Below are 288,358 nucleotides of genomic sequence, written 5' to 3'. Positions count from 1 at the left end.
TCTTGGTTGTAGGTTCTTGCTATTCATCACTTGGAATATTTCTTGCCACTCCCGTCTGGTCTACATAGTTTCTGTTGAGAAATCAGCTGACAGTAGTATGGGTGCTCCCTAATAGGTAACTAACTGATTTTCTCTTGCTGGTTTTAATATTCTCTCTTTGTCTTTTGCTCTTGGCATTTTAATTATGATGTGTCTTGGTGTGGTCCTCCTTGGATCCCTTTTGTTTGGGGTTCTGTGCGCTTCCTGGACTTGTAAGTCTATTTCTTTCACCAGGTGGGGGAAGTTTTCGGTCATTATTTCTTCAAATAGGTTTTCAGTATCTTGCTCTCTCTCTTCTTCTGGCACCCCCATAATTCGGATGTTGGTTCGCTTGAAGTTGTCCCAGAGGCTCCTTACACTTTCTTCATATTTTTAGATTCTTTTTTCTTTTTGCTTTTCCGGCTGAGTGTTTTTTGCTTCTTTGTATTTCAAATATTTGACTTGATTCTTGCGATCCTCTAGTCTACTGTTAGATCTCTGCATAATATTTTTTATTTCAGTCAGTGTATGCTTAATTTCTAGTGGGTCCTTTTTCATATCCTCAAAGGTCTCATTAAATTTAGTGGGCTTTTCTAGAAGATTCTTGAGTAACCTTATAACCGTGGTTTTGAACTCTATATCCAGTAGCTTGCTTTCCTCCATTTCTTTCATTTGTGACCTGTTTCATTGTCTCCTCATTTTGGCTGCTTCCCTGTGTTGACAGAGTGGCTTTGTACACTAGGTGTCCTATTAGGCCCAGTGGCTCAGCCTCCCTAATTACCTGAGGTGGACACCCTTGGTGCACCCCTTTATGGGCAGTGTGCACAGTCTTGTTGTAGTTAAGCCTTGATTGCTGTTGGTATCACTGGGAGGAACTGACCTCCAGGCCAGTTGGCTGTGAGGATCAGCTGTGTCTACGCTGGGAGAACTTCTGTGCTAGAGACACCCTTATGGGACAAGACTTGCAAAAGCATCTGTGCTGACTCCTTCATCCTTCTGGCTGCTTCCGCATCTGATCCCTGAGATTGGCAGGGTTCCTGTGCGCCAGATGAGAAAACAGAGAATTTAAAAGTTAAGTAATAAGGGAAAAAAAATGGCAGCGGAATAGACAGATGTGTCCCAAACCTTGTCCCAGAGCAGATAGACAGAACAGCTCAGGGTCGCACAGGCATTGTCTGTTGGTGATATAAGGGACAGCTATACTCTAGGAGAAGGTGGGTGACTGCTGGACGGGGCTCCCCTGACCGGGCAGCCCCCACTGCTGCTGGGTTCCCTCCCTGAGCCATTGGCTCAGGTGCGGAGACCGCGCCATCTTGAAGGGGAGAGTGGATGTTATCTGAAGCCTGAAAATCTACAACTGCGGCACCTACGGAACAGCTGCGAACCCCAGAGCACCGGTCCCCAATTGGCACAAACACGCAGATTCAGAGGAACTCTATACTCCACAACGGAAAGGTCAGATTTCGCCTGGGATAAAGAGAGAAAGAACTACATAACCCGACAAATGGAGTAGAGAGACCATGGGGAGACAAAGAAACAGCCCACATATGAAAGAAAAGCAGGCATCACCAGAAAAGGAAGTAAACAAAATGGAGGTAAACAACCTGTCAGAGAAAGAATTCAGACAAATGGTCATAAGGTGGCTGAAAAGCATGGAAGACAAATTTGACAATATGAGTAAGAACCAAGAGGAAATGAAGAAGAAGCAAGAAGAAATTAAAAATGACATCGCTGCTGTAAAGAACTCAATAGAAAGCATCAAGAGTAGACTAGAGAGGTGAAAACCAAGATGGCGGCATAGGTAAGCACCTAAATTGCTGCCTCGCACAACAATTTCAAAACTACAACTAAAAGACAGAACAAACACCATCCAGAACCACAGGAAAGCTGGCTGAGTGAAAATTCTACAACTAGAAGGAAAGAGAAAAGATCAGAGAATTGGAGGTACGGCAAAGGGTCTTTGTGCACGCAGAGAGGAAGGGCGGCTGAGAGCCTGGCTGACTTTCTCTGGCGGAAGGGGGAAGGAAGCCCCCAACCGCACTGAACCCCAGTTCTGAATGCACTGAACCCCAGTCCTGGGCGAAACCCCGTGGACCCAGGCTCATACAGGGGGAGTCTGGAGTGTCAGGTAGAGAGAAAGGAACCCGGAGACTCAGAGACACGGGGGAGACCAGGGGGAGCCCCGGCGGGCAGGATTCTGGAGGCACGCGTGCCAGTGTGCACAAAGGCTGCGGAGGTTGCCACAGGCTTTCCCTAGTGGAAGGGAGTCAGAGGCTCCTGACTGCACTGAGCCCCAGTTCTGACTGCACTGAGCCCCAGTTCTGACTGCACTGAACCCCAGTTCCAGGCGAGCCCCTGGGGACCCACGCTCTTACGGGGGGGAATCTGGACTCTCGGGCGGAGACTCGGGAGCCGGGGAAGGCAGAGGTCTGAAGGCACGCGCATGCCAGTGCGCACAAAGGCTGCGGAGGTTGCCACAGGCTTTCCCTAGTGGAAGGGAGTCAGAAGCTCCTGACTGCACTGAGCCCCAGTTCTGACTGCACTGAATCCCAGTTCCAGGTGAGCCCCTGGGGACCCATGCTCTTGTGGGGGGAATCTGGACTCGGGAGCAGGGGAAGGTAGAGGTCTGGTGGCGCGCACGCGTGCAAGGGCAAGGCTGACTGGAAGCTAAGACTGTCTGCTCCGCCCTGAGACTCCACCCCATCCAAGCTGAGCACAGAGGCTATTGCAATTTGGCAAGTCTAATCCTATAAGGCTGTCTCCAGCAACAAACTTCTCCCAGCGTAGACACAGCTGATCCTTACAGCCAACTGGCCTGGAGGTCAATTCCTTCCAGTGATACCAACAACAATCAAGACTTAACTACAACAAGGCTGTACACACAGTCCACAAAGGGGTGCACCAAGAGTGTCCACCTCAGGTTAACTGGGGAGGCTGACCCACTGGGCCATATAGGAAACCTAGCACACAAAGCTACCTTACCAACTCAGGGAAGCAATGAAAATGCGGCGTCAAAGAAACAGATCACAAACGAAAGAAATGGAGGAAAACAAACGACTGGATATAGAATTCAAAACCACGGTTATAAGGCTTTTCAAGAATATCCTAGAAAAGGCCGATAAATATAATGAGACCCTTGAAGATATGAAAAAGGACCAACTAGAAATTAAACATACACTGACTGAAATAAAAAATATTATACAGAGACCCAACAACAGAATAGAGGAACATAATAATCAAGTCAAAGAATTGAAATACAAAGAAGCAAAAAACACTCAACCGAAAAAGCAAAAAGAAAAAAAAATCAAAAAGTTAAAGATAGTGTAAGAAGACTCTGGGACAACTTCAAGCGTACCAACATCAAAATTATGGGGGTTCCAGAAGAAGAGAGAGAGCAAGATACTGAAAACCTATTTGAAGAAATAATGACCGAAAACTTCCCCCACCTGGTGAAAGAAATAGACTTACAAGTCCAGGAAGCGCACAGATCCCCAAGCAAAAGGAATCCAAAGAGGACCACACCAAGACACATCACAATTAAAATGCCAAGAGCAAAAGACAACGAGAGAATATTAAAAGCAGCAAGAGAAAAACAGTTAATTACCTACAAGGGAGCACCCATACGATTGTCAGCTGATTTCTCAACAGAAACTATGCAGGCCAGAAGGGAGTGGCAAGAAATATTCAAAGTGATGAATAGCAAGAACCTACAACCAAGATTACTCTACCCAGCAAAGCTATCATTCAGAATTGAAGGGCAGATAAAGAGCTTCACAGATAAGAAAAAGCTAAAGGAGTTCATCACCACCAAACCAGTATTATATGAAATGCTGAAAGGTATTCTTAAAAAAGAGGAAGAACAAAAAAGTAAAGATAAAAATTATGAACAACAAATACATATCTATCAACAAGTGAACCTAAAAATCAAGTAAATTAAAAACCTGAGGAACAGAATAATCTGGTGAATATAATAGAATCAGGGGCATAGAAAGGGAGTGGACTGATATTTCTCAGGGGGAAAGGGGTATAGGGGGGTTCAGGAAGAGACTGGACAAAAATCATACACCTATGGATGAGGACAGTGGGGGGGAGGTAAGGGCAGAAGGTGGGGTGGGAACCGGGTGGAGGGGAGCTATGGGGGGAAAAAGGAGAAACAATTGTAATAATATGAATAAAGATTTATTTTTTAAAAAAATTAATAAAATAAAATATCTAGCCTTTTCTACATCAAATTAGAACCTGAAAGGTCAAGAATGTACATATTTTCAAATACACAAACTATGTACTAAAGTAATAAATATAAAATTTCTTTTAATTCCAAAAAAAAAAGAGTAGACTAGAAGAAGCAGAGGACCACATCAGTGAGCTAGAAGACAAGGTAGGAAAATATACCAAAGTAGAGCAGCTTCTAGGAAAAAAAAATAAAAGCAGGAGGAGAGCCTAAGGGAACTTTGGGACAACTCGAAAAAAAACAACATCCTCATAAATGGGGTTCCAGAAGGAGAGGAAACTGAGCAAGGAATAGAAAAACTGTTTGAAGAAATAAGGACAGAAACCTTCCCACATATAGGAAAGAAAAAACCCACACAAATCCAAGAAGCTCAGAGAATCCCAAGCAAAATGAAACCCAAAAGACGGACGCCAAGGCACATTATAATTAAATTGGCAAACACCAACGACAAAGTAAGAATCTTAAAAGCGGCAAGAGAGAAACAGAAAGTTACCTACAAAGGAACCCCCATCAGACTAGCAACTGATACCTCAACAGAAACTCATCAGGCCAGAAGGGAATGGGATTAAATATACAAAGTCATGCAAAGGAAGGGTCTGAATCCAAGAATACTGTACCCAGCAAGGCTATCAATCAAAATTGAAGGTGAAATCAGGAGCTTCACAGACAAAAAAGGACTAAGGGAGGTTATTACCACCAAATCAGCAATGCAAGAAATACTAAAGGGTCTGCTGTAAAAAAAGAAAGAAAGAAAGAAAGAAAGAAAGAAAGAAAGAAAGAAAGAAAGAAAGAAAGAAAGAAAGAGGAAAGGAAGGGAAGAAGGAACACAGGAGTAAAGAATAAAAATGGCAACAAATAAGTACCTATCAATAATAACTTTAAATGTAAATGAATTAAATGCCCCAATCAAAAGATATAGGGTAACGGATTGGATAAGAAAATACGACCTATATATCTGCTGTCTATAAAAAACCCACCTCAGAAAAAAAGACACACACAGACTGAGGGTGAAGGGATGGAAAAAGTTTTTTTAGGCAAATGGAAATGAAAAAAAAGCTGGGGTAGCAATACTTAAATCTGACAAATTAGATCTCAAAGTGAAGGACATAACAAGAGATAAGGAAGGCCACTTCATAATACTAAAGGGAGCAATCCAACAAGAAGAAATAACTCTGGTAAACATATATGCACACAACACAGGAGCACCCAAATACATAAAAAAAACTCCTGGAGGATATCAAAGGAGAGATTGACAGCAATACAATCATAGTAGGAGTCTTTAATACCCCACTATCACCATTGGACAAATCCTGTAAACAAAACATCAGCAAAGAAACATCAATCCTAAATGACTCACTAGACCAGATGGAATTAATTGACATCTTCAGAACATTTCACCCCAAAGCCACAGAATATACATTTTTCTCAGGTGCACATGGGTCATTTTCAAAGATAGGCCATATGTTGGGTCACAGGCAAAGTCTTTTCAAATTCAAGAAGATAGAAATCATATCAAGCATCTTCTCAGACCACAGTGGCATAAAACTGGAAATCAACTAAAATAAAAACAATCCAAAAAAATCACACACATGAAGACTAAACAGCATGCTATTAAACAATGACTGGGTTACCAGAGAGATCAAGGAAGAAATAAAAAACATCATGGCAAAAAATGACAATGAAAACACAACAATCCAAAATCTATGGGACACTGCGAAAGCAGTCTTGAGAGGGAAGTTCATAGCTCTACAAGCCTACTGCAAAAAACAAGAAACAATGGTAATAAATTACCTAACCCTACAACTCAAAGAGTTAGAAAGAGAGCAACAAGAAAAGCCCAGTGTAAGCAGAAGGAAGGAAATAATAAAGATCAGGGCGGAGATAAATGACATCGAGACCAAAAAACAATACAAAAGATCAACAAAACCAAGAGCTGGTTCTTTAAAAGGATAAACAAGATTGATGAACCTCTAGCCAGGCTCACCAAGAAGCAAAGAGAGAGGACCCAAATAAACAAAAAAAGAAATGAAAGAGGTGAAATAACAACAGACCCCACCGAAATACAAAGGATTGTTAAAAAATACTATGAACAACTCTATTCCAACAAACTGGACAACCTGGAGGAAATGGACATATTCCTAGAAAAATATAACCTTCCAAAACTCAATCAGGAAGAATCTAAACAGCTCCATAGACCAGTAACTATGGAAGAAATTGAAACAGTCATCAAAAAGCTTCCAGCAAACAAAAGCCCCGGGCCAGATGGCTTCACAGGGGAGTTTTACCAAACATTCAAGGAAGAACTAAAACCTATCCTCCTCAGACTATTCCAAAAAATTCAAGAGGAAGGAACACTTCCAAGCTCAATCTATGAAGCCAGCATCACCCTAATACCAAAACTAGATAAAGACAACACAATGAAAGAGAATTACAGGCCAATATCCCCCATGAATGTAGATGCCAAAATCCTCATCAAAATTCTAGCAAATCGGATCCAGCAGTACATCAGAAAGATCATACACCATGACCAAGTAGGATTTACCCCAAGAATGCAAGGATGGTACAATATCCGCAAATCAATAAACATGATACATCACATAAACAAATTGAGAGATAAAAATCACATAGTCATATCAATTGATGCAGAAAAAGCATTTGACAAAATCCAACACCCTTTGTTGATAATACTCTCAACAAGGTGGGAATAGAAGGATCATACCTCAACATAATAAAAGCTATATATGATAAACCCACAGCTAACATCATACTCAATGGGCAAAAACTAAAACCATTTCCCCTAAGAACAGGAACAAGACAGGATGCCCACTCTCACCACTCCTGTTTGACATAGTACTGGAAGTATTAGCCATTGCAATTAGACAAGAAGAAGAAATAAAAGGCATCCAAATTGGAAAAGAAGAAGTAAAGCTGTCCTTATTTGCAGATGACATGATATGGCACATAAAAAACCCGAAAGACTCCATAAAAAAACTAATAGACTTAATAAATGAATTCAGCAATGTAGCAGGATACAAAATTAACGCCAGAAATCTATGGCATTTCTATACACCAATAGTGAACTTATAGAAAGAGAGACTAAAAAAGCAATCCCATTTACCATCGCACCAAAAAAAATAAGATACCTAGGAAGAAACTTAACTAAGGAGGTAAAAGACCTATACACAGAAAACGACACGACACTGAAAAAAGAGCTAGAGGAAGACGTAAACAGATGGAAGAACATACCATGTTCATGGATTGGGAGAATCAACATCATCAAAATGTCCATACCACCCAAAGCAATCTATAGATTCAATGCACTCCCCATTAAAATACCAACGGCAGATTTCACAGACCTAGAAAGAACTCTCCAAAAATTCATCTGGAATAAAAAAAGACCCCGAATAGCCACAGCAATCCTGAGAAAGAAGAACAAAGTAGGTGGAATCTCAATACCAGATTTCAAGCTGTATTACAAAGCCACTGTTCTCAAAACTGCCTAGGACTGGCACAAGAACAGACATATAGATCAATGGAATAGAATAGAGAACCCAGAAATCGACCCAGAAATCGACCCAAATCACTATGCTCAATTAATATTTGACAAAGGAGGCATGAACATACAATGGAGTGAAGACAGTCTCTTCAATAAATGGTGTTGGGAAAATTGGACAGATACATGCAAAAAAATGAAACTAGACCACCAACTTATACCATACACAAAAATAAACTCAAAATGGATCAAGGACTTAAACATACGACGAGAAACCATAAAAATACTTGAGGAATCCACAGGCAAAAAATCTCTGACATATGCCGAAGCAATTTCTTCACTGATACTGCTCCTAGGGCAATGGAAACTAAAGAGAAAATAAACAAATGGGACCACATCAAAATAAAAAGCTTTGCACAGCAAAGGAGACAATCAATAAAACAACAAGAAAGCCCAGTGCATGGGAGAACATATTTGCCAAGGATATCAACAATAAGCGTTTAATCTCCCACATTTACATGGAACTCATGCAGCTTAACAAAAATAAGATAAACAACCCAATCAAAAAAATGGGCAACTGATCTTAATAGACACTTTTCAAAAGAAGACAGAAGGAAGGTCAAGAGACATGTGAAAACCTGCTCAAAGTCACTAATCATCAGAGAGATGCAAATCAAAACAACAATGCGGTACCATCTCACTCCTGTCAGAATGGCTATTATCAACAAACTAGAGGCCCGGTGCACGAAATTTGTGCACGGAGGGGGGATTCCCCAAACTCAGCCTGTACCCTCTCCAATTGGGGACCCCAGGGATCAGGCCTAAACCGGCAGTCAGACATCCCTCTCACAATCTGGGACCACTAGCTCCTAACTGCTCACCTGCCTGCCAGCCTGATTGCCCCTAACTGCCTCTGCCTGCCAGTCTGATCACCCCTAACTGCCCTCTCCTGCAGGACTGATGTCGCCCCCAACTGCCCTCCTCTGCTGGCCAATTTGGTTCTGATTGGTCAGTTCCTATGCCATCATCAAAAGCTTCACCTCCTAGGCAGCCTTTGGCTCCCCACAGCACCCAGATTTGGTTCTCATTGTTCTGTTCCTATGCCAGTCAGTGTCAAAAGCTCTGCCTCCTAGACAGCCATTGGCTCCCCACAGCAGCCAGATTTGGTTCTCATTGGTTGGTTTCAATGCCAGTGTCAAAACCTCCACCTCCTAGGCAGCCTTTGGCTCCCCACAGCACCCAGATTTGGTTCTCATTGGTTGGTTCCTATGCCAGTCAGTGTGAGAAGCTCCGCCTCCTAGGCAGCCATTGGTTCCCCAGAGCACCCCACCTTTGGTTCTCTTTGGTCGGTTCCTATGCCAGTCAGCATCAAAAGCTCCGCCTCCTAGACAGCCATTGGCTCCCCACAGCACCCACCTTTGTTTATCAGTGGTCAGTTCCTATGCTAGTCAGAGTCAGAAGCTCTGCCTCCTAGGCAGCCATTGGTTCCCCACAGCACCCACCTTTGGTTCTCATTGGTTGGTTCCTATGCCAGTCAGCATCTCCAGGCCTATCTCTGGGGCTGATCAAAGAGGCTGGGTTTAACAGCAGCCCAAGGGGAGGCTGGGAGAGAAAGAAAAGCTGGCTGCTGGAGAAGATCAGAAAAAAAGAGGGAGAGAAAGAGAGAGGTAAGTACACTGATCAACAGCTTCCACCGAGGCTGCAGATCAGACCCTGACTCACTTTCTGGGTCTTAGCCACCTGAGCAGCCAGTGTTGGGTTGCCAGGCTGCAGCTAGGCAACCCAGCACTGACTTCCGATGGTCTGCATTTGGTCACAGGCTCAGCCCCTTCCTAAGCCCCAGGCTTTAGGCTTGGGAAGTGCCCCCTACCCCACTCTGCCCCTCCAATCGCAGGCTCGGCCCCTCCGATGGCTGGCTGTGAGTGACCTGGGTGCCAAGGAGGTTCCTGGGACCCAGGTATGTATGCAAATTAACCTCCATCTTTGTTGGGTTAATTTGCATACTCACTCTGGCTATGGGTGTAGCGGAAGTGTGGTCAATTTACATGTTTCTCTATTATTAGATAAGATGAACAAATGACTAGTGCTGGTGAGGATGTGGAGAAAAAGGAACCCTCATGCACTGCTGGTGGGAATGCAGACTGCTGCAGCCACTATGGAAAACAGTATGGAGTTTCCTCAAAAAGTAAAAATGGAACTCCCATTTGACCCAGTGATCCCACTTCTAGGAATATATCCCAAGAAACTAGAAACACCAATCAGAAAGGATATATGCACCGCTATGTTCATAGCAGCACAATTCACCATAGCTAAGATTTGGAAACAGCCTAAGTGCCCATCAGCAGATGAGTGGATTAAAAAACTTGTGGTACAGCTACACAATGGAATACTACACTGCAGTAAAAAAGAAGGAGTTCTTACCATTTGCAACAACATGGATGGAGATGGAGAGCATTATGCTAAGTGAAATAAGCCAGGCAGAGAAAGATAATATCACATGATCTCACTCATTTGTGGAATATAATGAACAACATAAACTGATGAACAAAAATAGATCCAGAGACAGAGAAACATCAATCAGAACGTCAAACCTCAGTGAAGGTAGGGGAGGGTGGGGGTAAGGGAGAGAGATCAACCAAAGGACTTATATGCATGCATGTAAGCCTAATGAATGGACACAGAAAACAGGGGGGTGGGGGCATGAATGGGAGGTGGGGGGTAATGGGGGAATAAGGACACATATGTAATACCTTAATCAATAAAGAAATTTTTTTTAAAAAAGCCTCTGTGCTCAGCTTGGATGGGGCGGAGTCTCAGGGCAGAGCAGACAGCATTGGTTTCCCGTCAGCCCTGCCCTAATAGGCCCCTGTGTCTCAGTGTCCCGTGGTAATTGCTGCAAGCACCTCTGAGAGAAAGCCGCCCTCAAGTTTTGCCTGCTGCCAGACAGTCCAGTTTCTCTCCGAATGAGGCTGGGTCCACAGAGTCTCGCCTGGAACTGGAGTTCAGTGCAGTCGGGAGCTTTTGTCTCCCTCCCGCTTGAGAAAGCCAGCCACGTACTCAGTTGCCCGCCCTCTCCGCGTGCGCCTCGGTACCTCTGCCTTCCACAGTTCCTCTGAGTCTCAGTGTGCTTTTCTCTTTCCTGACAGTCCAGTTTCTCCCTGGATGAGTCTGGGTCCCCAGAGTCTCACCCAGAACTGGAGTTCAGCGCAGTCGGGAGCTTTTGTCTCCCTCCCACTTGAGAAAGCCAGCCACGCACTCAGTTGCCAGTCCTCACCGCACACGCGTCTCAGTACCTCTGCCTCCTGCAGCTCCTCTGAGTCTCAGTGTGCTTTTCTCTTTCCTTCTAGTTGTAGAATTTCCACTCAGCCAGCCTTCCTGTGGTTCCGGATGATGTCTGTTTTGTCTTTTAGTTGTAGTTTTGAAATTGTTGTGCGAGGCAGCAGTTTAGGTGTTTACCTATGCCGCCATCTTGGTTTCTCCAGAATATAAATATATATTTAACTAGTTGCCCGGTGCACAAAATTCATGCACGGGGGTGGGGGGGTGTCCCTCAGCCTGGCCTGCATCCTCTCCAATCTGGGACCCCTGTGGGATCAGGCCTAAACTGGCATTCGGACAACCCCCTCACAATCCGGGACTGCTGGCTCCTAGCCTCTCACCTGCCTGCCTGCTTGATCACCCCTAACCACTCTGCCTGCTGGCCTGCTTGCCCCCAACTGTGCCCCCCTGCTGGCCTGCTCACCCCCAACTGGTCCCCTCTGCCAGCCTGCTCTCCCCAACTGCCCTCCCCTCCTGGCCTGATCACCCCTAACTGCCTCTGCCTCGGCCCCACCACCATGGCTTTGTCCGGAAGGATGTCTGGAAGGTCTCATGGTCTAATTAGCATAGTACCCTTTTATTAATATAGATAGGATATGACATACTGCCATAACTATAACCTATGTACCAGTATTACTCTATGAGAATACATACTTCATGCGATAGGAAGGCATCTAATACATTACATTGTATATGTTGTAAGTAGTAGGAAATACTGTATTCATAGCAATAATATATACCCTGTGACTTCCCTTCCTGATTTGGGAATGGTTCCCCAGTTCTTTGAACATTTCCTGGCCCCTAATGTTTTGTGTTTTTTTTGTCTTTCAGTGTAACTTTATTTACTGTTTATTGCACATGATTTGAAGTCTTTAATTTCTAACCACCAAAGATTCAAAGGACTATTTTTTTCCATGAAGTTTAACATTAACATTAGTGAATTCATGTATTCATGTGTTTTTATTGTAAACATCTGAATTATTCACATTGTCATAGATCCTGAACTCATAAGCATGGACCATGCACAGGCTGGCAGCAAGCCAGGAAGCCACTCTGCAAGCAAACAGATACTCTGCATAAGGAGACAAGTCCTAGCACAACATTTAATGTCCAACCTGAGTCACCTCAGAATGTTGTATATATTGACTTCTTAATTCATATAGTATCGGGAACTCAACTGCTTGGTTGGTGACGGGGTTGACCTGGTTTCAGGAGGATTATTCCTGAAATAATTAAGGAAAGGGGGGCTCAATCTTTCTTCTTGGTTGCTTGCTCCTCCCCAGCACCTTCATCTTTCTTCTCATCCTCAGCTTCTTGGGCATCTTCTCCTTCACCTTCACCTCCTCCTTCTTCCTCCTTTGCATCCTCAAATTCTTCCTTGGCACCTTCTTCCTCTTCTGCTCCTTCCTCTTTGTCAGCCACTTTCTTCTCCTTCTCCTCCTCTTCAGATTCTCCTTCAGAGGGGGGTTCATCCTTAGCTTCCTCAGCTTTTGCAGCCTCAATGGTCTCCTCCACCTCGATCTGCTCCTCCTGGACATGGCTGGTGTATTAAGAAGGGAAGGAGTGAGCACACATCAAGTAGGAGCTAGTCTGTAACCACTGTAGGCAGATCTACCAAAGATCTGGGAACTCTGGGAGTAGCCGCTGGCTATGCTTCCCACGCTGGGTCTCCTCACCTTCCAAGAGTTTCCTGTAAGCTGCAATGTCAATTTCCAAAGCCATCTTCACATTGAGGAGATCCTGGCATTCTTTTAAATATCATGCCATTTCACTCTTTGTAGTTTTCAACTCATTTTCTAATTTGTTGATTGTGTCCTGCATAGCACTAACGTGGGAGTTCTGCTTATCCTCCAGCTCTCGCAGCTGCTTTCCCAGAGCTTCGTTCATGCCCCAGCATGCTTTGATCTCCAGAGTCTTGGCCTTGAACAGGCGGCAGCGCGCACCCCATAGGTGTTCTTGGCAGTGCTCTCGGTCAGCATGGTGAAGCAGCTCTTGTACCATTCTTCTGCATTCTGCATGTTCTTGGTAGCCAGCTTCTCATACTGGGCGCGGATGTCCTTGAGCGCAGCAGAGAGGTCGGACTTGGAGAACATGTCCATCTCCACGGAGATCTGAGCATACTGGATCTGCGACTGCAACTCAGTGATCTCCTCTTCGTGCACCTTCTTCAGAAAGGCAATTTAGTCCATCTGGCTGTCGATGTGCTTTTCGAGCTCAGCTCCAGCGAGAGCCACCTCATCTGCACCTTTGCGCGCCTACATCAGCCAGCCCTCTGCATCATCATGGTTCAGCACCTCTTCCTGGTAGCATGCCTGCAGGTTGCTCCCAGTCCCTTCCAAGCCCTGGTACCTGCTAACTGCCCACTGCCCTTTCCTTGCCAGGGATGGGGCTCGGTGGGCCGGGGCACAAGCATCCCATTTTCATTAAAATGTTCAACCCCGGCCTGCTCCACCGGTGTCCACAGGCGGCCCGGGGGCAGACAGTGATCCCAGAGACACTGGCCATCCCCCCCTGCCTGGGTCCCAGTAGCAACCTGGACCCTGTGGATGGCGTCAGGTGCTGCCCGCCCCGCCTGCCCGGGCTCCGATCGCAGCCTGGACACCGCGGGTGGCATCAGGCGCTGCCTGCCTGGCCTGCCCGTTTAACAATCGCAGCCTGGACCCCGCGAGCGGTGTCAGGCGCTGCCACCCCACCACCCCCGCCTGCCTGGTTACCAATCGCAGCCTCAACCCCGTGGATGGCGTGAGGCACTGCCCGCCTGGCCTACCCGGTTAACAATCGCGGCCTGGTCCCCGCGGGCGGCATCAGGCACTGCCCGCCTGGCCTGCCCGGTCCCCAATGGCGTCCTGGACCCCGCGGGCGGCGTCAGGCGCTGCCCGCCCGGCCTGCCCAGTTACCGATCACGGCCTCGACCCCGCAGGTGGCGTCAGGCACTGCGTACCCTCCCCCACCGCCTGCCTGGTTACCGATCACAGCCTCAACCCCCCGGCGGTGGCAGGCACAGCCTGCCCCTCCTGCATATGCAAATTTACCTGCCATATTTGTTGGCTTAATTTGCATTTCACTCCTGATTGGCTGTGGGCGTAGCGGAGGTACGGTCAATTAGCATTCTTCTCTTTTATTAGTGTAGATAATAGTAATGTTGAACTTGCAAAATGAAACAAATAAAAACCAACAACCAGAAAGTAATTAAAATATTATCATACAAGATAGGTGGGAATAGGAACTATATAATTTTATTTTTGAACCATGTGAAAGTTTTACATATTTAAAACTAAAATTAACTCCCAAAGGATGGAATTCATTCTGAAACTCAGTTTTAAATATTAATAAATTTTGTATCATGTCGGTAAAATACTACACAGAGTTTTTTAAAATAATTAATTCAAGTAAATCTTGAACCCAATATTCTGACTGTCACCCCCAATAGTAAATGTTATAAAAACAATTTCAACTTCTAAACTTTATTTAGAAGATTTGTTGATAGTTATATTGATGTTGATATTTTTATATATTATAGGATAAAGCAAATGAATAAATACATTGATATTACTTTCACAGGATTCTCACCTGCCTGGTTACCAATGGTGTTAGGCTTTATAGCAGCGGTTCTGGTTACCAATGGTCTTAGGCTCTACAGCAGCGGTTCTCAACCTGTGGGTTGTGACCCACAGGCTGAGAACCGCTAGCAGGGTTGCCTAAGACCATCAGAAAACACAGATATTTACATTATGATTCATAACAGTAGCAAAATTACAGTTATGAAGTAGCAACGAAAATAATTTTATGTTTGGGGGTCACCACAACATGAGGAACTGTATTAAAGGGTCGCGGCATTAGAAAGGTTGAGAACCACTACAGTGAATGACACCAGGAATCCTGTGAGAAGCTGACTAAATTCCAAGTCTGCAGCAGGAAAAGAGAAATTAAGCCTGCAATATGATGTTGTAACAGAAAAGAAGTGTTCTGAGGAGCTCCTCTGACTCACTGCCCAGTGAAACAAAAACAAAAAAAAACTGATCAAAGTATCTAAAAGTTGTCCTAAAGGCATACAGCAAATGAAGAAAGCTTTATTCAAAAATAAGTTACTAAATCCTTGTTAAAACTGGAAGAGTCTGAGGCATTTAAGACAGGACCAGCTCCCTTCCTTCCCTAACCCCCAATTCAGCTCAACATTCTGGGTGGGGTGCCAAGGCTGGAGGGTTCCCTCTCCATCAGCTGTCAATCAATAAATATAGTATCTCACCCACAGGAGCAGGTAATCAGCATTTTTCATTCCTTCCAACTCTGAGTCAGAGGCTAAATTCCCAGTGAATATAGCCAAAAGTTCAGTAGATCCCTTCTTCTACTCAGCACCCACTCATAGGACAGAGAGATCACACATGCAGCAAACCAAAAATATTAGGACCCCAAGTGTCCTCTTGACAGCTTATTCTATGTTCCAAAAGAAAAAATTGAGAATAGAGTTACCACGGAGTGCAAAATCTCAGAGGGAAGGCGGGGAGGGTGGGTGGGTGGGAGGTAATCAACCAAGAACCTTGTATGCATATGTGCATGGCCCATGGACACAGACAATGGTGGGTGAGGTCCTGGAGGAGAAGAAGGGGCTGGAGGGGGTCATTGGGGGGGGGGGGCGGGGAGACATGTAATAATTTCAACAATAAAGAATTATAAAAGAATAGTTACCAAATCAGAAGAAGCAAGCCAAGAAGATCACAGGAAACCACCTTCATCCAGCTCCCAAAATAATGACTCAAAAATTTTACCCTAGGGGAGAGGTAGTTCATAAGAACAGAGAGCTTTAAAATTCTCCCCAAAGGAAAAGATTTTATTTGAAACAGAGGGTGAAGAAATTCAAGCCTCGAGTGCTCTCAAAGCAATAGCTCCTCTTAATTAAGATCAATAAACCAAAGGCCAGCTAGTTCACCAGAGAGAAGCAGGGGAAAAGCAAAGAGCCCTCCTGAGATAAGAAAAAAACCTCAAAGATGGGCCTCAAAAATACCCTGCTCAAATTTAATTGGATCTGAGTGCGGAGCAATTTATGCCCCGGAGCATTGTCTGAAAGAATAGAGAATTAAGGGGGGCCCAACACCTGGCTGTTATAACAAATGAGGACAACAATTTAACAGATAGATCAGAAAAAGAGAACATCCCAGAGTGACTGTGTACACATCCAAGGCTGCAAGAGTAAAACCAAAAGCTTCCCACCATGGGGTATATAAAACTTACTAAAACAATCTAGCCAAGTAATTAAACAAATAAACATTCAAACAACAAAAACAGGACCCAGAGGCAGTGAGGAATCATCTGGAGTGGTCTAGTTTTCAACAAAAAATTAAAAGGCATGCAAAAAATAAATAAAACACAGGAAAACAGTGACCCACACCCACACTATCCCTCCCAACTACCCCATGGGAGGGGAGAAGACAAAAAAGAGAGAGAGAGAGAGAGAGAGAGAGAGAGAGAGAGAGAGAGAAGAGAGAGAGAGAGAGAGAGCCTGTGAGAAGGCCAGATATCAAATTTAACAAAGAGTGAAACTTGCCTTTATAAATATGTTCAAACTACAAAAAGCAACCATATTTCAAGATGTAAAAAGCCATAGTAAAAATGTCTCATCAAACAGAATAGGCCCTAGTTGGGATAGAGCACTGGCCCAGAGACTGAAGGGTCTTGGCTTTTGATTCTGGTCAAGGGCACATACCTCAGTTGCAGGCTGGATCCCGGCCCCGGTCAATGTGGGAGACAACCAATGGATGTGCCTCTTTCACATTGAAGTTTCTCTCTATCTCTCTCCCTCCCTTACTCTCTCTAAAAATCAATGGAAAAATATCATCAGGTGAGGATTAAAAAAAACAAAGAAAATAGAGAACAGAAATAAAGAGATATAAATTATATTTGTTTTAAAGAAAAAAAACAAATGCAAATTCTGGCATTAAAAATACAATAACTGAAATAAAAATTCACTAAAAGGGCTCAACAGTAGATTTGAATGGCAGATCAGATTAACTTGATTGCACCTCATATGAGTACAAACCATATACCTACTTACATGCCCTATATATTAAAATAAATATTGAGCCCTAACCGGTTTGGCTCAGTGGATAGAGCGTCGGCCTGGGGACTGAAGGGTCCCAGGTTCGATTCCGGTCAAGGGCATGTACCTTGGTTGCGAGCACATCCCCAGTGGGGAGTGTGCAGGAGGCAGCTGATCGATGTTTCTCTCTCATCGATGTTTCTAACTCTCTATCCCTCTCCCTTCCTCTCTGTAAAAAATCAATAAAATATATTTTTAAAAAGTGAAATAAAATAAAATAAAAATAAATATTGAACAGCACATGTAAACTCCTAGAGAGAGGTCATTTTTATCTCTTTGAGGAACCTGGTACTAACACTGTCAGACTTAAGAGTAAAAATCTAATTTCCTTATTATTTGATAATAAATACTGTAATATAAAGCTTCCTTGATGTCAATGAGGAACATAAGTAGACATGTAATATATTCCATCAAATTTTAAGTCACCATAAACCTGTTTCTCCCATATTTAAAAAATATACTTACTTGCCTCTGCCTAAACTTTTGCAACTTTTCTTATGTAGAGTATGATCAGCATTTTTCTTGGGGAAAATAGGTATGAACAGTTGTTCTCTTTTCTTCAAATGTTTGACCACTGTTTTTCAACTATTAAGCCATCTTGACATTCACTTGCTAATCACTGTTACCCATTCACCATTTTAGGGTACAATGTTTTCTTTTCTGAAACCACCCTCTATTCTTTCTCCCAACCTTTGTAATTCTCCTCTTTATTCCACCACTACCTTCAGCTTCTATTCTGTTTCTCTTTTTCTTTCTGCTCAGCCTACTCTGGTCCTTCCACCTCCCATTCTTTTGCTCCTTTGCACATCATTGAGATCAGATGAACTTGACTTCACCTAATATAAGTGTAAACCATATACCTACTTACATGCCCTATTACTTTTTTTTAATAAATCTTTATTGTTCAGATTATTACAGTTGTTCCTCTTTTTTACCCCATAACTCCCCTCCAGCTGGTTCCCACCTCAACCCCTGTCTTTACACCACCCCCATTGCCCTCATCCATAGATGTACGATTTTTTTTTCCAGGTTACATTTTACTTTTTTTTTTAATCAGGTTACATTTTATTTTTACTTTTATTTTTATTTTTTTAATAAATCATTATTGTTCAGATTATTACAGGTGTTCCTCTTTTTCCCCCATAGCTCCCCTCCACCAGATTCCAAACCCCACCCCATGCCCTTACCCCCCGCCACTGTCTTCATCCACAGGTGTAAGATTTTTCTCCAATCTCTTCCCGCACCCCTCACACCCCCTTCCCCCTGAGAATTGTCAGTCCACTCCCTTTCTATGTCCCTGATTCTATTACATTCACCAGTCCATTCTGTTCTTCAGATTTTTTATTCACTTGATTTTTAAATTCACTTGTTGGTAGGTATGTATTTGATGTCATTTTGTTGTTCATAATTTTTATCTTTACCTTTTTCTTCTTCTTCCTCTTCTTAAAGAACACCCTTCAGCATTTCATGTAATACTGGTTTGGTGGTGATGAACTCCTTTAGCTTTTTCTTGTCTGTGAAGCTCTTTATCTGATCTTCAACTCTGAATGATAGCTTTGCTGGGTAGACTAATCTTGGTTGTAGGTTCTTGCTGTTCATCACTTGGAATATTTCTTGCCACTCCCTTCTGGCCTGCATAGTTTCTGCCAAGAAATCAGCTGACAGTCATATGGGTACTCCCTTGTAGGTAACTAACCGTTTTTCTCTTGCTGCTTTCAAGATTCTCTCTTTGGTTTTTGCCCTTGGCATTTTAATTATGATGTGTCTTGGTGTGGTCCTCTTTGGATTCCTCTTGTATGGGGTTCTGTGCGCTTCCTGAACTTGTAAGTCTATTTCTTTCACCAGGTAGGGTACGTTTTCTGTCATTATTTCTTCTAATAGGTTTTCAATATTTTGCTCTCTCTCTTCTCTGGCACCCCAAAAATTCGGATGTTGGCACGCTTAAAGTTGTCCCAGAGGCTCCTTACACTATCTTCATATTTTTGGATTCTTTTTTCTTTTTGTTTTTCTGGTTGGGTGTTTTTTGTTTCCTCATATTTCAGATCTTTGGTTTGATTCTTGGGGTACGTTGATCTACAGTTGAGTTTCTGTATATTCTTTACTTTAGACAGTGTATGCTTAATTTCTGACTGGTCCTTTTCCATTTTTTTGGCATTCTCATTAAGATCCTTAAAGGTCTCACTAAGTTCCTCAGAGGTTTTTAGAAGATTCTTGAGTAACCTTATAAATGTGGTTCTGAACTCTGTGTCGTCCAGTAGTTTGCTTTCCTCCATTTCTTCATTTGTGACATGTTTCTTTGTCTCCGCATTTTGCTGCTTCCCTGTGTTGATGGAGTGGCTTTGTGTGGTAGGTGACCTATAGGGGCCAGTAGCTCAGCCTCCCCAATCACCTGAGGTGGATGCTCTTGGTACACCCCTTTGTGGGCTGAGTGCAAAGTCTTGGTGTAGTTAAGCCTTGATTGCTGTTGGTACACTGGGAGGAATTGACCTCCAGGACAACTGGCTGTGAGGACCCGCTGTGTCTATAATGGAAGAACTGCTGCACTGGAGACACGCTTATGGTGCAGGACTTGTTTCAGTGGGGCTTTGGTGCTCACTGAGTCTGCCTCTTGAATGTGTCACTTATGGATGTAAGGAGTTGCAATCTGGTGTCTCACACTGACCAATAGGTACAATGGCTTCTGGATCTCCAATGGGGTGCAGGTCAACTACTGTCTGAGGCCACCCAGCAGGCGCTACAGCGAGAACTACAGTTTTCTCCTCTTTGCTTGGGGTTTGGAGGTTTTGGACCCGTCTGACCCTGGCTGCAAGTTTGCTAGGTTAAGCTGCGATAAGGCAGGCCATTCATATGCTAAAGCCGCTGCTTGGAGCTTGGGTGGGTTTGTAGGTTGTGCAGGGTGGGGTCTCAGGGCGTCACTAGGCTAGGGCGTGGCAAATAGCGATGACTGCCAGTTAGCCGGCTCTGCGTCTCCAACCGCGTCCCCGCGTCCCCGCCCCAGCACAGTAAACAATTATTCCTGCATGAAGCTCTGCAAGCAAGCCACCCTCACTTTCCAACCCGATGGCAGACAGTCCAGCTTCTCCCTGTAGGAGTTTGGGTCCCTTGCGTCTCCCCAGAAACTGGATTTCAGAGTAATCGGGGGCTTGTCTCCCTTCGGATTGAGAAAAGCAACGCCTGCCACCAGCCCGAATTGCACGCCTCCGTACCTCAGCTTTTCAGCACTTGTGCACATCTCAATGCTCTTTTCTCTTTCCTTCTAGTTGTAGAACTTCCACTCAGCCAGCTTTCCCGTCGTTCTGGGTGATAGACATTTTGTCTTTTAGTTGTAGTTTTGAAATTGTTGTGCGAGGCAGCAGTTTAGGTGTTTACCTATGCCACCATCTTTGATCCTCTATCAGGTTACCAGGTGTACGATTTTTGTCCAGTCTCTTCCCGCACCCTCCACAGCTCCTTCCCCCCGAGAATTGTCAGTCCATTCCCTTTCTATGCCCCGATTCTATTATATTCACCAGTTTATTCTGTTCATCAGATTTTTTATTCACTCGCTTTTTAGATTCACTTGTTGATAGATATGTATTTGTTGTCACTTTGTTGTTCATAATTTTTATCTTTACCTTTTTCTTCTTCTTCCTCTTCTTAAAGAATACCTTTCAGCATTTCATATAATATTGGTTTGGTGGTAATGAACTCCTTTAGCTTTTTCTTATCTGTAAAGCTCTTTATCTGACCTTCAATTCTGAATGATAGCTTTGCTGGGTAGAGTAATCTTGGTTGTAGGTTCTTGCTGTTCATCACTTGGAATATTTCTCGCCACTCCCTTCTGGCCTATGTAGTTTCTGTTGAGAAATCAGCTGACAGTCATATGGGTACTCCCTTGTAGGTAACTAACTGTTTTTTCTCTTACTGCTTTTAATATTCTCTGTCTTTTGCTCTTGGCATTTTAATTATGATGTGTCTTGGTGTGGTCCTCTTTGGGTTCCTTTTGTTTTGGGTTCTCTGTGCTTCCTGGACTTGTAGGTCTATTTCTTTCACCAGGTGGGGGAAGTTTTCTGTCATTATTTCTTCTAATAGGTTTTCAATATTTTGCTCTCTCTCTTCTTCTGGCACCCCAAAAATTCGGATGTTGATACGCTTGAAGTTGTCCCAGAGGCTCCTTACACTATCTTCATATTTTTAGATTCTTTTTTCTTTTTGCTTTTCCAGTTGGGTGTTTTTTGCTTCTTTGTATTTCAAATCTTTGACTTGATTCTTGCGATCCTCTAGTCTGCTGTTAGATCTCTGTATAATATTTTTTATTTCAGTCAGTGTATGCTTAATTTCTAATTGGTCCTTTTTCATATCCTTGAGGGTCTTACTAAATGTCTCAGAGGTTTCTAGAAGATTCTTGATTAACCTTATAACCGTGGTTTTGAACTCTATATCCAGTAGCTTGCTTTCCTCCATTTCTTTCATTTGTGACCTGTTTCATTGTCTCCTCATTTTGGCTGCTTCCCTGTGTTGATAGAGTGGCTTTGTATGCTAGGTGTCCTATTAGGCCCAGTGGCTCAGCCTCCCTAATTACCTGAGGTGGACACTCTTGGTGCACCCCTTTGTGGGCTGTGTGCACAGTCTTGTTGTAGTTAAGCCTTGATTGTTGTTGGTATCACTGGGAGGAATTGACCTCCAGGCCAATTGGCTGAGAACCAGTTGTATCTATAATGGGAGAACTTCTGTGCTGGAGACACCCTATGGGGCAGGACTTAGTCTGCCCCCTGAGTGTGTCTCTTATGGATGTGAAAAGTTGTAATCTCACTCTGACCACTGGGTACACTGGCTCTTGGATCTCCAAGGAGGTGCAATGTCCACACCTCCACACCTCCTACCAGATTCAATGCGCTTTTCTCTTTCCTTCTAGTTGTAGAATTTCCACTCAGCCAGCCTTCCCGTGGTTCTGGATGATATTCGTTTTTGTCTTTTAGTTGTAGTTTTGATATGGTTGTGCGTGGCAACAAGTTCAGGTGTTTACCTATGCCGCCATCTTGCTTGTCTCCCCTATTACTCTTTATCTCCCCATTATAGGATAAATTATGTCCCCCCCATCCAAATTTATATATTTAAGTCCTAACTCTGTGTACCTCAGAATGTGACTATATGTAAATACAGGATCTTTAAAGAGGTAGTTAAGTTAAAATGAGGCCAGTACAATAGGCCCTAATCCAATATGATTCACAATCTTATAAAGAGATTAAGTAGGACACAGACATGCACAGAGGGAAGACCATGTGAAGACACACAGAGAAGACAACCATTTACTATTACAAGTCAAAGAGAAAAGCCTCAGAAGAAACCAACCCTGCCAACACCTTGATCTCTGACTTCCACAGTCCAGAAGTAGGAGAAGATAAATTTATGTTGTATAAACCACTATGTCTATGGTGCTTTCTTATGGCAGCCCCTAGCAAACTAATACTCTCCCCAACCTTAACACATAATAACCTTACTATGCTATCAATATATGGTTGAACTGGCTCATACTACTCTGTCAACTGTTCAATTCTATCCTCACTCTTTTGTTATAGTCCTAGAGCTCTGTACTGAGATTATGAGTCCCAAACCCAAAGGACTTAAGCATATGACCCAATATATATATATATATATTGGATGGACACCAGAAATTCTATCCCCCCATCCCCAATATTCTCCTCTGGTTCGGTTGCTTCCTTCATGTTAAAGTATGGTATTAAAGACTGAGTTTAAATGCAAATGTTAACTAATAAAAGAATAAGTCATTTGACACATTTTAGTGTGGTTAGAATTAGTCTATCACAGAGTCAGCAAAATTTGGTCTGTGGGCCAAATCCAACTGGCTGTTTTTGCAAAAAAAAAAAAAAAAGTTTTATTGGGAGCACAGCCATAACCATTCATGCACATACTGTTTGGGGATGATTTCACACAATGATGGCAGAGGTGAGTAGTTGTAAAAAGTTTGTAGACCCCCTGATCTAGACAACTATAAGTTCCCCAGGACAGAGGGTATGGAACTTGTTTTGGAATGGGTGATACCAAAGAACCAGCTAAGGATTTCCCTATGAGGAGGGCAGTAATGGACCCACTGAAATTGTTACTTTTTGTTCTAACTTTTTAAAATATATATATTTTATTGATTTTTTACAGAGAGGAAGGGAGAGAGATAGGGAGCTAGAAACATCGATCAGCTGCCCCCTGCACACTCCCCACTGGGGATGTGCCCGCAACCAAGGTACATGCCCCTGACCGGAATCGAACCTGGGACCCTTCAGTCCGCAGGCCGACGCTCTATCCACTGAGCCAAACCGGCCAGAGCTTTGTTCTAACTTTTGTGACCTTTTCATCTTAATTTAAACTATTACAGAGCAGTTCATTTCTATCTTTTGACATTATGTATCATTACCCCCTCCTTCTGTGAAATCAGAATAAAAGTTTTCCTCTCATCATACTTCGTACTTGTGAGCATTACTGCCTGTGTCCACAATGTTTCCTCTGCAGAATTTCTTATCCTTCCAGCCCCATCTTGCACGATGTCTTGCCAGAATTCTTCTGATTCTACTTTGGAACTCCATAGCACATTCCTTAAGAGTGCTGCAAAGTGCTGACCCCATGTATATGTACATGTGCTTCTCTCCACTACCTAATTGTGCTCTTGAGGAATAGGTACAAACTTTGTGTCCCCTATAAGGGCTTCATTGCTTTTCACATGGTCAATACGCTAAATGACTGATCACATTTCTGCATAGTGACTCACAAAATGCACGCTTCTAATTACCCAGATGGTGGTCTGGAAATGCAATATGTATTAAACACTAAAGTTGGGAGAGTAGAAAGGTAATTTAATAGAATAACATGTTTAATAGTTATGTCGTTAGTATATAAGCTAATCAAAAGACAATTATAAGACAACTTACTTTCATTTCAAAATAGTGTATGTTCCCTCTTTTAGAAATAGTCCAGAAAACTTGAAAAACTTTGTGAACTTTTGTTTTCTATATGTGTTGATTTGGGTTGTCCAAAGACAGACTCTGAGGAAAGGTTTTAAGTCCATGTGGTTTATTGGGGGAATAATGGGAAAACAGTAAAGGAGCTGGGAAGTGGAGCAAGTAAAAGCGTGCAGAGTTGAGAGAGCTAGCACACTGAGTGGTTGAAGCTTAATTCTGCTGTGGCAACTCTGAGAGGTAGTATAAAATGCTTCAGAATTATCTCACCCAAGGGACAAGGGATATAGGGTATCTCTGCACCAACTCCAATCAGTCAGTGATAGAGGGCTGCTCCCAGTAGTGTGCTCAATTCCAGGCACTTCCAGCCTGATGTGTGGATGGGAAGCAAAAATAAAATAAAATAAATAAAGCCCTCAGGTAATTAACTGCAGGTATTAGCTGTTGATGAGAGCTGGTGGCATGGCAAGGAGATATAGGCAGAGTGTCAACATCGTCCGCTAGTTTAACTTTGAGTATTTCATAAACATTCATTCATTCATTCATTCATTCAACCAGTAACTACTGTGCCCCCTGTTTATGTCTCAGCCACAGGGCTGGGTGCTGGGAAAGAGTGGTGAGCAAAAGCAGACATCATAGACACTTGATGCAGCCTCCATTCTAGTGGAGAAAGCACATAATAAGTACATAAACTATCAAATAGGATAATTACAGACTGGGTGGATACTTTAAAGAAAAGAAACTGTATAATCTCTCTATATAAAAGGCTAATATACTAAGTGTTTGTCTGGGTAATGACATCACTTAGCGACGCCCAGCTTCCTCTCCCTAGCAACTAGCCTCCTTGGAGTTTCTTCAGCACAAGAACATGACTTGCTTTATAGCCAGGTGGAAATATTTTACACTGTAACCAAATGTCTGTGAAGTGTTTTCCTGTGCCTCATCTCATTTGATCGTCACAGAAGTCCTGGAGTAGGTAGATAGGAGACTCAATGGAATCCTATTTTCTTTTCATTAGCCAGAAAACAGAGATTTAGAAAGCTTAGAAACTCAACCCAACTGAAAAGAAGTAAGAAATAGTGGACCTTTAAAATGATTTCAGGTTTTCTCACTATGCAGAATATAGTCAAACACTGCTACAGTTAAATACTTCACCCTTTGTTCTCCCTGAGTGATCTACAATAATAATCTGCTTCATGTTGATATTTACTGCAGTGTTGCTGACAATTACCTGAAAGAGAAGTTGGGGTGCTTCACTGGGCTGGAAAAAGTTTAGCTAAATCAGAAAGCAGGTCTAATTACGCAAGTTTATTCTATATCTATAAAAGGCTAAGTTGACTCATGCATGCATGATACATACAAAGCTCTTGCTGGCGCCAATCACACACATGTGTTTCCATCTGTCATTATCAATCGTGTATTTGGTTGGCACCTCTATTATAGAGAAAGGGCGAATAGTGATATTAAAATATTTCTTCTAATTAATTTCCTTTCAATGTGCACAAATTCATGCATTGGGCCACTAGTCCTATATAATAAAAGCCTAATATGCTAAGTGTCCAGTCATCAGGTCATCCATTCAACCAATCAAAACATAATATGCTAATGATATGCACTGACCACCAGGGGGCAGACAATTGACTGGTCGACCAGTCGACATGACATGCACTGACCACCAGGGAGCAGACAGTCAACTGGTCAACCAGTCACTATGACGTGCACTGACCACCAGGGGGCAGACGCTCCAACCAGTAGGTTAGCTTGCTGCTGGGATCCGACCAATTGGGACTAAGTGAGATGGGCCAGACACGCCCTGGAGCCCTCCTGCGGTCCCTCTCCAGCTGGCCAACCTCCTGCGTCCCTTCCCAGCCCCAATCGTGCACTGGTGGGGATCCTCGGCCTGACATGCGCCCTCTCGCAATCTGGGATCCCTTCGGGGATGTCAGAGAGCCAGTTTCGGCCCGATCCCACAGGCCAGGCCGAGGGACCCCACTTGGTGCATGAATTCATACACCAGGCCTCTAGTAGAGAATAATCAAGGCAAGAACAAACTTTGATAGTGTGATCAGTAAAGACAGATTCCAAAATAAGAGGGCAAAAACAGACTAAGTAAGGACTAATTTTCTTGTTTCAAAGAAAACTAGTGCAGATCCTTTCTCTATAGGCAAATGGGAGTTCACTGAAAACTCGGGCTCCCTGGGTGTTACCATCAGAAGTGAGTAATGATGCTCCCTCCTAGTCTTATCCATTGGGGCTGCTCTAACAAAACTACCATAGATTGGGTGACTTAACCAACATTTGTTTCTCATAGTTCTGGAGCCTGGGAAGTCCAAGATCAGGACACTGGCAAATATGGTGTTTGGTGAGAGCCTGCTTCCTGGCTCATAGACAGCCATCTTCTCTCACTGTCCCCACATGACAGAAGGGGTAAGGGAGCCCTCTGGAGACTCTTTTATAAGGGCACTAGTCCCATGCATGAGGGCTCAATCCTCATGACCTAATTACCTTCCAAAGTCCCCACCTCTAAATACCATAACACTGGATTAGGTTTCAACATACGAGTTATGGGGAGATACAAACATTCAATCTATAGCACTCTCCTCCCTCTAATATCCAGTGTGGAAAAAAAATAGTCTCAATCAAAGAGGAGAGTAGTAATATCAATGCAAATATTAAATAGCAAGATAACTGGATAAAGAGCCAGTAAAAAGACATCATAATCCGTCCAACACAACCAGTTTCCTGCAGACTTCCAACATCATATCTCTTCAAAAATCTAGGCAAGCCACAACCATCCTCACTACTCCTATGTGAATGGTATAGCCTACTTCTAAATGTCTTAACTGAGTCTAAAAGCTGATCCTAAGTGAATTAGACCTCAGTGAACCTGGCATCCTGGGACACTGAAGTTAACACCCATCATCATGTTCATTAAACTGAGTCAGCATTCTAAAGATCTGCACAACTACACAGAACTTTAAACAGGTAATTATTGTTGCCTGAAAGATATATCTTCAGTGACTCATCAGCTACTAAGTTATTAAGAACAATTTTGCCTTAAAAAAAACCTGTAGCTGACTTGCTGAAGAAGCATATTCCTCTTTGATTGGGAGGAAGTAGGGCATCGCTGCAAAAGAAGAACCTCAGTGATGTTCTCATTCTGACTGGATTAAAAACCAAACTTTATTATTAAAATTGGTCAAGATATGCTGAAAGCATCAAAATTCCTTCTTTCTCAAAAACAGATTTTGTTGTTCTGTGGTTAAAATCTAATTTCTTCCTGAATCCTCAGAGGGACCCTTTAATTTTCCCAGTAAGATGACTAGAAGGTTGGAGGAAGTTTCAAAGTATATACTCCTTTTTTTTCCTTTATTGTTGAAAGTATTACAGATGTCCTCTTTTTTTTCCCATTGACTCCTCCACCCTACCTCTGAGCCCCTCACCCAACCTCTGGCCTTCACCACATTATCACCTATGTCTATGGGTTATGCATATCCTATATAATAAAAGGCTAATATGCAAATTGACCAAATGGCAAACAACCGGACGCTATGATGCGCACTGACCACCAGGGGGCAGATGCTCAATGCAGGAGCTGCCCCCTGGTGGTCAGTGCACTCCCACAGGGGGAGCACTGCTCAGCCAGAAGCCGGGATCACGGTTGGCGAGCACAGCGGCAGTGGTGGCAGCCTCTCCCACCTCCACGGCAGCACTAAGCTGTCAGTCGGACATCCACTGTCTGTCTTGGGTATTACATATCCATGTTTGGTAACCATCCTCTAAAAAAATCTCCAATGATTCTTATCTCCTGATATTAATGCCCCTGTGTAGTTTCTTCCCATGTTGACTAGGACTGGCCTGTGTAGCCAATAGAATATTAGGGAAATGACAGTGTGACTTTCAAGGCTGGCTCATAAAAGACATTGCAGTTTCAGGCTTGTTCCCCCTTGGATCACTTGTTCTGGAGCAATCCAGCTATCACATCAGAACACTCACCAACTCTGTGCGGAGATTTACATGCTGAGGAACTGAGGCCCTCTAATCAGCACTAACTTGCCTACATAGTGAGTGAATCACCTTGAATGTAGATTCTCCAGTCCCAGTCTTGTCTTCTCTCTCTGAGATAGAATTAGGCAAGCCACTCCTAAATTCCTAACCCACAGAAACTGTGAGAAGATAAAAGTTTATTGTTTAAGCCACTAACTTTTGAGGTACCTTGTCACTCAGCAATAGAAAACTAATAAAGCATGCAAAATTTTATTCCTTCAACCAACAGTATCAATGCTTGTTTTCTATCAGTATTGAGTGATGTGTATCAATGGTGCAAAGCAGTTTATAATATACTTGGTATATGAATGACATAAAAGTCACATAAGAGTGCAAAGATCATAATTGCTTTATCCTGTCCTCAAGTCCTTGTCAGAAGGCAAAAAGCATTTAGCTTTCATCATCACCAAAAAGGGGACTTATTTCCAAACATTTCGAGTCCTATGAATATTACTAGGCCCAAAGAATAATATAATATTTACATATCTTTACTATTTTGCACAAAATTCTGCCTCCAACTGCAGTTTAAATGTCAGGTAAGTCATTCACTAGCTGCATGACCTTGGAACAATTAACATTTCTGAAACTCATGTTCCTCTTCTGCAGCTTGTAATTCAATTCAAATTATACAGAACTGTTGTGAAATCAGGGATATGATACATGACACAAATTATATGCTCTATGAGTAGAAGCAAATACCACCATCACCTCCAAAACCAGCATGAGTTCTTTCAGGGGTCCTCAAACTTTTTAAACAGGGGGCCAGTTCACTGTCCCTTGGACCGTTGGAGGGCCGGACTATAGTTTAAAAAAAAAACTATGAACAAATTCCTATGCGCACTGCGGGCCCGGGATGAGTCAGCTGCTAAGCAGGACAGGCAGCGGCACCCGGCGGGCCGGATAAACATCCTTGGCGGGCCGCATGTGGCCCGCAGGCCGTAGTTTGAGGACGCCTGAAATGCCTTTGCTTTTGAAACTGGCAAAGATCAAATATATTGATAATACTCATTGTCAGTGAAGCTTGAGAAATGTTCCTCTTTAACCCACTGTGGCTGGGAATATAATTAGCATAAAAATTTCTGAAGGATAATATGTCAAAAAATATAAGAGACAACACTTTTGACTCAGCAATTCTATATCTAAAAATGTTATCCTAAGGAAACGGTCAGAAAAGCGCCCGAAAGTGTATGTAAAATATATTCTTCACAAAATTGTCCAAAATAATGAAAATTGGGAATAACTTAAAATTCTACCAATAGAGAATTGAGTGCTTTGACCAAAATTGAATCTAACCCAAAAGGGAGCCCTGATGTAGGCTGGCCAGTAATGCAAACTTACATGACCTGACTTATAAGCTGAGTTGGACACAGAGACTTGTGGTTAACATTTGATAACCAAATATGTGCTTTTCTTCTTTCCTAACCAAAGACCTATTAAAATAATAGCCAAAAAATAAAAAGGGTATAATCTCATAACAGAAAAGAAAATAAGATGACAGCATAAATGTATGAGAGATTTCAACAAATTTCTGGTAGCTATAAGGATGATGTTGAAGCTAGACCATAATATGCATGAAAACTGTAAGTAGGAAGGGGAAAACATCTCTGGAAAGTTTCTCGGTTCAGAGACTAAGGGTACAATGAAGTGTGAAAGTAAGAAGTGAATATAAAGGTGAGTAATTTAAGATCTGTATGCAATGTAGTAGCCTCCCTACTCACGAACAACAGTCATGGAATGCACCTGGCCAGGTGGCTCAGTTGGTTGGAGCATCCTCCCATATACCAAAAGGCTGCAGGTTCAATTCCCAGTCAGGGCACATACCTAGGTTATGGGTTTGATCCCCAGTTTAGGTGCTTTTGGGAGACAACCAATTGATGTTCTCTCTCACATCGATGTTTCTCTCTTTCTCCCTCTCTCCCTCTTTCTCTTTTTCTCTTTCACTCCTATCTTCCTCTCTCTCTAAAATCAATAAACATATCCTTGGGTAAGGGTCTTTTAAAAATCATTGAATGTATACTTATAATGGATGAATTTTATGATATATATAAGTTATATCTCAATAAAGCTGGGGTTTTTTTTAAAAGAAAAAAAACACACTAGGAAAACAAAATTCTGTATGAGAATGCCATGGACCATATGTGAAGTAACTAAAATTAGGCACAGTTTTGATTCATTGGTGTAGTGTACAAAAGGAGACTCTTCAACTTGAAGGAATTATAATCAGAGCACTTTTAACAAATTTTACATATCATAAAAATGAAAACATCCTATGTAATGAAGAGGGGATATGCTAACTGACCATCAACCCTCACAAAGATGGTGGCACCCACAGCCAATAAGGAGGGAATATGCTAATTGACTGCCACACCCTCAAAGATGGCGGCACCCATAGCCACATGATGGTGGCACCTAGTCCCCTCAGCCCCGCTGTAGTCCCCCAGTCCCCTCAGCTCCCCAGCCATCCAGGGCCAGCCCGAGGTACAGGCAAGCCTCGGATGGTGGCTGCCCAGCTGCCCAGGGCCACCCGAGGCTCAGGTAACCAGGGCTGGCCGAGACTTGCGCTACCAGCAGTGGCAGCAGCAGAGGTGTGATGGGGTGTCGCCTTCCCCTGATTGCCGGGTCGCCTCCCGCCCCTGAGGGCTTCCGGACTGTGAGAAGGGGCAGGCCTGGCTGAGGGACCCTACCTCCAGTGCATGAATTTTCATGCACCAGGCCTCTATTTTTATATAATAGTTTTCAATTTTTAGAATCAACCTGTAGACACAGCATGGAAGATTTTAATCATGATTACAAAAAATATATTCAAGTCATCTCTCTTATGATGTTAAACCATAGGACAGTTCACCAGAGTTGAGACAGATTAAAGAACGGGAAGGGATGTAATGGGCTCATCTTCAAAGAGTCAGATGTTGGGAGGTTGGAGATACAGTTGAAAATTGAGAGCACCCGAGATAGTGGTTCAATTCTGATACTGGAAATTACAAAAGTAACTAACAGATACACTAAAAACAGTGATTTTACCATAAAAAAACTAGGAGAACAGGGAATGCTGGGATAATGTATACCTGCCCTCACATATCATTATGAGATCCCAGAGAGTGACCAATCCTTGGAATTGCCTCAATCCCTGCTCTTTATGAGCTAAAATATTTGGGGTTCTCCTGGATTTCTGTGGAGTCTTCTACTTCTTTACTATAACTGTCCTCTCTGTCGTTGTTTAACTTACACTAGTTTTTAAATTTTGTATTCCATTCAATCAAAGGGACACACAATAAAGTGAAGATGGACATGTTATATTAAATGATCTAATTAATTTTATTATGTCTATCTAATGACAAGCCTCAGTATTAGGAAGTCCCATCAACTGCAGCCATAAAAAAACCCTCCAATCTTAAAAGTTCATTAGTAATTGATGTGGTATTTTGACCTCCATTTGCATTGAACCTTTGTTGCTAATTCTCAATCAGTTCAAAAATGGTAGGGAAGAGGGATACTATTTATTTCATTGCCATAAAGACGATATACTAGGTTCCCACTTTTGAAAATATGTGTGTGAGGGGAAACCAAGATGGCAGCATAGGTAAACACCTAAACTGCTGCCTCGCACAACAATTTCAAAACTACAACTAAAAGACAAAACGGACATCATCCAGAACCACAGGAAGGATGGCTGATTAGAAATTCTACAACTAGAAGGAAAGAGAAAAGCACACTGAGACTCAGAGGAGCTGCAGAAGGCAGAGGTATGGAGGCGCATGCAAAGAAGGCTGGCAACTAAGTACACGGCTGGCTTTCTCAATCGGGAGGGAGACAAAAGCTCCCGACTGCTCTGAACTCCAGTTCCAGGCAAGACTCTGGGGACCCAGACTCATACAGGGAGAAACTGGACTGTCAGGAAAGAGAAAAGCACACTGAGACTCAGAGGAACTACGGAAGGCAGAGGTAGAGAGGCGCGCACGCAGAGAGGGCTGGCAACTGAGTACGCGGCTGGCTTTCTCAATCGGGAGGGAGACAAAGCTCCCGACTGCTCTGAACTCCAGTTCTGGGCGAGACTCTGGAAACCCAGACTCATTCAGGGAGAAACTGGACTGTCTGACAGCAGGCGAAACTCGAGGGCAGCTTTCTCTCAGAGGTGCTTGCAGCGATTACCACGGGACACTGAGACCCAGGGGCCTCTTAGGGCAAGACTGACGGGAAGCCATTGCTGTCTGCTCCGCCCTGAGACTCTGCCCCATCCAAGCTGAGCACAGAGGCTTTTGCAAGTCTTGTCTCATACGGGTGTCTTCAGCACAGAAGTTCTCCCAGCGTAGACACAGCTGATCCTCACAGCCAATTGGCCTGGAGGTCTATTCCTCCCAGGGATACCAACAACAATCAAGGCTTAACTACAACAAGACTGTGCACACAGCACACAAAGGGGTGCACCAAGAGTGTCCACCTCAGGTCACTGGGGAGGCTGAGCCACTGGGTCCTATAGGCCACCTAGCACACAAAGCCACTCTATCAACACAGGAAATCAGCCAAAATACAGAGACAAAGAAACAGGTCACAAATGAAAGAAATGGAGAAAAGCAAGCTACTGGATATAGAGTTTAAAACCACGGTTATAAGGTTACTCAAGAATTTTCTAGAAAAGGCCAATAAATTTAGCAAGATCCTTGAGGATATGAAAAAGGACCCACTAGAAATTAAGCATACACTGACTGAAATAAAAAATATTATACAGAGATCTAACAGCAGACTAGAGGATCGCAAGAATCAAGTCAAAGAGTTGAAATACAAAGAAGCAAAAAACACCCAACTGGAAAAGCAAAAAGAAAAAATAATCCAAAAATATGAAGATAGTGTAAGAAGACTCTGGGACAACTTCAAGTGTACCAACATCCGAATTATGGGGGTGCCAGAAGAAGAGAGAGAGCAAGATATTGAAAACCTATTTGAAGAAATAATGACCGAAAACTTCCCCCACCTGGTGAAAGAAATAGACCTACAAGTCCAGGAAGCACAGAGAACCCCAAACAAAAGGAATCCAAAGAGGACCACACCAAGACACATCATAATTAAAATGCCAAGAGCAAAAGACAAAGAGAGAATCTTAAAAGCAGCAAGAGAAAATCAGTTAGTTACCTGTTAGGGAGCACCCATACGACTGTCAGCTGATTTCTCAACAGAAACTATGCAGGCCAGAAGGGAGTGGCAAGAAATATTCCAAGTGATGAATAGCAAGAACCTACAACCAAGATTACTCTATCCAGCAAAGCTATCATTCAGAATTGAAGGTCAGATAAAGAGCTTCACAGATAAGAAAAAGCTAAAGGAGTTCATTACCACCAAACCAGTATTATATGAAATGCTGAAGGGTATTCTTTAAGAAGAGGAAGAAGAAGAAAAAGGTAAAGATAAAAATTATGAACAGCAAATACATATCTATCAACAAGTGAATCTAAAAATCAAGTGAATAAAAAATCTGATGAAAAGAATAAACTGGTGAATATAATAGAATCAGGGGCATAGAAAGGGAGTGGTCTGACCATTCTTGGGCGGGGAAAGCGGTGTTGGGGGTGCGGGAAGAGACTGAACTAAAATCATACACATGGTTGAGGACAGTGGAGGGGGGGTAAGGGCAGAGGGTGGGGTGGAAACTGGGTGGAGGGGAGCTATGGGGGGAAAAAAGAGAAACAATTGTAATAGTCTGAATAAAGATTTATTTAAAAAAATATGTGTGTGAAAGTGCACACACAAAAAGACTGGAAACAGATATGCTAACATGCAATCAGTAATTATTGCTGAGTGATAGCATAATGAGCAAGATTTATTTTCTTATTTTATTCTCATGGGTTTCTTGAATTATTTTCCAAAAATTCTGCATTAATGAGAAAAAATATATTTATTTCCATTGTGGAAATTTAAAAAGCTTGGGCCTCATATCAGGAAAAGGCATGGTGGCCAAGGGAAGGACAGAGAAGAGGAGCATTTGTTCATCAGCAGTCAACTTAGTTACAACTCTGAAACATTCTTGTGCGTATTAGGTAAGATCTCGTCTTGGGGCTAGTCAAGATCCTCTTGTATGCTCAAAATCCTTATACCCAGCAACCCCTATGCCTGGATTAGACACTCATACTTGTCTAGCCACAGTGAAAAACTTTTTGGTAACATTTTAGTAGTAAAAACTTTAGAGAGGATCGTCATGCTTCAATTCATTATTTGGAGATCAATAAAAAGAACTAGGAATAGCACATAATGTAATCCTACTTATCCTGATGATAAGTAACATTGCTTTCTCTTTTCACTGACCAACAATATGGCTTGCACCCAAACAATCACTGCTTGGGGCCTGAGTTAGAAAATATTCACTTTCTAATTTATGTTCCATCGACTTTTTATAGTGACAGGTATTGATTTTGCTTTGTGCCATCAGATCCAATGCTGCAACCCAATTCAGGGCCAGGATGGTGACTGCAGGTGATCAGCCTTTAATTGAACCAGAGAATCGGAGACAGAAAAATAATTTATTTTGCTTTTGTGGAGTCTTTCATACAGACACAGATGTTGGGGATTTCCCAGCTAGCATCAGCCAATAGAGTGAGACAGGTGAGCTGCCCTGCTTTTCCTGAGTGCCACAACCATGAAACAAACCGAACATTCCCGGAATGACTCATTTGATTAGAGGAGCCAAAAACAGCACTGAGAGCAAAAGAAGAAAAGAACAGGATCATTTTTCAACAGGGTTACTTTAGGCATGGAAAAAAAAGAAAGGATGGAGGAATGATTGTGGACTTATTATATAAAATAAGATAGACTCAAACATTATTAATATCTTGTTCCAGAGCTGATAACAAGAGTGGCTTGGCTTGGGAAATGTCCTTCTGTTATATATATTCCTTTATTATTTTCTCTGAGTATTTTCTAAAGAGACTGACTTCATTGTTAGAGCAGAACAATATATGTCAAATCCCACACAATGCGTTCCAAGAGACTGACATTATTCTGTTGGGCTGGAATGCTGTTGCATCAGATACGCTGGCTAAAGGAAGTATGTGGACCACTTGAACCCTGGTGTTCTTATAGTTATAGATGACTTCTTGTAGTATTGGGATTTTTATAATGAACTCTCATTGCCTTATTACACACATGTGAAAGCTAAAAGAAAGAATGTGATGTTTGTGCATCCCTGAAAAATAGGAGTAATAAGGGAAACTTATGTTTCTTATATTTACATCTGGAACATAAAGAAAAGAAAAATATAGAGGTCACCAATAATGTTGGGTTATGAATATATGTGTCTCTGTGTGTCTTAAACACGTTAACTGACTCCCTAAGTGATTCCAATGTGCAGCCAGAGCTGCCCAGCATGGTTCTAGGCCAATCTATCCCAAGTGCCCTGAACTGGACAGAGCAGCTGCTTGGAGACAATGCTCACTGACACGTCACACATTTAAAAACAAATACTGTGTTTCCCTAGAGAGAAAATAAGTTCTTGGAGAGCTAGACTGCTCAATCTTTCCTTTTGATAATTTACCAGCACCTGGCTAGGTAGATAATAGGTCCTCCAGAAATATCTGTGGAAGTAAGACACTAGTCTTTGCCTGAGGATAGGGTCACTCTGTGACTTAAAATGTAAACAAGATATTCTCGTCCTGGCTGGTTTGGCTCAATGGATAGAGCATCAGCCTGCAGACTGAAGGGTCCTGGGTTCGATTCTGGTCAAGGGCACATGCTTGGGGACGTGCAGGAGGCAGCCAATCAATGATTCTCTCTCATCATTGATGTTTCTATCTCTCCCCCTCTCCCTTCCTCTCTAAAATCAATAAAAATATTTTCTAAATAATAATAATAATAAAATAAACAAGATATTTCCAAATTCCCAGCCCCCACACTGGGGAAGGTCCACTGCCTTTAGTAATATTTGTATAAATGTCCAGGAGATTCACCTGGTGTCAATTTCATGCCCCTGCTGAGCACCTAAGACGGAAGGGACTCCGTTCTCCATCACACAAGAAACATAAAATCCCATATTAGCCTTTCCTGCTCTTCAAATCCTTTCCGTCATCCTGACAGCAAAACTGTCTAGCTAGTTTTGCCACCTCAGTTAACCTAACTGTCTTGTTGGCTGACGACTCCCCATCTGTTTACCTCCTCAGCCCCCACCTACTCCCAGCTCCCAGGTCTTTCCACTCATAGGACAGATCTGCTTTCCCAGCGGCTGCTAAATAACTTCAAGCCCAACTTTGCACTTACCCATTTAGGTGTTCTACTTAACAGGATGTGTATCTGAATCCTTTTAGCAACACAAACTGACTAGATTACAATTTTTAACAGTTCTCTATTGAGGGTAATGCTGCCCCCTTGCGGGAGGAGGCAGAAGGCTGGAGCTGTATAGTGGCACTGTGGTTTCCCCAATATTATGCCTTCAGATTTTAAATCCTATATCTAAAACACATAATACCCCAAACTTGATTGGGAACTTCAGTACTATTCTACCTTTAGTTAGGACCTTTACATGGATTGCTAAGGTACTACTAAACGTTGAGACCAGCCCATTACATAAAAAGGAAACTTCGGTCATGTGCTAATCCTGGCTGTTTGGTGACTTACTTTAAAACACACTGTGTGACATCTATTTTTAAATAGATTGTGTAATGACTAAATAGGCATCTGTTTAGTATTTGAAATACACTTATCAGGAATACCACCCTCCAGAGGATTTTAGTAAGAACTTCAAATATGGTTATTGGAATCAACACCAGATGGCTTGTTTATTAGCATAAGATTTGTTAGAAATTATTTTTCTTTGGTAAAATAAAAGGAAATAAGTGGATTTCAGAATATATTGTGGACTAGGAAGATTGTTAGGGCCTCATCAACCTTTTTTGAACCAGGAAAATAAAATCAACCCCAGTATCCTGATCCTTGGGCTGACCCAGAGCTCCCCTTTAATCCTGTGTCCTTCCTACTTCACTTCATGGAGGACTGCCATCTGACCCAAATAGAAAGTCAGCATCTAGTCACTGCAATGGTGTTGCATCAGCCTTACAGCGAACCTCTCATTTAAGAGTCTTACAAAAAAAAGCCAAAAGTCAGAGAAATAAGGACCTTTCTGAGTTTATAAGGATAGGTAGCATGACTATTTTGGTGTCTCCTTGCTAATAAAATGGGAAGGTTTGGCAGAATTTGGTCTAAGTCTGTTTTCAGTATAAAATACCACCTAGTAGAAATATTGTGGAGGGAATAGACATATGTGGAATTTTAACAAATGGGTCTGGATATTGCTGAATTGTTAAATTAGATAAGATCAGTTCACAATACAGAGTTGTCCTATCTCTAAACAGAAAAACTTGAGCAGCACTTTTCAGGAAAGAACTGGCCCCCAATTTAGGAATCATTGACTGTTTGTGCCAACCTCACAACCATGGGTTCAGACACTTGCTGAAAATCTCAGCCTCCTAACATTTCTAAAATTTTGGGTACTTCTTTCTCACCACTTCTCAGGGGTTGCTTTGTTTTGTTTTGTTTTGAAGAACTACTGAATTATAGCAGCATTATTATAGCAGCATCTTTACACTGCTGTGTTCAGCCTTTAGTATGCATAAGAATGGGTTCAATAGCTTTATAAAAATGCAGGTTTAATCCCAAACTTTATTCCCTGTATTTCACTGTATTTAAGATGGAACCCAGAAATCTGCATTTTTCAATCACACTTTCAGGGGACTTAAATGTAAATGACCTGGAACTATAGTTGAATAAATACCTTCTAGAATGTTCACTTGGGCTTCATTAGGGGTAGAGAAGTCTAATGAGTAAATGTTTAATGAGAATGCTTCTGAGTACCTGCACCTGGAAGGAGATTAGGTATTAATTTTCAGAGAGTGAAGTGACCATTCAATGCATGAAGCCCTTAGAAGCATTTATTAAATCTAGGATATATTATTTATTGAATACATACATACCTGCTTTCCTTCTAGTATCTCATCTATTTATTCTGGTATCATTGTTTTGCTTAGGGTATTACTTTTCTAAATCCAAACACTAAAATTCATGTATTACTTCCTTACAGGCATTTGGTTGGGAGATGTTATAAAGGTTTAAATCTAATTGTGTTGTTTCTTTTAAGAAGTGATTCTTAAGTATCAGCCTACATAGAAGTCATCTAGGAAAAAAAGGAATGCTTCCAGAAGTGATGCCTCATCTGTGAAAGCTACAAAAATAACTGGCCTAAGAGAATAGTGAGTGCAATCCATGCCTCAGAACAGACTTAACCCTATGGGGATCACACAGTACTGGGCCCTGGCACGGAGCACCGCATTCCACCCTATAGCAGGAATGTTCTCTTACATTAGAATCACCTGAGATTGTTGCTGTACCACACCCCAGAACCGAATCAAAATCCTTAGGGAATAAGTGCCAAATTAGTATTTTAATAAACAAAACAAATTTGGTAGTTTTTTTGAGACACTAACATTTGAAAAAGACCCCTGAAGGGGACTTTTACAATTAGATTCATGCTGTTCACAAAAGTCTCTCAGCTAAGTACCTGGGATAATACCAACGTGCCCCCCCCCCACCTTTTTTTAAGAGTTTTGGTACTGAGAAGTGACACTTAAGCAGAAAGAAATGAAACAAGAGTGAATAGATGTGATATTAGAGAGAAATGTAGATACACCAGAGGAGGTTCTGAGTCAGGAGGATTTAGAGATTAAACAAGTGATTACCTCAGACAAGGTACTGTGGATAAAAGTACTACATTCTAACTATTATCCTATATCAGTGGTCAGCAAACTGCAGCTCTGGCTCGCGAGCCTCAGTTTGCCACTCTGTTGATTAATGAGTTTGCTGACCACTGGGATAGAGGCTTAATCACAAGGAACAACAACAGCCTGTAATTATTGGAATCAAGAGTCTAGGTCAGTGGTCGGCAAACTCATTAGTCAACAGAGCGGCAAACCGCAGTTCGCGAGCCGCATGTGGCTCGCGAGCCGCAATTTGCCGACCACTGTCCTATATAATAAAGAGATAATATGCAAATTGACTGTCACTCCAACACACAAGATGGCCACCGCTATGTGGACACAAGATGGCCGCCACAAGATGGCCAGCAGGGGAGGGCAGTTGTGGGCGATTAGGCCTGCAGGGGAGCGTAGGGCAGTTGGGGCCAACCAGGCCTGCAGGGGAGGACAGTTGGGGGTGACCAGGCCTGCAGGGGAGGACAGTTGGGGGGGACCAGGCCTGCAGGGGAGGGCAGTTGGGGGCAACCAGGCCTGCAGAGGAGGGCAGTTGGGGGCAACCAGGCCTACAGAGGAGGGCAGTTAGAGGCAACCAGGCTGGCAGGAGAGGGCAGTTAGGGGTGACCAGGCCAGCAGGGGAGGGCAGTTAGGGGCAATCGGGCTGGCAGGGGAGCAGTTAGGCGTCAATCAGGCTGGCAGGGGAGTGATTAGGGGGTGATCAGGCTGGTAGGCAGAAGCAGTTAGGGGCAATCAGGCAGGCAGGCAGGTGAGCGGTTGGGACCCAGCAGTCCTGGCTTGTGAGAGGGATGTCTGACTGCCCTCGATGGGTCCCAGATTGGAGAGGATGCAGGCTGGGCTGGGGAACACCCTCCCAGTGCACAAATTTCGTGCACCAGGCCTCTAGTAAAAATATAATTACAGTATTAAAAAATGTCAACTGTGGTTCATTTAATGTATCACAATGTGTATTTTGGAAGCTATAAATGATGCCACAAAAATATAGACCCATGACAAGCAAAAGGAGTCAATAAGGCATCTGATGTGCAGAATCTAACCACGGGCTGCTTAACAGAAACACATTTGCTAATCACCTAGTATAACAAGCAGCAGGATAAATGACCTGTTCTGCTGAGGGCCATGAACAAGAATGCAGAAAGCCTCTTCTGAATCAGGCAAGATTTCCCATGAGGGAGGAGTTCGCAAAGCACAGTTTAGGCTGGCATGACTGGAAAAGAGTCTTCTAATGAGAACTGGGACTGCAGCAGTACGAATCTCCAGGTTGGATTCTCCAGTTGAGTTCAACCACATGTATTATAGGCAGTAGCACAATGAAAAACACCATAGATCATGGATGCTTGTGGAAGGCTTTAGTTGAAAGGAACCTTAGATCAAGCTGAACTTCCTTGTTTTTACAGATAAAAAACCTAGGCACATAATTTGAACTCTCTGAGCTTTGATGGCATACCAACTCATTTATGCCAAGGCAAGACTGTGGCCCAGATGATGAGACTTCTCATTCAGAGCCCTTTCCTCTATACAATTGCCCAAAATGTGACCACTTTGTTAAGTCATGATAGACAATAAAATGTTACATAATGTCTGCCTCAAAATCTTAAAATCAGAATATATAAATTATTCTTACTTTAAGCTTCAATTATTTATTGAATAATTCCTATGTGCGAAACTCTTGTCAGATGCTGGAATGAATCCTTTCTTCTATAAAACCTAGCAAAGATGTTTCATGAGAGCATGGCTATTACGGTGTATCTTCTATTTTATACATGTTGAACTGTTATTGCACATTAGGATGATAACAGATTCTGACACCACTACATTTACACTTTGCACCTGCTACACTAGGATTGTCACAAGAACTGAAAACGCATTTCTTGAGGATCTCCTTTAGCAGCAACACTAACGATTAAACAAATGAAATGTTTTAAAATTGGGCTGATCTATCAGCTATGACCACTGCTGTTGAATAGAATAGAGTTCAGGGAAAAAAGAGGTGACTGAAAGTTTACCTATGTGTCTTTTCAGGGAAGAAACAGGGTCCATTTTTACTCTGGGTAATTCTTCTATAAACTCTACTCAATGGGCAATAGTTTTTAAACGGTGAACTATGTAGAGCCTAAAGGTTCCAGAAAGGTGCTTCTGAATGGATGGTATGTGGAGACAGAGACCTACAAAGTGGGGTTGTGGGAACAGCAAACTCTGGATGAACTGAAACAATTCTTTTATGTATCATATATATTAGGGTCCCATATACACTATCATTTCTCCCTTCCAAAAAAAGATATTCCTACAGCTGCTAAAGAAACATTTGAAAACATCGTACTTAAGTTGCTATATACATCAAAAATTCTGTCTTAGAATGACATATATAGGGAGTCCCCCAAAAAATGTGTGTGTATATATATTTATTAATTTAATAGACACATTTATTAATTATTCAAAGTATATATATACATATATATACTTTGAATAATTAACGCGTCTATTAAAATACATTTTTTTAATTTAATAAATCTTTATTGTTGAGATTATTACAATTGTTCCTTTTTCCCCCCATAGCTCCCCTCCACCCAGTTCCCACCCCACCCTCTGCCCTTACCTCTCCCCCACTGTCCTCATCCATAGGTGTACGCTTTTTGTCCAGTCTCTTCCCGCACCCCCCATACCTACTTCCCCCCGAGAATTGTCAGTCCACTCCCTTTCTATGCCCCTGATTCTATTATATTCACCAGTTTATTCTGTTTATCAGATTTTTTATTCACTCGCTTTTTAGATTCACTTGTTGATAGACATGTATTAGTTATTCATAATTTTTATCTTTACCTTTTTCTTCTTCCTCCTCTTCTTTAAGAATACCTTTCAGCATTTCATATAATACTGGTTTGGTGGTGATGAACTCCTTTAGCTTTTTCTTATCTGTGAAGCTCTTTATCTGACCTTCAATTCTGAATGATAGCTTTGCTGGATAGAGTAATCTTGGTTGTAGGTTCTTGCTATTCATCACTTGGAATATTTCTTGCCACTCCCTTCTGGCCTGCATAGTTTCTGTTGAGAAATCAGCTGACAGTCGTATGGGTGCTCCCTAACAGGTAACTAACTGATTTTCTCTTGCTGCTTTTAAGATTCTCTCTTTGTCTTTTGCTCTTGGCATTTTAATTATGATGTGTCTTGATGTGGTCCTCTTTGGATTCCTTTTGTTTGGGGTTCTCTGCGCTTCCTGGACTTGTAAGTCTATTTCTTTCACCAGGTGGGGGAAGTTTTCGGTCATTATTTCTTCAAATAGGTTTTCAGTATCTTGCTCTCTCTCTTCTTCTGACACCCTCATAATTCTGATGTTGGTACGCTTGAGGTTGTCCCAGAGGCTTCTTACACTATCTTCAATTTTTTTGATTCTTTTTTCTGTTTGCTTTTCCAGTTGGGTGTTTTTTGCTTCTTTGTATTTCAACTCTTTGACTTGATTCTTGAGATCCTCTAGTCTGCTGTTAGGTCTCTGTATAATATTTTTTATTTCAGTCAGTGTATGTTTAATTTCTAGTTGGTCCTTTTTCATATCCTCGAGGGTCTCGTTAAATTTATCGGCCTTTTCTAGGAAATTCTTGAAAAACCTTATAACCGTGGTTTTGAACTCTAAATCCAGTCATTTGTTTTCCTCCATTTCTTTCATTTGTGATCTGTTTCTTTGTCTCCACATTTTCGCTGCTTCCCTGAGTTGGTAGAGTAGCTTTGTGTGGTAGGTGTCCTCTAGGGCACAGTGGCTCAGCCTCCCCAGTTACCTGAGGTGGACACTCTTGGTGCACCCCTTTGTGGACTGTGTGCCTCAGCCTTGTTGTAGTTAAGTCTTTATTGTTGTTGGTATCACTGGGAGGAATTGACCTCCAGGCCAATTGGCTGTGAGAATCAGCTGTGTTTACGCTGGGAACACTTCTGTGCTGGAGACACTATTATGAGACAAGACTTGCAAAATTGCAAAAGCCTCTGTGCTCAGCTTGGATGGGGCGGAGTTTCAGGGCGGAGCAGACAGCCTTGGTTTCCCGTCAGCCCTGCCCTATGAGGCCCCTGGGTCTCAGTGTCCCTCGGTAAACGAGGGGTTCCCAGAAACTTGCCCGGAACTGGAGTTCAACGCAGTCAGGAGCTTCCGTCTCCCTCCCACTTTAGAAAGCCAGCCGCGCACTCAGCCGCCCGTGCACACAGCCGCCCTTCCTCTCCGCGTGCGAGCCTCTGTACCTCAGCCTTTTGTAGCTCCTCTGAGTCTCAATGTGCTTTCCTCTTTTCTTCTAGTTGTAGAATTTCCACTCAGCCAGCTTTCCTATGGTTCTGGATGGTGTCCGTTTTATCTTTTAGTTGTAGTTTTGATATTGTTGTGCGAGGCAGCAGTTTAGGTGTTTACCTATGCCGCCATCTTGTTTTCTCTCTCAAAATACATTTCATTTTCAAAATTGAGCTATCAGCTGTTAAAGTGTGTATACATTTTTTGGGACACACTGTCTAACACTCTGCAACTACCAAAGCCTTGATTTACAACTATATTTATTTCAGAGATATTTGCCTTCCTTCTCTATATGTGAATGTATCTTAGATCACAAGAATTTCTAGAACTCTTTCACGGAGATCAAAACAAACAAAGCCCTAGCTGGTTTGGCTCAGTGGATAGAGTGTCAACCTGCAGACTGAAGGGCCCAGGTTCAATTTCCAGTCAAGGGCACATGCCCAGGTTGCGGGCTTGATCCCATTGTAGGGCATGCAGGAGGCAGCCGATCAATGATTTTCTCTGATCATTAATGTTTCTATCTCTCTCTCCCTCTGCTTTCCTCTCTAAAATCAATAAAAATATTTTTTTAAAAAACCTGTTTAATAATTGGTTTCTGTGAGTTGTATGTGTAAACATGGAAGTCCTAGATACCTGTCAGTCATCTTTTTTTTTAATATATTTTTTATTGATTTTTTACAGAGAGAAAGGGAGAGGGATAGAGAGTTAGAAACATCGATGAGAGAGAAACATCGATCAGCTGCCTCCTGCACACCTCCTACTGGGGATATGCCCAAAACCAAGGTACATGCCCTTGACCAGAATCGAACCTGGGACCCTTCAGTCCGCAGGCCAACACTCTATCCACTGAGCCAAACTAGTTAGGGCCCTGTCAGTCATCTTTTATTTCTCTTCTAAAAACACTCAATAATTTCCCAGATGCTGGTCCCTTGAAACCTATCTTAATTATACCCTCAGTAGTAAGTTTTCTACACAATGGTAATCACATGTCTGTAATACTTGTCTAGTGAAAATGTCAAAAGAAACTGTGTGATGTCTATTAGCACCACATAATTAAGGGTCCTGATATATTCTGGGAGGGTCTCTGTGGGGATTTTAACCAGGGGCTCATTGGGCATGCAGCTAGCTGAATAGATTGGCCCTTGCTAAAACTGAATACAACTCCATCACCCTTGAATGGATTAGTGGAACAATAATCAGCAATAAAACGCTACAGGGATCTGAGAAGTTAAATACATGGTAATAGTCATCCCAATAAAACTGTTCTGGCAATGACTAATGAGTCACCTCAACTTAATAGGGTCGCCATCGTGCTAGGAAAGCAACAGAAATGAAGCCAAGCTGCACAGTAGAAGCTACTTGAAGCCTTTGAAAATTGGTGCTTTCTTAGGTTATATTAGACAAGTTCATCCAACAAACATTTACTGAATGTCTGCCAAATGCCAGGCACTGAGGGAGGTGAGGCCCTCTCTCTGGCTCTGTTCATGAAATGGTGAAGGGTTTTATTTCTTTGCCTTGCTTCAGTCAGTTCCCCCACCTTACAGCCCATATTTGAGATCTTTCGAGGTTCACTGAGGTTGGCTCCAAAGTTCTCTTCTCAACTCTCCAGCTCTGCTAACTTCTTGGACTTAAAAACCTTTAAGAAAGGATCAGCTTGAGACTCTTCCATGGCTACAACCACAGTCCACAAAGGTCTCATTTAAACATTAACTTTAATAACACAGGGAGGAAATGCTTTCCACATCCAAATCAAGAAAATAGAAAAAAAGAGCAGAAGACCTTTTCAATCATTTACTTATTTCATAAAAAAAAATTCTGTGAGCATCCACTATGTAGAGTTGCTGCACTGCCTGAGAGAACTTAGTCTAAAGGGGGAGAAAGAAGTGACGTATACATATGACATTGCCTAAAAGAGGCAACAAAGTGCTTGGGAAAGGGAGTAATCGAAAGCAATGCTTAACTCAGCTGAAGGGAGGCGCAGGGATTCGCAAAAGAGGAGCAGTCCACAGAGGAGACATGACGTACTGAGAATAACTGTGCCAACACTTGCCAGCCCCTAATCCCCATTTGCATTGTGCGTACCAAGCAGATAGAAAGCCAAGGAAGCTTCCATGATATTATATCCCCCTCTCTGATTGGCTTCATACCTTCCAAATGGGAATCTTAAGTACCACAAGATCCTGTTTCCATATTTTCCAGATCCAGAGAGATTAGGGCTGGAATGAACATTTAGGCCTTTTCAGTCACCTTTATGAAAGGTAGAAAAGCCACTCTGAGAAAGCTGAGCTCTGGAGGCTGGAAGGATGAGGTTGGATTCCCTCTAAAGAATCAAAGTCAAAACATAGAGCTTCTGATATCCTAAAATCTTCCTGATCTACTGCCTCTTATTCCCTGCAGCTGCCTCTACTGGGAAGGCTTTGGTTTCTTACTTGACTGCAACATAATCATTTTTATTGAAACCCAAAGTACGTGATGGTCAATGGCCCAGGAGGCCGGAGTGGATAGATGTTGAGCTCCTACAATCTCTTCACAACTCCTACACAAATACCAACATGCTCCTCAGCATCAGACTTGCTGTGATCCCTGACCCTGAATTCCTGGGGTGGGGGGTGGGGAGTACAGAGACCCATTATTTCCAAATTGAGCTAATGGAGCTCAATAGCAATGTGCAGAATGACATGGCCACCTGATGATGGAACACTGAATAACTTCTCTCTGACCACAGGCTGAGCACAGCAAAGACATGCTTCCATGCTGGGAGAGTGAACCAAGACATAATTGCCCAATCCCCGAGTGTGTGGGTGAAATGCATTGAATCCAGTAGCCTTTAATGCTCTTCCAACTCCTGAATGCACCTGGGAACTTTTTAAAACTACTAAAGCCCAAGCTACAAAGCTGACCAGTTAAATAAGAATATTTGAGGGATGGTGCCAAAGTGTTTTTTTAAAGCTTCCCAGGTTACTTTAATTGAACCACCATAAGCAGTGGTCCAATGGGAATAGACACATGGGCATCAGAGAGGGACCTCAAGCTTTCGATGCTCTGCCCCCCTTCTCATTAGTTTCTAACAATCCAACACAAGCAACAGCATCACTGAAATAAAAACCAGGAAGAAAGACTGTTTGCAGCTGAAATCAAGAAGTCCTGCCCCCTTTTGAGAGCCCACAACACCTAACCACGGCAGTGGTAGTATAGCAGAGCAGGCTTCACTTTGGAAGTCAAGACTTAAGATTAAAAGAGAGAATGAAAGAAGATGGATTCCATCAAAAGATTCTCCCTCTTCTATTCTCTTTAATTTTCTTTCCAGAGATTCTGATTTGACTGTGTTGGGGTGGGACTTCAGAGATACATACTTTTTCAAAACTCACATGGTGATTTTAATGTTTGCTAGGTTTGAGAACCACTAGTCCAAGGTTCTCAAACATTGCTGCATATTAGAATCACCTGGAAAGCTTTTAGATTAACTAAAGAAGTTATATACATATATGCATAAACCATGGACAAGACAATAGTGTGGTGAAGGCCTGGGGAGTGGAGCAGGGTATAGGAGGTCAATGGGGGAGGGGGGGAACATATTTTCAACAATAAAGATAAAATTTTTTAAAAATCCAAATGCCCAGGCCATGCTCCACAGAAACTAAATCAGATGGCACCTCAGGGTGGGAGGGACCCTGGCACCAGCACTTTTAAGCTCCCAGGGTATTTCCAGTGTGCAAGTCCAAATTGAAACCAGTGCTTTAATGTTCCCTGCAGCGGAAAGAACAACAAAGAAGGAAAAATAACTATATTCTAGGCCAGCCGTGGGCAAACTATGGCCCGCGGGCCAGATCCGGCCCGTTCGGCTGTTCTATCCGGCCCGCGGAGCCGAAAGAGCGGAGGGTTCTCTTGTTCTCCCCTCCACTCCTTCACCAGCAACAGTGTTAACATGGCAACGTCGGGAAACATGGCCATAGCTCCTTCTTCTGAGTGGGCGGATTTATATCCGCCCATTCAGTAGAAGGAACAACCTCTCAATCTTCCAGAGGCTCCTTGTAATGCCCACGGACGCGTCTCCCAACATCACCTGGGGAATGCGTAGACACGTTATCGTGGTGATGTAGGGAGACACGCCCCTGGAGGGCACAGTATCAGAGCCTTTCTGAGGTAAGATTAAGAGCTCTACTCAAACACAATTTTTTCCTGTTCCCACATTCTGTACATCACAGTGACTTGTTAATAAAACAACAAAGCTTTTAGGGCTTGTATCCACTGCAGGTTTTTTTCCCACTGCGGATGCGCACAGCAGGGAAAAAGACACACAGAGGACATGTCACACTAGCCATGCTGTGGCTGCATTTTTTTGCTGATACGGATGCGGTATCAGTAATGCTACCATGGCCACTAACCGCATGTGTTAGTGGCAAAACAAATGCATTTTGCGCTGCGTTTGCTTCTCCCCCTTGCGCCTGTAAAAATGCGTGCTACAGGGCATTTGTGTTAACATGCACCACTGCACATTAGCATCAACGCAAACATGATGGAAACCTGTGTACCCTGCATTAACCCTAGCTGCGCTGCATTGCAGTACTGCACCACACTGCAACGGCAGCACGGCTAGTGTGAACAAACCCTAATTCAGTGGGTTGAACAAAAAGATTGTATAGAAATGTGATGAACTAAAGATTTTATTACAAAATTGCTTAATTTCAGGGTTTCAGAAGTAATTGGACAAATGAAAAACTGAAAATCAAATGTTCATATCTAATACTTGGATGAAACCCTTTCCTGGTAATGACAGCCTGAAGTCTTGTACTTATGGACATCACCAGATGCTGGGTTTTCTCCTTTGTAATGCTCTGCCAGGCTGTCACAGTAGAAGTATATATATAAATATCCTGCCATTTCCAGCTTTTAATAAGAAAAACTGTTGCAATGGGCACTTAAAAGTGGCACTTGGTTGTTTTTATAGAGTCCAGTGGATGCAATCTGACATTGATAATGGGCTCTTTCACACTATGTGCACTGCGGCTGTTTTTTGCCAGTAATGGAAGTGCTAGTGGTAACTACTGGTTACCCATGTTTTGCACTGCCCTAGCACCTCCCATACAAGTGTGTCTGGAAGACACAGCAATGTGCAGCTATGTGTGTTACCATAAACAAAGGGCCTGTGTGAAAGATACACAGGTTTCCTATGGAGGAAAGGGGTTGTTCTCTATGGTCAGGATGTGCCTCTGTCCCATGTCTGAACTTTTTCAGATGATTTTGTTATATATATATATTTTTTAGAAGACCAAACATGTTATAGTAGAGCAAATTTAATCACTTGTTTTTATACTTTACTGTCTTATTTTAGTAAAGAATTTAATAAGAGAACGGTACTGTTGGTTTTAACCCAATATTAAACATGAGTGGACCAAAGAAAAGGAAAGTGGACAGTGAATGCCAAGTGTTTAAGAGGGAGTAAAGAACAAAGTATTTTTTCACCGAAGTCCGATCAATGCCGGTATGTCTGATATGCCAGGAAACACTTGCAGTCTTCAAAGAGTACAATCTCAGCCGTCACTTTGCCACAAAGCATGGCAACTATGCTAGCAAGCAGTCACCTCAAGAACGGGAGGCTACTGCACAGAGGTTGATGGCTAAATTACAGGCTCAGCAAAATGTCTTTCACAGACAAACTGCAATTCAAGAGACAACTACCAAAGCAAGTTTTATGCTATCATTCAAATTAGCAAAAGCTAGCAAACCTCTCTCTGAAGGCGAGTTTTTGAAAGAATGTATGATAGAGACAGCAGGTCTCTTGTGTCCAGAGAGCAAAGGCAAGTTTGAAAAACTCAGCTTATCGCACAGGACAGTGACTTGTCGAGTGGAACTGATTGATGAAGACTTGGCCAGCAAGTTAAATAGTAAGGCAGAGTTCTTTAAGTTTTATTCACTAGCATTGGATGAAAGTAATGACGTAAAGGACACTGCTCAGCTCTTAATTTTTATCCGAGGGATTAGTGACAATTTTGAAATTACAGAGGAGTTTTTAGCCATGGAGCCACTGAAAGGAAAAACATGGGGAGAGGACTTGTATGACCGGGTGTCTACTGTCATCGAGAAAATGAAGCTACCATGGAGTAAACTTGCTAATGTCACGACAGATGGATCTCCAAATTTAACTGGAAAAAATGTTGGACTGCTACAAAGAATTCAGGATAAAGTGAAAGAGGACAACCCTAACCAAGATGTTATTTTTCTTCACTGTATTATTCACCAGGAATCATTGTGCAAGTCTATATTACAACTTAATCATGTTGTTAATCCAGTCGTAAAGCTTGTTAATTTCATTCGAGCAAAGAGACTTCAGCACCATCAGTTTATTAAGTTTCTGGAGGAAACTGATGCGGATCACCACGACTTACTTTATCACTCTTGTGTCCGCTGGTTGAGTTTGGGCAAAGTTTTCCAACGAGTGTGGGAGCTCAAATAAGAGATTGGTGCATTTTTTAAATTAAAGGGGAAGTCTGACGAATTTACTGAGCTGAGTGACAAGAATTGGCTGTGTGACTTTGCATTTGCTGTAGATATATTTTCACATTTGAATGAGCTAAATGTGAAGCTACAGGGAAAAGATCAGTATGTACATGACATGTACACTAATGTGAAAGCCTTTAAATTGAAGCTGAGTTTCTTTTCCAGACTAATTTCAGACAAAGTCTTCACTCATTTTGCCACACTAGCCACACAGAAGGAGACCATCCAAAACGTGAAGAAATACAGCAAATCACTGGATGACCTGCATGCAGAATTCTGTCGTCAGTTTTCTGATGTTGAAAAAATTGACCAGTCACTTCAACTGGTGGCCTGTCCTTTGTCACAAAACCCTGTAACAGCACCAGAAGAGGTGCAACTGGAACTCATCCATCTTCAGTCTGACTTTGTCCTAAAGGAGAAATTCAGCTCTCTTGAACTAAGAGACTTTTATGCTTCACTTAATGAAGCCACTTTTCCAAACATCTGGAGGATGGCACAGAAGATACTGGTGCTGTTTGGGTCAACCTATGTTTGTGAGCAGACATTTAGCGTCATGAACATCAACAAAGCCCCTCACAGATCCAGCTTAACTGACGAACACCTCAGATCTATCCTGAGAATAGCCACAACAAAACTAACTCCAGACTTTGATGCATTAGCTAAAAAAGGAGACCAACAACACTGTTCCCACTGAAGTTGATGTTTTAAAGACCAAAAACCTTTCAACCCAGTCTACATTGCCATCTACATCTACGTCCCGGGCATAATTTGGAAGTTGCACTAAAGAAAATGTTTAATTTACTGTTTACACATTTTGTTCTTTTCTATTTGTTTTAGTTTTAAATTATTTTATTATATTTAAGTTTAATTTGAAAGGCTTTTGTACCTTTCCTTTGTTAGGCAATTTTATTTTGCCTTTGCCATCTTCAATATAAGGTATGTTATTGTGCTATGATTCCTCCATTTTTTGAAGTTTCAAATTATAATAATTAGTGTTTACATTCTTCTTGTTAAAATTTTTTAAATGAATAAAACTATTGAAATAAAAAAAAAAAAGACCGTACCCTTTTATGTAATGATGTTTACTTTGAATTTATATTAGTTCACACAAACACTCCATCCATGCTTTTGTTCCGGCCCTCCGGTCCAGTTTAAGAACCCATTATGGCCCTCGAGTCAAAAAGTTTGCCCACCCCTGTTCTAGGCTCTGCTTTGCCACTAATTTGCATGTGACCTCAGACATGTCGCTTAGCTTTTGGGGGCCTCAGTCTTCCCACCTGTAAAATGATATCTGAGATTTACTCCAGCGAGCAGTCCTCTGTGCAAGTTAAAATGCAAATTCCCTCTGCTACATGTTGTCTAACCACAGTTCTGAATGCATCTACAGCTCTCTCTGCTGTTAAAAAGAGGTGGTCACAATCCTGAGCACTGTCTCCAAATCTGGAGGGTATAAGCCCTCCCAATACTTCCATACCTCTCCAATCAGGTTGAAGATACAATGCAACCATGTCCTCTGTAGAATAACTGTCACTAATAAGTTTGACCAAGAATCATGGTCAATATGTGCTCTGGGATGGTTTGGCCGTCACACCTGCAGAAAAAGCTGTACTTGATTCATAGTTTCAGTTCTTTCACATACTCCCTGTTAACCTAGACATACATCATTAGCTGTGATCAGGGTCCTCTGGACTTGAACCCTCTGTCCATATTGCTTATTTATTTCTAACACTAGTACATTGGCAACATCACTAAAATGAAGGCAGGAAGATCATTAACAACCAAAGAATCTAGCTTCCTCTTGATAACTCACAGCTACAGTGTCCTGGCACAGGTATTATGAGGTTGTCAAACAAGCAGGGTTCAAGCCCCAGCTCTCCCAGATGCTAGCTATGTGACTCTGGGTAAATGACTCTGCTAATGAGGTCTCAGTCTCATCTCTAAAGTAGATACCAGACCTGCTACTTCTCAGAGGGCAAGAATTGGAGGGAGCAACATCAGGGAGAGCATTTTGTAAAACATTATTTCTCTACCATTTTTTCTTTTGGACTCCCTCCTAACACAAGACATAAAAATTCATTTTTAAATATTTAAGTTATTTTAAGCTGTGATATAATTCCCCAACAGAAAGGTCCCATTTGGTATCCCAGACACCAAGTTGCCGTAATCTAACACATAAGAAAGAAACAGGCCACATGGAGATGCTACCAATTAACACAACACTTAGGAAAGGCAATTAATAAGGAAACAATCACCATTCTCATTTTCAATTCTGTATGAGTGTTAACTTTTTTTCACAAGGGAAAGTGAAATCATGCAACTAAGGCAGAATCTAAACACAAGACAGGAAATAAAAGACCTGGGCTGTTGAAAAAAATAAGAGTATTCTCTGAAGCAAAGGCAATAGCAGAATGATAGAACAATGTTGTCCAATAAGAAATAAAAATGCCTTTATAATATAACAACAAGAGGCAGGGTTCTTCGCTTCTCCTTTATTCCAGTTCTTCCAAGATCAAGAAGAGCCAATGCATTCAGCTGTTGAATAAATTCAGCTGCTGATCTACAAACCACCAGATTATAGGGAAGGAAATCTTCCCCATATTACAAAAGAGGCCTATTTCTACATAGGTTATTGAGAAATGATGCAGAGCATAAAAATGATGAAATAGTGACAGGAAGGAAGAGTTCTCTGGAATTATAGATGAAGAAACTGAGATTTAGAAGTTAATCCTTCACAAAGCCAGGGCTTCTCACGCCAGACTCAGCTCTCCTCTCCACACCACAAAGACGCTATGGAAGAGGTATTTGCAAGCAAATAAAAATACTTACACCATTTATCTGAAAGTCAGACAACTGTCAATTTCAATATAGTCCAAATATAGATGTAATAATAGTAATAGTTAATCATATGCTATATTATATATCCTAGATTCCCCTTCAAATAATTATCATATATTGATTCATTTAATGCCCAACCATCTGAGTAGATGCCATTATTTCTCCGTTTTACAAATGACAAAAAAGAGGCACAGAGATGGTAAGTAGCTGCCTGAAATCACAGAGCTCAGAACTATCACAGCCAAGATTAAAGCCTAGGCTATTGCCTCCAGATTCCACATGTACAACCATTATTTAATAACCACAATTTGATCATGTAAGTGAAGACTGCAGAACTTGGGTTGAGGGGGTCAAGTTTGAGTGAGGTTGAATCACATTGCCCAGAGGTTGGGGGCCACAAGTTTTTTTCCTGAGTTATTTCCAGAAAAAAAATAATGCAATATTTCCTGAACTTCTGAGTTAGTTAACTGTGATTCCTACTACTACTCATATAATAACCTGCATCAGGACCACTGGATCTGGTTGCAATGGAAACCATGCAAAGGAGAAAATATCACAAACAGAAGAGCAACATGCAATCTTGGAACTAATGAGGAGAACAAAAAAAGAAGGGCCCCCTGATTTTGTGGACAGAGTACAAAAGGCTTTGAATGGGTAACAACTTCTGGCTTTTTCTTCTCACAGTGTATATAGTTTTGGCATTCTTCTCTGTAGTCTCAGAGCCTAGCACTTAATAACACGTTTTGAATGATTAATTCATTCTAATTTTTAGTTACTGGTATAACTGTTCATTTAAGTTATGTTTTTATATTAACAACTGTCTCAGGAATAAATTTTCTATGTTCATATAACTAAGGCAAGTTTGGTCAGACAGGTTTTGGGCATCTTATATTTCTCATTGTCAAAGGAACAAAACACATCTCATAATTAAAGAGAAGCACCAACCAACATTCCCAATAGAGATAAATAACTAGCAAATGCATAAGTTTCTCTTTATGCTTTTATTATAAAGGATAAAGATTTGAGAGGTGAATATATTATATACATTAAGAATGTCAAACATTTCCTTTCCATTCTATGCTCTAAAATTAACCCCCAAATATCAATGTGCATAAGAAACAGAAGCACAATCTCCATTTTATAAGACATATATACTAGTAACCCAGAGCCACAATATATTAAGATGGAAAAATCATGGAAGAACGGTAACAACCGTTCAGCCAAGAAACAAGCCAACATATGAAAAATAAATAAATAAGTCAAGAATTAGAGACACCTGGTGTGACAGAGAGCTGAAAAGAGAGATTATTTGGAAGTCTGTATGAGAAGCAATTTGACCCAGGTCCCTACCCCACACTAACAGATGAACACCCTCCTAATCCCTGCATGAGATGGACAGTACATGCTGGGATAGAATGAACAAAAGAGACTACAGAAGTGAGGACACCAGACACAAAAGAGATGCTGAACAAAGCCAGGAACTACTATGAAAATTGATATGCTGAACAGAGAGACCTCTCCCAAACCCCCTTTGTCCAGTTTCAGAATTCTAACAATCCAGCCTTTACTCCCAAACAGTAAATTGGAGAATATTTTCCTGGTAAAATTGAATCTTTTGATGAAAAAAACATACAAGGATTTTCAACCAAAAAGCTGGATAATCATCTGACTGTCCTAGGAGGCGTATCAGTCAACAATATCAACACACAGTGGCTTTTAATCAGTTTTTAGCCATCAATATGAATGAAAAGCCATGGATCATTCGAGGCAAATGAACAATGCCTCCAACATGAAAGGTAGAGGGAAACAAAGAGATAAGGAATTTTGGAGAAAACAATTTTTTCCAAAATTTTAATTCAGAGAACAGTAAAAGGAACTTTAAGATAAAAATAGCTATATTGCCCTAACCGGTTTGGCTCAGTGGATAGAGCGTCGGCCTGCGGACTGAAGGGTCCCAGGTTCGATTCCAGTCAAGGGCATGTACCTTGGTTGCAGGCACATCCCCAGTAGGGGGTGTGCAGGAGGCAGCTCATTGATGTTTCTCTCTCATCGATGTTTCTAACTTTCTCTCCCTCTCCCTTCCTCTCTGTAAAATATCAATAAAATATATTTTTTTAAAAAATAGCTATATTATCATCAGAGGGAAAAAAGTATTGCATTCATGAAAAAAAACAAGATGCTATTTTTATAAATGATCAGAAAAAGGGAATATAATTTAGTAATTAAAATATGATAACACAAATAGAAGTTTCAATGAAATAGTGGGAAGGTAAAGTCAAGAAGTTCTTCTAGCCCTGGATGGTGTGGATCAGTGGTTAGAGTATCGGCCCTCACACAGAAGGGTCGCAGATTCGATTCCCAATCAAGGGCATGTATCTGGGTTGCAGTTTGCTCCCTGCCCTCAGTCGGGGTGTATGCAGGAGGCAGGCAGTCAATATGTCTATCTCGAACTGATCTCTCTCTCTCTCTCTCTCTCTCTCTCTCTGTCTCTCTCTCTCTCTCTCTCTCCCCCTCTCTCTCTCCCTCCCTCTCTCTCTCTCCCTCTTCCCTCCTCTATTCCTCCCTTCCACTCTTTCTGAAAAGCAATAGCCTGGCCAGTGTAGCTCAGCGGTTAAGCGTTGACCCCAAAACCAAAAGGTCATTGGTTCATTGTAAGATACTTATCCAGTCATTGTTTTTGAAGAAAAAAAAGGGAAGCCACCTTATATCTGAATGTAAAAAGAACTCATTGAGATGTTAACTGATGAGTTTAATCAAGTAAACTAAGGATGTATTTAACGAGACTATGCCCTTGAGGAGAGAAAAGAAAAAGATGTTCCAAAGGAAAGATTATTATTACTACTATTATCATTATTTACAAGGCTTTCCATGTCTCCCCTACACACGAGACATACATACAATGGCACAGGGTTATTTAAGGCTGGATGACCCACACTTTGAAAACTGCTGAAGACTATTGCGATCTCAGGCTGGACCAGTGGGTCTATACTAGAACGTAATTTGAGGTAGTTGAGGAAGACAGCTGTGTTTGCATTTGGAGCAAACTGAAAGAAAAGGGATGATCTTGGAAACAAAAAGTTGATGCTAGACTAGTTCTTGATCTAAGATTCTAAGTCATGATTGCAGGATCAGAATTATGGCAGATGGGGCCTCAACCATCATGATGATTCCTACCAAGGACAGAGTCTTGCTCAGTACCCTGAATTACCTGAACTTGGAGGTTATACTGTGTCCCAACAGAAGTAGAAATATCAGCAAAGAAACTGGACTCTTCAGCAGCCTGAACAAACATCTAATTGATGGTGTACTTAAATAATCCATCATTTATAATAATTGAATTATTTTCCATTGAATGAATGCATCATAGCTTTTTAATCAGTACCATGTTAATGACCAATTTGAACATCTTTAATTTTAAAATATAATAAATAGCACTGTAGAAAACATCCATTATGTCTTTGTACTACCACCCTCATTATCTCTTCCAGAACAGTTACAATGATTTCATAAACAGTATCATTTTGTCTGCTTTTGGCTCTTTCAAAATGATTCTCTACTAAATAATAGCCTATCTAAACCAGTTTCAATATGAAACAATGTCCAAATTACAAATAAGACATAGAACTCACTCTGCTGACATTACTTATAATTTTATTTAGAATGCAATATTCTTTGTTAATTGATTTTATAGAGAGAGAAGGAGGAAGGGAGGGAGAAACAGAGACAGAGATTTGTTGTCCCACTTATTTATGCATTCATTGGTTGCTCCTTATATGTGCCCTGACCAGAGATTCAAATCCACAACCTTGATATATCAGAACAGTGCTCCTGAGCTACCTGGCCAGGACTAGGAATGCAGTATCTTTTTACAATCTGATTAAAAAGTAGTCTCTGGAGAGAACCCCTGTGAAGCTGGCTTTTAATGATTCTCTCAATGGTTGTTACTGTAAACCCTATATGTACTACAACCCTGGCCAATCCCAGGCCCAAGGAAGTCTTACAAGTTTTGTATAAAGGCACTCCAAAGCATGGGGCTCTCTGAGGCCTGGAACCCTGGCAGGAGCCCTACTTGCCCTGGTCTAAGGTGAGTACTGGTATTCACATTCTATTACATATTTCATTCATTTCCCAGTCTTTACTTGACCACCTTTTTTAAATTTGTGTAGTGAGTCACCAGATGAATCAAGTACAGCTAGATATAAATATTTGCCCAAAATTTGAAATAAAAAATTCTGTTCCTCAAAAATTAAACATATAATTACTAGCTATTCCACTCCAAGGCATATACCCCCCAAAATTGAAAAGAGCTACTCAAACAAGTACATGTGCATGCATGTTCATAACAGCATTATTCATATTCACAATAGCCAAAAGGCGGAAACAATCCAGATGTGCATCAATGATGAATGGATAAACAAACTGTGGTATATACATACAATGGAGTATTATTCAGCCATAAGAAGGAATGAAGTACTGATTCATGCTACAATATGAATGAACCTCAAAAACATCATGTAAATGAAGGAAGGAAGACATAAAAGGACAAATTTTATGTTATGTGATTTTTTTGCCTCAATTTTAAAAATTTTGGACCCTTAAAATATTTATTCACAACATAGTTGATAATAAGTAGTTATACTCAAACATAAAATCAAGTCAACTATGATAATTTATGGTCATGTTTATGGTTATTATTTCCCAAAGAACAAAATATCACTGAGAATATACCACAAAATATATATAGTTGGGATAGTGTTCAAAGAAAGGAAATAATGTTGAGGGGGGAAAGGTGCTGAAAAGAAAAAAAATCTGGGGAAAAAAAGACTAAAAAGAAAGAAATTACATTTGTTTCTTAAGAAAATAATCTTTTTATCAAGAATTTTTTATATACCAAGGAAAAGAAACACAGTCCAGGAATTGGCCTTGGAAATTATAGAACAATCAGAAATCCACTTTATAACCAGAACCTTAAATACAAGGGTAGGCAAAAGTAGGTTTACAGTTGCACTATGACATTCTTTTGGTTTAATAAAGCTATTGTAATAATCATAACCTGCATGTCTTTCCCATATGAAAAACTATAAACCTACTTTGCCCATGCCTGTATATTATCTTAGCATGGTGGTCCTCAGTAAAAATAATAGCTATCTGTTCAACCAACAAATATATTACAACCAAAGATATAAAAGTAAGCACAACCTACAAATTTGCTGTGTTCTTTTGTAAGTTGTTCAAAAAAATTTTGCTGGAAAGATGAAGCAGCAACATGATTAATTCATGTACAAGTTAAATCTTATTACAGCCATTACCTTCTAAGTGGAGATATAATGCAAACAAGGCTGTATTTCTTTTTGGACTGCTTTTATCCATTCCAGATATTAAAATAATTATTTTAAGCTGTTATAGCCCACAGGCAAAATAAAATAGCAAAGGAACTATAAAACAAAATATATAAGTAGTCAAACTGGGCTTATCACACCCGTGCCAGATAAAGAGGCTGATCATCAGTCAAGAAATAAGCACATTAATCCTGAAGGGAGGAACATTTGCATTTCTATAATGCAGAATTACTCCTGCACTAAAAGATTGTGTTGTCAAAGAAACTTAATGTATTTCTCCCCAAAACAATTTTTTAAAGTACTTCAATCCTGGGATTTCTTTTGCACAAAAAGGAAACAAAAATCATCTACTTTCACAGTATAATAAATTTTTTAGAAGTAATTGTTCTTCAACAGAGATAAAAAGCTCAACTATTAATGTACATGATTTTCTAGATATTAAAAGCAGTGCAATTACAGTTATGATAATTGATATGGTTCTTACCTGATAATAATCAGGAGTCAAGAGTTTAAAACATAAAGCAGAACATGCTTTGCACTTTTTAAGTCAAGGAAAAGGTTGGCTTTGCTATTGCAAACCCTGGACTCTGTCTTACCCTAATGGAGGTAGAAATGGGAGAGAGTGTTGCTAAGAAATTCCATGTCCGTTCTTCTTTCATTAATACTCTTATCTCCCCCAAACTAGACTGTTCTTAGGAAAAGAATGTAATTCTTAGTTATTTGGGCAAATGAGAGTCATACATAACAAGGATAAATTATTGACAATTAATTTCAAACTCCAGTTTCAACACCATTTTATTAGTATCCTGGGCTTACTTAATAGCTTGACTCAATAGAATCCATAAGATAAACAAGTAATCTTTTAATACATTCAGAGTGATGGCACCTTATAAAAATTGTGGAGGCCCTCTCATGGTCCCATAGTGCTGCTTTGAGCCTGCTGCTAATGGATCCCCTGATTTGAAGCTCCATGTTCTGCTTTCTGACAGAGAACCTGATTGACCACAATTTAATTAGACCATTCAGGTTTTCATTTGCTTGGATATTTATGAACCAAATTCAATGGAGTCTGTGCTAAAAAAAAAATAAATAAATAATAATGAAGTTGACACTCAGAAGGAAGTGTAAGAAAAGGACTAAGAATCTTGACATTGTTCAAGCCCCTGGTTCCACTTATCCCTCTGCCCAGTTTCACCTTCCCTATGGCTTGGCTATGCTGAAGGTTGGATTTCTGTCACTTATAATCCAGAGTTTAATTAACACAGGCAGCAATTGTTATTCTTCTAATAATAGGTAAGAGGTCCTAAGTAAAACCAGGAGAGCTGAGAATAAACACTCTTTTCCCAATTTCATCTCTTACTTAATAATTTAGTCCACCACTAATTATCTGATTAGTGGAAATCTAAGAATATAAAATACTAGAGGCCCGGTACATGAAATTCGTGCATGGGGGTATGTGTCCCTCAGCCCAGCCTGCACCCTCTCCAATCTGGGACCCCTAAAGGGATGTCCGGCTGCCCGTTTAGGCCCGATCCCACAGGACATCCCTCTCACAACCCAGGACTGCTGGCTCCCAACTGCTCGCCTGCCTCCCTTCCTGATTGCCCCAAACCACTTCTGCCGGCCAGCTTGATCACCCCTAATCACTCCCCTGCCAGCCTGATTGATGCCTAACTGCTCCCCTGCCAGCCTGTTTGCCCCTAACTGCCCTCCCCTGCAGGCCTGGTCACCCCTAACTGCCCTCCCCTGCAGGCCTGGTCACCCCTAATTGCCCTCCCCTGCAGGTCTGGTCACCCCTAACTGCCCTCCCCTGCAGGCCTGGTCCCCCCCAACTGCTCTCCCCTGCAGGCCTGGATCCCCCCCAACTGCCCTTCCCAGCAGGCCCGGTCGCCGCCAACTTCCCTCCTCTGCTGACCTGGTCACACCTAACTGCCCTCCCCTGCAGCCTTGATCACCCCCAACTGCCCTCCCTTGCAGGCCTGGTCCCTCCCAACTGCCCTCCCCTGCTGGCCTGATCGCCCAAAACTGCCCTCCCCTGCAGGCCATCTTATGGTGACCATCTTGTGTCCACATGGGGGCAGCCATCTTTGACCACATAGGGGCAGCCATCTTATGTGTTGGAGTGATGCTCAATTTGCATATTACTCTTTTATTAGATAGGATAAAGGCCTGCTGCACGGGTGGGGGCCAGCTGGTTTACCCTGAAGGGTGTCCCGGATCAGGGTGGGGGTTCCCTTGGGGCATGGGGTGGCCTGGGCGAGGGCCCTGTGGTTGTTTGCAGGCTGGCCACGCCCCCGGGCAATCGGCCCTGGGATCTGGGATTTATTTATCTTCTATAATTGAAACTTTGTAGCCTTGAGTGTAGCCAAGCCTCCTGCTTGCTCTGTGGCTGCAGCCATTTTTTTGGGATTTATTTATCTTCTATAATTGAAACTTTGTAGCCTTGAGTGGAGGCCAAGGCAGGCCAGGGCTGCAGAAGCTTGGCTTCCTCCATTGCTGGGGGCAACTCAAGCCTCCTGCTCTCTCCAGCTCCCTGGCTGCCGCCATTTTTGTTGGGATTTATTTATCTTCTATAATTGAAACTTTGTAGCCTTAAGTGGAGGCCTGGGCTGGCCCAGGTGTGCGGAAAGCTTGGCTTCCTCCATTGCCGGGGAAATCCATGCCTCCTGCTTGCTCTGTGGCTGCAGCCATCTTGGTTGGGTTAATTTGCATACTCACTCCTGATTGGCTGGTGGGCGTGGCTGGTGGGTGTAGCGGAGTGATTGTTACTTTGCATATTACTCTTTTATTAGATAGGATAGTTGATAAATTTTTCCAAAAGATGCTTTTTTCCTACATATTTGGCTTTATCTTATTGGAGTTCTTCAAAGAGTAAATTTCATCTTGACTTCAGTTCTCATCTCCCTGGTGGAGCATTTATAATAAGCTAATGGTTTTGATGTACATCCAATTCAAGCAACATAATATACTATTATATAGGCTATTCCATCTGGGAAACACTTAGAGATAAAGAAAATTATCTGATTATTTGCTTCATACAAATTTCGGCTCTGAAAATTAGGTTTTCTTTAATGTAGAAAATAAGATCATAGTTAATCCTTCTTATCTGGCTTAGCCTTTTTAGATTTCAAGGGACTCCAACTGAATATTGACATTTAGCAAAACATTGTGTATGTAATAGAGAAATTTCAGACTATACAAAGAAGAAGAATACATTTATTTTGGCATCTGCATCCAGAGTTATTGTTAAGAGTTGTTTTCAGGGACTTAAGAACCAAAAGAATCAGAGATAAGAATCAGGTACCTTAGTACTTACAAGGAAACACTAAATCCATTCTCACTTTATATGGTCTGAGCAGTACTATTCAGATAACAGCCAGACTTTCAACAGTAATGTGTTTCATGTACTGGGAAATACACCACCATAAAGAAAAAAAAATTATAGCCTATATACAGGATACCGAAAACGAACAACAACAAAAACACACAAATTAATACCATTGTATACCCCTGTCAGGCATAAGATGCTCCTGAAATGAAAACCCTGCTACCAACAGTGGTACTTGCTTTTAAGAATTTAAAGCTGTCTGGGTTTATACTTTTGATTACCTTTAAAAAATATTTAAGCAAAATGTTTTACAACTTTCAGAAAACTTATTAGAATGTCCATCTGTTTCCTAATTAAAATAAAATATGGAAAGCCAACAAGACTTTGCCTTCTTTGTCAAAAAGTAGCTACTGCTTTGATCCCTCGCGAGAAGAAACCAAGCATTTGTATACATAAATCATCTCAAAGCCATATCCATATCCCCTCCACCTTACCCAGAGATCACTTGCAGACAGTTCCCATTTACCACCATGGCTTCCTGCAGCATCTCCTTATCTGAGGGCACTCTCTGACCACACAAGGGAAGAAGGTCACAGACTTTAAGTACCAGGAAGTGTATGCTCTAGGTCACAGCCGTGGGCAAACTACGGCCCGCGGGCCGGATCCGGCTGTTCTATCCAGTTCTCTTGCTCTCCCCTCCGCTCCTTTACTTTGAATTTATATTAGTTCACACAAACACTCCATCCATGCTTCTGTTCCAGCCCTCCGGTCCAGTTTAAGAACCCATTGTGGCCCTTGAGTCAAAAAGTTTGCCCACCCCTGCCTAGGAGCAACCCTTAACTAATGAGGGTAGGAGTTGGTGGATAACCTAAAAAATTCTCATCACCCAGGGTGACATTCAGAGGCTCATTCCATCCCATCTCAAAGGGCAAGACTGATCTTTCCTCCCTTCCCTGTCTCATATCCTCACTCCCTCACAGTGCCTCCTCGAGTCACTTCCCAAAGAATCTACTTGCCTTCAAATCCTTATCTCAGCATGTACTTTGGAGGGAACCTAAACAAAGACCAACTCCAAGCAGGTTGTTTTCACTCTGCATTGCTCCCTTTCCTTCTTACTGTTATCATAATTAGCTACTTAATGTTAATATAAGAAAGAAAGCAAAAAGAAGTAAGACATTGTAAGCATGGCCACCTTGGAAGCTTCACACAACATTGTTCCTCCAAGGGGTTAACACCCCTCCCTTCCCCCATCAGGTACTGGATTGTTGAGGGGAGAGGTTTAGGCATGAATTCAGCAGAATTCAGGGATGTGTTTGCTTATCAGTCTAGCCTGGGGAACAATGGATTGGCTAGGGGGTGGACTCATCAGAAGTGCCGGAAATCTTGGAAGGTTAATTGGTTAGTTTGAAGAAGCTCCTGATTAAAATCTCTAAAGAGTTCCTTCTTGCTCTTGCTCGCCTCTTGCTCTGTGACCTGATCTCTCCCATGTGCTCGCCTGTTCTCTCTCCACAATCCTGTGGCCCATGACTGTGCAGATCCCACACTCAATGGACTGTAACTGGTAACATAAGCTAAGCTAGTCAGATGCCAGACAGGACTATACTTTAATACAGAGCAGAAACTATGGCCTTAATTCTGGCCCTAATGAAGGTAAGATTGGATTTCATCCATGGCAAGATGGATATAGATGGACCTTGGAGGGGAATCTCTTTAATTTTAAATCATCAACAAAGCTTTCCACAAAATGCCATCCTCCCAAGGGGCCTCAGGAAATTCTTTTCTTCAAGGTACCCCAAGAACTCTACTTCCACTGATAACATTACCATTTCCTTCCTACTTTCAACCCCTAAATTGTATAAATAAAGTTTATCTACATAATTCATTTTAAAAAGCTGATCTCTTGTGGAATCTAATGAACAAAATGAACTTACAAGCAAAAAAAGAAAAAAATAGACACAGACTCATAGATAGAGAGCATGGTAACAGTTGTGGGATTTGGGGGCTGGGGGTGTGCAGAGAGATTTAGCAAAATAAAAAGAGAGAAGAATGTATAAGGAAGTTATCTAAGGGGATCTATTCAAATTTCTGGATTTAACTTCTCTTATTATTGGTACTGAAAGGGCAGGGGGACTCCATGTTCCTTTTGTTCCATGTCTTCCACCTCGTGGAGTCAGGTTCCCGCCCTAGAACCTCTCCAAGAGTCCAACCCACACCTTTGAATTAGCCAATAGAAATGCAAGGGAAAGTAAGCCTTGCCCTGCCCCCATGTGCAACCTGACCCCGACCAATCAGCGGAGGCCACACTACCTCACCCCTCCTACCTCTCCCAGGCCCCCTATAAATCAGCGCGTTTGGGGTCTTGGGCTCTCTCTCTCTCTCTCCACCTCGCCGCTGCGCCGGTGGGTGTGTGTGTGGGACTGAGCTCGAGCTAGCTCTATTAAAAGGCTCTTTGCTTTTGCATCGGACTCTGCTCCCTCGTGGTCTTTGGGAATCACGAAATCTGGGCATAACAGTACTAAAATGAAAAAATAAAAGATGATGACTAGTCATCAAGGTGGGAATAAAATTATTTTAAATTGTTGACAACTTAGTTCATGGTGGCAGATTAAGATTCAAATCAACTTCACAGCAAGAGATAAATAAATAAATAATTAAATAAATAAATATTTCTTTGCAGCTCTTAAAAAAAAAAAGTTTATCTATTGTGAAGAGAAAAACCAAAAATAATAAACCATTACCTTTGCTATCCAAACACATGCACCCACACAAACACATTCACACAAATCTGTAAGTCACAGAAAATCACAAATATTCTTCTCATAAATATAGCAAGACTACCCAATTGTATCTGTAAACTGAATTGATAAAGGCATTCCTAGACAGAGATGCTCAACCAATACTTACTCATGGATGAACAGATAAGAGAAGGAATGAATGCAAAACTGAGCACATGATCCATGAAAGCAAGATAAAAATTGGAAAGGCAATGTAGCAAACATAATGTCACATGACCTCTGTGCTTCAAACTGAATCAAGAGTGCCAGACATGCCAGCATTAAGAGGTTTGGCCCACAGGCCAGGACAGCTGGACTGGAAATCAAGCTCACCAGTATCTGACCCAACATTCAGCTAATCACAATCTTTACTGGAACAAATGTGGAGTTACTTGTGCTTTACAGATTATTATTAGAATGAAATGGAAATTTGACCTAGAAAATGTAGTTAAGTTCTGTACCCAATGTAATTACCTAAGGGCCATCAGCTATATTTGTTTTCCTTAAAGAAAATAATCCAAACCCTTGGTCTGGGAAGTTGTGTTTTTGTTTTGTTTTTTCAAAGTAGAGAGTTTTATTCAAAATAAACCCTCAAGTAGAAACTCAACTTACTTCATTTATTTAATTAACAAGTATTTATTGTGCACCCCGCATTGTTCAAAGTACTAGGGATTCAGCAGTGAACACAATAAACATAAAACCCCAAACCTCCTGGAACTTACATTTTAAAAGTGCTGTGATGAATGGGTATATATGAGCTGGGAGAGGCAAGGGGAATGGTACCTGGGGCTCTTCATTATGCTTAAGAGTCATCTGGAACATGTGTGTAACTATAGGTCCCACCAGCCCCCTTTCTTCCAGCATCTGCTCCTGTAGGTCTCAAGAAAGAAAATCAGAATTTTCAACAGGTACTCCAAAGTTATCTGATGCAGGTAATACAGACCACGCTATGAGAAACACCACCCTAGAGTTTTCCAGGCGCAGTTTACAAACTGCATGCCTGGACAATTTCTTTAGGAGCCAGGCTTTCTCTCCCAATTCTCAGGTGGCCACCAATAAACATATTTGATGGATATCCCCATTGAACTAGAACCTGAGAAATTTCTGAAGTTTAATTAGAAGTATGCTTTGTGCCCAGCTGGCATGGCTCAGTGGTTGAGCGTCGAGCTATGAACTAGGAGGTCACAGTTCGATTCCCAGTCAGGGCATATGCCCAAGTTGTGGGCTCGATCCCCAGTGGGGGTGTGCAGGAGGCAGCTGATCAATGATTCTCTCTCATCATTGATGTTTCTCTCTCTCTCCCTCTCCCTTCCTCTCTAAAATAAAAAAAAAATAAAGTAAATATGCTTTGTGCCAAAGTCACAGCTAAATAAAACAAAGTATTAAACTTCATATCTAGGTCCTAAAATTATTCATAACAGTAAACTGGGCAAATGAATACTTGTTAGTTGCTCTTCAACTAAGTTCCTAGAGTGCTTGACACACACCTCTACACACACACATACCCTAAGTATCTATTTCTGCCAGTGTTTCCTATTCTCAAGTAGTTGTTCATTAAATATGAGAACTGTGATTTACATTCGTCTTTATGTCCATGGTGCTACTACAGTACTTGTCATATGGTAGACAGTAAATGCTTGTGAAATCCTCGAATAAATGAAACAACTAATCAATAACCAATGAACTCACAAGTAATTAAGCCAGCCTTTCTTGCATTAGTTTTCTCATCTGGCAAATGATCTTTCTATGTAATGTCCAACTTCCCTTCTAAATCTCTAAACCTTGAAAGAAGATAAAGTAGAAATAAATAGAAAACTAGCCAAATATTAATTGCTGCTTCCAAAAATATGCCCCCCAAAATTATAGAATATTCTTTACCACATGGCTTTGGCTACATTTCACATCAATTCTGCAAAAGAATAGATCTAGCAAAAAGAAAGTTTGATGTGCCCTGGCCGGTGTGGCTCAGTTGTTTGGACACAGAAAGATGGTGGGTTGTGGGTTCGATCCCCAGATGTGGTGCATACAACAGACAACTGATCCATATCTCTCTCTCTCTCTCTCTCTCTAAGAAAAATCAATTACAAACATGCCCTTGAATGAGGATTTAAAAAATAATAATAATAGTAAAAAGAAAGCTTGATGTAATGCAGATTATAAGAGTTTGCTTGTCCTCCAACACAAGTTACATCATTTCCACAGCACATCCTCTTTTTACTGAAAAACCTTTTAGCTTTTAAAATAATTCCAAGAACTTGATAATAATAACTGAGGATGAGACACAAAGCCTCCCACTGGTTATTTACTTAGGCATCACTGCCCTCTGCCGGACAGAGTTAGAAGTTTCCACATGAATGTACATAATATTCCAGACTGCCTAGCTAGGAAAGGACTTTTAAAAAATATTCTTATCTAGTCAAACCTGGACTAAGGATAAATATTTGTTTTTTCCTTTTACCTAAGGCTCCACAATGGCTTATCACAGCATTGTTACTGATCTTGTCTTTATTCAAAATTGTGATATTTTGTTCACTGTGGACTATTATACATTAATTTCCAATTTTAAAATATTACGTTAAATATTATTTATTTTAATTATGTAATCTTTTTGTGTATCTTTAAATTTTGCACCTGAGATGAGTGACTCATTGCCTTCCCCCAGTCCTAGCCTTGATCAAATCACCCTTAAAGTACTTTCTCCAGGTGGTTAGTCAGCTATATATGAACAATTCAGGAACACCTTCCCTCACTAGCTCAAGGTCCCCTAAACCAGGTTTCAACAGTGCTGTGGATATTTTCTGGCATAATTGCTAGATAAACATCCATACATCCATCTCCTGCTCTAGACTCTGAGCTCTATGAAGGTGGGAACCATATCTGGTATTAGCTCTAAGCATGGGATTTCCAGCCCCTAACAAAGACCCACCACAGTGTAAGCCTCCATAAACATTAAGTTGAATGAAAAAAATCAACGTACTCCCAGGGAAAGAAGGAAGAACTGTGTAGCAGACTTTTCCATCTTTGGACTACTTTATTAGGAAGATCTTACTATCGAAAAAGGTAATAATAAGGACAATGAGAACTGCCATTCACTGATCACTGGCTACATGTCAGACTTTGTGTTAATATATGATCTCATTTAACCAACACAACAACCTTATGACACATGTACCTTTATCACTCACATTTCAATAGAATACAGAAATCAGAAAAAAAATTTCTTCCTGTAGTTTTCATGCTGGTTCTAGAACTTCTCCTCAATAGCACTTTTATAATCACATAAAAATAATTCTAACTCCCACCAAAATAAGTGTTACATATCTGTTAGGTGAAAGGCACAATCGGAAGATCTCAAAAGGATGGAAAGGCAAAGTAGAACACATTTTTCTCTGGAATCTTCAGACTCCAAAAATGAAGAAGATTTATTTGCAAAGTATGCAAATGATAATTTAAAAACAAGGCTCAATAGAGTTGAGGTCAAAAGAGAAAGTTCAAATGAGAGAGCAGTTATAATCTGGTTGGAGAGTCAAGAATCCCTTCATAGGAGGTGGCAGCATGTCAAATATGCCTTGAAGGAGAGATAAAATATTTACAGGCAGCATTAAAAGGGAGGAGAGAGGAAGAATAGTTCAGAAAGAGGCAAAAATCCCAGTGCAATAAGAGATGCAGGAAGGTGTGTGTGTGTGTGTGTGTGTGTGTGTGTGTGTGTGTGTGTGTGTGTGTATGTGTATGTGTATGTAAAGGAATCCTCCAGTTTGCCGGTAGCACAGAGCACATGTGCAAAACAAAGAGACATAGGACAATGAGACAGACTGGAACATACTAATGAGGGCTCCCCATGCCAAGCTAAGGGATCTGTAGTTAAGTACATCCTACTGCAATGAAAGAAAGCTCTTAAACAGAGGAGTGCCATGATACTCAAACCTCTGCCCCCACCAAAAGCCATTGATTCAGGCTTCTGGTAGTTCCTTGGGCCAATAGGAATGCCTCATCCATCATGCCATTACTACTTCTAGGTAGATGAGGGCAGCTCCTGGTAGCAGCTCAGCCAACCAAGGCAATAGTAGAGGCAGCAGTGCCCCCGCCCCACCTTACTGCTCCCCATGGGCCTGTGTTGGAACAACAGAGTAGTGGGCAGGCCCCTTGGTGGTGGCGATGTAGGTGGAGCTGGACATGGGTTCTCCAGGTCCCACATGTAGGAGGTGCTAGCATCTGTATGTATACCCACCCTGCCGGGGTTCTTTTTCCCAGCCTTACAAAGGGTTCAGCATTCTGGAGAAAGGGGCTGCGCATAGATGATTAAGAATATAATGAACAACATAAAATGATGAACAAAAATAGATCCAGAGACAGAGAAACATCAATCAGAACGTCAAACCTCAAGGAAGGTAGGGGAGAGTGGGGGTAAAGGGGAGAGATCAACCAAAGGACTTATATGCATGCATGTAAGCCTAATCAATGGACACAGACAACAGGGGGGTGGGGCATGAATGGGAGGTCTGGGGGTAATGGGGGAATAAGGACACATATGTAATAACTTAATCAATAAAGAAATTTACAAAAAAAAGGAGTCCGTGGACGAAAGGTATTTTTGAAAGGCATTGGGGGTCAGAGGTGCTTCAGCTGAACGAGCTAGAAGACTCTACCTTGACCAAGGACCCGTGCTTTTACTCAACACAACCTGTCCTAAGGCAAGGTGGAAATATACACTTCAAAGGGTATGGTATCAAAGGCTTTACAGAGATTGTCAGTTTTGGGAATAGCCTACAGCTGTTCAAGTGTTTGGCCAACAGGAGGCAATAAAATGCCCTGAGCTGTCTGGCAGCTAACAATACCATTCAGGTTTGGGGGAGATGCCTTTTAATTTCCAAAAGGTAAATTACATATGTGGCTCACCCTTGTTGAGTCTCCCAAGCTTCACCAACCTTTTGGTAAAACTCCTGCAATTATTACATGCTAGAATTGGTTCTCGGCATCTCACACTTTTTGATTTTTTAAATTAAACAAGAATGTATGTTTTAAGATTTTAAAATTCAATGGAAAGGACAGAGTTGTATCAAGTCCCTTTAAATTGCTGTCAGGCATTAAAGGAATTAGCCTGCAGTCATTTTCTATCTGGGCCAACAGTTCTTTGAGTCCCAATTTCAATGTCAAACAGTTCCTTATGTGTACATGTCAGTAATGATATTTCAGTTCTGGATGGTGGAATGCAGGTCCGACCCTCTCTGGTTTGATCCTGGGCAACCTGCTGCAAGGCACAGCTGCTGACTGCTAGCATAGCAAGGCGTCTTCACCGTCTTCATTTCTGGACTGTTTCTCCTCTGTTCTTGGGGGCCACTGTTTCTGTAGCTGGAGCAGTCCTGTCAATTCCTTTCTGGGATCCATTGTTGCAGGAATCCACATGGGCTTGTAGTTTTCTGGAAATATACAAAGATATTCTCAACCAAAAGATTAATAAAGAATTTTTTTCTATAAATTAGACTTGGGATCCTTTTTCATTTTTGCCCAAACAATTTTCCTGTGGCTTATTTTGACACCATGTGATTTTTCATGGGTGTCTTGCTATTAGCATAACGAATAAAAATTAATTTTCAAAGTAAAAAATTTCTTGATTTAATTTACTTCCAGGATATTTCCCCACATATCATATTTTTCCACTATCCCCCCTTTTTTTATTTAAATATGAGGCTTTTGAGATTTTATAATGCAGTCTTGATAACTTTTAATTTTAATTTTTTGCATAAAAATATGACTGAATACTTTAGGAACACTTTTTTGTCCAGTACAATTAAGTTTTCTTGAATATTCACTTATTTTAATTAGTCAATTTAAATTAATCTGAAATAAACTTTATTTGTCCCAGGTTATGGACAATAAATGACATTAATTAAGTCCCTGCAATTGGTCTTTTAAGTAACTTTAACATTAGCTTTGTCAGAGAGACAAAAACACAAATTATTTACTTCAGTTCAAGAGGCCAAATATATTGACTTTCAATTACAGTTCTTTAGATGTTTGAAGAAAACCTCTCTTTATTTCCTTCCAAAATAATTTTCAGGTTACAGAGAGTTCCATTTAAAAATCTTTGTCTTTCTTTATCAAGCAAACTCCAGGGCTGTCACTTAATCCCAGCAGCTATTGCCAGGCCATGTCACATGAAACAATTTCCCTTAAGGTCATGGTGACTACTAGTACAGATCAGATTTAATATTTTATTAACAATCTTAGTTTACCCTGTAAATATCCAGTGAGAGAGATTTCAAAATTTTAAATTTCTTTTTATTAAGCTAGAATTTTATATTTTAAGAATATCCCCTTAGGCTAATTTGCATATATAGAGGGATCATGGAAGGCCTTCAGTAACTTTCTTAGAAGACTTAATCAAATTGCTTACAAAGACGCTGTTTCAAGATGATGGCCCCCAGGGGACCAGCAAGCCATGTGGCCATAATGGCAGCTGCCTAGTCTGTTCTTTGACAGAAAAGATGGTTTGTTTATTCTCATAATACACAAGGGAAGAGCAAACCAAAATCCCTACAGACAAACAGAAATCTCACTAGCTGTTTCTGGTCTTCATTAGAATTTAATTGTTTATAATTTAAGTAGGTATCTTTAATTAAAAAGTAAAGCAAATTTAGTAAATGTTTACATCTGATTCACAAGGTGCAAAAGCAGCCCCACCTTCAGACTAATTAAAAATGCAGCGGGCTTTTTGTCATTTTAAATTCTGCTGTTGGATTTTAAGAAATATTTAGTTACTTATTTTGCCCTTCTTAGAGGCTAAAACCTTCATAACATTTATAAGTAAAATATAGTTATTAATTTTTATTTGATAAAGCTTTCCATGCAATTTCAAGTATATTAGATCGGTTAAATTTAAAATATATTTACAGCCTTGAAGTTTAACTTGGAAAAAACCATCAAATATATATCTATATATGATTTAAAGATTATAATACTTTTTATAATTATCTTAAGATATCAAATTTAAACTTTTAGAGCTGGCCAGTCAAATATTTAGCATTTTGTCATTTCAAAATATCTAAATCTTTAATTTATTATTTATATAATTAAGCAAACTTCCAAAAAATGTTTTGCTGCCAAACAAGTTTGGAGGAAGTTTGTAGCCATTCAAATGAAAATTGCCACATTCCTTAAGATGGCTGCTGGCAGGAAACCGATTTCAAAGGAGCCACTATTTTTTTCTTTAAGAGTTTGAGGCCTCGGGAAAACTACTGGTGGGAAGCTGGCCTACCTGTTCTGCTGGGGGAAGGGTGACCACCCCTTCCTCCATTAACAAAGGGTGTAGCTTTAAAACTTTTTCATGGCGAGAAAGGAAACTGTAAATTAGCATACTGGGAGAGTGGGCTTCCATATTGGAGAGTCGCCACATGTCTCCCTTCCCCCACATCCTGCTTGCTCTGGGGAAGTTTTAGTAACAGATCTGGTCAAGTATCTTTTCATGCTCAATAGATAAAGACAGATCCTAAGTTTTTTCCTTTTTCGCTTTCGGAAGTAATTACTAGCACCCACGGTTATCTTGGCCAAAATTTGCATTTCCCAGCAAGTTCTTCTATAATTTTAAACAAAACTTTGAGTAATCTCCTGGGGAGAGAGCTGATGGCCTTAATCTCTCTAGCGGCCCAGTCTCTCCTCTCCAGGGGCAGAGGATCTGGTGGCTTTTTAGAAATTACAGATTTTTGATCCTCAAAACAAATTAGGATTTTCATGATTTGAACAAGAAACCATATTAAAGATGACCACGGTACTCTTTTTTCAGCCTGATTTAAAAAAGATCCTTTTGATATTCCAATTTATTTATAATTTTGCCTATTCGCCAAATTCTTCCCCATAATAATCTGAATGAAACACAAAGTATCACTCACGCACTTGCAGATCCGTGGGGTTCCAAAGCTGACATGAGCTCTATGCACAGTGAACTTTCCATCCGCTCAGGCGAATACTTCTTTCTCCAGTAGCTTGCCATTGATCTTGGTACTTCCCGGGTTAGGTCCCTGTTCGGGCGCCAATTGCAGGGGTTCTTTTTCCCAGCCTTACAAAGGGTTCAGCATTCTGGAGAAAGGGGCTGCGCGTAGATGATTAAGAAGGAGTCCGTGGACGAAAGATATTTTTGAAAGGCATTGGGGGTCAGAGGTGCTTCAGCTGAATGAGCTAGAAGACTCTACCTTGACCAAGGACCCGTGCTTTTATTCAACACAACCTGTCCTAAGGCAAGGTGGAAATATACACTTCAAAGGGTATGATATCAAAGGGTTTACAGAGATTGTCAGTTTTGGGAATAGCTGTTCAGGTGTTTGGCCAACAGGAGGCAATAAAATGCCCTGAGCTGTCTGGCAGCTAACAATACCATTCAGGTTTGGGGGAGATGCCTTTTATCCATTTCCAACAGGTAAATTACATACGTGGCTCACCCTTGTTGAGCCTCCCAAGCTTCACCAACCTTTTGGTAAAACTCCTGCAATTATTACATGCTGGAATTGGTTCTCGGCACACCCAGCACTTATAGCTGCAACAAAGCTAATCAGAAAGTCCTTGGAAGACCTTGATGTAGTTCCCTGTGTAGAATCATGGCTCAGAAAAGAATATGATTTAGTCAATGACAAGTCATAAAAATAATTTTTCCCAAAATCAATAAACAACTTGGAAATTATTAGAATAATTGATAAACAATGTATTGTAGAATTTATGGCACTTGTTTTATGACATAAGGTTTAGTTTAGTTTAGTTTAGTTAAAGAATAAGAAATACATTTCTCATTTTCTTATGCACTTATTTATATATATAAGCATAATGGTTATTGACTATTTAAATAGCACTCGGGTTTATAGGCTTTCATTTACATGGAGATAGCTAGCTGACAGGGAGGGCCTGGGCAGTAAGTGAGAGTATGCAGAGACAAACCTCCCTCCTAAATGGTGGTCAACCTGACCTGGGTATATCCCTGGCCATTACCACTATTTCCTGTCCCACTGAGCTCTGTGCTACAATAGCTCCAGCCAACTCCCCTAACACAGCATGTTGATAATGTGGATCAAGTTTGCTTTGTCCTTCAGAGGTGGAACTGACTACAACCAGAATACAACAGCTTTATTAACTAATTAGCTTACCTAAAGGTTAGGGAAGATGTACTCATTCATTTTAAAAAGTATTAATTACTGAAGGCTTGCTATGTTCCAGGCACTATGCTAGACTCTGGGGACACTAATGAGTGACAGTTAAGTAAAGGAATCTATAGAGGAAGGACCCCAATCCAGTATTAAAGGGTAGGAAACGCTTTCCAGAAAAAGTGGTCTCAACACTGACACCTGAAATGTAAGAATAAACATTAGCCAGACTCTGGTATATAGGAGAGGAGAGAAGTAAAGAAGGAGAGGAAGGAGGGAGAGAGAACAACAAGTGAAAAGGCCTGGCAGAGGAAGAGGAAGTGTGGTCCTTCCAGGGAACAGTGGTTGTTTTTAAGGCTAGAGCACTGAGCACACGATGGGGAGTAGTGAGAGATAAGACTAAGACGACAAGCAAGGCCCAGTTCGCAAAGGGCCTTGTGAGCCAGTTAAGGATCTGGGCTTTATCATGAAAGTAATAAGAGGCATAGAAAAGATTTGAGAAGAGTGATGTGATCATGTTTGCATTTGAGAAAAGCACCTCAGCTGCAGCACAGGGACTAGGTGGGACAGGGGTAGACTGGAAACAGAGACAAGTAAGGATGCCTGCTGTGGTAAATAGATGTCCAAAACTCAATTAATGACTGTAGGAGTTGAGAGAAGAGAGTGTTTCAAACACTAGTTATTAGGAAGAACTGAAAGACTTGGGATGATTGACAGATGGTGTTATGAACCGAATGTTTGTGCCCCCTTCAGAATCTCTATGTTAAAATCCTAAACTCCAGTGTGGCTGGATTTGAAGATGGGGCCTCTAGGGAAGTAATTTAGGATAAATGAGGTCATGAGGATGGGGCCCAGAAATTGAATTTGCTAGCACCTTGATCTTTGACTTCCCAGCCTAAAGAAATGTGAGAAAACACATTTCTGTTGGTTATGCCAACCAGAATATGATATTTTGTTATAGCAGTCCAAGCAAGCTAATACAGATGGGAATTCGGGGAAGGGAAGGAGTCAAATGGAACATCCAGGGCTGCAGCTTGGTCCCTGCATGGCTTGGAATTCCAGCCACTGATAGAGAAGCACAAGAGAAACAGGCTTGGGGAGAGGATGCGTTCAGTTCTGGGCAAAGAGCTTTTGAGAGATTATGGGCTAACCTTGTGCAGATGCCCAATAAAAGGTCAGATACATAAGTCTAGAGCTGAGGGGAAAAGTTACATCAGAGACACAGATTTGGGAATAACATGCATATTGATCATTAAGACCTTAAAAATAAATATTTCTCAGGAAGTATATGAGGATGAATGAAAAGAAAAAGAAAAAAACAGAGGATCTCAGTCAAAAGATGGCCAATATTTAAAGAATGGGGAAAAGAAAAGAAGAGCTCTTAAGAGTAAGAAGAAATGGAAAAACATAAAGAAAGGATGGTGAACAAAGCAAAGGAGGAAAAATATCAAGAAGGAGGGCATGAGCAATAGTGTTATATGTTAAAGTTAGACAAGGATAGAAAAGAGATCCCTGAGTTTAGCAGCATGAAAGATACTGATGACCTGGAAAAAGGACTTTCAGTGGCGCGTTGGTGGGGGTAGCCAGCGTGCAGAGTAAGGGCTGAATTAGCAGAATAAATTAAACTGAGAGAAACTGAAGCAAAATATAACATGAGAAATAAGGTCAATGTATATCTGCAAATTTGTTTACCCTTGAGTTGTAATTTTTAATAGATGTAAATAATACGACGGAATTCACTTCTCGAAGGCATAAAGAGATGCTTTATTTGTGCAATATTATTTTTTACATTAGGTTATTTGGCAGGTTAGAAATGAAGTCACATTTCAACCTCATGTAGAACTAGATTTGTTTATTTTATTCAGATTAGGTTTTAATAGAAACAACACCTTATGAATCTCTGAACTTTCAAAAATGTTACTTTTGTTTATTTATAAAATAACTTGAGAACAAGTATAAACACATTCCAAAACCAGGCCAATTCCAGTAAACTTAACTCTGTGTATTGTAATACTGGTTTTCATTATTGTTATTCAGAGGCAATAATATTCTGTACATTATTATAAACAAATTACCTGTATGAACCCAGAACCTTCCTAATCTATTGTTGAGATAGAAATCTCTGGATTATAGGAATAGTCTAGGAAGAAACTAACCTGTCCCTGTCCCTCTCCTTCCTCTTTCTGTCCTTCAATAATTATCCAAATGTGACGAGCCCTAATTAGGCAGTTGGCAAGATCATAACTAGTGTTACTTTAGATGCCTCTTTTTACCTGTGAGTTTCAATTTCTCTGCAAGAAGTCCTTTCCTGCTCTCAACATATGTGTTGAAGGATTCTGTCACTCTTCTCTCTCCGGATTCTAGAACTTGTCCCATCTAGGACCCAACACCTTCTCACCTTCCCTCTGATTTTCTTAGGCTCCCCTCAAGTCCAAGCACACATTATCCAGTCTCTATGCAGGAGAAACCAGCTCTAAATGCTTATATAGTCTTCCAACTATTTGTCTTTGCCAGGTCTTGATTTCAAAAATACAAAACTTAAAAATCAACTCGTCTTTTATCCACAATTGGCTCCTTACAAGCCCACCCTCAAGGCATGTAAGGTGAATTTCATAATATATCAGACTGACAGAGAGGTATAATATCCACTGGGGGCAGGAGGAGTTTGGAATTTGTTTATAACTCCAAATTTTATCTTGCCACTTAAACAGATAAAAGAAAAACGAATAAATGAACAAGGAAAAGGGCAGTTGACTATAATAAGAAAAATTAAAGCATCCAACACCCAATACCATAACCAAAAGGGAAATTTTTTGGCATGTATCTTTTCAATTTATTATCTATTTATATGCATATATTTCTATTATGCTTATCTTTTACCATCTTTTGGTGAAAACTGACTTCATTTAATTCAATCACTCACATATCCCTTACATAACAACATTATTTATTTCTGGAAAATCTTGCTAAGTAATAAAACTATAATTTTTAAATTTCCATTCTTTTTTTAAATATATTTATATTGATTTGAGAGAGAAAGGGAGAGGGAGAGAGAGATAGAGACATCAATGATGAGAGAGAATCATTGATTGGCTGCTCTGATCAGGAATCGAACTGTGACCTCCTGGTTCATAGGTCAACGCTCAACCACTGAGCCATGCCGGCTGGGCAAATTTCCATTCATTTTAATGGAAAAAGTTATGATACATTCCATCCCACTCCATGATACCTAAACAATTCTCTCATTGCTAACAAAAAATGAAAGCAAGTCATATAAGCAACAGAAAGCAATATTTAAAAGTATAGAATATGGTTCACACATTGAAATATAATAAATATTTGTTATTCTCACAAAATGAGGAAGAAGAGTCTTGATAGTGGCCATTGGTTGGGAACAGTTGTGAGGGAGTCATTCTTTTGGAAGATGAATTCCATATATACCATGTTCTTTACCAAGTTTTCAAACTTTTGGGGGTACAAGGTTATTATTTTGTATTGAAATTAGACTTAGAGATAAGTTATAACACTGAAAATCACTTTTAGGGAAAAATAAAGGATAAATCTGCCAGTCCTAAGTGATTCTAGAAAGAGAACAAAGAGATGCTTTATCTTTAGCGCACTTAATTGGTGAACATACACAAAGCAATCATTTGGAATCACCAAATATGGTGTCCAATTCACTGTTTCATATTTTATTACTTTATTAGAAATTATTTGTTGAGAAAATTCATGACTGTTCATTAGCCTAAAACCATAAAGTTTCCTATAGATATTTATTATTTATTGGTTGAAAAATAATTAATTTTTTGAAAGAGTTGTCTGAAAAGTGGTATAGCTGTTAAAAAGCCATATGGAAAAAATAAAATCATTAAATGAATATCATTATACAAAGTAAATCTATATATGAAAACATCATTCCAATCCAGTAAATATGATTCTATAGCAATATTTTAAATGGCTGCATAAATTTCATTATTTAAATGTACCATAATTTATTTAAATAATTTCCTATTGTTGGAAATTTAGTTGGATATTTATTTTTCAGATTTCATTGTTAGACAACAATATTGTAATGAACATGCTTGTGGTTAAGTCTCATAGGAGGTGCTTTATGTACAAGTATTAGTTTTGACCTGCATGCAGCTAGATCCCAATTCTTCTGTTTCTCAAGTTAGTATTTTTTTTCTCTTTGCCAAATTGAGGAGACTTGGATCACATTCGATTCTGCACAAACACAGAAGCAAACACACAAAGATTCCCATGAACACACACAGTTTATGTTGATTGCTCAATTCAAATAAATGCAATTTTCACTCTAATGTAATTGGCTGACAGTTTATAAAATAATAAGCCTTTAGAAACATACCATCAAGATTTAAAAAAATGCAGTCCTTGTCCAATTTGCATTGTCCTAATGGCTTGGACTGGGAAACCCTCTCAATGACTCAATGACTCAATGCCTGTAGGCCAGAGACTCAGAGTTTCCCAACTTTTCTTTCTTAACCAAGTAGGGGGAAACTGTGTTGTACTAGATAAATAAATAAATAAATAAGCCTGGCTCTGCCTTTTTCTTTGTCTCTTTATTGACTCATATAAGTAATTAGAATGGGAAAACTCTGATGAATTATATGGCCACAGTGGTCAGCTAACACACACACACACACACACACACACACACACACACGTACATACATAAAGGGTAAATGTTTGTACACAAAAAACAAAATTAACCTAGAGATAAATGTAACTGAAGCAAGACTCCAGGGCCTTTGAAAGATATAATCTAGTCTGGATAGAAAAGTAAAACTGAATGTGTTTTCATATACAATGAAATGAATGGCCTCATATCCATATTTCCAATTCAGATGTGACATTTTCCTGATGAAGCACAGGACCTGGCCAAGCAAAATGCTGTGTCATAAACAAGTTTTCTATAGATGCTACCAATCCATCTCAAATCCAACACGTTCCCATAGCTTCTCTCTCCAGTACTTGATGTAAAGTATACAGCATACTTATGTAATTTATCCATCTTGTTCAAGAAGGATAGAGCAAAGTTTAAATAAATTCTGTCAACAGAGTACAGAATTAGTGAGGTAAATTGATTTCCCATTTACTATCACTGGAGTTGATTTCCTTGAAAAAGAGATGTGTTTGGATGTAACCTTCATAAACAGCAAATCAATGCTCATTTCGCTTTCCTTCGTTCTCTACAAGGACACAGCCAGAGGCAGCAAACAGCTTCCCAGAGACCAATGTGCAAATGCCAAAGAGGTATTTCTACTGCTTAATGGGCCACTGCAGTGTGTAGTTTCCACAACCCATAACCCCCCAGAGCAATCACCAGCAACTTCCAGCAACTGTCTACTATTGTGACAGCCAGAAGCAGAAAGTTTATGTTTTCCTCCCTCTTGTGAACTCTCCACAAATGCCTAAGAGGAAACCATTTGGTAAAGGAGCCTGGGAAATGCAGATTGTACAGTTCAGGCACAGTAGTACAGAAGCAACCATGGAAGAGCAAGTGTTCAGCTTGGAGGCAATAGATAACTAACTGGCACATTTCTAAAATGAAAAACAACAGCCCTAGCCGGTTTGGCTCAGTGGATAGAGCTGACTGAAGGTTCCCAGGTTTGATTCCGGTCAAGGGCACATGCCGGGGTTGTGGGCTCAATCTCCAGTGGGGGGCGTGCAGGAGGCAGCCAGTGGTTCTCTCTCATCATTGATATTTCTATCTCTCCATCTCCCTTCCTCTCTCTGAAATAAATAAAAATATATTTTAAAAATAAAAAACAGAAGCAGAAAAATAAAATAGAATTAAGGGATTCAGAGGAAACACTGACAATACAGTGGACATTAGCTAAAATAACTTTTTAAGTAATGATTAACAACTTCAAAAAATAGAAGGTATGACATTCATACAACAGAACAAGATATTTTTAAAACAATGGAACTTTAAAAAAAAGCATTCTTGAAAATTAAAATCGTCATAACCAAAATTAAAAATAAAAGTTCAAAATAAGATTGGGAAGATTAGGTCAAAAAATGTCTCCCATCAAGTTTAAAAAAAAACAAAACTGATAGAAAGTAGAAAAAAGACAGGAAAAATAGAATATCTTTTGAGGAATTTTGTCATTTGAATAACAAATTCCAGAAAAAGAGAACCAAAAAAAAAAAAAAAAGTGGAGGGAAAACTATCAAAGATATAACAGAAGAAAATTTCTCAGAACTGAAAAAAATAAATCTATAGTTTGAAAAGTTCTATGAAACACCCAAAAATACCAAGGCATGTCATCATAAAATGTTAGCACATCAGGAATAAAAAGAAAATCCTAAAAGTTAAAATAGAAAAAAAAAAAAGAGGATATATTAAAAACTTGGGAATAAGAATGTCATCAGACAATATTCGTATCTCCTATGCATTGTTTCCCAAAAAGCTATTGTAGTGTGAATTCCAACCAAAGCAGAAAGCAAACCAAGAAGTCACAAGATAAAAAAAAAGGTTAGAGGAATTTGGAAGACAGTAGTTCCTGGATGGCAGCTCTATAACAACCTAGAGATGAATCAAACCTAGGTTGCAGCAGTGGGATAAAACAACTCCAAGAGAGTTGTTCCATGGTTGGAGAAAAGCAAATAGATTATCTGATGGTTGTAGTTATACAGAAAGGGCATTTACCATTCTGACAGAATGTTTGGGGAAAAATAATGATAGGCACATACAAATTGAAATATATAAAAAGAAACACAGCAATTACAAACTCCAGGAAAAATAACACAAAGAAAGTTATCAAAGGAAGTACTGTAATTATATTACACTGTATGATAGTGCTTGAACAATATTTACATAATCAAAATAATGTAAATAGTGAATATTAATCTCATAAAAACGTATAATATAACTATATAAACAGGATGGGAACAGAAGCTAGGATGGGGTTGGTGGGAGCCTTAGTGCTGAGGGACCTCAACTTTTCTAGTAGAAAATCAATAAAAGGTACTTAAACCTGAAAAATTAAGGAATATAATTTATGCATGAGGATCCATTTTTTACAGGCAATAAAATGAACATTTTACATTGTAATAGGTTATACACATACTACTGTCAGTAGTGGGATTCCAATCCAAGTCTGTTGTGCTTGTAACCGCTCTATGTGCTGATTCTGCCTTGCTGGCAGTGTTTAAGCTCTAAATCCTACTCCTCCATAAGATGTGCATTTCTAACACCACAGCCTCCACCCACCTAATATCAAGTTAGGTATATTACTCAGAACTCCTGCAGAAAGAATTGTACCAAACCATTTATTAGCATACCAGTACTATGCTAATACAAAGAGTAGTACATCCTTTGACTCACATCCTCTGAGAATGAGTTGCAATACTAAGGTCTTTTTACAATTTTTGAAAATCGGTTTAAAATAAATTATTCTCATTTCTGATTTTCTAAAACTAAAATAATAATAATTAACTTTTTATTAATGAATTAGTGTCACTGCTTTTATAGCCTAACAAAAATTCCATTTTTCTTCATATCAACAGGCTACTTTGGTGGAATTTTAAAGTCTAAAGTAGCAGTTTTTTGCATCTGTAAATTGCAATCACCTAGTCCTAGGAAGTTTTTTAAATTACTGATCCCTAAGTCCCATTACAGACCAATTAAAAAAATCAGGCCCTGGCTGACATGGTTCAGTAGTTGGAGCATCTGCCTACAGACCAAAGGGTCTCCGGTTTAATGCGGTCAAGGGCATGTACCTGCGTTGCAGATTTGTCCCCCCCACCCAGTCAGGGTGCATACAGGAGACAACCAGTCAGTGTGTCTCTCTCACATCGATGTTTCTTTCTTTCTCTTTCTCTCTCTCTCTCAAAAAAAAAAAAAAAAATCAATGGAAAAATATCCTTCGGTGAAGATTAACAAAAATAAAAATCAGAATTTCTAGGTGTTTTAAAAGTATCCCAGGTGAATGTGTAACATAAAGTCCATGTTGAAAGCCACAAGTCTAGAACATCGATTCTCAAAGCATGGTTCCCAGATCAGCAGTACCAGTATGCCCCGAGAACCTGTTAGAAATGCAAATTCTCAGCCCTGACTCAGACCTACTGAATCAGATACTCTGAGAGTGGGGGGCCAGAAATCTGTGCTTTAACAACCCCTCCAGGTGAGTCTGATGCACACCTGTACCAGTTTCCTAAGACTCTCATAAAAAATTACCAGGAACTGGGTGGCTGCATTCCCTCTGAAGGCTCCTTCTGTTCCATGCCTCTTCCAACTTCTGGTGGCTATCAGCATTCCTTGTGGCTTCATCACTACAATCTCTGCCTCCATCTTCACAAAGATTCTCCTCTGTGTCTGTCTTCTCCTCTCTGTCTCTTATGAGGACACTTGTCATTGGATTTAGGGACCACCTAGAAATCCTTAACTTAATTACACCTGCAAAGACACCTTTTACCCTCACATTCACGGGTTCTGGGGACATATCTTTTGGAGGGCCACCATTCTACCCACTGCAACGCTCCAGTTTTAGAAGCACTGGTAGAAGAAGAATGAATGAGGAAATTCCACATCAAAAGATACTCTTTTCGGAGGAAGAAAAAAATGGCGGCGGAATAAACAGATGTGTTCCGAGCCTTGTCCCGAAGCAGAAAGAAAGAACAGCTGAGGGTCGCACGAGGAGTGTTTGTTGGCAAGTTAAGGGACAGCTAAACTCCAGGAGAAGGTGGGGGACTGCTAGACGAGGTTCCCCTGACCGGCAGCCCCCACTGCGGCTGGGTCCCCTCCCAGAGCTATGGGCTGGGACGCGGAGTCTGCGCCATCTTGAAAGGGAAAGTGGAGTTTATCGGAAGCCTGAAAATCCACAACTGCAGCACCCACGGAACAGCTGCGAGCCCCAGAACACCGGCCCCCAATTGGCACAAACACGCGGATTCAGAGGAGCTCTACACTCCACCACGGAAAGGTCAGATTTCGCCTGGATAAGGTGAGGTCTCTGGTCCCGGCGGGAGAGAGGAAGGCATGTTTTGCGGGAGCTGGAGGACCAGGGAAATCTGTGCCTAGAAAAATCCGTGGCTGTTGGGCTGGCATGATCTGTGAATGTGGAAAGGGGTCCCCAGAGCTGCTAACAGAAGGGATCTCTAAAAAGCAACCCATTTGGATCTGACATGCAGGGACAGCCTAAGAATTTCAAAGGTGTGCCGGCTGCTTACACTTGCGCGCAGACCCATTGTTCGCACACTTGGGCTTTTTCCTCTTCAAATCCTTGCTTCTAATTACTAAGCCCAATACATAGGATCACTCAGTTGGGGACACCCTGGGAGACTGCAGAGGAAAGTGTTTTTCTGAAACCTGGGGATCAGAGCAGGGAGTGACCATAGGAGAGCCAGCTCTGAGGCAGCCCACTTCCACAAACCAGTACTGAGTGCCACAGGGAGAGAAGGATGTAAATACAGGCTAGAGAGCCAAAGAGATCCAGAAGTCAATCCAGAAACACTGCCACCCAGGGGCTGAATCACAAATTGACTCTTGTGTAATCAAAAATAAAGGAATACGAGAAATTAAGACACACCGCCTGCTTAAAAATCAGGACTGGCTTACAACACTGAGGAGCAGTGGAATGCAGGGAACTGCAATACTGTCCAGACTGAGAAACAGGCATGCCAAACAGAACAACAGAGGAAGTGAATGACCTTCACTACTGCATATTTTATTTTTTTAATTTTAATTTTTTTTTTTTTTTTCATTTTTTGCATCCTTTACTCAAGGAACTAATTTTTTTTCTTTTTTCCTCACTTGATTTTACCTTTTTAATTATTACATTTTTATTTTCAATCAGTATCATTACTACTACTATTTTACTTTTTTTTTAAGTATCATTTTATTTTCTCTTTATTTTACTTTGGGATTAGTGTTCTACATTCTAGTTTCATCTTTCCTTTCACATCGTTTTACTCTATCTCAACTCTACCTTTATGCCATCACTCTCTTCCTAACCTTTCCCTTTTTGGTGTCCTGTTTATCTTACCCCTTTCCTGCTTTAGATTTTCCCTATTCTTTCTGTTTACCACCTGATAAAATTTTACCCTACTTATATATCTAATGTACAATCCCCTGCTCCAAGTCCATACACACCTCTCTTCGCTGTCTTAACTATCCAAAAATTGTCTTTCTCTCTGTCCTTTTGTTGTTGTTTGCTTGAGTGTTGATTATATCAAATTTTTATGCTTTTTTTATGAGATTGTTTTGCTTATTCTTTTTGTTTGTTTATTTGTTTGTTTGCTTTGTTTTTGTGTTTTGCTTCTGTTTTCCCTTGCCTCACTTGATATTAGTTGGTGTTGTAGTTTGTATTAATCCCCAGGTACTTGTTGCTGGCATTTGCTGGGATTATTGGTTGTTCTATTGGAGTTTTCTCCCCATATATATAGTTTGTTCCCCTTTCTCTCTTAGTCTCTTTCTTATCTCTCTTACTTTTTTTTTCCTTTTCCCAATTTCATTTTGACACTCCTTTTTTTTTCTTTCTTTCTCTTTTACCTCTTCTTCTTTATCTCTTATCCCCTAATTTGCCTTTCTCTGGTGGTCACCTTTATTGGAGGTTATTAATATCGTGTATACATTTCTGTTCAGTGCCTTGTGTGTTGTACCTGGTTGAGAGACAATGGGGAGACAAAGAAACAGCCCCATATGAAAGAAAAGCAGGAATCAACAGAAAAGGAAGTAAACGAAATGGAGGCAAGCAATCTGCCAGAGAAAGAATTCAGAGAAATGGTAATAAGGTGGCTGAAAAGGATGGAAGACAAATTCGACAATATGAGTAAGAACCAAGAGGAAATGAAGAAGAACGAAGAAGAAATGAAAAATGACATGGCTGCTGTAAAGAACTCAATAGAAATCATCAAGAGTAGATTAGAAGAAGCAGAGGACCGCATCAGTGAGCTAGAAGACAAGATTGGATAAAATACCCAAATAGAGCAGCTTCTAGAAAAAAAAATTAAAAAGCAGGAGAGCCTAAGGGAACTTTGGGACAACACAGAACAAAACAACATCCGCATAATAGGAGTTCCAGAAGGAAAGGAAGCTGAGCAAGGAATAGAAAACCTGTTTGAAGAAATAATGACAGAAAACTTCCCTGATATAGGGAAGAAAAAACCCACACGAATCCAAGAAGCTCACAGAGTCCCAAGCAAATGAACCCCAAAAGACCGACGCCAAGGCACATTATAATTAAATTGGCAAACACCAATGACAAAATAAGAATCTTAAAAGAGGCCAGAGAGAGAAAGAAAGCTACATACAAAGGAACCACCATCAGACTAAGCAACTGATTTCTCAACAGAAACTCATCAGGCCAGAAAGAAATGGAATGAAATATACAAAGTCATGCAAAGGAAGGGTCTGAATCCAAGAATACTGTACCCAGCAAGGCTATCAATCAAAATTGAAGGTGAAATAAGGAGCTTCACAGACAAAAAAGGACTAAGGGAATTTATTACCACCAAACCAACAATGCAAGAAATGCTAAAGGGTCTGCTGTAAAAAAATAAATAAATAAATAAGAAGCAAAGAAGGAACACAGGGGTAAAGAATAAAAATGGCAACAAATAAGTACCTATCAATAATAACTTTAAATGTAAATGGATTAAATGCCCCAATCAAAAGACATAGGGTAACGGATTGGATAAGAAAACAAGACCCATATATCTGCTGTCTACAAGAAACCCACCTCAGAAAAAAAGATGCACACAGACTGAGGGTGAAGGGATGGAAAAAGGTCTTCCAGGCAAATGGAAATGAAAAAAAAAGCTGGGGTAGCAATACTTATATCTGACAAATTAGATCTCAAAGTGAAGAACATAACAAGAGATAAGGAAGGCCACTTCATAATACTAAAGGGAGCAATCCAACAAGAAGAAATAACTCTGGTAAACATATATGCACCCAATACAGGAACACCCAAATACATAAAAAAACTCCTGGAGGATATCAAGGGAGAGATTGACAGCAATACAATCATAGTAGGAGACTTTAATACCCCACTATCACCATTGGACAAATCCTCTAAACAAAACATCAGCAAAGAAACATCAATCCTAAGTGACTCACTAGACCAGTTGGAATTAATTGACATCTTCAGAACATTTCACCCCAAAGCCACAGAATATACATTCTTCTCAAGTGCACATGGGTCATTTTCAAAGATAGACCATATGTTGGGACATAGGCAAAATCTCTTCAAATTCAAAAAGATAGAAATCATATCAAGCATCTTCTCAGACCACAGTGGCATAAAACTGGAAATCAACTACAATAAAAACAACCCAAAGAAATCAAACACATGGAGACTAAACAGCATGCTATTAAACCATGACTGGGTTACCAGAGAGATCAAAGAAGAAATAAAAAACATCATGACAACAAATGACAATGAAAACACTACAATCCAAAATCTATGGGACACAGCGAAAGCAGTCTTGAGAGGGAAGTTCATAGCTCTACAAGCCTACTGCAAAAAACAAGAAACAGGGGTAATAAATTACCTAACTCTACAACGCGAAGAGTTAGAGAGCAACAAGAAAAGCCCAGTGTAAGCAGAAGGAAGGAAATAATAAAGATCAGAGCACAGATAAACGACATAGAGACCAAAGAAACAATACAAAAGATCAACAAAACCAAGAGCTGGTTCTTTGAAAGGATAAACAAGATTGATGAACCTCTAGCCAGGATCACCAAGAAGCAAAGAGAGAGGACCCAAATAAACAAGATCAGAAATGAAAGAGGTGAAATAACAACAGATCCCACCGAAATACAAAGGATTGTTAAAAAATACTACAAACAACTCTATTCCAACAAACTGGACAACCTGGAGGAAATGGACATATTCCTAGAAAAATATAACCTTCCAAAACTCAATCAGGAAGAATCTAAACAGCTCAACATGCCAGTAACTATGGAAGAAATTGAAGCAGTCATCAAAGAGCTTCCGGCAAACAAAAGCCCGGGGCCAGACGGCTTCACAGGAGAGTTCTACCAAACATTCAAGGAAGAACTAAAACCTATCCTCCTCAGACTATTCCAAAAAATTCAAGAGGAAGAAACACTTCCAAGCTCCTTCTATGAAGCCAGCATCACCCTAATACCAAAACCAGATAAAGACAACACAATGAAAGAGAATTACAGGCCAATATCCCTCATGAATGTAGATGCCAAAATCCTCAACAAAATTCTAGCAAATCGGATCCAGCAGTACATTAGAAAGATCATACACCATGACCAAGTAGGGTTTATCCCAGGAATGCAAGGATGGTTCAATATCTGCAAATCAATAAATGTGATACATCACATAAACAAAATGAGAGATAAAAATCACATAGTCATATCAATTGATGCAGAAAAAGCATTTGACAAAATCCAACACCCTTTCTTGATAAAAACTCTCAACAAGGTGGGAATAGAAGGATCATACCTCAACATAATAAAAGCTATATATGATAAACCCACAGTTAACATCATACTCAACGGGCAAAAACTAAAACCATTTCCCCTAAGAACAGGAACAAGACAAGGATGCCCACTCTCACCACTCCTGTTTGACATAGTACTGGAAGTATTAGCCATTGCAATTAGACAAGAAGAAGAAATAAAAGGCATCCAAATTGGAAAAGAAGAAGTAAAGCTGTCCTTATTTGCAGATGACATGATATTGTACATAAAAAACCCGAAAGACTCCATCAAATAACTAACAGACTTAATAAATGAATTTGGCAATGTAGCAGGATACAAAATTAACGCCAAGAAATCTATGGCATTTCTATACACCAACAGTGAACTTACAGAAAGAGAGACTAAAAAGGCAATCCCATTTTCCATCGCACCAAAAAAATTAAGATACTTAGGAATAAACCTAACCAAGGAGGTAAAAGACCTATATGTGGAAAACTACAGGACACTGAAAAAAGAGATAGAGGAAGATGTAAACAGATGGAAGAACATACCATGTTCATGGATTGGTAGAATCAACATCATCAAAATGTCCATACTACCCAAAGCAATCTATAGATTCAATGCACTCCCCATTAAAATACCAACAGCATATTTCACAGACCTAGAAAGAACTCTCCAAAAATTCATCTGGAATAAAAAAAAGACCCCGAATAGCCACAGCAATGCTGAGAAAGAAGAATAAAGTAGGAGGGATCTCAATACCAGATTTCAAGCTGTATTACAAAGCCACTGTCCTCAAAACAGCCTGGTACTGGCACAAGAACAGACATATAGATCAATGGAATAGAATAGAGAATCCAGATATCGACCCAAACCAATATGCGCAATTAATATTTGACAAAGGAGGCATGAGCATACAATGGAGTCAAGACAGTCTCTTCAATAAATGGTGTTGGGAAAATTGGACAGATACATGCAAAAAAATAAAACTAGATCACCAACTTACACCATACACAAAAATAAACTCAAAATGGATACAGGACTTAAATATAAGACAGGAAACCATAAAAATACTAGAGGAATCCACAGGCAGCAAAATCTCAGACATATGCCAAAAGAACTTTTTCAGTGATACTGCCCCTAGGGCAATGGAAGCCAAAGAGAAAATAAACAAATGGGACTACATCAAAATAAAAAGCTTTTGCACAGCAAAAGAAACCATCAACAAAACAACAAGAAACCCCACTGTATGGGAGAACATATTTGCAAATGTTATCACTGATAAAGGTGTAATCTCCAACATCTACAGGCAGTTTATACAACTTAATAAAAGGAAGATAAATGATCCAATAAAAAAATGGGCAACGGACCTAAATAGAAGCTTTTCAAAAGAAGATAGAAGGAAGGCCAAGAGACACATAAAAACATGCTCAAAGTCACTAATTATCCGAGAGATGCAAATCAAAACGACAATGCGATACCATCTCACACCTGTCAGAATGGCTATCATCAACAAATCAACAAGCGACAAATACTGGCGAGGATGCGGAGAAAAAGGAACCCTCGTGCATTGCTGGTGGGAATGCAGACTGGTGCAGCCACTGTGGAGAACAGTATGGAGTTTCCTCAAAAAACTGAAAATGGAACTCCCATTTGACCCAGTAACCCACTCCTAGGAATATATCCTAGGAAACTAGAAACACCAATCAGAAAGGATATATGCACCCCTATGTTCATAGCAGCACAATTTACAATAGCTAAGATTTGGAAACAGCCTAGGTGCCCGTCAGCAGAGGACTGGATCAGAAAACTATGGTACATCTACACAATGGAATACTATGCTGCCATAAAAAAGAAGGAATTATTACCATTTGTAGCAACCTGGATGGAATTAGAGAACATTATGCTAAGTGAAATAAGCCAGTCAATGAAAAATACATGATCTCACTCATTTGTGGATAATAAAAAACATTATAAACTGATGAACAAAAAGATAGATACAGAGGCAGTAAAGCATCAAACAGACTGTCAAATTACAGCGGTAAGGTTAGGGAGAGGTGGGGGAAATAAAAGATCAACCGAAGGACTTATATGCATGCATATAAGAATAACTAGTGGATGCAAAACAGTGGGGGGTGAGGGCATGTATGGGAGTGGGGTGGGGGGGGCAATGGTAAGATATGTATACGTATTAATACCTTAATAAAATAAAAATAAATAAATTTTTCAAAAATGAGTCATGAAATAAAAAGAAGATACTCTTTTCATTTTCTCTTCTTCATAGTCTTGTTCACTCCTTTCTCTTCCTTTATCTATTTTTTAAAATATATTTGTATTGATTTCAGAGAGGAAAGGAGAGGAAGAGGGAAATAGAAACATCAATAATGAGAGAGAATCCTTGATTTGCTGCCTCCTAAAATCCCCCCACTGGGGATTGAGCCCACAACCCTGGCATGTGCCCTGACCAGGAAGTGAACCATGACCTCCGGTTCACAGGTCGATGCTCAACCACTGAGCCACACTGGCCAGGGTTCCTTTATCTATTTCATTGTTGTGTTTTTCTATTTCCTTTCCAGTATTTAACCATTTTCTCTTTTCCCACATTCCCTAAGGAGGAATCTATACATTATTCCTTGACTTTTCTTGTAGTTTTCTTCACACTGGAAATTTGCTGTTCTATTTTAGCAGAAAATTCAGAGTATTCTCCCAAATAAAACTGCCTCTCTCAGATGAAATATCAGAAATCATATTGCACATAAAGTGTGATTAAACTGATTTTATAATTAATACTATAGATAACAAATTCTTTATATAATTTTTAAGAATTCTAATTTTTTAACCATGGTAACTACTGACCTCTCATGGCCAATATAGGAACTGAGAGTTAAAAAAATAAACATCCTTCTTGCTGATTAAACATATATTGAGCATCTAATGTCTGTCAGACATTGTAGATGTCTGTGAGAAATCTAGACAAATAAACTACACCCCCTGCCTTCAGTTACTCAATTTTCTCCCATGTTATTTCAGAAATTCCAGAATAATATTTGATCGAAATATTTATTTCACTAGAAAGTCTTTGAATACTATTTCAAGTTCTTTAGGCTAACTATTCAGATTCTCTAAAGAGAAAGACTTTTCTTGCCCAAAAGGTAATTCCAGAGCTTCATAATGTATGAAAAATGAAATTTACAACTATAACTCAAATCAGAAACCCTGGGCTGTGAATGAATCATGCATCTTGATATGGAAATTTTAACTCTTCGAAATTTCCTTACCTATAATGTAATATATATATATACATATATATATATATATATATATATATAATAAAGATATATATATATCTTTCTTTTGAAAACAAGTAGTTCAAGATAATTAACAGGATATATATTTCCCTCTCTTTCCTCCCCAAATCCCACTGAAATAATAAAAGAAGTGTAATAAAGAGATGAATAATGGGAAAGGTGGCATCATTGGACCAAAAGTAAAGTGCCATTTTGATGAAATGTACGTATGGGATAAGTGTATAAAGGATTCATGTCAGACATGCAAACATTTGGTTAGTATAGGGTCTTCCAAGAGCTATGTTGATATTCACAAGAAGAGATTCTTAGGGAAGAAGAGGTTCTGGGGGCTCAGAAGCAGCAGGAAGTTAGAGCAGGCAGTGACCTGAAGATATATGTATTTAAAGATCTCTGGAGATACTGGGGAGAACACTGGATTTTCAACAGCATATGGGACTAATGTTGAAGCAAGTCTACTAGTTATTAAAGTATCAGACGACCTCCAAAGGCTAAAGGATATACGGACACCCACACAACAAATTGCTGGGTTTCAAATAGCTAAAGTTTGCAAATTAATGTTTTTAAATGAATGAGAATGGTCTTACTTTCCCTATAACATATCACCTTCATTAACTTGCATTTACTGTATTTCATTGGCTGAAAAAAAAAGGGCTAGCCTGAGGGTCATAGGCATTGGCCACTAGGTGTGTTGTACTCACTATCATATGTGTCACTGTGGGGAAAATAAATCTAGGATAATACATTTCATAGAATTTACTCCAGGATCCTGTCCTGATGATTCACCTAATTTATTGTTCACAGTCCTCCAGCTGAGGGAGGCTCCACCAAGGTTTGGTCCACATTTACCTAAATGATGAGAATAGAGCATCAAGGAAAAAAGACCACTCTTTCAGTGCCCTCAAACCGAAGCCAGCTTATATTCTTTGTTATGGGTTAACTGTGTCCCCTTTCTCCAAAATCCATCTATGGAAGCCCCAGTACCTTAGGATGTGACTGTATTTAAAGATGGGGTGATTAAAGAGGTGATTAAGTTAAAAAGAGGCTACTGGGTTGGACCCTAATCAAATCTGACTGGTATTCTTATTAGAAGAGGAAATTTGAACAGACACCAGGGATGTACACGCACAGCATACAAGGACACAGTAAGAAGATGGCCATCTACAAGCCAAGGAGAGGGGCCTCAGGAGAAACCAACCCTGCTTGGATTTCTAGCCTGCAGAGCTATCTCTTATATAAAAGGCCTGTGGCCATCACGCCATAATGCTGTCACAACCAAATGAGCAGTGGCTCTCGTGGCAGGCGAGGCGAGAGCTACTAGCTGCAGAGGGTTACGAGTGGCAGAGGGCGGGGCAGCCAACTGAGGCAAATGGAGGTGAGCTACTTGTGCACGATTTCATGCACAGTGGGGAGGAAGTAAATTTCTATTTTAAAGCCATCTAGTCTATGGTATTTTGTTAGGACAGCCCAAGCAAAATAATATATTCCTCAAGATATGATATCTGATTTTTAATTTTTGGCCACCTAAGCTAGGTTTATTCTTATCTTTTTTTTTTCTGCTATTCAAGTTCACGCACCAAAGATTCCCAGAACACATTTGTGATTTAAAAAAAGAAAAAGATTAGATTAGATTTTATTAGCTTCCTGCAGCAAGGGGCTACACACACCATGAGAACTTGACACATCTCAAACTAAGGCAGTTAGTGAAGGGTGTTTATGCGGTTTTGGCGACTGTGGTTTGTCATCGGGTGGTTTTAGGGCAGAAGATACTACGCAAGGTCTAGGCAGAGATGGGTCAGAGTTTGTAAACTAGGTGAGTTACTGGAACAGTCGGTGGTTTTTACTAGTATCTCTAAAAGATGCAAGTCCTTATTCAGTTACTATTAGATCAATTTTGTAATTTATCTTGAACATTGAGGTCTGAATGAGCTGGTGCTAAAGGAATCAGCTTTGTTTGTCTTGCATGTCATGGTCTGGTACAGTTATCTGTTTTGCAAGTTATGATGTAGTTTTCAAGTTGTGGTTTCTGTCTTATTTCTCAGTACTTAGAACCTCTTTGTGCTTAAATGAAAGTGATCTCAGATATGATTCAGAGAGCTGATATAGATAAGTGAGTGCTGTATCAGTGATGAGTGACTATGCTTACTTTCTAGATAATTCCAAAACTCCTTATCTGCTTACAAACTGTCAATATCCTAAGATTAAAAAGACAAAACTTGGCATCTGAAAAACAAAAGGTTTGATACACTAACACAAATTTACTTTTTCATGCTAACTGAAATCCAAACAGTAGAATTACATTAACAATTTAGCTCAAAATTAAAATTAGGACTTTAGAGTCAGACAGACCTTGATTCAATCAATTCCCATCTCCCTGGCTCATCAGTTGTAGATTTGGACAAATTATTTAATAGCTATGGGTCAATTTCATCACCATTAAAATGGCATAAATGATTATACTTCCCTCATAGAGTTATTATGAGAATTAAATAAGTGAATGCATGAAGTCTACTTATCTGTTGCTACATAACAAACAACTCAAACTTAGTAGCTTCAAACAATAATTTTATTTTGCTCATGATTTGGTGGATCAGGAATTTAGTAAGAGTTTGTCTAGGCATTCATCTCTGCTGCCCAAAGCATCTGCTAACATGATTCTATTGAGGCTGGAGGATCCATTTCCAAAATGGCTATAAGGTAGGAGATCACCTAGATCTGTTGGCCAGAGGCCTCAGTTTCTCTCCAAGGGGCCTCTCGACAGCGCTACCTGGGATCCCTCATAGTCAGGCAACTAGGTTCCAAGACTTTATCAGTTTCACAAAAGCTGGGAAGCCTTTTTTTCACTTAGCCTTAAATCCCAGAGAGTCACTTCCACTAGAATTCAATTGGTAAAGCATGTCACAAAAGCCAGCACAGATTTAAGAAAAGAACAAATAACCCCACCTATCACTGGTGGAATGGTAAAGAATTTGTGGTCATCTTGAATTTACTACGCACATAAAATGTTTAACATAATAACCACCATATTCCGTGAGCTATTACAGTCCTTAGAGTTACTACTAACCCAAACGTAGGACACAAGGCAGCTTTAGTTTCCTAAAATCAGCATATGAACATAAACTAAATGTGTTGTTGTTTTTAATTTCCTTATAGAACTTTTGTCATTTTATTAACTCCATATTGCTCAAGGAATGTCTTCCCAAGCCTCTTCAATAATCACAGTCACCACAGATGTTCATGATAGTTTTCCAGATATGTGTGAATCCTAGCAAAACTAGAATTTGTTGAAACAATCCACTGATTGGTAGAACATATTTGCCAATAATACATCTGATAAGGGGTTAATATCCAAAATTTGTAAAGAACTTATAAAACTCAACAACAAAAAAACAAATAATCCCATTTGAAAATGGGCAATGGGCACTTCTCCAAAGAGGACATACAGATGGCCAATAGACATGAAAAGATGCTCAATGATCAGAGCACTAACGATCAGAGAAATGCAAATTAAAACCACAATGTGATATCACCTCACATCTGTCAGAATGCCTACCATCAATAAATCAACAAACCACAAGTGTTGAGGAGGATGTGGAGAAAATGGAACTCGGTGCACTGTTGGTGGGAATGCAGATTGATGCAGCCACTGTGGAAAACATGGAGTTACCACAAAAAAACTAAAAATGGAACTATCTTAATACCCAAAGATTCCACTTCTGGAAATATATCTGAAGAAACCCCAACACTGATTTGAAAGAATATATGTACCCCAATATTCAATGCAGCATTATTTACAATAGCCAAGATTTGGAAGCAGCCCAAGTGTCCATCAGTAGATCAGTAGATAAAAAAGCTATGGTACATCTACACAATGGAATACTACCAAGCTGTAAAAAAGAAGGAAATCTTACCTTTTGCAACAGCATGGATGGACCTGGAGAGAGAGCATTATGCTAAGTGAAATAAGCCAGTCAGAGAAAGGCAAGTACCATATGATTTCACTCATATGTGGAATCTAATGAACAAAATAAACTAACAAACAAAAGAGAAACAGACTCATAGATACAGAGAACAGACTGACAGCTGTCAAAGGGTGAGGGGTTGGGGACTGGGTGAAAAAGATGAAGAGATTAAGAAAAAAAATATCATAGACACAGACAACAGAATGGTGAGTACCAGAGTGAAAGGGGAGGTAGGGAGATTTAGAAGAGGGTAAAGGAGGGATGAATGGTAATAGAAGCAGACTTGACTTGGGGTGGTGAACACAGTACAACAGAGATTATGCATTATAGGATTGTACACCTGAAACCTATATAATTTTATTAACCAGTGTCACCCAAATAAATTCAATAAAAATAAAAAAATTTAATATATAAGTAAAATAAAAATTATTGCTGGCACACCAGTTTAAAATCATTGATTTAATCAATCACACCTATGTAATGACGCTTTCATTTATTTATTTATTTATTTATTTATTTTAAATAATGCTAATAATAAGAGCACAGATAGTTAAGATGAAAGGCTAAGTATTTAAGAGGAGGTTTGTCATTGTATAATTTATGACATCATTTCTAAACAAACCTCAGGAATCATGATTTGTCAAAAGACATTTGTTGGGGCAGAGATCATAAAGAGGAATTGCCCTCTACCCTGAGTTGAGATGTGTGGTCTGTACACATACATGATCCGCTGAACCCTGACCTCTGCAGTGCTGGTCACCAACTCCTGATATGCTTCATTCCATTTCCAAGGGACACTAATAGCAAAGGCAGTAGCTGAGGTTGGCCCCGGTGTTGTGAGTTTGAGGACTGCCGTTTCCACTCGAGGACCTGACTCACAACCTCAAAGGCATTGAGAGGGGTCACAAAGTGGTACAGAGTGCTGGAAAATTGACCAACGTCATTAATTTCTACTGGAAACCTGAAAATCGCCCTGATACTGTGCTGGTGGGACAGGAAGGATACTGGGAATGACTGAACTCCCTGTTGGAGAAAGAAACGTGCAGGAAATAACGGATGTCCATCCAGATAAGCCTCCATTTAATTAAAAACAAAAACATAACAACTAACTGAAGAGATCTGGAGAACGGGGTTGGTGAGTACATGGAGGTGGTGAGAACAGCACACTCTGAGAGGGCATAAAAGCTCCTTGTTCCTTCCCCAATGCCTTGAGCTCTTCCGTCTGGCTGTTAAACATAAGTAAACTGTTTTTCTGAGTTCTGTGAGCCACTCTAGCAAATTACCAATCTCAAGGATAAGGTCTGGGTACACCTGATTATCAACAGTTGGTCAGAACAGGTGACAACCTGGACGTGTGATTGGAATATGAAGTGGGTCCAGGTGGCAGTCCTGCAGGATTTAGCCCTTAATCTGGGCGGTCCCAGCGCTAACCCCAAGGAGACAGTGTGCGAACTGAACTGAGTTATAGGACACCCGGTCGGTGTCCAGAGAGTTGGCGAGTTGCTTGGTGTGCAAATCCCACACAGTGGTGCGGGAGTGTGGTCGAGTGCATACAGAAGGAAGCAGTTTCCCCCTTTAGCCTCCCACGAGGCCTATCCCCAATTTTTCTCGCACACCAAAGTCCCTACGACCAAGTGGTTGAAACTATGCTGACCTCATATTCATCTGTTCATTGATAAAGCACTTACTTTGACACCGGCTCTGGGTCGGGAGGCCGGGGAGGCACGTGAAGGAGGACTGTGCCCGGAAGCTCCTGGTGGGAAATGTTGCAGCATCCGGGTGCTCCAATCCCCTGCGGCAGGAGGCGGGGCTTTGGCGAAACTGGGCCTGGGGCGACCTGGCGTTCAGATCTCGCGAGGTTACAGGGTCGGGCCAGGGGGACTCATAGCACAGCGAGGGCTGAACTATGGGGCTGGCTGAGACCTACGTCCTTTCCACGTGTTGGGTGGGTGGCTGGTGCAGAGCCCACGCTAATCCCTGCATGGAAACCCTCCCCCACCCCCACAGGCCGTACTGCCGAATGTTTGCGAAATATCTTGGATGTACAGATACAGCTCGGTTATCGTCCAGTCTGTAGCAGATATCCGTGCACCTTGGCCTTGGGTATGTTGCAGAAGGAATGAAGTTTCCAGAGTAAATGCCCAGGGAAGGAAAAATGCCCAATGAAAGAAACAGGGAAATCATGGGCACAGGAAAAGTCCAAGCAGATGTGGGAGGTGGGAATCCAGGCACCCTCACTCCCTGCCAAAGAAGGAAATAAAGGATAATTTGATTTCCTGATTTGCTCTCAGTAGCAAAGAAAGAAAGAAAGTGCTGCCGAAACCGGTTTGGCTCAGTGGATAGAGCATCGGCCTACGGACTGAAGGGTCCGGGTTCGATTTCGGTCAAGGGCATGTACCTTGGTTGCGGGCACATCCCCAGTGGGGGGTGTGCAGGAGGCAGCTGATTGATGTTTCTCTCTCATCAATGTTTCTAGCTCTCTATCCCTCTTCCTTCCTCTCTCTGTAAAATATATTAAAAAAAAAAAAAGAAAGTGCTTACTAAACCTGTAAATAAATGTTCACAGCTTGTCCTAATTGCCAAAACAACCCAAATGTTCAACAAGCTGTACATTCTTGAAATGGAATATTACTTAGCAATAAAAAAGGAAGGAATTATTGATACATGCAACAAACTTGGATAAATTCAAAGGTAAGTTGAGTGATAGAAATCAGTCTCAAAAGATTGATTCCATTTATGTGACATTCTGGGCAAGGCAAAATTACGGGACTGGAGAACAGATCCGTAATTGATAGATGAGTGATTGACAGGATGGAGAAGGGGGAGGGGGTCACTATAAAGGGATAACAAAGTTATTTGGTTTGACTGGAACTGTTCTGTATCCTGATTATAGTGGTGGTCATACAAATCTATATGTGTATTAAAATTCATAAAACTTTACATAGAAAGGGGGGCAGTCAAATTACTGTGTAACTTTAAAAAAAAATTAGCACTCTATACCAGGTTTTATGTTATCTAAGGCCAAAGCAATGAGATAAGGCATGATTGTAAACACAAAGTAATTAGAGCACAAACGTATTTGATATAGGATAACTGCAAAGTAAAAGCAGTGTGTTATAGGAAATTAAAGAGGAGATGATTTCCAGTTTAAACAAATGCTTCAGAGCAGAGCTTGCATTGGATCTCAGTTTCAAGAACAAGAGGCAAATGGTCATTTAGATTTATCATGTCTGTAGCATGCAGGAAGGAATGGAACAGAAAGTGCAGAGGGCAGAAACTATGCCTGGTTAGAAGATAAGGAAGTTGGGGAGAGCTTGAGCTGGGGTATTGACCATCTAGTACAGCAAGCCTTTCCAGGGAGCTGCACCCACACCTGCAGGGTACCCTGGAGATCAGGAGGAGGTTGGCATGTCCTACTTCTTAATTTTATGCCCAACAATTGAGTTTTTTTGCCTCATTTACAAATGTGGGTCACATATTATCATCCTTGCTACAATGTTGGCTCTTTCTAATCGTAATTATGCTGTCTCTTATTTGCAGCTTATCCTCAGACCTCCAAGATCCCCTTCCCACAGACCCCCTTGTGAGTCCAGGCAGTAGCAGTGGAAATGGAATGGAAAGCACAGATTTGGGAGGCACCATTTTGGAGTTAGGATTGACAAAACTGGTTTATAAATTGGATGTAAAGGATAAAGGAACAGGGTAGAAAAAAACACTGGTTTAGAGACAAAGTTCTAAAAAAATGAAATGTAGCTAGTAACCATTTTATTCGTGTCCAACAATTGCACTTAAATATCAGTTTAAATCAGTTTTAGTTTGATTAAATCAATATTTATAAGTGAAACCAATTTTTCTTTATTATAAATGCATGCAGGGCAATAAAACAGTTTGTGAGCAGGCCATTCCAACTTTAAGTAAAAACTGAAAAGTATTTTAAGCAACCATATGATTTAACCCAATTTTTTAAAAGGTAAAATATAGCCAATCCTTTAAGTCACAATTAAAAACTTTTTATTCATGAGGAGAGAATTTTCATGAATTTTATAAAATAGAGTACAAGAAAATAGTATATTATTGAAGAATTCTTTAAAAAATGAGTGCAGGCATACCCTCATTTTACTGTGTTTTGCTTTATTGTGCTTCACAAGTATTGCATTTTCTACAAATGGAAGGCAAGACCCTCCACCAGCAAAAAAGATTTTGACTTTTTATTGCAACACTCTCTTTATTACGGTGGTCTGGAATAGACCACAATACCTAACAAGGTATGCCTGTATTGGTGGCTTTTCTCACAATAAAAAAATATATATGTATATATAGGTACATATATACATACATAAAAGAAATAAGAATGACTTATATAGAGAATCAAGTTTGTTACACAGCTTGCAGCAAAAATAAAATTTGATAGTACTGGATGTATATTGTTAGTTTTTGTATTAAGCCACAATTGTATGCAACAGAAGAGCCCCTCAAATATCTAAACACAGTGAGATGTTTCCTGTTTGTATGAATGTATATGAAATCGTTATTAACATTGCAATAAAAAATATTTGCAAACAAGTAAAATAAGCAAGGCACATCAATAAAGATTGAGGAAATGAGCCCAGACTTGTATTCTTTTTTTTTTGTTTGTTTGTTTCTACATTTTTTATTATGAATAATACTATGAACAAATCTACGTTCACTCTTGCCTCCCACAATATAGCCCAAGTAATCCCTTTAAGTCCACAAGTATGGTAAAATCGCCTCTTGCTTAAGACTCAGTTTTCCAATGCTTTCAGGTAAGACCTCACCACCCTAGTTTCTTGAATACAAAGCCCTTGAAGACACCTGCTGCTTCTCCTGCGGAAATGGCCTTTTCTTCCAGCTTCTCCAGGTTTTTCTTTTCTTCTTTTGCTGCTTCTTTCCTTTAAGACTTCAACTCCTGCTCATTTCCTGGGCGAAGAATTTCCTGATCACCGGCCTTCTCTAGGTCAGGGGACACTCTCCTCCCTCTTCCACTTTCCCCTCCTACCACTTGTCACAGTTGGCACTATGTCATCACGCGTATTTGTGACAATTTTATTGTTTCCATCATTAGAGAGTACACCTATAAGGGTGAGGGAATTATCCAGTCCTACAGTGCCTGTCAGGGCCTGGCAGCTAGTAAGCGCTCAATACCTCAGTAATCAATTACAATAATAAATCCTCGAGGAAGCAGCCTCCCGGAGGCCAAGCCACAGTGCAGGACTGGGTTGGCTTTGCGGGCTCTGGCCGCCTGTCCTCATCCCCGCCCCAGCTGTCCCACATGAAGGTGCTCGGTCCCAGGAGAAAGAGGTTAGGGTCCGCCCCGCCTCGCTCGCGCGAGGAGGGTTTTCCAGACTTGTACTCTTATTCATCTAAAGTCATTACAAAGTTTACAGGGCTCTTGGTTCAAAGGAAAGCATAAAAGCCACAAATATTTACTGAAACATTACCTATTTACCAGGGTTTCATTTTTAGGATTCCTCAGTTGTTCTAAATGGCAATGTTGCTGAACAAGTACAAAATGGAAACATTCAAAATATTTATTCTTCATCTTAAAAAGAAAGCACCTTATACATAAAAAGGTTTGTGAATATTTGCTGAATATTCAACAATGTTCATTGCTGACAGATGAAACAGAAAGTACCATGAACACTTATATCCTGTGATTGGACATACTCCACAGAATTGAGTCATCCTATTGTAGTAACTCAGACACCATAAAAATAAGGGCACAAGAATTTCAATTCCGCCGAAACCGGTTTGGCTCTGTGGATAGAGCGTCGGCCTGCGGACTGAAGGGTCCCGGGTTCGATTCCGGTCAAGGGCACATACCTTGGTTGCGGGCACATCCCCAGTAGGAGGTGTGCAGGAGGCAGCTGATCGATGTTTCTCTCTCATCGATGTTTCTAGCTCTCTATCCCTCTCCCTTCCTCTCTGTAAAAATATCAATAAAATATATTAAAAAAAAAAAAAAAAAAGAATTTCAATTCTTTTTCATCTAAGATAGCTAAGAAGCCCAGACACATAACTGGTATAATAAGCTCAATCATTTCAAGTTTCATTTTGGATAGCATTTCAGTTTCTTCTCATATTAACCTTTATCAGGACACAAAAGTAAAAATATATGTTTTTTATTTATATTTATAAATATGTATATTGATTTGAACAGGCCCTTCCCAGTCCCCTGGTGTGTGGCTAAAATGTAGTAAAGAAAAAGAAATGGGAGGGTGGAGAGAGCTGAATATAAAGGACTTGGAAAATCCACTGGGGGAGGGGGGAATACCTACACTACAGTGTGAAAATGATCTCTCACACACAGCAACTCGATCCTGAAAGAAATACCCATGGCAACTATCTCAAATCCTTTGCATCTGATTCCGGTGACTGGCTGTCATTAACTTGCTGTGTTTCTAATAGGAAGACACTTCGTGGCCTCAGGCTCCATTTATTAAAAAGGGGAGAGGGGCCAGATACTGAACTGAGTAAGTAGCATCTGACTATTCAGAAACATTTAGGAACAGTTCTCATATTAGCAGTTACCGTTTTCTTGCTGAAATTTCCTAGTGAGGAATAAATGCTTATTGGTTTGAGGTGGCAGTAGTGGTATTAATTAATGAATTCACAGTACAGAAGAAACCACTGCTAATAATGCAAAGTAGAGAAAGATGAGGCACAATTTCCAATTTTAAGAGAGAGAGGCATTTATAAATTTCATACAGTGTCTATAAGCGGTGACCAAAATATTAAAAATAGGTGGAAGGCATATGACTTATAGAAGAGCAATACCCCCAGCACTGATGAATGCAGATCTAAAGAATAAAAGTAAAAACCTCCCACTATACCACACCACTTTCACATACTCACCTGGGTCAAAGTAGAAGACCTCCAAGTGGCATTTCATCCTGAGACGCACCATCTGATCCCTAGTTCTGAGATTAAGAGCAGAGGCTCTCCATGTGGCCTGCTGCAGATGAGGGCTACCACACACTGAGAAATTGACACAGCAACCACAGTAGGTTATGCTGTAATCTGAGGTTCTCAAGAGTCCTTGATCGAGGTTCTCTAAAAAATTGATGCAGCAATAACACTTTGAATTCCCATGAGGAGCCAGCATCACCTGATCCTCATTCCGGGTACATCAAGGGGACTAAGAGGTCTGGTCAGTGTCACAGGGCACAGAAATGATGGGTGAGGGCTGCAGGCCAGGTTTCTCCTGAGCACTGGCTGTCATGTGATGCTCTCTTTACCTGAGAACTTTTCAGGGCTGTGGATTTCTCTGAAGCTATTTCTAGTTTCAGTCAATGGCTGTTCTTTGGCTGATTCTTCATAGAAATTTGTGTCTAAGTAGGCCTTATTTTCATACCTTTTTATACCAGACTTACTCCCGGTATAAAAAGACATTTTCTGTGGCCCCAGGAATTCCCCGTCTGGAATGGGGAATAAGGAAATATCCCATTTAGTTCTTACTCTATTGCCTTCATGTGCAAAGTTAGTGAAGACTGTATGATACTTAACTTCTAAATGTCATAGATTCTCTATCTCATTGACCACGATTAACTAAATTCTTGAAGCTTCGATCTCATAGGAGAAACATATGAAGTTGCAAAGCTTATCTATTGGAATATATGGACTGTTTCTGTTTTGAAAAAATATAAGAGCAAGATAGTATATCAAATAGCCTTCCAACTTGAAATCGTCCCAGAACAAATATTAGACCCATGGACTGTCAAGCCTATCGAACTACTCCAAAGCAAGGATGTAAAACGAAGACAGTGGGAGAGACAGTCTCCTCACCAGAACTTTGAATTATTTCAATAATAACCACGTTTTTTTCTAGTTATATACCTCTTCTCCATAACTCTCAATAAGTACACATTGAAAAAATGTAAACTACCACGTGTAAACACACCTAAATGATTGAAAGGAAACATCATTGTCCTTCATTCATTTTATTTTATTTATTTTTTAAAAAATATACATTTTATTGGTTTTTTACAGAGAGGAAGGGAGAGAGAAAGTTAGAAACATCGATGAGAGAGAAACATCAATCAGCTGCCTCCTGCACACCTCCTACTGGGGATGTGCCCACAACCAAGGTACATGCCCTTGACTGGAATCGAACCTGGGACCTTTCAGTTCACAGGCCGACGCTCTATCCACTGAGCCAGACCGGTTAGGGCTGTCCTTCATTCATTTTAAAAGTATTTTAGAATATCTCACTCTTCATAATAGTGGTGACTTTGAAAAACATTTGTTGACACATCCTTCACACATACACATTTGTTTTTAAGGAAAACTTCCTCATGGGGGCACATCAGTATAGCCAATATTTATTGAGCAATGACTCTGCCAGGCACTATTCTAAGTTATTTACATAGCTCATTTTATTTCATCCTCTTAACTTTAGGCAGTAGGTACGCTTGCTTCCCCCATTTTAGAGCTAAGGAAACGAAATGTTTTAGGTAATTTGCTCAAGGTCATTCAGCAATATCAGCAGAGCCAGACATGAACCCAGAGTTTCCCTGCAAAGCCCATACACTCTTAGCCACTTCTTGAAGCATTCTTATGATGTCACATCAGAACTATGGGTGATTTTAAAAGGGTCACCATTTCTCCTTTATTGTTCAGCCTTTTTCCTACTTGTCTCTTCTTCCACTTGCCTTTCTGGTTCTTCTTGGGCTCTCTAACTCCAACCTTTGAACTTCCTCAGTTATCTTTTCCAGCCACAGCCAAAATCTGGCATCATTCCAGCCCCCACTTGGCAACGGTGCAAGTGAAGCAGAGGTTGAGCCTATTGGGAACCCCAAGCAGATGGCCTTTGGCAGAAAATAACAGAACTGCATGGCAGTGTGAGGTTACCTCCATATCCACCACGAGCTCCCAGACTTGAGTAAGACAACATTCTGTGACCCTTCCCAGGGACGCATTGATTTTCAGGGTTATGTGGGAATATGTGAGGAGCTCTCAGACTGTCTGAGGGAAAAGTTGAATTTAGCAATGCAAACTCAGACAAGGTGAATTGCTAGTCTAGCCTTTCTTTAATATGTTTTCGGTTTCATTTGCATGGAAATTTTGGAAAGTTGAGGGGTACAACCTTGTTTCACTAAATATTTCTGCAGGGTTACCAGGAACCAAAAAGTTTTGCCAAAATTTTTCTGGGGGGAAAAAAAGAAAATCCTTCAAAAAAAAAAAAAAAAAAAAAAAAGAAGTTCTTAGAGTTGCTTCAATAACACATTTAGTTAAATTAGTAGGTATGTTGAATTTATTAGATGCCACATCCAGGGATTGAGATGGAAGAGGAGCTGGTCTATTTCTGCATATTTTTCTGAGCATGTGGATGATCATCTGCCAGTAGCAGTAAGCAGCAGGTACATCGGCTCAGGAGTCAGCCACACCTGCACTTCCACCTTCAAGCATTGTGACCCTGAGCCAGTTACTTAGCTTCTTCAAACCTCAACTGCTCTGTAAAGACATAGGGGCATTAACGCTCACCATCCCGGTGAACCTTTGCTGGAAAGATCAAATGACATCATGTCATCGAAAGTGCCTAGCACAGGAACTGACAGAGTAGGCATTCAATAAATGATAGTTTTATTTAATTTTATGTCATTTTAAGGGAAGGGCAGATGTAAAGGCTTGTTATTTAAAAAGTAAGGAGACAGAAACCATAAATTTGTGGTCTACAATTTTTCCTTCACTTAAGAAAAGTGTTCACCAAGGCTGTATTTTCCGTTAAAATAGAGCAGTCTTTTGCAATACCTCTCCCACCAAAACCTCAACGTTCAGCAGTCAGACACTTCGAAGTTTGGCTGCTCAGTGTATGGCTGCTCTGCTACATACGTATTTACAACATAAATTTTCACGGAACAAACACAAAATCAAAGTCAACAGGGAAATGGTGATGATCAGATGTAAATGTTAGGCCCTACAGCCTATTAGAAAAGAAATCATCACCTATGAAGATGTGAAATACAGGGCTCACAATAAGAAATATCGGTAATTCTGAAGTTCTATACAATAAAGAACATTTGTGAAGAAAACATATATGGGAAAAATTATATTTTTCTCTACCTAAAATTATCTGAGATTTCACTTTCAGCATATTTCCAATTTGTTGTGCAAGATTGAAAAAAAAAAAAAAATAGGGTCACCACTGCTTTGCTCCACGTTTCCCTTTGGTTAAGAAGCCAATCTATTGAAAAAGGAAAAGAAGCCATTTGGGGAGCTCACTAACGAAATACAGAAACTGACTTTTGTAATTGCATGGCAATCCAACGATAAATAACTTGCCACAGACCAGTCCCATAAAGGAATCTAAAATGGGAAACTCTGATAAGAAAAAAAGAATGTTCTTTGCAGGAGGTTACTGGGCTGGTAGCTGAACAAGCACTCTGAGCTACCTTGGCCCAAGGGGCTGAAAGGCATTTTCTTTCTAAAGGATACAAAGGCTGGGAAGGAGTTCAGGACACTGTGACTGTCAGAAAGCTCAGGTTACAGCGAAATCTCCAAAGTCATTCCCAGGACATAATCAAAGCCCTCCTCTGCAGGGACAGAGCAGTGGCAAGTTCCTAGAACCGATTTTTGCTGCTGACTTCAGCATGAAACAATCTCTGAGAAAGTTCAGATCAGCTAGGCTGAATAAGCAAGAAACAAAAGTAAATTTCACCATGGAGTTTCAACCACAGCTAAATGCATGTCCTGTTTCACCAAAAAGTCATGCAAATCCCTAAGTCCACCCTCCACTCCCCCAAAATACTATAGTTGACCAACTTTCTAGAATTTTCATAGGTTTGAAAATGTTAAAAGCAATGACAGTGAAGTCCCCACTATTCTTTTCCTCAAATACATAAATAATATATCTACATCAAGCAAAGAATATTTTCATAAAAACTATCTATATCTATGCATGTATTATCTCTGCCCATGTTAAAAAAATTAAGAGTGTTTAGTTGGCCTCTTTCCTAATTATCCCAGGCCCACAGTGTCCTGGAACAAAAAGTTAGAGATTTCCAAAAGCTTTTTGTTATGGTACAAACACCCTTTTTAAAGAACAAATCCTTAAAGGTTCTGTGAGAACAGATATAATTTCAACAATGATTTCGTATCTTCAAATTTATGCTTATGAAGAAATACAAATGTTTACCTCACATTTAATAACATTTGTTTTGAGAATAAAGTATCCTTTTTTGTTAATTTCAGTTTCTCAGAGTATCCTTTCTCAAGGCACCCACAGAGAGAAAAACCAGTCTCAGACAGAGGAAAGCCTTATAGACTAGAGGCAGTTATTCGTTTCCTGAGCTAACCCACTTCCTTCTTCAAACATTTCCTTCTCTTCACCAATGTGTTTTTTGAAATTAGTATCGAAGTCTTCTTGCAAAATATAGTCCTAAGCCTAGTGCCTGGAATCGGGACAAATGCCAATGGTCATGTCATTTTTAATATCATCACAGTAGTGATAAAAACTAGAAGCTCAAATAAAGTGTCACTTCGATAGTACAGAAGACTCCCTAAAATGTTAGTTGTTTTAGCAAAAGAATCCGAATCATGAGAAAACCAATGTGAAAAACTGAAAGACAAAAAATACCATGACTCCTGGCTACTCCATCATAGAAAACTATGGCATGTTCCATAATAAGGAAATCATTTCCTTTTTTAAAAAAAAAAAAAAAATTGATTGACTGATTTTTAGAGAGAGAGGAAAGGGCAGAGAGAAACATCATTTTGTTGTTCCACTCATTTATGCATTCATTGGTTCCTTCTGAGTAGAGATTGAACCCGCAACCTTTGCATATCGAGACAACACTGTAACCAACTGAGCTACCTGGCCAAGGCAGTCATTTCTTTTTTAACCTTTCAAACCTTAAACAATGAGCTGCTAGGTTTCTTCATACTAAGTATAACCTTGGAGATAAAACTGAAAGTTTCATACTCATTAAAGTTATATATCTTACTAGAGGCCCGGTGCACGAAATTCATGCACGGGGGGGTTGTGACGCTCAGCCCAGTCTGCACCCTCTCCAATCTGGGACCCCTACATCCCAGTAGGATCAGGCCTAAACGGGCAATCGGACATCCCTCTCACAATCCAAGACTGCTGGCTCCCAACTCCTCGCCTGCCTGCCTTCCTGATTGCCCCTGTTTCTGCCTGCCAGCCTGATCACCCTAACCACTCCCCTGCCAGCCTGATTGCCCCTAACTGCCCTCCCCTGCAGGCCTGGTCACCCCTAACTGCCCTCCCCTGTAGGCCTGGTCATCCCTAACGGCCCTGCCCTGCAGGCCTGGTCACCCCTAACTGGCCTCCCCTGCAGGCTTGATTGCCCCCAACTGCCCTCCCTTGCAGGCCTGGTCCTTCCCAACTGCCCTGCCCTGCTGGCCATCTTGTAGTGGCCATCTTGTGTCCACATGGGGGCAGCCATCTTGTGTGTTGGAGTGATGGTCAATTTGCATATTACTCTTTTATTAGATAGGATTAGAAAGTTATCTTTTCAGTGATTATTGTCTTGACTTTAATCAAAGCAGATACAGAAAGCTGAAAGGAGATTTGGCTCTCATGATTCTCCTGTGCTAACAAATACAAAATGTAATTTAAAAAAATAAATTCAGTCTTTACCTAAATATAAAAAACTTATTTATTTACTGGCACAGAGTCATACCAGAAAAACAGACAAAAGGAAAAAGTCTCTTAAAATGTTTATTTTTGTCAGAATAACTGACAATTTTCTGTTGTCTTTTGGTTTATTATCATAATAAGCATTTCTACCCTTGAAAAATCCATTCAAAACATCCTTGAGGTAAAGAAATTTAATTTATAAAACCATCCTGATTTTTTTAAAGAAATAAATTCTTAAAAAATTCCTTTAACTTGATAAATAGCAATAATCTCTTCTTGTTCTATTCTGTTGAACAAAAACTTACTTTATACAGCAAAGAATCCAGTAACTTATTGGCAAACCAAAGGTGAGAACTATTCATTTACATTTTCTACTCAAACACAGTGCAATACTGCCACGTTCCACGTTCATATGGACATTAAAAAACAAAAACAAAAAACAGTTACCAACACTCTTCTGGCAAAGACAAGGTTTTGGAATGGCAAAAGCAACAGAAGTTTTAGCTCTTAAAGCTTCAGAAAGGATTAATCTGAGTCATCTTCATCAAGATAATCCTCAGCATTGCTTAATGTTCGAACAGCATCTAAAAAAAATAGAGGGAGAAAGCAAAAAAGAGAAATTAAATATTGCTTGGATTTTGTTTTCATGTACAAAGCTCCTGACAATTCAACAAATTGTCATCTTCTCTCAGACCCAGGGGTTGTTCTTTCCCCAAGGATCTTCTTCAACTTTTGCTTTTCAGCCTAACTGCTGCCACATAGGCTGACAAATATACTTGTTTGCATGTTCCTTAGACATGCAGAAATTGAAGCACGTGGTGCTAAGGTACCATTACACTATCTCATACAAAATGGTCCACGACCACCTGGAACACACCAGAAGTCCCTCCCCTATGAGGACTGTGCTTCCAACCTCCCCCAAGGACAAGCGCACACAGGACTTCAGTCAGTCAACAACCTGAGGCCTTACCTGAAGGCAAGGTCACTGGGTAGAAAGATAACTAATGAGGGAGAAAAGGGAAAGAGAATGAAAACACAGAAGCTTCAGTTTCATTGTAGAAAACACTGATAAAGTATACTCAGAAGCAAAAGACTGAAAAGAAAAATAAAAGTTTTGAAATAGAAAGAGCTGAACCTCATTAAATTTAAAATCAACCTTGAACAGGGTTCAAAAGGAAGACTGGGACTTTAATGTTCACCTATTCAACTGTCTGGTCAAATTGTTATGGGCAAAAATAGAATACTGGGGACTAGCTATAGTTATAAGAAATATTAATCATGCTGCTAACCGTGATTGGCTTGTTCGGATTAAAGAAAGGACATTCTAACCTTGTTGGGAGTTGTACACCCAGGACCCCAGAGTCAACCACGAAGCTGGCAGTCAACCTAGGACCTGGGAGTCAACCTTGGAATGCGGTCCATTCTCACTCAAGAATTGCCTATTATCATGAAAAGATTAACAATCTTGTTGTCCAAACAATGGCGTCTCACCCCAGCCCCCATTACCTGCTTCCCATGCCTATAATTCTTACTTTCCCATGTAATATTGCCCTAACCAATATAAGTAGCTGGCTTATGGGGGTTGCAAGCAGATTTTTGTGGACGACCTGCTGCTCTCCCATACTGCCAGGATTATTGGAATAAACGCTCACGTAAGATTCAACCCTGTCTCTGGTGAATTGGCTCAAGTAGTGACAGGCAGCCTGGACCCATTGGTTGTCCGGCTTCAAAATTTCTATAACAGGTTACACTAGGTATAATTTAGAGGAGGGGGGGGAGGGAGGAATTGAAATGCACATATAAACACATTGTTAGAGCTAAATAAATATATGTTATAGAACCCAGATCATGGTCTCTAAATACTATATTCCCACTGCTCATTGGAGATATGACTAATTTCAAGTCTGGGGCAGAAAATGTAAAAAAAAAAAAATGCACCTGAAACCACTTGTCATGCCACAAAGCAAGGATTCTACCAAAATGAGCATCACTTTAAAATGGTTCAGGATCCAACCTGAAGAAGCCTCCACTAGCCAAAGTTATCCATAAAGATATTAATTATAAAGGATTAAAACACATCATATATTTCAGCACACACCAAAGGGAATTCATTGGTCCCTTTGGAGACTGATAAAGAATCAGCACTCTTATTTTGAAAACTCTTAAATGAAGGGTAAAAATCAAGCCTTTATTCTGTGTGGACGAAAGGGGCCACATCTTAACCTGACAAGCTCAGGGAAGGCCTGAATGGCGGTCTTGCAAACTCAGAGACATACTAGTAAAGTAACCCCAAAGGATGGTCTGAAAAGTTTAACTAAAAGCAGTTATGGTGGGTAGTTACATCCTAGGCCGGTATCTTCACTGACAAGGTCCACCTTCACCTTAACTGAGCCTATCTGTCTTTTTGCATCTTTAATAACATACCCTTGAAATGTCTAGGTAACTTGTAACTTCCCTTTTTCTGGACCCCTTGGGGCACAACCTAATGTGCCTGGGCTCCAGGACAGATACCACAAATTCCTTCATTGTTATGGTAATTGTTCCTGCACCCACCTAAGTATGTGTCTATCATTTTACTTTTCATCCAGTCCCAGGGGTTTCCCTGCTTTGCTTTCTCCCACCTCTATGGTCTATCACCAATGGATTTCATGTAACCCACCTACATCCCTTTCCTTTGATTACAATGTATAAATACAGATGTAACCCGCCATTCTCCGGAGCATTATCTCAGTTCATTGAGGTTCTGCTTCCCGGCATATGTCGATAGCTTGGCTCAAATAAACCCACAAAAATTCTTTACAGGTTTCAATGTTATTTTACGTTAACATCTGCTTCGGCTACATGAACTATTTCTCTGGGTAACCAAACAGCCGATGAGAAATTTTTCTTTATAGAATTTCCCAGCTAATAACTGAGGCGAAAAAAAAAAAAAAAGTGACAGAATTAGAATATCACCATTTGCAACAGATTAGTGAAATAATGGATCTAAATAATGATCATCAGTGGATGCTAACATCATAGGAAGAGTGACAACCAGATATTATATGCCTCTGTGGAAGGACATGATTTTCTTTCTGAAGTATTCCTTCCTCTCCCCCTACGATAGCTAGACCTAAATCTAATCAAACATCTAGATCTAACATCATTTTTTGGGGGTGGGGGGAGATGTAACATCATTTGACAAAAATGCAGAAGACAGTAGAACATGACGCACAACACCACGGGACTACGTACTTACAATGTCTACATTGGGAAATTCAAATAAACTAACCTAGTCTCTAATAAATATATTACAAGGCTAAAAACAGGGGAAGAGAAAAGGAAACACTAATTTAAAAAACAAAACAAAACAAAACTGAGAGTTACCTATTAATTACCTAATTTGGATCCTGACTTATACAAAGTGTAAGTAAATAAATAGATAAGTAAGCAAAGAATAAGTAGGCATAAGAAAAATGGCAAATTTTGAAAATTACATTTGATGATATTAAGAACTTACTAATTTTAGGTATATTAATGATATTGTAGCTTTTTAAAGAATCTTTACATGTTTAGAACAAGTGGGTATAGAACAGAGGGAAACTTCCATGATTTCACTTCCAAACTATTACAAGTCTCCAGATTGACTATATTCTTCTCCATTCCCCTAAGAGGAGTTCTGGAGACATGGGAGAAATGTATTTTGTTCTATCCCACACGCAAACTTCGGGTCTGGCAACTAACTTGGTAAAAGCAGCTTTAAGTAAAAGACAAAGAGACAAACAGCAAAGTTCTTTTCCCTTCTACTTTGCTACTACAATCCTGCATTTTGCAGTATATGAGATATTCTTTGTCCTTCAATGGTTATTTCTGTACTTTGTTTTAACCTCGTTTCTCCTGATAGCAAGAGAAGGATGACCTGCCATGGTGCAAACTCAGACTGAATGGAACTCAAGAGACAGAAATGAGCCAGGCAAATAAATTCTTTTTCCTTTCACTGACCGCTCTGAGGCAGTTTCTCTGGTAACTTCTCATATGGACAAATGCTGAGTCATGAGCTGTATCTCTTCATAGCCTATCTTGGTTCATGCCCAGCATGATAATGTATCACCTAGCAGCACTTCCAGCCTCCCCTACCTCACTTCCATTTTTCTTCAGTCTTAGTGCCCTGGACTTACATGTTCCAAATCAAGCATCAGCACTTCAGACAGACAGACATAAATAACTGGTGGAGGGATAAACACATAACATGGATAAACGTCACAGAAGTAATGTTAAGGAAAAGACACAGAAAAGTACATACTGCTTTATTCCATTTATACCAAGTTCAAGAACTGGCAAAGCTAATCTATGGTAACAGAAGTAAGGATACTAAGGGAGGCCTCTGGAGTATGGGAAATGTTTTCCATCTGGATCTGGGTTGTGCCAAATAAGTGTACGCACTGTACACTTAGAATTTATGCACTTCACTTAATGTAAATTATACCCCAATTTTATTAGAAAAAGGATTAAAGGGTTCAGCCCTCAAATATGACTCTTACCCCACCCTTATATCCTAAAGTTATCCTTCATAGTAATTAAAACAAATGAATTTTTTTTTCCTATAAAAAAATCCGAGAAGTGGACAATGATATCAGAATATACCTTTTCCAGCTTAGAGTTCATGCTGGCAATTAGTGACACAGCTCAATATTTAAACTCTCATTCCAACTAGGATCAAAATACAAATTTAAAAAATTTTAACTGGATTGCTGAGGAAATGAAGCAGAAAAACAAAAAAGAAAGAAAAAGGTAACATGAAAATCGAAATATGAAAATTCCATTCTTGGCTCTGTATGCCAGGCCCCAAGATTACCTCCTTAACAAATCCATTATCCAATCAGTACATACTTAGGAAGGCATGCTAAAGACACTTGGAGTGAACAGAGAAAAAGAGCGCCCATCTTCTAGCCCTTTTCTACAAAGACTTCCAAAAGGTGAGAGACAGAGGAGAGCTGGCCACCTGCCTCTCCCCAGTCCAGCTGCTCACGTCAAGGCTTCTGGGTGCAGCTCTCTAGGGGCTGAGCACATTTGGCATTTTCCTTGCCTATCATGATCAAGCTCACACTATGCATGAGCTTCTGATAACCTTCAGCTCACAAGAAACCTTACTCCTCAGTCAGGACATTCTGAAGACACCCACAGAGCAACAGGAAGTCAATGGCAGAGAAAGGAAATTAGGCCAGAGTCCTATTTCCTAACCCAACCAAGGCAGCAGGAGTAGGAGGTCCACATCAAGTAACAGTCTCTCTCCCCAGCAACAATGCAGCTGGGGAGCACCACTCAGCTGGTAAATACTTTCTCTCTCACTTACTAGAACCTATTTCATCTCTGTAGGAGCAATTACTTTAAAGAAAGGCTTGCTCTGCTAGTGAGCACACATGGCTTAAATAATTAAAGAGTCCCCAAACTGCTTAACAGCTGACATTTTATATCTGAAGTTAAAAGAAATAAGGATCTGGAACAAACACACGTCTGGAATAAAGGACAAAAAGGAACAACAGATTCGAGAGGAGGGCTGTGATGGGAATCCCATAATCGGTAAGGAGGATAATTCCGGGAAGCTCCCTTGGGGAGCCAGGAAGAGAAGGGGACTGTGATATTTTTGATGGGCTGAAACAGGAAACCAGAGGACGGACTTTATTTTGTTGCTTCTGCTAGGAATGGAATATGTATAGGACAACGTAAGATTGCCTCTTCTCATAAATAAAAGGATACCTGAGGGAGAAGGGTTCAAAACTTAATGAGAAATCAATTCAAATGATAAAAACAGAATCAGTAGCTCATTACACAAACCCTTAAAATGATAATACCTTCAAGTTAAAATGAAAACAAATGCACTTTAGCCTCTATAATAAAGATTTTTTCAAAAGTTATATTGTAGTTCTCCAAGATTCATCAGTCTAAACTTTAGATTCTAAAGGAGGAAGAGTGGGGAACCTTTTTTCTGCCCGGGCCATTTAGATATTTAAAAACTCATTCATGGGCCATACAAAATTATCACCTTAAAAATTAGCCTGCTATATTTGGTCAAACATTCAATTAACTCACCCCTAATGCCTTGGCAGGGCCAGACCAATGATGCATATTTTTTTAGTTTTTCAGAGAGGAAAGGAAAAGGAGAGAGAGAGATAGAAACATCAGTGATGAGAAAGAATCATCGATCAGCTTGCCCCACACTGGGGATCGAGCCAGCAACCCGGGCATATGCCCTGAATAGGACCATGACCTCCTGGTTCATAGGTCAACACTTGATCACTGAGCCACACCAGCCAGGCCAAACCAATGATTTTGTGGGCCTTAGAAGGCCTGCAGGCCAGACATTCCCCACCCCTGTTCTAAAGCAACACTAAGAAGGGTTGGAATGATGAGTAGCAATGCTAAAGATTTGGAAAAACCATTATAGGTTCCTTTAAAAAAAAAACAAAACAGTGAAAAATATGTACTAATTATATACTTCAAAGTGGTATTAAAATGCCAAACATAAAGTAGAGTAAGACTTGAGATGTGAGAAAAAAGAGATGAGAAGTTCCCTCTAACCAAATCATCTTCTACCTTTCTTTTCCTACATCTCTGGGTTTCTCAGGGGCCGGTAGGCTAATGATGAATGAAGAGGGGAATCAGAAGAGAAGGATAGGAAGAAGAGTTCAAGGCACACCCTCCAGCATTTCTTTCAGGAATCACATTAGAATGATTCTGGGGGACACATTCAATAGGCTATGTACTGAGAGGTCAAATAACATCCGGTCTCTGAATGTTAATCAGGAATGACTGCAATGCTGTTTAACACCTTTCTTTAACATCTTTTCAAAACAACCACACAAGCCTTTCATTTTTTTCAAACCTATTCTCCCACATCAATAGCTATTTTTATCTTTAAGAATGTATACCTAAACTTCATCTTTAAAAACCACCCACAGTACTACAAATAAATGCCAAAATGTTTACAAAGTATAAAATATTTTAATATATTTTTATTGATTTCAGAGAGGAAGGGAGGGGGAGAAGGAGATACGTAGAAACATCAAATGAGGAGAGAGAATCATTGATGGGCTGCCTTCTGCACGCCCTCACTGGAGATCAAGCCCACAACCCAGGCATGTGCCCTGACTAGGGAATGAACTGTGATCTCCTGGTTCATAGGTGGACACTCAACCACTGAGCCACACCAGCTGGGCTAAAATAGTTTACTGAGGTTCTCATTTAAAACAGAAACAAAATATAATCAGGGAGCTGTTGAATGCTTAAGTTAAAAAATATTTAGAGATATCCACTTATAAAAAAATGTATCTGAAAAGAAGAGATGGAGACCATGGTTCTCTGAAAAGGACTGTAATGAAAAGCAAAGTGATTAGAATTTGATTGTAAGAAACAAAGAAATATACAAAAATTTGTATGTTTAATTTGTCTCTTCAAATTAGTTTGCATGAGGGTACTCTTCTTTGTTAGAGGTTCTGATTTAGACCAAGGATAGACAATCTAACTTCAGAATCACCTGAAGAGTTTATCAAGAAAAATTTTTTTTTCCTAATACTAAATTGAGAAATCTTAGTCATGACAGCACCATTGGAAAAGAAGGGTTAAAACCAAATACACACACAGCTGGCGTGGCTCAGGGGTTGAATGTCAACCTATGAACCAGGAGGTCATGGTTTGATTCTGGGTTAGAGCACATGTCCAGGTTGTGGGCTCAATCCCCAGTGTGGGGCATGCAGGAGGGCAGCTGATCAATGATTCTCTCTCATCATTGATGTTTCTATTCCTTTCTCCCTCCCTTCCTCTCTGAAATCAATAAAAATATATTTTAAAAAAACAACAACATGGGATGGGAACCAGGTGGAGGGGAGCTATGGGGGGAAAAAAAGAGGAACATCTGTAATAATCTGAACAATAAAGATTTATTTTTTAAAAAATACCTGTTCCCTGTTTCTTTTTCAGGAGAGTTGCGCAGGCAGCATTAGTAGCCATGTCCAGGGCCAGCTTCTTCTCATTGTTTCTTAAATCTGTTCTAGCACCTTTCCCAACACAAGAAACATAAATTAGATGTTTTTGAACACTGTAGCAGAAGCAATACTCTTTCCACCAAAACTGATTACTTTTGGCAAAACTAACTGGAGAACTTTTGTGGCTCAGAAGTAAGTTTTTTCAAAGCAGAAAAACTTTCTCAAACCAGTAATAGTGTATTTGGCATCTTTAATCAGGGAGCTTGTTTCTGCACATGTGATAATTATGCACGATCAAAATGCCTTTCCCTTCAAGTCCCTGTAGAATTTGATGTCCTCTGGTAAATCCTAAAGCAGTTCGACCCCACTAGTTAATGTGCCCCAGCATGATTGTTTGGAGATTAAATGCAATACACCCTTTGCCTCTTCTGTTCACTGTCTTTGGGAAAGATCATGTGGGTTGAGCTTGAGGGGAATTAATATTTTATGTCTATAACTATATTCTCATGTAAATTAGCAAAATAGTAATATAATAAAACTTAGAGGCAATTTATTCATAATTCCCATAACCCATCTTCTACATACTTTTTTTCCTTGTCTTAATTGTGTTAAATATTATATCAGCATTCATGAATACATTCTCATCATTAAAGATTCAAAAATACAGAAGCATGCTGACCAAATCCATATGTCCCATTTTTTATCTCCCAACAAATGCATCCTTCCCCATTTTCTACCTTCTTCACAGGTAACCATTCCTCACAAGTGGGCTTCAGTTATCTCCTTCAAGTGCATGAATGCATTCACAGACATATATGTACATCCACACAAAAGCAAGCTACATGTATTGGTCTGTCATTTCATTTTTTAACTGGTGTATAATGGACATAAAATTATATTAGTTTCAAGTGTACATGATTCAGTATTTATAGATACTGTGAAATGATCACCACAATGTCTAGTTAACATCCTTCACCATTCAATTACAAAAAACTTTTTTTATGTGATGAGAAGTTTTAAGATCTACTCTCTGAGCAACTTTCAAATATGCAATACAGTATTATTAACTATATCACCATGCTGTGTGTTACATCCCCATGACTTATAATTGGAAGTTTATACCTTTTGACTCCAAGATTTTTTTAACTTAATTTATAATGGTACTACTTCCTTAGTAACACACATACTTATAACTCAACCTATTCAAATGTTTATAAGTATTCCATTTTGTGGATGGGCCAAAATTTATTTAATCTCTCCTCTACTGGGGGGCACTTAGCTGTTGTTCCTAATTTTCATGATCGCAAACAATTCTGCCATGAACCTCCTTGAACATCTTTGTGTGTGTGTGTGTGTGTGTGTGTGTGTGTCTGTATTTCTGAAGGATGGTTTCCTAGAAGTGGTGTTGAAATGTAAGAATATGTACATTTTTAATTCTGCTAGCTCCTGTCAGGCTGCTTCCCAGGAAGGCTTTAGCAATTTTCACTTTCTGCCACCATGTGTGAGAATACCATTCTCTTTGCAACCACATCCTCTTCAACAAATCAGAGCCATATATGTAATTTTCAATTTTCCAGTGGCCGCATTTTCCAAAAGTGAAATTCATTTAAATAATATACTTTATTTTACCCAGTATATCTGAAATGTTATCACTCCATCATGTAACCATTATAAAAATGATTATGATACTTTACTTTTTTTTTCATTAAGTCTTCAAAATCTGGGGTTCATTTCCACTAACAGCACATCTCAATTCATACTAGCCTTTATTTCAGGGGCTCAAGTGCGCACGTGGCCACTGGCTCCATAGCTGGTAGCACAGCTTTCGGCATAACTTTGGGGGGAGCACAACTAAAGTGGTGTCCAATCTTTTAGACCAAGAGTTTACATCATCGATATACTTCACATCAAAAACATTTCCTCTCCTATATGCCAACATTGCTCCAAGGAGCCCTAACGGTAGTACATCCATGGAACAGGGCCTTGGGGGCTCAAGCATCTTATATTATAGCCTTCTGGACCAGGGTGTTATGCCTGGTTCGCTGTAAGGGTTAATGAGTATTTGTGGGACAAATGGTTGAATGGACGGTCAGTCCATAATTTCACAGTCCCCTCTGACTTATGTAAAAACAGAGAATTAAGGGATCTTCTCTCATTCTCTATCATCTAACACCTGCTCAGTCAGAGCAGGACACTGCAGCCACAGACATCTTTCTTAGCTATCAAGACTTTCCTGAAAGAACAGGAGCCTCAGAGACTTTACCCATACAGCTTTCTCAGAGAGGACCTCCTCTGTTCCCCCCCCCCTCCTTCTCTCTCTCTCTCTCTCTCTTTCTCTCTCTCTCTCTCTCTCACACACACACACACACACACACACACACACACACACACACCACACCTCTTTCTTCTTCTAAGGTCCTTTAATCCTACAGAAATGTACAATAAATTCTTACTAAAATTAATATATATCATTTTAAAGCTTACCACAGTTTTAATCTAAAACTAAAAACACAAATTATCGAAATAATTCCATCATATCATAACAACTCGGTGATACAGACAGCGTAAAGGTTAAAAATCCCAGTATTAAAATAAGGAGGCTATTATTTTTTCCTACTCTTCCTATTCTTCCTACTGGTGTAATTGGATGTAGCCTATTTTTCAGGGTAAGCAAAGTCCAGGTAAACTCAGCACACTTTACCTTTTGCCAGAAGCAACTCGACAATATCTGCATAACCCTTCCAGGCAGCAGCATGCAAAGCTGTGTCTCCCAACTTGTTCTATGGTGATAAAAAGAGAAAGTAGCTTAATCCCCTCACCTTTTTCATCCAGACCTCACAACCCCCATCCCCTCTGACAGCTGTCAGTCTGTTTACTATCTATGAGTCTGTTTCTGTTTTGTTGGTTAGTTCATTTTGTTCAGTAGGTTCCATATGAGTGAAATCATATGATTCCCTGGCTGGTGTGGCTCAGTTGGTTGGAGCATCGCCCTGTGCACCAAAAGGTTGCTGGTTCATTTCCTGGTCAGGGCATATACCTAGGTTGTGGGTTTGATTCCCAGAGGGGGCACATACAGGAGGCAACCAATTGATGTTTCTCTCATCTCTCTCTCTCTCTTTCTCTCTCTCTCTTTCTCTCCCTATCCCTATCTCTAAAATCAGTAAAACATATCCTCAGGTTAGGATTTTTTTAAAAAAGAAATCATATAGTACTTGTCTTTCTCTGACTTGCTTATTTCACTTAGCATAACGGGGTGGTGAACACACAATACATGTACAGATAATGTATTATAGAACTGTACACCGGAAACCTATGTAATTTTATTAACCAACGTCATCCCAATAAATTCAATTTAAAAAATTAACAGAGAAAAGAAAGTAACGTTTTAAAAATAGAGTGTAGACCGAAAACACAGGAATTTAGGCTTACTCTAAGTCAGTGATTTTCAACCTTTTTCAACTCATGGCACACATAAACTAATGACTACAATTCTGCGGCACACCCAAAAATATATTTTTTGCCAGGCTAACAAGAAAAAAAAAGGTATAACTTTGGTTTACAAAAAAATAATAATAATAATAATTAATTTAATTACCTATCCTTTTTATTCCAAAATGACTTTTAATTAATTTATTTATTTTTAAAACATCTATTTGTTATTCCACTTATTCATGCATCCAATGCATCCATTGGTTAATTCTTGTATGTGCCCTGACCAGGATTGAACCCGCAATCTTGGTCTATCAGGATGACACTCTAACCAACTGAGCTACCTGGCCAGGGTAAAAGTGACTTTTTAATTTTTAAAAAATATTTTTATTGATTTCAGAGAGGAAGGGGGAGAGAGAGAGAGATAGAAACATCAATGATGAGAGAGAATCATTGATTGGCTGCCTCCTGCAATGCCCCCTACTGGGGATCCAGCCTGCAACCCGGGCATGTGCCCTTGACTGGAATCAAACTCGGTACCCTTCAGTCTGCAGGCCGATGCTCTATCCACTGAACCAAACCAGCTAGGGCTAAAAGTGACTTTTCAAAAAATCATGTATATAAGTATTTCTGGTACTAAGAATTAACTAAACAAACACAACCTTATTATACAACGTAACCAGTATATGTCCTATATATTTATGGTTCAAGACAGGGCATTTACACAGGACAGCTACTGTTGTGTTGCCTGTGGTCATTTTTTTTTATTTAACAATCTAAGGGAAAAGAGGTCAGTGCCCCTGACTAAATAGTCATGTATTGCATGTTTTAAAAATTCTTGCAGCATAGTGGTTGAAAATTACTGCTCTAAGTAAACCTCAAATGAGAAGAAAGTTATAAAATCCTATAAGATTCCAAAGAGGGTAAGCAGACTCAAGAGATGGGAGATGAGTCATGTAGGGAGATGGAATGGGATGGAGGAATAGAAACTGCAGTGACAGAACCCAAGTGGAAGCACAGAGGCCTGCAGAGCAAGACATCAGAAGGAAGCCAGCAGACTTCCCTCCACAGAAACCTGGCATGAACTGGGAACTGGAGATGCCTAGAGACACTAGAGCAGGAATGAGGTATGGGGTGAAAACAAGGGTACTGGGAAAAAGTGTTTGTAAGAAGTAACCCCAGAACCCCAGATCACCTGCCTCTCTTCCTGCTGCCAGAGGATCCAGTACAGATGCTAAAATTACCCTGTCAAGAAATTAACCAGAGAGTTTCCAAGCTCATGGACACTAGGTACAAAAGAAGGTGGCATACACAAAAATAAACTCAAAATGTATAAAGGACTTAAAACTAAGACGGGAAACCATAAAAATACTAGAAAAATCCGTAGGCAGAAAAATCTCAGACATGTGCCGAAGGAACTTCTTCACTGATACTGCTCCCAGGGCAATAGAAACTAAAGAGAAAATAAACAAATGGGACTACATCAAAATAAAAAGCTTTTGCATAGCAAAAGAAACCATCAACAAAACAACAAGAAAGCCCACTGTATGGGAGAACATATTTGCCAATGACATCACTGATAAGGGTTTAATCTCCAACATTTATAGGGAACTCATACAACTTAACAAAAGGAAGATAAACAATCCAATCAAAAAATGGGCAATGGACCTAAATAGACACTTTTCGAAGGAGGACAGAAGGAAGGCAAAGAGACGTATGAAAACATGCTCAAAGTCACTAATTATCCGAGAGATGCAAATCAAAACAACAATGTGGTATCATTTCACACCCGTGAGAATGGCTATCATCAACAAATCAACAAATGACAAGTGTTGGCGAGGATGCGGAGAAAAAGGAACTCTTCTGCACTGCTGGTGGAAATGCAGACTGGTGCAGCCACTGTGGAGAACAGTATGGAGTTTCCTCAAAATACTAAAAATGGAACTCCCATTTGACCCAGTGATCCCACTTCTAGGAATATATCCCAAGAAACTAGAAACACGAATCAGAAAGGATATATGCACCCCTATGTTCATAGCAGCACAATTCACCACAGCTAAGATTTGGAAACAGCCTAAGTGCCCATCAGCAGATGAGTGGATTAAAAAACTGTGGTACATCTACACAATGGAATACTACGCTGCAGTAAAAAAGGAGTTCTTACCATTTGCAACAGCATGGATGGAACTGGAAAGCATTATGCTAAGTGAAATAAGCCAGTCAGAGAAAGACAAATACCACATGATCTCACTCATTTGTAGAATATAATGAACAACATAAACTGATGAACAGGGACAGATCCAGAAGCAGAGAAGCATCTATCAGACTGCCAGACCTCAGAGCGAAGGTAGGGGAGGGTGGGCGAAAGGAGGAGAGATCAACCAAAGGACTTGTATGCATGAATATAAGCCTAACCAATGGACATGAACACCAGGGAGGTGAGGGCATGAGTGGGGGGTCGGGGGTTAATGGAGGGATGAGGACACATATGTAATACCTTGATCAATAAAGAAATTTAAAAAAAATAATAAAAAAAATAGAAGAAAGAAAAAAAAAGAAGGTGGCAATAAGGCCAGGAAATATAACCAGGGGCTAGCTGAAAAACCTAAAACCGAGCAGTAAGACTGCTCTCCCAACTGCCTTTATGACTTCCTTGCCCCGATGTGTACAATCTAACATGTACCCAGACAGGAGGCTGGAGGTTACTTTTCTGTTGAAGCTGATCAGCCCCACATGTGGAGGAGGGAGGGAGTACTCATGCTGGCACATAGGGACAACCCAGCAAAACCTGTGGAGAAGCCCACCAGACAACAAGTACACAGAGCTTCTAATTACTAGTACACTTAAACATGAAGGGACAAAGACACTAGGTATGTGAGGAAAGTCCGTATTTGAAAAAGAACCAAAACAAAAAATCAAATGAATCTCTGTGGGAAAAGATACAGTACTGTGAATAGCAGAAAATGTTTCCAAAAGCTATACTTAACATCAGAGATATATTAAATAATGAAACAAGAAATAAAGAACGCTATTTAAAATAACAATCAGAATAAAAGAAAGAGCTTGGGGTAAACAGAATTTTAAGCTTGCCTCCAAGACTCCTGCTCCTGGCACACACCCACTGCATAATTCCCTCCCTTTGAGTCGTGGTTGAGACCAGTAAATAAAATATCACTCCCATAATTAGGTGTCTAATCAGTTGATGTTGAGTTCATCAAAAGGGAGATTATACTGGGTAGGCCTGACCTAATCAGGTGTGCCCTTTCCCAAAAAACAGGTATAGTGTCAGAGATACAATCTCCCACTGGACTTGAGGAAGAAATCAAATAGTCATGCTGTGAACTGTCCATAGAGATGAGTGGTCTCTGAAAGCTGAGGTCCACATTACTACCAGTACAAGAAAGTCAATTCTCCTGGCAACCTCAAGAGCTTGGAAAAGGATGTGATCTCCATATAAGAATCCCACTCTAGCCAATACCTACATTCCAACCTATGAGACCTGAGCAGAGAACCCATCTATGTCATGTTCAGGATTTTGGTCTACAGAAAATATAAGGTAAATGAGTGTTGTTTTAGACTGCTATATTTGGGGTAATTTATTACATAGCAATAGAAAAGTTACAAAATAGAAAAGGTAACCAAAATAAAGCATGAAAATAAAAGTGAGAAAAATCTTAGAAAAGCTAAGAAAATTGGAGGTTCAACCTAAGAGGTCTAACATAACTACTAATGGGCATTCAGAACCAAAGAACAAAGAAAATGATTAGAAAGTGACCATAAGAACTATAAAAGGAATAATACAAGATATTTTTCCAGGCTGAAAATACTCACCATCGTTATTGGGAAAAGACCCACACTGAAGCCCATCACTGTGAAATTTTAGAACACCAAAGTTAAAGAGGCAAATTAAGAGAAAAAGTAGATCACACACAAAAGAATGGAAATCAAAATGGCATCAAACCTCTCAAAGGCAACCCCAGAGAGTAGAATACCATGGAGGCATGCCTGCAAAATTTGGAAAGAAATCATTTACAACCTATAATTCTGTCAACCAAATAATCAGTAGCAAGCTCCCCTTTCTCAGGATTCTACTTGAAGACATATGATTCATGATATGATTTTCAAGACACTATGACATGATTTTTTTCATGCCCATAAGCTGCACAAAAAGAACAAGGCAGGTGTGTTAAATGACTTTCATGTAAAGAATCTTACCTGTTGGTCCAGTTCAATGTTTGGTTGAGTAAATAGCATTTCTACTATATCTGAAATTCAAATAGAAAAAATAATAATTTTTTAAGAATTTTTTAAAAGTCTGATAAAACTAGGCATAATACGTTTAAAGAAGAGAATTCTTTAGAAGAATTTTTAAGAAAATCCTTATAACAAATTTTTCTAAATTGAAGTCTTAAGGCTCTAAAAGGTGGAATTACTTCGGGAATTTTTTTTTTCAAATAATTTGGCTTTTGCATTTTCACATGACATCTATTACAGGAATATTTTTACAATTGCTATGATACCTAATATTTATATCACTAATTTGTGTTTATTAACTAAAATAAAATGGGTATCTTTTTGGGACACAACCATACATTTTCCTTCAGCTATGCTCTTTAATTTGTTGGGGTTTTTTGATTCTCATTGTTGTTGGGATTATGTTTTTGGGTTGTAGAGAGGTGTAAAGAGAGTGGTTGTGGCATAATTTTGGCCAGTTTGAAATACATCTAGAAATTCCATCTGTCATTATTACTAGGGACTATAACAGAGAAAGTTAACAACTGAATCACTAACTCAAGCAAATGCTCTTTCTCCTGAATCTAACAGCTTGCATTAATTTTCAAATGTATATGATCAAAGCATATATCATGGAAAAAGCTAAGCTAGAGGAGTCCATTCTGCCCCTTTCTTCTGTAAGATTAGATATTGGGGTTTGTTTTTAAATGACTGTTGTTTTCCTATAACTTTGCCAAGTCTGAGGAAAGGAAGCTTCCACTCCTTCAAGTCAAAGAGGCCCATGTAGAAGGCTGACTGATGACATTCAACCTACTGCGTTACAAAGAAAGCTTCTAGGATCAGGGCTATTGACTGATGTTCTAAAGGATTTGACAAGAATAACCAATTTTTTTTTTTCATTTCTATAAATCCGACCCCCCTAGATGAAGTATATTTTTCAGAAGCATAGACATTTATGATAACAAACAAAATGGAATACCTTTGTGACCCCCGTGACAAGCCCAGTACAAGGCAGTGCTGCCAGCTTTGTCTAAGCCATTGACCCCAACTCGGTTGTCCAGACACTCTCTCAACCAGCTCAAGTTGCCTGAAAAAAATTTTACATTTATGAAAGCACAAGAAAAAGAATTTTGGTTTTTGTTTGGCCTTCAAATCAATTTCATTCTGCAATGGATTAATCAGCAAGTCTGAAAATAAGACCTGCTGAGTAATGCATCTATTATGGTATATTTTGACTTCCAGTTTATTAATGGAAAGCATTAACATCAATTTTTAATAGTAGGTTAATGGGAAGAGTTGCCTAAATGGGTCTGCTTAAGGTATTTTTACTTTGTAAAAAATAGATATTTTTCCTTTGTGAATTCCTAAAATTGGGGGGTGGGGGGAGTCAAACCTAAGAACAAGCAGACATTACCTATATTCATATTTAAAATGCACTTTCAGTTCTTACAAGAAAAGAAACACTAAATAACCCACTCTGATTTTCTACTCACATATCAAAGTAAAACTACTGATTTAAAATCCCCTGGCTAATGCCCTAAATATCTAATTTACAAAAAAAAGTTTTAAATGTCAGTTTCGTAGCTCTACTTATGCACAATCCTAAGCCAATAATTTCCTTTTGCACATTCTGATTTCAAAAAGACCTAAAATAAAATAAAAGAATCCTTGCAAACACTCCCCATGCAGGGTTTCTCAACAGTAAACTTATTGACATTTGAGGTTGGAGAATTCTTTGTTATTGGCGCTGTCCTGTATCCTATAATATATTCAGCAACACCCCAGCCTCTACCCAAAAGGTGCCAGTGGTATTCCCCTAGTCATGACAGTCAAAATATCTTCAGATATTGCCAAATGTTCTAGGCTAGGGTATGGAGGGAGGAATTACACTCAGTGGAAAACTACTGATGTACAGGATAAAGCCTCAGGTACAAGGCCCATCTTGTTGCTCCCTCCCTCCCTGATTCTACCCTTATCACACACACACCATTAATACTCTCCCAAATGCTGTACCCCCAAGAAGCCCCCACCCTCCTGCCCTCCTGTTACTCATTCTGGCCTCTGGAGCCTGTTTAACTCAAACACACTTCCATTGCTGTACATATCACACCATCTTGTTCTGTCACACACATCTCTCTCTTTCCAGACTATAACCTCTGGGAGTCACAGACCATTCCTTTCCACTTGCCACTGAGCACGGGGTATATAAGGCACTCAAAAGTGTGAGTGACTGACATTTTAAAATCGAAATTACACTTATCTCTCTAGGATGACAGAAGGCAGAACAGAGACTGCCTCTGGGGGAGACAGGGATTTAACTAGAAAGGGAACTTTCTGGGATGATAGAAATGTTCTAAATCTTGGACCTTGATCTGGGTATTGGTTACATGGCTGTACACATTTGTCAAAAGTCACCAAACTGTATAATTAAAATCTCTGTGTGTCACTGTTCTGTATATCTCAATCAAAAGAATCACACCTACCTCTTTTTGCAGCTTCATGCAATGGATTGTCAATGGATTCTGCCTGCTCAGCCACTAGACGGGAAAGATAAAGTATAAACCCAGTGTTGAGAGTGTCACCCAAATGGTTCACTAAAGCCTTCATAGTCCCCCAGCTCCCACAGGGCCAGGGCCTTCTGCAATCCAGCTTCCCTTACTGAGAGTGTGTGAGGCCGAGTGGGGAGGGCGAGGGGGGGAATAACGGAAAATCTAAATGATGTTTCCCACTTTAAAAGACGCTGAATTATGTGTTCAATGAAACCAAGCTAAGCAATAACACAATAACATAGCAATTAACTGGAAGTATAAACAAAACTAACAGATCCATGACCTGCATACCAGTTTATTCAAGTACTTAATAAACAAATTTAGTCACAAAAATACAAAAGAAAGACCCTGATGTTCATTTTTACATTCTGAAAAAAACACCCTCTATGAAGATGGCTGAAAATCATTGTTTCCAGAGTGTGTGTATGGGGGGAGGAGGGAGAGAGGAAAATATTTTGCTTCCTGTATTCAGAAAGGGCAATGAATACACCTACCTGCCTCCAAGGAAGGTGTGTTCACTGCTGTTCTAGAATCAGCAGGGGTGACAAGACTATCGTTCAAATGAAACTTCAGACACACTCCCTCCCTCCATAAAGAGCTGAAACTGGATACTCCCTTGGCTACCGGGGATCCAAAGCCACATTTTACACTCTCAGTGTCTATGAACATTTTACACCCTCGGGAATCAGGTATATTTGGGATTTTAAAGGTGAGGGAAATGGAGAAATGTTTAAAGTCTTTTTACATCCAGAACGGTATGGCCCTAAAACCAAGACAGGTGGGGCCCCTGTGTTGGGCCCCATGCCTCAACCCTCCATCCTCTCCCTTCCCTCCTCCCACTAGGAACTTTAAAGTGCCTTCCTTGAAATTTTCTAAAGTCCTCTTCCAGTGCTTGGGACTGGCGCCTGATACCAGCCCCATTGGTCTAAGGATGCATCCAATGCAAAAGTCAAAAGGAACCTTAGAAGTTATTTAAATCGACCCTCTCATCATACAGATAAGGGAACAGTCCCGGAGGTAGCAGTTCAGTGCCTTCAGTAAGGTCCCTGGTTATTAGGAAGTGGAAGGAAAAGTATTAGAACCCTGGACCCTTGTTTATCAACCCTGGGCTCTATTGACTTTGCCGATTTCTAGGAAACTTTGCTTTCGCCCCACTCCAGCTACAAGTGTGTTCATGGCAGGGGCCATATCTCCCTGCTCAAGCTGCCTAAACCGCCCCTGATAGGCATCTGATGAACATCACTGCCCCAAGAATGAACAACAAGGCAGGGTTATTTCATCAGAAAAGGAAGGGCTAGTCTAAGAAACCATCCATGAGATGTAGTTTAACAGCAAAAAAAAAAAATTCTAAGAGTTGAATGAAGTAACACGTGTGTTTCCTTGGAAACCCTGGGACCTTTCAAGAATGCTACAATGCATTTTCTTAAGCCAATGAGTCAAGGCTCAAGCACTTCTACTGACCATGACCATTTTATTAACAGGAGGCTCACGGAGAAGACAATGTCCTAAACCAGTGGTCGGCAAACTCATTAGTCAACAGAGCCAAATATCAACAGTACAACGATTGAAATTTCTTTTGAGAGCCAAATTTTTTAAACTTAAACTTCTTCTAACGCCACTTCTTCAAAATAGACTCGCCCAGGCCGTGGTATTGTGTGGAAGAGCCACACTCAAGGGGCCAAAGAGCCGCATGTGGCTCGCGAGCCGCAGTTTGCCGACCACGGTCCTAGACTGACAATGACTCCATTGATTTCTCAGCCAGAGCAACAAACAGAAAGGCCTCAGGAACCAGAGAATTGGAAGTGCACAGAGCATAGCAAAGTGCAGCCACGGCCATGCTTACCATAGTTGCTTGGGATTAGTCCAGTCCTGCCTTTGGAGGTGCCTTTCCACCAACTGGCATCACTCTGGGGAAAGAAGAGTTTTAAGTGGTACCAAATCCAGTGTACATTCAGTCACTTTTAACACCATTGGACTCTCATGGAGCGTACCAGCTCTACAAAATGCCCATCAGCCCTGCTCACAATCATCAAGCTTCCTCACTCCCTAGTTACGGGTGTGCGTTCATCTTATCACTAAATTACAAATATTCACAAATCTGTCTGCAACAAATTAAAGGCACTTCATCACAGAGCCTCAACAACCAAACAGATCAAACCGAGATAATACGAATGAAAAGAAAAATATTACATTTAGTTTATACAGACTACCTATAGAATTTTTTTTGTCCAGACTAATTTTTATTAGTGTCTTTTTGTTTGTTTTCTCAAGATCTCTTTATTGCACCTTTATTTTTGAGGTAAATTTTTATTACAGAATAATCCAAACCTATACAAAAGTAGAAAGAACACTAAATGAACCTACACGTACCCATTTTCAACCTCATGAATTATTTACTTATGGACAATATTGCTTCATATACACCCCCACCTATAACTTCCCTCCCCTTCAGATTAACTTGAAATAAATTCTAGACATCATATTATTTCAATATCTGCAAATATTTCAATATGTATCTCTGAAAGGTAAGGACTTTCTCAGACATAATTATAATACATTATCACAGATTCAAATTTTTCAACAATTCCTTAGTATCATCAAATATCTAAATCAATACTTAAATTTTCCAGTTGTTCTGTAACTTGGAATCCAAATAAGAGCCATACGGTGGGATTGATTGATTTGCCTCTTAAGTCTCTTTTATTCTATAGGTTCCCCCTCCATTTGTTTCTTTCACTCCTTCACAGTTTACTTGTTGAAAAAAAAAAAAAATCCATTTGCTTTGTTGTTTCCAACAGCCTGGATTTTGCCTGTTGAATTCCTGTGTTAGCAAAAATGTGTTCTTCTGTTCCCTGTATTGCCTCTAAATTGTTCATTAGTTTTAGAGGCTTAATTAGATTTAGATTCATTTTTTTTTTTTTTTTTTTTTTTGGCAAGACTATTTCATCTTGATCTCTCTCATCGAAAGACACACAATGTCTGGTGATCTCTCCTTTTAGAGTGTTAGTAACCACTGAAGAGCATTATCTGGATCCACTATTTCATAGGGGTTGCAAAGAGGATGACATTCTAATTCCATCATTCCCACTTCATTTAAATAACTAGAATACCTCTTTAAAGAGAAACTCTCCCTCATCAACTCCCAGGCTCTCCAGAGATAAAATTCATGAAAAAGGGCAGAATAAATGCTGATTATTTTCCATAACAGATGTCAGAATAAAAAGTTGGTCCCCTCACATCCTCTCAGGGTGTCTGATAATGTTTATATTGATATATCATTAGGAATTCATAATTTAAGCATAGTAAATGTGTTTCAATCCTTTGGAATTGCTACTCTAATTGATTGCTCAAGTTGTCCTGTCTTTGGCTAGTGGCAGCCTCTTCCTGTGTCTTTCCAATGTGACCCTAGGTAGTCTTGGTAGCTTCCTTGCATCCTAAAAACAAGATGTTAGGGGATTATCTTGTACCTTAACTGCCCCGGACCTGGTACCGACATTTCTCAAAAGAGCCTGATCCTTTTAATGGGAAACAATATATAATTATTAGTTGGTTATTTTTTTTCTAGGCCTTTTCAAAGTATAAAGCAGGAAATAATGTCTTGTTTCATTTTAGGTAAAATATGTTCTATTCAAATGCAGAGCTACAGGGTTTTTACTTACCCTCATGGATCTTACATCCATATATCCTTTCTTGCAGGCTGAAAATCCCAGTTTTCAAGATCACTGACCTAATTACTCATTTGCTACACAATACACATGCAACTCTCTCAGAATAGTGATACTAACAATCTCCAACAAAATCATGCTTAAAAACAGTTTACACTTTTTTTTGGCAGTTCTTTTTGTCCTTCATCCATCTTCTACTAGAGATGTCAGTCCAACTGCTGAGTTTTAAAGTCACTTGGAATAGATCCTCTCTGAGTGGTTATTACAATAAAGTTCACTTGATTCAAGCTGCTTTTAATTTTCAGGGATTGCTTTTTACCAATTTAATTGTATGACTATGAAAAGGTTTACATGATTCCAAAGTAAGATCTCCAAAATAAAGTATAATTTTTAAAAAGTCTATCTTCCATGTATGTTCCCTCTACTCTATTTTCCTTCCCCCCACACAGAAGAAACTATTTTTCAAATTTTATTTTATGACTCCTCCTTTGACTTTTTATTACAAATTGAAGAAAATAGGTTTATGTATATCCTCTCACCTTTTTTTAGGTAAGTGACGGCCTGCAATCCACATTTTTTCATCTTGCTTTTTTCACTTAAATTACTCCACATTATGGGTATTCCTTATTCTTTGTAGCTACATCATACTCCAATTCTGCAATGTTTATTGAAGTATCTTCTTGTTTTTCAACACATGGGATATTTCTAACAGTATGCTATTATAAACTGTGCTAAAATGAACAGACTTGAGCATATGTATTTCTAGATAGAAACACATTTAAATAATGTTATGGCTCTACAAAATAGTCTTATACATCTTTAATTCATACATGGGATTACAAAATTTTATCTGGGCTTACCATGTCAGTAATGTAGATAATATCACCTTCCTCAAAGTACAATTCATCTGGCTAAAAGAAAAAAAAATGTTTTTTAAGTTTGACTCCATGTGATATTTTCATGAATTAGAATATGATTATGATAATTATATAGATTCCATATAGTAAAGTATTCAATGTGGTTTTAAATTACATAAACCATTTCACAAAACATTATTAACAAATTGGTACGTGTATCGAAGCTGAATTTTTCCCATTTGAACTTCAAGAAACTAAAACAAATAAAGATTCCCCAAATACACACATCATATTCTTCCACAATGAAAGGAGGGCATTTTATATAAAAACTGAGAGGCCTGGTGCACAAAAATTCGTACACTCGGGGGGAGGGGGGGTGGTCCCTTCAGCCCAGCCTGTACCCTCTTACAATCCAGGACCCTGCGAGTAGGGTCTCTAGGCCTGGCCTGAGATCAGGGCCTATTGGGGCTTTCCTTCCCCCAGCTGCAGGCAGCTGGCCCCACCCCCACTGCTACCACTGCTTGCCATCTATGCAGCAATTCCCTGACCCCCCCCCCACTCCCCTGCCACCGGCGGCCTCCCTCTGCAGATGACAGACATGGGGTACAATGGCTTGGTTGGCCTGGGCCTCCCTCTTTCTTTGCTGGGGGTGGGGCCAGCCCTAAAAGGGGCCATCTGCCTACCTGTTCACTCCTAACCGCTGGCCTGCCTACCTGATCACCCCTAACCACTCTGCCTGCCTGCCTGATCGCCCCTAACTGCTTGCTTGGGGGCAGGGCCAGCCTGGCAAGGGGCCATGGTGGTTCTGGTCTCTGGTTATTCCAGTTGTTACACTTCTGGTGGCTGGCCTTTTATTATATAGGATAGAATATTAAATAAGACTTCATTCTTATAGAAATTCCAAAAGGTGATATGTATTTCTTTATCTATATATATGAAAGCCTAAGCAGCTGTTATGACTGGTCAACATCTTGACCTGTCGCTATGATGCACACTGACCACCAAGGGCCAGACTCACAACACAGGAGCTGCCCACTGGTGGTCAGTGTGCTCCCACAGCGGGCGTGCCGCTCAGCCAGAACCCAGGCTCACGGCTGGCAAGCACAGCTGCTGCAGCGGCAGGCAGGTGCTACGGGGCCAGGATGAGCAGGAGCAGCACGGCGCCTGCCCCAAGCCGGGTGCCTGCTGCTTCGCTACATCCCTCAGGGGATGTCAGACTGCCAGTTTCGGCCTGGCCTGTGGGGATAGGGCCGAAACTGGCTCTCCGATATCCCCCAAGGGGTCCCAGATTGTGAGAGGGTGCAGGCCAAGCTAAGGGACCCCACCAGTGCATGAATCCATGCACCAGGCCTCTAGTAAAAGGATAAATGTCTAGAATTAAAACCATGACAAATGACTAGAAGCTTGGCTCTTTCCTAAGTGATTAGGTATCAATACTTAAACACTTTCATATCAACATCTGCTAAATGCTTACTTTGAGAAAACTATTATCCTATCTCTTTATGTTCAGAGAGAATGAGCATTTTATATGTGAGAATAGTTAATACAGAATTTAACCATGAAAGATATGGAGCTGACAGATATGACCATAAGCAGGTAAGGGATTAGTTGATTACAGTCAGTATGTGCTCTGGCCCATACCAGCCAACTGTCTGACACACTCTCTGAACAAATCCAGGCTCTTTAATTAAACATCTTTTTCCCATTAGTAGATAACACTTATCAGCATGACCTTATGAGTAAATAGGATGATGTCTATTCAGAGGGAGTTTCAGATATTGAGAAATGTTTACGTTGTCATGTTGAGTGGAAAATGTAGGGCACAAAATTTCACACAGGATAAGATCACAATAATGTATGAAATAAGTATTTTCCAAATATTATTACTTTTATTACTTTCATAATTTTAGTTGTAAAAATACTTTCTTCATAAGAGGCTTTGATATTTCTTATTATAGTTATTCTTCCATACAAATAAAATCTATGCTAGCAAAACAAATTATTTCATCCATTTCTTTTTCCATTTGTTTATCTCCTCTCTCAGTCACTGACCAGGGTAGTAAATATGACTTTGCATTAGCAATTTATTTAGTATCAAAGCTGATCTATATCATTGTTATAACTATTTCTTACAAATATAAATGAAGACTATAACAGCTACGTCATGCTTTAAACAACCACAATACATGAATATTTAGATGTATTATAAATTCAAATATCAAAATTAGCATTAATGATTAATGATAACAAAAAATGGCTAAGTTCCTTTAAAAGGCAACTTTCTGAAGCATTTGTTGCATTTACACTTTTATTTACAGAGACTAGACTTACACATAGCACAAGCTATGCAAAATTAATTGAAACTGTGGAGACTTGATGATACACATTTTAGTATTATTTGAAATGGGCATTTAGGAGGAAAAAACAAAGCATGCCCTCTAAGATTTTCTCTAACTCTTCTCTAAAATGTTCTGATGATCTATGATCGATATGACTACCAATATGTGATGGACATAGGAAGTGATTAGGGAAACAAACTATTTCCTTTTGTATTTCCCTCTCAGAGAAGCTAGAAAGGGGACTTGCTTACCATCATAGGTAGCATCCCAGCTAGACATAGAGGCCGCCCCATAACAGTAAGGTCAGCCTTTACTGGCAACACCATATGACTATCTCTCCTTCGGAAGACAGTCAGAGATGGGAGAAGAGAATGAAATAGGGTATAAGGAAGTAAGGAAAACAGAATATATGTGAAAATGTAGCATTTTTTTGGAGTGACTAAGTGTCCTGGAGTTTTGAAAGAGCTCAATGCCTTGAAGAGATCTTTCTGGTCTGAGAGCCATCCTGGGCCATTCTTATTCTGTACTTCCCTAAGCGCTAACCCTACCCACTTGTGTCTAACAGTGAGTCCTCCTCAATCAGTGCTTTCACTGAAATTAAGGAGTCATCTCTGCCTACAGCTTTGGTCTCCTTCTAAAAACATGGAAGCCAAATCTGCCTAAATTTCCTCATTTAATAAAATCACTCACCCTTGGAAGCAAAAGGCACATTTTGAAAGAGTATCATACAAATACCTCAACAAAAACAAAGTGTACACACACACTCCCTGCATTTAGTCTTTCACACACAAAAAAGGAATAAAGCCCAGAAGAATGGAAAATATATGCTGAATGGGTATGGGGTTTCTTTTGGGGTGATGAAAACGTTTTGGAACCAGACAGAGATGATGGCTGACAACACTGTGAATGTACTAAACTTGAAAGTGGTTAAATTTTTTTTTTTTAAGAAGTCAGTCTGGTTCTAAGTGTGATCGGAGTCCAGCAGTACTTCCTTTTCTGGCAGAACTCACTTACTGGTTGTGGTACAGACTGACCTTTGCTTGGGTGCTCAGGGATTCTTTTATTGTGTGCATTCTTTTTCCTCCATCACCATGTATCCCCTCTATGCCTTCTTCCATCTAAAGTGGTCAATTTTAAGTAATGAAAATTTTACCTCAATTGTTTAAAAGGCAATAAAAGCCTAGAACAGTTAAAACTCTTAATGTCTTTTAAGTAATTCTTGTCCTGCGTGGTTTGGTTAAGTGGCATCTGGAAAATGTCACTAAGTACGGTCATTTTGCTACTTCTCAGCTTTCTTTCGGTTTGGTTTTTAAATTAATGGCTGCTATTCAACAGCGGCGTCTACCACAAGCCACATATTAGGGCAGACGTGTTTTTTAACTGAGGCAATAGCAGGCGGTCGATTTCAGTCAGGTATAAAAAGGTCTCACTATTTTTTTCATCTTGAGAGGGAGAGTGGGTGGTTTATTTTCTTTTTAATCAATAGTTCCCAGACGCACAATGCTACTTACTACCCATAAAATATCTTCTCCCAAAGAAACTAGTGGCAGCTTGTCCTGAACACAGCTAAGGAGGAGGTCTACCAAGTTCTTTAGACGATTGATGGCAGTATAGGCCAGCGGCCACCAACCTGCCGGACCTCACGGACCAGCCGTGGTCCACGGACCCCCGGTTGGCGACCGCTGGTACAGACAACAAGGTAATTTCATGATTTTAAAACTCAGATACGTTTAACCGGTAATACGCACACTTTCCACTAAGAAACCGCTTCCAGGGCACTTAATGTAAATTGTTCAATGAGGATCTACTTTTAAATTCCTGGCATCATATACGTGGGACAGAAATGGGAAGATAGTGACACAGTCAAGTAAGCATTTCTCTATTTCCAGCTTGTTCTTTGGTTTTTAACCACATTCCTCCTTTTTCTCCCCTTGAAGAACCACAAGGTATCAGAACAACTGTTGGCCACTGCAATGTTACAGTGATGGGTACAACTTGGGATTATATATTCTCATTCCTGTTCCATATAATTTCCAAGGTATTAATTTGTTGGTTTATGCAAATATATTTTTTTATTTTAAAAATTTCAGAAGACTGTGAGGTACTTTTTGGTTTATGCAAATATATTTTTTTATTTTAAAAATTTCAGAAGACTGTGAGATACTTTTGACATTTTTCAGATTTGTCAACGCGGAGCCTCAAAAATTAATAAAAAGTAAAATATCAAATTGACACATATATTTTTATTTAACAATTTATAGTATTATTATGTCCAGGGATTGGTCTGGACACTTACAAATATTAACTAATTTAATCCTCACCAGGGACATTATCAGGTGGGTGCTACTCTTATTGCCACATTAGCTGTGTTCAGGACAAGCTGCCAATAGTTTCTTTGGGAGAAGATACTTTACGGGTAGTAAGTAGCATTGTGTGTCTGGGAACTATTGATTAAAAAGAAAATGTAGCAATAAGGTAAGAAACATATCCAAGGCTACAGACCAGGTACACGGTAGACTCCAGACTTGAACCATGACAGTAAAATTCTTGAGTCCCTGCTCTTCGCTACCACCTATGCTTTCTCTTATACGGAAGGGTCCTGCATAGCCATTATTGGTCGTCATGGTGTCATGACCTGGTTAAAAGGCAGTGGCCACCCTAACCGGTTTGGCTCAGTGAATAGAACATCAGCCTACAGACTGAAGGGTCTCAGGTTCGATTCCGGTCAAGGGCACATACCCGGGTTGCGGGCTCGATCCCCAGTAGGGGATGTGCAGGAGGCAGTGATCAATGATTCTCTTTCATCATTGATGTTTCTATCTCTCTCTCCCTCTTCCTTCCTCTCTGAACTAATATATATATATGTCAGTGGCCATGAAAAATATGTTTCCCTTCACCTCCACCTCCACATAATGCATTACAACAAAACCAACAGCAGCACCTTATACTTGCAAAGCATACTTAACCTCATTTTATTCTCACAACAACCCATTAGAGCAGGGCTGGCCATGAGCATTATCTCCATTTCACAACCAAGCTTAGAGAGGTTGGAGAACTTGCTACAGGTCACACAGTGTGAGTGGCAGGGCTGGGCTCCTACTTCAGCTTTTGGAATCCCATTCTAGGGCTCCTTCTTGTACATTTAATGCTATAAATCTAGCAAAGTCCAGCAAACATTACGTGATAGAGCAGGGTCCTGCTGGCTTCTCTTTGGAACTCCATATTATACTCCCAGCACACAGGAAATGCTGTTCATTCTCTATCAGCATGGTTTTACACTGGTCTGTCAAGTCTAACCAGTTCTCTGTATGACACGTTATTGCACTGGAGGTTTGGTGAGAAATAGGAACTAAACAGGACTGGGTGGTACCAGAACTACCTTGCTTTCAAGCAAGATAGGGGAGAAATGGGTTAGTAGGAAGAATCAGGAGCCACAAGCTGTCCAGTGTTCTACCTGTTCAGTGGATCACCAAGAGTGGAGCTGGGCATTGCTGTCCCTATCTCCTCAGGGTTGAACGGCAGCTAAAAACAGGGCCCAGGGCTCTCTGGGGTGCTGCACGAGTCAACAATGGTCCCATAGAGTCCAGATCAGCTCTTCCATCTTGCCTGGTCCCAATGACTCTAAGGAGACCAGGTCAGTTTAGAATGTACCCACCAGAGAAGATGGCTATTGGTCATGGGAGAGAAAGACCAAACGAAGCTTCCAACATTGTCCAACAGGAATTCTCATTCAGAAAAAGAATGCAAAACTAAGCTAGTTCTTGGGTGATACTCAAAATATGGAACAGCTGGTACAAGTACAGGCACTTAACCAGTCGGAAAGGTCCATGGGAGCTAGTGGCTACCTTTAACCACTGGATTGAGGGCAGGTGGAAAGGGGCAGAGTGTGGGGGCAGCAGGGTGTGGGGTAGTCATTACTGAACACCTGGTACATACAGGATGAATTAGCAACATTGCTCTGCAGCCTAGAATCCTTGAGACCAGGGATATTAAAGAATACAATAACATTTGAACTACAGAATATTCAAAAACCTAATAAGCAATGCCTACTCTCTCCTATGCATTCAATAATAACAAAGATGAAGAGCAGAGGAGAGACTCCATCTGGAATAGAACCAAAGGTGAATTAAAGTAACTAATGTATCAACCAACCAAACATATTTGTTAAAGGTCAGTGAGAAAGGACAAAGGTGATGATGAGCAGGATACTAGAGGGAGAGAGGAGAAACAGTGATGTCACCTCAGGTCTCAAATGAGTAAATGCAGGTTGCTTTCTAGAATTAAGATGACTGCCGCCCTCTCCCCACTCCTATCTACCCCAGGGATCATGCAACCTAAGAGAGAGAGGTCAATGAGAATAGGTTTCCTTCTCTGTTTCTTTCTCTTCTGTGTCCTGTCTGGACTCCCTGCTTCCATTCTTACTTTCCTAGATGGTTGTCCACTTCTCAAAGTGATTCTTCTAAAACTTAGCTATCTAATCACCCTTGAGCTCAAATCCTTCAGTTGCTTCCCATCCTACTCAGGGCAAAACCCAAACACAACCCACAAGGCCCTACAGGACCCAGTATCCCCGAACTTGTCATACCTCCCTCTCCCTTGTTCACAACTTTCCTAGCCCCATTGTCCTCCCTGCTGTTTCTAGAACCCACCAAGCATCTTTTTTGCACCTGCTATTCCTTCTGCTCCTTCACTTCCCTCAGGTTTCTACTCAAATGTCACCCTAGCCAGGTAGCTCAGTTGGTTAGAGCATCATCCCAATACTCCAAGGTTATGGGTTCAATCCCCTGTCAGGATACATACAAGAATCAACCAATGATTGTGTAAATAAGTGGAAAACAAATCAATGTTTCTCTCTCTTTCTCCCTCAAATCAATAAATTAAAAAAAAAAAATTTAATGTCACCTCTATAGAAAGGCCATCCTTAAACACCCTATTGAAAATAACACTCCTCCTCCCTTAACTGTGTTGCCCCTTACCCTCCTTAGTTTCCTTCATAGCACTTAACCAGACCCTGACAGTTATACTCATTTGTCTGCTTACTGTCTGTCTCTCCCCACTGGGATGTGAGCTCCCTGAGACAGTCCTTTCTGTTGTCACTACACTAGCTCCAAGGTCTGCACCAGTTTCTGGCACATAATAGGTGCTCACTAACCCATGGGTGGAGAGATGGATTTATGGATGTATGCCAGAAACTATAACAATGAAAAATACATACATCAGAGACAAAAAATTTGCTTTGGGCAATTCACAGAAGGTGCCATTATAGGTAGTTTGAGGTAGCAGGTCAAAGGGAAAATCAGTTAACAAGAGAGTCAGCGGAAGGATGACTAAGACAGGGTGACATGCTTGCCATGCAGGTCACTTGGTGATTTTAAAGCGAGTGGTTTCACCGCATGGAGAGAAGCAGCTCAAGATGGACTATATGACCTTGAGACAGAAAGACATGCAGATCAACGGAGGGGCTTAGCTTTCACGCCTCTAGGCTGCAGGGGGTGTGACCGAACATCCATTCCTGTGAATGATTTATGGTTAACCAACAACAGGCAGCCTATTTAGGCCAGAGGAAGTATCTAAGTACAACCAGCTTAGGTTTTTATGCCAATTTTAAAGTTAAAAACTGAATACTTACAGTTCTGGGTTCAAACGTATAAAGAGCTCTGAACACTTTAACTTGCCCTAAAAGAGAGGCGGAAAAACAACATGATCAATTCTTTCATTTCTAAACTATCCATTATATTCTTCAGAATTCCCTAATTCAAAGCCTGTGAGAAAAATTCATTTTGGAATTAAGTGCTTTGTCCTCATAGGAGGCATTTTTTTAAACATTTGTTAAATGAAAGCATGAATAAGCACATAACTCTGATGTGATTTTGCTTTCTCCTTTCAAACAATAGGAGCTACACAATTATCTGTACTTACCTTCTGTCTTATACAGAGCCCTTCCAACACTACGATCTAAGTTTAATACTGGAAAGGTGAGCATTTAACATGAAAATATATTTAACATGACAATAGACAATGGTTTAATAGTCTTAAGCCCATGGTTTAGAATTTTATTTTCCCCCAAAAAAGAAAATACCATTGAGAAAAATAGTAGCTGTTGGAGAAATATGTGAGTCCATTAAGTCCCAAAACAGAGTACAATAACTAAGCATAGAGGAGGTCATGCTCATGAAAGCTGTCCTCCATTCTGCCAAAAGATCTCTCTTTATATGCCCTTTTGCTGCATTTCCATTATCCCGTGTCTGAGAAGAACTGATTTGCTGGCCTGTCTCGTTTAAAGGCAGAGAAACCCTGACTTTTTCAATTTCTTGGCACCTACCTGGCATATACAGTATGAACTTAATAAATGCTTGCTAAAAGAACATGTAAGTAAAAGAACAAATCCACACAGGGTAAGAAAAAAACCTAAAATAGCAAAACAACAACAACAACAAAAACAGGTCTTTTATGAAATAAATTTAGAAGAGATATCAAAATAGAAGAACTACCTTTTTAAAAAGTGACAACAGTTCAGTGTGAGCACTGGGAGGACCGTTAGAGACGACACCTTTTACAGGAGCATGGTGCAGAATGGTGGCCTCCACAGTGGGACATAGGAAGACTGCTTCAGAAATTATGCACATTTTTACCTTCTTTCTTATTCCTAATTTCACATGTCTAATGAGGTGACAGCACAATAGAATACATGTGCAAGTTATAAGTACATTTATATTTATTGGGAGAGAGTACTCAATCTTTCTTTTTTTAAAAAAAAAATATATATTTTATTGATTTTTTACAGAGAGGAAGCGAGAGGGATAGAGAGTTAGAAACATCGATGAGAGAGAAACATCGATCAGCTGCCTCCTGCACACCCCCCACTGGGGATGTGCCTGCAACCAAGCTACATGCCCTTGACCGGAATCGAACCCGGGACCCCCCAGTCCGCAGGCCGACGCTCTATCCACTGAGCCAAACCGGTTTTAGCAGTACTCAATCTTTCACTGCTGGAATGGAGTATGAGGACAGGTGTTTTTGTTTTATGAATGAGATACCCAAATACCTAGCACAGTGCCTAGACAGCCGTGGGCAAACTACGGCCCGCGGGCCGGATCCGGCTGTTCTATCCGGTTCTCTTGCTCTCCCCTCCGCTCCTTTACTTTGAATTTATATTAGTTCACACAAACACTCCATCCATGCTTTTGTTCCGGCCCTCCGGTCCAGTTTAAGAACCCATTGTGGCCCTCGAGTCAAAAAGTTTGCCCACCCCTGGCCTAGAACATAGAAGCACTCAATAACGATGTGTTGAACAACTCAAGAATGGATGAATAAAGGAATGGAAACATGCTCAAAAGAAGTCTGAAAACCAGTCGTTTAGAACAGCACTATCCTATATAACTACTAGAGGCCTGATGCATGAAAATCGTGCAGGAGTAGGCCTTCCTTCCCCCGGCTGCCAGCACCAGCTTCCCTCTGGCACCTGGGACCTGAGCTTCCCCGAGCTTCTCTCCGGCCACTGGCAGGCACCTGGGACCCTGGCTTCCCTATGGCCGCCAACAGGCACCCGGGTCCTGGTCTTCCCTCGCAGCCCCGGCTTCGTCAGGAAGGTCGTCCGGAAGGACGTCTGGAAGGGTGTCTGGTCTAATTAGCATATTACGCTTTTATTATATAGGATGCAATGATGGAGAAGTCCTATATCTGTGCTAGTCACATATAGCTACTAGATACATGAAATGTGATGAGAGTGACTGAGGAACTTATTTTTAAACATCATTTAATTCTAATTAAATTAAATTGCCACACATGGCTGGTGGCTAGCATATTAAACCATGCAGGTTTAGAACATCAGAAAATGAGAAATGATGGAATATCCGTTCAGAGGGGTCTATGTAAATCAATCCTGACTCATCCATACAATAGTCATTAAAAAAGAAGGATCTGCAGACCTGGACATAGCAAAGAGCCTACAAAACATTCAGTGACATTATGCCAAGTACCATCCCGTTTATGTTGACAACACACACACACACACACACACACACACACACACACACCCCTTAACTGAGAGAACCAATTATGGGGAACCTTCACATTCTACTTTACATGTATTGTTTATATTCATTACACGTAGCATGTATTACTTTTACAATCAAATAAAGCTGTAAAGATATCTTCACGGGGGTTCAGGGGGGTATCATTCTTTCTTCTAAGTGCCCTAATGATACTATTTATCAATTAATGTTGGGATTCGATACTATTTATCGATTAATGTTGGGATGTTAGCCTCTTATGGATCCCTTTTAATCTACATATTTTAAAAGTTCAGATCCCTGCCACTTAGTGTGCTGCAAGAAAATATTTTTTTGCAATCTGAATTCTAGTGCCACTTCTTTCCTGCTCTACTAAGGTGAGGGTTATAGGCAGAAGAAAAGGTGAAAATTTATTTTGTTTGGAGTTTGCTTTTTTAACCACACCCACAAGCCTGAGAAAGGAACTGCCAAAGGGAAGAAGGAGTTGCCAGGAGAAATATTTTCTGCTGACCTGACTGTCTCTCTGAGAGGGAAGACTGGTTATCTTGATTACTTCGAACTTTCCAAAGAGAAGTTACACAAGGAAGCAGTCAAATTAATAAAGACAGAACTTTCTGGTTTCTTTGAGGGAATGACAGCAAAGGGTTGTACTATGGCTAATTTTGAAAACAAGGGTCCATGTCAATTTAATGAGCATAGATAAAATTCAATATAAAGAACCTGAAAAAATACTTCAGGTGTGACTAATCCATTGATTTTTGTAATTGTATCTTTTGTGATTGTCTTGAACTGTTCACAACTAAAAGGAAGTAGGAGATTTATTTGCATTTTTATTTACATTGAACATTAGACAACTATCTTTAGGCCAGATATTTTCAACATTTTTCATCTTATGGCACACATAAACAAATTACTAAAATTCTGTGGCACACCAAAAAATATATTTTTAGCCAATCTGACAAAAAATAAAATAAAAGCTATAATTTTGATTCATTCACACCAGACAGCTATTGTTGTGTTGGCTGTTGTCATTTTTTTTTATTTGATAATCTAAGGCAGTGGTCAGCAAATTGTGGCTCGCGAGCCGCAGTTTGCCGCTCTGCTGACTAATGAGTTTGCCGACCACTGATCTAAGGGAAAAGACGTCAGTGGGCCTGACTAAACAGTCCAAACATTGCGTGCTTTAAAAATTCTTGGAAATCACTGCTTTAGGCTGTTATACAAGGGAGCATTCTATGTAATGCTGTAGAAATACTACCACATATACAGTCCTATTTGATTAACTGGAGGTCTGGTGCATGAAATTTGTGCACTTGGGGGATCCCTCAGCCTGGCCTGCGCCCTCTCACCGTCTGGGAGCCCTTGGGGTATGTCCAACTGAAGCCAGCAGTTGGACATGTCTTGTGCTGCCGCGGAGGCAGGAGAAGCTCCCACCACCGCCGCTGCACTTGCCAGCCATGAGTCCGGCTCAGGGCTTCTGGCTGAGCAGCACTCCCCCTGTGGGAGCACACTGATCACCAGGGGGCAGCTCCTGCATTGAGCATCTGCCCCCTGGTGGTCAGTGCTCGTCATAGCGAGCAGTTGAGTTGCCTTAGCATATCATTAGCATATTATGCTTTGATTGGTTGAACAGCCAACCTGCCACTTGGCATATTAGGCTTTTATTATATAGGATGTTGGGATGTTAGCCTCTTGTGGATCCCTTTTAATCTACTTATTTTAAAAGTTCTGGGCCTTAATTTATCCTATTCTCAGACCTGAGTCAAGTAGAAATAAAAGAATGCAAAAGAAATAGCCAGAGGATATGAAAGAATTGCATGAAAACAAAGTTTCATGATTACAGTTTACTAACTTTGGATGAGTCTCTTTAGAGAATAATAATTAAGAAAATGTAATACAGTGATCATTTTTATATCATATTTAATTCAACTGTGACTAATGTTCTATACAGGTTTAAACAAAGTATTGAAGGGAAGAAATCAGATTACTATGTCTTCCTACAGTATTATCCTTGCAGACATCTAAAAAATAATAATAAACATTTTAATCATCAAGAGATTGTACTGATCAATTCCAATTTTATTTAAAGAAAGCAGATTCACACATGTGAAATAGTTGTGTTCTTATATATATATGCAGGGAGGCTAACTTCGATGCCTTCTTCGGGCAACTTCCATCTTCATCATTTTCTCATGGAAGTCTGGTTACACATAACAAAGAGAGAAAGTAGAGCTGGGAAGACTGCATGGATTACCTGAAATCACCCTGGAATTCACCCTGAATGAGATTGGAAAGAAGCCCAATCTTTTGTCTGATGTTTTACGTGGCGCTCACATGAAATAGCATGTGAATGGTATTAAGGATTTCAGCAGGGCTGGTTTCCTGAGGTTAGCAAGATAAGTAAACGCCCACAGCTGCGGGCCCCTGTTGGTTTTTCACTCTGCGGGCTTCTCACCTTACCAGGCACACCCTTCCCATTTCTCTGCAACCCCGCCCTGCCCCCATAGAGAAGGGCTGAGTCCACCAGTCATGAGCCAAACACTATTTTCCTCTGCTCCACAGACTTCAGTAAACTAATCCTTGTCCACCGTGGTTGAGGCAGGTAGAGGAAAGGGGATCTGCACAGAGAAAGGGTAAGAGAATTTTCTGTTTCTGAGGTTTGCAGAGTATGGATTGCTGCATCTCTAAGACCCTGAAACAGCACTTAGAACTTGGGGCTTATAAACTCAAACATAAAATTTTTAATCTACTTTATTTTCTGTTGGTGAAGGAGTGGAAAAGCTTCTAGAGTAAGCCTCTAAGACAGAATTAAAATGGGACTCCTTACTATAACAAACAGACATATAATAAACAGCAAGAGAAATAACTTTTCAAATATCAGAACTTAGTGATCTAGAACAGATTGGTTCTTTCACTGATGTTCTGCTAAGAATCTGGGAAGCATGAGCCATCTAGGACTTTATTTAGAATGGCTATGGTAACTACTACATACCCACCTATGATGGTTAAAACTGAAAATATTGACAATGTTAACTGTTAAGAATCCTGAATAACTGGAATTCTCGAACACTACTGGTGGGTGTGTAAACTGGCACAACAATTACAGAAAAGCATTTAGCAGTAGCTTTAATTCATATGTTATGTTAACATGTCTTTGATATCTTAAATTGCATTTCTGGGAAAGAAACATAACTAGAAAACCTTCATTGCATCTTTTGTAAGACTAAATACTTCATACAAAGATGACCCTTCCAGGACAGTGTCATTACTCACAGAATACATTGAATCTCGACATTTTTAAACTGCAGATCATAACCTGTACATTATATATATATATATATTTTATTGTGAAGCTAATTTAAAAGCTTTAAAAATATTAAGTAGAACTGAAAAGACCAGAGCACACTGTACACAACAGAAGTAATGAGAGTTCTGTGAAATTTTTGTGTCATTGGGATTGGATAGATGGATGTTTATTTTAGAAATAAACACATTTTGTTTGGCATCATGCCAAATGGCCAAATATTGAAATCAGTATTTGCCAAAGCCAAATATTGCCTTTACAGAATGAACTATTGAGAAACAAGAATAAGTCTGAAATTTTATTCAAAAAAATAATGATTACAATCTTAGTATTAAAATTTCTGATAGACCCATTTTTAAAATTTGATATAAAAGGGCAAAAACCATAATTCCTTGGCACTATCAACTGCTACCAGATGAGACTTGTATAAAATTAGGTCTGTGGAGCCCGGCCCGTGTGGGTCAGTGGTTGAGCACTGACCCATGCATCAAGAGGTTTCCAATTTGATTCCAGGTCAGGGCACATGCCTAAGTTTTGGCTCAATCCCCAGGAGGGAGCATGCAGGAGGCAGCCAATCAATGTCCCTCTCTATATATCTCTTTCCCTTCCTCTCTCTAAAATCAATTACATATACATATATATATATATTCCATTTTTAAAAAGGTGTTAAATAAGTAAATAAAATGAGGTCCGTGGAAAAGCAAGCTAGTTTGGTGCTACCCCTGCCGGCTTAGCTGTTGCCTGTGGTCATGTTACCGCCAAGTTAGTTAGCTTTCCTTCCTCCCTAACAGAAAACGACTGAAGTCAAGACTTGCCTCCTGTTTATCTCTGTGCTGGAAGGTTTGCTTAATCCTAATGATGCAATTTCACTGCAGGCAATCCCACAAATGACACATTGGTTTCCCCAAAATTATTAGCAATTGCACTCACAACATTAATTCCCAATCTATACCTATAATCCATACTATTTATATGATAATTTTGGACATATAAAATTCACAGCCTCCACAACCATCATTACTTATAGCAATATTTTACTCTCTAATAATAAATGTACATTTAAACTTTCAATTGACTAAGGGAATTTTCATATATAAAGCACAAAAGGGAACATTTGGGATAAGTCACATTTAGAGTATTTAACCTGCTTTTCACAATGAATATTAAGATAATAAATCCAGCCCTGCCTGGCTGCTCAGTGGTTAGAGCGTCTGCCCACAGGCCAAAGGGTCTCAGGTTCAATTCCTGGTCCAGGGCACATCGTACCTTGGTTGCAGGTGGATCCATGGCCGTGGCCAGGGAGCATTTAGGAGGCAGCCAATCAATGTGTCTCTCTTACTTTGATGTTTCTCTCTCTCTCTCTCTTCCTCTCTTCCACTCTCTCTAAAGGATCAATGGGAAAAATATCCTCAGGTGAGGATAAAAAATAAAAAGAAAAGATATTAATACATACAAATGGTGTGTCTTGTTTGCATTACTGGTGCCACTACACTGGTTAGACAGGAGTTACCAATGCAATCTACAATCCTTGTTCTAATGCAAGTCTAGGTGTGCCTAAAAGGACACTAAAGCAAGCATTCCACCATTTGGCCAAAGTTAAATGGCAGATTTAGGAAGAAATTTGAGGCTAAGATAAACTTCTGTTTACCCCTATAATCGTCTGTGTGTGTGTGTGTGTGAGTGTGTGTGTGTGTGTGTGTGTGTGTCTGTGTGTGTGTGTGTGTTTGTTTGTTTGTTTTCCAGGTCATTAAGTAAAATATCTTACTGATGATCAAGGTCAAAAAAAATTTGGAAAGCCACTGCTTTAGGCTACCTGATCAAATTAGGATTTGCTACAAGACACTCTAAAGAAAAAGTAATATTTCCTCCACTTTGTGAGTTTTAAAACTCAGCTAGCATATAAATAACTAGAGGCCCTATGCATGAAATTTGTGCAAGAGTAGGCCTTCCTTTCCCCGGCTGCTGGCATCGGCTTCCCTCTGGCACCCGTGACCTGGGGTTCCTTCCAGCACCTATGACCCACAGTTTCCTCTGGCACCCAGGACCTGGGGTTCCCTCTGGCCGCTGGTACCTGAGACCTGGGCTTCCCTCTGGCCACCGGCAGGCACCCAGGACCCGGGCTTCCCTCACAGCCCCAGCTTTCATCCAGAAGGTTGTCTGGTCTAATTAGCATATTATGCTTTTATTATTATAGGTTATATTCTCCTATCTCCCCCCAAAACAGATAATTTATAACCACCATTAGAGTTTTCAAAAAGAAAGAAGAGTAAGAAAATTATATGAACAAGGGAAAATCATGAAAAAATAAGAATTTACCATATAGTTATCACAGTTGTCTAAGAGAACACAGGGAGTATTAACTTCTTAATGTACATCCTGTGTGTCTGAAAAAAAATGTGTCACCACTTCTTAATATTCTCAGAGTAAGTAAAAGCATGACTATTATTTCTACTAGACATATTTAAATTATTCCATTAAACATGCATGATGAAACAGAAACAAAACAGAAGGAGTCTATGTGATAGTATCCAAGAGTCAAGGCCATCATTTGATTGCTGGGATGAAAGGAAACAGCTGTGCTCTGTTGGGCCAACACAAGACTCCCCTGAGCTCTGTGGAGTGCAAACGCCCACAAATGAGGTGGTTAGCTCAGAACAGGCTTCTTGGTCATGATCTCTATTCATGTCATTCCACAAAAGCCCATTGCTCTTGGAAATAAAACAGAGAGGCTATGATCCTTGCAAAGAAAAATCGTCATATGAGGGCAGCAATGTCTGAGAGTTTCCAATGCAAAGAATAAATTTCTTCCCCTCATCCTAATTAAATCAAATCCAATGAATTCTAGTTGCATATCTATCTTTACCATAAAGGATATAACTAATTTTTTTAAAAAAGCTATGAACATAAAATTTTCATCTCTCCTTACTCCAACACCACCTCTTCCCTGCAGCTTCACTTTATCCAATCAAAAAAAAAACAAACACAAAAACTAAAGAATTTGAAACGTGTCTTGATTTCAGCTGCAGGAATGGCAGACTCATTAAAAACAGTAGCCAGTGTGTTTTCTGACTAGAGGGTTCTGTTGATTAACAGTGTGCCTTTCTTATCCATTTTTTCCTTTGCTTACACTTTTCAGTGCCTTTCAGCAAACTTGGTTACTTTTACGTCCTGAGAGGTCATAACTGCTGGTTATTTTTATTTCATCTCCACAGTATAACATAAAAGCCCCAAAGAGCAGGGTTCAACATTTCAAATGACATGCTCAGTGCCAAGTATGTCTATTGGAGAGGGGGCCAGGGCCCCTAAAGACCTTTCATCCCAAGAAGAACTTTGTCCAAAGCCAGTTTGAGGAGACTGTGGGGATGAATGGAGGAAAATTCTTTATTTCAGTCCTTGGAATTTAACTAAAACAAGGCTACGCTGGTCATGTCACCTTCTGCAAAAGGCTCAGATGAGCCCATGACAGCAATACCTGTTTTTGTACAACCAGTGAGAGGCTAAGAATAGTTTTGAATTTATAAATGGTTGGGGTGGGAAGGTAGGGAAATCAAAATAATAATAATAGCTGGGCCGGAGTGGCTCAGTTGTTGAGGGTCAACCTATGAACCAGGAGGTCACAGTTAGATTCTCGGTCAGGGCACATGCCCGGGTTGTGGGTTCAGTCACCGGTTGGCACTGATCAATGTTTCTCACATCAATGTTTCTCTCTCTCTCTCCTCTCTCCTTCTCCCTTCCTTTCTCTCTAAAAAAAAAAAAAAATTAAAAAAAACACAACATTTTTTAAAATAAGTAAACTCTCTAATCCAAAACAAAATTAGCCATCTATGTTCACATATATGAGACACTTACCAAGCCCTGACTTGCAACCACTCATTTAATCCTCAAAACAACCCTGGGATGTAAATGCTTTATTAGCTCTATTATAGTTGAAGAAACTGAGTTAGAGAGGGTAAGTACCTAGTCCAGGTGTACACAACTAGGAAGGAGGAGATAGGGTGTAAACCCAAGCCCAGGCTCCAGGGCCCAGGCTCTGAACAGCCTGGAAGTGGCTCAGAAAGATCTGAGCTTTTAATGCTGGCACCCTGGGATTAAATGAGAATAAACAAAGTAACACACATAAAGTATTCTGTGCAGCTCCTGAGGTGGTGTATGTGCCCGTGTTAGCTATCATTAAATACTACAAATCTTTACCTTTTGGGGGGGGGTTTATTCCTTGGGTCTTTATCCATACTGGCAAAATCCTATTCCTGTATATTAGGAAATCCTATCTAATAAAAGAGAAACATGCAAATTGACCGTACCTCTGCTACACCCACAAGCCACGCCCATCAGCCAATCAGGAGCAAGTATGCAAATTAACCCAACAAATATGGCAGTGGCCACGAAGCTGGAGGCAGCCAGAGGCTTGGGTTGCCCCCGGCAATGGAGGAAGCCAAGCTTCCTGCCCTGGCCTCCGCTCAAGGCTACAAAGTTTCAATTATAGAAGATAAATAAATCCCAACAAAAATGGTGGCAGCCACGGAGCTGGAGAGAGCAGAAGGCATGGGTTGCCCCCGGCGATGGAGGAAGCCAAGCTTCCCGCCCTGACCTGCCCTGGCCTCTGCTCAAGGCTACAAAGTTTCAATTATAGAAGATAAATAAATCCCAGATACCAGGGCCTCCGCTTGGGTTGCTGGGGGGCGTGGCTGGCCTGTGGTGGTTTGCAGTAAGCAGACAAATAAGTATAACTGTCAGGGTCTGGTTAAGTGCTATGAAGGAAAATAAGGAGGGTAAGGGGCAACACAGTTAAGGGAGGAGGAGTGTTATTTTCAATAGGGTGTTTAAGGATGGCCTTTCTATAGAGGTGACATTAAATTTTTTTTAAAATTTATTGATTTGAGGGAGAAAGAGAGAGAAACATTGATTTGTTTTCCACTTATTTACACAATCATTGGTTGATTCTTGTATGTATCCTGACAGGGGATTGAACCCATAACCTTGGAGTATTGGGATGATGCTCTAACCAACTGAGCTACCTGGCCAGGGCCTAGGGTGACATTTGAGTAGAAACATGAAGGAAGTGAAGACGCAGAAGAAATAGCAGGTGCCAAAAGGATGCTTGGTGGGTTCTAGAAACAGCAGGGAGGACAATGGGGCTAGGAAAGTTGTGAACAAGGGAGAGGGAGGTATGACAAGTTCGGGGATACTGGGTCCTGTAGGGCCTTGTGGGTTGTGTTTGGGTTTTGCCCTGAGTAGGATGGGAAGCAATTGAAGGATTTGAGCTCAAGGGTGATTAGATAGCTAAGTTTTAGAAGAATCACTTTGAGAAGTGGACAACCATCTAGGAAAGTAAGAATGGAAGCAGGGAGTCCAGACAGGACACAGAAGAGAAAGAAACAGAAAAGGAAACCTATTCTCATTGACCTCTCTCTCTTAGGTTGCATGGTCCCTGGGGTAGATAGGAGTGGGGAGAGGGCGGCAGTCATCCTAATTCTAGAAAGCAACCTGCATTTACTCATTTGAGACCTGAGGTGACATCACTGTTTCTCCTCTCTCCCTCTAGTATCCTGCTCATCATCACCTTTGTCCCACAGCAGTGCTTCCTCAATAGGTTTACAGGGCTCCTAAGGGCCACGGTCCTTCCATGAACGTGGTGAGCTTTGCCTGGTGGCCCTGGAAATGTTGGACATGACACCTGGGACATTACAGAGCCAGAACTGGCATCTCGCTGAAGGCTCAGCCCAGAGGGCGTGGGCAGGGGGATGCCCCTGGTGATGAGTTCCTTCTCCAGCTTGTCTAGTTCTGAGAGCTGAGAGTGCTTATGGAAAGGGGGGCGAGACAGAAATCTGCAGGGTCAGAGAAGGCCCAAGAAGTTGTGGAGGTCCAGAAAGATTCACCCCCAAGATGGGCCTCTGTGGTATACAGATTGTTTTGAGCTAAAGGTAACTTTAAGCCGCAGGCTCAGCAGAAACTTTTGCCCCCCACTCTTAACTGCCTAGAAGAATTTGAATTCGAGGCCTTTCCCATAAGAGATTATCAGTGGTCATCTTTCAAGCCACCTCTATGATAGGGCAAACTTTTATGTTCTAAGCAGCTGCTCTTCTTATCACCCTGCAATGACCCTTTTTAGCCCCCGAGGTGCATTACCTCACCCCTAACTCAGAACTTCTTATAGACCTCAGTCCCCATCTCTGCATAAACCTCTCCTGCACGTGGAATCGCATATGCGGGATTCCCATACATATGTGTATATATTAAATTTAGTTATATTCTCTTGCAAATCTTTCTCATGTCTATTTGATCCCACAGAGTCCAAGTGACTCCCAGAAAAGGTCAAAGAAATGTTCAAGCCCTAGCCGGTTTGTCTCTGTGGACAGAAAATCAGCCCGAAGACTGAAGGGCTTCGGGTTTGATTCTGGTCAAGGGCACATACCTCAGTTGCAGGCTCAGGCTCGATCCCCCACCCCAGGCAGGGCACCTGCAGGAGGCAACCAATGGATGTGTCTCTCTCACATCGATGTTTCTCTCTGTGTGTCTCTCCCCCTCCCTTCCACTCTCTCTAAAAATCAATGGAATGTCCTCGGGTAAGGATTCACAACAACAACAAAGAAATGTTCAGCCGAAACCGGTTTGGCTCAGTGGATAGGGCGTCAGCCTGCAGACTGAAAGGTCCCAGGTTCGATTCCGGTCAAGGGCATGTACCTTGGTTGCGGGCACATCCCCAGTGGGGGGTATGCAGGAGGCAGCTGATTGATGTTTCTCTCTCATGGATGTTTCTAACTCTCTATCCCTCTCCCTTCCTCTCTGTAAAAAATCAATAAAATACATTAAAAAAAAAAAAAGAAAGAAATGTTCAGGTATTTTCCCAAACCAGATCATATTTGGGGAGAGGGAAGTGGGGCCCAGGAGCATAAAGTCCCTAAAGAATGATAGAGAAGTCCCTAGAATTTCCCTAGAGAATGACGAAGGTTGGACGAATGAAAAGCTGTGGTTTTCTGGGGCTGTAGTTAAAGTAATTACAGGACCATTCTTTTGAAAATGTCCCCTCCAGTCAAGGACTGGGCATAGGTGAAGGTCATATACGTAGATTCAGTGACTAACTCAGCTACTCCTACCTTGCACACTCATTCCTGAGGCTGTAAGTTGCTCATGATTTTAACTCTTTCTCATTAAGATATCCAGATAATCATTTCTCTCTGTGAAATGAGGTCATGAGATGGGGAAGGCAGGGGACTGAGACATTGGAATTTGCCCTTAAACTTCTACGAATATTCCTGGTCCCCTCCCAAACCCTTGAGCCTGCAGAACTATTTGCTGTTTATGACGTGGATGAGTTGACAGAGAAAAAATAACCTCTCTGTCCACAGGGTCAGAAGCGGGGAAACTCACCACTCTCTCCCCCGGCAGTGGCTTTCAACCAACACTCAGCGGTATCTAAATTGCAGGCTTTTATAATAATTACCAGGAATTTGCCCTCCTTCAATACCCACTGTCCAGAGGCAAAAGTAACCTGTCTTCTCTTGTCATCTGTCCTAACAAATTGCAGTTCTTTATGGCCTGAAGTGTATTTAGTGGAAAATTAATACTCAAGAGCACTATAATAGTTTTTAACTACAACAGATTTTTTTTGGTTTAAGTTCTAAAGTTTTAGCAATAAAACTTATACCCATCAGGACAATTCTATGTTCTTAAAACTGTCATTATATCGGAATCCCTATAAGTATAGAAATGTTAGTTTCTTTTTTGAAAAAGAGGCTTTGGTTTCTTGTGTAAGAACTACGTTAACTGACAGAGCAAAGGGTGGGCTGAGAACAACTTTCTTAAAGGAAGAATCGCTGTTTCTCTTCCAGAGAGGAGCACTGAAAACCTTCCTTCCTGGAATAAAACATGGCCATTTCTCTAAAGCAAGGTCTGAAGTAGAAGCCCTGGCTTAGAACTGTTACCTCCAAAGAAGATAGAAAAATAAATGTCAGAGAAAAGAGGATTCTGAACAATATTTTGCACAGAATTAATTTCTGAACACTAGCTAAAGATATATCCTTAGCTCGCAAACCTATGGAGTTGATGTTATCGAGTCATCATGAGCTTTATACATTTTCCAAACATAAAAGTCCTCAGCATCTCAGGCCATTCATGAATGCCCACAGTTTGCACGGGTCTCCTTGGCTGTGCCTGTAGGGTCCAGACACAATTCTGCAGGACCACCCTGATGTTCTCTTCCACTAGGCAGCTACAAAAACAAAAATAAAAAACAAAACAAAAACCCTCAACTGCCCTATCCAACCAGAGCCCAAGTGAAATCAGATTAGGCCTGTTTATGAACATACTATGTCCTCTTCCCACCCTTTCTCCCCTCTGCCGGTTGTCATGAAAATCTGGATTGATGAAAGCCCTTAAGGTATTGAATCGCTCCATGTGTTTGCCTAACACTGAGCATGGGGAGGAGCAGGAAGATAGGGAGCAACAAACATGGTGCAGGGTTCTACAAGAAGCACAGGATAAAATTAAGTAGAAAATTTGGGGAGTTCTTTGAAAAACTTGTGTAAGGCGATGAAAATTCAGAATCAAGTTAAGAAACAGGCCCAGAATGGTCTAGGTAGATACTGGCTTATCAAGGGGGCCTAGCAAGTTAATGAAAAAACTGAGGCTAGCCCTGGCCTGGTGGCTCAGTTGATTGGAGCATCTGGTACACCAAAAAGGTGGTGGGTTCAGGGATCGAGCCTGCAGCTGAGGTACATGCCCTTGACCAGAATCAAACCAGCAACCCTTCAGTCCATGGGCCAGCACTCTATCCACTGAGCCAAACTGGCTAGGGCTCGATGTTTTGTTTTATTTTGTTTCTCTCTCCCTTCCTCTTTCTCTGGAAATCAGTAAAAACATATCCTCCGGTGAGGATTAAAAAAGAATTTGAGACCAGACTTTCACCCCAAAGCTAACGTTCACTTCCCATTACTATATTCTGCCTCTTCCTCCAATGAAAGCCTAGTCCCTAGAATATCTGAACTCTATTAGCCTGTCTTTATGCCTAAAGTCCTATTAAAGAGTACAGTGGTCGCCCTTATGCACAGGATAAGTTCCAAGACTCCCAGTGGGATACGGGAAAACGCAGATAGTACCAAGCCATATATATATATATATATACTATTTTCCCTCTACAAATCCATACCTTTTCACGGAAAGGAAGCACTTGTCTTTGGCATATCCAAATTGTCAGCATCCTTACTCGTGTGCTTTGGGCCTTATTAAGTAAAATGAGGGCTACTTGAACAGGGCACGGTGATACCAAGACACTCCATCTACCAAGACGGCTACTACATGACTGACAGGTAATAGCAGTAACTGGGAAAAGGGACGATTCATGTCAGGCGGGATTGTATGAGATTTTATCACACTACTCCGAAGGAGATGAGAGTTAAAATTTACGAATTGTTTACTTCTGGAATTTCCCACTTCATGTTTTGAGTGCGGGTAACTGAAACCATGGAAAGCAACGCCGGGGATCGGGGGGACCACGGTGGTTCAATTGAAAAGGGAATTCCTTCCCAGAATCCTGCTTTCAGCTCACCTTATTTTTAAATTAAACACCTTTGGGGAGGGAACTGTGATAAATCCATGACGGGTTTAACACAGAAGGTGGATTTGCTCCTCAGATGTGAAGCGGTGAGTTAGTTCATTCTCAGAGCCCTGTGGAACGGAAATGAGAGGAAACCAAGTCCCAGGTGATGTCAGTGAAGAAGACAGGGCGGTCCTGACCGAGACACTGCTGTAAGGCTCTCTGGGCATGTGGCCCTGGTCCCTTAAGGGGCCATCATCAGAGCTCAAACAAATGGCTATGGTATGCGGGCCCGCCTAAGGTTAGGTCTGAAGAAGCAAGGATACCTAAGGGGAAATCCATCAAAGAGTAGCCACAGACCCAGGCCAATCGAGGGTCAGAGTCTATCTGAGAGACCCAGGTGTGTTAGCTAAATGATAGGGGGCATGTGTCCAAGCAGGAGAAAAGGAGGCCAATGACAAGGGTTGGGGACAGACAAAGCAGCAGATACCCCAGTGCCAGTCAATAAGAGAGTGCTCCACACGTCGAGAGGTTAGAAAGACGCAGTACCAACCAAGAATCTGGAAATGGGCAGGAGCCCGCTGTGGAGAACAGAACTCCTACCACGCCAGTGCCAAGTCCCAGGGACCCTTCAGAGGCCCCATATTTAGATATACAATTGCTCCTAGAGAGTGGGAAGGCATGAAGCAAAGATCAGAAGCAGCCCTGCGGATGGGCCAGGCTTCCTAAAAGTGGGGTGGGCACCACAAGCAGTGACGCCGGCTTCACATTTCAAGGTAACACAGGCCCCGGTTCTTTGGCAGCTGCGGGGGTGCCTTCGATTTAGAACCTCAGTACAGAGGAATGAAAGAGAATGATTTATTCTCCAACAGAAAAATAAGGCAGAAAAAAACAATCTCTTAGGCACACCATTCAGAAAATAACTTTGGAGGGGATGGTTTCTGTTGTAATATTTCACAGCCAGTTTCCATGCCTGAAAAACGAGTGAGAATGCCTTCAGTCTCCCGCGGCTACTGATGAACTTGCACTGACTCATCAAACAACGGGCCCCCAAAGCAGAAAACCTGTAAACCCGGCGAGGCAACATTTTAGAGAGAGTCCTTTGGAATCCGGTTTTCAAGCAAGGCATTATGAGGCTCTGGGGATACTTCCAAATCTGGAGTCTGAGACCTGCCAACTGTGCCAACAGGCTAGAGGGGCTTCTCTCAGCCTGGCCACCCTCCGCCATGCTCAGAGAGACTGCAATTGGAGGTGTCCTTCCCCCAAGTATGGACTGGGTCAGGAGGTTCATAGAAGACACAGCCACACCAGAACACTCTCCAGTGGAAGCCACTGCTTTGTCTCATAAGTTGATTCAAGTCTTTTCTCCCTAGACAAGGGAGGGAATCCTGAAATAGAACCAATGAGTTTCTCAGAACCAAGCAAAATCCCTGGAGTGTCAGGCTGCCAGAAAGACTCCCTAGAGCTGCCGTCAGATCCTCCGAAAGGGCCCAAGGCAGCCCTTGTAGCAGTATTAACTGAGCTAGGGTCTTCCTTCATTTGAATTCAGGCTGCCCGGAAATCAGGAGCACTAACCTAGGAAAGAACCACACGGAATGTCTTCTTTGGTCCCAGGAATATGAAACCAAAGTAACTTACCAAATTCTAAGGGATGCTAATGAGCTTTAAAATCCCACGCTAATCAAAATGCACAAACACAAAACTATCCCCCACCTCTTACCCCAAGAGTAAGTTGAGGAATTTTCCGTGTGACTCTCTAAAGTTTCTACAGATGCCCAAACATCAAGTGGGAAATGACTGGCGGCAAGAATGAATAAAAAGGAGGTGGCCACAGCAGCCCCACCAATGACTTGTGTAAGTGATTTAAATCTGTGACCCTCTTTAACCCACGCTGCAAACTAAACACCCACAGCTATTGTTAACCCTCTGACAAACAGGTACGCAGGTATGTAGAGGGCTGATATGCAGACATTTAAATTCTCCATTCCTATGTAGAACAAATTCTTGTTTTCCACTGACTGCTACAACAGACGAATGACTTTCTCTTTAATTCGGAGCAAATCTCTCCAATCCACAGTTCCACGTGTGCATAGCAAGTCTCCCTGGCTTCTCTGAGAGACGGAAAAGCTGAGCCCCCGTGCAGTCAGGCGAACGTGGATAGGACATATCAAATTATTTCATTTCTGCCCAAGTCAGAGACTTTCCCCTTTTTTTGTCTACCAAACTCTTCCTCAGCATTCGAGACCTTGCTTAAATTTCCCCTTCCTGTGACGCATTCTCAGCTTCCTCAAGCTCCTTGCCTGACACTTCCCAGTTCTCTGGTCACACTTTGATGCTATCTCCTATGACATGCTTTGTACTTTTCTGTTTAAGACAAGCTCACACATTTTTGGAAGGAAGGTCAGTTGGTACAACCTCTTTGGAGAGCATTTTGGAAATGTCTATAAAAATGACAAGTTACGTGCCTTCGAACAATACACCAACCCCTCTGTCAGGACTTTCTCCTGTAGATTTATTCACCAGGTAAGCAACAAGACTGTTATAACACAGTTAAAACAAAAGAATGGAAACAATCTAAATGCTCGCTAATATAGGTCTGGTTAAATAAATACAATAGAATACCATGCGGTTGTTCAAAAAGAGCTAGGAAACTCTCTTTATACTGATACCTAAAAATTTCCCCCCAAACTCCTGTAATTTGTTTGATAGAGAATCTCCCCCCCCCCCGCCCACCCAGCTTTACTGAAGTATGATTGACAAATTTATAGAGAATCTTGACTTAGCTCACATCAACCCACTGAAAGTGCCAAGTGCATCTCTCTCTTTCTCTCTCTCTCTCTCTCTCTCATATTTTGTTTTCCCCTGGGCAATAAGCAAGGGAGCACACTTTGGCAATGGTTTTCATTGGACATGAGATATAAGGTAAAGGAGATTAAAATCTGCCACTCAAAAATATGCCACTTTGGTGTAAGGGTTATTTTGAGCTGAAGGCAAGTGAGTAAAAGCAGACACAGGAAGGACTCTTATCCCAAACATGTCAAACTCAAAGGCTACCACGGGCCAAATAAACAAGGTTTAAGTTTATGTGGGCTGCAAAAAAATAAAAGCTTCAATTTTCATAGAAACGTAGGTTTATTTCGATAGAGACATGCTGAATACAAAGGGCTGAAATAAATGAGTAATCGTTAACATAAAATCACAGAACATTTTAATAAAAACTAATATTTTTTCTTGAACATTAACTTATCAGACACTGAATAACTGCACAAATAAGTGTAACACAAATAAACCTATTTTTCTTGTTCTCCGAAAGCAAAATATTTCCTGTTGCGCACACCAAACAAGTCAGTACAAGACTAATGACGTAATGACGTGGCAATCGGCTGCTAAAATATTCGCTGCTAGTATTAGTGGAGAGAAATGATGTGCCTGCGCGTATGGCGCTGAAGGGAAATGAATGCAACACAATTATAGTCATCAGTCATTAGCGAATGTTGTAGTTCATTATTAATAATTATGTATAACACAATATTGTATAAATTAAGTTAAAAAATTTTTATTAAAACACTTCTTACATACCATTATAATGGCTGGGCCGCAAAAATATTCATTGTGGGCCGCATGCGGCCTGCGGGCCCCGAGTTTGACATGCTTGCTTTATCCTTTCCCTATTGGCCTAAAAGCAGGGCATAAATTCCCCTTGTGAAGGTACCCCTCCCAACAGGTCCCCATACAAGAAAGAGGAGAACAATCTTTATCACTGGAGTTGGAAATGGCACCTAAATGAGTCTGTATAAACAAACCTTACTAAAATGACCCTTATCTTTATTAGTTTCACCATATATTCACCTTCCCACAGTTTATTCCCCATAGAAGCCTGACCCTCTTGTTCTTTGTCTAGTCAGTTCTCCACACTTAATCACTGTTTGTTAAAATGATGTATGAGCTTCCAAGATTAACCACTTCTTTGGGTTTTTCACTTCTTTTCTGTATATTCCCATCTATATATATAAAAGCCTACTATGCAAAGTGTCCCCTTGGGATTTTGACTGGCTGGGAGTTCAATCGCTCGCTATGCTTTGCACTGACCACAAGTAGGCGGCATGGAACTAAGGAAGGCTCCTGCTGGCAGCTGGGGAAGGGAAGCCCCGGCCGGCAGCTGGCAGCCGGGGAGGAAGGCCCCAGCTGGCAGCTGGAAGCCACTAGGGACCCTACCTGTGCACAAATTTCATGCACTGGGCCTCTAGTGTACATATAAAATTAAAAACAAAATAAATTTGTATGCATTTTTCTTCTGTTAATCTGTTTTTTTCTCAGTTTAATTCACAGGACCCAGACATAGAACCTAGGAGGGTAGAGGAAATATTTTTTCTCCCTTACAGAGGTATGTCAGAAAAACTAGTTACTAGTCACAATGAAGTCAAGCAGTGGGAATGTTAACACAAAAGGGAGGGGACCCCCACTATTTTCAGAAGTAGTGCTGATGGACAGTGCCTCCAGTCTTTGCTACTTTATGGTGAAGCTACAAGATGTACCCAACCACAGTCTCCCTCACCTTCTTCCAGACAAAGACTTCATTATGTATCAAGACTTTTTATGTATGTCATGCGTAAAAAGCTTAGTTGCTATGCAGGTACAAAGAAATAAAAGATTATTCTATTCTCGGAAAGTATCTAATAGTCTAACACAGACCTATTGAAAGAGGGATTATACAAAGCAAATATAAAAAATACAATTGCACCCTAACTGGTTTGGCTCAGTGAATAGAGCGTCAGCCTGCGGACTCTAGGGTCCCAGGTTTGATTCCAGTCAAGGGCATGTACCTTGGTTGCGGGCACATACCCAGTAGGGAGTGTGCAGGAGGCAGCTGATTGATGTTTCTCTCTCATCGATGTTTCTAACTCTCTATCCCTCTCCCTTCCTCTAAAACATCAATAAAATATATTAAAAAAATACAATTGAATAAGTTAATAAGGATGGCTGCCCAACAAAACCTCATCCAATCTAACAGAATCCTCACAGGTTTCTCTGAGCAAAATGCAGAGACTCCAGTTAAGGCTTATGTTCTATTCCTGGGTCAAAACAACCACTTCCTAGCTTTGAGACCTCAAATAGTTTTCTATTAGGATCTACCTTTTAGAGAAGTTAAGATAATCAAATTAGATGGGGCATTTAAAGTTCTTGGCACAGTTCCTGACACTTAGGAATAAATGTTAACTATTACCACCACTACCACCACCACCACCACCACCACCACCACCACCACCACCACCATCATCATCATTACCCTGTCATTTTCAAGGCGTTTCTCAAACTTTATAATGGAGCACTTCTGACATTCATCTATTAAGAGGGAAAAAATTATATGAAAGTTCAGATGGTTTTGGATAAAGACCTTTTTCCTCTCAATGGTGTTATATAAGCAGCATATGTGTGACATCTTTGAAGTTTGTTTTTCACTGTGTATACAAAAGAACCCAAAACATTGGCATTTGCTTCTTCAATGTCCCACAAATTTATTTTCAGAAGACATGTGAAATATTTATGCTGCTTTACTTCCAACATCAAAATCAATACTTCCAGCTACAGTGGAAGGTCATCAAACCTGCTTTGAATGCAAGGATTGTAGCCACATCTCATTCAATATCCTTTGGCCCATTTTACATCAAGTCTCAGAATAAAGTCTCTTTTTTTTAAAAAAAAAAGGCTTTGTGAGAACATAAGTCGTTTTCTCCACTCCAACAAGCAGGACCGGTTCACCCTAATTTAACTGCAAGGCTCCAGAGGGTGGCTGAAAGGAGCAGAAATGCCACATGTGTGTAAAACAGTAGAAGTTAAAGAGGATTCCATAAGGAATGAGATAAACCACAAAACTGTGACACATTTTAGCAGATGGAGTGCCATAGTGACACATCTAACAATTAGAGACCTGGGATGGCCAACAGTGACCATATAGGAATAAAAAACACCAGTAAACAAGGAGAGGTTAAAATGTGACAAAACTGATTTTTCAAGCAGAGGATAGGTGATACTATAGAGAATATAGGAAACATGGCAACCAACAGCAAGGCACTTAAAATGGAATCTGATTCTGTTCTGGGAATAACTGTTTGTATTTTCTTTTTCCAATGAAATGGATTTGAAAAAGAAGAAAAAACTGGGGAAAAATAGTGGTTATCACCAGATGATAAGTAGGGATGGTTTTTATATATTTATTATTTTCTAAAGGTTCGATAATAAAAATATTACTTTTATTTTTAACTACAAAATGGACAAATCAGCCATTCACTTGTAGGAACAACCTAAAATTAATCTGTGCATATGTAAATCTCCCCCATTAGACTCAAGACCCTCATGAATGAGAACCGATTTCATTGTTCCTTAGAATCCTAGTTCTAGCACAGGGCCTACGTATATTAAGAAGTGCTTTTGGCAAATGAATTTTGATTGTGGACAAAATCCCAAACAAGGTGAACCCTGGTAGAGCCTCAGGAAGGAAATTAAGAAAATGAAAAAGAAATTAGGTAGCAGGGCTTTCTCACAAGCATTAGTCTGGGCAGCCTCCTTTCCAAAAAGGTCCCCTCATGGGGTATTGCCAATCAACCTGATACATACATTAGCCCACATTATAAAAAGCTTAATGTTCCTTATTACTAAAACTTTCCAATAAGTCCTTTGTCCTCTCTCACCTAGCTGTCCTCCTTCTCATATTGCCTATGAACTGAGCCACGCTGGTCTGCCCGGTTCCTGCTTTGCTAGAGGGACCCTATTTCTATGGTGACCTTATTTGAGTTTGGACATCATTTATAAATGTGTGAGGAATCCAGGCTGTCTCTAAACAACAGTCATTTTCAACCATTTGCTTTCTGGTTTGCTGAAGAGGAGAAAGCAGTGATGCTAGACAATAAAAATGATTCCTGGGAGTTTATCCCCAACTGGTAACACTATGGTCCTTAAACCATACCCATGTGTGCGTAAGTACACACTCGTGCACACACACATACACATCACATTCAATGTCCTCCAGCTGCAGCAAAGACATCATTTCATATCTAAACACATTAAAAAAAAAAACCCTAATGAATAGCTTCTCAAGACATTCTTTAAAATACAGTACTTTATTTAGCTATCAAATAATAACTACGCTTTGTTGAATGCTTGAGGTCATGATTCACATCTGATCTGAGTTTAGAAAGTGGCCACCTCCTACATATTCACTTAAAATGCAAATTCCTCATCAGATTCCACATCTAAAGAAGCACAGAGCCCAATTCTAGCCAAGCCCCATCTTTGCTCAAGGCAGAGCCAAAGTCCCAGCAACTTTTTCCACACCCAGCCCACCAAAATTTAAGTCTTCAGTGAATCACTATTCCATATATGTGAGTATGTACACAATTTTCAAATAAAATGACTTGAAACTAACAATGTATGTGGGCAAAGAAAGAAAACTGAATAATCATGCAAGTTCTAGTGCTTTACTAAAGTTTAGAAAAAAATCAAAGAAAAATTAATCACTGAAACTCTATGCCTTGCAACATAGGTGTTACTTTGAAATGTAAATTGATATTTTTCAGCCTATGCTATACAGAAGTTCCATGATATTAGGAGGAAAAAACCCGAGTATGTCAGAGCTATTTATTTTCCGTTTCCTGCGTTTCCCATAATTACCTACCAAATGAATGTGGGAAAGTTTGTTATGCAGAACTGACCTGAAATACATCAGTCCCTTTTAAATTCTCTTCTCCCTATCGCAGAAAATATTCTAGAATAAAGTCAAAAATGAACCAGGACTATGGGACAAGAAAACGGCTTTGAGTAATTTAGTAATCTCGCACTCTCCAGTGCAGAAGGCCAAACCACTGGGGGAGCGGAGGCAAAGGACTTGCGTTGCACGATAAAGTGACACTTCCGAATAGTTAAAGCCGAGATTATTCCGCCGCAGCCGCGATTGTTCTCGCCATGAACTCGAGTACAAGTTTTCTAAATGTTTTTTTTCCCAAGATCCCGAGATCAATTTCAAACGCTGTTCCTCTCAAAAGTCCCAAAGGAGCCTCGCTCACCCACCCCACCCTGCAAGCAGCGTACTTCCTGTTCTCTCGGGCCGGTCAAGAACTCTAACTTGACAGTGACACACACTGAAAAAAAAAAAAAAAAAAAAAAAGGAAGTGGCTACAAGACCATGTCAAGACATTTACTTAATTTCTTTTTAAAAGGGAGATCATAGCCCTGTGCACCAGGAAAGTTTCAATGGGACGAAGCCATCACACCCGCTTGAGAGTAGCAGAGAATGTCAATGTTGTAAAACCGAGGGCGACACCACTTTTAAAATACACTTTTAAAAAATCTTCGACATCCTCTTGCTATCCAAAACGATCCCTCCCCTTTAGCGAACGCAACAAAGCTGGTGGGTCGTTTCTCGAGAGCGAGGCTCCGGGCCGGGTACGTGCCGGGTCTGCCCTGCCAAGTGGCAGAGAAAGCTCGCAGGGCACCGAGGCGGTCAGGGGACCCGGCGAGCACCTCCCTTACCTGGTTTGACCGGTTTGGGTGGCGGCTTCGCCATCTCGCTTCCTGGAGCAGCTGATCCTAAAGACTACGCACGAAAAGCCAAACGAACGCCCCGCCAGCCGGCACTCCGGTAAACCAAAGTTCCTTTTTGTCTGGTTTGCAGCGGTGCGCCTTCGAGGACCTGCGCCCACCCTTGGCTGCAGGACTAGCGGACGCAGGCAGAGGGGCTCGGCGCAGTCCCTGCCCCGCCCCGCGGCCGCCCAGCAGTCCAGAGCGCGCGGCCGGGCTGACGAGGAAGTGGCCGCCGCCTCGCCGAGCGCTAATTGGCTCCCTGGCTGGCAGCTGCGGCGCGGCGGCGGGGGCGCGGCGGCGGGAGCGCGGGCGGCGGCGGAGCCAGCCGGAGTCTGGCCAGGGCGCTGCCGGCGCGCGCCCCCGACGAGATAGGGCTGGACCTGCAGGGGCGCGCGCAGAACCACGCTCGCCGGAGCCCGGCCCCGCCCTACGGGGTCTGCAGCCGGCACGGCGTCCCGCGGGGTGGGCTGGTCCCTCCGTTAATGACCTCTACCTGGGCCGCCTCTGACCCGGGAGGGGAGCAGGGGGAGGAGCGCAGGGGCGAGGAGCGCTGGGGCTAGGGCCGTGGGCCTCTGGGTTAGCGAGCTGCGGGGTTGCGGCGGGTTAGTGACAGGCGCGCTGGGCCGTCGCCTCTGCCGCTTTGCCTGGGAGGACTAGAAAGTCCGGGTGAGTACCTGCCTGACCCGCTGCGCCGCGCAGCCTCGCCCGGTGGGGCCTAGAAGTGTTTCCAGAGTGTTCCTCTGCTGGAGCCCGAACCTGGTTGCCTCTTGCAAGTCCCATTGGGACTCTTACACCCTAGACGGGCCGATAGGTAGCCTGCCACGTGTCCTCGTGCTGACTTAGTGCTTTAACGCCCCGCAATAATCCTTAAAATGGGAGTCTGCCTCCCACAGGTCGTCCAGATGGTGGGGAAAGTCACCGGGGACAAGACCAGGTCTTGTATCCTCTGGCATTGGGGTTGACTAACTCTACCGCCCCCTGCCTCCTGTTATCGTAGGGCCTGCTAACCAAGAACGGTTTTTACATTTTTATATGGCTGAAAAGAGGTCAAAAGAATGTTTTGTGGCACGTGAAAATTATATAAAATTCACATTCCAGTGCCCATAAAGTTTTAGGAACACCGCCACGTTCAGTTGCTTATGTATCGTCTGTGGCTGCTTTCATTTCAGAAGAGCTGCCCGTGAAGTCGGAAACATTCTCTATCTATTCTAGCACTTTACAAACCTTTGCCCAGCCGTCACCTAGCAAACTGAATCGCCAATGGGAGCAAGGGCTGGAGCACACACGAAATGCAGCGTTTGTAAGTTCAAAATAGTACAGTCAATATTATACCAACTGTGTGTTTGTGGAAGAAAAGTGGAAAAGAAAGAAAAGCTTTCGACATGAGACTCGACGTAAGACGAAGTTTCGAAACTTATACCAGGGGTTAGTGAAAGACGGAGTGATTCCAAGGGAAAGGGAAATCTTTTGCATATTCAGAAACTTTAGCCAAATTGCTGTTTTCAATACGTGGAATAGCAGAACACTTCGTTCGCATATTGTCGTCGGTCTTTCAAACCTTTTGTGTTAGGGAGTTGCTATTTTCTTATAATCTGCTGATTCTGCACATGCCACCTCTGACCATTTTGCAGTTTGGAATCTAAAATGTACCAACCCTAGTAGTGAAATAAATGAAATGTTATAAACACCAGCTATGAAGAAAAAAAGGACTCAACAATATATTTTACTTGGGATAAAAGAGAGTAATTAAAATGACTTATTTGGGGTTTGCTCATGGATATCTTAGTCGCTTCTCCTATGCAAATGCTCTGTGCTGCTGAGGAAAGCTTTGCACTTACTGGGAGCATAAAGTACGTTAATATCCCATGAGATTGGGGGTGATTATATTCCTAGTAATCGGATGCCCTGCATTGATGAGACTGTGAAGTCCAAATGGTTGTCTCTCTGGAGACAGTGATTAACAGTGTGTAGTTGATCAAATTTCTTTGCTTCGTGGAGGCTGCTGCTGCGTATACATACAGTATTTAGAGACTGGCAACTCTTGATTGAAAGCTTTTGAAACGTGATTTTAAAATAGTTCTTAAAGAGGGCTACAGGCAGTGAAATAGCAGAACCTGGTGTTGAGGTGGACAGTGCCAGGCCGGAACTTAGAAATCACCTGAAGTTGCCCTGTGCATCCAACCTTTTGGAAATAAATGGCTTCTGGGATTTCTACACCCCCTACCACCCCTGCTACTCATCCCAGCCAGAGGTCTTGCTTCTGCCGCTTCCAGTTCCCCACCCTTCCCACCACACTGTCATCTGTTCATTGCTAATGGACTGTACCCAACATTTGCCCAAGCACTGACTTGGACAGGCTAAGACTACAAATACAGAACTGAGGGTTCCTGTTTTGGTAAAAACTTGCATTGGACTGGGGGAGTTCTCTCCTGAGCCCAAGAGAATTTAGTATAATAGTAGCTTTTGACTCTCTCACTCGTAGTTTCTGAATTGCTAGTTTCCACCCAAATAATCCCCTCAAGCCTCTTTGCAGGGACACAACCACACTCATTACTTACATGCTATGTAATTGATACAGTATCCTAGTGTGCGTGCACAAATGTGGCAAGAAGCACAGGGACCAGTAGTCCTTGCCATGTAGTGTGCAGAGAAAATATACACCCATCAATAATACATCTAGAAAAAGGACATCAATTATACATGAGAGCCTCACAAGCCAGCACATGTGCACCACTTTTTCTTTGCTCTTGGTAATAAAGGGCTTTCTAGCAGCTTGAAAGGAGGTCTAGTTTTGTTTCTCACTTTTCCAAAACATACTAGCTGTGTTGCCTTGGGCAAGTCACTGCATTTTCTGGGCCAACTGCAACTGCAAAATGAAGGGGTAGACTAAGTGAACTCTCCAAGCCATCCTTTTGCACGAGAAAGGACATTTATCAACAAAAAAATAAGAAAGGTACCCTCTCAAGATAAAGGGCAGCCTTCTCTTCCCAAAAAAGAATAGTTGCCACCCTTGCACTGACATATGAACAATAAGAATAGGGTAAAATTAAACCCAAAAGTAGAAGAATTACGTGGACAAAAAAGGGGCCACATACTAAACCTGACAAGCTCAAGGGAGGCCTGTGTGGCGGGCCTTACACACTCAGAGACTGAAAGGAACCACAGAGGATGGTCAGAACTTAAGTATTCCTGACTGAAAGCTAGTCATGGCAGGTAGTCACATCCTGGGCCTGGAGCTTCCTTGACAAAGAAAGGTTCAATTTTTACCTTAAGTAAGTCTGTCTGTTGTCTTTTTGCATCTAAGATAACAAACCCTTGGAATGTCAGCGTAATCTCCTTTTTCTGAACCCCTCAGAGTATAACCTCACACCAGGGCATGAGATCACACAACCCCTCACTGTTATCTCGTTCCCCAAATACCATCTCTGTGTGCCGTGAATGTTCATTGTTAACTATCCTGTAGCCACCAGTGTAAAAGAAGTGTCTCTGTTTTGTTCTTTATCCAATCTCAGAGATTTCCCGTTTTGCTTTCTCCCACCTCCCTAATCTATCAATGAATTTCATGTAACCCCCCTTCTGTCTCTTCCTTTGTTTCTAATGTATAAAATAAGCAGCAAAACTACCATTCTCCAGAGCATTTTTTCAATCCGTTGAGATTTTTCTTCCCAGCAATTGTCAGTTTGGCTTAAATGAACTCATAAAAGTCTACAGATTTGGACGTTTCTTACATAGACAATTACAGCATAAAAATTTACGGTACTCATTGTATGTAATTGGTCCCTTGACATGCTTTGTCAATTTGGGTGGGATATATATTCAACAGTGCAACTCCTGGTGAAACTCAGATGCCCAGCTTGTTGTGTTATTATATTTTTAGCATAGTCATTATTGAATTCTTATCTCACACAGGCATGTTAATGAAAGTGGGACCGAACCTTAAGCTATTGCTCTCAATTGGGAATATTCTGGGTAAACTGGGCAGACGCCAAGGAACCACTGCCCCTCTGCACCAGGCTCTTCTCCCTACCACCTCTCCCCAGGGGACGTCTGGACACAGGTCAGAGATAGGAACTGGGAGAGCTGCTGGGAACCCCCAGCGCGGGGCCACCCACCATGAACAGCACAGCTTAGATTCCTGATCAGCCACGCACAGCAGTCAGGGATAAAGAGCAGCTTTCTGAGGCTCCCTCCACTGACCTTTACCTTTTCACTTAAAAAGGTGAAACTGGCCCATTGGAAGGGACTGCTGTGATGAACCTTAGATGACCATGTGTGAAACTGCCCTCCAACCCCTAGACCAGGGGTCAACAGACAGGGGCCTTGTGCCTAAAACCTGACCCTCTGCTTCAATATTTGCCATCTATTTTCAGATAGGGAACACAAACTTGCAAATCCAGTAAGGGAAATGTTATCCAAAAAAAAAAAAAAAAAAAAAAAAAAAGTCCATTCTTCTCATTAGTAGACATGTATTACCCAAAAACAGTTGTACTCAATTATTATTATGTCTTGACTGTTATAAAAAACATTGTGGAAATTTGTTTTCTCTTATATAAATACCTCCATAATAACCTGGATTTTGCCTCTTTACCCACAAAGCCTCTAATTATTAGAGTGTAATATGTACTGCCTGTCCCATTTCTGAAAAATTTACCTATCCTAGCCTTAGACCTAGGCTTCTGGGTGGGGAAATAGTGCCCTTAACGCAGAGGGGAAAGAGGGAGACAGAGAGAAGCTCCGTGGTTCCCTCATGGGGAAAATGGATCATGTCCAAGGGATTAAGTCCAGCAGGTAAAAGGCGACCTAGCTAAGGGATAGGGTATAAAACGATAGGGTGCTCTGCAGCCTCGCAGCTCTTCCACAGCCTTGAAAACACACCTTCAAGGGTATCCACTTTGTCACGGGCCCTTTCAGTTCACTTGACTTGGGCACACTGGCGCTGAGCACGCACCATCTGTTGGCACTTAGCAGGAGAGTGTGGCCGAGAGAAGCCAGCACAGGCATACCTCGTCTTACCGCGCTTTACGGACGTTGTGTGTGTTTTGGGTTTTTTTTTTTACAAATTGAAGTCAAGACCCTCCACCAGCAAAAAGATTATGACTCCCTCTATTACAGGGTGGTCTGGAACTGAACCCACAGTATCTCCAGGGTATGCCTATACCGTGTGAAGCTCCTTCACAGAATGTGGATAGTCCAGGGCTGTGCCATCTTTCCCCCTCAGCTGGCCCTCCTAATGTAGGACTCTTTCTTTTACTTCTTCAGACATCTAAATGATAAGCATTCCATTTTTTTTTTTTTTAGGAAAATTCAGAAGACATTTTCAAAGCTAATTATGAAAACATTTGTCATTGGGATTGGTGGGTGAGTAATTTTGCTACACACAGCTGGTCGAGACACTCAGGATGTCCAAAGGGTGTTTTCATGTGGACGTGATGGGGGAAGGAGAAGCAGTGAGGATTCCTGAGTCCTGGAGAACAGGCCAGTATCAAATGCAAAATGGAGCACTGGCTGCATACATGCCAACAGGAGATGGGAGAGTTTCCTTGTAAACAGAAAAACAGGAGCGTCAATAAGCAACTTTTATCATTTTTTTAAAAATATTTTTTGTTGATTTTTTACAGAGAGGGAGGGAGAGGGATAGAGAGTTAGAAACATAGATGAGAGAGAAACATAGATCAGCTGCCTCCTGCACACTCCCTACTGGGGATGTGCCCGCAACCAAGGTACATGCCCTTGACCGGAATCGAACCTGGGACCCCTGAGTCCGCAGGCCAACACTCTATCCACTGAGCCAAACCGGTTAGGGCTCATTTATTTTTTATACCAAAGGCAAGGCCTGATCACATGCTATTTTGGTTCAGGATGGTTTCATTATCCAAATGGCTGCTCCCTCAGTGTGACATTGGAGAGAAGCTATCATTTCTTTTCTGTTAACACCCAGCTTTGGACATATGGAATCTGGAACCACCTCATTTGGCTGGTGTGGTCGGCTAAAATGGACCTCCCACCTATCCCCACAGTGGAAAGAGATTAGGGGAAAAGGAGACATTGCAGAGGGAGATGTGAATTCATGATAGGTGGGCTTATAATAAGCCACTCCTCCATTTTTCTCCACTGTGCATTGAAAAATAATCGCAGTTTTATATATTTGCATTAAAATGTGCTGCTCATATTCTGTGTTGCATATGAACCCTGTGACTGTTTCACTGTAGACAAAAAAATTATTTTGTTTCCAACACAATAGCTGTATTTTTAGTATTTAGTCTTGGTATTACCCAATTCACTTGCCCAGTAGTTAGTTACCTTTCTCCTCAATCCTTCCCAGCTTATTTCTTTTTTTGAGAATATATTTTCATTGATTTCAGAGAGAAAAGGGAAGGGAGAGAGAGATAGAAATATCAGTAATGAGAGAGAACCATTGATTGGCTGTCTCCTGCATGCCTCCTACTGGGGATCAAGCCCACATGCTGGGCATGTGCCCTGACAGGGAATCAAACCGTGACCTTCTGGTTCATAGGTTGATGCTCAACCACTGAGCAACACTGGCTGGGCCCCAGATTCCATATGTCCAAAGCTGGGCGTAAGCTCCAGCTTATTTCTTATAATTTATTGCACCGTCTACTTATGCCTTGGTTTTCCCCACAGGAAAACATTATCTGTGAAAGAAATAAATTTTCTTAGATGTTAGATATTGCTTTAAATGTTCTTTTTCTAAGATATTTTTTAATGTTTTATGTTTTTTAATGTAACTTTCTTCTTGGTACTTTCAATATTTTTACAAAGTTTCTTTTTCTTTTTTTTTTGGTTCAGTGTGACAAATGGTGGGAAGACAACACTGGCTAAAAATTTGCAAAAACATCTCCCAAACTGCAGTGTCATATCTCAGGATGATTTCTTTAAGGTATCTTTAAAACTTCTTAAATAATTTATTTAACACCAAAGAAGTTCTAGTAGCAAAGTTGATTGTATTACATCCAAAAAGCCTTTGAGAGATAACAGCTTTTGCAGGGAAGGTAGAGTCAATGCAGTAGTGTAACTTATCCACTAGATGGCACCACTATCGCAGCTGTTCTTTGATTTTATTTATCCTCATTTATTGCATTTATTAAAGGTTTATCGCCTCTTCGTTGTATAATTGTATTATTTCTGCATTGCACAGTTTTTATGGGTACTTTATTATTTTTTTCAGCCACAGTCTGAGATAGAAATAGATAAAAATGGATTTCTGCAGTACGATGGTAAGTAGGTGAGCTTGTAAAAACATTACACCCTAATGTTCATTTTCTTTTTCAAACCCATATAGGGTACTATCTATGAAGACATTCTCAAAGTGTGTTTAAATACATATTACTGTACTTTAAACATGCTTTTGTAAAGGTTTCTTACTTATGTTCAACTCTTTTTATTTATTTTTCTTGATTTCAGAGAAGAAGGGAGAGAGAGATAGGAACATCAGTGATGAGAGAAAATATTTGATCAGGTGCTTCCTGCATGCACCCTACTGGGGATCAAGCCCACGACCGGGTATGTGCCCTAACTGGGAATCGAACTGTGATCTCCTGGTTCATATGTCGATGTTCAATCACTGAGCCACACCGGCCAGGCTGTTCAACTATTTTTAAAAATGAAATATTTTTCCCAGTTTTATACTTAAAACTGAAAACATTGGAATGATATAGATTTTTTTCTTCTGAAGCTAGGGCAAGGTGGGTACTCTAGTCATCCCTGGGGAATATAACTACTTCCTTTCCCTACCCTCAGTCTTATCTGGGGCAACCTTAAAGCACTCATCTTCTGAGCTTTCCTTTCCAGTGACCACGGTGATCTGGACAGTTGATTTTTTTTTTCTTTTCATTGACCAAAAACCATAATGAATATTTTTTAGATGGATTCACCTCACTCCTCTACCCAATCTAACACTGCTTTGAAGCCAAAGGATTAAAGTCCCTGAGTAAAAGTTTATTTTCCTATAAAGAATGTCATGCTATGCCCTAGCCGGTTTGGCTCAGTGGATAGAGTATCAGCCTTCAGACCAAAGGGTCTCTGGTTCGATTCCGATCAAGGGCACATACCTTGGTTGCAAGCTCCTCCCCGCCCCGGGCCCTGGTCAGGGCTTATGCAGGAGGCAACCAATTGATGTGTTTCTCTCACATCGATGTTTCTCTCTGTCTTTCCCTCTCTCTTCCATTCTCCCTAAAAATCAATGAAAAATAAAAAAAAGAATGCCATGCTAATAAACTATATTTAATGGTATTATCTACTTTTATAATTAACAAGATAATCATTGAGAGCTTATCCAAACCAGCAACCAAGGGAATTATCTTGAGGAGCCATAAAACATGTTCTTTATTTTTATCTTTGATAACCTTGGAGGTAAAATGTTGTGTAGTCAGTTCTTACAGACACATGATAGTTTTACCATGGTAAGAGAGGCAAAATCCTTGAGTTGCTGTCTGTTCTTGTGTCTTGAGCTACAGTCAGGATATTTTTTTCTTCTCTTCCCTTTTTCTAAAGGTTAGTAAGGAAGATTATACAAAGTAAGAGTTAAACAAGGAAACATTGTTTTCAACAATTGATGAAGGATTATTACTAACTTAAATGAGTCCTTACAAAGTAATAAGACAAACACTACTATCCCAATTGTCCAAGGATGTGAATAAGCTATTGACAGAAGCAAAAGATTATTAATAATGTGCAATAAAAAGTCAACATCAAATGTACAGGGACATCCTCCAATCACAGAGCATTGAATTAGAAATTAGAAATCAATAACTAAAGAGGAAGTAAAGTCCCAAGTGTTTGCAAAATAATCAGTACCCTTTTTTCTGATTTTTAAAAACTTTAACTTTATTTTTATTGTTGACACTATTATAGATATCCCCATTCCCCCGCTTTGCCCACCTCCACCCAGCTCCCACCCCCCTTCCCTCTGGCCATCACCACACAGTTATCTGTGTGTATGAGTTATGCATAAACTATGTTCTTTGACTTCTCCCTTCACCTTCTTTTAACCACTTTCCCCCATCCCCCTCCCATCTGACAGCTGTCAGTCTGTTCCATATATCCTTGACTCTGTGAAAACTTTTCCTAAGAGAAAATTTTAAACATATACAAAAGTAGGCAAGAAAGTATAAACTTTTTTACAATATCCACCTACTCAGGCCAAAGGAAAAAAAACACACACCACTTTCCCCTCATGATGTTAGTAGGGCCAAGTGGGGAGCAAGACTTCTGAACCCATCACACTAGTAAGGTGGGGTGAGTTGGCCCTCCATGTCATCCATAGGGATAATATCAGTGGAACAAAACGGTGACTGAACTTCCACCCCCATCTCCATCAAAGAAGCAGGATGAGCTAGTGTGAGCTGGTGCTAGTTGTACTCCACACTTTATTCGCTCAGATAGTCAGCTACTATCAGCAGAACTCAGTAGAGAGCTAAACTTGACCCTTTGCTGAACAGCAATGAAGCCACACCAGCACTTGAATTTTCCCTTTCTCTCTTCATGGCAATCCCTCCCACCCTAAGTATCAGTGAGGCCCAGCCAGAAGCCAAACATCCCCCAATCTGGGCAATCTACACCTAAACAGGTGACTACCTGCAAAAAAAAAAAAAAGAAGATTGAATAGGCTTAAGAACCTCACAACATAATATCCAAAATTTCCAGAACAAGACTATCACTTGTCATATTGAAAACCAGGCAATTCTCAACTTTAGTGAGAAAAGGCATTCCACAGACACCAACTCCATGTTGACACAGATGTTGGAATTACCTGGCAAAGTGTTTTAAAGTAGTGTTTATTAAAAGGCTTCAGCGAAAAATAAAATAAATATAAAAATAAAAGGCTTCAGCGAGCAATTGTGAACATTCTTGAGTCAAGTGAAAACTTAGAAAGCTTCAGTAAAGAAGTGCAAGATGTGAAAAAGAATCAAATTGAAAATTTTGAACTGAAAACAAACAATAACTGAAATTTTAAAACTCACTGGATCAGTTCAACAGAATAAATATGATAGAGGAAAGAATCCGTGAACTATGAAACAAAACAATAGAAATTATTCAATCTGAACAACAGAGAGAAAATAGACTGAAAAGAAATGAACAGAAATGTGGAGAATAACAAAAGATCTAACGTATCATTGAAGTCTCAGAAGGAGAGGAGAAAGAGTGTGGTGCTGAAAAGGTATTTAAAGAAGTGCCCTGGTCGGGTAGTTCAATTGGTTAGAGCATTATCTCGATATGCCAAGGTTGCAGGTTCAATCACCAGTCTGGGCACATGCAAGAAGCAACCAATGAATGCATGAACAACAAATTGATGTTTCTCTCTTTCTCTCTCTCAAATCAATTTTTTAAAAAAATTTAAGCAAAACAAAAGTAATGATGTAAAACATCCCAAATTTGGCATAGGGCATAAATCTACATATGCAAGAATCTGAGTGATCCCCAAACAGGTTACACAACACTGTTCAAGGGGAAAAAAAAAACAGGCCCTAGCCAGTTTGACTCAGTGGATAGAGCATCAGCCTACAGACCGAAGGGTCCCAGGTTCGATTCTGGCCAAGGGCACGTACCAGTCTGGGCCCTGATGGGGCAAGTGCAGGAGGCAACCAATCAATGTGTCTCACATGGATATTTCTGTCTTTTTCCTCTCCCACTCTCTCTAAAAATCAATGGAAAAATATTCTCAGGTTAGGATTAAAAATAAAAAACAACAACAACAACAAAAAACAGGAAAGGCACAAGTTACAAATACCAAAAACAAAAAAGATAATAGCATTACATACAGATGCTACCTACATTAAACGGATAAGAGGGTATTATAAATGACTTATGTGAATATATTAGAAAACAAATGAAATTTACTATTTCCCAGATATAACTTAACAAGACTACTAGGTGTACCGGTTAATAATGCAGATTTTTTTCAATAGATGGAGTTACACATATGTTGATATATATACAATTTGATATGTATGCTATTTTGTTGTATTGACAGCAAGCTTCAAAACTTCATATGTCAAATTTGCTGAAGGTGTTAACATCATAGATATTTTTACACTTAAAAATATCAAATTTTGTGCCAAAAAAAGAGCATTTGTGGGAAGTTTTAATTCTTACTTTATTTTGAAGAAAATTGCTGCTGAAAGTTATCATATACTTAGGGAAGCTTATGGTGAACATGCTCCATCTCAAGATACTTGTGAACGCTGGTTCAAATGCTTTAAAAGTGATGATTTCGATGTGAAAGACAAAGAATGTCCAGGTCAACCGAAAAAGTTTGAAGACCAACAATTACAAGCATTATTGGATGAAGATGCATGTCAAACTCAAAAACAATTTGCAGGAAGATTAAACGTTGCTCAGCAAACAATTTCTGATTGTTTACAAGCAATGGGAAAGATTTCAATGCCGGGAACCAATTCCAGCATGTAATAATTACAAGAGTTTCACCAAAAGGTTGGTGAAGCTTGGGCGGCTCAACAAGGGTGAGCAATCTTTCCCATTGCTTGTAAACAATCAGAAATTGTTTGCTGAGCAACATTTAGCCTGTTGGAACGGCTAAACGGCACTTCCCTCAAACCTGAATAGGATTGGCTGCTGCCAGACAGCTCAGGGCATTTTATTGTCTCCTGTTGGCCAAACACCTGAAAAGCTGTAGGCTGTTTCCCAAACTGACAATGCTTTTGTAAACCCTTTGAAACCTTACCCTTTAAAGTGTATATCTCCACCTTGCCTTAGGACAAATTGTGTTAAATAAATAGCACAGGGTCCTTAGACAAGGGGTAGTCTTCTAGCTCCTTTAGCTGAAGATCCCCTGACCCCCAATGCCTTTCAAAATTATCTTTCGTCCTTGGACTCCTTCTTGAATCTACGCATCAGCCCCTTTCTCCAGAATGCTGAATGCTTTGTAAGGATGGGACAAGAATCCTGGCATTTTAAAGGAAGGAAAATGGGTGCCACATCAACTGACCGAAAGACAAATGGAAAACGGAAAAGTCATCAGTAAAATGTTGCTTCAACGGCACAAAAGAAAGTATTTTTTGCATCGAATTGTGACTGGCGATGAAAAGTGGATTTATTTTGATAATCCCAAACACACAAAATCATGGGTTGATCCAGGTTAGCAGACAACCTATATTATTAACCGGTTAATAGTTAATCTGCATTATTAACCAGTTGATAGGTAATCTGCATTATTAACCGGTTAATAGGCAATCCGTATTATTAACCAGTTAATAGTTAATCCGCATTATTAACCAGTTAATACAGATTTTGTAATCAAAGAAAACACGATAATTTCAAGAGAAACATCAAAAGTGCTTTATTCAAAGTAACGTCCATTGCTAGCTACACATTTCCCCCATCTTTCAGGTAATTTGTGGATACCGTCCCAATAAAACTTTTCTTGTTCTGAGGCAGACCATTCATTCAGAGACCCAATTTTCCACTTCTTCATACGTTTTGAAGTGCTGCTCAGAAAGTACATGTGCCATCGATCAGAACAAGTGGTAATAGGAAGGAGCAATACAACAAAATAGCATACATATCAAATCGCATATAAATCAACATATGTGTGACTCCATCTATTGAAAAAAATCTGCATTATTAACCAGTACACCTAAGTAACACCAGAACAAAATCTTAGTAGCCCTATATCTATTAAATAAATTAAGGATTAATTAGTAAAAACCTCTAAATCCAGATGAATTGACAGTACTTCTGGAGTGAGATGCAGAATTTGCCTCCTAGTAAATTCCCAGGTCATGCTGAGGCTGCTGGTCAAGGTACCATACTTTCAGAATCATTTTTATAACCGAAAGCTCGGAAAGTATGCTCATTTTACAGTTTGAAAATGACATATTTGTGTTCTTTGCAAAAGTTTTAATGGTTTTCCTCTTGTTTATTTTAAGAGCCCTTTATATATTGAAAATATTAGTTCTTTTTAAAAAAAATATACTTTATTGATTTTTTACAGAGAGGAAGGGAGAGGGATAGAGAGTCAGAAACTTCCATCAGCTGCCTCTTGCAAACCCCCTACTGGGGATGTGCCCGCAACCAAGGTATATGCCCTTGACTGGAATCGAACCTGGGACCCTTCAGTCTGCAGGCTGACATTCTATCCACTGAGCCAAACCGGTCAGGGCGAAAATATTAGTTCTTTACCAAATACATTGTAGATATTTTCCTCAGTGTGTCATATATCTTTCAAACTAATTTGTAGATATTTTGTCATCCAAAAATGTTAGACTTTTATGTAGTCAGGTGGTAGTAGAAGTTATAAATAAAGCAAGATTAGCCATGAGTTTATGATTGTCAAAGCTCCTCATGAGGACATGGAAGTTCACTGTACTTTTTACTCTACTTTTGTATATGTATCAAATTTCCCATAATAATGTTTTAAACATACCAATTTATCAATATTAGAGTTTAAAAGTATCTAAAAGATTTGTTATGGGGTTTTTTGAAGAGTAAATAGTGTTGTTTAATACATTTAGTGAGCCCAGGATATACTCATATCCTGCATCATAACACTTTTTTGGCACTGATTTTACATTTTTGTATGTTGTTTGAAGTGCTTGAAGCGCTTAACATGGAAAAAATGATGTCCACCATTTCTTGCTGGATGAAAAGCCCAAGGCACTCTCCGGTATCAACAGACTGGAGAAACGCTGAGGAAGTTCCCATATTAATCATCGAAGGTTTCCTTCTCTTTAATTATAAGTAAGCATCCTCACTCAGATATTGACTCTCAATGAATGGGAGGGAAACTCCTGTGAACTAAATATGCTATTATTTTAGGCCCCTTGAGACTATATGGAATAGAAGATACTTTCTGACCATTCCATATGAAGAATGTAAGAGGAGGAGGAGGTAAGTTTTGAAATTGCCTTTGTAGATGGTGATTCAAAAGACAAAATTCACAAAAAAATGAGGACAGCAACATTATTGAGCAATATGTATATGTCATTTTTTCAAACAAGGGAAGCCTCAGCTCTTTTACACAATAAGCAAAACCTTTTTCCAGCCCTGGCTGGTTTGGCTCAGTGGATAGAGCATCGGCCTGCAGACTGAAGGGTACCGGGTTCGATTCCGGTCAGGGGCACATGCCTGGGTTGTGGGCTTGATCCCCAGTGGTGGGTGTGTGGGAGGCAGCCCATCAATGATTCCCTTTCATCATTGATGTTTCTAACTCTCCTTTCTCCCTTCCTCTCTGAAATCAATAAGAAATGTTTTAAAAAAATACCTTTTTTTCCATAAATAATCATCCACGTGGACAAATACAAATTACTTTTCTAAGAAAAGGCTCTGTAGGAGCTATTTGGCTGATTTCTTCTCAATCTTCAAATGAAACAATTCCATGTTGATTAGGGCTTTAAATTAGTTGGCCTATATTCTGCTATAGCCACAAAAACACCAATTAGTTTAAAGCTCACTCCTGCATATCAGTATTTCTATCATTATTTACATTGATATTTGTCTCTTAATTATTTTATAAAAAACGAGAGGGAGGGAAAGATAAATTATAGTGAATTACAAGATTAATTTTTGGATGAGCAAACTAAATTCATTTTATTGTCTTTGTAACTGGCATTGAGTCTAAAACAGCCGTGGGCAAACTACGGCCCGTGGGCCGGATCCGGCCCGTTCGGCTGTTCTATCGGCCCGCGGAGCCGAAAGAGTGGAGGGTTCTCTTGCTCTCCCCTCCGCTCCTTTACTTTGAATTTATATTAGTTCACACAAACACTCCATCCATGCTTTTGTTCCGGCCCTCCGGTCCAGTTTAAGAACCCATTGTGGCCCTCGAGTCAAAAAGTTTGCCCACCCCTGGATAGTCTTAATCCTGTTTAGATTCGATCTCAGTGATTTTTTTTATTATCCTGGCCATTATTATTTTACTTTATCAATGTGTGTTTCTATCAACATGAAGTTTCCTACCTGTTTTGACAGCACGAGGGTCTATGAGCCTCCAGACCCCCCAGGGTACTTTGATGGCCACGTGTGGCCCATGTATCTAAAGCACAGACAAGAAATAGAGGACATTGAGGAAATTGGTAAGTGCCCTTGCTCCCTCCATGGGAGACCTTTAACCTGTCATTGCCAGAAAGTACACGAAGTTCAGAGGAATGTTTCTTACGTATGTGTTCTATTATAAAGGAAACTTTAAGCTGTAGCACTCTGGGCTCCCATCTTCCACAACAGGCTCTCCTGGCTTCTGCTTGTCTCTCTATGGCTCTTGTGAATAGCTTGTCGACTTCTAGGTGGCCATTTGTTCAATAAATATGGATTGAATGTTCTCAGTGTACAGGTGTTGTCCTGGTGATGTATATCAAGGGAAATAAGGCAGATCCAGTCCATCCTCTTATGAACCAACATTCTACTACTGAAGCAAACGTTAAACTAGCTACATGAGCATGTCCTTTCCTGCTGTGCTGAGTACTGTGACAGCGAGCTCTTAGGGTACTGCCTAAGTCCCGGTGATCCAGTCACATGTCAGCTGTGCTCTGACAGGGTTAACTGGAGAAAGGGAAGAGTGTTGGGATGGAAGATCACCCCAGGCAGTGGGTGTGATACATAGAAAGGCCAGGGGGCAGGAAGGAATGATCAGCATCAGGAAGAAGGTTGGTGTATTTGTGGAGAGAAAAACCAAGGACAAGAAGTGCTGCTGGTAATACAGGAAAGATCCTACCCTACAAGGCCATATGCCAGTTAAGGACTTGGGTCATTATCCCAATAAAAGTAGGAAGCCCTCTACAGACAGGTTTAAACAAGGACACGTTAGATATCAGATTCTTGTTTAGTAAGATCTCTCTGGCCATGTAGAGGGTGGGTGTAGAGCAGTGGTCGGCAAACTGCGGCTCTTTGGCCCCTTGAGTGTGGCTCTTCCACAAAATACCACGTGTGGGCGCGCACATACAGTGCGATTGAAACTTCATCGCCCATACGCAGAAGTCAGTTTTCGGCTCTCAAAAGAAATTTCAATCGTTGTACTGTTGATATTTGGCTCTGTTGACTAATGCGTTTGCTGACCACTGGTGTAGAGGATGCAATATTGGGCACGTGTGCTCAATAGAACTGAATGGTTGTGTAGATACGGTGGGTCCAGGAAATCGAGGTGTCGAGGCAATACCCTGGAACCTGGCAGGTACTGTTTTGGAAAATAGAAAAAAGTGAAGGAGTTGCAGGTTTGGAAGGTAAGAATGCAAGTCTGTTTTGCACAAGTTAAGATACCTGAGAGACATAAAGTGGCGATTTGGGGGTAAACATCTGGATCTATGAGCCCGGGCTCAGAACAGACCTCTGGAATACAGGGCTCAACATAGAGAAACTACAGGAAGCCAAGGGGAGGGAGAAGGCTCTTGGTTGGAGCAGAAGAAGCAGAACTGATGCATACTTTTCAGAATAAAGGGAGTTGCCCATATTGGGAAAAGCTCCGTGGCTTCCAGGGGGCTATGTCTGAGCTGTGCAGAAAGCACATGGGGCCTCCCCCCTGGTCTGGTGGCGGTTATAATCTCTTCTTCAGGCAAGTTCAACCCTTTATCCCCATCCACAGAGCCGCTGCTGGGGTTCTAGCCACAGCACTTCCAGTTTGGACCACGGTTACAGAGGTATCCTCTTCTCACTGTTCCTCTCTCCCTCTCCCTCTAAAATGCAAATTTAACTATGTCCCTCCCTTGCTTGATATCTTCATAGAGTCTCCAGTTCTCTGGTAAAACCCCCACACAGCCAGACATCAAGGCCTTTAAAGACAAAGGCACAGCCTTGTTCCAAAACCTCCTCTCTCCACTGTTTCTGCCTCCCCACATTCTAGGCTTTCCTAACGGTGCATCTTATTAACAGGCAAAATTCTCTCCTACCTCCCTACCTCTGCAGGTTTCTGACTAGAAGGCCTTTTCCTTCCTGTAACATACCTAACTTCTACTTTTTCTCCAAGACTTACTATGCCAGTTTTATTAAAAATATATATCTTCTGGGCCTGGCTGGAGTGGCTCAGTGGTTGAGCATCGACCTATGAACAAGGAGGTCACAGCTGATTCCCCGTCAGAGCATATATCTGGGTTGCGGGCTCAATCCCCAGTGGAGGGCGTGCAGGAGGCAACTGATCAAGGATTCTCTTTCATCATTGACGTTTCTATCTCTCTCTCCCTTCCTCTCTCAAGTCAATAAAAAATATATATATATATTTTAAAATACATATCTTCTGGGCCTGAAGAATTCTGATTCAGTATATATGTGGAGAGCCCAGACCCCTACATGGTGTAAGAAGCTTCACAGATAATCTTGATGAATCAGTAAGTGGAATAACTACTCCCTTACATGATTCTTTCAGGGACACACCTCTTCAGTGCCATTTAATTATTTTCTTTCTTTTTCTTCCATTTTTTAAAAAAGTAATAATGTTCATATTAACTAGTGTGCATTTCTCTGTAATTAACCAAAAATTTTTACCTGTTGTTTCTGACTATAATGTACTTCACTCTCTAATGATTTATTTTTATTTTATGGTCCTGGGTTCTTTGGTTAAACCTACTAGGTATTTTCAAGAGATATCAGGTGCCAAGATAAGCATGCTATCTTAATAAGCCTGTTAGCATTTGACTTGCTATCTTTTTCCCTTTTCAGTTTACCTGGATGGGACAAAATCTGAAGAGGACCTCTTTTCACAAGTGTATGAAGATCTAAGACAAGAACTGGCAAAGCAAAAATGTAAGTATTGTCCTATTGAAGTGGATGGCGAAGGAACAGCTAGGAACATAGTTCATTACATACCTAAGAATGTCATACCAGAATGCTAATGTAGGAGTGACTGTATCCATTCATTCATTGCTTTGAAGATAATTCAGAATCAGATTCTGAATGGGTTTGAGGACTTGGTCAATTTTTTAAGGGTGAAAATATCCACCCTTCGTTATACCTCTTAATATTTATGTTATGTAGTTTAAATATTTTAGTAGATAGCTGCTATTTCAGTAAGACTGAAATGATCCTTTGGCCAAGTGAAGTCAAAATGCTGGTGATCTTGTTTGTTTTAATATGTTTAGAGCTCCCCTTCTCCTTATTCCTCTCAAAGATTTTTTCATGAATTTGTTTCCCAGATACCTCAAAACTAAACACAAGATTTAAAAAACTATTTACTGAGTGTTTCTTTAAGATTATTATATTAGACAACACATTTGCAAGTGAGAGAAATCCTCCTACATTTTGCTTAAGCAAAATCAGTACAGGGGCAGCAGTCACTCGCAGACATCATGCCTGTTAGAAGCATTCTCCTCTTAGGTCCAACAGCCCCAGTGGAAAAAGACAGTTTATCCTTTTTCAAGATTGTTTGTGAGTTGATAAATGTTGAAGCTGGGTGTTGGGTACAAGAGGTTTACATATAATTCTCCCCGCTTTAGCAAATGTTTAAACATTTTAAAATAGTTTTTTTAAATTTTCTTTTTCAAGTACAGGTGACATTCATATTATTTTATGTTAGTTTCAGGTGTACAGCATAGTGGTCAGACAATCACATAATTTATAAAATGATCCCCTAATATATCAAGTACTCACCTGGCACCATACTTAGTCATTGCAATATTACTGACTATATTTCCTATGCTATAATTTGCAACTCATGACTATTTTGTAACTACCAATTTGTACTTCTTAATCCCTGTGCCTTTTTCACCCAGCTTCCCAACCCCCACCTTAAACAGTTTTTTTAAAAGTAGTTTTCCATTTTAGCCCAGCTGAAAGTTCCCATGGAGGACTTTGATTGGTCCTGCTTGGGTCACATGACTTTTGCTAAACCAATCATTATGGCCAGGGAACTGGAATACTCTGACTGGCTAGAACTGGATCATGTACTGATCTTGTAATTGAATATACCTCCTAAGGTCTCCTGAATTAAAGGGATAAATTAAAGGGAAAGCAGAGCAGGAGGTAGAAACCAGAATAAGAAGGATAACAAAGCATGTTGGGAGAACAAAACTATAGAATAGCTGCTGTTATATTTGAACTAAAAAGATTTATATGGCTAACTCATGCAAAATGCAATCATCAGCTGACTCAAGACAAGACAGTATGAGTCACTTCAGCAGTGAAGAATATTACATGCTTTTTTGGTGAGACACACTGCTATAGTCCAGATATCATCTCTCAAGAATCAGATTTCCCATGTCCTCAATAAATTCCTATCTGACCAGGGAACTGAGCCCAGCAATGCAGCTTATTGATCCTACACGCTCCTAATTTCAGGATCAGCCCTTCATGTAGGCATGAACAAAATTGAAGAAATTTCAGGACCATTTTTAAATTACTTCTTAGTGGAACTTATAATTCTTGCCAAATATGCCTGCCCACCCCTGCCATCTGTTACCTTGATGAAAGGCAGGCCTCCTACAGTGAAGCTCCAGCATGAATGGATAATGGAGTGTAGGGGGAAAGAAGGGGCTCTGCCTTCATAAATGATAGCACCTGAGCCAACACCACTTGTATAGGGGTTAGTGGCTTTCTTTCTGGCCCTACTGAGATATTTCCAGGGTCATTTCAGCTGTTCGTCACCTAGGTTTTTCCATCTTCTTGATAATGGCCAGTGAGCAGATCCAATTATCCCTTAGTGACTAAGTCATATATATACTGGAGTTTGGCCTTATGATTTGCCTGCTGATAAAAATGAAAGGATCATGTATTTCAGGCAAATTGCACCTGGTCCCACACCAAATGCCAGCTTTTGCCATTGGTCTAAAGCCCCAGAATAGCTGGCATGCTGAAGGTCTACAAGAAAGTACATGTCCATGTGTGTTACACCCTCCTCTTTCCTTGCCTATGTCCTAGAGACTTGTAAGGAAATAATTAACTGTCTAAGGCTATATTGCTTATGTTCTAGATATTGGATAAAGTTTAAAAAGAAGAAAATACAGGGTGGGCAAAAGTAGGTTTTTTTGTTTTTGTTTTTGTTTTCAGCTGTCTTGTAATTCCTTCCCACAGATCTAACACACAGTTCTGTGAATAAAGGAAGCAACATATTTATTCCATGAGGCGTTTCCAATGATGTAAGTCTATAGAAAAATACCCATCGGGATAGACCTCAATAAAAGTAGGTTTATAGTTGTGAGTACGCGAAACACAGTTTATTCTTGTGTTATTATTTGTTTATTAATTACTGGATTGTCCATATGAATAGCTATAAACCTACTTTTGCCCACCCCTGTGTGTAACAGACATGTTAGAAGAGAAGTAAAATCCAAAACAGATCAGCTTTTCCTACCTCCAAGACCTATGTTATTTTTTTTCCAGTTGTATAAGTTACTGTGTTATATTAACCCACCATCTTTCCCATTTCTTCCAACCACAGTGTCCTGCAAAGCCAGCCTGGAGGGATCCTCAGCATAGCCTGCTGTGACCCTTAATTCAGGAATGAGCTAGTGGGGAGGACTTTCAGATATTTCATTTGACTACTTTTTAAGTTTCATAACATCTCATAAACCTGCTCAACTAATTTTCCACTCTAAGCATGTAAAATCATAATTGTGATAAAGTCATAATTATGAATGGGAAACAACAAAGACTGAATTTGATTAATAAGAAACACTAAATGAGATTTTAATTCCATCCTTCTTAAATCCAGACTTTGAAGCGAATTTGAATGATTACCTATTCTCACTATAACAAGGCAGTCTAGTCACCAGCATCATTCAAACCTCCTTTCAGAATGTTTACTTTTACCTCATGATGAAAGTATCCTATCTAATAAAGAGGGAATATGCAAATTGACCATCATCCTGTCACAAAGATGGCTGCGCCCTCAGCAGAGGTGGGGTTTCCGTAACAAAAGATGGCTGCGCCCAGAGTGGAGACGGGGATTTCCATAACACAGATGGCTGCACCCACAGCGGAGGCTGAGTTCCCATAACCAGCCTTAACAAGCAATCAGCAGGGTCCTGAGGCTGTGCCCCCAACCCGGTGCTGGGCCAGGGGACCTGAGGTTGCGCCCCCTGCCCGGTGGGGTTAGCTGGGTCTGGGTCTCGCATGATTTTGAGGCACTGTGGGTGGGCGGAGACTTGACTCTGGGTCTCGCGGCACACCCCAGACTCTGACAGGAGGAAAATTTTCATATACATTTTACTAATTTTCTTTCATCTCTGACACTTCTATTATAGAGAAAGGGCAAATAGCAATATTAAAATATTTTCTTAATTAATCCCCTTTTAATGTACACGAATTTCATGCACCAGGCCACTAGTATTGATTATAAAACAAGTTTTAATGTAAAAGCAAAAGGAGAAAAAAAATCACTTATATGTCCACCAGTCAGCAATGTTAACATCTTAATGAGTACACATCCAGTGATTTTGCTGTTCACAGTCATCTGTCTTTTATATGGTTACATGGTTCATTGTGATGCTTGTTTCTTTTTAAAATTAATATTTAATGTTTAAGAAGCTTTATAGGGTCCATTGTATAATGAAACTGAATAAAACTAAATGGCTCTCCCAGTTAAGAATTGAAGTCTGAGTTCTGTTTTGCTCATTGAAAGCGAATTATAAGACAACATGGACATCTTAGTGCAGAAGATGTCACGTGTCTAGTTTCAAATCATAGAAACAAGAAATTGCAAACTAAAAATATAATCAAATGTTTATATTTTTCTTTTTGGCATTTTTCTACATTGGATTTTAAAATACAATTTCTAGTTATAAAGTAAGAGTAGCATAATAGTTCAAATTGATGTAAGATTATTGAGTCATTTTCCAATTGTTTGATATTTAGTATTGTACAAGTGTTTCATATTGGCAAATAACATGCTTTTAAAGATACCTACAAAGATTGCTGGTTTTCTTCTTTAATTACATTAAAATTTTACAGAATAGCGCTTAGTCAAAGAGTATAGTCATTTTCACATTTTACATACTTCAGATATTAAGTACTAAAAAAGAAAGAACTCATGGACATTGGACAACAGTGTGGTGATGGCCGGGGAGGGTGGGAGGTGGATGGAGGTGGAGGAAGTATAGAGAGCATAAATGGTGATGGGGAGATGAAAAAAGAAACAGAGGCATGGGTATATGGAACAGACTGACAGCCATCAGATGGAAGGGGGTGGTGACTGGATGAAAGAAGGCAAAGGGATTAGCCAAAGAACATATATGCATAACCCATAGTAATCCACAGACACAGACAACAGTGTGATGATGGCCAGAGGGAAGGTGGGGTGGGGGCAGGGTGGATGTGGGCAAAGGGGTCGGGGAAGGAGAATGGAGACATTTGTAATAGTGTCAACAATAAAAATAAAGTTAAAACAATTTTTTAAAAGATTAAATACTAAAAAATGTGTGTTTCTTGTCCAGCCTCTGTGGCTCAGTGGTTGAGCAACCCATGAACCAGGAGGTCATGGTTTGATTCCTGGTCAGGGCACATACCCAGGATGCAGGCTCAATCCCCACATAGGGTGTATGTAGAAGGCAGCCAATGGAGGATTCTCCTTATCATTCATTTTTCTATCTCTCCCTCTCCCTTCCTCTCTGAAATCAATAAAATATATTTTAAAAATTATTTTTAAAAATGTGTGTTTCTCCAACATGAGCTATATAATAAGAATGCAGCAGGGCCCAGCCAGCGTGGCTCAGTGGTTGAGTGTGGACCTGTGAACCAGGAGGTCATAGTTTGATTCCTGCACATGCCCGGGGCACATGCCTGGGTTGCAGGCTCAGTCCCCAGTGTGGGGTGCATGAGACAGCTGATGAGTGATTATCTCTCATCATTGAAGTTTCTCTCTCCCTCCCTCTCTGAAATCAATAAAAATGAATATATTTTAAAAAGAATGCAGTAGATTTATCACTGGATTTCTAAGTCAAAGTCACTAAGTATTAAGCTAGGTTTCCTTGGTTTAAGAAAAATCATTAAAGGTAACAATATTTTCCCAACACGCCAACACAATATTCTACTGCAGCCAGCCACCCTTTGTGATATTATTCTGATTCTCAAACTATTTCATTCCTGGAAGTCAAGGATTATTTTACCAATTGCAAATGATAATGGGTATCTTAGGATAGGCTTAAATTTAATATAAGGATTAAAATACTGAGACTCAGGCTCTAGTTCTTGACGGAAAACCAGCATTTCTGGCTCCAGAATCCCTATAATCTCAACAGCCTTAGAAGACTGTTGCCAGTATGAAGACTTAGCAAAATGAGAATTGAAATTCTCCATTAATTTCTATTATATTTATTCCCAAAGTCTGCAAGTAACAGCATACAAATAGAATGCACTGTATTTTTCCTGGGTTGAATTAAGAACATTAACCAAGAACCTTAACCGAGATAATAACATGTACTTTAGTACAGTGACAGCTGTTGTTTTGTTTGTTCTAGCACACATGATTTCCCCAATATGTGGAACAATAAATAGTTATCCATGACAATGGCCAGGAATTTATCTTAATGACTTATTCTCACTCCAAGGATTGCAAAGATATAGCATAGCTCACAAACAGTGTGTCAGTTCCTCTAGACCCGTGACTGTGCAACTATTCTGAATGGGACCCAGTAGGGGGCACGCAGGAGGCAGCTTATTGATGATGTTTCTCTCTCATTGATGTTTCTATCTCTCCCTTCCTCTCTCTCTCAAAATCAATCAAAACATATAAAAAAATTTTACCAGAGTATATCCCAATGCAGTCACACCCACAGGGTCCACAAAGATGTCATCAATATAGCAAAAATAGAGATATAATAATATGTTCCCCGCTAGCTTCCAGATCCTAGGGAAGCTGGGTTGTTTTATTCAAGATTAAAAATTGAGACTAAAACTCATGCAAAGATATCCCTATTGACTCTTCCCTTCAAGCCTGCAGAGCAAGTTCCTAGAACGAATTGTTACAGCAGTGGTTCTCAAACCTTAGCATGTATCTGAATTAATTGGAGGGCTCATTAAGACAGATTGCTGGCCCCCAACCCCAGTTTCTGATTCAATAGGTTTGGGGGAAGGGCCCTGGAATTTGCATTTCTAACAAGTTCCCAGATGATATTACCGCTGACCCAGGGCCACACTTTTAGAATTATTGCACTCAGCACAGTAGTGGAAAAATAGCAGGTCACAGGCCCATGAAGCCCCACCCTGGCTATTTGGACACTACCAGCTTGAAATTACCAGTGTTTTTAGCCCCAAAGGCATTGCAAAATCATTCTTGTGCCAATTTTTTATTTTATTCACTCTTAGATCCAAAATCTTCATTTTGCCTCACCTGTAAAAATTAATCTGGACCCTTAACTATTTTTCTTTTGCCAGGTGGAACAATGTTAGTTTGTCAACAGAGGGCACTGGAGAGACATTGAAAAAGAAAAAAGACTTTGCTTTCCTGTAAGTCAGCAACTGTAGCAAAGTTCTTCTGGTGAGACACCTCCCAGTAAGTGGCTTTTCCAAAGCACCCTAGACAGTGGATTTCCCCAAAATTCCAGAGGACAGATTCCAGCAAGTTTGGCTGACGTGGCACCACAGCTACTTCTGTGCCATTCAGTGAGCCAGGGCAGAGCCTTCTTCCCTTTTTTAAAAAAAACTGATTTGTGAGAGAGAGGGTAGGGGAGGGAAGGAAGGAGATAGGGAGGGAGGAAGATTGATTTTGTTGTTCCACTTATTTACCCAGTTGTTGGTTGAGTCTTGTAGTATGTGCCCTGACTGGGGACCAAACCCGCAACCGTGGTGTATTGATGCTCTAACAAACTGAGCTACCCAGCCAGGGCTTCTCCAACAAGGCCTGGCTCTCATTACTGGCTCATCCCTTCCTCAGTCATAGATGTGGCTGTTCCTTAAGAGTTCTCATTATTTCTTAGTAGCCAATACCTTGTGTATATTCTATTTACATCATAAATATATAATCAGAATTATTTAGTTATTTAGGTCTTTTTATATTTTAATATATATATTTATATAAATAAATATACTTAAAATATATTTTGTTTATATATAACTATGATGTACCTGTTTACTTAATTTATATAATACAATTATTAATTTTTAAAGAATAATTTTATTTATTTTATGTAAGAATGTATACAATTATTTAATTAAACTTCTCTTGTTCACAGTACTTTTTGGTTTCTCTCCCCTGATGGACTCAGATTGATACAACTATTGGTTATACTATTCAACTGATTTATAGAAGATGAATTTTGGCAACTATGTGGTTCCTTTTTTAAAAAATTTTTCCATCTTTTATCTCTGGGATACCATGTTCATAGAATAAAAACATTTTTGTCCACCAAAAGGGCTATAGCCTGCAATCCTATGATCTTTACGTTACCATACCTGTTTTTACAGCAGACATTACTTGGATTTCCTAAGGCTATTTTGGATAGTCTCAATTTGACAGTAAAGTTTCTCAGACTGGAAGAGAAGCTTGTTTTCTTGAGTAAGGATTTCAGGAAAAAATTTAAACATGGTGTTTTATTTTTTAACAAGATCTATGATTCATTGTTCTGAAGGTTATATTGGATTAGCCAATTCTCTAGCACAGTGGTCGGCAAACTGCGGCTCGCAAGCCACATGTAGCTCTTTGGCCCCTTGAGTGTAGCTCTTCCACAAAATACCACGTGCGGGCGCGCATGTACAGTGCGATTGAAACTTCGTGACCCATGCGCAGAAGTCGGTTTTCGTCTCTTAAAAGAAATTTCAATCGTTGTACTGTTGATATATGGCTCTGTTGACTAATTTGCCGACCACTGCTCTAGCATATACCTGTTTGACTTGCTATTTTCTCTTGATTAGGATATTTTAACTCACATAAGGGTAGGTGCTGTCTTGTGGAAACTGATAGCTAGGGTTTTTTTAGCCTCAGCACTCTTGGCATTTCTAGGTAATTCTTTTCTGTGGGGGACTGTCCTGTGCATTGAAGAATGGTTAGCATCATCCCTATTCTATACACTAGATGTCAGTAGTGCTCCCTTCTCCCAGGTTAGGTCAGCAAAAATATCTCCAGAGAAAAGGGAATCCTAGTGCACTGTTGATGGAAATGCAGATCGGTGCAGCCACTGTGGAAAACAGTATGGAGGGTCCTCAAAAAATTAAAAATGAACTGCTTCTGGGAATATATTCAAAGAAATCCAAAACACAAATTTTAAAGAATATATGCACACCCATATGTTCATTGCAGTGTTATTTACAATAACCAAGATTGAAAAGCAGCCCAAGTGCCCTTGGGTAGATGAATGGATAAAAAATTTGAGGTACAGTTATACAATGGAATACTACTCAGCTGTAAAAAAAATGAAAGAAATCTTACCTTTTGCAACAACATGGATGGACCTGGAGAGTATTATGCTAAGTTAAATAAGCCAGTCAGAGAAAGACAAGTACCATATGATTTCATTTATAGATAGACTCTAATGAACAAAATAAACTAACAAACAAAATAGAAATAGGTTCATAGATACAGAAAACAGACTGACAGCTATGAGAGGGGAAGAAGGTGTGTGTGTGCAGGGGGCGGGGGGCTGGGTGAAATAGGTGAAGAGATTAAGCAAAAAAAAATCTCATAGACACAGACAACAGTGATTATCAGAAGGAAAGTGGGTGGGGGAGGTAGAAGAAGATAAAGTGGAGATAAATGGTAACAGAAGGAGACTTGACTTTGAGTGGTGAACACACAATACAAATACAAATGATGTATTATAGAATTGTACACTTGAAACCTATATCATTTTATTAAACAATGTCACCCCAATAAATTCAATTAAAAAACGTTTTTTAATATATACTCACAGACACACACACAAATGTCTCCAGACATTACCAAATGACGCTTGGAGGGGAAAATTATCTCCACTTGAAACCAACTGCTGATAGCGATGAAAATTAAATTTGTCCCCTAGAGATAATTCAAACCTTTTTCCTTCAGCCACCATAAATGCATTGCTCTCTCCAATTTTCTTTGAACCAGCCACACCACCTTGCCAACTACCTCATTAACATGTTAAGTGAATCTTTAACACGTGTTCACTTTATACTTTGTGTGAGAGTCATGTTTTCAACTTTTTGGAAAATATATTTGGCAATACTTTTTATACATTACTTTATTTAATCCTTATAACAACTGGATAAATATGAGGCTTTGAGATGTAAAATAAGGACCCAAAGTCCCACTGCTAACACTTAGAACAAGGTTTGGAACCCGTCTTCATGACCCAAATAGTGAACTCTTCACCACCATGCTAGACTATACCATGAAGCTAAGTCCTAAATTTCTGTGACCTGGCTTGCTGTGGTCACTGCATTTAGCTTGCAGTTATACCCCCACAGCTCTTGGCCATCCAATTTATGTACTATAAAAGGGCTTGTATAGTTCAAAATCCAAGAACCAATCAGAGTAGCCTTCTAACTTTGGAACATTCTATGCTCACTTTATTATAATATCAACACAACGGCCAGCTGACAGAGTAGTACATGGAATCTGTAGCTACTTAATTCAAAGCGCCATGTCTATTTCACATGTTCCTTGAACTTATCTTTGTGATCGAGTTGCTACTATCTTTCTCTCCAGGCAAAAGATAGAATCTTTTGGGACTTGTTTATTCTGGTATTCACTTTTTGTCCCTCTTCATGTTTTTCAAATGGAAGATGTGGTAAAATAAGGCACAAAGGCATCAGGGAATGGTCTATGCTGACCTTCACATCTTCTCTGTCTAGGCTAATAATACTAATCACAGTAGGAAGCATATAAATCTGTATTGGATACTGTGATTAAATAATCATTTTCCTGAGTTTTGAGTTACCTCTTGTAGGAGGTAATTGAGCTTTATGAAAAATACATGCAAGAACCTGGTGTGTTCACTGTGGCTGGGCTCAGCCTGCTCCCTGATGTTCCCTCTGCTCCCACCTCCCCTGCGTTCGGCTCTGCCATGCCCTACTCTGAAGAAACAGTTGCCATCTCCCCCAGCAAGTGGGCCGTTTGTGAAGGAGGGTGGCTTGTGAAGGAGGGCGGCATGAGGCCCCTCTTTGCCCCGTTCTCAGAGAATGCCATGGCTCTGAGCAAGAGGTCTGCGTGGACCACAGGCTATGACCCGTATACTTATAAAATACCACTTACGGAGAAAGCCCTTATGAAAACTAACATTAAGATAGCTCTTGCCCTGGCCTGTGTGGCTCAGTTGGTTGAGTGTTGTCTCATGCACCAAGGGGTCTAGGGTTTGATCCCCGGATGGGGCAGGTGCGGGAGGCAACCGATTGTGTTTCTCTCTCTTCCTCTCCCTTCCTCTCTCTCTAGAATTAATGGAAAGGGTGTCCTCAGGTGAGGATTAAAAATAAAAATTTAAAAGTAGCTCTTTCTCCTGGATGTTATGGAAAAACTAGAGGCCCAGTGCATGAAATTTGTGCACTCAAGGGCGGGCGGGTGGTCCCCCCAGCCTGGCCTGTGCCCTCTCACAGTGCGGAAGCCCCGCAATCAATCACCCCAAAGAGGTAGGCCTGGCCCATCCATCCGGGGTTCCTTGATGGATTGCCCCAAAGAGATAGGCTGGAGCCAGGGGTCCCGCCTCTACACCGCACGGAGCCGTGGGACCCCCAGCCTTGCCATGCAGTGCTGCGGGACCCCCAGACCTTGCCGCACGGAGCCGCAGGACCGCCTCTGTGCTGCACACTCAGTGTGAAGCACCGGCCAACCCGCACGCGCCCACTGTGCACTCAGCCTCCTGGTGATCACTTGTTGTGGTGTGAGGTCGTCACAGCATTAGGGTATGACAACCACATAGGCTTTTATTAATAGGATACCTGTAGTTCTGGCTTGCCTGCAAAACGCTTCTTAGATGCAGGAGTTGGTGTCATAGATGAAGATTATAGAGGAAACCTTAGTGTTGTGCTGTTTAATTTTTGCAAAGAAAGTCTAAAGTAGAAAGGGTGATCAGATTGCACAGCTCAGGTGTGCAAGGATTGTTTGTGCTTCTTTTAAAATCCCGAAATAGTGGAAGACCAAGTTTATTTGTTTTTTAATCCAGCAATAGAGGAGGTCTAAGTTTTGGATGATACAAAAAGGGATTCGGGTGGTTTTGGTTCTACCCAAACACATGCAGGAACACAAAGTGCTTCCCATCTTTCATGCCACCGATACTTCCACATCCATGGAAGGTAGGCCAATCTTAGGTATTACCCCACTTGACAACAAAGGAAAATGAGGTGCCAAGATGTTATTTGAGGCCACTCAAACAGTCTGCATTGGATAGAGATTTTTAATAAAAATCAAATAATCCTAGAGACTTGGATTTATTTCAGTACTAGTGGCCCGGTGCACAAAATTCGTGCATGGGGGCGGTGGTATTCCTTAGCCCAGCCTGCACCTTCTCCAATCTGAGACCCCTCGAAGGATTTCCTACTGCCGATTTACAGGATCGGGCCTAAACCGGCAGTCAGACACAATCCGGGACTGCTGGCTCCAGCCACTCACCAGCCTGCCTGCCTGCCAGATCACCCCCAACTGCCCCCCCTGCTGGCCTGCTTGCCCCAAACTACCCACCACTGCCGGCCTGCTCGCCCCCAAATACCCCCCGCCAGCCAGATCACTCCCAACTGCCCCCCCCCTGATGGCCTGCTCACCCCCACCTTCCCTCTCCACTGGCCTGCTCACCCTCAACTGCCCCCCTGCTGGCCTGCTCACTCCAAACTGCCCCCCCCCCCCCGCTGTCCTGATCACCTCCAACTGACCCCCACTGATAGCCTGCTCACCCCCAACTGGCCCCCCTGCTAGTCTGCTTACCTCCAACGGCCCCTGCCGTCCCTTCCTGGCCTGATCACCCCCTGGCAGGTCCCAGCCCCTCCTTTTTTTTTTTTCAGCACCTCCTTGAGCAGAGGCCAGGGCTGGCTGGAAGCAAGTAGCTAGGATTTATTTATCTTCTATAATTGAAACTTTGTAGCCTTGAGCGGAGACCAGGACCAGCCAGGGTGTGCGGGAAGCTTGGCTTCCTCCATTGTTGGGAAAACCCTAGCCTCCTGCTTGCTCCAGCTCTGTGGCTGGCAGCCATCTTGTTTGGGTTAATTTGCATACTCACCCCTGATTGGCTGGTGGGCGTGGCTTGTGGGTGTAGCAGAGTGATGGTTAATTTGCATGTTTCTCTTTTATTAGATAGGAGGATGGATTATAAACTAGGTCTCTTTACCAAGCCAATATATTTTCTTTGTCCTCCCCTCCCCCTTTCTTTCTGTTATGCTTGTAATGAGGCTTCTAATGAAGTGCTCACCAAAACAAACAAATAAAACCAAAACACCATTCTTAGGATACAATAAGTCAGGGTCTGCAATTATAGTGTCCCCTGACTTTTGGGAAGTCCCATGCTGCCAGAAGACAAAGACTGAATCAAGGACATAGCAAATGGAGAAGGCAGCAACAATAGCTGGACAGGCTGAAAAGTGAAACAGCCAAGTGGAAAGCAGGCGGGACTGTGAGTAGAAAACCCAGGTTCTTTCAGCTCTGATGCTTGACCCTGGGCACGTCCTTTAACTTCTTTGAGCCCAAGGAAGCCAAGCCTCTCTCAAAATTGGAATTATTAACATCAACCTCATGGTATTTGGTTAAAAGGGTTAATAAATATAAAGCACCCAGTCAAATGCCTGGCACCTGGTGGGTGTTCACTATTATTAGCTCCATCTTTTAGTCCCAACCCTTTTGACTCCATCCTAGAAACCTAAGATTGTTCTTAAGATCAAATAAAATATTACAAAACCATCTATAAGACTCTAAAGAGCTCCTCAAATGTTAAAGTGTTATTAAGACAGATCTATTACCGTGAATAGAGGTGAGTCACATATAACCCTTCGAAGTTTTTTTTAATTAGTATTCTTTCCCCTTTAAGTCTTCCCTTGATACTTATTTGAATCATTTTCACCTCATTAAAAACAAATGACTGGGTGTGGTGGCACATATGGCTCTAGGACCTAAAACTCTGTATAAGAATGGGCTTTAGGCTTTGGGACAATACATCATCTGACCTATAAATACCATGCCACTCCTCCTATTTAAGGACACCTTAATTCCAGCCATAGGTTATATCAAGCTACTTCTGCCTTGCTGTCTTTGATTGCCCAATCTGGAGAAAACCAACATGTTGTCAGAAGACTCCAGCAGCCCTGTGCAAAAATCCATGTGGCAAAATAGTAGGGTCACCTGCCAACAGCCAGCACCATCTTGCCAGCCATGTAACTGAGCCACCTCAGGAGTAGGTCCTCCAACCCCAGACAAGCCTGTAGAGGACTGAAGCCCAGCTGACACATTGATTTCAACTTCACGAGAGACTCTGAGGCAGAGCCACCATATAAGTCACTCCCCAAATCCTGATTCACAGAAACTGTACGAGGAAACTGTTTTAAGCTGCTCAGTTTTGGGTAACTGGGTAATTTGTTATGCAGTAGTAGATAACTAATACACAGCCCACTCAAAATTGTTGGCTGAGGCTGATTTGAGTTGCATTTCTGCCACTTCCAGCCAAAGAAATTCTAACTAATACATTTGCTCCATCAGAATCAACTGGGATGAGTCTTGGGCATTCTTTTAATTTGTTTGTTTGTTTGTTTAAAGCTCTACAGATGGTTATAATCTGCAGCCTAGTTTAAAACAACTTTGTTTTATTATGGAATATTGATATTAACATATAATTATAACCCTACAACTTCAAGTGAACTAAACTCCCTCTTCCTTCCATGATGCACTGTGATAGGACCAGCTATTAGGTAATGGAAGATTAGATAGGCTTCTCCAACATTGGGGAAACTGGAGGGTCTTTTTCTTTACTCGACCTCTTATATAGAAATGAGAAAGAAAGATTAATTTGCACCCTTTACTCTTCAATTTCCATCTTGGCTTTACTGTATGCAGTTTCAATCACAGCCAGTTTGTATGAACTATTCCTAGCCATGGGACAATGTGCAACGGATCCCATCACATTCTGTTGCCTGCTGTCCCTTGCCCCTGGCTCTGACATACTAACTCATTTATACAATATTACACAAATATTTTTCAAGCACATATGAAAAATCCCTTTTACCTAGACAAAATGACACAATGATGAGATGTTGACACTTTTACCTCATCCTTACTCATTGATATAAACTCAAGATACTGAATTTCCTGCCCTGACCAGTTTGGCTCAGTGGATAGAGCATCGGCCTGCGGACTGAAGGGTCCCAGGTTCGATTCCGGTCAAGGGCATGTACCTTGGTTGCGGGCACATCCCCAGTAGGAGGTGTGCAAGAGGCAGCTGATCGATGTTTCTCTCCCATCGATGTTTCTAACTCTCTATCCCTCTTCCTTCCTCTCTGTAACAAATCAATAAAATATATTTGGAAAAAAAAAAAAAGATACTGAATTTCCAAACCTGAAACTTGAAAACAAGAGTAAATGAATGGCTAAGCATTTCTTTCTCCCTCTCTTTTAGCTCCCCCCGCCCCAACACTCAAGCAGCTTCCTATAGCAGCTACACACCAGCAAATCATTTTTAAAAATCTTCTTAAGGAAGAGGATCCAAGATGGCGGCGTAGGTAAACACCTAAACTGCTGCCTCGCACAACAACTTCAAAACTACAACTAAAAGACAAAACGTCTACCACCCAGAACCACGGGAAAGCTGGCTGAGTGGAAGTTCCACAACTAGAAGGAAAGAGAAAAGAGCATTGAGATGTGCACAAGCGCTGAAAAGCTGAGGTACGGAGGCGCGTGATCCGGGCTGTCGGCAGGCGTTGCTTTTTTCAACTCGAAGGGAGACAAGCCACCGATTACTCTGAAATCCAGTTTCTGGGGAGATGCGGGAGACCCAAACTCCTACGGGGAGAAGCTGGACTGTCTGCCATCGGGTCGGAAAGTGAGGGTGGCTAGCTTGCAGAGCTGCGCGCAGGAATAATTGTTTACTGTGCTGGGGCAAGGGATGCGGGGAAGCAGTTGGAGACACAGAGCCGGCTTACTGGCAGCCATGGCTGTTTGCCACGCCCTAGCCTAGTGACTCCCTGAGACCCCGCCCCGCACAACCTACAAACCCATCGAAGCTCCAAGCAGCGGCTTTATAGCATATGAATGGCCTGCCCTATCGCAGCTTAACATAGCAAACTTGCAGCCTGGGTCAGACAGCTCCAAAACCTCCAAACCCCAAGCAAAGAGGAGAAAACTGTAGTTCTCGCTGTAGCGCCTGCTGGGTGGCCTCAGAAAGTAGCTGACCTGCACCCCATTGGAGATCCAGAAGCCAGTGTACCTAGTGGTTAGTGTGAGACACCAGATTTCAACTCCTTGCATCCATAAGTGACACATTCAAGAGGCAGACTCAGTGAGCACCAAAGCCCCACTGAAACAAGTCTTGCACCATAAGCGTGTCTCCAGCACAGCAGTTCTTCCATTATAGACACAGCGGGTCCTCACAGCCAGTTGGCCTGGAGGTCAATTCCTCCCAGTGTACCAACAGCAATCAAGGCTTAACTACACCAAGACTTTGCACTCAGCCCACAAAGGGGTGCACCAAGAGCGTCCACCTCAGGTGATTGGGGAGGCTGAGCTACTGGCCCCTATAGGTCACCTACCACACAAAGCCACTCCATTAACACAGGGAAGCAGCCAAAATGCAGAGACAAAGAAACATGTCACGAATGAATGAAATGGAGGAAAGCAAACTACTGGACGACATAGAGTTCAGAACCACATTTATAAGGTTACTCAAGAATCTTCTAAAAACTTCTGAGGGATAAGGAGAAACCAAGATGGCGGCATAGGTAAGCACCTAAACTGCTGCCTCGCACAACAATTTCAAAACTACAACTAAAAGACAGAACGAACACCATCCAGAACCACAGGAAAGCTGGCTGAGTGGAAATTCTACAACTAGAAGGAAAGAGAAAAGCTCACAGAGAATTGGAGGTACAGCAAAGGGTCTTTGTGCACGCAGAGAAGAAGGGCGGCTGAGAGCCTGGCTGACTTTCTCTGGCGGAAGGGGGAAGGAAGCCCCCGACCGCACTGAACCCCAGTTCTGACTGCACTGAACCCCAGTTCCGGGCGAGCCCCTGGGGACCCACGCTCTTACGGGGGGAGTCTGGACTCTCGGGCGGAGACTTGGGAGCCGGGGAAGGCGGAGGACTGAAAGCGCGCGCGTGCCAGTGCGCACAAAGGCTGCGGAGGTTGCCACAGGCTTTCCCTAGTGGAAGGGAGTCGGAGGTTCCTGACTGCACTGAACCCTGGTTCCAGGCGAGCCCCTGGGGATCCACGCTTTTGTGGGGGGAGTCTGGACTCTCGGGCGGAGACTCAGGAGCCAGGGAATGTGGAGGTCTGAAGGCGCACGTGCGCGCAAGGGTAAGGCTGACAGGAAGCCAAGACTGAGACTCCACCCTATCCAAGCTGAGCACAGAGGCTATTGCAATTTGGCAAGTCTAATCCTATAAGGCTGTCTCCAGCACCGAACTTCTCCCAGCATAGACACAGCTGATCCTTACAGCCAACTGGCCTGGAGGTCAATTCTTCCCAGTGATACCAACAACAATCAAGACTTAATTACAACAAGGCTGTACACACAGTCCACAAAGGGGTGCACCAAGAGTGTCCACCTCAGGTTAACTGGGGAGGCAGACCCACTGGGCCATATTGGAAACCTAGCACACAAATCTACCTTACCAACTCAGGGAAGCAGTGAAAATGCGGCGTCAAAGAATCAGATCACAAACGAAAGAAATGGAGGAAAACAAACGACTGGATATAGAATTCAAAACCACGGTTATAAGACTTTTTAAGAATATCCTAGAAAAGGCCGATAAATATAACGAGACCCTCGAAGATATGAAAAAGGACCAACTAGAAATTAAACATACACTGACTGAAATAAAAAATATTATACAGAGACCCAAAAACAGACAAGAGGAACACAAAAATCAAGTCAAAGAATTGAAATACAAAGAAGCAAAAAACACTCAACCGAAAAAGCAAAAAGCAAAAAAAAAAAATCCAAAAAGTTGAAGATAGTGTAAGAAGACTCTGGGACAACTTCAAGCATACCAACATCAGAATTATGGGGGTGCCAGAAGAAGAGAGAGAGCAAGATACTGAAAACCTATTTGAAGAAATAATGACCGAAAACTTCCCCCACCTGGTGAAAGAAATAGACTTACAAGTCCAGGAAGCACACAGAACCCCAAACAAAAGGAATCCAAAGAGGACCACACCAAGACACATCATAATTAAAATGCCAAGAGCAAAAGACAAAGAGAGAATATTAAAAGCAGCAAGAGAAAAACAGTTAATTACCTACAAGGGAGCACCCATACGACTGTCAGCTGATTTCTCAACAGAAACTATGCAGGCCAGATGGGAGTGGCAAGAAATTTTCAATGTGATGAATAGCAAGAACCTACAACCAAGATTACTCTACCCAGCAAAGCTATCATTCAGAATTGAAGGGCAGATAAAGAGCTTCACAGATAAGAAAAAGCTAAAGGAGTTCATCACCACCAAACCAGTATTATATGAAATGCTGAAAGGTATTCTTAAAGAAGAGGAAGAAGAAAAAAGTAAAGAGAAAAATTATGAACAACAAATACATATCTATCAACAAGTGAACCTAAAAATCAAGTGAATTAAAAACCTAAGGAACAGAATAATCTGGTGAATATAATAGAATCAGGGGCATAGAAAGGGAGTGGACTGATAATTCTCAGGGGGAAAGGGGTATGGGGGGGTTCATGAAGTGACTGGACAAAAATCATACACCTATGGATGAGGACAGTGGGGGGGAGGTAAGGGCAGAAGGTGGGGTGGGAACTGGGTGGAGGGGAGCTATGGGGGGGAAAAGGAGAAATAATTGTAATAATCTGAATAAAGATTTATTTAAAAAAAATAAAAATAAATAAAAAAAAAATAAAAACTGCTGAGGAACTTAGTGAGACCTTTAAGGATCTTAATGAGAATGCCAAAAAAATGGAAAAGGACCAGCCAGAAATTAAGCATACACTGCCTAAAATAAAGAATATACAGAAACTCAACTGTAGATCAACATACCCCAAGAATCAAACCAAAGATCTGAAATATGAGGAAACAAAAAACACCCAACCAGAAAAACAAAAAGAAAAAAGAATCCAAAAATATGAAGATAGCGTAAGGAGCCTCTGGGATAACTTTAAGCGTGCCAACATCCGAATTTTTGGGGTGCCAGAAGAAGAGAGAGAGCAAAATATTGAAAACCTATTAGAAGAAATAATGACAGAAAACTTTCCCTACCTGGTGAAAGAAATAGACTTACAAGTTCCGGAAGCGCACAGAACCCCATACAAGAGGAATCCAAAGAGGACCACACCAAGACACATCATAATTAAAATGCCAAGGGCAAAAAACAAAGAGAGAATCTTGAAAGCAGCAAGAGAAAAACGGTTAGTTACCAACAAGGGAGTACCCATACAACTGTCAGCTGATTTCTCAACAGAAAATATGCAGGCCAGAAGGGAGTGGCAAGAAATATTCAAAGTGATGAACAGCAAGAACCTACAACCAAGATTACTCTACCCAGCAGAGTATCATTCAGAGTTGAAGGTCAGATAAAGAGTTTCACAGACAAGAAAAAGCTAAAGGAGTTCATCACCACTAAACCAGGATTACATGAAATGCTGAAGGGTATTCTTTAAGAAGAGGAAGAAGAAGAAAAAGGTAAAGATAAAAATGATGAACAACAAAATGACATCAAATAGATACGTACCAACAAGTGAATCTAAAAATCAAGTGAATAAAAAATCTGAAGAACAGAATGGACTGGTGAATATAATAGAATCAGGGACATAGAAAGGGAGTGGACTGACAATTCTCAGGGGGAAGGGGGTGTGAGGGGTGCGGGAAGAGATTGGACAAAAATCTTACACCTATGGATGAAGACAGTGGCGGGGAGTAAGGGCATGGGGTGGGTTGGGGAATCAGGTGGAGGGGAGCTATGGGGGTAAAAAAAAGAGGAACACCTATAATAATCTGAACAATAAAGATTTATTAAAAAAATAAAAAAATAAAAAAAAATCTTCTTAAGGAATCTGCATTACAAAGATCTTAGCCACCAATTGGTAATGGAGTCCAACCATCTACCTGATATTCTAATACCCTAATAATTATCCTCAGTTCCTCTCTCTTCTCATCTCACTCATGGAAACAGCCAACAAATCTTGTTAATTCTACTTCAGAAGTCTCATAGTCAGACTTTCTTCTCCATTCCTGCAGCCACAACCTTTGTTCAGACTACCTTCATCCTCTGCCTAGCTATTACAACAACCTCTTAACTGGTGGCTTTGACAGCCTTCCTTTACTCCAGTACTAGCTGTCAGAGTTATCTTTCCAAAGTGCAAATTGTTTCATGCCATTCCCTTGATTAAAAACATTTCATTGACATTGCATATCCTCTAACATAAGGACACATCATTTCTGTGGTATTCTAATCATGAGAAAACACCAGACAAGCCCAGCTGAGTATCATCATATGAAAAAAAAATGATCAGTACTTTTCCAAAGTGTCAAGATCATGAAAGAAAAAGAAAGACTGAAGAGATATCCCAGGCAGACACAGAAAACGAAGGGAGGTGATGACTAAATAGAATGCCAGATCTTAGATTGCCTTCTAGAACGATAGAACATTAGTAGGAAAACCTGTGAAATGCATATAAATTCTGTAGCTTAGTTAATGCTACTCTACCAACTTCTTAATTTTGACCATTGTACTATGATTATGCAAGATGTTAACATTAGAAGAAGCTGAATGAAGAGAATATGAAAACTCTCTGTAATACTCTTGCAAGATTTCTGAAGTCTAAAATTATGTCAAAAGGTGAATGGAGCCTGGCCGGTGTGGCTCAGTGGTTGAGCATCAACCTATATACCAGGAGGCCATGGTTCGATGCCCAGTCAGGGCACATGCCCAGATTGTGGGCTCAGTCCCCAGAGGGGGAAAGGGGGCATGCAGGAGGTAGTCGATCAATGATTCTCTCTCATCATTGATATTTTTATCTCTCTCTTCCTCTCTGAAATCAATACAAAAGTATTTAAAAAAAATTTTTAAAGGTGAATGGAAAAGATCAGGGGAAAAAATGCCATTGCACCAAATTCCAACCAACTATATAGGCTTAATGGAGAGGGAGATAGAATGGGAGGATAGGGCTGAGAGAAGGAGGGAGAGAAAGGGGAAGAATGGGGGAAAGAGAGAAAATGAGTATATGCCTGGCAGGTAACGTGGAGAAGATGCATATTTACAAGATCTCCTATCAGCTCCCTAAATACACAATAGTATGAGCACTCCACAATGTTAAATGTGGTTTGACTCTTTAAAAAATGCATGCCAGTTACTTCATCTCGTGCTCAGCTAAAAAATGTGTTCTGTTCCAACACTAGAAAACAGTGCTGATTTTCTGAATGTGACAGAGAATGCCTCCCAATTTTCATCTGCCCCTTCTTCTTTAGCAATAAAAATTCTGGTTTTTGGGTTGAAACATTGTCACCCAGCTAAAAGAAATTTGAGTTTCTCTATTTATTTGATAAAGAGTATAATGACATAATGAAAACCAGAGCTTTGGTGTCCATCATACAGAGCAAAATCTATCTTGAGGCTTAGTTACCTTGTCTATAAAATAGATATAATAATAAACTTACTTTATAAAGTTGCTGTGGGGATTAAATTTTTTACTCACAAGGCAAAGCTTTACATTTAGCATAGTAATCTGGCACAGGATATGTGCTCATTAAATATTAGTTCTTATTTAAAGACAGAGAGAAAGTCTAAAATTCGTGGAAGTGGAAGGTTAGTGACAAGACATTCAAGTATAACTCTAACTGCATGCTTCATTAATCCAGTAGTCGATAGTTTTGGAAATGTGAGCTAGTACATGTCTTTCTTTTTCCATTCTAGACTTTACTCCTTTGAAAATTCCTACATTTTCTATATTCTATCCTCTAAATCATTGAATCTTGCAGTTTCCTAAAATGAAGAAGAATCCATCCTGTGATCTAGTGACTAGAGAAAGGAAGCTGGAAAGGTAAGATACATCTGCATGCTAATGTCAGTCCTCTCAATCAAGAGATAGCTTCATCGGTTATACTTTTATTTATTTATTTTTATTGATTTCAGAGAGGAAGGGAGAGGGAGAGAGAGGTTGAAACATCAATGATGAGAATCATTGATTGGCTGCCTCCTGCACACCCCCTACTGGGGATCAAGCTCACAAGCCAGGCATGTGCCCTTGACCAGAATCGAACCTGGGACCCTTCAGTCCGCAGGCTGACGCTCTATCCACTAAGAGAACATCTATAGTCCAAAAACACATGTTAAAAAATAAGGGTTAAAAAAATAAGGACTTTATTTCTAACAAGTAGTGCTGGATTACATAAATTAAATGTGAATTATGGTATCAGTAAGTACATTTCTAATGAGAAAAATTGTAAAAATCTTAATATTTGTGATTATAAACAAAGCATCATGTGACAAATCATGACTGCTGGACTTCTCATGCTTATTTCACAATTCTTTTTTCTTATTTCACAATTTAATAGTCTTACTTTGAATCACATATGATGAGGGAAGTGAGGTACCATAATCCTTCAGTACTTAGAATCTGTAATAGTCTTTATATAGCCTAGTGATAGAAATCATAGGATAAAAGAACAGGCTTGTAGGGTAGGGGTATTGCAGAAGAAGAAACCCACTCTCCTTATATATTTCTTTGTAATTTTGGTACAACCTTTGTCATCTCTTTTGTTGTTGTTGATTCAGAAAGGAAGCCAGAAGGAGAGATAGAAACATCAGTGATGAAAGAGAATCATTAATTGGTTGCCTCCTGCAAGCCCCCCTACTGGGGAGAGCCCAGCAACCCGGGTATGTGCCCTTGACCAGAATTGAAACCGGGACCCTTCAGTCAGCAGGCCGATAATCTATCCACTAAGCCGAACTGGCTAGGGCTGTCATCTCTTTTGATTCTTCTCTTTAGTTATCCCCTATACTCAACTCTGTTTTTTCTTCCTTAGAAAATACCATCTGGATTTACCTTAATCTCTTCCTTTCACTATTACTGTCTAGCATAAACCTTTATCCCACCATTTCAGAATTATTCAAAGAACCTCCTCACCTGGTCTTCCTGATAACATTTTATCCCCTGGCTTTTGTTTGATTAAGCATTCTATAATACTACTTTTATCATATCACACTGCTGCTTCAGAATTAAAATGAATCTCCTTGGCTTAGTGATTCACCCAAACTTTTCTAATTTTTAAAGGTTCTAATAATTTTATACCATCTGAATTAGTAAAATGTTCCCACCACCCCCTTACTTCTTCATATGGGGTATAATCAGATCGGTCTTTGCCTTCCTTTCCACCTGGCTTATGTTATTACTCCCAAACTACACCAAAAATTGTTGTGCTTTCCTGTTCAGAATAGACTTTACCTTTTGGTAACATCACTCAAAATTTCCTTTGGAAACCATTAAACCCTTATCTTCACTCCACGGTTTGGATGGACATGTGACCTAAACCTGGCTAATCAGAGAACCACAGCCCCTTGGTCACAACAATCCATTCAATGAAGAGCACACAACTCAAGCTCTTGGTCCAATGAGAGTCCTCAGGGGCTTTGACGACTTTTAGAAAAGAATAGTGCTCTTTTAGCACTACTAGAAATAGCAACTGACAGATTCCCGATGATATAATTTGAGCTTCTAGATTTACCTATGCATGATCTTTTCAGTGATAAGAAACAATAAATCCTTCCCCCTCTCCCACTTTTGTCTTAAACCAATTTGAATTGGTTTGCAGAGTACTCCCACATCTTTGCCTCTTCAATTAAAGTCATCCCTAGAAATTTAGCTCTATGCCACTTTTAAACCATTCTCCCTTTTCTTAATTCTCATTACAGTTTACTTAATCCATACTATTTTAACACTAAATATCAATTGTTTAATGTTTTCTAGTTTTGCTTCCCTGTTGTACCACAAGCTTCTTGAAGGCTTGGATCCTGAATTACATTTCTCTTGTGTTCAGAGCACTTTAGAATTTTTCACATGTAAGATGCAGATTGACTGATAAATTCTTGGATAAGTTACTTTTCTTTAGGAAGTCAATGGTTAGAATCTTAATAAATGAAGTCTGGGCAACCTGTTGTTGATCAGAGCTCAGCTCTTTTGGCAATTTAGTTCCCATCTTACTGATTTAAAAACAAAGATAGCAGAAAAGGGGAAATGATATTAGTGACTATGCTATAAAATCACCCTTCTAGGGCATTTGGAGGGGCCTGATAATAACATTAAACACACTTTTGGGGCATTTGGAGGGGCCATTCTGGGAAGGGAAGGGGAGGGGAAGGGGAAGAGAGGGGAGGGGAGGGGAGGAGATGAAAAGAAGGGCAGGGCAGGGCAGGGCAGGGCAGGGCAGGGCAGGAAAGGGAAGGGGAGGGGAGGGGAGGGGATGAAAAGAAGGGCAGGGCAGGGCAGGGCAGGGAAGGGAAGGGTCTGTGTAAGTGTCTGATGAAGGTGGCTTTGGCTTCCGGCTTGGTCTGTTTGCATATGAAAGGTTCTGGGGATTTGTTTGCTCTCTCTAGGAATTAGCTAGCCCTGGCGGGGCAGTCTCTTCCCAGTAGAAGTCTTGGGTGGCAGAGCATCAAGAATACAGAAAATAAGAAAATATAGTGAATATACTTCTGTATTTCCTACCTAGATGCCCGTGCATTGTTATGGGCCACGATTAGATGCTAGTGCCTCGCCAATGGTGAGGCATCGGGGCCCCTGTGCACTTTGGTGGTCTTCCAAAGGCAGGTATCACTTAGAGTTAGGTTCCTGCATTTTCCTCTGCTGCCATCGCAAGTCAGGGCCGGATTAGGATTGTCACAGGTCCCTAGACACTGACAAGATGATCCCCTTATGTAATTAAAAGGAGAAATTCATTTAGGAAATGAATTAAAACTTGAATTAGGGTGAATTCAAGACCTTCCTTCTAGACTTTGTGAAATAAAAATTCCAAATAAAATCATCAAAGCTTAACTTTTTGTCCTGCTTTTCCCTCCGCTAGTACTTAAGCTTCTTGCCTGTTCCACAATCCAGCAGTTGCAGGCTCTTGAACTCCACCCACGAGGCCGCTGGCAGGTGTCAGGTCCGCACCACCAGGGAATTCCTTCATCGCTCCTCCCACCCGGCCCTCTACCCCGCCCCCTGTGCGTGTCGTCGTGACGTCACGCGCTGTCGCCCAAGGTCGGCAGCCAATGAGCGCAGGCGGCCGCGGCCTTCCGTCGTACCCTCGCCTGGTCTTGCGCGCTGGGTCTGGGAGCTGTGAAGACACAGCGGATCCCCGCGCGGCTGGAGGCTGGAGACCGGAGGCCGGCGGAGGCGGAGCGCACCGCGAGCAGGGGGCGTGACTAGAGGAAGCCGAACAGCCGCCACCACGCTTTCCTTCGCGGCAAGACGCAAGAGAGCCAGGCTGAGGGCCGCGGCAGCTATGCAGCGACGGCGGCGCCTTTCGCCGCCCGCCTCCCGGCTGCGGGAGGACTGCGGGGGAGGTGGCGGGGGCCGCGGGGGCCGCGACGGGAGCGGGGAGGTGGAAGTGCAGTTCTCCGCCGGGCGTTTGGGCTCGGTCGCGGTGGATTCGGCGGCAGCGGCGGCGGCGGCAGCCACGCGCAACACCGAGGAGGAGGAAGAGAGGCTCGAGCGCGAGCACTTCTGGAAGATCATCAATGCCTTCCGCTACTACGGGTAAGGAGCCCGTGGCGGACCCCAGCCCAGCCCGTCAGGGCGCCCGCTGCGCCCCCGCGCTCGCCCTCCCCCCTCCCTCGGCCGCCACGCCTCCGGGATTCCCGGCCCAGGCCGCCTGAGCTGACCTCGGGTCCCCGAGTCATCCTACCCCCTCTCGGCCCTGCTCACCGTCTGCTGCTCTTGTCTTCTGACCTCAGGATCAGATTAGCTCTCCTGCCTTCCATCCCACGTGAAAGGTTTGGCTTTAAGGCCGGTGGGGGTGATCAGAAAAATGCTGTGACTATTTCAGACAGAAGAGGATGGTGGTAAATTGTCCAGTGCTGGGCATGATGGTTTGTGTTGTCGATGGTCTCCAAACTGAACACACGGAGAGCCCAAGTTCACCTCCACATGGGATGCGGCAGGACGCATTTTCCCAAACTGTTGCCAGTTCTTGTGAGAACAGCCTAAGATTCCCACCCCACCCCCTGGCGCTGAGGAAGTACGAGCACATTTGTGGTGAGCGATGAATGATGCGGCTCAGTGTCTTTAACTGGTGGGTGAAATTAGGTCGGAAGTGGTCCGGATGTTTTAACATTTGCTAATTAAGGAGGGGCTTGAGAGAAGGCACAGTGGGAGCCACCTTTGTGATCTTTTATTTTGCAAATATGTATCAAATTCTCACCGTGAGCCTGGCGTGGTGGTAGGGCTTTATACTTGGCTAACTTCTACTTTTCTAGATAGATGTTAAACTAAGCTTAGCCACAGAATTTTAATTCAGAGATCTGAAAGGGACTTAAATCAACTGGATTTGTAGGCAAAAAAAAGTATTTTATTCGTGTAAGAGATGAGTCCACTGAGGGACATATTCTGAGTCTGCAGTTGTAATCAAACATGACCTTCCCCGTGAGAAAAATTGTTTCCCTAGATGGGCTTCTGCTGTGCTTTATGCAAACTTTTTTTATATTGCTTGACTCTGACCTCCCCAAGGGCAGGGACTGAGCCTCATTTATTTTTATGTCATCAGTGCTTGCCATAGGTTTTTGAAGCTCTATTTTTAACAAATAGTAGCAAAAAAATACATGTCATTCCCAAGTCGTCTGTCAATTTGTAAACAGTTGGTAAACTAGTCTATTACTATTCTGAATTTAGAAACTCGCCTAATAAAAGCTTAAAGTTGTTTACAATCTGATTACATTTATGACATGAATTTTTGAAGTTCAAAGACTTTTTTAAAAATATATTTTTATTGATTTCAGAGAGGAAGGGAAAGGGATAGAAACATCAAGATGAGAATCATTGATCGGCTGCCTCCTGCATGCCCCCTACTGGAGATCAAGCCCACAACCCAGGCATGTGCCCTTGGCCAGAATTGAACCTGGGACCCTTCAGTCCACAGGCGGATGCTCCATCCACTGAGCCAAACGGGCCAGGGCTGAAGTTCAAAGATCTTGATGACATAATTTACTAACTAAACATAAGGATAGGAACCATGGATTGCATTACTTATAGAGCCCAAAAGGAAGTTAGTAGTATGGGGATTTTATTTAGTATCAACAGAGGAAGGAAGGCAGACAACCAGAGGATTGAATTTGATGTAATTATTGTGCCTGGAAGAACCATACAGGCAGGAGAAGCAGCTGACATTAGATAGCGAAGAGTGGTAGATGCAGAAAAGTCCTGTGCATTTTACTATTAAAAAATCTATAAAGAATATTGGGAAATGTCTTGGGAATATAATGGACATAATTAAAATGTTTGTGTGTACCCAGTTCTAAAATGTTAGGACTAATTTAGAATTGATGTTATAATTAGGTATCAGATGGACCTTTTTGTTATGGGGGCCGAGGGACTTTGACCTGAATCTAGGACCCAAGTGTGGCAATATAAAAAAGAGCAATTGTGTGCATGTCCTAGTAGTTGTGATACAGTTTTCTATACTCTCATCCCTCTCCTTTACCAGTTTAATGTGGGACTGAGGAAAACTTCATTTTTAAAAAACAATCCTTTTTATTTGTATGTACTCTCTGATGAAACACTTTATATCTTTAGACTGAAAATAGTGTATGATTAAAAATATACTACTTAAAATATCACTGAAAGGATTAGGGTTACAGAAAGCATCTTGTGCCGAAACCGGTTTGGCTCAGTGGATAGAGCGTCGGTCTGGGGACTGAAGGGTCCCGGGTTCGATTCCGGTCAAGGGCATGTACCTTGGTTGCGGGCACATCCCCAGTGGGAGGTGTGCAGGAGGCAGCTGATCGATGTTTCTCTCTCATCGATGTTTCTAACTCTCTATCCCTCTCCCTTCCTCTCTGTAAAAAATCAATAAAATATATTTAAAGAAAAAAAAAGAAAGCATCTTGTAGCAGAAAACACTGGATTGTTACATTCCAACATTTTATGATTTTCTAGAGTTGCACTGTTTAATACCTTGGCCGATAATTACATTTGGCTAAATTAAAACTTAAACTAATTAAAACTTAATAAAATTAAAAATGCATTTCCTCGGTCTCAAGTAGCCAGAGTTTGGTTTTACTGCTAACCGCCTTTTGTTAATATAATGAGATTTAGATGAAAGTCATAGGGCAAGAAATGTCTTTTTATTAATGTTTTCTTTTTCCAGTGGCTTCCAATGTTGTGCTTGCTACAGATTTTACTTAGATGACATTCTCTAAAAATGATTATAGCATTGTAATGCATAGCAAAAAAATGTTGTTAGCCTTAAAATACTACTCTTGTTATGAATGAAGATACCTAGTTACATGGAAAATAATACAATTGAAAGATCAAAGATCTTGTCAGAATTGGCCTACTCTTGGAAATAGCGATTAGGTGAGATTTATTTTTTAGAACTGAGATGTAGAGCTCATTTTTATAGGTGAGAGGATAGGCCTATGAAGAGATGAGTAACTTGCTGAGGGTTACACAACCAAATTGTGATAGCGTGACCCACAGGTTGAGAACCGCTAGCAGGGTCGCCTAAGACCATCAGAAAACACAGATATTTACATTACGATTCATAACAGTAGCAAAATTACAGTTATGAAGTAGCAACGAAAATAATTTTATGGTTGGGGGTCACCACAACATGAGGAACTGTATTAAAGGGTCGCGGCATTAGAAAGGTTGAGAGCCACTGACCTAATTGATTTTAGTAATTTCGTAGCTTGACTATATAGTGATTCCATTTTATTTTTTCACTCTATTCCTCATAATATAAGCATTTCCAGAATAGTGAAGCTATCCCCGGTTATAATAGTACAGTAAGGATTGGATTCTTCTCAACTTTGGTAAAACCTCACTTCAAGAGAGTCATTGTGGATATATGTTATGGATAGCGTGGCATACCATTATGTAACCAAGGGTTAAGGGATATGCTACAGTTCATCCCACTCTGTGTACTTTCATCACTTCTGTAACAGGAATTGACAGCAAATATGTTCGGTTCTTCTGACCAATCCATAACTTACTTCAACTCCCCTGCTATCATGGAAATAAGTAGTCTCCATGGAGAAGAAAAAGTGGCACCTAGGTTGCCTCAATGAACATTTATGGATTGTGTTTTACATGTGGTGAAATATGGAGGTTAAATAGTGACAAAGATGAGACTTGTATTTTAGAAGAATTCATCTGATGGGGAGGTTAGGTTGGGAACAGCATTCCTAGGTAGCAGGCCTCTCAGTAATCGGTGGGAGACATAATGAGGGCCTGAGCTAAAGCATTGGAGAGGGGTGTAATTTGCAGATAGTTTTAGGAAGGAGAATCAAAAGGATCTTGTGCTTAATTGATTGTGTGGGCTATGAGAAGAGGCATTTTAGGATGACTTGTTAGTTTCTGACTTGAGTATGGTATGCCACTCATCGATATCAACCATGTAGGGAAAAGTACAAGTATTTTTGGTGGGACGTGATAAATTCATTTTGGATATGTTGACTATTGAGGTATAGTGAGAGAATGATTGTGGGGCATCCAGTGTCCAGGAATACTAGGAATTAAGTACTAAAAGACTACTTAATCTCTTTTTAAATATTTTTTTTAAATATATTTTATTGATATTTCACAGAGAGGAAGGGAGAGGGATAGAGAGCTAGAAACATCGATGAGAGAGAAACATCGATCAGCTGCCTCCTGCACACCTCCCACTGAGGATGTGCCCGCAACCAAGGTACATGCCCTTGACCGGAATCGAACCCGGGACCTTTCAGTCCGCAGGCCGACGCTCTATCCACTGAGCCAAACCGGTTTTGGCAAGACTACTTAATCTCTTGACAGTAAATTGTAAACTGTTGTAACTCTGCAACATACCAGGCATGGTCTTAAATAGTTCAGTTAGTGTCATACTCTACTGCTGGAAATATAAATTGGTACAATCTTTCTGAAAATCAGTTTGAATCAAGAGACTTAAAAGTACTATCCTTTCTGACCTGGTCATTCTTTGGGGAATTTGTGGTTAATTTTTTTTCTACAATATAGACAGATTTGAACACAAAAATTTATCATATGGTCAAGCGAAAGTATCTAGAGGCCCAGTGTTTGGGAAATAGCTAAGTAAATTTTGGTTGCATAAGGTGAAATGATGAACTGTCATTGCAGTCATTTGCCATATAGTCATTTGAGAACCTTTTTCTGACCTGGGAAAATTCCTCTAATAAGGATAAAGACTTACAAATGCTTTTAGAACTTGAATGTGTATATGGATAATTTGGAGATCTTGTCAAAAGGCAGATTACATTTCAGTAGGTCTGGTGTAGGGCCTGAGATTCTCCATTCCTAACCACTTCCAAATGACCTGCTGTTTGTGTACTACCACATTTTCATGAGAAAGGTGCTAAATGACTTTGTCTTAAACAACAAAACAGAAATATGCCAACAAGTTAGAAGTAGTTGCCTCTAAAAGAGGGATTTATACTTTTAATTAAAATAATACTTTTACTTTTCTGCATTTTTTATATTTTCATTGTCAACATAATAGTTTTATAAATTTAGATATGCCTACTATATTTAAGCACTTAATGACTTGGTTTAGTGGCCAGAATTTACTAAATCTCAATGGATGATAGCTTCTGTACTTATTGTCATCACTGTTGTTCATGTTTTTATATATGAGACAGTGGAGGACAGAGAAAGTAACTTGCCACGGTTCACATAGTAAATAGGGGACATTAGCTGGATTTCAGTCCAGATCTGTTTGATTCCAGAGCTCACTATTATATTGTTTGGAGAGAGATGGAGGAGCAAAAAAGCAGACATCAGTGCAGTCAATCGGTGTCAACTTGATCTTTTCACATCGCCTTTAACCTCTGAATACCACCACACCCGAGCTTAAGTTTTATCAGAAACTTCTTCAGAACTTCTTTAAATATTACTGTTCAGAAATTACAGAGTAATTTGACAAAAGGTAAAAATGAGTTATTTGGATGAATAGAGAAATCCTGGCAACCAAATGAAAATGTATTTTTTAATATTGAGTAAATCAACATACGCATTTATTAATTTGTTTTTATATGTAAAATGTAAAAATGGTGGAGTGATCACCATGAATCTACCACCCAGTTTTGAAAAAGAATATTATCCTATCCCTTTCCCCTCAAAGCACATCACTTTGCTGAATTTTTGTTTCCTTGCTTTCCTTGTAGTTTTTCTACACATGTTCAGTTCCTAGAATATATTGTTTATATAAAATTATACATTATGTATTTTTCTATAACTTGATTTTTAAGCAAATATTTACATTCCTGAGTTTTATCCATATTGTGTGTAGCCATAATTTATTAATTTAACTGCATTTCCTTGTGTGACTATACTGTACTTTATTGGTTCAGTCTACTGGTGATGGACCTTTAGGTTGTTTCCAGATTTTTAGTTTTTTATATCTAACAGTGCTGTGATGAAGCTTTTTCATGTTTCATGGTGACCATCCACAGGAATTTCTTCAGTATGTGTCTAGGAGTATAATTGCTAGGTCATGTGGAATATGCATATTAAGCTTTACTAGGTAATGCTAAGTTATTTTCCAAAGTAGTTATACTAATTTATGTACCCACCATCGATCAGTATATAAATATCTAATTGTTCCACTTTTTACCAACATTTCAGATAGACAGGCTTTTAAATTTTGCCCATCTGAAGTAAAATTGCATTTCACTGTGAGTGTAGCATTTAACTTTTAAAAATGATGTACTTTTCATTTTATTTCTAAATATGATCTCAGAGAGGAAGGGAGAGGGAGAGAGATATAGAAACATCAATGATGAAAGAGAATCACTGATCGGCTGCCTCCTGCGCGCCCCTACTGGAGATTAAGTCCGCAACCTGGGCGTGTGCCCTTGACCGGAATCGAATCTGGGACCCTTCAGTCCGTAGGCCAATGCTCTGATCCAAACCAGCTAGGGCATGATGTTCTTTTCAAATTTTATAAATAAGTAGTCCCCAACGTGACCTTTAGAATTATTTGGAAACTTTTAAACCTCACCAGAATATATTTTTCATTGATTCTAGAAAGAGAAGAATGGGAAGGTGGGGGTGGGGGAGAGAGAGAGAGAGAGAGAGAGATGGGTTGCCTCATGCACATGTCCCAACCAGAGCCTGAAACCCTGGTATGTGACCTGACTAGGAATGGAACTCTTGACTCTTTGAGACTTGCATTTTAGCCACTGAGCCACACCAGCCAGGACATAGTTATTTGGAAACTTTAAGAATGCAAAGTGTGAATATTGTCATGTAAAATGTTATAGAATTTTGATTTTTAATTTACTACTTTTGTGATACGCAATCCTATATAATAAAACCCTAATATGCAAATCAACTGAATGGCAGAACTACCTGTTGCTGTGATGTGCATTGATCACCAAGGGGCAGATGCTCAACGCAGGAGCTTCCCCCTGGTGGTCAGTGCGTTCCCACAGGGGGAGTGCCGCTCAGCGAGAAGCCAGGCTGACAGCTGGCGAGCACAGCAGCAGTGGTGGGGAGCCTCTCCCATTTCCACTGTAGGCAGGCGGTAAGGAGCGAGAGGGCACAGGCTGGGTTGAGGGACCCGGCCCTCAACCCCCCCCACCCCCCCCCCCCCACACACACACAGTGCATGAATTCATGCACCAGGCCTCTAGTATCTTTTATGGTATTTTGAAAAATTCAACTTGGTTGGCTCTTGGTTAATTTCAAAACATGTTTTTTATCCTAAAGCTATTTCAGAGCAGCATTCTGTTAACTTGATGGAAATATCTAAAGCATTCAGCTACTTTTGCTGAAAATTTTAGGTTTGAAAATTGAAATCATAACAATAAACTTACTATACTAATTTTCTGTAATATTTTGTCCCCCTCTTCTCATTGATGTTTATAACTTTTACTGGTTATAAACAGTTTATCTTTTGTTTGGCTGCTTAGAGAATTTGTACTCAGGTGAAAACATATAAGACTTTCTAAGTGGATATCCTTTAGGGCAGCCGTCGCCAACCTTTCGGACCTCATGGACCACCAGTGGTCCACAGACCACCGGTTGACGACTGCTGCTCCAAAGGTTTCCTTAAACCAGCGGTTGCCAACCTTTCAGACCTCACGCACCACCAATGGTCCACAGACCACCAGTTGGTGAACACTGCTTTAGGGAACCAAAGGATTGAGACAGGAAGTTATTCAACACTAGAGGCCCGGTGCACGAAATACGTGGGGGGTGGGGGGGCCCTCAGCTCGGCCTGTGTCCTCTCACAGTCTGGGACCCCTTGCTCCTTATCGCCCGCCTGTTCACTGCTCCTTCCTTAGTGCTGCCGCGGAGGCAGGAGAGGCTCCCGCCTCTGCTGCTGCGCTCACCAGCCATGAGCCTGGCTTCTGGCTGAGCAGCGCTCCCCCAGTGGGAGCACACTGACCACCAGGGGGCAGCTCCTGCGTTGAGCGTCTGCCCCCTGGTGGTCAGTGCACATCATAGCGACCGGTCATTCTGCCATAAATGTCGCTTGGGCTTTTATTATGTAGATTATAAGGGAATAATTGTACAGAAAGACAACCTTAAAATAAGATTGGCCTCTGCTGAGAATTCTTTTGCCAATTTAAAAAACACCTTTTATGTTTTAGCACCAGTATGCATGAGCGAGTGAACCGAACAGAAAGACAATTTCGATCACTTCCAGCTAATCAACAGAAACTCCTTCCTCAGTTTCTTCTCCACTTGGACAAGATCCGGAAATGCATTGATCATAATCAAGAAATACTACTGACCATTGTGAATGATTGCATACATATGTTTGAAAATAAAGAATATGGAGAAAATGTATGTGAAATTTGTTCTATTTGTTTTTATTTTAGAGTTTAATCTCAATATCTTGAGGTCTTTATCTTTCTGGATTTCATTTTTATAATTTTGCATAGATCATTTGCTCTACTTAGAGAATGTTTCCACTATTATATTCAGTCATTTGATTAGGCTTAATAGAACAATATGCCAGAACCTGGATTTATTCACTGACTTTTTTCTTTAAATACCAAGACAATTCTTGGCATTTTGATATACTTTCACAGTGTTCTGGCATATAGAGTTGGCTTAAATTTTTATAAACAACTTTAGTAGTTTTGTAAAATTACTTTCCCTTGCTAAACTCATTGTTCCCAATATCTTGTATCTATTGATAGTCATCTTTTGTTTGTTTTATTTTCAATCCTCACCCAAGGATATGATTTTCATTGATTCTAAAGAGAGGGGAAGGTGGGGAGAGAGTGAAACATCAATCGGCTGCTTCCTGCATGTGCCCCAACCAGGGATTAAACCCACAATATGGGCATGTGCCCTGACCAGGAATCAAACCCGTGACCCTTTGGTGCACAGGATGACGCTCTAACCAACTGAGCCATACCGGCCAGGGCAAGTCATCTTTTAAGAAATGATTTTCACTTATAAATCTCAAGGGACTGGCAGTAATAGAAACTGAAGTCCTCTTTTTGTATCCACAGGATAGATACAGTTGGGCCACTCCACTGTGAGCCTCTCCATGCTGCCCCATCAATGACCTGGAAGGACTTTCTTTTCTCTCTTAGAGAGAGAATGTTTGATCTCCATAGCAATGCTGGTCCTCTCCTGAGTAAAGACTGCTTAATTATATGGTGGTTTCATGATTAAAGGACCATAATCTATTGAGGGTAGAAGTGAGACCACCAAACTTTTCATTTAGGATCTCAAGCTGCACTCGAACCCTGCTGAGGTGAGAGGCCAGTGATTTATCCACTAAACCATCTATATAGCCTCTTAGTAGCATGTCTATTTAACCATATTCAAGATTGATTACTTTTATCAGAAATTAATTGATTTCTCTTTTTTAAACAGGGGAATGGGAAGATTATGCCAGCATCTACATTTGACATGGATAAGTTAAAATCCACATTGAAACAGTTTGTGAGAGACTGGTGTGAAAGTGGAAAAGCAGAAAGGGATGCCTGCTACCAGCCAATCATTAAAGAAATTTTAAAAAATTTTCCAAAAGAGAGATGGTAAATAGTATCTTGTTTTTAACCAATTTCTTTAAGATATGTAAGCACTGAGTTTTTCTATGAGGCATTTCACAGTCTTGATTCATTTTTAGAGTTACTTGTGCCTGTATTTTTTTCATGTGTGGGTGTGTGGTGGTATATTTGTTCTTGGATGCTTTATGTGAGGTTGCAGTTAACATGAAAAAATTTTGCTTTAGCACATATTGGAAATTAGAATTTAAATAATGAGAGGGTTAGATTGAATGTCCATTATCAATGCTGTCTTATTGTTTGCTTTATGGAAGAGCAAAAAGCTGCAAACTGTTTTAATTTTCCTCATTATGACATCCTTGTAAGCAAATGAGGGATCGGTAGCATACAGCAGATTCTTTACTTTTTTATGTTGAAAACCTTGAGCAGTCTGAAGCCTATGAGAATAACATTTATAAATGTATAAGATAAAATACATAGGATTCCCAAGAAACCAGTTATTTTGAAATATGGTTATCAAAAACTTAAAAAGCTGCTCTTTATCATGTATTGCATTAAAATCTAGCAGCAAGAATTACTGTATTTTGAAAATACTGAACGGTACATATGTTATTTTGAGAATTTCAATAACTAATATGAAGTGAAACATATGTGATTTCTATTGTTGATAACAGTATAGGTACTCTTAAAACTACTATTTGTTGCTTGTATTTATAATTGAAAAAAAGTATCAGTTAAAAGTTAATGAAATTAAAGCGTAATTTTTTTCCTATTCCCATCATAGATTCAGTGAATTCTCTCCATAGACCCCTTGGGTCTCTGGATGTCAAGTCAGAAACTCCTGATGTAGAGGTTCTATGTTTAAGGAGAACCACTGGATGGAATTCAGTTTTTCATAGATAGGTTCCTTTTCCTCATCTCCTTCCCTTCTTCAGTGATTGGCATCTTTAAGTTTGGTATATCTTTCCAGAAATTTCAGCGTGTGTGTGTGTGTGTGTGTGTGTGTGTGTGTGTGTGTGTGTGTGTGTCTTTCTCTCTTTTAAAGAAAGTTTTCATTTTGAAACAAGAGGCCCGGTGCACGACATTCATGCACTCGGGGACAGGGGGATCCTTCAGCTCAGCCTGCGCCCTTTAGCAGTCCAGGAGCCCTCAGGGATGTCCCACTGATGGCTTAGACCCGCTCCCCACGAGAAGCAGGCCTAAGCTGCAGTTGGACATCCTTAGTGCTGCCGCGGAGGCAGGAGAGGCTCCTGCCACCGCTGCTGTGCTCACCAGCCGTAGCCCAGCTTGTGGCTGAGTGGCGCTCCCCCTGTGAGAGCGCACTGACCACCAAGGGGCAGCTCCTGCGTTGAGCGTCTGCCCCCTGGTGATCTGTGAGTGTAATAGCAACCGGTTGTTCGGCCGTTCAGTCGATTTGCATATTACCCTTTTATTTTATAGGATAACTTTAGAATTACAGATGTGATATATAAATTTTTACAGAGAGCTCCTGTATACTCTTTACCTATAATCATAAATTCTTAACGTTTTACATTTGCTTCGTTTCTTTTTTCTACTTTCCTGCCTCCTACCTTCCCTACTTTATTTGTATGTTCTTAAGAACAGTGATATTCTCTTATATTCTCTTAACATAAACACAGTGCAATTATCACATTAAGGAAATTAACTATGAATACTGTTTTCTAATTTATAGCCTATATTCAAGTTTCATAAATCATCCTGATAATGTCCTTTGTAACACTCATTTTTCTGTCCAGTCTAGAATCCAGTCCAGGATAGTGTAGTAAATTTGATTGTAACGTCTTAATCTTTTGCTTGCTTGCTTGCTTGTTTGTTTGTCTAGAACAGTGGTCGGCAAATTCATTAGTCAACAGAGCCAGATTTTTTAAACTTAAACTTCTTCTAACGCCATTTCTTCAAAATAGATTCGCCCAGGCCGTGGTATTTTGTGGAAGAGCCACACTCAAGGGGCCAAAGAGCCGCATGTGGCTTGTGAGCCGCAGTTTGCTGACCACAGGTCTAGAACAACATACATTTTATTCTCTTAGAGCTCTAGAGATCAGAAATCTCAAATCAGTTTTTCTGGACTAAAGTCAAGATTTTAGTTGGGCTGTGCTGCTTTCCTTTATTCCCTTGGTTCCCTTCCTCTTACTTTAAAACCAATAGCTTAGATAGCTATTTTGCTTCAGTGCCACATTGCCTTCTCTTGTCTAATGTCCTAGTCTTTAATCTAGAACAGTTCCTTGGCCTTTTGCTTGACTTTATGACATTGACATTTTTGAAGAATACAAGGAAATTATTTTATAGAATTTTCCTGTTTGACATTGATGTTTCTTCATGATGAGATCTCAAATATATGTCCTCTTTGAAAATAATAAAAACTTGTCTCTGCTCCTAGAGGCCTCACAGTTCTGTATCTTGTGGGTTTTTCACAAATGGCCACTTTATCAAGTTAGCAAGGAAAATCTAGAGCAGGCAGGCTCTAAAGGAGTCTTTCATAATGTAACATTAAAAAATCACAGGAGTGGTATATGTTGGTTAGAAGCAATTCTAGGTCCTGTACACTTTCAAAGGGAGGGGATTATAAGAAGGCGTGAACACCAGGAGGTAGGGGCCACTTTAGTATCTGTCTGCCACAATTATTGCCAGGTACCCTTTAAGGGTTTTGCCTTCCTACTAGCAATGTATGAAAGGGCCTGTTTTCTCAACATATTAAGTATTCGAACTTTTGCCAGTCTAATGGGTGGGGAATTGTATATTGGCATAATTCTATTTTGTATTTCTCTTATTATTAGTGAAGTTATCATATTCCTATGTGTAAGGGCCATTTTGTATCTTTTATAAAGATATTTATTTTTTAAAACATACTGACTTTTTACAGAGAGGAAAGGAGAGGGATAGAGAGTTAGAAACATCGATGAGAGAGAAACATCGATCAGCTGCCTCCTGCACACCCCCTACTGGGGATGTGCCCGCAACCAAGGTACATGCCCTTGACTGGAATCAAACCTGGGACCCTTCAGTCCGCAGGCCGACGCTCTAGCCACGGAACCAAACCAGTTAGGGCTCTTTTTTTGTTTTGAGAATTATATATTTATGTCTTTTTCCCCTCATTTAAAAAAAATAAATGAGGTGAGATGCATATAACAGAAGTAACCATTTTAAAATCAACAATTCAGTGGCATTAAGTACATTCACAATGTGCCTCCTTCATATCTCTATAGTTCTAAAACATGTTCATCAACCCGAAATAAACACTGTACCCATTAAGCAGTTACTCCCCATCCCTTCACCCACCCCCAACTTTGTTTGTCAGCAGTTTGAATATGAGGTGCCTAGATGTGGGTTTCTTTATGTTTATCCTGCTTGGGATTTGCTTTGCTTCTGGAGGCTTGAGTGGATATATATATCGCCAGATCAAACATTCTTTGCTCTTGTCTCTTCATGTATTTCTCCTCCCATTTTCTCTATTTCTTTCTCTTCTGGGACTCCAGTTACATAACGTATATTAAACTGACATTGTCAGGTTTTGCATGGCCCTTTTTCCATACTGCCCCCTATCTCTTTTTGTATGTTACTTTGGATAATTTATATTGACCTTACTTAAACTTCACTGATTCTTTATTATGCCAGTCTGTTGATAAACCCCACTGATAGACTTACTTCTGAAACCACATTAAAAAAAAAACAAAAACATTCTAGCACTTCAATATATACATATATTTTGGTGGTTCCCAACGTGGGGCACATACCCCACGGTGGGGCGTAATTTGATTTTTAAGGGGGCCAATTCGAGAATGAGTTATTAACAGTGAATTTTTTGCATTTCTTATGGTTCTAGGGGCCTCATATACAGTATATAAATATGTCCTGACCTATTTATGCATTTAGTTCTCTATTATGTTTTGAAACTTGGCTTTTTTTTCATATCACTTCATATTATTATTTTTTAAGCAATATCTTAGTGCTTTCGTCCTCAGTACTAGTATTTCAGCTGTCCTTTCATTCCTTTATTTTTCTCTTTCATGGATGCCATGTTCTTTGGAAGCTTGTTTAGACCAAGTTAATGGCCTTTTAGGCTTCCTCCATGTGAATAGGAGTTCACTTTTTAAATAAGAATTATATGTCACAGGGCGGGGCATCAGGATTTTAGAGATGCTTAGGTGGGGCATGGCCAAAAAAAGGTTGGGGACCACTGATATATTTTGGGGGGTGTGTGTGTGTGTGTGTGTGTGTGTGTACTTCGTGCTGAAATTTCCTATTTGTACATGTGAAATTACAACTTGATTCTTTAACATTTTTAATGGTTATTTTAAAACCCCTGTCTGATAATCCTAACGTGCTATTTGTGGGTGAGCTCTGTTGAAGGCTTCTTTTCACAACAACGGGTTATATTTTTTTGCTTCTTTGCATGTTTCATAATTTTGTATTGAGTGGCAGACATTGTATGTAAAGGAACAGTAGAAACTGAAGTAAATAATATTGACAACCAGAAAAAAAGGCATTCTCCTTTTTCTGGCAGACTGCTAGTGTGGGGGCATGGGTGAATCTCAAATGTTTTTAATATTTAATATTCTTACATGTATTAGCTGCTTTTATTACGTAAGAAAATTTTGTCCATTAACCTTGCATCTAGAAATATGACAGTAACAATATTGGAGTTTTCTATAAAAGGAGAGTTTCTAAGTTTTCATCTGTGTAATGGCTGCTAATCTACCTGTTTGAATACCTGTATGTCTGTATGCCATGTAGATTGTGCTTAGCTGATTAAGTATTATAAAAATCACCCACTGTATTCTGCTTATCATTAGTAATCTATATATATAAAAGCCTAAGCCGACGGTATGACTGGTCAACTGGTTGCTATGATGTGTACTGAACACCAGGGGGCAGACGCTCAATGCAGAAGCTGCCCCCTGGTGGTCAGTGTGCTCCCACGGTCCCTCCCCCCAGCCAGCCGGCCCTGATCGGGACTGGGTGAAAAGGCCCCGATTGCCATCCAGGCCAAGGGACACCACTGGTGCACGAATTTGTGCCCTGGGCCTCTAGTTTTTTTATATTCTGTGCTATAATTACCTTCTGAACACACAGTTGAAGTGATTATAGATTTATTTTATACTTGTGATTCCTATATCACTTAAAGCTTTCATTATTTTTATTCCATTGTTGATGACAGTTATGACACTTTACTGATTTTCAATTCTATAAATATTTCTTCATCAGATGTATAGTGTTCTGGGTGTGAAACCCAGAAATAGCTCAGTAAGGGAGTAATGTTGGAAGCATAATTGAATGTATTATTATTATGTTATCAGATGTGAAAACAATAAAAAAAGACCACTGCTTATTTCTGTGTTTCCAAATATCGAATGTATAAGATTCGGGAGTAATATAAATAATAATTCATTGCTCTTTTTTGGTTGTGCCCTGTAGATATCATTTAGGAAGATTTCAGTGACATATTTTACTAGAAAGTTTATTCATAGGTTTTAAAACTGGATAGATTTTTAAAAAATATATTTTTATTGATTTCAGAGAGGAGGGGAGAGAGAGATAGAAACATCAGTGATGAGCCCTAACCAGTTTGGCTCAGTGGATAGAGCGTCGGCCTGCGGACTGAAGGGTCCCGGGTTCGATTCCGGTCAAGGGCATGTGCCTTGGTTGCGGGCACATCCCCAGTAGGAGGTGTGCAGGAGGCAGCTGATCAATGTTTCTCTCTCATCGATGTTTCTAACTGTATACTTCTCCCTTCCTCTCTGTAAAAAAGCAATAAAATATATTTAAAAAAAAAGAAAAGAAATATCAGTGATGAGAGAGAATCATTGGTCGGCTGCCTCCTGCTGGGGATTGAGCCCACAACCTGAGCATGTGTCCTTGACTGGAATCAAACCCGGGACTCTTCAGTCCACAGGCTGACACTCTATCCACTGAGCCAAACCAGCTAGGGCTGGATATACTAGTATTTTAAATACTTTAACTATTGGAATTGCATGACATATATAGTACTCATTTGGCAAGCTTTTATTTACATTTTAGTATCCACAGACTTGTTAATGCATTAGTATTCAAGTTTTACTAGTGAGCACACAGTATGTTGGGGTTCCTAATTTTTTATATAACACTCCCTTCTTCAAGTTTTTTATGTTCTTTACTAGGGTCCCTCGGCCTGGCCTGCACCCTCTTGCAATCCGGGACCCTCGGGGGATGTCGGATAGCTGGTTTTGGCCTGATCCCCACAGGCCCAATCCAGACAGGAGGGAGCCCGATCCTGTGCATAGAGCATCTGTCCCCTGGTGGTCAGTGCTTGTCATAGCAACTGGTCAACCTCAGTCATTTGTTCATTCATTCACTTAGGCTTTTATATACACTGAGTGGCCAGATTATTATGATCTCTGAACACATAATAATCTGGCCACTCAGTATATCCTATCTAATAAAAGAGTAATATGCAAATTGACCATCACACCATCACTCCAACACACAAGATGGCTGCCCCCATGTGGACACAAGATGGCCGCCACAAGATGGCCAGCAGGGGAGGGAAGTTGGGAGGGACCAGGCCTGCAAGGGAGGGCAGTTAGGGGCAAACAGGCTGGCAAGGGAGCAGTTAGGCATCAATCAGGCTGGCAGGGGAGTGGTTAGGGGGTGATCAGGCTGGCAGGCAATAGCGGTTAGTGGCAATCAGGAAGGCCCGCAGGCAAGCAGTTGGGAGCCAGCAGTCCTGGATTGTGAGAAGGATGTCTGATTGCCCGTTTAGGCCCGATCCTACCGGGATCGGGCCTAAACGGGCAGTCGGACATCCCTCGAGGGGTCCCAGATTGAAGAGGGTGCTGGCTGGGCTGAGAGACACCCCCACCCATGCACAAATTTTATGCACCGGGCCTCTAGTATATATACTAGAGGCCCGGTGCATAAAATTTGTGCATGGGTGGGTTCTGGCCAGCCTGGCCAGGGGAAGGGGACATGGGCGGTTGGCCAGCCTGCCTGGTGGTCGAACTCCTGGTCAAGGGGACAATTTGCATATTAGCCTTTTATTATATAGGATATACACTGAGTGGCCAGATTATTATGCATTCAGAGATCATAATAATCTGGCCACTCAGTGTAGTTTTCAGTCATTCACCTCCTTGGTTAAATTTATATCTAAGTATTGAGTTCTTTGTTCTTTTAGATGCTATTGTAAATGGAATTTACAATAGCTGATGTATAGAAACACAACTGATTTTTGTGCTGGACCCTGCAATTTTGGTTATTTATTGGCTCTAGTAGCTTTCTTGTGGATTCTTTGGGATTTTCTACATATAGAATATGTCATCTGTGAATAGAGATAGTTTTTAACCTCTTTCTTTCCCATTAGAAGAATGACTTTTGCCTCTATTCTTGAATAGAGGTGAAGGGGGCTCCTTATTTTGTTCTTGGTCCTAGAGGGAAAGCTTTAGTCTTTCACCGTCGAGTGTGATGTTAGCTGTGGGTTTTCATAAATGCCCTTGATCATATTGAGTTATCCCTCTATTCCTGCGTCTTGAGGGTTTGTGTCATGAAAGGTGCTGCATTTTGTCAATGCGTTTTCTTTGTCAAGTGAAATGATTGTGGATTTTTTTCTTTGTTCTATTAATGTGCTATATTACATTGATAGACTTTCCTTATGATGAAACACCCTTGTATTACTGAGATAAATACCATTTGGTCACGGTGAATAATTCTTTTTATATATTCTTGCATTCTATTTGCTAAATTTTTTGAGGATTTTTACGTCTATATGTATAAGTGATACTGCTGTGGGGTTTTTTCTTTTGTGAATTTTTTTCTTGTAATGCCTTTATCTGACTTTGGTATGGGAATAATGCTGGGCCTCACAGAATGATTTAGGAAGTGTTCCCTCCTCTTAAATTTTTTTGGGAGAGTTTGAGAAGAATTGGTGTTTATTATTCTTTAAATGTTTAGTAGAATTCACCAGTGAGACCACCTGGTGTAGAACTTGAAGGGAGAGGGAAAGAGAGATAGAAACATCAATGATAAGAGGGAATCCCCGATCGGCTGCCTCCTGCACACCCCTTATTTTGTTATTTTTAACAAATGGTCATTATAAAAATGGTCCTACATGAATTATTCTACAACTATTAGAATTATCTAATTTCTTACATTTGCTTATTTTTCAGTTTTTTTTAATTTTTTAAAATATATTTTATTGATTTTTTACAGAGAGGAAGGGAGAGGGATAGAGAGTTAGAAACACAGATGAGAGAGAAACATTGATCAGCTGCCTCCTGCACACCTCCCACTGGGGATGTGCCCGCAACCAAGTTACATGCCCTTGACCGGAATCGAACCTGGGACCCTTCAGTTCGCAGGCTGACGCTCTATCCACTGAGCCAAACCGGTTTTGGCTTTTTTTTAATATTTTAAGTTTTATGAGCTTTTATAAACATGTTGCTTCAAAAGGGCATTATATTCTTAAAGTTTCTAGTTGGTGCTCTAAATGTGTATATTCAATGCTCTGCACTATAATCGACAATAGTTTAATAGTTTCTGTAAACATAAAAGGCCACATATTTCTCAAAATCCAAAATATCTTTGTTTCTGAAAAGTAGGTGGTGTGGTGTAAAAAATAATTAAACATTTTTTGAATAGGTAAAACGTTTCACAGGGTTCAATATTTTAAAGGTTTCAAAGGATAGAAAGCCTCTTTCATAACTGTTAACTAGCCACTCATTTCCCTTTCTTGGAAGTAATCAATATTATAAAAGTGGACAGGAATTTCTAAACTTTAAAATCCATATTCATATTAGAGTCATAACTCTTCCATAAAAAGTAAACCCAAAATCCCAGAAAGGAGGCATAATTATAGCTCCTCAAAATCCAGGTTGATTAGATAAATGCTGGTCAAGTTTGGGTCTCAGATAAAATTCTAGGATCCTGTTTGTGTTACAGCAAGCATTCAAGGTCTTCACACGTAGCTGCATCAACTCAAATTTATGTCCGCTAGCCTTTTGATTGTGTTCTCTTTTTGAAATCTCAATAAAGGCCTTTCTAACTCAGCTGTTTATAAAAGATAATTTATTTAAATATGTATAGAATGAACAATATTTGTATCATTAAAATATTTTTTCTATGGAAACACATTTGTCTTATCAGTTTGTCTAATTCAATCCTGTTTAGAATTTTTAAATGCCTGGGTCTATAAGCACAAGCAGCTTTGAAGTCACAGGTTGATCTGTTTGTTATATAAGCAAATGCTATTTTTATTGTGCTGAATACCAAACTCTTCACTAATTATTCGGTTAAAATTTGAGTGCTATAAAGTTTATAGTTGCTGAGGAAAGATTCTTAAATTTGAGTCCTAATTGAAATGACAAATCACAACCATTTAGACTCATATACTCTTGTATATCCTAAAAACTGCTGGATGGAAATCCTGAAAATAGAACATCTTGATTTCATTAACTCATTCTATTTTAGAAGAATTTGAAGTGATATTTTGTTTGTGGAAGGAAACTCTGATAGGCCTTTACCTTTCAATATATGTCTAACACTCTAGGACAGTGGTCGGCAACAAACTCATTAGTCAACAGAGCCAAATATCAACAGTACAACGATTGAAATTTCTTTTGAGAGCCAAATTTTTTAAACTTAAACTTCTTCTAACACCACTTCTTCAAAATAGACTCACCCAGGCTATGGTATTTTGTGGAAGAGCCACACTCAAGGGGCCAAAGAGCCGCATGTGGCTCGCGAGCCGCAGTTTGCTGACCATGGCGCTAGGAAGATACTGGCATACTATTGACTATATTGAATTTATTTTATTTTATATAGTTGGGTGTTTGGAAAAAATATGCTGAGCTTTAAAGAAACATTGTTCAGCCCGGCTGGTGTGCTCAGTGGTTGAATGTCAACCTATAAACCAGGAGGTCACGGTTCGATTCACACTCAGGGCACATGCCCGGGTTGCGGGCTAGATCCCTCTGTGCAGGAGGCAGCCAATCAGTGATTCTTTCTCATCATTGATGTTTTTTATCTCTCCCTCTCCTTTCCTCTCTCAGATCAATAAAATTTTTTAAAAAAAAAATTTTAAAGGAACATTTTCCACTTAGATTAAAATAAGGAATATAAGGTACTAGAGACTCAGTGCACGAAATTCGTGCACTTGGAGGGGGAATCCCTCACCCCGGACTGCACCCTCTCGCAGTCCAGGAGCCCTCAGGGGATGTCTGACTGATGGCTTAGGCCCGCTCCCTCTGGAGTGCTGCCGCGGAGGTGGGAGAGGCTCCCACCACTGCTGCTGCGCTAGCCAGCCATGAGCCCGGCTTCTGGCTGAGCGGCGCTCCCCCTATGGGAGCACACTGACCACCAGGGGACAGCTCCTGCATTGAGCATCTGCCCCCTGGTGGTCAGTGCGTGTCATTGCGACCGGTTGTTCTGCTGTTTGGTCGATTTGCATATTAGCCTTTTATTATATAGGATAATTTATGAAAGGATTCTTTTAGGTGAAAGAAAGCATTTTAAAAGAGAAAATGGAGGAAATGTTAACTGCCAAAATAAAAGAGCAGCATAGAGACTAAAAATAGACTTCTCTCATCCTGAAAGCCCTCTTAGACCAAAGTTATATATATTTCAGATTTCTTTCAACTCAATTTCAAGCTCATACAATTCAGTCTGAAAGAGGTCAAAGGGGGGGGGCGGGGCACATCTGTGGTACTTTCAACAATATATTTTTTTTAATATATTTTATTGATTTTTTACAGAGAGGAAGGGAGAGGGATAGAGAGTTAGAAACATCGATGAGAGAGAAACATCCATCAGCTGCCTCCTGCACACCCCCTACTGGGAATGTGCCTGCAACCAAGGTACATGCCCTTGACCGGAATCGAACCTGGGACCCTTCAGTCCGCAAGCCGACGCTCTATCCACTGAGCCAAACCGGTTAGGGCTCAACAATATATATATATATTTTTAAATATATTTTATTGATTTTTTACAGAGAGGAAGGGAGAGGGATAGAGAGTTAGAAACATCGATGAGAGAGAGACATCGATCAGCTGCCTCCTGCACGCCCCCTACTGGGGATGTGCCCGCAACCCAGGTACATGCCCTTGACCGGAATCGAACCTGGGACTCTTCAGTCCTCAGGCCGACGCTCTATCCACCGAGCCAAACCGGTTAGGGCTCAACAATATTTTTAAAAAAATAATTCAAGTGCTTACAAATCTTACAGTAATAACAATTCAAGACTAATATCTTAGAAAAAATAGTGTAAGTAGACAATTAACAGGAAAAGAAATATAAGATGCTCAATCTCATAAGAAAATGCAAATGTAAAAATCACACTAGGATGCCATTTTTCATTGATTACACTGCAAAGATTTAGAAGTTACATAACTATTTCTGACAGTGTAAGGAAACATGTTGCTGATGGAATAAATTAGTAAAATTTTATGGTGGCAAGTTGATATATCAAGAAAAATCACATGCATATCTTGACTCTTGTGATTCAAGTTTGGAGAAGCTTGCTACAGCTATACTTGTGCATGTGGAAAATTATTTATGTCAAGGACATTAGTTTTAAGGTTACAATAACAAAAGATGAAACAAAGGGCCAGCTAGTAAATGTTTTAACCTTTGCATGATGTATGGGGACTAATCAACTCTGTTGTCTTGGGAATGCAGCCATACACAATACATAAATGAATGGGCATGACTGGCCTGTGGGTCATAGTTGCTGACCCCTGTTTTAAATGAAAGAAGCAAAATGAAGAACTTGAAATATGAACTATAACAGAGGTATGAATGAAGTACTGAAAGCATCGAGAAATGAGTTCAAGTTTTGCCTGGGATATTTAGAAAAGACTTCATAGATAAAGGTGATAATTTAAACTGAGTTTTTATGGGTGTGTAGGTCCTCTAAATATTAAGGTGAGAAAGTGTCTTATGCAATTGGTGAGAAGTTGTTTGGTTGATAGGTGGAATTTTTTGTTGGGAGTAAGAGGTAAGTTGGGACCATATTTTTGAAGGGGCTAGATATTAACCTGGTTTCTAACTCATTTTCTCCTTTGAACAAAAAATATTTCAACACCTAGCTCTGTTAAAGCTTGACATTTTGATATATTAACTTCAAAATATTTTTTATTTTTTATTTTTTTTTATTTTTTTTTTAATATATTTTATTGATTTTTTATAGAGAGGAAGGGAGAGGGATAGAGAGTTAGAAACATCGATGAGAGAGAAACACCGATCAGCTGCCTCCTGCACACCCCCTACTGGGGATGTGCCCGCAACCAAGGTACATGCCCTTGACCGGAATCGAACCTGGGACCTTTCAGTCCACAGGCCGACGCTCTATCCACTGAGCCAAACCGGTTTCGGCTATTTTGTATTTTTTAAAAGAAACATTACATACGCAGTTGAAACTGCCCTCAAATCATATACAGCACATTTCTCTCCAGAGATAACATTAATTTGTTACTCTAATCATACCTTCTTATATTAACTATATGCTCATATACCTCTAACCAGTGATTTTCAAACTTTTCCATCTCATGACATACATAAACAATTACAAAAATTCTGCAGCACACCAAAATACATATTTTTTGCCAATCTGACAAAAAAAAAAGATATATAATTTTGATTCATTGACAGTAGACAGCTATTGTGTTTGGTGTTGTCATTTTTATATTTGACAATCTAAGGAAAAAGAGGTCAGTGTCCCTCCCTAAATAGTCAGGTTTTGTATGTTTTAAAAATTCTTGCAGTATACTGGTTGAAAATTATTGCCCTAAACATTGTATTATTCTATATGTTTTAAAAGTTCATATAATGGTTTATGATGTCATTTCACAATTGTTTTTTGCTCAGAATTGGGTTTTTATGATTTTGCTGTATGGACCAACTGGTCAATATAAATATAATGCAAGCCACATGTGTTATTTTTAATTTTTCTAGTAGCTACATATAAAGGTAAATAAAAACAGGTGAAATTAATAATATATACTTCATAACCCAGTAAATCTATATAAAAATATTTCAAGTTATAATGAGTATACAAGATTATTGAGATAGTTTACATTCCTTTTTAAAACTAAGTGTGAAATCTGGCATTATTTTATACTTGCAGCACATCTCAGCTAGAACCAGCTACATGTGACTAGTGGTTTTTACTATGTTGGACCATGAGTGAATGAACTCTCTCCCAAGAACATTTACGGCTGGTAAAATAGTTGAAGCACAAAGGGTGGTGCATATGTGATCCACGGCCTGTTCAGACACACAAGGCTCTGTTCTGTCCTTACAAATGTACCCTTCTCCATTCTTGCTTGTCTGGAATACCCTGTTATCCCACTACTAGAGGCCCGGTGTGCGAATTCCTGTATGGGTGGGGTCTGGCCGGCCCACCCTGATTGGGGGTGGGGCTGGCCGAGGGAGGGGCCGTGGGCAGTTGGCTGGCTGGCCCCGCCCCCTGGTTGAACTCTCGGATGAAGGGACAGTTTGCATATTAGCTTTTTATTATATAGGATTATCCGGGGGTGTTATATTTATACTAAATATATTGTTTCAAATCAGCGCACCATAAAGGTCTATACTTAGATTTATATTTCTTTTATTCTCCACAGAAATACCTTCATAGAAATGTCCTATACTTCAAAGCAAAAACTGCTTTTTAGAGTGCCTTAGTTTCATATGCATTATAATTGGAAGGATGTTTCATTATGCTGTTAATAGCCCTTTTATAAGCACCCAATGAAAAACAGTCTAGTTAAGAACAAAGAACTAGGGGACATTCTCTCCATCTCTTCCATTCATTGCTTGATTTTTAATCATTTTTCAATGATTTGTTTTAATGTGTATCTTTTTTATATGCCCACGTAAATAAGCCCTTTTTTGTTATAATACAAATAATTGGTAGATCTACATATAATCTCTATTAAGGCTTAAGATAGGGCCTTGCTATATTCTGCATTCCATCGCTTGCTGACAGCCTTTTAATAGCAGTTTTATACAGCAACTTTCTGCCACAGGGTGGGGATAGAGAGTTCTATGGCCCTGATTAGTTAGGACAAATTTCATAATAGCAGCCATAAGTTAACTTTCCTTCAGTTAAAATAATTATTGGTATCATTATTAACAAAAACTTCCCTTAAGGTTAGCAGGGTTTCTAATTTCTGCATTTTTTCCCTAAGATATTTAAATTGATTTTTAGAGAGAGAGGAAGGGAGAGGGAAAGAGAGAAACATTGATGTGAGAATGAAACACTGATTAGCTGCCTCCTGCACACTCCCTTCTGGAGATGAACCTGCAACCTGGACATGTGCCCTGACCAGGAATTGAACTGGCAACCTTTTGGTGCGTGGGAGGACACCCAACCACGGGGCTCGAATCCCAGTAGGGAGCATGCAGGAGGCAGCTGATCAATGATGTTTCATGTTTTTCTCATTGATGTTTATCTTTCTCCCTCTCTCTCTAAAAAAAAAAAAAATCAATTAAAAAAACCCTCATGTTTCCCTTTATAGTGACACACTCCCCACCTTTAACCTGTGGTAACTGCTTATCAGTCACTATAGCTTGTCTTCTTGAGAATGTCATATTAAATGGAGCCATACAATATATTTGTCACCTTTTGAAATTGGCTTTTTCACTCGGAGTGCCATTGAGACTCATCTGTGTTCTGCATGGTGATGTTTTATGCAGATTATTAGTCACCCAGAAATTGATTATTAGTGATTATTTTTATAAAGATTTAAGTATTCCGTTTACTTCCAGATCCTTTTACTTTCATTACTTTGGTTTTTTTTTTTTTTTTTTAATTCTAAGCTGAAAACAGCCACTTGGGATATTTTTATTAGGCAGATGGGAACTGAAAAGAAAGTAAGTCTGGAGAGTAAGGGTTTGTGTGGATGGTAGGGGGTGGAAAATGGGAGGAGAGGCCTGGGTGGGGTTCCATGGTGGCAGGTCCTTTACATAAAGGGTAGCACAAAGTTCTACATCTAGGAGCTTTTCACATTCAAATTTTGTATGTTTTTGTTAGGTAACCGATATAAGTAGGACTGAGGATATGCCCTCATTAAAAATTTAAATGGTGCCTGGCCAGTGTTGCTCAGTGGTTCAGTGTTGACACATGAACCAGGAGGTCATAGTTCCTTTGCCAGTCAGTGCATATGCCCGAGTTGGAGGCGTTGGAGGCTCGATCCCCACTAGGGGGCTTGCAGGAGGCAGCCGATCAGTGTTTCTCTCTCACTATTGATGTTTCTATCTTTCCCTCTCCCTCTCTCTGAAATCAATTTTTAAAAAGCATAAAACAAAAACAAATTTAAGTGTTCACACACATGTACACATGTATAATCTGGAATGAGAAGAAAGCATTCGATTTTATTTTAGTGAAACTTGTTACGTAACACCTTGGAATTAGTTTGTCCATATCAAGGATTAAATGATGTCTTACTAATCATAATAAGCTTATTTGTCAAAAGTCATTTTTAACAGATTTTAGTTTATGGCATATCGTATATTTAAAATTCAACAGTGAAACAAATTAAACTTTGTTAAGGTTTTTATACAAATACATGTTCCATGTGTAAATATTTAAGACTGAATGCTCCTAGGCAAATTCCCATGCTATTGTATTTATAGACTGAATTTTCAAAAGTTCTTTAGTTCTGTTTGTTTTTTATTTTGAAGTGGGAAATGCAAAGGTTATCATATGGGGCTACTAGTAGCCCTGCTACTGTTTGGACCACACCAAACTTGAGGACCATGTAGTTTAAAGATAAAAAGAAATACATGGGGCTAGATTTGGAATTGGATTTGATTCACTAGTATATATTAAGTTTGGGGAATACAGACAAAAGAGAAGTTCACTTTTAACTGCCATGATAGCTGATTATACACATTTTTCTTTGGTTTTTGGTAAGAATACCATTTTAGTTTCCTTAAAGTTACATTTACTTGCCAGGAGTCCTGAGAAAGGTTCTTGCTTTGCTAAGGCAAATTTTTAGCAGTTTAAAAGTGGAATGGTGGATTTTATAACAAAGGAAATTGGTGGTAGAGTGATGCAAATAAGTGGAGAACAGTGTGTTTGTGCCCTTCTGGTTTGGTGTGATATTATAATGCTCAATTAGAAGGTAGCTTCCCATTTTCCACATAAGGCTATTCCCCCCTTCTAGATTCTTTTAAAGATATACCTGACAGCCCTGGCCGGTGTGGTTCTGTGGTTAGAGTGTTGTCCTGCACAGCAAAGCACCGAGGGTTCAATTCCTGGTCAAGGGCACATACCTGGGTTGTAGGTACCATTCCTGGCCTGGGATGTGTGTAGGAGGCAGCCAATCAGTGTGTCTCAAATAGATGTTTCTCTCATTCTCCCTCCCTTCCACTCTAAAAATTAATGGAAAAAATATCCTCGGATGAGAATGGGCAAAAAAACACATTAATAATAAATTAAAAAGATATACCTGACATATTAAAAGTTATATTTAATCTATTTAGTTACATAAACCATTGTATTAGATATAGAATTTAGAAGTGAAATTTTGTTTACTGTCTCATGATAAAATAATTTTGGTCAACGTCTTTGTATGTATTGGGATCCCTTTGGGATAATTTTAACAGTTGTTCAGGTGACAGCTACTAGGGATATGGGTGTCTTCATAAGTGTTCAGATATAAGGTGATGGCATTTTTTCTGAAAAATAATATTTTGGGGATAAAACCCTCATCTGATATCTAACATATAGTAACTCTTACACCTTTATTTTTCATTGATATTCAGAAGTAATTCTCAATTTCAAGTAGTCAGAGTCTTGAGTGAGCTTATTATTATTAAATATCAAAGGTTTTAGTTGTTAATGTGGATCTTTGTCTTTTTTTTTTTTTTTCTTTTTCTTTTCTTTAAGGGGTTGGACATAATTGCCTTATTTCATTTCAGGGATCCTTCTAAAGTAAATATTCTGGTACCTGGTGCTGGACTAGGAAGACTGGCCTGGGAAATAGCTATGCTAGGTTATGCTTGTCAAGGAAATGAATGGAGTTTTTTTATGCTCTTTTCTTCCAACTTTGTACTCAACAGGTATTTAATTTACTTTTTGTTAGAAATAGTAATATCTCAGAATCAGATTGACTTTCCTATTTTTGAACAATTCTGAATTTGAAGATAAGTACATAGTGTTTAATTATGATATATACCATAAATATATCTTATATTAAATTGGTTATACAATTGTCACTTTAATCAGTTGTCTAGTTAATAGACGTTTGATCAGGATGGGTTAGTGACTTTAGAAAGTGACTTGGCATTCCATGAAAATGAAATGATTTCTGTGTGAATTTCAGGACTAAGTATGATCCAGGAAGGGATATTTTCCTGATTGTTCCTTAAACTTCTTTACTCTTTTGTTTCTTCAGTGTAATAAGAGTGCAGTATAGTGGTCATATCTTTTGTCCTTAAGTTTCTTATTAAATGGCCAAGTAAGCTCACATGACTGAGTTGGAAAGACCTTTCAGAACTGCTGTGGCCTCTTAGTAAGCAGTGGAAAAGAGTTGTTATTTTTAAAGCCAGAAGAGGTGTGTTAGAAAAAAAAAAATAGCTGCCTATTTAAATAATATGTTATTTTGGTGGCAGTATGAGTTAGGGGACAATAAGAAGGTAAAAAGAAGAAGGTTGTACAAAATAATTAAAATAGGTATCAAACAAAACCCATAACATTAAAAAAAATACTTGGACTGGTTTTTACTTGATTTTGAAGTTTGGAAATATATTTGTAAAACTTGGAATGAACAACACATTCATATCTCAGATTTTAATTTTTTTCTGTCTTTTCATTCATGATTGGTTACTCATCTGCATGTATATGTGCATTTCCAAATAATTGGATGGGGTATAGTAGTAATACTTTTTAAGTAGTAATTAAATAAGTAAACTGTTAATCAAACAATATATTTTAGTGTTTAAAGTAGATTTTCTTGGTAAAATATTTAGTTAACACTGAATTTTATGCTCATATTTTGCAGATGTTCTGAAATTAATAAATATAAGCTTTATCCCTGGATCCATCAGTTTAGCAATAACCGGAGGTCAGCTGATCAGATTCGACCCATCTTTTTCCCTGATGTTGACCCCCATAGTCTTCCTCCTGGTTCTAATTTTTCTATGACAGCAGGAGATTTTCAGGAGATATACTCAGAATGCAGTAAGTTTAATGCAAGCATTTTAAAGGTCTTATCCTTTATTCTAAATTTAATGATCTAATTTTATACTAAGCTAAAGTTCTGGTCATCCATTTTGATGGCAGAATATAAAGTAGACTTCAGTGACAATTTAAAATAATTTAAAGGTCATGCATGTATAAGGCAATGATGGGAAATATAAAAAAGTATAAGATACCACAATTAAGAAATTTGTAAGCTATTGGGTCTATTAATAGAAGCCAACATGTGAACAAAGTTCAAATGAGTAATGGAAGTAGGTTAGTGTGAGAAGGGAGTTCTCTGTAGAGAGGCTGTGACTTGAAGGGTAAGGAGGAATGGCATTCCAGGAGGTAGAGGTACATAGATACGAATGAATAAGGTAATTGAGGATGGTAGAACAGCCTGACTGGGAGGGAAAGGGAGGTCTATTTGGAGATTTAATGGGAATATGGGTAGAGAAGAAGGTTGGTTCCAGATTGTGGAGGACCTTTACAATCAGGCTATGAAGTTTGGAAGAAATTTGTGCTAGACATTAGAGAAAGGAATAGGTAAGGAGGAGAGAGAGGAGGGGAGTTGGCAGTGAAAGAAAGAATGAAACGCTGAGGGATCAACAAATCATTCATTTAACAAATATCTGTTGAACTTGCTAAGTGGCAGGTATGTTCTAGGCACTGGAAAGAGAGCAGTGAGCAAAACAAAGTCCCTGTACATGGGAACTTATATATTCTTAGAGGGAGAGAGAGGCAATAACAAATTAATATTGTGAGGAAGGAAACTACAGCAGGAAAGAGGATGACGAGGGTCTGGGGAGGGCCTGCTGTTTTATATAGTTGTCAGGGAAGAGCAGTTGTCTGTTCTAAGAGCAGAACTTAAAAAGTAAGTGTATGCATGCAGGCTTTCTGAAACCTTTCAGAATTGGTAGTTAACATTGGTTGAAAGAAATCAATTTAGAATTCAAATGACTATTATTTCGTCTTCAATGATTTTAAATGAAAGCAGTTAAATAAATTATAGACAAAACATATCATTTGGTAAAGATATATAGTGATAAACGTATCAAAAATGATTTCCAAATTGATTACTTTATCAAATTATTAATAAAAACTTATGAATTGCAAAGTACCTCATAAATGATTATTTAGTTACCTGATTATAGTAGTTAATTGGAAGAGTTTAGCTTCTATATACCTGCAGTTAAATGAAATATTAATATTCTATAAGAGGTACCTGGTACATTTATGGACTTAATTAAAAGTTAAAATAACAAAAACAAAAATAACATTACAAATGTAGTAATTTGATTTTCCTTGAATAGATGCCTGGGACTGTATTGCTACCTGTTTCTTCATAGACACAGCTCACAATGTAATTGATTATATTGACACAATATGGAAAATACTCAAGCCAGGTGGAATTTGGATAAATCTAGGTAAGTTCCTCAGTATTTATTAGGATTTTACACATTGACCTAGTAGCTATAACTATCCTATATTTGGTAACTTCATGGTACCAAATATTCAGAAAAGTTATAATTATGCTGCATTCATTTTAAAACCTCTGCATTTTCCTTTAGACTGCATCCTACTTGATGGTGCAGTTCCTCCAGTCCTAGCTAATTCCTCCATAAGTAGTTGGAGCCCTCAAGTTGTATATTTACACTAGGTCAGTCTCACAGCATTCATAATTTCAGAGCACTGATTATTAACTTGATGGTAATCATTACCTCATCTTCCCCACCTTCCACTTTATGGAGACAACAGTCCTGTTCTTTCTATTATGAAACATTTGAGGGAAAGCATTTGCCTCTCCCATGGAAACGTCCTCCCAGTGCATATACATACTGGGAAAAGAGTAAGCATAACTATTATGAATATCATGAAGTTAAGAAAGAATAGAAATACAATTTCACATATGCAGAAAACTTACTGCCTTGTGATTCATAGTACTAAAAATCAAATGATGAGTATGGCCCTGCTGGCTTGGCTCAGTGGTTGATTCTCTCATTATTGATGATCCTCTCTCATCGTTGATGTTCCTATCTCTCTATCCCTCTCCCTTAAAAATACACATTTTTAAAAAAGTAATGAGTATGATGTGATCCCTTCCATCAGATTATAAGGGAAATTGCCAGTGTTATCCTCTTTTTTTTTTTATCCTTTTTCGTTAAAATAAAGGGAGAATAATAGTATTATCAAGGTAAATATAATTTTCTTTTTTTGTGTTAAGAGGTTAATATACTACTTAAAAGTCATATATACATTGTTTGAGTCCTTAGCCTTCAGGATTTGTTGGTGGGTTCTGTCACCTGCTCTCTCTCTCTCTCTCTCTCTCTCTCTCTCTCTCTCTATATGTATATATGTATATATGTATATATGTATATGTAATATATATTATATGTATATATAATATATATATTATTAATTTCAGAGAGAAAGATAGAAACATCAGTGATGAGAGAGAATCATTGATCAGTTGCCTCTGCACACCCCCTACTGAAAGCAGCTAGTTGTACAATCTATAATATATAAATGCCTAATATGCAAAGTGTCCCCTCAAGAGTTCGACCGACTGGGAGTTCGATCACTCGCTATGACATGCGCTGACCACCAGGGGCGGCACGGAAGAAAGGAAGGCCCTGGCCAGTAGCCAGGGAAGGAAGTCCCCAAGGGAGGCTCTGGCCAGCAGCTTCTAGGGACCCTACCCGAGTGCGAATTTCATGCACTGGGCCTCTAGGGTAATCATAAAATGAAACAAGTATCTCAAACCTTGGGTCTTCTTTAAAAGAAAACTCTTGCCCAAGTAATAATTGAAAGAAGACATTACCTACTGGGTATTTGTTCACTGTGGGTTAGGCATTGTTAGACACTTACAAATACCTTGCTTAATCTCAAAACAGCCCTATGTTGAAATGGCATTATTGCTATTTTATAGTAGAAGAAACTGCATCTTGGGTTAAGGGTTAAGTATCTAGAAGACAGGTACTGGAGAGTCATGCTTACAGCCTAGATCCAACTCTTGGAATGTATGAACAGCTATCTCTGCAGGTTTGTGCTGGGTAAGTTTATACTTAGCATTAATCTGTGTATTTATGTGACTAAAATTTTTGATCCCAGTTACTGATTTATAGTAAGGTTTTGTGTATTTCCAAAGCATTCGATTTAACTTTCATAAGAACAACTTTTCTTTTTGAACATTTATTTTATTGGTTCATTAATGTTTTGTTTATAATAACAATAAATTATAACGGCCTGGAATAAATAAAATTGGCCCTTAGTTAAGAGTAGATGTGCTGGGAAGGCCTGTGACCTGTCGTGAGCATCAGAGATAATGGGGCATGATGGTTTTTAATGGGAGATCAGTTAGAAGAGCTTCCACTCTTTCTTACCAGAGTGTTTCTCAAAGGATTTTGAGAATTGGAATGGAGAAACACAGTCCTTAAATACAGTTATTTGGAAGGTTAATATTTTGCAAATAAAATTCTTTCCATGTATGAGTTAAATAATTTAAAAGAATATCTCAGAGTCAGTTTTTCCCTAAATATCAGTCTGCTCCAAGTATCTATCCATTGTTTTTCACCTTTTATGCCATGTACTCATTCCTTACTTCGAATCAGAGATTATACCTACCTAATCTCATTGCCTCTCTTATGCTTTGAATTCCCAATCTGAATCTAGTCCAAATATCTCTTATGCTCTAAACCACTTTGTCCAAATTGGGTGCACCACAAATACTTCTAAATCTGCGTGTGTTAAGAAAATGATGCCCATGCTTCCCCCATGCCTTTTCTGTCCCATCATCTGAGATTCCCAAAATCAGAAAACCAGAACTCCTTTACCCCTTTTTACATCTATCTGTACCTGGCTAGTCTACAAATTGTATCTCATAAAGCTCCTCAATAGCTCTTGAATCTCGTCCTGTCCCAGGGTTTCTCAGTTGCGACACTAGTGACATTTGCTGGGTAAACTATTCTTCATTTGGGGTTGGGGAGGGTTCTGAACACTGTAGGATGGTGAGCAGCATCTCTGGCTTCTACCTACTAGATTCCAGTAGTGCTTTCCCAGTTTTGAAATCCAGAAATGCCATTTGAGAACCATTGCTCTAACCTCGTAGTAGCCTCCGAGTCCAGGCCCTCATTATTGCTTGCCTGGATTACTGCAGTCGTTTCCTTCCGGACATTCCTCCTCCAGGTCATCTCTAACCCTTTTTGCCCCTTTCAGTTCTCCATATTGCCAGCAGAGGGATCTTTACAATGTGTAAACCCATTTCTGTTGGACTCCCTGCATAAAAGCCTAGCTTTCTTGGTAACTTAACTCTTCAGGATGTGTTCAGTGCCCTTTGTGATCTTCTGTCTTGTGTCTTGGCTTTTTTTAAAAATTAAGGTATAATTGACATACAACATTATATTAGTTTCAGGTGTACAACATGATTCAGTATTTGTATATATTTTAAAATGAAGTCTAATAAACATCCATTACCATACATAGCTATAACTTTTTTCTTTTTTTATAACTTGTGAGGAGGACTTTTAACTTAGCAACTTTCAAATATGCATATTAAATATAGTCACTGCCATACATTCTATCCCCATGACTTATTTTATAACTGGAAGTTTGTACCTTTTAACTCCTATTATCTATTTTGCCCACCCTCACCTCTGGCAATCATCAGTCTGTTCTCTGTGTTTGTGAGCTTGTTCCTTTTTGTTTTTTTAAGATTGCACAGGTAAGGAAGATCATATAGTGTTTGTCTTTCTGGCTTATTTCACTTAGCATAATACTTACAAAATCCATCCATACTGTCACAAGTGGCAAGATTTCATTCTCTTTTATGGCTGAATAATATTTCATTGTATATACAGCATATACCACAACATTTTATCTGCTCATCCATCAATGAACACTTAGGAACCAAGCTCATCTTGTACTTTCTCTGCCCAGCCAGCCCAGATGGGCCTTCCTCCGGGAGTCCCCTTCCCCCCTCACAAGGATTCCTGATTCCTTTTAGTGAGGAATGATATGTAGAAATGAAAATCTAGATTCTATCACTGATAATATTACTTCTAGGCCTTTTCAGCAGGTAGGGGTAGGAAATATATGTGTGTGTCTGTCTATGTCTATAAAGATCTTGAGTTCATACTGATTGATACCTTTAGTTCCAAAATAACACTAGGTATCGAGTATAAGGCTGACAGATAGCTTTCATCAAATGGAAGAGATCATTTCAGTAGCTTTTAGCTTCTGCTTTTGCTGTTGAGAATTCAGCTATCTTAACTGTAGCTTCTTTAAAGGTAATCACTTTTGTTTTATAAGACTTTTTCTTTGTAGTTTTTCAAACTCAATATTATATCTAGGTATGAATTTTTCTTTTTCAAACCTGTATACAATTTGTTGGGTTATTTGAATCTGTAAATGGACTTCTTTCATCAGTTCTGAAAAATTCTCAGCTTAAAATTCTCAGCTCTCCTCTTGTCATGTGAGACAAGATTAGCATCAAAATAAGTTACGTTACAATTTCTTCATATAACTACTCTGCCTCATTCTTTTTCTTTCCTTTTGAAAAATGCAGTCAAATGTTTTATGCTCCAAACCACTATGTCCAAATTGGATGCACCACAAATACTTCTAAATCTCTTACTCTAGCTTTCATATATTTTAATCACTTCTTTTTTCTTTTAACTGTCAGGGTAAAAATGGCATCTAGGCTTACCTCTAGTTAATTCTCTGGGTTCCTGCTAATTTCTTACTAACTTGCCAAGTATGCTATATTTTTAAGATTTTAAATTTCATACACCAATTTTAAAATATATTTTATTGATTTTTACAGAGAGGAAGGGAGAGGGATAGAGAGTTAGAAACATCGATGAGAGAGAAACATCGATCAGCTGCCTCCTGCACACTCCCCACTGGGATGTGCCCGCAACCAAGGCACACACCCCTGACAGGAATCGAACCCGGGACCCTTCAGTCCTCAGGCCGACGCTCTATCCACTGAGCCAAACCGGTCAGGGCAGTGCACCAATTTTAATTGTTTTCAGTGGGAGCAGTGGTCTGAATAACCTAACCTGCCTTTACAGGAAATAAAAGTTCCTTTATATCTTTATGTATTTTTATTTTTTTTTTTTACAATGAAATCTATTTTTTCTTTTTAATTGGAAAGGGAGGAAAAAGTCTTTAAGAGAAAACTACCCAGAAAAGAAATAGACAACATGAATGTCCACATTATAAAAGAGTAAACATAAATGGCCTATATAAAGGGGGAGAAGTGTTTCATCTTCATTGCTGGTCACAGTAATATAAATGAGATTCCATTTTTCACCAATTTATTGGGTAGGTTTTTTAATTTTTACTTAAAGTTTAGATAAAATACAGAGAGATAGGGTATGCTTATATATATTGCTAGTAGGAATATACACTGAGTGGCCAGATTATTTTATGATCTCTGAACACATAATTGTCCACTCAGTGTATACCCTATATAATAAAAGGCTAATATGCAAATTGTCCCCTCAACCAGGAGTTCAACCAGCAGGCAGGCCAGCCAACCACCCATGCCCCCTCCCCCTGGCCAGGCTGGCAGGACCCCACCCGTGCACAAATTCATGCACCGGGCCTCTAATATATAAAGTATATATACACTGAGTGGCCAGATTATTATGCGTCCAGAGATCATAATAATCTGGCCACTCAGTGTAGTAATAAAACATTCTTCAGGAAAAACAATTTGATAACATATGGAAAAATCTTAACTATTCATACCTTTGAATAGGGATTGGCAAACTACAGCCTACAGGCCAAATCTGGCCTGCAGCACATTTTTGTATGGTTCAGCAGCAAGATTATTTTTCACATTTTTAAAGGTTTGTGGGAGGGGTGGAGGTAAAAATAATGATATGTGATTGAGACTGTATGTGCCCACAGAACCTAAAATATTTGCCATCCAGCTTATTACATAATTGCATTCACTATTGCATACCTTTGTTACATTACTTACACTTGTAGAAGTCTGTTAGAGCAGTGGTCGGCAAACCGCAGCTCACGAGCCACATGCAGCTCTTTGGCCCCTTGAGTGTGGCTCTTCCACAAAATACTACGGCCTGGGTGAGTCTATTTTGAAGAAGTGGCATTAGAAGAAGTTTAAAAAATTTGGCTCTCAAAAGAAATTTCTATCGTTGTACTGTTGATATTTGGCTCTGTTGACTAATGAGTTTGCCGACCACTGTGTTAGAGGAACATAATAAGATATGGGCAAAGACTAAAGACTGATTAAGGGACAAACATATGCAGCAAAAACTTAGACTGAGCCTACAGTAATGTAATGGGTAAATAGTCATAGGACAGCCATATAATAAAACCACTTTCCATAAATGGTTAATGAAATAGGGACATGTTCCTACTGAAGGGTAAGATGCAAAACTAAATATGTGATATCCAAATGGCTCTTACTAATGCATCAAGGAAAAACTGCAAGAGATAGAGTAAGTTTTCAAGCAGTTATCTATCTCAGTGTTAGGATTAGAGATGGGCTTGATTTTCATGTTATCTCACCTTTTTATTATGAATTTGCATTATATTTATGGTCAAGGGAAAAAATGTTTCTTTGTTCCTGTTAGGTCAACTAAAAGAATGTGAAGAGACATGAGAGTTGAAAAAATAACTCCTTAAGGAGTAAGCCCATGTTTTATTCATCTTTATACTAGTGTCCCAGTACACGGATTCGTGCACATTGAAAGGAAATTAATTGGGAGAAATATTTTAATAATCGCTATTTGTGTCTTGCTAATGAAAAGAAAATAGGATTCTACCAATTCTCCTATCTACCTACTCCAGGATTTCTGTGAGGATCAAATGAGATGAGGCATGGGAAAACACTTCACAAACATTTGGTTAAACTGTAAAATGTTTGCACCTGGCTATAAAGCAAGTCGGGTTCCTGGGCTGAAGAAACTCCAAGGAGGCTAGTCACTAGGGAGAGGAAGCCGGGCGCTGCTATGTGATGTCATCACCCAGCGCCCAGAGCCACTGTTTCTGGGCTAAGCTGTGGGCCGCATTTTGCGCCATGGGGTCTTGGCAGCGTTGGCTGCAATTTGGTGGGGTGTTGCTCCGGGGTGGTGGCAGGGCCTCTGTCCCACTTTGGGGGAAGCCGAGTGTTGGTTTGTCAGCGCCAGGTCCATGGTGCCATTTATTTTTAAACGGCCAGTGTGTGTCATGGCTCCTGCATTGAGCGTCTGCCCCCTGGTGGTCAGTGCATGTCATAGCTACTGGTCGGACGGACAGACACTTAGCCTTATATATACAGTAGTTTCTCAGGTTACGTTGCAGATCTGTTCCTATGGCGCGACATAACGTGATTTTCACCGTAAGTTGGAACCCACCTACATAAGCACCTACGTCACTCACATACATGGAGCACATACACAGCAGTAATGAAGTGAAACAGTAAAAAAAAATGTAAAAGAAAGATAACAATTCCTGACCTTTACTTGTGGTAAATAAATAATAAAAAAACATAAAAAGCACATATGTACATACGTCAAAATGATGGAACTTTTTTTTTTACATATAAATAAATGTGAGATGGCGACGTAACCACAAAAGGACGTACGTCGAGTCCGATGTAACCCAAGGACTGCCTGTATATAGATAGATACCCAGTGCCAGGCATTTGCTAGGTGCTTGGTTCATTTAAGGAGTGAGTGACTAGATAATAAATATGGAAAACTGCTCAATCTCAAGCAAATGCATAGCTAAAGCTTGAGTTGGAGCTTTCTAAGTAGAACAGAGCATGAGTAGAGGTAAAACATTGGAATCTTTTCACGTGGATACAGTGAAACAGTATTGTTGGAGGCTTTTAAAATAGAGAAGGAACAGCATACACTTTAGAGCTGGAAAGACTGCCATGAGGCTCTACATTCTTATTAAAAGGCTTCAAAGGCCCTGGCCTGTGTTGCTAAGTGGTAGGGTGTCAGCCTGTGGACCGAAGGGTCGCAGGTTCAATTCCCAGTCAAGGGCATGTACCTAGGATTGCAGGTTTATTCCCTGGCCCCAATCGGGGCACGCCTGGAAGGCAACCAATCGATGTGTCTCTCTCACATCGATGTTTCTTCCTCTCTCTCTTCCCCCCTCTCAATGGAAAAAATATCCTTGTGAGAGGACGGGGGCTTCAAAGGCTTCCCAATGGCCTAGGACAGTGGTCGGCAAACCGCGGCTCGCGAGCCACATGCGGCTCTTTGGCCCCTTGAGTGTGGCTCTTCCACAAAACACCACGGCCTGGGCGAGTCTATTTTGAAGAAGTGGCGTTAGAAGAAGTTTAAAAATTTTGGCTCTCAAAAGAAATTTCAATCGTTGTACTGTTGATATTTGGCTCTGTTGACTAATGAGTTTACCAACCACTGGCCTAGGATACAACAAGTGCTCAGTAAATGGCTGCTATTGACATTTTTACTAGTACTAATAAAACTAACAGGAATTTAAGCTTGATGGAGTAATTTAATTGGGAAACATTGTATTTTGAAAAGAGCACTAAGTAAATTATATTTAGTCATTTTTGTCTAGTGTTTTATATAGGATAAAAAAGAGGGGAGAAAAATAAAATCTTTTTAACCCTAAGTATGTTCCACAGAGTGGTGAGCCTTTTGGGAGCAGAAACTTTGTCCTATTTGTTATGTTTTATCTTCTGTGATTAAGCACATTGTGTGAGGAGTGAAAAAGGGATGGGTGTTGTGAGTTTGTCACGGATTTATAAATAACCCAATGAAAGGTAAGGAGAAGATTGTCAAGATTAGTCCTGAAGTATAACTGTAGAATGATAAATGTTGGCTGGATGAGACGGATGGATTGGGGGAAATTACAGATTAAAAGACTGGAAAATTAGATGATAGCTTCTTTTTATTTATGTGTAGTTTCTTACATATGTAAAATGAGAGGATAGAAGGTTTTAAGAAGTTTGTAATAACTATCATTTACTTAGTGCCTTTTATATGCTATGTATTTTACATATTATCTCACATTAAAGTCATGTTACAAATGGGGCAGAATTAGTGACTTGCCAATAGGAACTAATTAATAAGTGTTAGAGCTAGGATATGAGCTGTGCATTTAAAAAAAACACACAGCTTAGTGTCATCTCTTCATTCCAGATAGCCTTGCCTCCAACTCCTCACTACCCTCTACCTCCAACCACCTGCTGGCTTACGGATCCCTTTTGCTTTCATGCTATAACCAATTTGTAGCTATCATTTTGCATTTATTTATGGAATTATAATTGCAGTAAGCCTTTGGAATTTGGGGACTTATCATTCTCTAATTCAGCTAATCCTTCAGTAACTTAAGAGTTACAGGTGTAAGGCCCATGATGTGGAAAATCACAATACAAGGCTGGTATACAAGGGCAACTACTCTGGTAAATATAGGCCCAGCACTCAAATGTCAGTTTTCGAGGTCGTGGTTTCAGGGGTCTGGAAACATGTCTTTGGCAAATGTACATATTCTTTAATTCTCCTTTTTATAAATTACCCAACTTATTCAACTTGGAGTTCAGTCTAATATAGCTGCTAGTACATGTTTCTGTTAAATAATTCATTCATAATATCTTTAAACCATAGGTCCTCTGCTCTACCACTTCGAAAATTTGGCAAATGAACTTTCCATAGAATTGAGCTATGAGGATCTAAAAAACGTTGTTCTGCAGTATGGATTCCAGCTAGAGGTGAGGATGGAATGAAGCATTGCCAAAGCTTAACTTCAAAGCACATCAAGAATGGTGACATTATGGCATTTACTGGCTTTACCTCTTAACTTCTGTTTTCTCATCCATAAAGTGATAGTTTTTAGAATTATGAGGATTTGGGATAATGTGTATGTAAAGAAAAACTATTTTCCTCGTATAATCTCCTTTTAATAAATGGTAGCTGGCCATTATCATAACATTGGCCTTTGTAGACTGATAGTTACCAAGTAGACTAGGCACTGGGGAAGCAAGTGGGGATGGGAAGGCAGGAGCAAGAGGGATATTGCTTACTATATATGCTTCTGTACTGTTCAATCTTTCTTTATTGGGTGCATTATTATACAGCAGGGATGGGGAATGTCCGGCTCATGGGCCGTATAAGGCCTGTGAAATAATTTGGTCTTGCCCTGCCAAGGCATTAGGGATGAGTTAATTAAATGTTTCACCAAATATAGCAGCTAACTTTTAACTGGATAATTTTGTATGGACTACGAATAATGTTATTAATGTCCAAATGGCTCTTAGCAAAAAAAAGATTTCCCACCCCTATCATACAGTTTTATGATACTTTGACTGTTATGTTCTGGCTATATGTTTATTTAGAAACATTCCATTCCTTTAAAAATAACAGATTAGTTCTTAAAGAGAAACTATATATATATATATATATATATATGCCTAAGCGACCGAACAACCAGTTGACCAGTTGCTATGATGTGCACTGACCACCAGGGGGCAGACGCTCAACACAGGTGATCAGTGCACTCCCACAGCCAACTTCCCACGCTGGCCAACCTCCCGCAGTCCCTCCCCCAGCTGGCCAGCCCCAATGGGCCCTGATCGGGACTAGGCGAGACAGCCCCTATTGGCCCTGATCGCCCCCGATCACCGGCCAGGCTGAGGGATTCCACCTGTGCACAAATTTCTGCACTAGGCCTCAGGTATATTATAGTAGCTTAGTAGCTCTGGAGTGAGACTGTGAGTGTAAACTCCAGTTCCACCACTTAGTAGAGTGACCTTGAATAACCTGCTCTTTGTAAAGTAGAATTACTAATAGTACCAATCTTATGGTGGTACTTGTAATAATTGAATTGATATCTGGAATATATGTAAAATAGCAACTGCCACTTAAAAGTGTTTAATATTTTTAGTGTTATCATCATCATTATGATTGTTTGTATTGCAGGTGGAAAAAGAATCTGTCTTGTCAACATACACTGTGAATGACCTCTCCATGATGAAATACTACTATGAATGTGTCTTGTTTGTGGTCCGTAAACCACAATAATGGTCTCAAGTGATATCACCAGGAAAAAGTTTAATAAGAGCAAATCCTGAAATAAACAACTCAAAATCAACTATCAAATGACAGGACACAACCTCAAATCAGTGGTGCCTTCTTATTCCTAACAAAGTTTAGAAATAGTGTCTATTTTCTTAATATGTCTATCGCTTTTTCAGAAATATACTATGCCATGAATATTTGTACTACACAAGTAAAAATGGAGGAAGTATCTTTGAGTTTACTTTTTCCTCGAAACCCAGAATTGTCTTTCAGTAGAAAAAACTTTATCTCTAGTGTTTTCATGAAGCTGTCCGTTCCAAGCTGCCATGCTAATGACTAATAGTATTGAAGTAATAACCTCCTTTTTTGTTTTGTATGTATTGCACATATTATTTTTAGAAGAGTTTAAGGATCCTCTCATTCAACATCTGGAACTGAGACTTTTATTCACTTGGACCTAAGCAATCTATACATAAAATGTGTGTCTTTTATTCTTTTATTCAAATCGTTGGTTGTTGTTTTTTTTTTCTAGCTCAGTTGAACTTAGGGAAGCATCAAACCTTTCATTTTTATGAATTACTGAACCTAAGAGTATCACGGGCCAATAAAAATGCATTCAAATAACCAAGAAATTAGTCTTTTGGCCTCACTAAACTGAATACTTCTGAAAGCGTACTCATCATGGATCACTCTGAAATGTTTGAAGATCTTAATCTGAGTTAAAAAAAAAAAAAAAGCCTTTATTAAAGGTACGGTTAGGAAACTGGGGAAATAAGAATAAAATCTGCACATTTTAAATGATTTCAAACTATAAATGAATATAGTTTGTCAGTGAGATGTTTACAATAATTTCTTTAGATTACCTGGATACAAAAGCAAGCACTTTTTTTTTTTCCATTAAAACAACTATATACTAGTAAAAACTGTCATGATAGTATTAACATGGAGAAATTTTGAATATGAAATTCAGGGATAAATTACTGTCCATGGTCTGTGTCTTCAATATTGTAAACAGCAGCCATTAATATAATTTCAGATTAACACCAATTTTGTTCCCTGATAGCTAGGGCTAAAACAGTCCATGCTGTTTTAAATTTCTACCTCTAGCAGATCTTTATTGGAGGGAGTTTTCCTTTGTATTTTATGTTAATCATTCTGTTTCCTGTAGCTTGGAAAGTAGAGATGATATATATAATGTTTTAACCATTTCTTGGAGAAAAGTGTGTTTGAGTATTTTTACAGGTAATTGTGATGGCATTAAGCGACCTCTGTGGCAAATTGGATTAGACTTAATCTCAGTAGTGTGCTGGAAGCATAAATGTCATGTTTTATTAGGAAAACTTACTTGTAAGTTTAGAACTTTATATGGTCATTTGGGTTGGGAGAGTCACTACATGATTTGACGTCTTACCAAAAGGAGCTTTTCTGCATAGAGTAAGGGAGCTCTTGTGCCCTTTATGCAATAAAGGAATACATGAAGCTAATTTGACTTGTCGATTTATGGAAGCCTATACCTATTGAGGTTTTTTTGGTTGTTGTTTTATTTTAAATTAATTTCTCTTTTTTGGCCGATGTTCTTTAGTGGGAATTCTCATTTTCTACCATATGAATAAACTTGAAATAAATTGCTCCCCAAAATTATTATTTTTAAGAAAGAGAATGAAAAGGAACATAGGTATTTAAAAAATCTACTGAAAGAAATTCAGGCTGTTTTTGAGTGATTTAGAAAAGCTCTTTATTCACTGACTGGTATTCACTTTTTTATATGCATCAAAACATGATCTTCTTGTTCTCAGCGAGGCAAAAACAAGTTGACACATGGGTTGGCTTTATTAACACTTATGCTATCAGGTTTTATTCTTTAATAATGTTACTTATATTTATAAATTATAGCCTACATTTTAGTTAATTCTGAAATCCGTTTTTTTATTTCTCCCCCATATTATGAATACTTTTAATGTTCTACATTGCTTTTTTTTTTCTCAGTTGATATATTCTAAACTTGAAGATTGTGATATCAGTAATAGAAATGTCACTGGAGGATTTAATTTTGTATTTCTTATATGTAGTCCTACTAAAGTGTGTAAGCCTTAAAAGTTTTTTAGTTTTTTCTTAAATTAGCTTTATACACAAATATTTTCATTCATTTTCATAAAGCTGGAGGAGATAGGCCATTCTGCTTGCTGGGTTTTTTTGTTTTCCATAATCTGACTGAAGTGGTGCAGGTTAGGGTATGTAAAGCAAATGAGCAAAGTGGGATATGTAAAATATAAAGAAAAGCTGTATAAATCACAGTATAAAATTATGAAATTTTGGAATTGTAAAATGTACTGTATTTATATGTAATTCTCATTCTAAAAGATGCCACAAAGGCTGAATTGGAAGCTTCATCTCTGCATGAAATTTCCTATATTTTGAATGTGTATGATGGACTTGATTTTTCTTGATTAAAGTCTGCCAATTGCTATGAAACATTATTTGGTTGGTTGTTTCCATTTAAATTAGTGGTAACCACAGACATGGCAATTTCAATTAGTTGAGCACATATACTTTTGAACCCGTGGATTATCTTCTATGTACTTCTAGAAAGTCAATAATATGAGTAATTGGTCTTTGAGTATGCTAGGCCATATCCTAATTAATCCCAATCTTTGGTTTTGTTAAATAATCGAAAAAGACTATAAAGGAAACCAGTAGAAGAAAGTTCCAGGACCAGCCCTTAGAAGGACAACCACTGGATTTGGCCCTTAGATACTCTGAGCTCATTTTTTGTAGTCTTGGGCAAGGTGATCTGAGTCTGTTTCCTCATCTGTAAGAGAGGATTGATACTATCTATTTCAAAGGGTTTTTTTTAATGAGGTCATGTGAGTTATATGTGAAACATATGTGAACATGTGAAAGCATATAGATTATTAAGTATAATTTTAATCTGTGTTGACTGCTGTGTAGTGATAGAAAAAGACTGGTAACAGGATATTAGCTTTAATAATGTTATGGTGACCCTTTGAAAAAAGTTTCAGTGGAATCCCAGGGACATGGGAGGAATCAAAGTTGACATGTATAGTTATTGATTCCAAAAGTTTGGTGGGAATTACAAAGAAATATAATAGTAGGTAATGGGAGAGAGGACCACAGGTAAAATTTAATCGAGGGTTACTCTTACTTTACAAACAAGCTAGTACATGCTTCTTACTTACATATGCTTATTTCTCTTCAGCTATTTAGAAATGGAATCATTCAGTCAATGTGTATGTGCATTTCAGTCAACTTGCCTTTCAAAAAGACTACTCATTTACATGCCATTAGCAGTGCTTAAGAATAATTTAGCATCCATTCCCTGGATGATACTGGACATTGCTAATCTTTTCACTTTTTCTGAATGTGATAGGAAAAATTGGGATCTAATTTTAATACTCATTTCTTTAACCATCGGGGAAGTTGAGCAATTGATGTAAGATTAATGGCCAAAGAGTGGTGCCTTAATCTGCCAGTCCCAACAAGCCACTGGCAACAATGCAAATGTTAGTAAAAATGTAGTGAGGCTTGTCAAGGGGAGAAGTAACCATGAGTACTACTTTTGAGTTCTAGCCACTGAGAAGTGCCCACATCTGCTTTTGGTTTTACAAAGCTGGTACCAAAGCTAAACTGATAGCAATCCATTGCACCCCATTAGGTTAGCCAATCAGTGATCTAGGCCCAGGAGTTTAGGGGAGTATCTTTTAGTCAAGAGCCAGCAGCTTTGCTTTAGGTGGCAGAGTAGGGCATAAAGTTTACCCCCAAAGGAGTAGTGCCCCTTTTTCATAGCACCAAAAAGCTGCCAGGGGTGGGCAAACTTTTTGACTCAAGGGCCACAATGGGTTTTTAAACTGGACCGGAGGGCCGGAACAAAAGCATGGATGGAGTGTTTGTGTGAACTAATATAAATTCAAAGTAAAGGAGCGGAGGGGAGAGCAAGAGAACCCTCCCCTCCGCTCTTTTGGCTCCGCGGGCCGGATAAAACAGCCGAACGGGCCGGATCAGCCGAACGGGCCGGATCCGGCCCGCGGGCCGTAGTTTGCCCACGGCTGTCTAGGCTCTGGCCTGCTACACTCTTGAATGTGCAATTTGGTTGTTGTTTTTTTTTCTTTTAATTAAATCTTTGTTGTTGAAAGTATATGTGTACCCTCCCCCAACTCCCATTGACCCCTTCCCTTGCCCAGGCCTTCACCACCCTGTTGTCTGTTTGATTTGCAAGGTTTGTTGGCTCCTTTTCACCTTGTTAGGCATCAAGTCCAAGCTGACCCACCCCAAATGGGGATGTCAAACTAGAGTCATAAGGCCTGCACATCATCCATGCAGTTTCAACAAAAGCAGGTTAATAGCTACCTTCTTTGGTACCAAGATGTATTTGGTGACAGTGTCAGGCAGTTGGTGTTATTGCAGTATCTGGCCATGACCTGAGTATTTCCGCAGCCATTAAGTCTTTGAAACTGTGGTTTCCCTTTTTCCTTTTGGGTGTTATATTATTTCTGCTGGACCACCCAGGAGGAGACAGTCCATGCAGTAGTCCTTGAATGTGACATTCATGGGAAGGAGAAGTGTAGACACATCAATTCCATATCTATACTAATAAAAGGGTAATATGCTAATTAGACCAGGTCGACCGGCCATCTTCCAGACGTCTGACTTCCTTCTGGACAAAGCCATAGTGGTGGGGGCCAAGGCAGAGGCAGTTAGGGGTGATCAGGCTGGCAGGGGAGGGCAGTTAGGGGCAAGATCAGGCCAGCAGGGAGGGCAGTCAGGGGCAATCAGGCAGGCAGAGAGGTCAGGGGCGATCAGGGCGGCAGGGGGGCAAGGTAGGGGCAATCAGGCTGGCAGGTGGGCAAGGTAGGGACGATCAGGCTGGCAGGCAGAGGGGTTAGGGGTAATCAGGCAGGCAGGCGAGTGGTTATGAGCCAGTCGTCCCAGGTTGTGAGAGGGATGTCTGACTGCCAGTTTAGGCCTGAGGGGTCCCAGATTGGAGAGGGTGCAGGCTGGGCTGAGGGAACCCCCCCCTCCCCCACTGTGCACGAATTTCGTGTAACGGGCCTCTAGTACATATATAAAATTGTGTATGGTGCTTTAAAAATATTTCCACAAATTCTTTAATACTCTTCTCTTTGGGACAGCCTAATTCTTCCTCTTGAAGTGTAGGTGGTAGTGACTCCCTTCTAATAGACAGACTATGGTAGAAATGTGTGATTTCTAAGACTGGGTTATAAAAGCAATGCAGCTTCTATTTTTCTCTCAGATCACTTGCACTAGAACCCAGATAAGGATATTCAAATAGCCCTATGGAGAATCCCACATGGTGAAGAACTGAGGCCTCCTCCATAAGAACTGAATGAGCTTAGAAGTGGGTCTTCCAGCCCCAGGCAAGCCTTCAGATAACTAAAGCCCAGCCAACATCTGGACTACAACCACAAGGGCAACTCTGAACCAACCAGCTAAGTTGATGAATTCCTGATCCACAGATTCTAAGAAAATTTTGTTTTAAGCCACTAAGTTGTGAGGTAATTAGTTACTCAACTCTGTTCTTGTATGCATCCATCTGGCTTCATACTTGCACCAGAAGAACTTCCTTTAATATTTCTTGTATTATGGATCTTACAGCAATGAATTCTCTCAGCTTTTATCTGAAAAGCCTTTATTTCACCTTTATTTTAAAGGATTTATTCACAGAGAATAGAATTCTAGGTTGACTTTTTTATTTCTTTGAAGATGACACTACATTGTTTTGATGAGTACTCTGCTGTAGTTCTTATTTTTGTTCTTAATGTGTTTCTCTTTTCCCTGGCTGCCTTTAAGATTTTATCTTTAATTTTCAGTAGTTTGACCATGATGTATCTAGGTGTGTGTAGTTTATTTTTGGAATTTATCCTGTTTGTTGGATCTATGGTTTGATTTTTTTTACTATTTCTCAAAAGTTCTTTGTGATTTATTACCTCTTCAAATATGTCCTTTGCCCTGTTCTCTCTTGCTTCTACTTCTGGAACTTTTATTACATGTACATTGGATTAGTCCCACTACTCCTGGATACTCTGTTCCGGTGGTTTCTAGTTTTTGGTTTTGATTTTCACTCATTTTCCCCCTCTTTGTGTTTCAAACTGGATAGTTCCTTTTTACCTATCTTCAAGTTCCTTGAAACTTTCCTCATCTGTGTCCATTCTACTAACGAACCTGTTAAAAACATTTTCATCTTCGATATCATGCTTTTTATTTCTAGCATTTCCACTTATCTCTTAGAGTTCTAATCTCTGCTGAAACTCATTATGTCAATGCATATTCACATTTTCTATTATATCCTTTAATATATCATAGGAATTTCAGTGCCTAACAAAATCCCAATATCTGGGTCACCCAAGTCTAGTTCTGTTCATCGATTTATCTCGACAGTTTTTTGTGTTTTTTCCCTCTTACTCTTTTTCCTGACTCATGGAATGCTATTTACTGTATAGAAAAAAAATAAAATAAAAAACAAAAACAACCTAAGCCTGACAGGTGTGATTCAGTGGTTGAGCATCGACCCATGAACCAGGAGGTCACTGGTTCCATTCCTGTTGAGGGCTCATACCCAGTAGGGGTCATATAGGAGACAGCCCATCGATGTTTCTCTCTCATCGATATTTCTAGCTATCCCTCTCCCTCTCTCAATTCAAGAAAAAACATTTTTAAAAAACCTGAGGTAAATAATATTTATGCTTAGGTATGAATATATGCCTTTCAGGCCAGTATGGGAGGTTGAATCAATCTTGCAAAACTTGAGTCAGGTTTGCTTTTTGTTATTGTTACTTGCAGAGTATCACACTCTTCAAATTTCACCAGCAGGAGCTGTGGTTACTTTGTGCTTAGAGTAGATAACAGGATGCCCTACTGTTCTGCTTCATCTCCAGCATTCATATATCTCTGCCATAACTTAGCCATAGAGGAATTCTCGCTTTATGCTCCTACCTCCCCTCAGGAGAATACTACTGCTTCTTGTTAGTCTGTGCTAGGTTCATGATAGCACTGTGGGGGTTATTTTAGTCCAGCCTTTGTGCACTAGGGTCTCATAAATGGGCCTTCTGTCATCATTGCCATCCTCCTCCCCATGTATGTGGTTGGTCTTAAGCAGGAATTTCCTGCTCCTCCAGTAGTATCAATGGAGGATGCTAGGTGCCAAATTATCTCCTGCTCCTTTCCCCCAAATGCAGATTTTTGCTTCTAGTTTTCCTCCCAGGATCTTGTCCTTGTCCTGGGAGTGAGAAGGTTTCCTACTCCAGCCCCAAGGTAGGGTGGGTTTGCTCCTTCTCCTCCCCCACAAGCAATGCCTGTCCCCGAGAGAATGTTTGCGGACCTTCCATCAACAGCCTATGGTTTGCTTACAGAAGAGAATAATCCAGGGAAACAGTTGGGCTTTTATGCCTGTCTGGGAGCAATAGTTGGACCGTGTATCTCTATCTTCCTGGGGGGGCTCTCTCCAGTCTCCTGTCCTGCCCTGCCCTAAATCTTTCTCCTGAGCACCAAAAGAAAGAATGAAAAAGGCTTATGAGTGAGTACAAATATTCCTTGTGTCTGGGACTCCCAGCTATTGTGAGATGCTAACCCACAATTACCAAGAATGTAAAATTTTTTCAGATTGCTTTGCAGCTTATAAGCAGCCACTTCTCTGTGTTCTTCCAAATGTGAAAAAGACATGTGTCCCCTCTCCTTGGAGAGGCTTGTCCCTCTTTAGAATTCAGTTTACTAAATTGCTTTGCAACTCCAATAATGATAAATTTTTTAAAAAATATGATTTTTAGATTACAAAGAAGCACTGAACAAGTAAGAAAATACAGTTGTTACCAAGCCAACTACTGCATTCACAAACAGATATACTCATCTGGCTACATGGGGACATCTCTGGAAAGAAGCACTCTGTCTAAAAATAGTGCATCAGAAGGAGAGAGGGAAAATTTATCTACTTGTCACAGTTTGCTCTAGGGGAGATAACTCCCTATGCTTCAAGGTTGTGCCATCTGGCTCAAGCTGCTGGTGAGGCCAGATCCCATGTCTGTGTGGCATTTAAATTGAGGCATAAGACTGCCAGTTTCAGGAATAGCAGCAGAAGATACAAAACTCCTACAGGAAAGTAAAATAACAGTCTACAGCAACAGCAGTAGCCAGAGTATTAATTTTGAACCAGTTCCCTGAGGCCCAACTCACAGTGACACAGAGTGCTAGTGATAACTGCTAGTACATGCCAATGCATTAGAGATCCTTCCGTTTACAAAGCAATATCTTTTATGATAGACAAACAGTACATGTGCCTAACTTTGCCCTAGAAGAATGTATACTGGACAGTAGACAAACCACCTTTAGCTCCAGAGAGAGAGAATGTCTATCTTCCAAGCCTGTTCACTGAACACAATCCTTGAAAAGATCATCTGTAACAAAGGCAGCCAGAGCCTCTGCTTGCAAGATGCACTGAATTGCAAAAGACCCATGGAAAATTGTCTCCCAATAGAAGATAACAAGCCAGAAATTCTAACTCTTGGCCTGTAGTGAGTAACTCCCCACCCAGACAAGATACCAGTGACAATCAAGATAATCTGAAGTCCAAAGTTGTGTTTCATGCCCTCCACCCATATTCCTCAGTATCCTACCCTACTGAATATTGATAACAGCATCCTCCCAGGAACAATGTGCAATACCAAAAGAAACACACATACACATGTGTATAATATACATATATATCCTCACCTTTTTAATATCTTTGTGGCCTATATATATTATTGTGCACCTTGCTTTTCTGTTTTGCTGATGTTCTATATGCATACACATAAATTTACTTTAGTAAGAGAGTAACATAGCATTTCACTATTATGTATCTATACACACAGACATCATACTTTACTGAAAAGTAACATTTTTATTTTCAATCTTTTGCTATTCAGCATTGTATTACAATGAATAATCCTGTACATACCTCTTACCTCTTTGTGTCCACTATCAGCACTATATCTGGAGTATACATTTCTAGAAGTAGAATTACTGAATGTGCATGTGCATTTTAAAACTTTCACAGATGGTTCCAGAAGGCTCATAAAAGGTTACATTTTAAATCGAGAAGAGCACCCTGCCAGTGTGAGCATTGACCCATGAACCAGGAGGTCACTGTTTGATCCCCAGTCAGGGCATATACCTAGGTTGTGGGCTCGATCCCTAGTAGGGGGCGCACAGGAAGTAGCTGATCAATGATTCTTGTCATTGATGTTTCTATCTCTATCCCTCTCCCTTCCTCTCTCTGAAATCAATAAAACAAATAAACAAAATGAGAACATATCTGTTTACATCTTCACCAACAGAAACTATTATTAAACATTTTAATTATAGGCAATCCGTATGTTGAAAATTGTACTAAATTCTTACTAAAAATTCAATGTCTGTCCTTTTGGGGGGAGGTGAAGAGCGGGGCACTTCCATCACAGACAGCTTGGGGAAGGATGGAATAAAACGGAGGAAGATAGACCTGACCAGTATCCCAGCCTCACTATTTACTGTGCAGTCTTCACTTCTTTATTTGCTCCACAAATATTTGTTGATATTCTGTATTGTGTAAGGCACCAGGCTTGGTGTTGGGGTATTAAAAAGGACAGATACATGGTGCTCTGAGCATATATAATAGTAAAAGCCTGCCCTGTGTGGCTCAATGGTTGAGTGTCAACCTATGAACCAGGAGGCCTGGTTCGATTCCTCGTCAGGGCACATTCCCAGGTGTTTGGCTCAATCCCCAGTAAAAGAACATGGGAAAAAGCAAGACTCAATGATGCTGCACATTCTATCTCCAAGAAATTAAATGTAAACATAGGGTGAAAGTAAATAGATGGAAAAATATATATTATGGAAAAGTTAAGCATAAGAGAGCTGGAATGGCTATTTAAATATAAAATTAAAACGACTTCAAAATGAATAGTACTGCCCGGCTGGCATGACTCAGCGGTTGAGCTTCGACCTATGAACTAGAAGGTAAGGGTTCGATTCTGGTCAAGGGCACATGCCTGGGTTGTGTGCTCAATCTCCAGTAGGGAGCATGCAGGAGGCAGCCGATCAATGATTCCCTCTCATCACTGATGTTTCTCTCCCTCTCCCTTCCTCTCTGAAATCAATAAAAAAGTATTTTTTTTAAAATGAATAATATTTAAAATGAATAGTATTACTGTAGAAATATTTCATAAGGAAAAAGAATGTACAGATGAGAGAAGTAGCAATCATAGTATGTGTATGCCTCATAACTAAGAGCTTCAAAATATATAAAAATTGATGGAACTGAAGGGAGAAACAAAAATCCATTATAAATTGTAGATTTTAACACCTCTTTTTTTGCAATTAATCAAACATACAAAAAAGACATAGAAGATCTGAAAAACACCATCAACCACCTTAATCTAAGCATTTTAGAGCACTGCCCAACACCTGCAGAGAACTGTATTTTCAGGTGCACATGGTACATGCACCATGGTCATTCATATGCTGACTCATAAAACAAGTCTCAATAAATTTGGAAGGATTAAAATTACTGAGTAGCCCTGGCTGTTGGGGCTCGGCTGGAGAGTCATCTTGTACACAAAAGGTGACAGGTTTGATCTCTGGTTGGGAGGCATACAGGAGGCAACTGATCAATGTTTCTCATATCGATGACTCTCACATCAATGTTTCTCATCCCTTCTCTCTCTCCCTCTCTAAAAATCAATGAAAAATAAAGTGAATTTAATGAAGATGAAATTGAACTAGAAATCAATAAAAAAAGATATATAGGAAAACTTCAGATATTTGAAAAATTAACACTTAAATGACCCATAGGTCAAAAAATCACCTGGGAAATTACAAAGTATTTAAAACTGAAAGATAATGAAATACATGTATCAAAATTTAAGGGATGCAGCTAACGCAGTGCTACAGGGAAATTTATAGGTATTTGTTGTTGTTGTTAATCCTTGCCCAAGGATATTTTTCAATTGATTTTTTTCCCCCATTGATTTTTAGGGAGAGTGGAAGAGAGAGGGAAAGACAGACAGAAACATCAATGTGAGAGAAACACATTGATTGGTTGCCTCCTGCATGAGCCCTGACCAGAGCCCAGGCCAGGAGGAGCCTGCAACCAAGGTACAAGCCCTTGACCAGAATTGAACCTGGGACCCTTTGGTCTGTAGGCTGATCTCTATCCACTGAGCCAAACAGGCTAGAGCAGGAAATTTATAGCTTTAGGTATTTATATTTGAAAAGAAGAAAGGGTAGGGAGGTGGGGGAGGTGGAGAAGGGTATAGGGGGGATAATTGGTGATGGATGGGAGCTTGACTTGGCGTGAACACACAATACAGTGTACAGAATTGTGCAACTGAAACCCCAATAAATCAATAAAAAATTTTTTAGAAGTTGAAACAAGAAAAGGCTAAAATCAATGACCTTAGGTTCTACCAGAAGAATCTAGAGAAAGAAGGGCAAAGTAACACAAATTAACTAGAAATCAATGAAGCAAAAAAGAAAGAAACTCAGAAAACATTATGCCAACAAATTTGAATGACAACTTGAATGAAATGCACAGGCTCCTTGAAGAAGTGGATTTGGCATTATTTACAACTTGGGGTAAACTAATTTCAAGTTGTACTAATAGGGCTTTTTAAAAATATATATATATATATATTTTTTATTGTTTTCAAAGAGTAAGGGAGAGGGAGAAAGAAACATCAACGATGAGAGAGAATCAATGATTGGCTGCCTCCTGCTGGGGATTGAGCCTGCAACCCAAGTATGTGCCCTGACCGGGAATCAAACCGTGACCTTATGGTTCATAGGTCGAAGTCAGCCACTGAGCCATGCCGGCCAGGCAACAGGGCTTTTTAAAGAGAGCCTGTAAACAATAACTCAGAAAAAGTAAAAAAAAAAAAAGGGGGGGGGCACTATTTGCAAAAACTATAAAGTGCCAAGGAATAAACTTAACAAAAGATATATAAACTCCTTGACACTAATATAATATTGAGTGCCAATTGTGTAACTGAAAAATAAAATTTAAAAACCACTATAAAATAAGTTTAAAAGATATGTAAACTCTTTGTTAAAAATTATAAAACTTTATTGAGAGACATTTTAAAAGATCTAAATATATACAGAACTATCTACAATTGCAACAACAACAAAAAGTACCTAGGAATAAATATAACTAAGGAGGTAAAAGACTTGGACTCAGAAAATTATAGGATAATGAAAAAAGAAACTGAGGAAGATACAAATAAATGGAAGCATATACTGTGATCATGAATAGGAAGAATTTTAACATCATTAAAATGTCCATACTAGCCAAAGCAATATATAGATTCAACGCAATTCCTATTAAAATACCAATGGTATATCTCAAAGAACTAGGACAAATATTCCAAGTTTATATAGAACCACAAAAAAATTGAGTAGACTAAGCAATTTTGAGAAAGAACAAAGAAGTATCATGATACCTGATGTCAAACTATAATACAAGGCCATAGTAATCAATACAGCATAGTATTATGTAAGTGTTCCTAAATAACATTTTTAGTTTTGCAGATTTATCTATAACAACAGAAAACAAAAAGTAAAGCAGGTTACATTACCAGGGAAGGAAGGAGGCATTACAAAAGGGCAAGAGGAAACTTTGGAGTGATGGATATATGCATTATCTTAGTTATGGTTATGGTTTCACAGATTTACGTATATTCAGCAAGTCAAACACTTTATTATTTTTTAAATATATTTTTATTGATTTCAGAGAGAAAAGGAGACAGAAACATCAATGAGGAGAATCATTGATCGGCTGCCTCCTGCATGCCCCCACTGGGGATCGAACCGTGACCTCCTGGTTCATAGGCTGAAGCTCAACCACTGAGCCACATGGGCCACGCAAGTTAAACACTTTAAATAACTGTAGTATATTTTATGTCAATTAGGTCTCAATAAAGCTGTTTAAAAACCCGGTTCATTGGGTTGTCTTTTCATTGTGTTGATGGTTTCCTTTCCTGTGCAAAAGCTTTCTACTTCGATTTAGTCCTATTTATTGTTTTCCTTGCTCAAGGAGATATATCAGAAAAAATATTGCTACAAGAAATGTCTGAGATTTTACTGCCTATGTTTTCTTCTAGGATTTTTATGGTTTCATGACTTACATTTAAGTCTTTAATCCATTTTTAGTTTATTCTTTTGTATGTTGTAAGTAGATGGTCTTGTTTCTTTTTGTTATTGTTTCATGTATCCGTCCAATTTTCCCCAACATCATTTATTGAATAGACTGTCTTTACCCTATTGTATGTTCTTGTCTGCTTTGTCAAATATTAAATGACCATAAAGGTATGGGTTTATTTCTGGGCTCTGTTTGGGGGCGATGCATTATCTTAATTGTGGTTATGGCTTCACAGGTATCTATTCAGCAAGTCACTTTAAATTAAAAATAAAATATATGTCAATTAGGCCTCAATAAAGCTGTTTAAAAACCCCAGCAAATCTAAAAAATGTTATTTAGGAACACATACACAGATGGATAAATTAAAAAGAAAATCAAAGGAATGATTAATTCAAAATAGTAATTACCTGGAATTGGGGAAATGGAGGGAAGTGACAGCAGGAGGCACCAGGGACCTTGTCAGGTTCTGGTACTCATAATATATTCTGTACCGGAAACCCAGCGCTGGGTATGCTATTACCATTCTTTTAACTACAGATGTTTTATACAGCCTTTTGTACAGATGATACATTTCACAACCTAGAAAAAAGGAGTCTGTGGAGAGGACTACAGAGGAATGAACCTCTCTTTGTTAAGCTGCACTTTTACCATTGTGCGGCAGGATAACCTCAGAACCTTTCAAATAAAACTAAGCTCTTTTATGTCTGATCTGTGTTACTGGCTTGAAAATGGCTAACTCTTTTGAAAGAGATGGATTATCAATTTCAAAAACAGAGAATGAAAAGATCAAACAGAAAAGCTATTGTTTACCCCTCTAACTTGTTATATTTCCGTGCTTATTAATTAATTAGTTTCTGTATCCTCTCATAGCAGCCTTAGGTAGCTAATATTGAATACCTACCAGTTAAAGGATCTTCCTTTCACGTTTTCTCTAGAGGATCATAGCTGTTTCTCCCTTTAAAGTATTTATGCATAATTTTATTCCTCACATTTTTGTTCACTTGGTTACGGTCTTTATCAACTATTAAAATGCAAGCAAGTAAATACACTGCTGTTATCCCCGCCTCACTGACATCACACACAATTTTGCTGTAAGTAGGCCTTGGAAACTCACTTCTGATCACCGTACAGAGTGAGCAGGGAACCCCGTGGCTTCCCACGTAATTTTAAGAGTCAAACAATTCTTTCAGTTGTTAAAAAAAAAATTATGCTCCAGGCGTGGCTCTGGAGTGAGTTACTTCGGATGAGCTGCCCATGTTTGCAATTACATCCATGAATTTTTAATGAAAAGATCTTCAAGGAATGCGTTGCCTACTTCCCTTTCCACAGCAGCCCCTTCAAAACATACAACTCGCTGGGTGTTCCTTGTTTGCGTGTCGGCTTTGGCTGCTCCCCTCAGTCCCGCCCCCGTACAGCCCGTCTCCAACAAGCACTTAATGTAGTGCTAGGGCCTTAACCCCAGTTCAGTAAAAGTTTGTATAATATTGTTTTAACCCCCTTGAGACATCCGCCTAGCTACTGACTGAAGGAATATTAACACATAGACGTTGAAGGCTTTAAGTCTAAACCGCTTTACCCAGCGCGAGATTTGCACAACCTCCTCAGCCCCAAGAAAACAAGATAGCGACCAGGTCGGACCCTTAATAAACCCGCCGCTACTTTCCCGCCTTCCCCTGCGGCGCGCACTTCCGGCCGCGGAGGCACTCGGGAGCGCGCCCCTCGAGCCTCCACCAACCAGCGGCTCGGCCCGCCCCGTGTGTGTGCGCGAGCTCACGTTAGTGCGCAGATTCGAATCTCCGCCGCTTGGCGGTTACTCCCCAACGTCCGGCCCCACCTCCGCGGCGGCGAGGCCTGCGCGCGCCGGCCTAGGGTAGCCCGGTCGCCCCGCCCCCTCAGGGCTGCCTTCCCACCTTCCAGCCGCCGTCTGGCCCCAACTGAGTCCTCGCCCTCCCTCGTACGCGCGGCCCCCGCCCTCCGCAGCAATCGGCGTTCGGCCTCCCGCGCTGGGCGGCTTCCGCCCGAGCCTCCCGGGCCCATGGCCAAGCGGCGTGCGGCGGAGCCGCTGACGTTCCACGTGCCTTGGAAGCGGCTCCTGCTCTGCGAGTTTCCGGAGGAGCCGCCGCCTCGGCCGCTCTGGATCCCGCCGGCGGCGGCCTCGCATCTCGGGCAGCCCCTCAGCGTCCCGGAGCTGCCCCGAAAGCGCAAAGTCGACGCGGGGGCTATGACTGAGCCTTCGGCTTCGCCCAGCAAGCGCCACGACAGTGGGGACACCAGCGCTCCGGACGGCGCAGAGCGTGAGGGCCGCGGCTGGGAGACCAGCGAGCCCCCGTTGCTGCAGCAGCCGCCCCTGCGGCCCCACAGGCCGGGGGAGGAGCTCCAGGGCGCCCGGCCCCCGAGGGGCGGTGGCGACAATGAGGCGGGGCGCGCAGAGCCCCCGCGGGGAGACTGGGGGGCCGCACCGCGCCAGGTAGGGACCGGGGGAGGGCTGGGCGCTCCCGAGGTGGGTGGGTTACCATTTTCCCAGGCACTTCTCGTCCTGAGAAGGAGCAGATCGTCCCCCTCTAGACTCCTATCATCAAGACGACCCAAAAGGCGAAAAGCCGGGGTCCCTGCTTTAGGAACGGACGCCCTCCTCCAGGCAACAGCGAGGGCCCCAGAGCTACTTTTGGCAGGGTTTTGGGAGGCCCGACGGGCGGAAAGCGCTTGGATAAGCCAGGGGATGGGGCCGTGGGGTGAGGTAGCGTGCCGCTTCGGCGCCCTGCTGTGAGAGGGAAGCAGGTGCATGACACGTGAGAGCCTAGTGGGAGGCGTTGAACCGCGACAGGTTCAGGTCAACGACAAACGTCAGAGAAAGGTGTAGGGTGCCTTCTTTGGTTTAACAATGATTTGTTTCTAAAGAGGTGACCGATGTGGAAGCCATCAATTGGATGTCCTTTAGGCATTGTACTGTTTCCTTGGTAGAGAGGAAGGGTGACTGTATCTTGGGAAAAAGGTATTTTAACTCACTGTGCTTAATCTGATCCTATGGAAAAGGATTGTTGTTGCAAATTAACTTGGGCCCTACGGTATATGAGGATCTTGTATGAGAATCTTGGGCGCGTTCCCAGTTCTGGGGAAATGAGCCTGCCGCATCTCCGCACGTCAGCTCTGATTTGACTAGATGGGTGCTGTTCAGCGTGGCAGCCACTAGCCACGGGAGACAACGGAATTCTTGAGATGTGCTGTGTCAAATACTACGTTTCAGAACATTTTATATTGATTATACGTTGAAATATCTTGGCGATACTGGATTGAATACAATAGATTAAAAATTATTTCACCTATTTCTTTTAGTCCAGTGGTCGGCAAACTGCGGCTCGTGTTGACTGAGTTTGCCTACCACTGTTTTAGTAGTCTTTTTAGTACAGCCATCAGAAAAGTTATTTATATTTGTGCCTGGTATTATATATTTACTAGAGGCCCGGCGCACGAAATTTGTGCACGGGTACAGTCCCCAGGCCTGGCCTGGGATCAGGGCCATCTTCCCTAGCTGCCCCTGCCGCCACCCACCCCCAGTTTCCCGTTTGCCATTGGGTGATCGGTGCCTGACAGCCGGGGAAAGGGACCAAGAGATGGGCAGTGTGCCTCACAGTGACTGGTCCAGCAGTGTTGTCCTTCTGCTGTTAGGGTCAATTTGCATATTACCCTTATATAGGATAGAGGCCTGGTGCATGGGTGGGGTCAGCTGGCCTGCCCTGAAGGGGGCTCTGGATCGGGTTAGGGAGGTCCCCGCTTGGGGGCAGGGCTGCCAGGGCAGGGACCTCAGGGTTTGCAGGCTGGCCACGCCCCCAATCAGGGTAGGGGTTCTTACTGGGATTGGGCATGCCTGGGTGAGGGGCCGAAGGCAGTTTGCAGGCCAACCACACCCCCGATTGGGGTGTGGTTCCCCCCTGGGGGGCTGTGCTGGCCTGGGTGAGGGGCCTGGGGCGGTTTGCAGGCCGGCCATGCCCCCGGCTTTGTCAGGAAGGATGTCCGGAAGACGTCTGGTCTAATTAGCATATTACCCTTTTATTGTATAGATTGGAGAGCTTTGGTCTAGCCCAGGGGTCCCCAAACTTTTTAAACAGGGGGCCAGCCAAAACCGGTTTGGCTCAGTGGATAGAGCGTCGGCCTGTGGACTGAAGGGTCCCGGGTTCGATTCCGGTCAAGGGCATGTGCCTTGGTTGCGGGCACATCCCCAGTGGGGGGTGTGCAGGAGGCAGCTGATCGATGTCTCTCTCTCGTCGATGTTTCTAGCTCTCTATCCCTCTCCCTTCCTCTCTGTGAAATATCAATAAAATATATTAAAAAAAAAAAAACTTTAAAAAAAAAAATAAATAAACAGGGGGCCAGTTCACTGTCCCTCAGACTGTTGGAGGGCCGGACTATAGTTTAAAAAAAAACTATGAACAAATTCCTATGCGCACTGCGGGCCCGGGACGAGTCGGCTGCTAAGCAGGACAGGCAGCGCCACCCTGCAGGCTGGATAAATGTCCTCGGCGGGCCGCATGTGGCCCGCGGGCCATAGTTTGAGGACCCCTGGTAGCCTTAGTAATTCAAATTGCTTTTCTGCAGTTCTCTGTTGACTTGGAGCTTTGAGGGTGGAAGTACCAAATATAGGGCTCAGACTTCACCAAACTCTTCAACTTCTACATCATAGCATCCACCTCACATCTCTCCGTTGCCTTAAATATCTTATGCAGAATTTATCAAATACATTGTTCACCGCCCCCACCCCTCAAAAATAATTGAGGTTCCTTTGGAATGATTTGTTCATGGTGAACAACCCAGTAAGATAATGATAATTTAATAGTTGGGAAAGATCTTTTCCTGTGATTGTGAAATTATCCTTTAGCCATAACCTTGATAAGCATTTCTGGATGAAATTATAAATTGTAAATATTTGTACCCTCAGTTTTCTTGGAATTTAGGAAGCCTGAGCCTTATTTAGACTTTTTTCTTCAGGTTGCTTTTAGGTTCAAAATCAGCTTGCTTAAAACTGAATGATAGAACTTACATTTTGAAAATAGAATAAAGAATTAGAATTTCCAATTAAATCATGTCTAGGACAATATTCAAAACCTAAAAACAAATGGTAGTCATCCAGACCTATTTGAAAACTCTCCTTTCAGACCCCACCCATACATAGCCTTGTCTTTCCTACCAGAATATACTGACTACAGTCTGCCACAGATTGATAAAGAGGGAAATAAGGAAATGGCAGGTAAGCAAAGAAGGAGAATATTTTAGTAAACTGGCACAGTTTGTGCAGTCAATGTCTCCTTGATTCTTGTGCTTAGACTAAGGCTTAGGTCTGTGCCCTCACCACTGTTTAGCATCTCCTACACACCCGTGTCTTCCTCTGCGGCAGTGACTACATCTGGAACCTCTCTGCATCCTAGAGACACTATAAGCTCATGGCAGGAAACAAGAAGGTTCCTTCTTCACCAAGATTAGTCTCCTGTTCTCTTTTGGCAAAAGCCCAGGAACCCTTACTAGTATGTTCCTTCCTTTTGTTAGTTCTGTTCCTTGAGCTGCTTTTTTTCCTGCAAACTTAAGAGGGGGACTTGTTTTCTCCAGCTTCCCTCTTTCCTGCTTCCAAAGATGTAGGGTTTTTGTTCTAAGGGTTGTACAGACAGTTACCAAGGCGAAACAGGATAAAACAGAAACATGGAGAAGTTAAAAAGAATTTTCAGTTTGTGCACTAAACGTCTCCCTGGTTCTTTTTGTGCTTAGAATAAGCCTTAGGTCTGTGCCCTTAACCCTTGGATCTCACTTAGGAAAAATTTTCTCAAACATGTCCTTTCTATATTGGAGATGCAGTCTAGGCAGAATCTTGGAATATTTTCTGAGTTGTTTTAGATTTGTTTTTACTAGAGAACTAAAATAAAACCAGGTATTCATTAAATATTTATATTTTCTCATGTTAGTGTTACTTTATGCAGGTTCATTGCTCTGTTAGTACTGACCCTTACTATTAGATATTTTTTAACAGAAAATAAGCAAATATGTTTCCTGTTGATTGATAATTCAAAGGCTTCTTGGGCTATAATACTGAGCAATAAATAGTGCTGGACCATAATTTGCAAGAGAGCCATATGTTTTACTGATTAGGAAACACAGGTCAAGATCAGAGTTAGTGAGTAGAGCAAACCCAGATCTGTCTGGTGGCAGAGTTTGTGCTCTTAGATACTAGGTTATACTGATGACTTTTTTTTTTTTTGGTGGGGGCGGTGGGGGTTGCCCATGTTTATAAGTAGGTAGTGGTCAACAAAATAGGTAATGTTTTTAACCCTATTTGCTTATTAAAATGAAATTTTTCTTGGCATCCTTTGAATTATTGCTTTTTTTCCCAGTGTTAAGACATTCCAGAGACTCTTAATTCTAAGCCTTAGTGTCTGAGGCACTGAATGAACTTCTTTTTTTAAAAAAAAATATATTTTTATTGATTTTTTACAGAGAGGAAGGGGGAGGGATAGAGAGTTAGAAACATCGATGAGAGAGAAGCATCGATCAGCTGCCTCCTGCACCACCCCCCACTGGGGATGTGCCCGCAACCAAGGTACATGCCCTTGACCGGAATCGAACCTGGGACCCTTCAGTCCCCAGGCCGACGCTCTATCCACTGAGCCAAACCGGCTAGGGCCTGAATGAACTTCTTAATGAGATTTTCTTATAAGCCTGTACTTTTCAGTAAAGTAACCAGCCACATGCAGCTAATGAGCATTGAAAAGTGACTAGTCTGAATAGTGCTAGAAGTGTAAACTACCTGCCAGGTTTTGAAAACCTGTGTGACAAAAAAAATGTAAACTATCTCATTAATTTCTGAAATGTTGACTGCATGTTAAAATGATAATAGTGTGGGTATATTAGGCCAAATAAAATAGTAAGATTAATTTCACCTGACCAGTCTGGGCAGCCTGGGCCTCCCTGCCAGGAGCCTTAAAAGAAGAAGAGGTTCAGGGCACCTTGTGTGGTAAAGGGGTTGAGGGCGAGCTCATGCTTCAGGAGCCTACGCCTGAAGTCACCTAAAGCCTGGTCTCATATGTATCCCCCACCCCTACATCCCAGGGCTCCCAAACCCAATTTGTGACAAAGAACCCTATTGGCATCCTGTCCTTCGAAATTCATTCTATTCTCAAAGCCTGGTCTGCTGCTCACACAACACAGGTGTCACCAGCCTAATTTAGCCACACTCATAGTTTTGCCAATTACCTTGGCACTAGTTGAACCATCTTAACTGAAATATTGCCTCTCCATTTCACTTAGAATTTGTTGATTTATACTGGATACATGCAAGTGTATGTTTTTAGACACACCAAAATGGAGCATGCTAAATGAGTTTTTCAGAAGCGAAAGAGGAAAAGGAGGAGGGTTCGAGTCCCTTCCTGCCTTTTAACTTGCCTGTGGTCCCTCATCCCAGCTCTGTGACTTCCTGGCAGAGGGAGGGTCATAGGACCACTGGCTGACACAAGCACTTTTTCATGATGTCCTTAGAGAAGTCAGTGCAGCAACTGGAGGGGGATCAGGAATTTAGGGCCAGACCACAGTAATGCTTCCAGGGCGCAGAGGGGGAAGCAGGAGGGTGTAACGATTGTTTGCAATGAAGTGTTTCTTTTGATTAAATGCAGTGTGTGATTTAGTGCATACATTTGCATTAACTATTTCTAAAGCATATTTTGATTTACCATCAAGAGCAATGAAACACAATCTTATTTTTTTTAAAAGATTAATTTCATCTGTTTCTTTTTACTTTTTTACTGTGGTTATTAGAAAAATTTTAAATTACATATGTGGCTTCTATTATATTTTTGTTGGATAATGCTGCCCTAGCAAATATGAACATAACATAAGAACATAGTACTAAAAGGAACATAGCATAGTAGAATAAATACAGATATATAGATACCCTTCTGAGATAGATAATGGTCACATTAGGAGCCTATATATTATTCCAATGCTGCTTCCTTTGCACAAAATATTTTTGGAATGCTTTTGAACTTCTGTGCCAATTTTGTACTTTATTGGAACATCAGCTTCACTTCATAGTTACTTGAAATGATTTTATAATCATTCAGAGTAAGCTGTTAAATGTTTAAGGAGCCAGTGCTCACTTGTTAGGATTTAACAATTTTGCTATATTGATTTAAAAGGCATGCCTTGTACCAAATGGTATCTTGATAAAAATGATTAGTTTTAAGTTTTTCTTGCTATTTAGCATGTTTATATCCTAATACTTTTTAGAAGGTGTCAAAATATTTTAGCCTATGTACAGTCAATCCCTTAAAATACCAAACCTCGGGAAAAAGACTAAAAATAACTTTTAAGGTATATGCGTATTTTTTTCAATAAAAGTTTTTCCTCACTGAAGGTAAACATTTTAAGACTGTTTGCAGACATTTTCTTTGGTTGAGAATGGAAGAAAGTTGTCAGAAGGGTACTCTTGGAAGAAATTCTTTTAAATTTAAACTAATAAATAGTTTCACAAATCTATGATTATGAAAATTCATAGATTTGACTGAGTACCTAAAATACTTTGACTAGACAGAATTAAAAATGTTGAAGATACAAAGACGGTAAAATCTTACACAAGTTTCCTTTTTTTTAAAAAAAAAAAAAAAAAAACACAAAAAACTTGTTTCCTGAAAAAAAAATTTAACTTTTTCTAAACCATTGATATACTTTCTTTTTTTCCCCCCTAAAGCTCAATGAAGAATTTTGGCAGTATAACACCTTCCAGTACTGGAGGAATCCTTTACCACCTATTGATCTGGCAGACATTGAAGCTATAAATGAAGATAACCTTACAGAAGCAAGGCTTCAGGGCAAGGATGAAGTGGTTGAGATTGACATGGAGTCCTGACAGAGGAACTGAAGCAATGGGTTTTTCTGAATTTGAGAAAACATCTCTAAGTGACTTACATATTCTTAAGGATAAAAGTTATTTTCCATACTTAATATTATTTCATTCCCAGACCTGAGAAATGAGGAAAGTTGTTTTAATGATAAATGCCTATAGTCACTACTGAAACTCCCAATAGGATTTGTCAGTGATATAGCACAGTTATAGAGGAAGTATTTTATGTGTGCATTCTTAAAGAAAAAGTTATGTTTAGATTCTAAATTTGAAGATATCAATCTTATAAATTGCAAGTTTTAGAAACAGGAAAGACTCAAATAGTCCTCTCTGCAACAAAATGTTAATTTGTGGTACATGAAATGAACGTTGTTTTATAATAACTTAATAAGATGCTCTTTAATATACTTTATTGACTCTTCCTAGTTAAACAGATAGCTGACTTAAACATCTATGCAAATTTAAAAAGTGAGGCATTTTTCGATAAGCTGGTATTGTTTTAAAAGAGCTTTCCAAAAAATATAAAAGAGCTTTCTAAATGTGAAGTAGTGAGAATTTCAATGTGGGTAGCATGTTGCATAACTTCTAATATTTGATCTTTGTTAAACTCTAATTTGGGCTAACAAAAATGAATAAAGAACAATGAGAAATGAGTAGATGCTTCCCTCTTTCCCAAGATAAGAGGAAAGTTTATTTCTTTTTTTAAAATTTCTTGATTTTGAATTGCCTTCAGGGCATGGTTTTTATTGCTTCTTACTATACACTTGTAGTTCTCAACACAGGCAATACTTCACAAATCTTTGCCTGAGAGATTCTCAATTGTTCTGATGTGGACCTTAGATACAGCTATTTTTTTAAAGCACTGATCCTTCCTCCAGTTTATAGGAGATAACTAATTTGAGCTGAAGCAATGCCTCTTAATTACCTTTGTTTTTATTTTGCCCTGTTGATGGCTTTATTACAATTAAATTATTCTGTAGCTACCATTTCATTGTATTTGAGTTACATGAATATCAATGATGAAGTTAATTTTGTATTGTATTCTAGAATGTTGGCTTTGTAATTGAGTAAGTTGTCCTTGTGTATTTTTTTGTGGTTAATGATATTCAAAATCCAGGAAGGATGGATAAATGCCAATGAGAGGGAAAAAGAACAATGTTTCATGTGTACTGTGGAATTTAAATATGGGTTGACATTAATAAGAATATTATAGAACAGAAAGCAAACTGTATAGTATTGTGGTTGAAAGTTAAGGCTTTGGAGTCAGACATGGTTCAAAGTCTTATACTGCCACTTTCTACCCATGTAACATTAAGCAGATTCTTTCTCATCTCCAAGCCCCAGATTCCTTCGTTGTAAATAAGAAACAATAAATAGTATCTACCTCAAGAGAGATTGTGTTTATTGTCAAATTATATACGGAGTACTTTACCTGCATCATCTTGTTTAATTCTTATAATACCCTTATTGTAGGTACAAAAATATAATTAGAATAAATGTGCTTCCTATAGTTCCTCTCCCCCCCCCCCCAATCACATATTGGTGTTTTTTGTTGTTTTAAATATATTTTATTGATTTTTACAGAGAGGAAGGAAGAGGGATGGAGAGTTACAAACATCGATGAGAAACATCAATCAGCTGCCTCCTGCACACCCCCCACTGGGATGTGCCCGCAACCAAGGTACATGCCTTTGACCGGAATCGAACCTGGGACCCTTTAGTCCACAGGCCAACGCTCTATCCACTGAGCCAAACCAGTCAGGGCAATATTGGTGTTTTTTAAAATATATTTTTATTGATTTCAAGGAGGAAGGGAGAGGGAGAGAGAAACATCCTATATAATAAAAGCCTAATATGCTTGCTAAGTGTCTGGTCATCCGGTCCACCATTCAACTAATCAAAGCGTAATATGCAAATGATATGATAAGGCCACTCAACTGCTCGCTATGACGTGCACTGACCACCAGGGAGCAGACACTCCAACCAGTAGGTTAGCTTGCTGGGGTTTGGCCAATCAAGACTGAGCAAGATGGGCCGGACTCGCCCTGGAGCCCTTCCTGGCTGGCCAACCTCCGTGTCCCTCCATGGCTCCAATCGTGCACCGGTGGGGTCCCTCAGCCTGGCCCGCACCCTCTCACAATCTGGGCTGAGGAATACCCGCCACCTGCCGAGTGCACGAATTTCGTGCACCAGGCCTCTAGTGAATGATAAGAGAGAATCATTGACCAGCTGCCTCCTGCACGCCCCCTACTGGGGATTCAGCCTGTAACCCGGGTATGTGCCCTTGACCAGACTCTAATCCTGGACCTTTCAGTCTGCAGGCCAACGCTCTACCCACTGAGCCAAACCAGCTAGGCTCCTATAGTTCCTCTTCATTCCACTTTCAGTTGCTACTAGATATTTCAGGATAAGAATTGGATTTGAAGAAAGACCAAGGTTAGCAAATGGGGAAGCAATTAAAGTACTGTGGGAATAAAAATAAAATGGTATCCCAGCTGGTGTTGCGCAGTGGTTGAGTGTCGACCCAGGAACCAAGAGTTCACTGGTTTGATTCCTAGTCAAGGCACATGCCTGGGTTGCGGGCTCTATTTCCAGAGACAAGTGTGCAGGAGGCAGCCAGTTGTTTACCTCTCATCAATGTTTCTGTCTCTCTATCCCTCTCCCTCTCTAGAAATCAATAAAAGCATATTTTAAAAAAATACTAAAATGGTAAACTTTCTAACCTTCTGTTTGACCTGGCAGTAGGAAAGTGTCCATTTTTGTTTACTGCTCTTCCTAGTGCCCAGAACAGTGCCTGACATCCCCTGAGGACTCCTGAACTGCAAGAGGGTGCAGGCTGGGCTGAGGGACCCCCGAGTGCACGAATTGTCATGCACTGGGCCTCTAGTAGACTATAATCAGATTTTGCCATTTTACTAGCATCCTTTTTCTGGCCAGAACTCAATCCATGGTCACCTGTTATATTTAGTTTTAGTATCTCCTTGGTCTCCTTTAACCAAACAGTCCCTTGAAATTTCTTTGCCTTTCATGACCTTGGTACTTTTTGAAAAGTTATTTTGTAGGATGGCCCTCAGTTTCTATTTGCCTGATATTTCTCATAATTATGCATTTTTGGTAAGAACTCCATAGAAGTGACGATGTATCCTTCTCAATACATTATACCAGGAGGCAGAGGCACTGATGTGAACTTGTCTCATTATTGGGGATTGTAACTGATTACTTGGTTAAGGTGCTGTCTGCAGGTTTTTTTTATTGCATAGTCACTATTTTCTCCTTTGTAAATAATTATCTTCTGGTAAGATGTTTTGAGGCTATGTAAATACCCATTTCTCATCATATTCTGCCCACAAATTTTAGGATCTGATGATTCTTGCCTGAAATACGTAACTGTTCTGGTATATGTCAAATGGTAATTTTATATTTTCATCATCATTTTTACATTTATTAATTGGAATTCTGAGTGCTTTCACCCCCATTTCTTTATTCAATTTTTTATATCTGTATAGGCTAATGTGTATATATTCTAAGAGTTATTTAGTTGCAGAAATTATCCCTGATTTAGTCATTTGGAAGCCCTTCAAGTTGGCTCTTGTACTCCCCTCCCCCCCGCCCCTTAAACATATTTTATTACTTACTGTGTGAACTCTGCTTAACGTTGACAGTGCACTCTTGTATTTACAAGGTTCATTGATGGAAATCAGTAGTAGCTTTGCAACACTTATTTACTAAACAGTTTGAGCCTTGCCTTCCTTTTCAGAAAATGGCGACATTAATACCCACCTCAGAGGAGCAGAGTGGGATAAAATTACATGAAGGCTGTAGTGGACACTAAATACATTTCTCTCTTGAAATGCTCTTCACTATCTTTCTCATAGATGATAAGTAATACATACATATGTACATATATACATACATATATACATACATACATACATAAACTATTAGTGATCTCTGAAAATACCTTAAGTTCATTGAGAAGATTACTTTGAAAGAACTTCAGCTCTTAAATTATCTGGAGTCCAAAGACTTAATAATATTCTAGCACTTCATATTTCTTTTTTTTTAAATTTCTTTATTGATTAAGGTATCACATATTTGTGCTCATCCCCCAGCACTTCATATTTCTTGATTGCTATATCTTGTGTTCTTTTGATATGAACTTGTGGTAGGCAGAATTCTAAGATGAGCACCAAATTTCCCAGCCCCTGGTTATTCTATCAAAGACTAATATAGGCACTACTGTGAAGAATTTTGCAGATGTAATTAAAATCCCAAACCAGTTAACTTTAAAATAGGGAGACAATTCAGCTGGGCCTGACCTAATCATATGAGCCCATTTAAATATGGGTGAAGAGGTCAGAGCCAGGAAGTCAGAGAGGTGTCAAAGTGTGGGAGGGATTCAATATGAGAGTAAATCTTTGGGCTTTGAGGATGAGGGAGCCATGTGACAAGGACCTCAGAGAAGCCTCCAGAGAGTGAGTCCCCATGGCCAGCCAGCAAAGACTGGGGACCTCAGTTCTACAACCTCAAGATCTGACCTCAGCAACCTGATTGTCAGGCCACTCCCTTTCTATGCCCCTGATTCTATTATATTCACCAGTTTTTTTTATATTCATCTGTTCATCAGATTTTTTTATTCACTTGATTTTTAGATTCACTTGTTGATAGATATGTATTTATTGTTCATAATTTTTATCTTTACCATTTTCTTCTTCTTCCTCTTCTTAAAGAATACCTTTCAGCATTTCATATACTACTGGTTTGGCGGTGATGAACTCCTTTAGCTTTTTCTTATCTGTGAAGCTCTTTACCTGACCTTCAATTCTGAATGATAGCTTTGCTGGGTAGAGTAATCTTGGTTGTAGTCCTCTTATTTATAACTCCTTTATCCAACAGTGAGAAAACTAGACTTTATATCCATAATATGTTTGTTTATTAGCTCAATCCTCAAATATTCATAACATAGTTTGGAAACTGCTAACCCACACTGTGAAAAACAGTCTTGCTGCCCAGCCAGCATGGCTCAGTGGTTGAGCGTCAACCTATGAACCAGGAGGTCACAGTTCGATTCCCGGTCAGGGCACATGCCTAGGTTGCAGGCTCGACCCCCATTCGGGGGGCATGCAGGAGGCAGCCAATCACTGATTCTCTCTCATTGATGTTTCTCTCTCTTTCCCTCTCTTTCCTCTCTGAAATCAATAAAAATATATTAATAAAAACAACCCTCTAAAAATAAAACTTAAATTATTTAGTTTCACTGGAGAATTCTACTAGACATTTAAGGAAGAAATGTGTTCTCTTTCAGAAAAATAAAAGAGGAGAGAACACTTTCCAGTTCATTTTATAAGGCCAGCATTACCCTGATCCCAAAACCAGGTAAATATATTACAAAAGAAGAAATCCGTAGATCAATATCCCTCGTAAACATACACACAAAAATCTTCTAGAAAATATTGACAGAAAAACCTAACAACTCTAAAAGGATATCTGAAAAGATAAAAATAGATATTCCTCTCTGATCTACTAGAATAAATTGAATAAATATAAATGTGGTTTTTTTGTCCTTATAATAGCTAATTCTGATTTTTATTTCATTTTTGTTTTGATTTTTAATCTAAAGTAGAGTGATATTATAGTCATCATTACTCCTAAATATTTTATTTGAGTATTTCGAAGGCTTAATGGGTCTTTTGACCCTTGGAATTTCTAAAATAGTATTGCTCTCCATATAAATAGATCAGTATTTTAAACAAACTCTTAAAAATATTTTGGCTTGCACTTTAGATAAAAAAATGGTAATATTAGAATCACACAAGGCATTATTATTACATAATCTGTAATGCTTATTAAAAAAGACAACATTCATATTTTTATTGCTATGATAGGATTTTTAACTTGAGCTTGTAAAACTGCAAGTACAAAAGTGTGGGTGAGCCGAAACCGGTTTGGCTCAGTGGATGGAGCGTCGGCCTGCAAACTGGGGGGTCCCGGGTTCGATTCCGGTCAGGGGCATGTACCTTGGTTGCGGGCACATCCCCAGTGGGAGGTGTGCAGGAGGCAGCTGATCGATGTTTCTCTCTCATCGATGTTTCTGGCTCTCTGTCCCTCTCCCTTCCTCTCTGTGAAATATCAATAAAATATATTTAAAAAAAAAAAGTGTGGGTGCATTCAATGTCTGATAGCATTCCAACCCTAAGCTATATATGTATCATATGATTACAGTATTCCATTGTTAAGTAGCTGTAAAGTCTTGCAAGCAAAGGTATTAACCTAGTATATGAGTATCTGCACAAGGCTAAATCTATCAATTAGTTTTTTAAAGTGATATTTTTTATGTAAATAATGTGTGCCCATTTTTGAAATTCATGAAAGCATAAAAAGATACTAAAAAGTCTAAGTCCTGTTCCCAGACACAACTACAGTTAGTATGCATTTTAGCTTTTGTTGTTGTTGTTGTTATTAACCTATTATACATTGTTTTTAGAACACTCTTGAATTGTTTAATGTGGTATCCTTTTGTGATCTTTCTGTGAGTTTGAAATTTCCAAATATTTTAAAATATAATGATATCAGTTTTATCAAGAAGCATACTCATAAAAATTTAAGCAATACAGATACATACAAAGAAGAATGTAACAAATGCCACCGCTATCACTTAGAAGTAATGTTTGATAACACTTAGTGAGTGTCATATCTAGCACCTCTTGATGGATGGGGGATGGATATATGGAAATACATACATGTACAGAGGAAATATAGATAGAAGTAGTTTTATAAAGTATTACATGCAATCTTACTTGAATTTAATAGAAAAGAATTTAAGTAAAATAGAAGAAATAGCTAAACCTCAGAGAAATGTTTCCTTACCAGTAAATACATTAGCTAATAAAATATTATCAAAAGTTAAAAAGGAAAGATCATGAACACCACATGACCTAGATGTTTCTCTTTTTAAGTATTTTTTTATTAAGGGCTATGAAGATATCCAGAAAGATAAATGTGATGTAAGGACAGATGTCCTAATATGAAGTCCTGTCTTTCACTACATTGTTTTCCTTCGCAAAGGCTTTCAAACCATAGGAGGCATGATTCGTGTCACTTCCTCTTCTTTTATTACATGCTGCACAATATCCACATCAGTATTTCACCCTTAGTCTTCTCATTTATAAAATCAAATTCATTTAAATCTTTTGTTTAGAGGGGCTGTGTTTTTTCTGTTCCACAAAGCGGACTTTTGTTTTCACAATGGATTCATAAGGCAGTCGAGTCAGTTTCTCCCGTCGCTGGTTTCTCTTACTGTTGAAGGAGTAACCTGTCCCAGCGAGGCTGATCATTTTCTTTCTTTTTTTTTTTTTTTGCTCTTTTTTTTTTTAAATAAATCTTTATTGTTCAGATTATTACAGGTGCTCTTTTTTTTCCCCCATAGCTCCCCTCCACCTGATTCCCCACCCCATCCCATGCCCTTACCCCCCGCCACTGTCTTCATCCATAGGTGTAAGATTTTTGTCCAATCTCTTCCCGCACCCCTCACACCCCCTTCTCCCTGAGAATTGTCAGTCCACTCCCTTTCTATGTCCCTGATTCTATTTTATTCCCCAGTCCATTCTGTTCTTCAGATTTTTTATTCACTTGATTTTTAGATTCACTTGTTGGTAGGTATGTGTTTGATGTCATTTTGTTGTTCATAATTTTTATCTTTACCTTTTTCTTCTTCTTCCTCTTCTTAAAGAATACCTTTCAGCATTTCATGTAATCCTGGTTTGGTGGTGATGAACTCCTTTAGCTTTTTCTTGTCTGTGAAGCTCTTTATCTGACCTTCAACTCTGAATGATAGCTTTGCTGGGTAGAGTAATCTTGGTTGTAGGTTCTTGCTGTTCATCACTTTGAATATTTCTTGCCACTCCCTTCTGGCCTGCATAGTTTCTGCCGAGAAATCAGCTGACAGTCGTATGGGTGCTCCCTTGTAGGTAACTAAATGTTTTTCTCTTGCTGCTTTCAAGATTCTTTCTTTGTCTTTTGCCCTTGGCATTTTAATTATGATGTGTCTTGGTGTGGTCCTCTTTGGATTCCTCTTGTATGGGGTTCTGTGTGCTTCCTGGACTTGTAAGTCTATTTCTTTCACCAGGTAGGGCAAGTTTTCTGTCATTATTTCTTCTAATAGGTTTTCAATATTTTGCTCTCTGTCTTCTGGCACCTGAGGCTGATCATTTTCACCAGGAAGGTCTGTAACTTGCCCTTGGCAGAGGAGACTGCAGACAGCAACACCTCTACAGCAACCCTGCAGTCTCTGTAAGCCATGACCTCCATTTTATTTTTTAAAAATCTTCACCCGAGGATATTTTCCCATTGATTTTTAGGGAGAGTGGAAGAGAGAGGGAAAGACAGAGAGAAATATCAATGTGAGAGAAACACATTGATTGGTTGCCTCCTGCACACCCCCCACCAGGGCTGGTGCTGGGGAGGAGCCTGCAGCCAAGGTTTGTGCCCTTGATGGGAATTGAACCTGGGACCCTTCAGTCCACAGGCCAACGCTCTATTCATTGAGCAAAACTGGCTAGGGCTTTGACCTCCATTTTAGATCATCTCAACTGATTTCCTTTATTAAAAGACAAGGAAATTAACATTATACTTTTTTCTATTTCCAGTCTCCTTTATTTTGCTACTTATATTATTTTTGTCATTTAAAAAATTATATTCCCTCTGTAATCATAATTCCCATATATATTTACTTTTAGTACTACATGTAAATGTATTAAATGCTTGTTAACATATATGTTATTTACCATAACCCCATCCATTCTAAAGGATTAAAAAAATTATTTTCTGGTTGGCTGACTTCATTGTTGTACAGTTTTTTAAAGTTTATTCACTTGAATAAACTTTAGGAATTTAAGTATTTAAAAGGCCTGGTGTGGGAAATTCGTGCACTCGGGGAGGGGGGGATCCCTCAGCCTGGCCTGTACCCTCTCGGGGCCTAAGCCAGCAGTCAGACATCCTGAGCGCTGCTGTGGAGGCTCTCGCCATCGCCACTGCACTCTCCAGCCGTGAGCCCGGCTTCTGGCTGAGCGACCACCAGGGGGCAGCTCCATTGAGTGTCTGCACCCTGGTGGTCAGTGTGCATCATAGCGACTGGTCATTCAGCTGTTCGGTTGATTTGCATATTAGCCTTTTATTATATAGGATAGGATGTGTTGCTTTGCTTGCTCAAGAGTGCCTGTGTCCTTATTTTATACTTGTATTACGTCTTAGCTAGTTAATATTCTTAGTTATACTGTCTTTCCCTCAGAACATGCTCTACTCTGGCATTTATTGGTGCTATAGTGCTTTACCAAGAGATCCTCCTAAAACAGATCCAGAGACAGAGAAACATCAATCAGGACGTCAGGGAAGGTAGGGGACGGTGGGGGTAAGGGGGAAAGATCAACCAAAGGACTTATATGCATGCATATAAGCTTAATCAATGGACACAGACAACAGGGAGGTGGGGGCATGAATGGGGGGTGAGGGGTAATGGGGGAATAAGGACACATATGTAATACCTTAATCAATAAAGAAATAAAAAAATAAAAAAGAGATCCTCCTTTCTTTTGGTTGACCAGAATTCATAAGTGAGGAAAATTTTTCAAGAAGAGTGCCCAATTCCTATAGTCCTTCAGCTCTTGCATTGCCTACCTGATGCCTTTACACATGAACAACGCTTGGCTGGGTGTAATATTCTTTTTTCTTTTAATTGAATTTATTGGTTAATAAAATTATATAGGTTTCAGGTGTACAATTCTATAATACATCATCTGTATATTGTATTGTGTGTTCACCACCCTTAGTGAGTATAATATTTAAAAAAATATATGTTTGTATTGATTTTTAGAGATAGAGGAAGGGAGAGGGAGAAACATACCCCCTACTGGGGATCGAGCTCGAAACCTGGACATGTGCCCGACTGGGAATCAAACCAGTGACCTCTCGGATGATGCTCAACCAACTGAGCCACACCAGCCAGTGTGAGTGTAATATTCTTAAGTCTCACTTTTTTCTTCTCAAAACCTTCTAGGCATTATTCTTAGTGAAACACAAATAAAAGAAAAGTGGCTTAAAAGTGATAAATATCATGCTGAATAAAATGCTGATAAATTTTTTAGTGAAATCAAGAACAACATTAAAAAGTATATTATCAACATTAGTCAACATTGTTTTGGCATTCCTAAAAATTTAATAATAAAATAAAATAAAGCCCTAGCTGGTTTGGCTCAGTGGATGGAGCATCAGCCTGTGGACTAAAGGGTCTGGGGTTTGATTCTGGTCAAGGGCACATGCCTGGGTTGTGGGCTCGGTCCCCAGTGGGGGACATGCAGGAGGCAACCGATCAATGATTCTCTTTCATCATTGATATTTCCCTCTCTCTACCTCTCTCTCTCTCTCGGATATTTTCCATTGATTTTTAGAGAGAGTGGAAGGGAGGGGGAGAGACAGAGAGAAACATGTAATTTTAAAAAAATATATTTTTATTAACTTCAAGAGAGGATGGGAGAGGGAGAGATAGAACCATCAACGATGAGAGAGACTCATTGATCAGCTGCCTCCTGCATGCCCCCTACTGGGGATCGAGCCTGCAACCGAGGCATGTGCCCTGACGGGGAATTGAACCGGGACCTCCTGTTTCATAGGTTGAAGCTCAACACTGAGCCACACTAGCCCGGGTGAGAAACATCTAATTGACATCTAAACATCCACATGGGGCCAGGAAAAATATCCTCAGGTGAGAATTTAAAAAAGTTTTTTTTTAAAGTGTGGTAGCTGAAATAAAAAACTCAATAGTATGATGTTGGAAGATAAAGTTGAAAAAAAAAATCTTCTAGAAAGCAGAAAACATGACAGTGTAAAAAATTGGATGAAAAGGCTAAGAAAATTAGTAAACCAGCCCAAGAAGTCTGAGATAGAGAAGATAAAAACCAGAATCAAGAATATTACCAAATCATATATTCCAAAATATTTCCTATAACATGAGATTTTCAGATTAAAATTTCAGATTAAATGAGCCTATGGAGCACCCAACACAAAGGATGCAAAGAGTCAAATTATTGTGACATTCTGGAACAGTGGCAACAAATAAAATTTCCTACAAGTTTTCAAGAGAAAAATGTCATACAAGACTGAAGAATCAGCAGAGCATTGAGTATCTCAACAACAATATTAGAAGCTAGAAGACAATGATCCAATGCTTCAAGATTTTGAGGGAGAATTATTTCTGATCTAGAATAACAAATTCAGCTAGGCAACAAAGTGTGAAGTTAAAGATATCTTCAGGTGTTCAAGATGCCAAAATTCTTTCTTTATGTCACCCTTCTTAAGAAGCTACTAGAAATCTGGCCAGTGTGGCTCAGTGGTTGAGCATCGACCCATGAACCAGATCACCTGTTCAATTCCAGGTCAGGGCACATGCCCGTGCTGTCTCCCTGGTCCTTGAGCACAAGCTTAATTAAATCTGTCTAGACATTTCACTGGGGTTTCCTCTTGATTTCTCACTTGGGAAACCTAAGAACCCCAACGCAGAACACCACCATTTACCAACTCTGATTCAGTTGAACATGCACCATGATTGTCTGTTCATGTCTGTTTATTACTATAATGATAGAACCTCATAATATTTATTTATTTATTTTTAATTTCTTTATTGATTAAGGTATTACATATGTGTTCTTAATCTCCCAAAACCCCCCCAACCCCCCCATTCATGCCCTTACCCCCCTGTTATCTGTGCCCATTGGTTAGGCTTATATGCATGTATATAAGTCCTTTGGTTGATCTCTCCCCCTTACCCCCACCCTCCCCTACCTTCCCTGAGGTTTGATGTTCTGATCAATGTTTCTCTGGCTCTGGATCTGCTTTTGTTCATCAGTTTATGTTGTTCATTATATTCCATAAATGAATGAGATCATGTGATATTTATCTTTCTCTGTCTGGCTTATTTCACTTAGCATAATGCTCTCCAGCTCCATCCATGTTGTTGCAAATGGTAAGAACTTCTCTTTTTTTACCGCAGCGTAGTATTCCCTTGTGTTTATAATATTTATAATAAAAAAAAAACACAGAGGTAGTGACATTGTATGTTACTCAAAATGGTTAAAATTGAGCTTTGCCATATTTTGGAGATAATAAAATCCTTCCTTGAAAGTTTCAATCCATTTCTAAAGTCTATTTCACAAACCCATCCAGAGAGTACAAATTTTTAATACTTGTTTGGGGTGGTAGTTCTTGCCTCTTTCTGTGCGTGTGTCTTTGACCCATTCAGTTAAGAATCTGATGAACCATAATGGCATTTCCCCCAAAGAGTACACAGTTGTAAATTTTAGATACAATTTAGGGTGATCTGAGAATCCCTGGTTCCCTTAAAATCTAGGTTAAGAATCTCAGTTCTGGAAGACTTTGTTTATTTATTTATTTTCTTTTATCATATGTTTGTGGACACCATCCTTTTGGACAACTGAATAATAATGGCAGATGATTAGTCAGTGCTTACTATGTGCCAGGCCTTGTTATAATGATAGATAATAAAGGTGACTTAAAACTTGTGTATGTGTGGCATTCTTCTCCAACTTTCTAGTTATTTGTTGTAGCCCAACAAAAGGAATTGAGAGTATGGTAGTTAAGACGCTAACGGGCTAACCATTGTTAGGCCAGCAAAGAATATTTGAAACTCGGGGTGCTTGTTAAATTTCAGAGACAAAAGTAATATATGGTTGCAGAGAGAGAAACTAGTTGAATTTATTTAGAATCGTTTTATGGCACTGGAACAGTTCAAACTAGTAATGGGGGAGGGGCGATTGTAACTGAGTTCCTAAAAGGAATCTGACCATTCTCAGAAAAATGATAAGAACTCTGAGTCATCAATCTACTTCTAAATCAGCAATGTAAGGGCTACAAGGAAAGCGAAGTTTATAGCATACTAAACACAACTGACAACTAGCCCTCAAACTAGTCAGTACTGTATTTGAGACCCAGTTTTCATTTTCCTCATCCATTGGACAGGAAATGCACAACCTTCTAAGCCCAGTTAGTGGAGTGGAATTCCACTTAAAAGAAGCCATGTGTCTGCAAAATCACTGCAGGCTCCTGTTTAGAAGACAATGCACAGAAGTTTATCTCAATAAATATCTTCCATTTCTTTCTCATATCTGGGTGAGATTTTTTTTCTCCTTCTAGAAGCATTTATGAAGAAATGATCATGTAATAGTTGTTATTTATAACAATCATTTAAAGAAAAAATAATAATCCTTTGGTGACTTTCTAGTGCCTCCTAGTTATATGCACCTGTTCGTTAATTCTTCCCTATTTTTCCATGCCTTGGTTTCCAAAAGAGTGAGAACTGGCAGTTCAGAAAGACACTGGAGTTTTTAGATTCGAACATGGTTGGGAAGCGAACAAGGTTAGGGAACCAGAAATACTAATAATGTTATTTATAAAACTTCAGAATTTTAAGAAAAAGGGTCTAAGAAGCGATCATCTATTTTTTAAGGTGGGGCACAGAAAGGACAAGTAAAAATAAAACCTTTTATTAACCATAACTCAGTAGAAATAACCACTAATGACATTGGCAGAGGTTCTGAATATATTTTTATTTGAATAGCCACACACTGAAGTTGAATTCAGCATGCTAAGCCTCGGCCCCGGACAGTGCATTCATAAAACACTTGCCCAGGATTGATAAGGTTCCCTCGCTGATTTCCTGCAGCTGGAGAGTTCAAGCAGATGATGACAACAGGGGTGTTAATCATTTCCCGACCAGGCAATCTTAGTCACAAGGTCCTGCTAAAAGTGAAATCACCCGCTCTGGTTTAAAAACAGCTAGAAACCTTTTACTCAGCTCCTGTAGTAATTTCTCCCGTTTAGGTTAAGCACATGGAAATTTGCTTGGCAATTCTTTTTACAGCACTATTCCCATTAGTTGCTCACACAAGCTGGGGTTTATCTGATTGTGTGGTAGATGGAAAGTTCAGGATAAAATTCAATGGCCTAAGGCTGCGTGAAGTTTACCCTGGCTGTGGTTATGAAGAGGGTAAGTGAATGAAACTTTTTGTCGGTCGGTCTTGTGTTTATTTTCTCTTATGCCAGATTTTATATACCATAAAATGCAAAAGGCGTAATCTTGCAATTACAGTTAACTATTTAAATTTGCTTGATGATTGTTTTTAAGTGATCACAGGCCAAAAACAAGCTGTAAGACACACAATTAAACATGCATGCCAAACAAAATTGTTGCAGTTTCCTCCTAAAAATTTTATTTTTGTTAATTAAACAGCTTGTTTAGTTCATTGAACTGTTATTGAAATGCCTTTTTGCATTGATGAAAGGTTGAACTGTTCACTAAATAGACTGGAGACAATTGTATGTGAATGAAAGACATAAATAATTTTGATTATTGGAAATAGCCAAGGTAGGGACTGATGCATCTAGAGATAGACTTCAAATGTCAAATAATTCTAATAGAAATATTGTATTATGGATGTGTGTTTCTATTCAAAAGGTATTTTTTGTTTCTTGATATCTATTTGAAGTAGTCGTAACAGTTTAAAAATAAAACCTCTATTAATATCTCAAATAATCTTTCCTAAAAAGGAAAATATTAGGGTGTAATAGGAGGAGTTTCATAGAAGAGTACTTGCCCATTTCAATTGTGGTGACCTTTTATTTCACGAAAAATATAGATTTCTCTTCTTTGAGCCTAGGACAGACCTGGGCACATAAAATACTTTTTGCAAATGGCTATTGATCATTTATCTGTTTTTCAGTCTGCACTTATATGAGTGGATTTTAGAAGATATTTTCTATTCTTTTGTGTAAAATTTTATTAAGTACTCAATAAGTCAATGATTAATCAAAAAGGAAGTAGATGATAGGGTTTTTACCTGAAAGGAATTTAATTCACATCTTTTTCACTATGGATCAAACCATCCCATTTTGGAGAACTTTAACACTTTCTTTTGAGTTTTGAAATATTATAGAAATGACACACATTTTTTACAATAACATTGCTTATCATTGTGAAAACCTGGAAATAAGCAAATGTTAATGAATAGGATAGTGGTTAAATACAATGGGTTCTGACATAGCTCATAAAAAATGAATCTATATTTATTAACATGAAACCAGTTCAAGTGCTAGGTTTACTTAAAAAAAAGCAATTTGCAAAAAATAGTAGGTATTCACAATATTTACTTACTATTTTCACAATAGTAAGTATAGCATATACTTTTTTTTTATAAAAACAAATAAATACCAGTATCTATATTTACATCATCTGTAAGAATATTTACCAAACCATTTAGAATGGCCACTTTGGGAAGTGGAATGAGAAAGTTTCTTTTCACTTTGTAGATACTAGAATGTAACAGGTAGGGACACTGTTTTACTTATTGCTAAAATCGCAATGTATGTAATAGTGGCTGGCACATAGCAGGCATGCAATAAATGGTGTTGAATGAGTGAATGAAGATATTTCTGTAATCTTTACTTTTTAAAAAATTAGCATGATTAATTTGTAAGCAGATAAAATCCACAAGATTCCTTTTTTTTTAAATTAAAAAAATGGTTTAGAACAACTTTCAAAGCCACTAATTTCTCTTCCGCGCCTGTTACCTCTTCTTCTTTCCTACTTTTTGTAACACTTTCCCTCTCTTTTCTAGCTAATTTTGGTTCAAAGGAAAATGAAAATGTTATGCTGTCTGTGCTCAGATTTTCTGCCTAGGCATCTTACTTTGAGTTTGATTTCCAACCTCGGGAATCCATATATCGAAGATCCCAGATCGCTGTTTATCTTTTTGTGTGCATGCCATCATTACAATTTGATGGCAAACCTTGGTGAATATACACCCTAATGATCCCCTCTGTCCTCAACACCTAGCACAGGTTCTTACGCATGTTAGGGAAATGGTTTTGTTGCTGGGTATTTTTCCACAAAAATGTGTGCCATTCTTAATGATGGTGTACCACTATAATTTCTCTTCCTAGGGCAGGCATCGTATACAGCAGACACTTAGTACATGTTTGTTGAATGAATGATTGGGGCTTTATTGGCACATATCTCTGCGTATATGGGTGATTGATTGAATTTGGTCTGAGGGAGATAAGAGGAGGCTGTATCAGTTTGGGATTCTTTTGGTTGCTAGTGACAGAACACCTGACTAAAATTGGCAGAGGCAGAAACAAAGAGAATTTATTGGTTCACACAGCAGTTTAATGGTATACCTGGCTGGAGAAATCGCTAGGTACTGTGGCTCACAATTCTCTCTCTTTCTTGGTCTGTGTTTTTCTTTTAGTATGTTTTCAGACAGACTTTCTCTTTGAGGTTTTTTTTTTAACTTTTTTTTCTACCTTTTTCTTTGAGCTTGTAAAATAGCTGCTAGAGCCTTCAGGAACCATATTCTTTAGATTCCAACCCAGCAGGAAAAAAATGTGTCTTTCAGCAATCCTGGAAAACTAAATCATGACACTCACTCAGAGTGGACCCACACTAACTGCAGCCAGGGGAGTTCATGTACTAGTTTCATGAGCTTCTAGGGCCAGGGGAAAGCCTCAAGCAGGCCAATTGGACTGAGCTTGGGGGAGAAGTGGATCCCCAAATAAAAATCAAAGCTGTTGCCATAAGAAATGGAAATGGATGCCAGATAGTTAAACAACAAATGTCAAATGCAAAGGAAGGTGATTATTTCATTCCGTTTCTACTCTCCTTAACATAAATATGTCCAAAACACAAGGAAGTAGCAGAACTCAATCAACTCTCTCTAGGTCAGGGGTGGGCAAACTTTTTGACTCGAGGGCCACAATGGGATCTTAAACTGGACCGGAGGGCCGGAACAAAAGCATGGATGGAGTGTTTGTGTGAACTAATATAAATTCAAAGTAAAGGAGCGGAGGGGAGAGCAAGAGAACCGGATAGAACAGCCGGATCCGGCCCGCGGGCCGTAGTTTGCCCAAGGCTGCTCTAGGTTCTAACATATAGGTTAAAACAGTTAAAGAGGAGCCAGATGGACAGATGGAAGAAAGGGCTTTTGAGTTGATTGGAGCCAGAGTCCTAGTCTAGAGTAATGACACTCAAATATACCCCATATTTAAATTATCTGGGGATAATTCTGATGCCCAGGCCACTCTTTATAATATTTATCCTATATAATAAAAGCCTAATATGCAAATTGTCCCCTTGACTGGGAGTTTGACCAGGGGCCGGGGCCAACTGCCCTCGGCCCCTCCCCCAGGCCGGCCCTGTCCTGGCTGATGGCGGCAGCAGGTGGCCAGGGAAGGGAGGCCCGGGCTGGCAGCCTTTAGGGACCCTACCCGTGCATGAATTTCATGCACTGGGCCTCTAGTATAGAAATAAAAGAAAAGGTGGGGAGGATGGGAGAAGGCTGGAAGAGGTTTATGGGGGTGGTGGGGGAACCTATGAAATACTTTCAACAATAAAGATTAAAAAAAAAGACTTGTATCAGAATATCTAATGTTGGGGTGCAAGCATCGGTACTTTGAGGCTCCCAGATATATTGTATTATTGCCAAGTTTGAGAAATATCAGGGAGGATTTAGAATAGTTTTAAAGTACCTGAAACTGCCCAGCCAGTGTGGCTCAATGGTTGAGTGTTGACCTATGAACCAGGAGGTCACAGTTTGATTCCTGGTCTGGGAACATGCCCGGAGTTGCAGGCTCCACTACCAGTAGGGGGTGTGCAGGAGGCAGCCAATCAATGATTCTCTCACATCATTGATGTTTCTCTCTCTCTCTCTCTCCCTTCTTTGCTGACATCAATAAAAATATATTTTAAAATAAATAAATAAAGTACCTGAAACTATGCCTTGGATATAGTAAATCCTCAATAAATAGCTGATAATTTAAAGGAGGAAAAGAATATGACTGGGCCAAGGGTTGGGGGGGGGGGTATATGTGGACTATCTACTGTGTGCTAGGTTATCATGTTCAGTTCTCAATATACGTATCTCATTTGATCGTCTTAGAAAAAACACCTCCATTTATGGTGAGGAAATAGAGATTCAAAAAAGCTAATGTAACTTGCCAAATGGTAAACGAAAGTAAAATAGGTTTTATGGGTTTCAAATTACATACCATTTCACAATACCACAGTTGCAGATGTCAGACGTGGGTTTAAATGTAAATTCAATGTTGGGTGTAGCAACTACATTTACCTAACTAAAGAAGAGAGTATGGACCAGGCATGAAGGCATTCCTGACAAATGACAAGAGTGGTGTCATCTACAGCACAGGTTGGCAAACAAGGCCCCACGGGCCAAATCCAGCCCCCTATGTTTTTATAAATAAAATTTTATTGGAACACAGCCACAGTAATTTGTTTACATCTTGTCTGCACCTGCTTTTGCACTACAATGCCAGAGTTGAGCAGTTATGACAGATACCATCCTATATAATAAAAACCTAATATGCTAAGTGTCTGGTTGGCCATTCAACCAATCAAAGCATAATATGCTAATGATATGCTAAGGCCACTCAACCGCTCACTATGACATGCACTGACCACCAGGGGGCAGATGCTCTGACTGGTAGGTTAGCTTGCTACTGGGGTCTGGCAGATCAGGACTGAGCTAGATGGGCTGGACATGACCTGGAGCCCTCCCGTGGTCCCTCCCCAGCTGGCCAACCTCCCACGTCCCTCCCCCACCCCAATTGTGCACCAGTGGGGTCCCTCGGCCTGGCTTGTGCCCTCTCGCAATCCAGGACCACTCGGGTGATGTCGGAGAGCCGATTTCGGCCTGATCCTGCAGGCCAGGCTGAGTGACCCACTGGTGCACGAATTCGTGCACCAAGCCTCTAGTATGGCTTATAAAGCCTAAAATATTTATCAGCTAGCACTTCACAGAAAATGTTTGCCAACCTGTGACCTAGAGTTTATGTTTTTATGTGATCAGCAGTTCTGAGAAGGGATGAGATTGCCATTATTATTCCAGGACTGATGATAATCCTTGTGGCTGTATGAGTAGGATTCTTCAAGCATCAACACATTCAATCAATCAATCAATCAATCATTTATTGAGCTTCTACAAAGTGCCAGACACTCTGAGCTCAGTTGAAATACAGTACAATAAATACTACAGTGAAAAATAGGATACCAAATATGATGGCTTCTCTCTCTGCCTCTAGGCTACATGCCTCTAGGGTAGAGTTTGGTTCTGTTTTTTGCTTATCATTGTGGGCTCATTTCCTAGCAGAGGGCCTAGTAGGCAGCAGGGGATCATGAAACATTTGATGACTTAACTAATTAATGTTAAATTAATGTGATAGGGGTAATCATAGGATACCTGGAGAACATATCCAACCCAAACTCTGAAGGGATGAGGTCAGATTATGAAGCTGAAGAAGTGGAAGAAGTAGAAAGAAAAAAGGCGACAAGTGGGGATGCCAGCGAAAAGGGAGGGGCTGTAGTAAGAACTCAATGGATCCGCCTTGGACAAGGTCTACCACTGTGGGACTGGAAAAAGAGAACTGTGATCTGAGCAGTATTTGGTGGAAGATTTGATGTGCTACATTTTATGCTTAAATCCACTGAGTTTACAATTAATTTTTTTTTTAGAAAAATCTGTTTAGTTCCTGATTCAAAATCCTCTAGAAGCTTCCTGCTCTATAATGAATTATCTGCTGATTCAATCTTACTGCCCTTAACTTCCTTACCTCAGTTCCCACTGTATGATTACTCGTAGAACTAATACTAAATGAGCATCAAAAAATAAAAGTGTATAATATGTAATGGCTACATGATCTGAGAATGCAGATGTGGTACAACTACTTAATGAGGGGAAGAAAGACAAGAGCGGGGAAGTTGAGGTACCACATGCAAACCTTTTTCAAATGGTTTTCAGAAATCCTAATGATCGGTAGTATTGGAATTGTTTTCTGTGACTGTTGTGTCTTTCTGTGGGGATAAAGCAAATGACTAATTAGTAGATAAATTAGTTGTTTCTGTCCTTGAGAACCAGGATTCTTCATGTAGTTGAGAGAATCAAATTTAATACAAAAGAAGTAAAGTAAAATGTTTAAACCTGAGTTTGAATTGGAAATTTATGTATGAACTCATAAGATACTTTATCTCTCTACTGAAAAGCTCTAGAAATAATGACCAACTAAGCACTCATGGCACCCAGATTGGTCTTTTTCTAGACCATTTCCAATAAAATAACAAGGACTTCTTGGAGAAATAGCTAATTCTAATTTTTGATCAGGAAATTATTTACTAAAACCCTGGGATATCTTTCCATATTAGATAACAAATAAACTGTTAAAGACTCCTAGGATTATCTCAAATAACTCAGGAGACAATTTGAAGAGGCCCCCACCTACCAAATATGGGACAAATTGAGTTTCAATAACAATAAGAATTGCAATGGATTGTAAATTAGTTATCTATTGCTATGTAAAACTTTCTCCCAAAGCCTTGCTTAAAGCCAGACATTTATTATAGTGCACAGTTTCGGAGAGCCAGGAATCCCAGAACAGCTTAACTTGTTCAGGGTACCTGATGAGATTGCAATCAGGCTGGTTACTGGGGATTTGTTCCTTTGAACCTGGATGTGGAAGATCCACTTGGAAACTCACATGGCTGTTGGCTGGAGGCTGCAGTTCCTAGGCACATGGGCCTCTCCACAAGGCTGCTTACAGCATGGCTTCGCCCAGAGTGAGTGTAAAGAGGCTGTGAGAGCAGTCCAGTGAGAACGAAAGGCGGACGCTGCAGACTTTTTATAACCTAATCTCAGAATGACATACCACCACTTCTGTAGTTTGTCACATAGGCCTAACCCTTGAACAATGTGGAAGGAGAGGCAGGAATCATAAGGGGCCATCTTGGCACCTACTGTCTGAAACCCATCAGAAATGATTAAATTCATGGAGTTCACAATAAAAAAAATTTTTTTTTAAATCATCAAACACACTGTTTGGCCTCCTTTTGCAGGTGACAACCACGTTATCTTGAAAACTGAGGAAATCAAAGGAAAGAAGCTTTTCCTATATGATCTGTAGCATTGGGAACCAAAGAGTAGATGAGTGGAAGATTTTTTTAATAAACTTATTTCAGCTAATGAAGTGATAGGATTGGATTATTACCATACTGCAACCCCCAATAAATTAAAGAATCTAGACATGGAACATGAAATGCTGCTGACAATGAAGAACAAAAACCAGACATTATGTGTCATCTGATGAAAGAACACATCACCACCAAGATCTTGCCAAAGGGACGGAACCTGACTCTGATCAAGTCTCTGGATTCAGCTGCCAATAAAAGTGATAGGAGGAACTTGTTGAACTAGATATACTGTGAGTGTGCAATCAGCAAAATCCAGTCTGGGGAAAACTCTGTAAGCCAAATGGCCTGGGTTATTCAATAGAAAAAGTATAAGAAAAGAAAGGAGGGGGGACCTGTACATTACAAGAGACATAAAATACCTTTTTTCTTTTTTTTCTTTTTTAATGGGCAAGACTGCTGCAGCTAGGACCCAAACTATGTTGATAAAATTATAAAATGCAAAGAAGTTATCAAAGCCACATTAATGGAGGGAAATGATTAGTATAAATGTCAAGGTTAGTGGTTACTTTGTAAGAGGGAACAGGACTGTAAGAGGCTTTTGAGTGGCTGGCGAAGTTTTATTTCTTGACCTGGTAGGCAGTTACGAGAGCGTTTACCTTATAATAATTCACTAAGACATTCATTTGTGTAGGTTTTCTAAGACTATGCTCTATTAAATCAGTGGATATGTTTCTAATTTCTCAATGTGGACATACTAGTTCATATTGATTTGAAGGTAACATTTTTCATGGAATTTACAATGTACCTGTTCTCTTTTTCACCCAAGTTTTCAGCTTAAACAAACCTGCTCACCCCTTGATTCAGATAAGATTAACTGGGGGAAAGGTGGATTCCAGAGTTGGCAGAATGCTTCTTCAGCAATTCCCTGAATGAACTCAAAGAGATATTTTATGACAACACACCTGTGACTAACCTTTGTGCTTATAGGTCAATAACCACCTGTTCATGGTAATAACTAGGATTAAAGGAGATAGATGTACTGTCTTCTATAGCCTTTAAACTCTAATCATGGGGTAGTAAATGTTTTCTGAACACTAAATTATAGTATGTTAAAAACAACAAACTTGATCAAGTGTTGTAACTATCTCCTTATTTCCTTTAATGTTTCTCACTTTTCAGCCACTGCAGTAGTGTTTATTGATTACCTACCAGCGGGGCAGTGCCATGAGGTACCAAGACAGGAGGTACAAAGACAGAAGTTTACAGTCATGCTGGGGATTCACGAGATATACACATATGCGAAACAGCTAGTGAACACGACAGATTATACAGTCTGTGTTTAAGTCACAGTGTATGTAAGCATATCCTATCTAATAATTGACCGTCACTCCAACACACACGATGGCTGCCCCCATGTGGTCAAAAATGGCCACCCCCATGTGGACACAAGATGGCCACCACAAGATGGCCGACAGGGGAGGGCAGTTGTGGGCGATCAGGCCAGCAGGGGAGGGCAGTTGGGAGGGCCCAGGCCTGCAGGGGAGGGCAGTTAGGAACAACCAGGCTGGCAAGGGAGGGTAGTGAGGGGTGACCAGGCCAGCAGGGGAGGGCAGTTGGGGGCAACCAGGCCTGCAGGGGAGAGCAGTTAGGGGTGACTGGGCCAGCAGGGGAGGGCAGTTGGAGGAGACCAGGCCTACAGGGGAGGGCAGTTAGGGGTGACCAGGCTGGCAGGGGAGGGCAGTTAGGGGTGACCAGGTTGGAAGGGGAGGGCAGTTACAGGCAATCAGGCCAGCAGGGGAGCAGTTAGGTGTTGATTAGGCTGGCAGGGGAGTGGTTAGGGGGTGATCAGGCTGGCAGGCAGAAGCAGTTAGGGGCAAACAGGAAGGCAGGCAGGCGAGCAGTTGGGAGCCAGCAGTTCTGGATTGTGAGAGGGATGTCCGACCGCCCGTTTAGGCCCGATCCCTCAAGGGGTCCCAGATTGGAGAGGGTTCAGGCTGGGCTGAGGGACAACCTCCCTGCCCCATGCACGAATTTCGTGCACCAGGCCTCTAATATAAATATATAGAATACACACGTATGCTAAGTGGTATGGCATAGATAATTAGAAAACAGGCAAGATACAGTATGAAAACTGTGTGCAGGGACAATTAGCCAAAGCAGTTGTCTGGTTGT

General features: G+C 40.3%; 4 protein-coding genes across 22 annotated transcripts; 3 read left to right on the top strand and 1 right to left on the bottom strand.

The window, feature by feature from the left end:
• Positions 1-106,535: 106,535 nt before the first annotated feature.
• OSTF1 (osteoclast stimulating factor 1) lies at positions 106,536-161,078 on the bottom strand. 2 transcript variants are annotated; one of them, XM_080668428.1, is made up of 11 exons: positions 160,767-161,016; positions 137,022-137,068; positions 129,057-129,107; positions 126,375-126,438; positions 124,466-124,519; positions 122,962-123,069; positions 121,965-122,014; positions 117,022-117,100; positions 114,294-114,392; positions 107,330-107,360; positions 106,536-106,943 (listed from the first exon to the last, which is right to left on the bottom strand). In XM_080668428.1, the coding sequence occupies exons 1-11, from the start codon at positions 160,798-160,800 to the stop codon at positions 106,916-106,918; spliced, it is 645 nt and encodes a 214-aa protein (XP_080524554.1). In that variant the 5' UTR covers positions 160,801-161,016; the 3' UTR covers positions 106,536-106,915. The 2 variants fall into 2 exon arrangements, with proteins under 2 accessions (XP_080524554.1, XP_080524553.1); XM_080668427.1 differs by lacking the exon at positions 107,330-107,360 and having other exon boundaries at positions 160,767-161,078.
• Positions 161,079-161,113: 35 nt separating this feature from the next.
• On the top strand, positions 161,114-193,388 carry NMRK1 (nicotinamide riboside kinase 1). Of its 18 annotated transcripts, XM_080668422.1 has the most exons (12): positions 161,148-161,483; positions 161,987-162,117; positions 166,116-166,175; positions 167,625-167,715; positions 168,004-168,052; positions 168,240-168,338; positions 174,386-174,533; positions 174,612-174,683; positions 175,761-175,864; positions 178,434-178,517; positions 180,780-180,844; positions 181,147-182,287. In XM_080668422.1, the coding sequence occupies exons 2-11, from the start codon at positions 162,107-162,109 to the stop codon at positions 180,827-180,829; spliced, it is 768 nt and encodes a 255-aa protein (XP_080524548.1). In that variant the 5' UTR covers positions 161,148-161,483; positions 161,987-162,106; the 3' UTR covers positions 180,830-180,844; positions 181,147-182,287. The 18 variants fall into 18 exon arrangements, 16 of the variants coding, with proteins under 16 accessions (XP_080524539.1, XP_080524545.1, XP_080524537.1 ...); XM_080668419.1 differs by lacking the exons at positions 180,780-180,844; positions 181,147-182,287 and adding an exon at positions 193,202-193,388 and having other exon boundaries at positions 161,117-161,279; XM_080668411.1 differs by lacking the exon at positions 168,240-168,338 and having other exon boundaries at positions 161,118-161,483.
• A 9,648-nt stretch (positions 193,389-203,036) lies between these two features.
• CARNMT1 (carnosine N-methyltransferase 1) lies at positions 203,037-245,567 on the top strand. The gene is made up of 8 exons (XM_080668409.1): positions 203,037-203,483; positions 211,535-211,730; positions 212,778-212,941; positions 229,823-229,963; positions 230,905-231,083; positions 232,397-232,510; positions 241,682-241,785; positions 242,993-245,567. The coding sequence occupies exons 1-8, from the start codon at positions 203,230-203,232 to the stop codon at positions 243,092-243,094; spliced, it is 1,254 nt and encodes a 417-aa protein (XP_080524535.1). The 5' UTR covers positions 203,037-203,229; the 3' UTR covers positions 243,095-245,567.
• Positions 245,568-256,302: 10,735 nt separating this feature from the next.
• Positions 256,303-266,536, top strand: LOC308248434 (uncharacterized protein C9orf40). The gene is made up of 2 exons (XM_080668408.1): positions 256,303-258,741; positions 264,997-266,536. Exons 1-2 carry the CDS (start codon positions 258,310-258,312, stop codon positions 265,153-265,155), a joined length of 591 nt encoding a protein of 196 aa, XP_080524534.1. The 5' UTR covers positions 256,303-258,309; the 3' UTR covers positions 265,156-266,536.
• Positions 266,537-288,358: the final 21,822 nt, after the last annotated feature.

Source organism: Plecotus auritus (assembly GCF_963455305.1).
Source record: "Plecotus auritus genome assembly, chromosome: 5".
In the NCBI taxonomy this organism is placed as follows: domain Eukaryota; kingdom Metazoa; phylum Chordata; class Mammalia; order Chiroptera; family Vespertilionidae; genus Plecotus; species Plecotus auritus.
The sequence above is the reverse complement of the archived record's forward strand: the minus strand, read 5'-3'. Positions and strand labels throughout refer to the sequence as shown.

Excerpts from the sequence above, each read along its gene's own strand:
- CARNMT1 (XM_080668409.1), top strand. The coding sequence starts at position 203,230 with ATGCAGCGACGGCGGCGCCTTTCGCCGCCCGCCTCCCGGCTGCGGGAG. Across the intron at positions 231,084-232,396 it reads GGAGATATACTCAGAATGCA|ATGCCTGGGACTGTATTGCT; the intron begins GTAAGTTTAATG and ends TTCCTTGAATAG. Across the intron at positions 232,511-241,681 it reads TGGAATTTGGATAAATCTAG|GTCCTCTGCTCTACCACTTC; the intron begins GTAAGTTCCTCA and ends TTTAAACCATAG.
- LOC308248434 (XM_080668408.1), top strand. The coding sequence starts at position 258,310 with ATGGCCAAGCGGCGTGCGGCGGAGCCGCTGACGTTCCACGTGCCTTGG. Across the intron at positions 258,742-264,996 it reads GGGGGGCCGCACCGCGCCAG|CTCAATGAAGAATTTTGGCA; the intron begins GTAGGGACCGGG and ends TCCCCCCTAAAG.
- OSTF1 (XM_080668427.1), bottom strand. The coding sequence starts at position 160,800 with ATGGCGAAGCCGCCACCCAAACCGGTCAAACCAG. Across the intron at positions 129,108-137,021 it reads ATACGTTTGAACCCAGAACT|CCAGATGAATTGTACTTTGA; the intron begins GTAAGTATTCAG and ends TTTTTCTTTTAG. Across the intron at positions 123,070-124,465 it reads GCATGAAGCTGCAAAAAGAG|GCAACTTGAGCTGGTTGAGA; the intron begins GTAGGTGTGATT and ends AATTTTTTTCAG.
- NMRK1 (XM_080668410.1), top strand. The coding sequence starts at position 164,735 with ATGAAAGTGGGACCGAACCTTAAGCTATTGCTCTCAATTGGGAATATT. Across the intron at positions 175,865-178,433 it reads AGAGGACATTGAGGAAATTG|TTTACCTGGATGGGACAAAA; the intron begins GTAAGTGCCCTT and ends TTCCCTTTTCAG. Across the intron at positions 178,518-181,146 it reads AGAACTGGCAAAGCAAAAAT|TGTCCTGCAAAGCCAGCCTG; the intron begins GTAAGTATTGTC and ends TTCCAACCACAG.